Here is a 282,742-nt window from a genome sequence, read left to right as displayed (position 1 = left end):
CGCTGAGCGGAAATCCGGCTCAGAGCTGCGCGGCGCGCAGGAAACCGTTCTGACCCCGCTGTACCGCCTGCTTACGCCGATGCTCCAAATGGGCACCTCCAGAATTTGTGGGGCATCAGGAATGAAATGCAGCCCATTTTGTGCGCTGTCTGTGCTTTATTGGAGTGCTTGTCGACCATCGTTCATCTTTCATTTGCTCTGAGTAACCACACGTCCCTTGCAGGGCGGCAGGGCTCCAGAACCTGTCCCAGCAGCGCAGGGTGCGAGGCAGGGTACACCCTGGAAGGGACAGCGGTCCATCACAGGGTATCTTCCCACACTCATTCTATCGCACACTGTGGGCTTCACCAGTTCACCTGAAATGCATCCCCCTGCATTTTGTGAGGAAACCAGAGCACCTGGAGGAAAGCCATGCAAACACGGGGAAAACATTTGAACTCCGCACATAGTGAGCGGGTATTTCACCAGTCGCTCGATCGGTCATTTGAATGAATATGAATGAACGCAATGTTTACATGCAGCTGGGATTACAGCACCTGAAGTTCACCTTGAAGCTTGTTTACTAGAGCTGAATGCGTCACTGGGCCTCGCCGTTATGACGATACCATCACATTTCAGAGGCACATCCAAGCTCGCAGTAACCAGCTTTCTGCTGGGCCTCGGCACCACAGCGAGACACGTTCCGGTGGCGCAATCGCACACGCGCGTGCCATCGCTCGGAGCTCCGGCACAATGGCTCCGCTTTCAGATGGTGCCGCGATACATTTCTCAGCACGCCGGAGGAAGTTGCTCGGGGTTTCGCGCATCTATCTTAAATGGTAACTTGTTCTGCATTGACACTTGACTGCGTGCGGTTGGCATTAAGAATGAATCCAAGGACGGCGCTGGCCGGGTCAAATCTGGAGCGGTTTCCGCAAGTACCCTGGCGAGCGTCGCCTTTCCGGAAGCGCAACTGGTTCCGTTCAGCCAAAGTGTCCTCCGCACAAGACGGACATGGTTTCTTCTTTGCAAAGGCCGGCCTGCTGAAAAGTGGCCCATCTACGCACGCTTTCTCGACGCGCTCTTGCTGCGTTCGTCCGAGAGCCCGCGCTCCATGGGTTGTTTGCGAGGTTGCCGGAGTGTTGCTGAGCCGTGTCATCGTCCCCATGTCCCCAGATGGCTCTTTTCTACTGTTGCGCATCTCCTCAAGGCAGGGCTCAAACATTTAGGACCAGGCATTTCCACTGAAAATTATCTCTTGTTTAAACTAGCTCGGTGCCAGCAGCGCTGTGGGAATTGGTTAACGCTGGCGGCTGAGGACTAGTATCAGTGAGCTGAATCGTTAAAGTGCTCGGTGTGTGTTTGTATCGCGCCAAGTCCCCATGACCGTGCGCTAACGTCACCGGTTCCCGAGCCCCGCCACCCACCTGCTTCGCGCACCGTGAATGGATCACGGACGCAAACGGCTCCCGTTCTCCTTTCGTCCCGCAACGCCCGTGAAGCTCTTTTAAACTCCGTTGTATTCGATGAAAAGGGGGGGGGCGCGGTGGCGCAGTGGGTCGGACCGGGTCCCGTTCTCCGGTGGGTCTGAGGCTCGAGCCCCGCTCGGGGTGCCTTGCGACGGACGGGCGTCCCGTCCCGGGTGCGTCCCCTCCCCATCCGGCCTTACGCCCTGTGTGTTGCCCGGTTAGGCTCCGGATCCCCGCGACCCCGTATGGGACAAGCGGTTTAGACGATGTGTGTAGATGAAAAGCGGCGCACTCTTGGTGGCCCGTTATGTCACAGGCTGCATTGACCTCGTTCCCTGCATGCGAGGGCAGCTGGAGGACCTTCAAAACCAAGGGGAAGGCTGAGAAAGTGAAGGCGGTCATCTCCACCCTCAAGTTCCCCAAGCTGAAAATAGTGCAGTGAGACTGAGCACTTCAGGCTTTTTATGTCCATTTCTATATAACTGGCCACATTTATGGAGTCTGACCACTGGTAGTTAAAAGTTCGGGGCGACACGATGGCACGGCGCCTGGGTGGTGCGAGAGGACGTGGGTACGATCCCCGCTCGGTCGGGGTGGAGTTTGCACGTTCTCCCCGTGTCTGCGTAGGTTTCCTCCGGGTGCTCTGGTTTCCTCCCACACTCCAAAGATGCACTGTTCAGGTTTCCACATAGTGCATGATTGACAGAGGGAGTGTGTTCCACTGACGTATGGATGAGTGAACCAGTGTAAGTAGTGTATCTAGCAGTGTGTTACCATGGTAAATAGGGTTTGTGGGCTGATAACACTACATAAAGTTCATTGGAAGTTGCTTTGGACAAAAGTGTTTGATAAGTGAATAAATGTAAAAGGAATGACTTCTGAGTTCCCCCCCCTTCCTCAAGTTCTGTGTTTCTTGTTCCAACAGCTCCTCCAAATCGCTGTGTTCCTGCTGTCCTCCTCACGTACAGAGTATGGGTACAGTGTAGAGTCACAACAGCTGCTCTTTTCCCATCCTTGTCATTTTGGTCTCGTTCTTTGGGTCGTCACTCAGTTTCTGCTGACTGAGCTACACCAGGTGAAGACCTAGAGCGTTCTGCCGGCAAAGGATCGCTGTGTTCACAGACAGCGTTGTCATGCACGCATCCTTCTCCCAACATTTCCAAATGTGTGATTTTCCAGAGATGCCACAGGGAAAAAGAGATTGCTTTGTAACATGCTGGGCAACGTAAATATTGTTTGCTGAATTTTTACAATGTGTCTAATTTCCTCAAGATGTCAAAAGGCTATTTCATCATTTCAGTGATGAGTCACGGGGTGGGGTTTGGTCTCGGTAACGCAGCTGCAGAGTGTGAGTCTGGGCTCCGAACAATACCCTCCACAACACAGGATGTCTGTTTCATGCTTGCGGTTGCGCTGTAGGAGAGGGAGCCGAACGTCCGTCAGGCCCAAAGCCATACGTAGACCCAAAAGGAAGCCCGTTTTCCCGTCCTTGTCTTAGACGCGTCCTTTAGCTCTGCCTAACTATCGGGTGGTGGGTTTTAGGAAAGAGAGGAGTAAGCTGTGTCATGTCCATACACGCTCCTGAAGTCACACCCAGCTGTGACGCAGCGGATGTGTGTGACGCTCAGGGGACCCATTCCTCGTGGTGGGACGTGTGAACGTGAGGAGCGTTGTGTGTAAAATGAGCTCAGACATCGAGAGGCCGGAGATGCGCAGGACCGGTCTTCTTCAGAGGTCTTTTCCTGTGACGGAGCCTGTAAAACTGGTGATTTCAGAAAAAGTATATGGATTGGGGGGGGGCGGGGGGCGCGGTGGCACAGTGGGTCGGACCGGGTCCTGCTCTCCAGCGGGTCTGGGGTTCGAGTCCCGCTTGGGGTGCCTTGCGGCGGACTGGCGTCCCGTCCTGGGTGTGTCCCCTCCCCCTCCGGCCTTCCGCCCTGTGTTGCCGGGTTAGGCTCCGGTTCCCCGTGACCCCGTATGGGACAAGCGGTTCAGAAAGTGTGTGTGTGTAGTATTTGGACTGGAGGCCATAAAAAACGTGTGAACCTGCTCCAGGTGCACAGAAGCTGTGGAACCAGGATGTCATTGCGGCAAAAGATGACAGCGGAACCTCCTCAGTTAACCCTTTGGGTGAAGGCCGGTACATCAGGAGGATGGTCCGACTGAGCAGCACTGCTTGGGAGCTCCTGACATGCAGGAAACCGTGACGTTTCACAATCAGAAAGATGGTGTAAGAGGTAAAGGAGATAATACCCATTTCCTGTTTCTTTTACCGAATTGACATGTCACCCTTTGCTGGTTCCTGGATCAGCATATTTGCTCTTTCTTGCTCAGAAGAACATGTTTTCCTCTTAGTCAGTGGCTAGTAAAGTACAGAGAAAGATAAATATACATTGCTGGCTTATTTATGTGTCACACTGTATGTGGACAAGATGACTAATAGGACACTGCAGAGTGTGTGTGTGTGTGTGTGCGTGTGCGCACATCTTTACTCCAAGCTCCTGTATGGTGCACAAGCTCAAGTATGACAGCTTCTCTGCTCCACAGTATTTATTACGAAGCCTTCGTAAGCCGCAGAGTCGACCATCTTCATGTGGCAAAACCAAAATAGTCCTTATCACTTCTTCGTCTCTTCTAAGTCATCTCCGCTTTTCCAGGGCACTTCTCTGATAGCGTTCATGTGGCGATGCTCTCCGTCACCCTGCCTGCTCCTGATAAGCCTTCACGGCGATGTGAGGTCAACCTAAATTTCTTCTGAAGTGGTCCCGACACCTCCGCACCGCTGTCAACTTCTGCCTGGGTGTAGCAGAAAGAAAGACGAGACACTGATGAAAAACAACCTTTTGCTTCCCTTTGCTGGAGTGACTCTGAGAAGCAGTTTTTTAGGAGGAACTCTCATACCTCAGTGCTTCCGCTTGGAGAAGACGGCGCTGGTCTGCTCGCACCCGGGCCTTTCCTCGTAGGAGCTCCTCTTACTTCGCTTGACCCGCCATCTCGAGCCGCGCTGAGAAACGCACACACTTGTGCCGGAGGTTTGATCTTTATCTGCTGCTTTGCGCTTCGCGTGACGGCGTGGTGCACGCGTACGCGCCGAGCTGCAGACTGACCTAGAAAACCTTCAGGACACATCTGCGTGATGCTGCTCAGATCCTATGTGCTGTAGCACGTTCTCCTCAGCTGAGCACGCGGGAGCTGGAAATCAGCACGTCCGAGATGCTGAGCCAAACATCGCATCTTTAGGTGCGTATTCTGCTCGAGCGACGGGCCGATTCCTCGCAAGTCACATGCAGATTTGCAGAGACGTTCAACCCATAATGGAGAGATGTCCATATAAGGGGTGTTGTCAACGCACTCGGGCTCTCCCTCCCGCTCTCCCAGGGCTCTGCGTTTCTGCCCGAGGCCCCGACTTGCGGCCGCTCTCGGGGAGCGACGGGCGATCCGAAAGGCCGCTCGGCTCCGCGGCCGAGCGCTGGCCAGACGACCACCGGGGCAACCAGAGGGCAATTGCTCTCTCTGGATTCTGACAAATGACGCCATTATGTGTAATGTGGTTAGCCTCGAAAGCTCTTCCTGGGAGCAGCATGCTGGTGTAATGAAGACAGCAGCAGCGTCACTGCACTCCTCAAGGGACGGCCTTCGTTCGGAGTGCATTTTCATCAGGGCCCTACTTAGACTTGAAGCACAAGGAGATGTGACTCATCCCAAGTATCTGCCCACCACCCCCATACATTTTTCCAAACAATGTTGTGCTCCTTAACTCAGCAACAGCAACTACCTGATCATCTCGCCCGTGCGGCTGATCGGAGCCTCGGAAAATTAAATCACATTTATGCGCATTGAAATAGCAGACACTTTTCTGCAAGGAGATGTGCCGCTTAGAGCAAACAAAACTGCTTTCAAGTGGCAGGTGTTATTGCATCACTGAAGTAACCTGATGAGCACAAAATGTGAAAGAACAGTTGCGTCGACGGTATGGGGAACTCGTGAGAAATGCGTCTCATCTTCCAATGAATGGTGGAAAGAACATCTGTTTCACGTCTTATTTCTCCAAGTTTTTGCTCTGTTGCACCATAAAGGTTACGCGTGCAATTACTGAGCAGCACATACGGTACATGAAGTACGCGTTTATTCTTTTCTTTGTTTTGCACGGAGTTAGAGGGGGCAGCTGAGATCACTGGAAAGGAGGGAATTGGACAATATAACTTCACCAAAGTCACTGGTTACAGGTCCCGATGAGAAAAGGAGAGGAGAACGTGATTGTGGTTTCCAGCTGAAGAGATGAGATGACCCATGAGACGATGTTGACGTGGGTGACGTTGTGGATGAGGCAATAGGTGAGGTGATGGACACGGACTGCTAAAGCGAGATGGTCCGGGGAGTGAAATTCCTCCCGCTGGGAGAGCCTCCCAGGGAAGTTCTTCGTTACTGTCGCATGTCACGGTGAACCGGGACGGAGGGACCCAAGTGCAGGGTCGTTCATCTGGATTCAGAGGATCGGGCAAGTTCTCGATGTCAGGGACAGGCGGGTGGTCGGTCGATCGGCGTCAGAACGAAGAGCCATGGACGAGAAACAAAGCGAAGGGTCAGCAACCGGAGAAGGGCGAGGAGGGGCAGGGCGGGGCAGGGCAGGGCAGGGCAGGGCAGGGCAGGGCAGGGCAGGGCAGTTGCCTCTGATGAGATTCCGCAAAGCTATGGGAGCTGAGGAGGGTCTTTTAAAGGGTGAGCGCTTAATCTGGTGCTGGAGCAGAGTCAGGTGTTGTCGTTTGAGATGTGGGTGTGGACGTGACACCACAATGCAGTAATAAAGGTTTAATGTTCTCTCTCTTCAGAAGGCTCCTAAAAGTGCTCCCACTCATTCCAGGAAGCTTGTCTGGTTTTGTGTGTTCAGATGCTTCGCACATAAAGTGTGTGTTATTTCTGTAGGTGTTTTTCATAAAGAAACAATTGGTGTCACTGATGTCATTTCCAATTGAGGTAAGAGAGTATGTGTGTGTGTGTGTGTGTGTAGGAGGGGGGAGGATTCCACCACCAGGGCGGAGCAGCTTCCTCACACCGCGTGTGAAGGACTGAACATCTCAGCGTCTGCAGATCTAAAGATCCGAACGTCAGAAGACCGAAACGTCTCAGCCTCTGAAGGAAGGAAGATCCGAAGCTCTGACAGGATGAAGGTCTGAGCGCCTCAACAACATCTCAACCCGGAAAGATCTAGTGAACGTCTCCTGAAGTTGAGCAGCGGCACAAAATCGAGGATTCAACGAACATCTCTCTCAGCCTGGCTGAGAGTCTCCAGCAGCAGGACCGAAGCGGATCTGCAGCTGTTCCTCCGAGAAGATCTTCAAGCAGGACCTGACGGGGCAGGTAGGGATGCAGGCTGCGCTCGGACCTTCAGCCCTCCGTCCCGTTACTGCGATTGACCGACGGACGGGACGCCGCTGTGTGAAAATGATCCTTTTCAAAAGGTCTGAGTCGGCGATGAACATGACGACACTCCCTCCAGCATCAATAAGTATAATTAATTAAATATTAATGTGCATATTTCCACACGACGAAGTATATGCGAGCGGGAGTTTTCTTTTCACTAACATGATGATCTACATGATGATACAGAATTATTTTATTATTATAAGGACGGAATTTGTTCGATGGAGCAAAACGTCGCGCAGCCCGAGCTGCTGTCGGTGACCAGAAGAGTCGAAGGTGTTTCGACGTGAAACTAAAGAGCTGCGAGAACCTGTGAGCATCACGTGTGACTGAAATACGCTCGTGGCATCTCTGCTGTTCTTTGGCACAGACACACGGATAATATTTGTTCAGACAACAGCGTACAACATCCTCTTCTCGACGTCACGTGTATCGAGCTCCACAGCTAAACACCGCAACACTTGTTGTTTTCGGCGAATCATCATGTGTCACTGTGTGTAAACAAACGCAGTGATTTCCGTCTGCATGCACAACTTTAAATTCAACATGCAATCTAATTCTTTTTTAAAAAAATTATTTGTATGTTTGTTTGTTAGAGGGCGTGGTGGCGCCGTGGGTTTGGTCGGCTTCTGCTCTCCGGTGGGTTTGGGGTTCGAGTCCCTCTTGGGGTGTCTTGCGATGGACTGGCGTCCCGTCCTGGGTGTGTCTCCTCCCCCTCCGGCCTTACGTCCTGTGTTGCCGGGTAGGCTTCGTGACCCAATATGGGACAAGCGGTTCAGAAAGTGTGTGTGTGTGTGTGTGTGTGTGTGTTTCTGCTGCTGTTCTGAGGGCTGCCACACAAAATTTCATCGTATTGCATACAGTGACAATAAAGTATCTTATCTCATTGTATCCTACCTTTAGTTCATTGCGAATGAGAGCAGATTTCATCCTTTTTAACGGAAATTAAAATCATGCTAAAGCACAGGAAATGTGTGTAAAACAGAGTTCATAGATCCAGCTGAGACCTCAGCCACCTCCAGCTGTCTCGATGACTTGGAAGGAAACTTGTTCTACAGTCAGACCTGTACTAAGCGTTGTGGTGCAAGTTCCAGCATGAGTGCTGTTTTGTTCCCCACCCCACCGCGCTGCCGATTTGCAACCTGATACACTGTGCACGCAGCATCACTTCCCATTTCTGCGTTCCTAGGAAAACCACACTTGCGTTTCCAGTGGCGTTGCTCCCGGTGATCCCCAGATCGAGCTCAACGAGCCCATGGATTCCACCTCTCCCGCACACCGGGACTCCCTCACCAACGGCACCCTGACTGCGTTGGAAAACACAGCCGAGGACACGGTGAGGGTTGCGGTAAAGTACGAGCCCAAGGCTGCTGTTCCGGGCACTTTGGCACTGCCCTGCGGGATCGGTGCTCCTCTGGGAGATGTTGTTTGGTCTCTGTTTCTTGTGCTGATGAAGTCGTGGCCTTTGTCCGGTTTGTGCAGGTGAACAACAGCGTGAACAAAACGTTCCTGGACTCGCAGTTCAGGTACACTGCCTTCCCCATCTTCTACAGCTTCGTCTTTACTTTTGGTCTGATGGGCAACTGCTACGTACTCTATATCCTGCGCAACATTCGCGAGACCAAGGCCATCAATGAGATCCGCATCTACATGACCAACCTCACGATCGCCGACCTGCTCTTCGTGGTGGCCCTGCCCCTCTGGATCGACTACTACAGCCAAAAAGGCAACTGGCGCTTTGGGGACGGATTGTGTCGGATCACTGGCGCTATGTTCTTCATCAACACCTACTGTTCCATCCTCTTCCTCTCTGTGATCAGCTTCAATCGCTACTGGGTGGTGACCCGACCGTTGGACGCCGCTTCCTCCGACCGCAGGCTCCAGGGGATTCTGGTTTCTGCGGTGATCTGGCTGGTCGTCTTATGTGCATCTATTCCCTACCTTGTCACGAAGAGTCTCAATAAGGACGGGAATTTCGAACGCTGCTTTGAAGGCTACCATGAGCAGGATAGTGATACAAGGAAAAACGTGGCCATAACCCACTTCCTCATCATTGGTTTCTTCTTCCTGGTCTTCCTGCTTGTGGTTACGTGCAACGGGATGATTGCCTATACCCTGCTTTCACAGTCGGGCTCCCCGCACATCGCCCAGGGCAGTGGGCGAAGCCTGGGGCTCAAGAGGCGCGCTCTGGGAATGGTGACCCTGGTGCTGGCTGTGTTTGTGGTCTGCTTTCTACCACACCATGTGGTGCAGGGCCCCTGGACGCTGGCCGTGTTGGATCTGGCGATGAAGAATGACACGTCCGTCAAGCAGAACTTAAATGATGCCCATCAGATCACGCTCATGCTCATGGGCCTCAACTGTCTCCTAGACCCGGTGATCTACTGCTTCGCCACCCGCATGTTCCGGAGTTACATCTCGGCCCACTTCCAAAAGATGAAGAAGCGACCGGTCTGTCCCAGCAACACCGTGTTCTCCTCTGTTGCCATGGACTCTCACCGAAAGCACAGCACACTGGTGAGATTGGGGAGCCTTTGAACAGGAGGTAGAACCCAGGAACGCACAGACACACAAGTACGGAAACGCAGTCAGAGACCAACAGAAATAAGCATACAGATTTAACTTTGTCCGCGTGTTTCACAGCTACCCTAAACTAAGTGAGCCAGTAAGAACAGTGTGGGCTGGATGGATTCCCTTCGTTCAGTTCCACGTACAAACTGATAAACCGCTTCGGTCTTGAGCTGCAATGTAGAGGAAATGAGGAAGAAATTAATGAAATAATGAAGAAATTAACAGAGGACGTTACGCATAACACATCACATCAAACAGTGGCGCTAAAATTAAGATTTTGTGCCGCGAGACATCTGTGCCTGTAGCTCTCTCAGATGGGTTAGAAGATTCCTCAGTTGGGTTAGGAGATCAATATCAGCTGGGTTAGGAGACCAGTCTCAGTTGGGTTAGGAGACCAGTCTCAGTTGGGTTAGGAGGAGATCAGTCTCAGTTGGGTTAGAAGACCAATCTCAGATTGGTTAGGAGATCAGTCTCAGTTGAGTTTGCGGTCCTGCTCTGTGGCATCTCAACAATCTATCAAAAGACTGCGATGCTTCCGAGTTGCGTTGACGCCTGGGTTTGGTGCTGCCGTTAGATCCTCTGTTAGCATCACCAGGCCGCTATGAAAGATTTGAAGGGCGGAACCTGTTGCTAGAAGGTTGAAGGTTCAAAGCCCAGAGTCTTAAAGGCCCTTCACCTCAACTACTTTATTAAATACATGTACCATAAACTGGGCCAAAACCATTTCTAATGTTACGTGAGCTACCGGAACTGTTAAACCAATGGAACAATTCACATGTTCATGTTGTTTTATTGAGTCCTATTGATGGATTATTGCGTTTAATGTATAGATTAATTATATTAATACGTTTGAGTGTTAGCATCAGAGTTCATCGTTGCTACTGCCAGCCTTGCGTGCCTCCTCATTAGCATATATGTATGTATGTATGTACGTGCCAGTATCTCAGAGATGGTGGGATTTTGAACAAGTGAAAGAGATGATGATGATGATGATGATGATGATTTTGACAATGACGATGAGCGCATCCCAAATTGTAGGACGGAGTGTCCCTTTCGGCACCAGGGTACTCCGTTGTCCTTCTGCTAAAGAATGCAGCACTTAACAACGTCAGTGTTTTATATTTATTTTAATTTATTAATTTTCTAGTCTAAAGAGACATGTAAAATGAAAGTTAAATATAAAATAAAAATAAAAGGAGGAAGAATGTTTTTCCGCCTCCGAACGCTGTGTTTCGGGTGCTTTTATTTGACTGATTTATGGCGATCGGTTTCATGGAATGATGAGTGTTAAAAAGGTGCTGCTGAGACACGTACAGCAAAGACACGGTGTGTGTGTGTGTGTGTGTGTGTGTGTGTGTCGGCGGTCATTAAACACACCCGCTGAGCTAAGGCCTGCAGCATCCCTTCGTTCTCAAATTTATCCATTTACCCAACACTCTTCTCCAAAAGTGACTTACACCGATTTGCACGGTACGAGTCTTAGGCAGCTTTGGCAATTTGCTCCACCGGGTGTTTCGGGGGTAAGTCGGGCACTTTACTATAGTACGCTGCAGGAACAGTGTGAAAGCAGGGCCGGTGTGTCCCGCGGTGCTCTTTGTGTCCTGCAGGTGGCGCTGCGGGGCACAAGCCAATCCCAGAGCTGACGTCACCTCCGACACCACGCAGGTATCGCAGGTATTGCCGCGTCTGTGTGCCGTCGCTGGACGGACGAGCACAGAACGCAGTCGCTCTGAGAGATGAACGGGCCGGTGGAGCGGTTCATATGACTGCGCTGAAGCCAACGGTAGAAAAGAGGAAGCAGGACAGGAAGGGAGGAGAAACAGGTCCCCACTCCGAACGGGGGAACTGGCAGAATAATGGCCTGTTCTTTACCGCACGGCTCCGAGTAACAATTGTCCCTCTGCCATTTCCTGCTGCGCTGTGACGGCGGGGCATGGGTTCGCTCTCATTCACCCCCTTCCGCAGAGACCCGCAGGCTGCGCTGGGTTTCACTTCAGCCGCTACGAGCCGCTCGCAGAAACAGATTTACATTCCTTCCTTTATCGTACACCTTTCTCCACAGTGACGTACAGCTAAGAGTGGTAAAACGAGCTTTAGACACAGGACTGTGGACACACAGCTCGTGTGTGTGACACCACCGTGTTGCTGGTTCGCATCCCTCCGGTAGCTCCTTTGGAAGTGGCATTCAGATAGCAAATACATAGAGAATCATAGCAGATGGCGCTGCGCTCGTTTATCGAGCTGTCCGGAGATGAAGAGATCGGTGACGCTGAAGGACATGGGTTCGAGATCCTTCTCGGATATGAGAGCGACTCGGCGGGCTTTCCATAGAGCTCCACCGTTTGTGGCTCAAGGGCTTTACTCAGCCAGCAGAAACACTTCCTGAGAGGGACCGAGAGTACAGACGACTTCTTCGTGGGTGGCAGGAGGAAATAGATGATCCGTCACAGGTTGTTTCTCAGTGTCCGAGCTGCACCCAATATCCCGTACGTTGAAATGACACATTTACCGCACGCTCATAGTCTGTAGTCGAGCACCTTGCTGTTACGTGTCATGTGTTCAGCTGACAGTTTCCCTGCGGCGATTCGTACGCACGGGGTCGCATCCTAAAGTAGGCACGCACACCGAGCCTCGTTACACGGGCTGAGCTCGAGGCCCCCGGAGCAGAGCGACGCTCAAGCGTTCCTCGCACTGCTGTCGCGCGGCGGTGGTGTTGCACGGGGACACGTGGCGGCGCCGCGGCGGTCGAGCGCCCGCGGGAACGTCCAGCCCCCCGGCGAGTCGAGGTCCCGTTTCCTCCGAATCGCCCGTCACCTAGTGTCGTTTGAGCGGCGCGGGTTCGAACCTCACTCCTCGGTGCCTCCTCCCAAATAAGGACATAATTTCATAGAGATGTTTTCTTCGACGTCGAGTGTCTTTGGCAAATTGCCATGTGGACTAATTCCTTTCTTTGCCAAATTGTCTCACGTAATGAGCCGGTTATAAAAAACACCACCAGTCATGACACTCTCAATTATTTATTCTTTTTCAATTATGAATTTGAATGTTTTCAAGTAAAATCCCCACTGAACTGAGTTGTACAATAAGCTGACAGTGGAGACGGAACGTCATCAAAGAAGAGCGAAAAACAAAGGGACACGAAGACAAACGGAAGTGCGTGTTCGCTCTTTGTTGACGCGTGAAGGTCTCCTGCGGACTGTCCGCTCAAGACTGGGACGCTCCTCACGCTCTGTGCGTCGCTGCGGATTCACGTTTTCGTGTTCAGCCCTCGGTCCTCCCCCGAGGACAGGCGGACGTCGCGAATGACCGCACCGGAGACACGTCTAGAGCCGAACGATTCGTTTATTGGTCGAAACACGTGTGTTTCCCCGTCCAGCTGGCGCCCGATTCCTCGGCAGCCTACGATTCCCCGCTTCATTCTGCACCTGCCGCTCACCTGCTACGTGCAAAGCATAACCGCCACGCGACCGTCACGCGACGGCCGGACACATCATCCGTCAGCCACGCACGCACGTGAACTGGAGCTTTGCCCTGCGCAGCCCGCCCGCCCGCCGCGTGCGCTGTCTTCCGGGTTGGGGACGCGCACTGGCCGAGGGGTCACCGGTCAGCAGGTGAACGGCGGCCGCGGTCTTCGGGACAGGTTGTCGTAGATGTTCTCCTCTGCCACCTCAGACAGGCTCAGGTCGTAGTAGCTGTTGATGTAGAGGTCCTCGCGTCCTGCCCCCCCTCAGGGCGTCCTGCAAGGGACCTCCGGCGTCAGTGTGCGTTCCCCCCCCCCCCGTCCGGCGAGAGCGGGACACCGTCGGAGGAGCTCCGCCGCAGTGTCCACCTGTGACTTGAGGTGTCACTGCGCTTTGTTGGACAAACACACTGGAGAAGCAGCAGGACAGCTCAGGACGGAGAGACACATGGAGACACGGCGGACACGCAGAAGAGCCGAGGACGCGACGCCGACCGAACGCTTACTTGGATGCGGAAGCGGGTCCGGAGAGCCCTGAACACAAACACAACATGAGGTCACATTGGAACCGGATCACGGTCAAGCTTCTCCGGTCCTCCGAATTTCCGTGGCCCGGTGGACCTTTGACCCGACCGCTCCCTCACCAGCGGTTGAAGTGTGCGCAGCTGCTGGGTTGAGGCCGCTCTCCAGCCCGGTCGACCGCAGACACAGGATGGCGACCACCGCAAGCAGCACCACCCAGGCCAGGAGGACGAGGACGAAGGAGGCCGTGCTCACGAAGACGTGAGACGCGAGGGCTGCGGCAAAAGAGGAGAAACGCCATCGTCCATCATGATCCGGTCCATCGTCAGCGTCGTCGTCGCGTCTTCGTTGCCACCGTCACCGACAGCATGATCTCAGCTCCACCTATCACCGCCGGAAGACGCCCTCTCAGCAACACGGCGTGACACACGTTCGTCTCGGAGCGGCGAAGCTGGACTGGAAGCGGCACCGCGCTGTCCGACGTGGCTGCTCATCATCGTTACATTTGCATATTTCATTTGCACGAAGGCGCGCTTATCGGGGCGAGTCGTATTTCTTGCAAGGAATCCACGCCGGGCGTCGAGTGACAGCGGCGCCGTGTCGAGGCATTAGCGCCCTTTGATCGAGACAAAGAGCGGGAGGGGAAGGCTTTGCGTGTCTAATGAGGCGAGAGCGGATGAGCGATCCAAGCGCCTCTTCGTGGAGCCTTTTCGCAGCGCCATTAATCAAGGAAAGACACACACGTGCGCGTTGGCACGTCTACCGCAAACACACGCGTACTGCGCCCGTCAAAAGTTTGAGTACACCCGTTGGAAACCGTTTTTTTTTTCCCCCCATAGTTGACAATTCATGTCCAGCTCATTAGATTGAATTGTCCTTCACCAGTTCTTGCACCACTCTGAGGTGTGTTCCGGGTTCGTGTCTTGGTGAAGAACAAAGGACCGTCCAGCTGGCTCATGGAACGGTGCATCTCCGTAGTACAATGTGGTTGCCGTAGTGCTTGATCTTACCATGGAGCTGGCATAGATCAGTAAAGCATCCCCATGTCATCACACTGCCACCACCATCCTGCACTGCTGGAACCAGACAGGCACAACTGACGCACTCACCCTCCCTGGGTCTCACAAGTGCTCATCAGATGGACGGAAACATTTCACATTTTACTCACTGGTCCGTAAGGCCAGCTCCCACTCCTTGAATGTCCAGTTTCTGCATCTTTTGGTCAAAGAAGGTCTGGTTTCAAGCATGTACTCAAAATTTGACTGACACCATGCACGCGCACACACACACACACACACACACACACACACACACACACATACACACACACGCTGCTCACAGACACGCACCTGGCGACTGCTGCCAGTCCGTGATGAGCACGCTGTGATTGCCGCTGGTCTCCTCCTGTAGGATGCCCTGCACGGAGCTGCGGCCCAAGCAGCGATACACCCCGCTGTCCTCCACAGAGCACAGGTTTAGCTCCTGCCTAGAGCTCCTGCTGAGCCTCCCGGCTCCAGCCTCTCTCAGCTCCATGCCATGGCAGGTGGCTCTGAGGTGGCCACGCAGCGCAGGGTGACCCTGCTCCCCTCCCGCAAGGGGTCGTGCTGAGGAACCACCGCCACGGACAGTGGGGACAGCTTCTCTGAGGAGACAGGAAATAGAAGAGGACAGACTGAGGAGCAGCCCAGATACTGTACAGCATGACCTTTTGTGTGAATATATGAAAGCTTGCGGTAAAAGGGTGTAAAAATCAGTATTTATACATACCAATGACAGTCAGAACTACAGTCTCTGTATAGATGCCGTTGGCAGTGGCGATGGCACACGTGTAATTCCCAGAATCCCCACAACAGGGTGCTGCAGGGTCAGGGTTTGGGTCGTAGCGACCAGCCTCTGCTCACTCCCCACATACTTCTGGTGGTACCACTCGTAGTAGAGAGGGTTCAAGATTTTGGAGAATTGGCAGTGCACCTGGACCAGGGTGCCGACCAGCGTGGTGGACCTTCCCAAGGTCACGTTGACCGTGACGTAATCTGAGGACAGGGTGAGAGCAGCGGTCAGGGGACGACTGCCGGGACCCGAACCACCGACCGAGCGGATGCGGGGATCGAGACCGCGCTGGTGGTTGTTGGAGAGACTGTGGTTCACCAAAGCCTGGGAAACGACCTCATCCACCCGAACGCAACGCTCCCTTCTCTTGCACCCAAACTTCTCAGGAAGTCCTGTGTAAGAGGAACAAGTGCGAGCTCCACTTCCCCTGTGTGTGACGGGGTGAAGAGACGGGCCGTTGGAGACGAGTGCAAATGGTCGCGTCGCCAACTCGGTTGAGAAACATCCTGTTTGCAAACCCAGCATAGAGCGGATGAGCCACTGACATCACTGTGGTAAAGGGGAGCTCCTGGGGGTGTCACTAGAGGACACCTCAGAAGGCACAGCCACGCTTTTACTATGGTGCTGCTGAATTGCTCCCAAATTCCAAGTAGGGTCTCAAACCCATGTCCTTCAGAGCCACTTCTCTCCTGGTCTCCTGACAGCCCCGTCAATGAGTCCAACACCATCTGCTACGATTATCCCTGTATTTGCTGTTTGAATGTTACTTCTGTAGGAGGTACCGGAGGGATGTGAACCAGCAACATGGTGGTGTCACACACACAAGCTGTGCGTCCGTGGTCCCGTGCGTGTCCGTGTGTGTGTCTACAGCTCTTCCTCTGTTGATGATGTGCTTTTGTTTTGTTCATTTTGGAGGAAAGTGTCTAACAAACAAATACATGTGAGTGTAAACACTTTAGAACCAGTCACACACCGGTAGGAACAAGGTTACTGTTCTGAGACACTCAGTCCAACACCGCAAACGTTCCGTACAAGAAGGTGCAAGACTCTCTCTCTCCCTCACACTCACACACACACTTATACACCGACATTAACACACACTCAGGCACACACAGGGGCCCACAGGTCGGCGGGGGGTCCTTACCTGCCCTCGCCGACACACACAGTACGATGAGCAGCAGCATGGTGACCCGTCCCAGCAGCTGTCCAGCACCCCTTATGGGAAGGGGAAGGTGAGCCCCAGCGACAGGAACTCGGCGTTTCCCCATGGAGACGCTCACCTGATCACCGCACCCCCCGCCCCATGCTGGGGACCTGTTGACTTGGGGGGGGCAGTAGTGACGTGAACCTGACATTCCAGGTTGAGGGTGTGTGTGTGTGTGTGTGTGTGTGTGTGTGTGTGTGTGTGGGGGGGGCTTCTTCTTCGTATATACTGGTCTTTCCTTCTTCAGCAAACGCTGCGGGGGGAGGGGCTTAAGGCACTTGGAGCAAAAATGAGGCGTCTCACTTGTGTCTGTCAGCACAGAACATGTGGTTTAACGCACACACAGTCTGAAACCGCTGGTCCCAAACTGGGTCCCGGCAAACCGGAGCCCAACCCGGCGACACAGGGCGTAAGGCCGGAGGGGGAGGGGACACACCCAGGACGGGACGCCAGTCCATTGCAAAGCAAATTCCTACCCCAAGTAGGAACCGGCCAAACCCGCTGCACCACCGTACCCCACAGACTGCAGTTTAACCGTGAAATGATATCCTGTGTGTGTGAGTGTGTTGCTGTGGTGGGAGCTAGGAATAGTTCGCCAGATGTACCCCTCTCACTCTCCGTTCCTCGAACCCGGGGACATGCAGGTCTAAGCTGCCTTCCAGCTGCAACAGGAGATGTTTCCCATGTTTTACCATGAAGTTTAACCTGCTTTTCTGTACTACTACCAGGCCTCGCTGGAGAGAGAGCCGAACGCAGGCCGGAATCAGAAGGTCCAGCTCGTCGACACGTGTCGCTCGTTCCGCTCCTGGAGCCCAACTGGGTGCCGCTGCGAGCGGCAACAAGAGTACCTTCCCCTTGGAGTTTTCTGCTCCTATGCCTGTCCACTAGGAGGCGCCCATCACCCAGGGATCCGGCAACCATCCGTTTCCCTGTGGAAAGAGGGGCCTGAGGACGCACATAATGCATGCACACACACACGCACACGCACACACACGCACACACACGCACACACACGCCTGGTCTTAGACGCCTCTATGAAATATGTTAGTAAAATTGATAAATGCAGTTTAAATCCAGTGCAGCTCGAGGTTCCCCTCTCAGCAGGGGGGACGTCTGGGGCGTGAGGCCATGCCCCCCCAGCCGCCCTCCCCCCGGTGATGTGTGGAGGATGGATTTCAGGAAGGAGCATCCTTGGAACGCACGTTAGCCGCTTCCCCGCTCCGCTGACAGGAAGTGCGGGAGCGAGGGAGCGTCGCGGCGCCATCTGTCTTCCTGTCAGTGCAATGCCCCCCCCCCCGCCCCGGCCTGTCTGCAGTGCTCAACCCTAAGGATGTGAATGGGCTCAGTGCCCCCCCCAAGGCTGTAGAGGAACCACTGCCTGTAAGGCGCTTTGGTTGGTTCTGGAGAGAGATGCGCCGCTCTGGGTTCGACTCACCGCCGACTGGGCCCCCCAGCCCCTCCTGTACAGCAGCACCATGGGGGGGGGGAGGGGACTCAGCCACCCGGTAGTGCTCAAGAGGACAGATGTGGGGACGTCGATTCTGCCCCTCGGCGCGGGAGTCGGGTTCGGGAGGCGCTCCTACCGTTACAGATGGCCTTCATCACCCACAGGAGGGATTTACAACATGTAAATAGCGCAGCGGTAATCCGGGTGGCTCACTGTCGCCGCACGCTTCGCCGGGGGGGTCTTGTATTATGAAGAGGACCCCCCCCGGTCCCCCCACAGCGAGGCGAGGAGGAGGATGACTGTCACTGTACTCGGGATGCTCGCAGGAGGCCCGGGGGGAGGTCATGCGACGCTCGCGATGCACCTTTCTTCAGAAAAATTCCGACACCCCGAACCCCCCCGAACCCCGCCCCCACCCACTTCCTCTTTGTCCTTCCGCAACTCCGATCGCTCCGGCTGTCATTAGCCGCCTGCCTCCTAATGAATTTCTTATCTGCCAATTTCAATGGCGGCCATGATTAGGTTTATTATCATCGGTATTAATATTCTCCGCATGAACAATGAGGAAGGAACTGGGGGGGTGAGAAGATGAAGCCTGTGTGAGCGAGTGAGTGAGAGAAAGGAAGAGGAAGAGGAAAAGGAGGGACGGTGAAAAAGAACAGGGTTCCAGAGAGGGAGGGGGAAGGAGACACAAGATGGGGGGGGGCTCAACTTCCTTCTACCGCCCCCTGCTGGTGGATAGGGTGTCCACATGGCAGCCTCCGTTTGACAGGCTCAAGTGCTTTGTACCAGTGTCAGTGCTCTCACACGCGCACACACACACACACACACCATCCTCAGGAGCTCGCTGGGGGTGGGGGTGAAGGGGGTCCACGAAGCCTCTCTATTTCCAAGCGTTTCCTCTCCTTGATCCGCTCACGTGTGAACCGGGACCGCGGTCGAGTGGGTGAAGGGTTAACGATGCGGGCTGGGCTCGGGACTCTCAGTTGGACGACCGTTCCGCCAAACCCGACCGTTGCAGGTATCTGCTGCAGTGTGGAAAAAGAGGGTTCGAGACGGGGGGGGGGAGCGGGGCTGTACGTCTCTCCACTCCAGCGATCGTTGAAAACCTGCGTTCGTGTTCCGGTGACGCTCCCCGTGAGGAGGCTTCACTGCTCCTCACACTCCTGCACCCTGAGGTACCGCGGTCACCTGCCCCCGGGGGTCGGTGGACAGCTGTTGTAACGCCTCCACCCCCCCCAGGTGCATTTGAGGTCTAGGAACTGGCCTCTGTAGTCAAAATCTTCCAGGGGGAGGAGCTATTACACCATAACCAGCTGTTTTGTCGAAGCCTGGTAACAGTGGGAGTTTTGTACAGTAAACTGCTGACACTGAATTACCCATTTATACAGCAGGGTAATTTTTAGTGTATCAATTCAGGGTAAGTAACTTGATCAGGGGCACTACAGCGGGACTCTAACCTGGCGAAGTTGCACTAACCGGTGCTCCACCTGCTGGCCACACTCAGTACTGCAGTCTGCGGTTAAAATGACCGTTTGCATGAATGACGTGCGATGATGGAAACACGGTTCAAATCCAGCTCAAAGTGGCTGCAGTTTGTGCGGTCGCCCGGGTTTCCTCCCACAGTCTGAAGATGTGTGTGTCTTGGGTGAAGTGGGGACTTGAAAATGCCCTTTGTGTGTGTGTGTGGTTGCCCTAGGTGGACTGTTTGGTGACCCTGACCACCTTGATCCTGCAGTGGGAGGGCAGGCAGTGATCAATAATGGAAGAAAAACTGCGGTAAAAGCATGGTGTTCCGGTCACTGTGTAACAACCCTGTGCACCAAGCTCCTTGCAAAGTGTCACTTGTGTAAACGGCGAGTAAATGACATCACACTGTCCCTTTCAAGAGAATTCTTTTCATAACTGATACATTTTATCATTTATAAGTGTCAGCAGTTTATCAATCAGTCTGAGTTTCGCGCTGACAGGTAAGTCGTTCCTTTGCCTTTTTCGGCTTCTGGAACTTTCTCCGCTCTTTGGGCTCATTGTTAGCAATTGCGAGGTTTTATGATAGCAAACAGAGCGGACTTGTGCCGGACACGCGGAGAAGCTGCGTTGCGCTCGATGTCGCGTGTGGGGGGGTCATTGTAGGTTATGGGCGTTTTGTGGTACAAAAATACCTCACTGCTGAGTCTGACTTTCGTAACTCGATGGCTCGTTACGTGAGGGAAGCCTGCGCACAATTCCTTTTTATTATTCGCTTTGCTTTATTTTTATAAACACTTTTCTCAGCAAAGCGACATACTTTCCAAGACACACACAAAGCCACTTATACAATGTCCCTCCCACACATGTGGACAGAAACATCCATGCAGTGAGAAGCCAAAACACACACGCACACACGCACACGCAACACGCAAGAGGCGCTCCCACATTTTCTCCCGCCATTATCCCAGGTTCACTAATCCATTCCTCACCCGTCGCTCTGACTCACACCTTGTCACGTTTGGCGGATCGAGCGGCCCTGAAATGCAAAGGAATGAGGAGGAACAGAGACTCTCCGCGCCGACGGCCTCATTCGTTGCCTTCGTCTCCCTGTCGCCGGAACCCGGGTCCCCGGTCCTCACACCACCCCCACTCTGCGTGAAGGACTCCGCTGTGCGCTCTCTCACCGCTATTTTTACACCCTTCTCTCCGAGGAAACGGGGTGGGGGTGTTGCTTTTCACATGAGCCCAGCGGGCTCGAACCCGGGACCCTGGGGTGTGAGAATGGGAACTTTGGCTCAGACCTTCTGTGAGCATCACCTGCTAATCTGTCGTCTGGCTGATAAGAGCGGTCGATGGCTTTCCATGATTCGGTGAGAACGGCAAGGGTCACGGTGTGTGTGTGTGTGTGTGTGTGTGTGTGTGTGTGTGTGTGCGTGCGCGCACTCTCCGCACTGCTCTCCGGCACCTCCTCTGCCCTGCTGCTCAGTGTCTAATGAAGGCGTTCTAGTCGATGCGTCGATGTCGCTCCGCAGTCCCACCGAGCTCAGGTGCTTCCCGATGAGCGACCGAGGGGCACAGGGGTTGGGGAGGTGCTTGCCTCTGACTCCGCCCCCTCATGACACACACACCATCATGCTCAAAGGCTGCAAACGAAGAACACACACACACACACCGGGTTCTGTGTGTGCTGCTGAGTACCGGAGGGGTGGGAATGAGCGCCAGGACTAAGGGGGACAGGAGGATTGTGGGATGCGGCCTGCGACCCTGCGACCTGCTGCAGTGACATTGCCCCAGTGACTCCGCCCCCAGCGGGACCCCGATCGCTCCACCGACCCCCCCGCCTCCCGTCTGCAAACTGGAGCATCTCTTTAATACCCATAAATCAAAGCACAGTGGGATTATGTGTAAAGCGGAGGCTTTTAAGAGGGTTGCGGACGGAGGTATTACCGTGGTGGGCAGAGCACTTCCTGTCCCGGGGGGTGGGGGTGGGGGGGCTGTCACACCCCGCTCTCTCGACTGCATGCTGGTGAGTGGAGTGTGTGCTTAAACACTGAAATCCAGTGAGGGGGACACAGCAGGAGAACAGCACCCTTCCCCACGTACCACACACACACACACACACACACACACACAATCTTGGTTGTTGGAGCCGACTGCTGTCCCTGCAGGTTTTAATCCTGCTCCAGATTACCAGGCGTGAGATGAGCTGAAGGCCTTCTGGTGTGTTTAATGCACTGGGATTGTTACGGAATCCCAGCAAAGCACACTGCCTGTCTCACACACACACACACACACACACACACACACACACACACACACACACGCTCGCTGTGATGTCATGATGGAAAATTTGCCCTGTCTCCTGGAAAGTGGAGTGTGGTGCAGCACATTGATCATTGTACCGTGTGACACTTACTATGATGCAGCTAACAGCACGTGACTCTGTGTGTGTGTGAGTTTTTGTATCAGCATGTATTTGTGTTCACATGTTTATATATATGTGCAGCAGACAGAATGTGTGTGCGTAAATGAGCGCACGTGTGTATGTGTGTGAGGCGGGATGCTCTCTCTCTCTGTGCAGTGTGTGCCGCCCCCCCAGCTGGGCTGAACTCAGGTGTGACGGCGCTCTTCTCAGGTTATTATCCCCTGTCATTGTTTAATTCATTTTCATTAAACACAGCAGACAGTGATGAAGCGCTCGTCCTCCTCCTCCTCCTCCTCCTTCCCCACCTCCTGCAGCCATCCGTGTCGTCGCCGTAGTTGGACCGCCAGCTCCTCGCTAGTGCCACCTGCTGCCTCGTCCCGTCTCCTACTGCACCTCATCGGCACCCGGCCCCTCATCACCCTCATCGTCATCTTCGTCATCCCCACCCTGCTGCCCCTTTGGCCCTGTGCAGCGAGAAAAATTCCCATGATGCATTGTGAAGGAAGTTGCCTGCACATGGAACCCATCGTACCGGAGGTGGTGCTGCGGTCATCCCTGCGGTCACCTGTGGTCACCCGTGATGCTCGGCCCGTAGAAACGCGGTCCTCGTCCTCGGGAGCAGATGGCCAACCGCCCCCCTCCCCCGCGTCCCGGGCCGGCCTGGAACCCGTGTCCCCATCAATCCGGCACGCGGCCCCCTGTAAAACATGCCGCGCACCTGCGACGGACTCATTAAGACAAACGAGCTGCGATGCTCCAGGACGGCGCCGGCGTCCCCTCGTCCCCGCAGCAGAAGGCCGACCGCCTCCCGTCGGACCCGCAGACACGGACCTGGGCCAGGCGCTCTCCATCATGGCCCGATGTCGATAAGTGGCGCAGGTGGGCAGACGGAGCGGAGCATCGCAGCCATTCGTGGGAAAAGTGCTGAAGGGCTAGTGCGGGTGGGGCTTCTGTTCGAGAGGGGCGTGGCCTCCGAGGAAGAGTGGACGAACCCACAACCCTGGGGACGAAGATCTGAGCTCCTTCATCGCGATGCTTTGCATAGATGCTTGATGATCACTGGCGGTGACAGGTTGGTCCGTTTTTACATCACAAGACCCCTCCCCCCGTCACTCATCAGTCAGAGTCAAACCAAAGAGATCCTGAACTTGGGCATCCGACCCAACATCCAACTGGGAGCTTCTTGACACAGCGCTGCATGAATATGAAATGGTGCGGGAGTCAAGAGAGTGTAACTCGGCACCGGAACGCAGCGGTCAGGTGGACATGGGGGGGCACGCAGGTCGACACCGGCGCTGCGTGTTTTCAGTGGCGGGGGGGCTGAGTGTCCGCTGCAGAGTCCGTGAATCAGCCCGGAGGGGGAGGGGGGGCTGACCCCGCTCGGAGCTCTCCGCGGTGACGCGGCTTCGCTAACCTTGTCCCCCGTCACCGTGCCGACGAGATGATCTAAGTGTGTCGAAAGGGTCTGGCCCTCTGGTCGCCATGACAACGGGCCCAACCAGGGAAAACAGGTGGACCTCGGAGGTGAGGTGAGCACTTCCAATGCGCAGGTGATGACACACACATGCACACACGCTGAAACACAGAAAGTAGAGAAGAATGACCCTGCTGGGGGGACGTCTCGCTACACGGTAAAGCGGTGAGCTGGGGGGGTACCCCCACCCCCACCCCCACCCCCCCAGGGCATCAGCCATTCACACATGAATTAGCTTGAATGAGCGCAAGGTGAACGCAGCACGATCCACTTCATTAGTACTGCGCTACCGTCGCTCCGCCAGAGGAAGGTGTGAGGTGGTGGTGGGGTGTGTGTGTGTGTGGGGGGGGGGCCTCCTTCCTAGCATCCCTCATTCCTCCTGTTTTTGGGTTCTTTCATCAGACCAGCTGGATGTGAACCATGAGCGGTTATGTAACTGTATCACAGGCCAGACGGCTGAACATTTCCACACTCACGCACGCACACGCACACACGCACACACACAAAGCCCCGCCTCCAGAGATGTGAGCAGGCACTGCCGAAATGGAGCGTTTAGGGAAGCTCAGTCTGGATGCTGATGCGCAGTCTTCGGCGCGTCGTCCCCGGCAACCGGAGCCGGACCAGGTTACCAGCGTGGGAGGATATTTTGACTAATAACCTCGCTAACAGTCCTTAACTAGTTTCTCTAACGTTCCTTAACTTTTCATTCCATGGCCATGGGTCATTCCTTTGCATTCTTGTTTAAACCACGGACACACACACACACACACACACACACACACACACACACACACAGCAGTATGTATAGTGTCTGTATGCGTTCAGTTATACCGTCTTTGGTCTTTTCAGAAGCCTGAGGTCACTGGGGTCAGACACACTCGTCTCCCATGAACTGGTCCTAACCGGTTCCTGAAAAGGACTGGAAATCAAAGTATTTCTTACTCTGTTACGAGGAGAAATTCCAGTTTTCCCGCAGCCCATCTCAAGTCGAGCTCGAAAGCACCTGAACGATGAATAATGTCACAAGGCAGAGCAGCGTAACGCATTAAAATGTCACACAGTTCTGCCGTTTTCTCCAGTTTGTTCCCAGAAAACGAGAAATTATTTATTTATTATTATTTCTTTTTCTTTTTAATTCCATCCTCTCCATAAAGTGCTGCATGGCGACGTGTGCAGCAGCATCGGCAAACATGGATCTCACACACCTAAAGCACAGCATCCTCGTGTTCTACACCCAACCCCACCAGACCCCACCAGACCCCACATGACCCCATATGACCCCGCACGACTCCATATGACCCCGCACGACCCCGCACGACTCCACACGACCCGGAACAACGTCGTCATTCTGCGCCACTGAACACGACGCACGGAAAGTGCCGTCGGGTCGAGTCCCACTCACAGCGACACCTCGTGGCTTCCAAGGTTAGGAAGGTGTGTAAAGGGGTTTATCTGGGGGGCGGGGGGGTAACAAACCCAGGGGAGAAGCATGCAAAATCCACCCACCCTGAGCCGAACTTGAACCCCACACCCACTGAGCAGCTCAGGAGCTCTGAGGCACCATAGTGTCGCCCCAGTAAACGCTGTACCATAATATAAAGGAAATTATGAATATTAACAAACACACTTAGAACTTCGTTAACTATTTGTGTTCCATTATTAATTCTGAGGAGCTGCTTGTGGAAATTTCGGTCATAAAGACTCTGGTCCGGTGTCCAGAGTATAAAAGGAAAAAAAAAAAAAAAACATTTTTTATGGACAGTCCTGAGTGTGGCGAAGGCTGAGAGAGTGGGTACACACTTCCCACAATGCACTGCACCTCAGTCTCCCTCCCACAGGCTCTCTGTGCGGTTTATACGCGTGGCCCGGGTTCATCGCGTGGGACGGAATAACGAAATTAACGACGATCCGCATCGATGAAGGACGTGTTGAGACCCAAGGGGGTGAACGATGTGTGTTTGAGGGACAAATTGTCCACTCATCTGTCCTCCACACTGCCCTCTGTACAGTGTCCTGTATAAACTTTCCCTTGTTGTGATGCTGTGAGCTCCAGTCTCAGACCCCCCCCCCCCGCCCCCCTGGTCAGGCTCAATGAGGTGTGTATAAGTAGCTACAGGGAGCAGTTTAACTCATCGTCGTTGGACATGGACATGTCCCGCTGCAGGTGAGCCATTTGTCTTCTCTGGCACTCGCTGGCAGCAGCTCCAGGGCCGTGCGCTCCGATCGGTGTCACACGGGGAAGGCCGCCGAGGGGGGTGGGGGGGGGTCAGCGAGACTGTCATCAAGGGGCTCGTCCAGGCGTCTCGCTCGCTGGCTGTAGGCGTCCCCCAAAGTGCTGCTTTCCAGAAACGCGGTGCGATTCCAGTGGCGCTTCAGAGTGTGTCCAACGGAGGGGCTCCAGTCGCTCAGGGACACAGGGCCTCAGGGGGATAGGGATACAGGAAGTCAATGACACAGGGACATAGGAAGTTAGGGACACAGGGACACAGTCAAGGCCGAGACACGAGCGTCACGTTTAACCTCGAAAGAACTCAGAGTCATGCTGAACACGGATAAGGGCACAGCACCACCAGCTTGCTGTTTAACCCCCACTGAGGGTGAGGATGGTCACCCAATGCTGCCACCACACACACACACACACACACACACTCACGGTGGTTAGTGGCTCCCAGCAGCAGTGCAGTCGGGCCCCCCAGGGGTCTGCCCCACGTCCACAAGGACTTCAGCATTTCGACGCTGTCCCTTTGCATCAGTTAATTCCCCAGACAGAGTGATGGGCGGTACAGCAGGGGTGGGGGGGCATTAGTGGGGCACACGGCCTGTGCACTGGGAGGGGGATGTGGGGGGCAGCTGGGTGTGTGTGTGTGTGTGTGTGTGTGTGTGTACATGAACCAAGTGCTTAGTCTGGGTCCACATGCTGGACACCAGGGTGACATCATCACAGCGGGGGTGGGGGGGGGGAGTGAAGAGGAAGAAGTTCATGGCGTCATACTTAGTGATGCACGTAAAATGTGTGTGAGAGTTTTGCGTGCAGGAGTGTTTGTGCGTGTGCGTGTGTGTGCGTGTGTGCGCACACTGCTCTGTGGGACTCAAATCCACAGAACAATCCAGAACACATGGCTCCCATCCGCCTCCTAATCCAGAGTTTAGCCGCAACTCGGATGGGTGTCGACCGCAGCAAATCCAGCTCTGAAGCGTGACAGCAGACACCAGACACACACACACACACACGACAGAGGATCCGACTGCATATAATTCGCTTAACATTCAAATTACCGCCACGCCGTTCAATCTATATTAGTGTGTGCGGCATATGAAAGCTGTTCACCTGACCGCAGAGCGCTGATCCATCACTCACAGCGTTTCAATATCAGAGCCCCCCCCACTCCCCCCACCCGTACCCCCCCGTCGCTCCCCAACATGTCGCCGTTCAATAGCTCTTAGGAAGCGATCGGCCTCGGCATACGGCGCTTGTTGTGTTGGACGGAACGCGATGGTCGGTCTGCGGTCGACGTGCTCAGTGAGAGTGGCCCTTGACCGCGGTAAAACGAGAGCTTCTGGAACACGTCGTTCGAACGACCGCGGTCAGTCTCCAGCAGCTGCGCTCATGATTTCCAGACCACCTGAGCCAAAGTCTCGCTGTTTACCGAACGCTTTGAGGCTGAGCGCCGCAGGACGGTGGTTCTGGGTCTCGGGTTCGAGCTTCCTGTTCTGGCTCCTGGAGCAGAGCGTCACCCGCGGTCCCGTGGCACACATCAGCGATCACGTGACCGCAGCGGTTTACGCCCCCAGTCTGCAGTCCCGATTGTCATGGAGCCCCGAGCCGCTGCTGGCGCCGAAGGAGCCGGAGCGTAAACAGAAGGTTTCAGGGTCGAAGCCCAGGACGGGCAGGATGGAAGAGCGGCGTCTCCCTACCAGCATGTCTGTGTGTAGCGGACACGCCACCTGTTTCCCCCGACTTTGGCGTCACTTTGTGTGCCGAAGCGAAGGCCGAAATGCACACGTAAATGAACGAAGGCGTAAACTCACAAAGCCGACGCGTGAAACGGAAAGTTTGGATTTTCGCCCGGAGGAAAAACACCCCCCCCCATGGCTGTAAAGAAACACCAAAGACACACACTCCTGTTTGCTGCTCTGTGGAGTTATTTGTTTCCATGTAGTTCTGTTAATCGCAAGCGATTTGTCACATGACCCGCGAGTGAGCTGCACCAATGGCAACTCAGCGCCGGTCCAAAGGGGGCGGAGCTTCCCGGAACCCCAGTTCACCCAGGTTGTAAAGGTGTTCGGCACAGGTGAGAGACACCCGATGGAGGGCTCGCAGCGGAGAGAAACTGACGCCTGGCAGGAAACAATAACAGCCTGGAGGGGGCTGAAAGTGGGCCTTGCTGGGGGGTGGGGGTGGGGGTCACGAGAGCCCCAGACGTGCTAGCGTGGTGCTAACGTGCCGTGTGGGCCGGAGGGGCGGAGCTCAGCGACAGGTAGATGGACGACTGCCGTAGAAACAACCGGGCGTCTTTTCCGAAACGGCATCAGCAGGTTCTGCCCGGATGGGTTACGATCGTCACGGCAACGGTGCCCCCCCCCTGCCCCCCACTCCTGGGCTAAATTAGCCTGTCAGAGCGGTTAAATGTTGACATGGCTTGCTGTTCCGCAGGCTGACACAGCTGTCAGCCCGAGTTCGCCGCTGAGATTTGAGCCGGCCGTCAGACACCCGGTACAGCCACACACACACACACACACACACACACACACAATGGCTGTGTGACTTGTCTCTGTGCTGAAATGGTGAGCTGTAAACCATCACCATGGCAACCAGATGCAGAACCTGCCTGCTCTCCGCAGGTCCTGTCCTCACGCCTGGCGGGGGAGGGGCGGGGGTGGGGGGGTCTTTCAACAACAACGTCACTTTTCCACCACGAGACAATCGATTCGCCCACTGCTCAGCATCGCAGACATGGAACGCTGGTAACAGCACATACTCTATCAGTTACACCGGTACCCTGTTACACTCCATCAATAAAACACCTGTTACACCAGTACCGTGTTTACACTCCATCAGTAGAACACCTGTTACACTGGTACCATGTTTACACTCCTCAGTGTGTGCGGTGTGTCTCTGGGTTGACGCCTCCATCCACCCCTCCTCCCCATCAAATCTCATTTAACAAGCTCCCTTTGCCCCCCCCCCACACCACTCCCACTTTTATGGTTATTGGACAGTAAAGAGGGTTTAATGAACACGGACAGGTTGCCATAGTGTTGTGTGTCCTGACAGATGCTGACAGTGACAGCGGGGCTGAAGGCCTCTGTGCTCCCAGCATCCTCAGCGTGTGAACTCTCTAATAATGTGTGTTTGGGTTGGGGGGGGTCCCTGGTTGCACACGTTTGGATGCACTCGTGGAGTGTAACTGTGTGTCTGAATTTCACCAGGCCGCTCTTGGTTCGATGCCACATGTAGCTTCAGTGTGTGTGTGTGTGTGTGTGTGTGTGTGTGTGTGTGTGTGTGTGTGTGTGAGACAATACATGCAGGACACCAATAAAACACACACACATTTTCTGAACCGCTTGTCCCATACGGGGTCGTGGGGAACCGGAGCCTAACCCGGCAACACAGGGCATAAGGCCGGAGGGGGAAGGGACACACCCAGGATGGGACGCCAGTCCATCGCAAGGCACCCCAAGCGAGATTCGAACCCCAGACCTACCGGAGAGCAGGACCCGGTCAACCAATAAAACAAGAACTATCAATTTTCTCTGTTGAAACGCAGCTCCGATCAGGAAAGTGTTAAATATGAGTGTTTCCCTAAATATTGCCGCCATCGTGCATCATTCACTAATGGTGTCGTCCTGCATTTCCCACCGCGGCTCGGGGGGGCAGCTGGGATGGAGGTACCGCGTGAAAAATCGCGGTAAATTACCATTGTGTAAACATGAGGCAGAGGCATCCGCTGCTCTCTGAAAACAATCGGCGGCGCTCTGCCTCCCAAGGTATCAGTAATGATCACTTCTTTAAATAACTGCGACAAGCTCCCGTGGCAGAGTGAGTGTGTGTGTGTGTGTGTGTGTGCGTGTGCGTGTGCGTGTGCGTGTGTGTGCGGCACTGCCTGCCCCCATCTCGATCCCAGGCACTCTTTCACACACAGAGAGATGTGATGGAATGACAGTCTCCCACCGGCCAGTGACCGCAAGGTGACCGTTGAGCGCACCCCCCCCCGACCCCCCACCCGTAATCAAACAAACGGGCTTTTAGAACAAACACGGGTCTCATCAGCTTCGAAGGCGCCATCAATCGAACGCGAAGCGGGAGCCTGTCGGGCGCACAGCGCCACCTACATGCGGCAGCGAGCAGCGCGCCGAGGGGACGCCGGACCTGCGGTCCCACCGCCGCTAGAAACGTCCTCGCGCTTCCCCGGTGTCGGCCTCCCCGGGCAAGGGCTTGTAATTCCCCCATTCCGCCGTATTTATGGCCTGCGGCAGGTGATCAGCTTTTGTGGTTCGCAACCCCCCCCCCCCCCCCCCCCCCGACCCTCTGAGGGACTCGGGCAAAACGCGTCTCTCGCCGTCAGGGCCCGGCTTCAATTTTGGCGGCGGGAGCGCGGCCCTTTTTAATTAGTTCCCGGGGAAACGACAACAAGTCAAAACGCGGAGCTGCTCCTGATTTATTAAGCATTTAAGAGGTGGGAAAAATGAGCAAAAAGGAGCGACGAAAAGCCGCGTTTCCCACAAAGACGCGTCAGGAAGAAGCCTGTGATTAACATTCATTTCCGTCGCCTTATTATTCCGCCCCAAATGAAATTTCAGACACGGTATAAATCTTCCTCCCCGTCCCGAAATAACTCACCCGGCGTTATCGCGTTAAAATCCCACCAATAGTCGCCGCCCGGGGCGCAGACACGATGTGGCGTGGGGGGTTGGGGGGGGGGGGCAATATAGGGCTGCCGGGCATTCTGGGAGTGATAGATACAGGAGGCACTGCATCGCAGGTGTGTGTTCTAGGTTCAGGACACACTGATGCTGCAGGCAAGAGATACCCAGTAGTGGGGCTTCAGAAACACACACACACACACACACACACGCACGCTTTCCACCATCTTACCACCCCTCAGGACCTTGTTACTCTGCCCCTCTCGCATGAGATCGTTCGTCCTTCGGGACCTTTGCAGAACCGTCCCACTGACAGGGATCCGTAATACGCAGTCTGTAGGTTCTCGTTCGCTGCCTCTGTCCCCTCACACTGAAGAAGGGTCGCGAACCCATGTCCTTCAGAGCCACTTCTCTCCTGGTCTCCTGACAGCCCCGTCAATGAGTCCAACACCATCTGCTACGATTATCTCTGTATTTGCTGTTTGAATGTTACTTCTGTAGGAGGTACTGGAGGGATGTGAACCAGCAACATGGAGGTGTCACACACACAAGCCATGTCTGTGTGTGTGGGTGTGTGTCTAAAGCTCTTTGTCTGTTGTTCATGCTCTTGTTTACTTGTTTACTCTGAGCTGTACACCAGATGGGGGGGCGCGGTGGCACAGTGGGTCGGACCGGGTCCTGCTCTCCAGCGGGTCTGGGGTTCGAGTCCCACTTGGATTGCCTTGTGATGGACTGGCGTCCCATCCTGGGTGTGTCCCCTTCTGCCTTGTGTTGCCAGGTTAGGCTCTGGCTCCCTGCGACCCTGTATGGGACAAGTGGTTCAGAAAGTGTGTGTGTGTGTGTGTGTGTGTGTGTGTACACCACTTGAGAGCCTCTGCCTAATGAATAGTGGTGAATGTACCATATATTACAGTTACTGTACCCTGTGTGGACCTGTACATCACAGTATTGTCTCTGAGCTCATCTGTACCATAGTATTGCACCCCGTTTTCTTCTGCTTCACCTGTGTTTGTACTTTTCTATCTGGAATAATAGGTTTGCACGCAGGGCCCAGCTACCTACTGCTTTTACATTATTTTCACCCACATCCCTGTCTCTTGCTCCGCTTTCACCCACGAGTGTGTGTGTGTGTGTGTGTGTGTGTGTGTGTGTGTGTGTGTGTGTGTGTGAAATGGGCCGAGACACGAAGGCTGGAGATGCTCTGACAGATGAGCTGGGATGATTGGTCCTCCAGACCTGCCGCCCCCCGGCCCTGCAGAGCTCATTTCCTGCCACGTCCCTGTGAAAGTGGAGGCATAAGAGGACTTCAGTGCTCAGGGGTTCTTTCCGCACTCCGCTTGCGCCCCCCCCTCCCCCCCAGGGCCCTGCGTCGGGTGGGTTTCGGGTCGTGACCACTGCGAGTCTCATTAGCGCCCGATGTAGAGTCAGCATGTGAATCGGTCCAGCACGACGGCATCTTTACGGTTCCTGGTCAGAATGCACTTCGTTCCCAGCTCTCTGTCGCTGTGGGGGAAAGACGGAGAGCGAGAGGAGACACGAGGGGCGGAGCTTCGCCCCCCGCGGACCGACACGCGGTCGGCCCCTTGGCACCGAGCGCCTCGGCCGCTGACGGTGGGTTCAGGTTGAATCGGGGTGGCGAGAGCTCCGCATCAACTTCGTGTCGTGTCCCGCGCCGATGCCCCCCGCAGCGGTTAACGTCACTGCTGTCAACAGGCAGGCTGGCGGAGGGGGGCATGAGGGGGCTCCAGAGAGCACGTGGGCATCGCCGGCCCCCCAGCAGGACAGCGCTCTTCCGGCCGCCTCCACACCCCCACCGCTAATGGCAGAGTGAGCGCTCCGCTAATGAGCAGGGGGCGCTACGCGGGAAGGGTACGGAAGTGTCCGGATGATGGGGCCGCGAAACCGACTTCGGTTCGCAGGCTGGTTCGCAGGAGAGTAATTACCGGAGTAAAAAGGACGGTGCATCGGTGAGCGGAGGGATGTTAAACTGGAGACTCGAAAGAGCTCAGTCCTATTTTGGGGACAAGCTGTGCGTCCATCAGTAGAATCGGCAGCATTTAACAGCACGAGCTTTCTACGCTGAGCTACTTACACTGATTTACCCATCTGCAGAGCTGGGCAATTTTCACCGGATCAATTCAGGGCGATTAAGAGTGCTGCAGCAGGAGGGGGATTCAAACCCAGCTCCTTCTGACTGCAAGGAGGCTCCCGCGACTGCTCTGCCAACACACGCAGGTGGCTTTTGGCTCCGGAGACAGGCGATGTCGAGGACCACGGTGTCTGTGGCGACAAGAGGGGAGTCGCCCTCCGCCTCCTTCACACCCTTTCCTTGCGGTCGGCTTTGGGGTTCGAATCGAGGTTCAATAAAAAAGGTTCGGTGACTTTTCGGCAAACCGAGCTGCACGGCTATCCTGCAGGGATGCGCTCAGCCATCAGCAAATCGCAGAAGGTCGGCCAAATGTAGCGACCTCCCGCATGGCAACGGCGGGCGAGGAGCAGCTCCCCAAGAGTCGGGTTGCAGAGGTTGAGTCTCACACAGGATTTGAACCTGTGACCATCATGTGAAGAATATCTGGCGCTGGGCCTTTGGCTCTTAGACTCCTCGTCGACAACGGACTTAAAGCCCCCTCCACAGGCCGGATGCTGCGCGTCCTCCACCGGTTACTGTCCCGACACCCACGTTTACTCTGTTCAAACGCTGGCGGCGTGTTGCGTGTTGCGTGTTGCGCACACCGGGGCCTCGCGTGACACAGACGCAGGGGTTCGAGCGGGACTCAGAGGGCGAAGGGTTCTAGCGATGGCTCTCCTGTGCACCCCGTTGCCCAAGGCATGCTGGGGGCTTCGCTCTCCATCCACAGGCAGGCAGCCCCCCCCGCCCCCCAGCAGGGAGCAAACAGCTTTCAACTAATGATCTGCTTTGCATTTTACTTAATTAGCTGTGTTTAAATAGCTCTGAGCCGTCATTAACTTCCTCATCGCACGTTATTCATTCCTGCTCTCGTCTCTCTCCGGATCGCACGGCCGGCTCTCCTCGCACCCGGCACACCCCCGGACCCCAGCGCGCAGGTGAACACGCGGCCGTTCGGAGACGAACAGGACGCGGGGCATGGTGGGGGGGGTGCGTGCACAGGGACCCCTCCTTTGCTCGCAGCCCTTTTAATATGCCCTTAACGAGCTCTTCCACTCTCGCCCACTTCTGCACATCAGCTGTTCAAAAATATATCAAAAATAAAACTTTTACACATATATGTAAACGCATATGTAACATATATTCCAACAGACTCGTGTTTGCACAGTGATGTGTGTGTCGCCTGCAGTGAGGTTAATTATAAACAGCTGGTGTGCGAACGGCTCTAATTATCCATGGAGACGGCGGGTCGCATCCTTCGTCCTTGATGCCGCGACAGAGGAAGTTCCACGGATGCATGTGTGATGTACACGCACGCGCACACACGTATCCGTGGCACGCGTGTGCAGTGCGGTAAAGCATCCGTCTGTTTCGGAACATGAGGTGCAGCGATTTGCCCTCCTCGCCGCGGCTCTTCTAGCGGCACAGACGGGTGCTGCGTTCGGGTGCCGTGGTGGTCTGGTCTTCATGGGGGGCCTTCCTCACTTTTAGCGGCAGGGCAGAGGCCGGAACATCTCGCCCCAATGCAGTGTCGCTTCTGCTGGGAGGAAGGAGGACAGAGGAGGACAGAGGAGGACAGAGGTGAAGAAGCGCTCCTACTTCCAAACTGCCTTTTGGTTTTCACTTTAAACTTGAGAGGTCCAGCTTTTTGAAGCATCTTTCAAACACAGTCCTGACTTCTGCAAGCAGAACATGTGAAGCCAGGCTGGGGGCTGGGCTGGGGGCGGGGCTTTGGGCGGGGGTCGAGGACACGTCCAGAGACGGGGACGTGTGCATCCTGCCGTTTGACTCTCCGTGAGTGTGGCACAGGTGACCAATGAGTTGGGCGCTCAGTGCTGCGGGTCCGAAGATGCCCTCCACCAGGGCACTGCGGGGACGTCGGGTTGCCAGGTGGATCCAGATCGCTCACCTCGGTGCCCTTGCAGATGGCGGTGTTAATGGGCGATCGATGTGCCGGATAGAGAGAGACTAATCCATTGGCAGGAGCTGCAGAGATAATGTGCTCATTTCCCCCGCGCTCCCACCTAATGTCCTCCACGTCAATCCATCGACAGGCTGAAGAATGGGACGCCGCAGCCCCCCGGGGGGCCGGGAGCCGTCGCACGACGCGTCCTCCGGGCCGGTCGCCAGTCTGACACGAAGATGGGCGCCGTCACTGCTTCCGTGCGTGCGTGCATGAGAGACTCGTTACCTGCGAGCGAGCGTGTCCGTGCTCGCGAGAGTATTTCCATATCATCGCCCGCATCTGTCCTCGCAGGTCGTTTGCTCTAATTAGCCGTAATTAGCCGTGCCGTGGCTCCTTTGTCTGAGGATGGCCGCGGACCCCATCTCCCGCGACCTCCGTGCGGCTCGAAGGGCTGCGGTTGATGGCGGCCCGTCGATACGACGTCCCGCCGGCGCCGATCCGCGGCTTTACCCTTTGTTTCGGGAGCCATCGTCGCGGACGCAGCTCCTCGTCGAGAGCCGAGAGGCGCCGTATTAAGATAAGAGGCCCTTAGTTTTATCCCCTAATTCACAGAAAACAGATAATGGCACTCGCGTACATTACATCATTTGTTTGCTTATCTTGTGCCCTTATCCAGGCCAGCTTACATCTGTGTCCTTTTCTCGTCCACATGGATGCACACAGATATTTATAGAAGTAACAGAGGCTGAGTGTCCCCTCTGGGACTTAACCCAACAACTTGCCGGCACGTGTCGTGGAATGGGTGGAAACCGCACGCGTTTTGCGCCGTTCCGCGTTTTTGTTTGTATTTGTGCACAAGCGGCGAGCGAGGTCCTCCAAGTTTCGGCGAACGGCCCGTCTGCTCGTTGCTCGGAGGACAGCGTTTTGGGGCCCGACCCTTTTCTCCCCAGGACTTTATGCTCATTTCGCATCGTGTGCAGCCAATTCCACGTTCGTCAACGCAGTCTATTCGCAATAGAGTAACGAACGTGGCGGCGAGCCGAAGCCCCGGGGTGAGTCGGCGGACGGAGGGGCCCCTCGTTCGCGGGGAAGAAGGAGAAAGGGAGACGGAGAAGGCCGAAATAAACAAGCAGCGTTCGGCTGAGTGAGCAAACTAATTAACTCGCAAAAGTATAAAAATGCAAATGACCGTTTGCGACCACGGGCACCGAATTAAACCCGCCGGCACGTTAAGGAGCAAACCGAATTTGCGAAAAAGGGGCAAGAAAACGTGACTGCGCGACGGCGTGCGATTGAGTGCGGAAAACGACCCGCGGGAACGGGGCCCCCCCTCCGCGCACGGCAGGGTTCGAAACCCACAACCCCGCCATCCACGGGCCCCTCGCGGACAAGCCACCCGCCACCCGCACTCCCGATGCACTTGCGATACGGCGGTTAATTACAGCAAGCCGTTAATTCCTGCTGTTTATCTCCGCGCAGCAGCCCTTTTCTTTTAAGTCTTTTGTGCCGAGCAGAGAGCGCCGGTTCGGGGTGACGATCCGCCGCCGCTGCTCGGGGACCACAGACACTCCGAGAAAGAAGAAGCGCTCGGAGGGGAGATTATTTTCATTTATTTTATGAAAGCGCGGCTGAGGATGTTTAAGCTGTCATTATCACATGCGGGAACAGGGAGTTTCGGGGTGTAAAGCTTTATTGAACCAATAAACAATAAACTCGGTGTAAAAGAAGGCGAACGCGGCGCATTGTTCGCGCTGAATTCGTAAGACGTGCGCGTTCGGCCCTCGGGACGCCGGTTTCGGAGCCTCGCGCGGCCCCACGTAAAGCTCGCTATCCCGCGCCGCGCCGCCGCGGACGAGACGACCTCGCGCTCCTCGGGGAGCCGCGGTGCATTCTGGGCACGGGGGCGAGCGCCACGAGCGCCGCGCGACGCCTGGGGGGCGGGGGGCAGATTTACAAGCGGCGATCCATCGCGTTCGCTCTTCCTCCCTCTTTCTGCCTCTTTCGCAGCAGTTGCAGTTTGTTATCTTTGATGCCCCGTAAAAGTTTTATCTGGGAGAAAAGAGAGAAATGACCCTGTCTGCGGAGCCCTGAATTACAGGCGCTCATAAAAAGAGTTGGAAAGAGGAGCAATAAATTTCTCCAAAGTGCAGCAGCCTCCCACTTCGGATAGATAGCGGAGTAACGAGGAGCGCGCTGTGTGTCGCGGAGCAGAGCGGCTCTCGGCGGCGCGGCGGCGCGGCACCGCTTGTATGTGGCCAACGCACAGCCGAGACGCAGGCCGCTCATTCCAATGTATCAAATAATACATCATATATGTTGTCGAATGCATGTTAACGCGAAAGTAAATTTGTAAGAATTTATTAAGAAGTTTGGTCAAAATACACCACAGTATGGCAAAGTAAGAGAATAAAAGAGACATCCCGTGCTGGAAGATGCCGCTGCGCTTCCTTGGCTTAGAAAACTTGCATTTACAATAAAGGATTATTTAAACTTGTTACCTTTTACGCGAGTAAATCGCTTCAAATATTGCGATGGTTTATTTTTAGCAATGTTTGTTCCACTCTGCTGATTTTTCCAATTTAAAAAAAAAAAAAAAAAAAATCTGGAAAATATATTAGAAAAATAATATTGTGATGGGAAGGGGGGCGCGGTGGTGCAGTGGGTTGGACCGGGTCCTGCTCTCCGGTGGGTCTGGGGTTCGAGTCCTGTTTGGGGTGCCTTGCGATGGACTGGTGTCCCGTCCTGGGTGTGTCCCCTCCCCCTCCACCCTTGCACCCTGTGTTGCTGGGTTGGGCTCCGGCTCCCTGTGACCCCATATGGGACAAGTGGTTTCAGCCAGTGCGCGTGTGTGTGCGCGTGCGCGCGGGGTCATTGAAATATGCAGTCTCTCTGAGTCTGGTCATGTGTGGATGAAGCACCCAGCCGGTACAGTTAATGCACAGCTCATATTACTCATGCAGCCAGCACTGCTAATACAGCTACCATAGTAAACACGGCCAAACCCACTGGTACATCTCACAGTAACCCCTGACCGATTTGAGCACAGCACGTAGCACAGTCCGGTAGCAACGCGTTGCCGTAACGAGTTCCACGAAAGCCAAAGGCGCAATCCAACGTAGTGCAGTGCTTAGAGCTGTAGCCTTATAACCTGAACCGTCTGCGTTCAGATCCCTGCTCCGGCTGTAGTAGCCTTGAGCAAGGCGCTTACCTTGAATCGATGCAGTAAAAATACCGTTGGATAAGTAGATAAATCACTGTGAAATCGCCTCTCCAGCATTCTAAGAGACATTGGATGAAAGCAAAATGATGGCAAATTAATAATACAAGGTGGGGGAGTGAAGGTCTGCCCCGCTTTACCACATTGCTGGTGTGGTGCAACCCGTGTGACCCTTCCGTCGAGCCACCCTGCCCTCCCAAGACCAAGTGCGCAGTGCAGCTGCGAGCGCTCTGGTGCACCCTTCAGGTGATGATCGGAGTCACCATTGTAGACGCCTGCACTGTGAGTTGTGGGAACAACCGCGAGACAGAATTGCATTACTTGCCAATGTTGTTCCAGGACACCAGGACCAGAAGGACCAACCGGGCATTTGGAACGGGCGCAGGTGTTCAAGTGTGCCTGCGGAGCTTACCGTAGGCAGTGTTACTATCATCGTTACCGTCGTTAATGTTACCTTCACCCACATTACCATAGTCGGCGTTACCAACACCGTTACCATCGTCGGTGTTGCTGGGGATTAGCGGGGACCAGTGGATCATCTGATGCCGGTGCTGGTCCCGAGGGCTGCATCACCCGGCACTTTTGTGACATCCCTGCAGAAGAGGGCTCAGGTTCTCCTGGTTACGTGGACAATGGACAGGACTTCTTGCAGGCGACCAAGAGGAAGAAGAGGTGGAGGAGAAAAAAGTTAGTTAATCGGTGTTTGCTGATTTCAACTGGATTTTAAAGTGATTTTAGTATTAGTGACACACACACACACACACACACACACTTTCTGAACCGGAGCCTAACCCGGCAACACAGGGCGTAAGGCCAGAGACACACCCAGGACGGGACGCCAGTCCGTCGCAAGGCACCCCAAGCGGGACTCGAACCCCAGACCCACTGGAGAGCAGGACCCCAGTCCAACCCACTGCGTCCCCTGTATTAGTGACATTTAACAGCAATTTTGAGTACTGCTGTTATATGACGTTTCTAAATTAAGAACAATATGAATTGCAGATTTTGTTTAGTGTAATATGGATTTTATGAGTTCTTTCTAGTGTGCAGTGACTGCTGCAAGTGTATTCAATTTGACTGGGTGTGTTTTTTTTAATAGGGGTGCGGTGGCGCAGTGGATTGGACCACAGTTCTGCTCTTCGGTGGGTTTGGGGTTCGAGTCCTGCTTGGGGTGCCTTGCGATGGACTGGCGTCCCATCCTGGGTGTGTCCTCTCCCCCTCTGGCCTTATGCCCTGTGTTACCGGGTAGGCTCCGCGACCCTGTATGGGACAAGCGGTTCTGAAAATGTGTGTGTGTGTTTTTTTAATCTGTATCTGGTTTTAGTTTATTTCAGAATTTAATATTGTTTATTTCCGGTAGAGATGTGAAACGTGTAACAATTTGTTTTCTGGACGCTGTTGCGTTTGGTGTTTTTCAGCCGCCGCTGCATAAGCGCTCAGTCAGCCGAGAGCAACGCACCGGCTCTGTTTTCCGAAATCTGTTACTGGCATGAGAACATTTTTGGTGCAGCTGGAAAAGGTCCAGTTTACTAATGTGTGCGTTCTTTTCAAGCGAACGGATTTTTCCTTCTCCCTGCGTCACACCACTGAGAAGCGCTGCATATGTTGGCTCATCCTCTCTGTTTTCTTTGCCTAAGCCTGTGAGAAATTTATTATTACAAACAACCTATTAATAAGTAATCAATTTGAAACTCCCAGAAGTGTTCTGTATAAATGCTAATGAATTTTTAAAAAAGCGCAGTGGTACAAATTGGAAATGCGGGGAAAAACGACGAAATGAGGAACAGGAACACAGCAGCAATGCTAAGCAGCTGTGGAGCACGGCTCATCCGTGCGCAATGTCACTTTTGCAATTCTCCGCCAAACGGCTCTGACATTTTTACACGGAGCCGATGAAAGGCACATTTACCGCCGCCTTCACATCACTTTAATCCTCCGCGTTACGTAGCGTTTTAGCAGCACGACATCGCCTTTGTTCGCAAGATGTGTTTCGGGGGACGGCTTTTGGCTGCCTGCTCTCGGCGGACCGACGGCTCTGGACGCCCTGAACCTCGAGGGTTGTAAAGCTGAAGGTGAGCATCCTCGGTGCTCCAGCGAGAGGTTCTCCGAGGTATCAGACCCGTCCTCTGGATCTGCTGTATCGTCGCGCCCCATGAGAACAGGGGGCCGACGTGTGAAGCCAACCCTTTCCCTTCCCTTCCCTTCCCTTCCCTTCCCTTCCCTTCGCTTCCCTTCGCTTCCCTTCGCTTCCCTTCCCTTCGCTTCCCTTCCCTTCCCTTCCCTTCGCTTCCCTTCGCTTCCCTTCGTTACCCTTCCCTTCGCTTCCCTTCCCTTCGCTTCCCTTCCCGTCACTTCCCTTCCCTTCGCTACCTTTCGCTTCCCTTCGCTTCCCTTCCCTTCGCTTCCCTTCGCTTCCCTTCCCTTCCCTTCCCTTCGTTACCCTTCCCTTCCCTTCGCTTCCCTTCCCTTCCCTTCCCTTCGCTTCCTTTCCCTTCCCTTCGCTTCCCTTCCCTTCCCTTCCCTTCGCTTCCCTTCGCTTCCCCTTGCTTCCCTTCCCTTCCCTTCCCTTCCCTTCGCTTCCCTTCCCTTCCCTTCCCTTCGCTACCCTTCCCTTCGCTTCCCTTCCCTTCCCTTCGCTTCCCTTCGCTTCCCTTCGCTTCCCCTTGCTTCCCCTTGCTTCCCTTCGCTTCCCTTCCCTTCGCTTCCCTTCGCTTCCCCTCGCTTCCCTTCCCTTCCCCTGGCCTGTCCTTGAGTGTCCATCACAGCATGTGTCACACGTGTCCCCAGCTTCTGGGCAGTTCTCCTCTCTCATTCTGCAGGTTTACAAGTTTACTCACATTCAAGTCCTTCACAGCGATCATTTTGTGAGAAAAGCACCATGTGACCTCAGCGTGACCCTGGAAGTGTAGCTAAGAGGAAGTCCAGTCACTCGAGGTGTTCTGGGAAAGTTCGGAATGGTGCCGAGCCAGAACTGCGTGGGTGACCTTCACCGAACATCCTTGGAACGGGTGAGTAACTCTGGAGAAATGCTGGAAAAAACACGGTGTGGGTTCAAGGAGGAGTTCGGTTCTGGACTTGAAGATGTGGACAGGCAACCTCGCGCTGTAGACCGGACCCGTCTGGGTTCTGCAGCCGTGTCTCCCCTCCACCAGGGCACTCAGTGGGTCGCACAATGCAACACGGTCCCAGCACGGGTACGTGACCGACCCAAAGTGCAGGTCCTCAGCACACGCCTGCCCCTGGTCCAGAGCCCAAAGCCCAGCACCCCCCCGCTTTCCCATCAGTGGCGAGTCGCCACCTGCGGAGTGCTGTGATGACTCCCCGTTTCTCGCCCGTTCACAGATGTATCAGTTGTAAAAACCGCGCTAAGATCTCTTTGTTTACGCCGGAGGGCACGAGATGCTGTGAAGTCGAGGAAACGTTCCCTTTTTCGCTGTCGAAAGCCTCAGAGTCGGGCCCTCACTCTGTACTCCGCCACCGGGACGGCAGAGGAGACCTGGGGCTGAGGTGTGCGTCAGGCGGGGGGGCTCGATCAGCGGAGCGTGGCGGACCCCCCGGGGGTGCTGCCCTTACAAGAACCAGAGTCGCCTTCGTCGGCGGAGTACCGAACCCCTGCCCCCCAGCGAACCGCCCGCAAGCCCTTCTACTGTGCCGAGCTTTAGCGGAGAAGAACGCCCCGCTCGCTAGGGGCCGCCACCCCCCCCCCCGCCCCGTTGTCGCTGTCAGTCACCATGTGCGCTGTGCTGGGGAGGGCGGGGTGGCTCGCTGTCTTAGCAGCACATCGATTTAGCAGTTTAAAGACAGACTCCCCCCCAGGGAGCGTTCGGTTTCGGCGGGGGAGGGGCGGCTGGCGCACGCGGCTCTGTTTCCTGTCGTCCCTTCTCCCAGAGGAGGGGAGACATCACTTAGGCGGCGTTTACGTTCGAGCCCATTATGTTAACTCTGCGGCAACGCGGATGTAAGTAAAAGCCAGCAATGTTCATTGACAGATCCTCCCCCAGGGAAATTTACAGCTCTCTAAATAATAATAAAAACGCTGCCTCTCATAAGGCTCCTTCCCGAAACTCTACAAAAATACAAGGACTGCAACAGGATGAAAGAAAGGAAACAAATGCAGTGTCAAATGGAAAGCATTAATAATTAAACTGCATGACAACGTGAGAGAAAAACTGCTACGAGAAACAGCACCGTCACGCAGCACATGGTACGCTCCGTCAACACCCCGCCGTTACCTCCCCGGCATCCCCACATCCCCGGCGTGGCTCCGGCCAGGGGTCCCGAGGGTCTGCGCGCGGCGCCCGTCCTCGGGGCGTTTCCAGCACAGCCCTCGCCTGCCTAATAAGCGCTCCGAGGGAGGATGAGACATCTGGGCGAGAAAGAACGGAAACGAAGAATGAAATATTTTAATTAGCTCCAGCATATGTTCTTTAAGAAAGTCCAATTAAACGTGATCCGGCCCTAATTCCGCTCGAAAATCCCAACAAATTGTCGACTAATCTGCAGATAATTGAAGCGTCAATATCGCGCAGGAGGGAAGCGCTGATTTCCGGGAGATTGCGGGGGTCCGTGGCGTGTTCTGACGCTCAACATCGCGGAGAGAGGAAGGGGTGCAGCGCTGCCAAACCGCCCCTGGGGTGCGCTGTCCTGTCAGAGGCCTTTCACGGCACGTGCGTGCGCGTGGCCCTGTGTGGGCGCGTGTCTTTGGCACACCTGCCTGGCGTCGGCCCAGCGATGTCACGCCATCCCCCCGCGGCGAAAGCCGTCTTGCCCCCTTTCCCGCTGCCATATCTGCGGCTGCGTCACTCCGCCATTCAAACAGGATTCGCTCTCCTTTTCCTTCCCTTTCGCTCGACGCCGTTGTCGAGATATTAATAAACAAGCGGAGCGAGAAGAACACCTGCTCTCCTCGGCCTTTTCTGCCGCGAAGAATCAATCGGAGGCGGGATAATTCCGCGTCTCCCCCGAACGGCGCCCGGGAGCGAGGCCTGATTCATGCCGCCGGTGCGGCGGCACGTCGCTGCCATCCAGCCAAGATAATGGCTTCTCCGAGTGGCCGGAAAACGCGCTTTGTCTCACTTAAATGTGCGGTTATTGACAGCGGGGAGCGCCTTTGCCGCGCCTTTGCCGCGCCATTGCCGTGTCATTGCCACGCCGCCGCTGCGGCGATTGCGGACCTGCTCACCTGCACCTCACACGCCTCTTGGTCGCGCACGGCTGTCCATCCGTCACGCCTTTTGGAGAAACGCCATGGGGAACCACGGGGCCCGAAGCCACGAAACGCCGCCTCCGCTCTCGTTAGCCAGTCAGATTTCTACCTGCCCTGGATGGGTGAAGGGATTCTGGAAGCCACGTCTGGTCTCCGGGACTTGTCCCGGTGACCTGTGCGTCGACGCCTCCGGTTGGTTTCGGGTTGAGCCCATCAACGGACACCTTGAAAAAAGGTTCTGGAAAAGGTGCTGGGGCGACTGGACAGTGGGAGGCTGGGTCTGCTTGTCCCTTTGTCTCTGTCCATGTCAGTATCCCTCTGGAAAGCACCGATTACACGCACACACACGAGGATGTCGGGCTAAGAACGTCCTCCAGCCTATACTGGACACACGTAACCACACATTGCACCCAGAACCATGCAAACCTGCTGCCGGTGTGTGTGTGTGCGTGCTCGCTAAAGCAAGGAGAAATCAAAACAGTGTTGACTTTCACCTGGTTAACCTTCGTTTTTAGAGCAGACGCCAAGATGAAAGAACACGAACGCATACGGTGCGCATAAGCGAAGGTGTAGCGCGGCTCGGGTGAGAACGCCGGGTTTGTCTGCTGACACTTTAATTACTTTTTTAATCAGCGGAATCATCAAAGACGAGTCGGGTTATTGCAGGATCCCCATCAATACACCTGCGATCATAAACACTTCACGCTCCTGCCCAGCGGAGGATTCAAGCTCTTTTTTACCCTGTTTCTCATTGGCGCGGTGCGCTTTACCTGCGCGTGTTCCGCGCGTGTGTGTCCGTGTCCTGGTCCTCTGACGCTCTCCCACCAGGGGGGTATCTTCCCAAAATGCCCCAAGGCCCGGAAGCGGGAAGAATCACGATACGGCGACCGGGGTCATAGTGAGACGCGCCGAGACACAAAGATACACGCCGGGCGTCCCGGTTTACAGGAAGGGGCAGCCGGTAGCCAAGTGCTTACGCTACATTTGTCCATTTAGCCGATGCTTTTATGCAGAACAGCACAGCAATGCACCAACCCATTTTTCACACACACACACACACACGCACGCGGTCCGTCTCTCTCTCCCGTCTCTCCAGCGTCGTGTGTCCGCCGTGCGAACCGTCAACGGCGCCATCGAGGGGCTCGTCTCGCTGCGCCGCGGGGCCTAATGCGGCCCGTCGGTCAGGAGCTCGTCCCCGGAGCCGACGTCCCTCAGAGCGCTTTGCTCTGGCGCCGCTTATGGAACCTTCTCGAAGGAGACCACACACGCGGTGAACCGAAAAAACTGGAGTAGCACGTTCCCCTGTCCAAACGTGTTCCCCCTTGCGTACCCCCCCCCCACCCCCAGTGTGTCATAGGGTGAGGTCACGTGAGGTCACATTGTGAAGTTTCTTCCTTATACAGGTGTGCCCGTTTCCCGGCTTTGACTCGACTCCGCGAACCCTGGTCTGATGGGGGGGTTTGACGAGATGCAAGACACCCCCCGTGGGACGTGTCCGCGCTTCACGTCCGGGCCGAGTGCCTCCGGAAGCCATGTTCTGAGGGACGCGTGAAAAGAAAAGGCAGCAGAGCGGTGTGTACCAGGCATGTAGCAGGAGGAGGAGGAGAGGAGCCGGCGGCTGGAGCAGCGGGTGCGAGATGCTACAATATGCTTCTCCCCAATTAGAAAGCAGAGAGGACGGCAGGTCTGTCACACACACACACACACACACACACACACGTGTGCGCGCGTGCAACTCCTCATCCTCATCTGCATAATCGCCTGGACGGATAGACCCCCCCCGGTGGCCCAGCAGAACATTTGGCTGAGGGGAGGATGAAGAGAGTGGGTCTGTTCTCTTCTGGAGGAGTTAACCACTGCACACCGAGCGCTCGCTCACACACACACACACACACACACACACACACGAAACAAACACTGTACCAGACATGAACCGGTCGTGTCGATCGCCATCACACCAGCTCACGCAAACACCGAGTGTGCCGAGAGCTCTAAGTGCTCTTCTCCCATTGGCTGACTGGCCTTTGTGGCCCCTCCCCCAGCGCCTCCCCAAGCCTCTCCGGCGTCTCCAGGGAAACGCACGAACCACCTAAAGCAGAAGATGCGGTCGCTCCGTCGTCGGGGCTCCCAGCCTCTGCAGAGGATCCAAGACGCCTTGACCCGCCTGTCCAGCATTCGTCCTTTTTGTCCCTCATCCCCGTCCACGTCTCCATCGCAGTGGATGCACTTCTAACACACGCACACAAACACAGGCTTCGTTGGGAGATCACTGAGGAGCAGCACACTGGGACCTGTAAATGCAGACAATGCAGCGGTGTGTCCCCTCAAGGTCAATCTAGGACATTTTATGTGACAATCTGGAACAGTCTCGACCCCATTTGACTGCGGTAAAGGCTTTTCCTGGGCCTTGTTCACAGCTCTGCCCTGTCACACACACGCTTTTCAGCCTGCGACCTCCTTTTGACCCCCACCGCATAGTGCATTTACTCGTTCCGCGGACACGCTCATATATTTTTAAACGGTGGAACGTTACGGAACGCGCACGTGTCAGCGTTAAGGGAACGCGAGACAAAGGTTCTCCAAAGATGCTCGTTTCCTTCATCCCGTGTCGCTCCGTCTCCGACTCGGGCCTCGGCCGGGACCGCGGCCGTTTAGGTGGAACGGCAAGTGCCGGGCGGACGCCGGACGCCCTCGCGATAGCGCCGCCGGCGTCGTGGGACGGGGACCGAGACGCGTCTCGGCAGCTCGTCCCTCTGAGGACGGAGCGGAACTCTCCGTTTGGCCCAAGTCCACAATAAGGTGCCTTTCCAAAGCAGCTTAAAAAGGCGAAAATGCACGACAACGGAGAGAAGCCTGGAGAATTTAGGAGCGCCGAACCGAACGTGGGGACCCTGGAAAATTCCGGGACAAACAAATTGACGCTTTTAATGTTTCCCCTGTTCCTTGTTAAGTTTCCGTCCTTGAAAGAGTTTGTTTAACTTATTCCCAAACGTGCGCCTGCTTATTAGCAAGAAAAACATTTTGACAGGGCTTTTTTTTGTACCTTTCGCTCTGCTCTTTTTTTTCAATTCCCGCATTAATTAAAACACATTTTCCAGCGGCCGCATTATACGGGTCTCACGCACATCGGAATGATCCGAGCGAGCATGCAAATTGCCGTGGCATTTACGCTTTAATTGAACAATGGCCGAGCGGCGACGCCGACGCGCCGCATTAGCGGCGCCGCGGCGAAGCGGCGCCCTTGTGCGGGAGGTCACCCGTTACAGGTTCCGATCAGAGGAGGACGCCTGCTCAAAGCCCACGGAGCGGGACCGCGCGGAACAGCCAGCGGATCCCGACGCCTCCTTCGGCGCCTCTGCGTGAAGGCCTGTTCTATTACATTGGACCAAATGGGCGTCCGACCCCCCCCCCCAGGGTCAGCGCTCCGAGCCTGGCGTCGAGTCTCACGGGGACGAGGAGAAAAACCACAAGTGACGTTTACGAGGAGGACACCTAACTCGGTGCAGGACTCCGGACAAACTGCTGTCCATCGCGGACAATTACTCTCACCCCTACGCGCCACTCTGGACAAAGAGAGGAACACCTTCAACAAACAGCGGTCCAGGGCTGCCGTTCCCAGGGGTCACCCGAGGTCATTCCGACCAGCAGCCGCCGGAGCCCGCAACGAATCGAGCCGCTGCGGGGGCGGACCCGCGCCGTCCGACCGTCTGTCTGTCCACTTGTGAATCTAACCATCTCTCTATATACATATGTGCCTAGTATGAATACGTGTCTGCTTACTGATCATCTAAACGCATCCATCCAATGTCAATAAGTGCTTCCCCTGAGCAGGGTCACGGTGAACCGGAGCCTATGCTTTTCTAAATGCAACACTCATTTCGTGCGGTGCGGTTCTGGAATCTTCTGTCGCTACGATGTTCCACGTGCGCCGCTGCAGTCTTGTGTAATTTCCGGCAGGATTAATGAAGTTCTTATCCATCTATCTATGTATAAGAGACGTGGCCCAAGGCTTCGGGGCCCGGCGCGCGACCGCGGCGGTGGCGATTTCGTCGAGCGGCGAAGGGCGTGGAGGGGAGGGAGTCGAGCCCAGACGCCGAGATCGGGGCGAGATACAGCCTCGATTCCGCTGCGGAAAGCGGCTGGGCCAGGTGAGGCAGTGCCACACGGGCAGGTGTTCGTAACACTTCGCTTCAATACCATCTGTTCGCCCGCAGCTGCGTGCTGCGCAAGCGATTAACAATGCGGTGTTCCAGGTTGTCAAGGAGAGCCAGTGACCTAAAACTGCTTCCCACCTCCACAACAGGGCCAGTAGGTGGCGCACTGGTTAGAGCTGGCACCTCGCGCTCGGCGGGCCCGGGGCTGACTGCCACCTCCTGCCGTACAAACGGGTAAATCAGTGTAAGTGGCTTAACACTGTAAGCTGCTTTGGAGAAAAGCATCGGCTCAGTGAATAAATGTAAATGAGCTGCACAGGTGATTGCAGGCTTTGCACCCGCAACCCTCCCCCCGTGAGGGGGAGTCGGGGTTTTGACACCGCAAGGGTCCCGCAGACGCAGCTCCTCTTCCTTTCTTTACCTGCTTTCCTAGGAGAGTCGTGCTGACGGTTACCGTGTCCCAGATACTCCCTGGGGGAGAGTAAAATGTCACAGGCTGGCAGCAACGCGTTCCCCCTTTTCGTAGAGCTGGACACCTGAACGGAAGGGGAGCGACGGCCCCGGGGGCAGCGCGGTGACTGGAGGGTCACAGCAGTCAGAGGAGTCAGAATCAGAATCAGAATCAAAATCAGAACGAACTTTATTGCCAAGTATGTTCACACATGCAAGGAATTTGTCTTGCTGACAGAAACTTCCACAGCACAGACAGAATGACAGTGACAAGACAGATGAGAAGATTGAATATGTGAATATAAAGGATAAAAAATATAAAGTACACAATATACAAAAAATAGTCACTAGACATTATATGTATGTACAGGTATGTTCTATACAAATGTAAGGGAATGTGAGTAAGACATATGATGTGATAAATAGATATAATTATAAATATAAATAGCGTTGTGTATTGCACTGGTTTACTCTCTAGGGGGGATTTAGCTGTTCATGAGGTAGATGGCCTGAGGAAAGAAACTTTTCTTGTGCCTGGCTGTCCTGGTGCTCTGTAGCGCAGGCCAGATGGCAAAGGTTCGAAGAGGAAGTGGCCTGGATGCGAGGGGTCTACAATGATTTTGCTAGCCCTTTTACTGACTCTGGACGAGTACAGCTTTTGGAGAGCTGGGGGGGATGTGCCGATGATTCTTCCAGCAGTCCGAACTATCCGCTGTAGTCTTCTGATGTCTGACTTCGTAGCTGAGCCGAACCAGACAGTTATAGAGATGCAGAGGACGGACTCGATGACTGCGGAGTAGAATTGCATCAGTACCTCCTGTGGCAGGTTGAACTTCCTCAGCTGGCGAAGGAAGTACAACCTCTGCTGGGCCTTCTTCACGATGGAGTCTATGTGAAGCTCTCACTTCAGGTCCTGTGAGATGGTGGTGCCCAGGAACCTGAATGACTCCACTGTTGCCACAGTGCTGTTCATGATGGTGAGTGGGGATAATGCTGAGGTGTTTCTCCTGAAGTCTACGATCATCTCCACTGTTTTGAGCGTGTTCAGTTCCAGGTTGTTATGACTGTACCAGGCAGCCAGCTCTTGGACCTCCTGTCTGTAAGCAGACTCGTCACCATCCCGGATGAGGCCGACGAGTGCAGTGTCGTCTGCGAACTTCAGGAGTTTGACAGAGGGGTCTTTTGCGGTGCAGTCGTTGGTGTACAGGGAGAAGAGCAGTGGGGAGAGCACACATCCCTGCGGGGCGCCAGTACTGATCGTGCGAGTATTGGATGAGAATTTTCCCAGCCTCACTAGCTGCTGCCTCTCTGTCAGGAAGTTGGTGATCCACCGACAGATGGAGGTGGGCACAGAGAGTTGGGTTAATTTGGACAGGAGGAGGTGCGGGATGATGGTGTTGAAGGCTGAGCTGAAGTCCACGAACAGGATCCTCACATAAGTCAGAGGTCAGAGATCCAGAGGACCCAGGACTCCTAGGGAATTCCGTGGCAGAACTTCCACCACTTTCACTGCAATAAGAAGAGCAACTAAATGGATATGATTTGAGAGAATCCAATGAAGGGAGAAATGAGCGTGACGCATAAAATGAAACTTGTCCTCTTTTTCTCATTGTCCTCACATGATTGTCTACCTAAATATGAGGGGGAAGTGGACTTGCACAGAGAACATCTCCAGTGGACCAGACGTGAGACAACATGGGGCTGATTCAAAGTCACCGCAGTGACTCATGGGCCTCGGGACCGTGTGCTTCTGTGGACCGGACTCTTCCTCCTCTCTTGCCCATGGACTGATGCTGCTGTGGAGCAAACCAAGCTACCCCGGGAGATCTCTGGAGATCCCCCAGAATGCTTTGTGTCCTTGATCCACGTGGCCCATGAGAGCCGCCACTGTCCTTCTGGAGAGCGAGACAGTAGCGATAGGTTTTGCCAGAGGATTATTGCTCCTCACTCTGTGGCCTACAGTTGGTCTGGTCTTGGTACCTCTGGAGAGGTTCGAACCCTTTCAAGGAGCTGCCAGGCAAGGGGACGCGGCCCTTGGCGACGGCGACACCTGGAACGCACACCTTATTGAGAAGCACATTAAATGTGATATGTATCATTATATCATATATAGACCCTCTGCAAAGCAATTTTGTTCATTGGTTTCTCTGACACTTTTCTCCAAGGTGACTTAGTGTCACGTTTGTACCCTGAGCTGCTTACACCGATTTACTCATTTATACAGCGGTGTAGCTTTTACTGCACCGGCTCAGGGGTCTACAGCGGGAATGGGGATTCAGACCCAGGACCCCGGAACGAAAGGCAAAGGCTGTAAACAGTATGTGTCTCCCAGCCCAAACATGAGCTTACTTAACAGTACTTGAGAGAGACTTGTGTTTTTCAGCACGAAACCTGTAATCTCTCAGGATTAGCTAATATTGCGCATAAATAAACAGTTTTTACATCTCAGTGAGTCTAATTAACTTCTAAATGGGTAACAAGGCATCGTAATGAAATGATAACAGGTGGTGAACACTGTGGTCTTTGGGATTTCTATGGACTTTTTGCTGTATGTTAATCACGTCACGACTGCTGTTTACCACATGGCGGAAAGTGCCGGACTTGAGGTGATGATCAAAGGAGAGAAGCGCTAACCGGTCCCCTGTGAGCAAGGACACGGACTATTAATCAAGGTGGCAGCCATCAGTGTGCACGGGGCAGCGCAAGTGTGTGTGAGCGTTCGGAGAAATCAAAACAAAATGTAAAACACATCATTAGCGTCCGACGTCGATGGGAAGGCAAGGAGCCCGCGTCCCCGCGAGCGTCCGCCGAGGTAATGACCGTCACATGACCACTTAGGGACGCCACGTGTTGACGAGAACCCTCGCGGCTACGCGTCGAGACGAATCGCCAACGTTATCACAGTCATCCGCACATCTCCGCGCTTTGAGCCTTTTGCGTTTCCTCCCCCCGAATCCTTGGGAAAACGAGGTCCACGCGAGTCCCGCCAACAGGAGCGCAACTTGGCCCGTTCGCCTTGTTTACAGCCTCCCATGTGTGACCGCTGAACCCCCCACCCGCCCACCCAGCGGACCTGTAAAAAGCAAATAGGGGCTTTTAGAGAAATTGCCTGAGCCTCCAAGATTAATAACAGCAGCTCCCTCCACGTTGGAGAAAGTCCCAGAGCCAGAAGGACACGAGAGATGAAAAGTGCCCCGTCCTTAAACCGCACTGATTTAATAGCGAGGCGCCGGGGGAATCGTGCCAGCTCGGTTTAGCTCTAATTAGGCATTCTGGGTAAGCGTTTCGACAACGTGTCACAATGGAACAACCCGCTTCCCCAAGGTCCTCGTGGCAGAGATGACACAGACGTCTAATCCTGCGCAGCAAGGGGAGCCGGGCCGGTCGCCGGGCCTCGCCGCTAGTCCACCGACGACGGCGCGCAAACAGGTATCCGGGCCCCCCTTGCGGCGCTGCGCCGGAACGACGCCTCTCACACCTGGCGGCTAGAATTAACTCCCGGGAGCAGGAACGGGTGACTCCATCTCCGTGCCGCAGGTTTAGCGAAGCCGGGGCAGCAGGCGGCGCTGCGGTTGGAGCCCTCCCCCTGCTACCGAAGGACCCGGTTCCGTTCCACGCTTCTGCCGCCGTGCCCTGGATCAGTTACCCGCTCCGGCTGTACAATGTGCCGATCAGTCCGAGTGCTATGAACGAATGATAATAATAATATTTCCTCCACACGACACTGTGATTCAACAGGATGCGTCTCGCGGCGCTTCAACGGGAACCTGTTCACGTCCTTCGCTCTCGGACGCACCGCACCGCCTCGCCTCGCCTCGCCTCGCCTCGCCTCACTCAGCGCTCACGCGCCAACTTCCGGCGCGAGCCGCCGGGCATCGGCACGTCGCTGCTATGGAAACAGGGCCGTCCCTGCACGTGGCCGCCATAGCAACCCGCGCGCGTCTCCAAAGTGGGTCCTTGGCAACGCAGCCCGGGAACGGCAATGTCCGCTGGCGCGAGCGGTAAACACGGACTGCGGCTCACTTTGTAGCACTTGGGCTTTTTTAGGCGCGCTGACAACTTCATGAGCGTGAGAATGCGAAGTCTGGAGCCCGTGAAGCGCAGAAGAGAGATGAAAACGATCGGCTTCACCATCCAGTCCACCATGAAGAACGCCGTGGTGAGTAGAAAAGCGGACAATGACGCGCGAAAGTGGGCAAACCGACCGAAAACGGGCCGAACCTGACAGAAAAAGTACCGAGAAATGGCCGAAGCTGACCGAAAAGGAGCAGTGAGACAGACAGAGAGGGGAAAAAATGTGAAAATTGCGAAAAGACAAAACGTGACAGAAAATACGTCCTCCAAAGTGACGGAGCAAAGCGGTGAGGAAAAGATGCCGAAATTGAGCGGAAAAGACTGACGAGGAGGGGTGAAAAGCCGCGAGTGACAGAAAAAAGGGACTGGAAAGAGTGACGGTGGCAGAAAAAGGGCGCAAAAGGACCGAAAGTGACCGAAGGAGACGGGACCGCGCTCGCGGGACGAGTTCCAACGGCGTAGCGCCGCGTGTCACGTGATGTAACGGCGGGGGTGGAGCCTATGGAAGTTTTCGGCTCGCATGGGAGGACGGGAGGGGATTGGACTGTGCTGTGCTGTGCTGTGCTGTGCTGGGCTGGGCTGGGCTGGGCTGGGCACGTGCTGTACGGCTCCACTCACCTGCAGCCAGGTGTTGAGCAGTTGAGAATGCGGCCCACACTCGCAGGGACACGGTGACCCTTGACCTTTTGCTCATGTCCTGCTATTTGCCCTGCTGTGTTGCTCTTCCTTCAGGGATGAGCAAGGGATCATGGGGGGGGGGCACAAGGTACTTTGTGGGGTCGCGGTGCTGCGCTTCCTCAAAGCAGGAGGGAATGCGGATAAACGGGAAAATAAAAGAAAAACAGCAGCACGGTGGCACAGCGAGTAGCACTGCTGTCATGGGTTCGATCCCCACTACTGCTGTGTGGAGTTTGCATGTTCTCTTCGGGTGCTCTGGTTTCCTCCCACACTCCAAAGACATGCTGTTCAGGTTCACCCATAGTGCTGAGTGCCACAGAGTGCGTGATTGACAGAGAGTGTGTGTGTGTGTGTGTGTGTGTGTGTGTGTGTGTGTGTGTGTTCCACTGATGTATGGATGAGTGACCCAGTGTAAGTAGTGTATCTAGCAGTGTAAATCACCGCGGTGAGTAAGGTGCGTGGGCTGATAACGCTACATAGAGTTCATTGGAAATCGCTTTGGACAAAGGCATTTGCGAACAGGTTTGTAAAACTACCTTACGGTCAGTGGGCAGCGGGGGGTAGTGGTTCAAGTTGCTGCCCTTGGACTCAGAGGTGGCAGGTTCAGATCCCACAACTTGCTGCTGTCCTCTTGATTGATGATTTTCACCCTGTTTTACATTTGCGCAACTTTCCTCATACATGTCCAGGTGAAGCTCATGTCTTATGTGAGGTGACAGTGTTGCCCCCCTCACCGTGTCTCATTGTCTTGTCCGATGTCAAGGTTATAAAATGTGTAGAGTAACGGGGGGTGACCGATGTGCTCTGATTTTCAGTGGTGCTCTGTGATTGGCTGTAACACTCTGTGATGCACAGTGATGCTCGCCCCGGGACACCCTGACCCAGGCAATTGGAATAATGGTGGGTGAACTCTGCGGTGCCACAGGAGGAGGAGAGACCCCCTTCCTGTGCGCCTCAAATCACCCCCCTCCACCCCCCACCGCTGTATGAGTAGTGTAGGCTCAGTGACTCCCACGGGGGAGGGGGGGCAGGGGGATGCAAATTGCTTGAAATGATTATTCAGCAGCCTGGAAAATTGCCCATTGAGGGAAGAAAGGCGGAGAGAAAGGAGGCATGGAGAAGATCGCCCCCATCCGTCTCGCAGTCAGTCAGTCCGTCCGTTGAACGAGCTCCCTGTCTGGCCGAAGGCATCTCTCAGTTTAAATTTGACTCTGTCTCAGGGAGCGTGTGTGTGTTTGTGTGTGTGTTTGTGTGTGTGTGGGTGTGTCTGCAAGAGAGAACTGGAGAGAATCACCATCCAAACTGCAGAGGAAATGCATAAACGTCACTGCAGGACTTGGCCAAAGTTATCACAAATGTCCTTTAGATGTGTGGGTGGGGGGGCACCATCAGCTTTTATTTATTTATTATGGAACCCCCACCCAGCACCCTTTATTTGGGGAACTAATAGTCTGTCTGCCTGAACTTGTTTGTGTCTATTTGCCTGGCTGTTGGAGGAGGTTAACTTTCCCAAAGTCGGGGTGGGGACACTGCCTTGTGCCCCCCCTCTCTCAGCCTACAGCAGGGAGTGGGACCCCCCCCCCGTCGCCAGCCGTGAACGAAGATAAATCGGGGTAAGCGGATGCCGTCAAGAGTGTGTGCTGCACTGGCTGGGGGGGGGTCAATGATCTGGTGAAGCTCTTTGAAAAAGCAGCATAGTTCTGTCTGCCCTCCTGCGTTTGCCAGCCAGATGGGTACTGGATCAGATCCACTTCCCGGAGTTCTGCTCCGGCCACCGAGTTGTATAATGATGATGGTTTCTTATCCATAGGGCCATTTCTGGCCCTGCAATGTTTGCATGTAAAACACACCAGACACACACACACACACACACACACACACACACACACACACACACACACACACACACACACACACACACTGCATGAGCCAGTTATTAAGCCAATGATGTAACACATAAGGCTGTACTGGAGTTTGATCCCACAACCCTGTGGTGGTCAGGGCTGGACTGTAAGACTGACCTATCTCAGACTTGTAGTGTACATTAGCACCAGCTCACCTGAGTCATGTTCTCTGTGTGTGTGTCTCGCTGGAGCCACATGGCAGAAGCTCAAGAAAAAGTGTTTCACTGCTTTTACTTTGACATGGTGGGCTGTAAATATGAGCTCATCTGTCACACTTTATGTTATGCAATTTCCGTTTATCGTTCTTTGGATCAAACTGCATGCATTATCATTTTTAATAATAGTCACTTAATGCTCTTATACACAGACACACACACACAGAACAAATGTTCCTGCATTTAGCCCATTACCAGGAATGCAGACGATTAAGTTTTGTAAACTGGGGGCTAAAATGCAGGAATATTTGTGTATTTAATTTACAAGTGATTTTTATTACTTTAAATTAAGAGATAAATGATTAAGATACTGTGCCCCTTAAAATGATGCTCACTCTTCGGTTGATGCTGATTGTTGGGATTATGATGTATGTGAGTTGTGCCTGTACAGGAGTATATGCTCGTGTGCAACATGCTGACTTACAGGTGTGTGTTGGGGGCAGGGGGCGGGGGGCAGGAGGCAGGGGGCGCTCTTGGGTGGCGCATTAGGCTGTGTGTTTCAGGGAGGGCACCAGGAGGCTGGTTTCTCCACACTGCCTACTCCTCTCCTGGTGGTTGGGAAGGCGGACATGTGTGGCGGTCATACCGTGCCCATAAGCATGACTATGAGCACAACTGTAGCACTACTACAGGCTTCCCTCCAATGGCGAGTTCCGGAACATATGTATTTTAAAGTGTATTTTTGTAAAAGAAACTCTTAATTACCATTAATTTAAATGGAACATAATAGAAAATTTGCTCTTGAAAAAATGTAATTCAAATCCAAGTGCAGAATATCAGAACTGCTCTGGACCCTTTAAATCCAGACTTATGGCCCACATGTTCAGATGTACTTATTCACAACATGTAAGTGTTTGATATGAGAGCGAAACCCATTTGACCGTAACCATGACAACCATGACCATAATCGTAGCATTGTCGTAACCACGGCCATAAATATGACCGTAATGGAGACCACAGCCTTGAAGATAATATGACCACAACCCACTATATCTGTGATCGTAACCATATCCATAACCTTCTTGACCAGGGCCCGGGGGTTGAGGATCCGGTGAAAACAGCACTTGGACTGCATCGAAAGGCAGCAGTCAGAACCTGAGTGTATCAAACCAGAGTGTCACGGTCACATTCAGGTGCGCTGTCATCTCTGAGAATGCTGTGCCTGAGGGGCTCGGTCACTGAATTCGTAGTGAAGAGACGTCTGTCCCGCATCAGTGGGGCTGCTTTGCTTGCATTTGTCTCAACGCTTAGTTTCTCCGTGTTTGTGCACATAAACACACACAGGACACGGGGTTGGGGTTGCCAGTGGTCTTTTGCCGCACGGGAATACCGGGCCGCAGGGTCACGTTCAGATGTTTGTTGCTCCGTCTTCGGCGTCACGTAGGAGGAGTAAAGTGTGGCTGATTTTCACAGAATGAACAAGGGACACCTCACGTGACACACGTGTGATTTGACCCCCCCATCCAGCATCTCGCACCTATTCCCAAGGTATGGCACCGGCAAAGGTGAGCGAGCGAGGTTCACCTGCGCGCGTGAAGCTCCTTCCCCTCCAGACCGCGTTGACGCAGTTCGCCCTAAAACGCATTTGGTTCCAGTGGTTTTTCGAAATGCGGCTGGTGTCGACTCGCGTTACTTTGCTCTGTTTCTTCTCGGTCGAGTTCTCCTGAGAGCCGCACTGTGCAGCCACACATTGGACTCGCTCTGATGTCCCCGCTTGAGCTCCGCTCTGGTTCAGGGGCGTGACCCCACCACCCTCTGTGGGACCGGCCCCCCATGCGCAGTGCGTGTGCTCGCTTCTGTTGAACCGTATTGCACTACCTGTCAGGTGCTGCCAAGCCTCATGACCACGAGTAGTACACACACACAACACACACTGGTGACACCATCGTGCTGCACGAGTGAGTCACACACTCCGCCTGTGTGCACGCCAAGGCCTGCGCCATTTGTGCCGCACCACGCGTGACCGGTGTTTTGTTTTTCGACATGGGCAAGTAATGCCGCACCACGACGTCCCCGGTTTAATATTTCTCCCAGTTGGACAGTTTGTGCGAACGCGGTGATGAGATATTTTCTATTTTCTATTTTCATGCACAGATCTATTATATTAATGACGCTTAATTGCGTGCGATTGCTTCCCCTGTGTGTCATTGCCTGTAATGGGCTTGACGGGTATGTGTTTAATTCGCATCCCCGGGCTTGTTGGTGTAAACACACAGTTCATTTGTCACAGGGATTTTGTACCATTGTTTTAGCGGCACTGCGACCGATGGTAACACTGCTGGCAGCGGGAGAAAGCGACATTCTGGTGTTACCACTCGCAGGCCTCAAAACCACAACTCTTACTGCGCTCGTGGATGCCAGGCAGCGATGCGGAGGAGGACAGGTCCGTACGGTGGGTCCCGAACCCACCCTGCATTGTGTGGACTGAACTAGCGGTGCCGTGCTGCCGCTCTGGACCGCGCTGCTGCTGGAGCAGGTCGGGATCCCTCGCGTGCTCAATTTTTAATAAACCCATTACTTTGTGGCAGCGTAAGGCGGGGGTTATTTGCTTGCTTGTTTGTTTGTTTGTTCTAAGCTCAGGTCCCGCTGGTTGCGGTGGAATTTCTCTCCCTGATACGGTGCCACGAGGCTGTGATTTATGGCCGGGGGGCCGGTGGGCCGGGTGCCCTAATGGGAAAGGCCCGGCGCTGCAGTTTTTTCACACTCTGAAGTATTTGTGGCTGGAGGAGCTGAATCGATGGCGGGCTGCGGCCCCTTTGATTCGACGCCAGTGAGAAAGCGGTGATTTCTGTGTTCTGGCTGCGAGGTCACGGCCTCTCGCCGCAACAGAGGAGGAGACGAGCGCGGACGGGTGGGCGAGAGCCCGGTGCCGAGCTTTGGGATCTCAGGTATTGGAGGGAATGAAAGACGAGCGGAAGCAAAGCGTTTGCTTGTTTGCCGGAGACGGAGCCGTTTCCTCGCCGCGTGATGCCGGAAGCCAAGGGCCCCAAATGAGGCAGCTGCTCACGAGGGACATGTGAGCCGCTCTTTTGTTGTTTTTGGCACCGGCAGCAGCGGGACGCCCACGCCAGTGTGCGATGCGCTAAACGATGAACCACCGCTGTTGTCCTCACGTGTTTCCCTCCTGTTTCTGCCCCACGAGCTCCATGTGATCCGCACCTCGCCGTGATCAAGCCAGTGTTACCTGTGTCTCCTCGCCGGTACACGCGTGGCATCGTCACGGACGTGTGATGAAAAGCACACGGAGCCCCCGTTCGCTCAACGAGGCCCCGGATTCGACCTCCTGGGGCCCCAGGCTCATTGCTGTCAGTTCATGTGTTAAGTTGACTGTTGGTGAGACGCCATATTGCAGGGGTACGGAGCTCATTCCCCGCCGCCGTCAGCTCTGGGTGTCCAGGGGACTGCGGAGAGGAAGCTGGCGCCGGCAGCACTTTCTCAGGGCCTCTTCGTTGTGCTTCCCTCTATCATCATTATTCTCGTAAGCAGCTCTGTCTCGGTCTCTCCTCGTCTCTCCTCGTCGTCTCAGACTCCGACACCGTGTGATAAATAAACACATCTCCGGGGACGCCGGGGAACTGGGCTGTGACCTGCCGCTGTCACACAGCGCACACCGGGGTCATATCCGCAGCCCCATCCGATCTGTCATCCCACAGGGCGGCTGACAGCTGCGGAACGCCTAGAGTGATGACTGTCAGTGTCCTTACACCGTGTGGTGTGTCCCACTGTCCCCAAGCATCATTGTCCACAAATGCCACTGTCCCCAAGCGTCACTGCCCTTATTTCAAGAGCACGCGCGCGCACACACACGCACGCATACACACTTCTCTTTCGTGGTTTCTATCGCTCTCCTCGCCACCGCACTCTTTGGACACAGTTAATCAGCTGTTCCTCTTGCACATGAAACAGGCCTTTAAAAGATTAATAGAAAGTTTGGCCTGTGAAGCCTGTGATTGCTGCAATCAGCGTGACCTTTCCGTGCGCCGCGAAGGCCGTGTGCCGCTGAGGAAGGCGCGCCCCCCCCCCAGCGATCAGTAGCACTGTTATGACCACTGTGTTTGTCTCTGCTGTGTCCAATGACTGAGTCGGCCCAGCGCTGCTCACGTCTTGCTCGTTTCCGGTGGACGTCGTGGTCGTTTCCACGGTTCCCGAGCGCGTGGTCGTGTTCGGTGCCATCGTCACCATTTCGCCCCCAGCTGTCTCCTCAAACTGGGCGAAGCCAATGACGTGAACGTTGAGGACACACACTGGTGGGGAGCGTTCCGGTAACACTCTGGCCCCACCTCCTACTGCGTCACTAGTACAGTAGCTGCAGTTCTTATGCGGTGCGTGTGGAGCGAACGCTGTCGGGTCGACGTGTCACGTGGAACAAAACACGTGTAACAGAGAAGCAGCAAGGATGAAGGGTTGAGGTTTCGCTGTCAGGCGGCTGAAGGTGGCGGTTTGTTTACACTGGCTACCAAGCAGCGGAGCAGAAGATCGACAAGTGGAAAGTGCTCAGCCTGTGGGTGGCGCTCTCACTAGGTGGTGGTTCAGCGATCACCAGCGGCGTTTGCCGTGAACACCAGCGAGAGCGTGGGGCTGACTACGAGCGCTGATCCTTTAAGTGCATCCCCTCTCTTTCCCCGAGGAGCCCGGTTGGCATCGTGACAACAGTATCGCCATGGCAACAGTGCAGCGACATTCACTGACCGGGTGATGCCCGGCACGGTTGCGCGCAGCTCCAGCCTGGGCTCCCGTCCCCAAGGTTTATCGGCACTCGTCATGGCGACATACGGGAACCAGGGATGTAATAATAATACTGAGTGTTTCTGTCTGCTTGGCGGGGAGGGGGGCTTGATGGACAGGTGTCCCCATGACTCGTCCTTCCTGTGTCCTTCGCCGTCACACGGGGTGGTTCTCACACTTGTCCACGCATCGCTCCACAGGGGCCGCTGCCTCCGGTATTGAGTGATGGTGACACCGTGTTTGTCCCGCACATCGATTATCTCTCCACTGCTCCACCGCGCTGATGTGCTGCGTCCGCATCCTCCCCACCACACCACACCCCACCTCACCCCACCCCCCCGTCATATCGCAGTGCAGTCTGTCCGCCTCAGTGTGCGTGCGCGTGTCTGTGTTTATTTTCCTCGGGTTTTTGTCCTGTCCGCGTGTGGAGTGACCCTCGAGCGTTTCAGGTGGCCGGAGCGAAGTGTGTCCAACAGAGGTGTGTATGTGTAAGTGAAGGACGCATTTCCCAATTTCAGGACAAAGGACATCCTTCCAGCCCTAATCCATGGAATTATCTCCCTGGGACGCCACCGTGGTTTGCCTGCTTCACATATTATTCACATCTACTGGGAGGGGCCGTTGAGGTGGGGGGGTTTGGGGCTAGAGAGTCTTCCTCCTGGGTCAGGTGTGTGTCCTGCTGCGAGGCTCCGTGTCTCTCGGTGGGACTTGATTCTTCTCCCAGCCGCGCCTTGCTCTATTTGACCTCAGCACACACAGGGGTCCACACACGCGAACGCGCCTGAACGAATGTTTCGTGTGGTTCTTTGCCCGTGATGCAAACGGACCCCCGCTGGCAGCGTGCGTGATCCCCGCGCTCGCGGAGCCGTCTCTCCGAACGGGCAAAAGAAAAAAAACCCAGTGTTTGGGTCGGGGACCTCTGCTTACTGCCACTGTACTCCCCCACTGCACAGCTTCGGCATTCACACACCCACACACACATTCACTCCCATTTAACCAGGGCATTAGTTAATTTGTTGTTAACTGTCACTGAAGCAACAACTTCCTGATCAATGAGTTCTGGGCTCACATGACATGTTTCAACTGCAGTGTATGTGTGAGTGTGTGTGTGTGTGTGTGTGTGTGAGCGTGTGTGCGTGTGTGAGCGTGTGCGTGTGTGAGCGTGTGCGTGTGCGAGCGTGTGCGTGTGCGTGTGCGTGTGTGTGTGTGTGCGTGTGTGTGTGTACTTCTGTTTCCAGCATTCTAATCAGTTAACAAATGGAGTGCAAGTTAATATCCCCCTTTAGTTGTTTGCAGTGATTCATTCTGAGTGATCACAGCGGCAGATTTGAGACATGAATCATGGGATGGGACTCAGTAGGGGGTGGGGTGGGCAAGGAGCAGGTGGGGAGAGGGACAGTGATGGGGACAGGGACAGAGCAGACCCCAAGCTAAGGGAAATCATCCAGGGACTCTGACAACACTACTCTGTTACTGTTGTTCAGACACTGGATCATGATGATGATGATGATGATGATGATTATTATTATTAAAACAAGCACATTAACAGGCCTGTGTTTGACGTTGTTCCTTTCTGCACTTCTGCACTTCTTTACTGAGTGTCTGCGTAGCATTTCCTGCAATCTCTTGTGCACCACGGTAAGGAGCTCATGCTGATGGCTTCTCTGTAAATGTTACATGTTTCTTCTGTTCAGTAATGTTCATAACTATTTGTTTCATGTGTGCAGCTATTCTTGTGATGTACACTGGTTTGTACCGTGGTACGTGACACATGGAGCGAACTCTGGAATAGGGTCTGTATCCAGATCCCTCCTTCTGCTGATGTGATGAACTCTGTTGTTGTGTGTGTTGCTTTGGAGAAAAGTGTCACCAGTGTGCACACGAACACGCGAACATGCGAACACGCGAACACGTGTCAGTGTAAAGCTCTTGAGCAAGGACACGCACATGCTGCCTTGGCTTGGCATGTTTCACAGCGCGATTCGGGCTCTCGACCCGCGCCGGAGAACAGCATGCGGCGCGTTTCCCAAGAGTGCCGCTGATTGGCCTTGATTGGCGCAGAGCTCCGGCACGTCGGTGCTTCGGCAGGGCTGCCGCCGTGTGCCGTGCGACCGTCAATGAGCCCAATCACGGGAGCATTCTTCTCCAGACACGGGTTCGAGGTGCACGGCTCCAGGAGTGAGGCGTTGGGCTTCCGGAGCTTTCTTCAGCACGCAACACGTTCGGGGAGAGCGGCTGGAGACGGCGCGACCCCCGCCGAAGGATTTCTCCCCCACAAGGGCCCTGTAAATAAAGGGAGCTAATTTGGTTGCCGGCGGCGCCGATGCGCAGCCTGACCTTATCAGAGGCCTCGTCTGTCTCCGACGCTCCGTGACTCACCGCTGCCGCTGACGAGGAGGAGGAGGAGAGGAGTGGGACAGGGGCCCCTCCGCCGATGCGCTGAGCAGGTGATGCAATGCGGGCCAGCGGCGTGCGCGCACACGCTCCCGGCAAACGGCGCTAAATGAAATTTAAAAAAGTGCCGGGGGGGGGGCAAGGGAAAATAAATGGAAATGCAGCCTTGAGCCGAGCTGACAGCGAACCGACGGCCCCTCACCGGGCATCCATCAGCGCAGCTCCTTTCCCGGGTCTTTCTGGGCGTCTGCGGAGCGCAGGGTACGTGTGTGTTGATGGATCACCTACACGCCGCGGTCGGCGCCGTCGCTATGGCGCCGTCGCTGGGGCCACCTCGCCCTCGGAATTGATGAGTCTCCGCGATCGTCTCTCTCCTGGCCCCCCGCGGATGCGGCGTGTGAGCGCGCCCCACCGCTGTGGCGGGAGCAGGTCGCCTGTTCTGGACCACAGAAGGGAGTAAGAGGCATCCCATCCAGAGAGCGCGGGCAGGAGGGGACGGTGCGAGCGACAGCGCTAAGCTCCCGTTCCGAAGGTCAGGGAGGGTCGGGGAGGGGCCGAGGCACCGCGTCCGCCGAAGGAGCAGAGAAGCCCGGCCTGAGGCTCGGTGTGTCCTCAGCGACCTGTGGCCCCACACTGTCCACTAGATGGAGCCACTCTGGCCCTGCTCCCCGAGGGTGTCACCCTTTGCGTGGCCCCCCCTGCAGTCTGGGCTCAGACTGAAACAAGGTTATAGGATCTCGACCGCTGCCTGCACTACAAACTGCACCTCGCCTTTTATTTTCTGTTGATTACAAGGCGATTTGTGTGTTTTGTCTCTTTACTCATTCGGGAAACGAGCCAATGAGAAAGAAGCACTTTCCTGCGGTTTAATTATAGCCGTGACCTTCCGCTGTGCTGGCTGCTCTGCAGGGCGGTAATACCGTGCTTTCCCACAGTACGCCAGCAAAGGCACCGAGCCCAATGCGCGCGCACACACACACACACACACACACACACACACACACACACACACACACACACACACACTCGGTCCTCCTATGCGGTTAAGTTCATTTAAAAACTGGAGCTGTGTGCCGGTGTGAAACCTGTCAGCAGCGTTACTAAAATTACATGCTGAGTGTTACGCTTCTGTGGAACGCGACTTCGAGCTCATGCCGGCTTTTGAGCCCTTTCCCGGACGTTCCGGCACTCTCTGAATGACGCCGAGGTGCCGGCACCTCCCGGGGCTCCCTGTTGACAGCCTTTCGGAGAGGCGGTGTGCTCTGGTTTCTGCACACTGCTCCAGGTTCGCTGCACGTTGCCGTCGTACTGTGAGGAAGGTCGTTCAGCCGTTTCCCGTGTAGCTCTGAGATCCGAACCCAGAGGAGTTTCCGTTTGGTCGGAAGGAGCGCTGCCCACACGTGAGGGTATGAGCAACAGACCTTGGTTCGGTGCCCCTGCGGTCAGTCCAGCTCCACTACCGATGAACGTGACCGTGGTCGTATGGGAGCCCATCCCACGGTCAGGGCAGAAGAACAGCAGCTCAGGTGTGTGATGCTGCGTCTCGATGGACGATAATTTGAAGATTAATAACCGGGAAGCCTCGCAGCCGCCGGCGGGCCGGAGCGGTCCAGATGGCTATCGCCGTGCCGACGACGGGCCTGCCTGGCCACGCTCCAGCCTGATTTATGGCGCCGACTTTCCAGAGACTCAAGCTTCTTCCTGCTTCCGTTCTGTTTTCTGTGCTCTGATGCCGTCGGCCTGGATTGTCGCCGAAAGGCAGACGGTAGAGGCGCTTCATGGAGACGCCTTGTTTCCTACCGGCGCATTCGTCATCTGCGCTTGAAAAGTCTAACGTGCAAGTTGTGCACTCTGTGTGTTTGTGTGTATCCCCAGTAAAGGCCTCGCTCTTCTCCCTGCTGCAGGTTGTCGGGCCGCCGCTGGCGGGGGCCTTCCGGGAGAGACCGGCGAAACCCACAGCTTTCCGCAAGTTCTACGAGCGCGGAGATTTTCCCATCGCCCTGGAGCACGATGGCAAGGGCAACCGCATCGCCTGGAAGGTAGGGCACCGCAGGCCCACAGTGCGATGGGAAGCCTGGTCGGGGTCGCATCAGAGGCCCCGCTGGGTGCCGCAGCGCACCGCCGAGTGCCAGATGCATGGCTTTAACGAGTGGAAACGCGCAGAGACCGGGAGCGTCTCGTGTGTTTGTGGGGTCCGGACCGCCAGGGAGACGGTCCTGTTCGCTCATCGATTCCTGTGCTTGTCACTGCTTCCTAACGTTGTACTTGTGTCAGTATAAGAATTAATAACGGAGGAGCTCTGTGTGTGTGTGTGTGTGTGTGTGTGTGTGTGTGTGTGTGTGTGTGTGTAAGCAGCCATCCCAGGGCTTTACATTTATTTACTCTTCTGACACTTTTCTCCAAAGTGACTTATGATTGTTTACCCATTTATACAGCTGGGTAATTTTAGCCACTGCAGTTGGAGGTGGGATTTAAACCTGTGACCTTTGGGTCAGTCTAACCATGAAGCTACCAGCTGTCTGGGTTAGCAGCTCACTTTCCCTCCCTCACTTACACAAAACTTGACCTTCTGGTCTCACCTCCTCACCTGTAGGGAGCAGCAAGAGATGTGTGTGTGTGTGTGTGAGCTTCTGTTCTCCTCACTTGGCCTTTTTAGTGCGACCCCCTCCAGCTGCGGTGTGTCTGCCCCCCCCCCCCCCACTCCCCCGTCCCTTTCCCCTGTGCTCCAGAAAAACATCAATGCAAACCGTGTTCCTGCCAAACGCCACTCAGGGACAATCAATTAATGTGATCAAGCGCCGTAGGAAATGGAGAAGAGTGTAAGTGTGTGGAGAGTGTAAGTGCTCCCTGGGGACAGATACCATCTCCTCAAAGTGATTGAACTACACTGCGGGACGGGCAACAGAGCGGGGGTGCTCCGTGGTACGCAGTATAGTACACAGTATAGTACACAGCACAGTGCAGGCGGGGGGGCGTTGGGGCAGAGCTCTTGACTGGTGTCTCAAGGAGATCTGTGATGTGAATACGATGTTGGGGGGATCGGGGTCTGGGGCAGCCCAACAACAGGCGGTGTGTGAGCTCTGCGGCCCCCCAGTGCAGCTGGAGCTCCAGGCAGATGGGGCCCCACACAAGTGGGCATTCTTCTCTATGGGGGGGCTGGGACAGGAATGGAGGCGTGAAAGAGAGTGGGCAGTGGAGGGTGTTGGCCACAGGGACACACGGACACACACACACACGCCCTGGTGCTGAATGCATCCTGGCACTGCCCCCCCCCCACCCCACATGCCACCTCACAGAGATATTTATTGATCGGCCAGCAGGCGCCGACTCCAAATGGAACCTTTAATTAACTAAATGGACCGGCTGCAGCTGGGTGCTCGACCCCCTCCGGTGAGGGCCCCACACTGGGGGGTACAGGTGTGTGGGTGTGCGTCTGCACACGCAGGTGGGGGAGGCAGGCCTCCTTTTCCTCATTTATCCCGTTTCGGGTCTCTCTTGCTCATCTCTCTTCAGTCCTCTCGCTCGTCTCCTCCTCCTTAGTGCCCCCCCCCGGCTCCCCACCCCCCAGCGATGGGTGTCCATCCCATCCACTCATCCTCCCTGTCGAAGGTTAATTGGTTTGGAAATGATTCGATTCATTCTGGACACTAATGCTGTTATCGTGCTTTCCTTATAAAAAAAGAAGAAAAAGTGCCCCCCCACACACACACCCCCCCCGCACCACACGCACTTAAGCCTAATTTAGAATAAAAAGAAAAAGAAATCCAATTTAATCTGCTCTCACCCTTTCCCGACTCTGCAGCCCTGCTCTGTCCCCACAAGTCTTTGCTTTAAATTATGGCACAATTTCATTACCTTGAAAGCTTTTTTCCGCCCCCCCAGTCTGCAGCCCCCCCACCAACCCCCCGTGCTCTTGAATGGATAGGCGCCCTAATGCCTTTCTTGTAACCTCAAGGTCGGCCCATTTGGGTCTGCAGAAGCGCTCGAGGGTCCCGCTGATTAATGCCGTCGACAAAGTGCCTGGAATTATGGGCCTGTTGACGACTCTCAGAGACAGAGGTGTCCCTCCAGCGCCTGCTTGTGTACCAGAGCTGAATCCCCGACTCCCTGAGTCTTCAAGTCACCAAGTCCCAAAGTCCCCAAGTCGCTAAGTCACCAAGTCGCCAAATCCCTGAGTCACCGAGACCCTGAGTCCCGGATCCCCAAGTCAGCGAGTCCCCAAGATCCCTGAGTCACCGGACCCCCTCCGTGTCTCACCCAGGTCCCCTGCCCCCTTTAGTGCATTTTCACTCCTCGGTCACTTGCAGTTCATAACTGAGAAAACACGGGAGGTCCTTGTGTGCAAACAGCCCAACACGCTCACAGTCTTGGGTTCGATGGTCTAATATGAGTAATAGTCCAAGTAAGGAGCAGGACATTGCTTGGTTGCCTTTGAGATGTGGACAAGGAGGCGGGTGTCCCCTCTTATCACTGGCACAGTGCGTCCCACACGGGGAACGGCTGCGGCCCGCGGCGGGGGGTTGGGGGGTGACGGATATGGTTCCCCTTCCTTTTTGTGGGACTCGTCACCGTATCGACTGGAGATGAACCAGGGCTTTTGCTGGAGATGGTATCAGTTCGCTGCTCCGTGTTCTGCCTTCCTCGCGCGCCGATCAATGGCCCATGGGTTCTCCGGGACCTTCTCGCACCCGCTCACTCGGGCTTTGTGCCTGGTGCCGAGGCTCATTTATGCTTCGCTTCCTGCTGTGGAGCCTCGCACACTTGGAACAAACAATGATGTAAGAAACACACATCTGTGCACCTCCGTGCCCTGGCGGCGTTGCGTCGCCCAGAATGGGTACGAATGGCACGGCGCAGCGGGGCCACGGCGTCGACTTTCTCCGCTCGCTCGGCGACGCACAAACGAAAGAAAAGCCCTAGTTCGGTGAGCACTTTGCAAATGGGCGCGAGACCGACACCCTGCAATTCTGTGGTGCGGCGAAAAGACAGTAATTCGCAGCAGTGGCGGCAGTGCGATGACAAGGCGCGCGGCACACGGCGAGGCAGAGGAACGTGCCGTCCTGCTGCCGATGGGCCCTGTTAGTCCCGTTGGGGACGTCACGAGTCCTGTCCGCTGGTTTAGAGCTTGGGTTCAGCCGGAGCAGCGCGAGCAGGAGCGGCGCTCGACAGCTCTAATGGAAGGGCAGGGACGAATGAAAGGATGCGGCTTGTTGCTCCGCGATCGGATCGGCGCCCCCACGGCAGCACCGCAGCACCGCAGCACCGGAGCGGAGTGCCGCCGCACCCAAGGCCATTATGCGGATTGAGATGGCATTTAAATGGATTCAGTTATCTGTCTGTGGAGGTTCGGGGAGCCGTGCAAAGCCCCGGGGGGCCCTCAGGAGGGACGCTGTGCCTCTGCAGCATCAGCGACACACACAGACGCTCACATGCGCGCACACACACACACACACACACACACATACGTGTACAACTCATTCAGGGGACTGAATATGTGGCTGTGACTGAGTGTACATCACTGACTGGTGTGTTTACATGTGTGCAACTTACTCAAGGGACTGTGTGTGTGTGTGTGTGAGAATGACTCAAAGGACTACATATGTGGGTGTGTGCCAATAAGGACATGTGCCACAGACACAGGGGATGTGTGTGTGTTACACTCGAGGTCTGTTGCTCAATCTCTTCACCATCTGTGTCGGAGCTGTGCTCCTACTGGAGTCCGGTACCTTCCCATGCGCACTCTCTCCACACACACACACACACACACACACACACACACACACAGTCCCTTGAGTAAGCTGAGGGGCCTAAGGTGCCATGTCGAGGGACTGTGTCCTCGGCCCGTCCTCAGCGTGCTGCTGTCTCCTGCAGAGCAGTAGGGAATTGGACACACCTCATGACACACACTGATCCGGTCAGCAGAGGCCCTACATAGATTCTGTTTTGCCTGTAGCTGCTTAAGCCCCGGCCCCAACCTCAACCCCACCCCCAGTCCCAGCCTACCCGAGCCCCACCCTCACCGGGGACGTAGTTTTTCCCTCGTTGTCACTGTAATCTGAGTAGGTGTGAGACGCGGGATGGACACGTTCTGCCAGTTAAGGCCGGTCTTGCTTCATCACGCAGCCGCCACCGATGGTTGTCACAGCGTCCTTGTGCACCCAGAGCAGCCCAGAGCAAAAGCGCTGATGTGACACATTCTTTGAGCTCCGAACTCAAAGGTCATCAGTTTCCTCACACCACCGGCTCGCACCCTGCCAGCACCGGCACTGCAGCAGAGAACGACTCGCCGCGCCTTCGGTCTGCACAGCAAGGCCGCCTCACCTGCTTTGCTGCGAGAGGAGCTTGGCCGTTTTGGTAACGGCGCGTTTGGCCGGTCGGCGCGGCCGCGCGGCGGGTGGCGCTGGTGCCCCAGCTCCTGAGCTGTGCGTTGAACACGGCTTCATATCCAGCTATGTTGGGTTTGCACATTTTGCCTGTGTTTCTGTGGGTTTCCTCCACCTGCTCTGGTTTCCTCCCACACTGCAAGGACACCTTTGAGGCACATTGGTGACTCTGAATCGCCGGCATTGTGTGTGTGCGCAGCTGTGTTTGTTGCATTGCTCTCTTGTGTAGATGGGTAGATAATTGAAGAGCGAGGAGCTCTAAGTCACTGTAGGTCACCTTGGACAAAGCTGTCGGCTACATGCAAATTAATAACAATCATGAGAATTAAACTCAGCTGCATGTTTAACTTTTCCTCTCAACGTGTTCTGGGTGTCAGGTCAAAAAGTGAACCTCTGGCCAGATGTGCTGTGCAAACACTTTGAACTGGACGCTCTATGTTCTAAGGAGAGAGAAACTGTGGAGCAGAGACACGGAACCACGAGGAGCAGCGGCGCTCATCTCCCCAAGGCCTTCTCTGGTAGTTCTCAGCACCGTGAGGACCACTGGAGGTGTACCCACAGCATCTCCCCAGCCCCACCCACCCCCCACCTCTCCGTGTGTCCAGAGCGCCCCCTCGGCTCAGCCACACCCCGCAGTTTCCCTCGTGCACTTTTCCACTCTCGTCTGCTTCTCTTCTAATCTTTGGGCAGGAAAGATGAAACGGCACATTTCTTCGCAGCGCCAATTCCGTCTATATATATATATATATATATATATATATCACATTACATGATCCTATACATTATGAATTAATTGGACAGCCTCACACTTCCCCCTTTTATTTTTCAGATTAGCCTCCGTCAAAGATATAAATTCGACGCCTTTGATGATGTGACGACGTTCGGCTTCCCGCTCACGTTTTACTATTTCTTTATCGGCAATGCATCAGAGCACTGGATGCACCGATTCCTCACTCTTTTATTTTTAATCAGATGGGGGAAAATTCCCATAAAGCTCTAATTTCCTTGATTAAATTACCCGCTTGCCCCACGCACACCGGCACACGCTCTGTCACATGTACAGAATGGCCCCCATTTAGGGGCTCCTAATGACCGTCTTCGATGGCTCTTTTTCACCGCCCTTATTTATGACACCGTTCATTTCAATCTGTCAGTCTGCAGAAGTCGCTCAGGAAATGGCCCTGCCAGCCCCCCCACCCCAACCCCGACCCTCTGTCCTTCTTGGCCTCTTTTTCCGAAGATGATTTAGCTCATTGGCAGCGTTTCCATGCAGCAGGCAGTGGGCTGCGCCGCGTAGCCCTGTCACGGCTGACGGAGGGCCGGGGGCCGAGAGCCGGGGGGGTTGGGGGGCCGGGGGGCCGGGAGGCCGGGAGGCGGCTCGGCCCACATCCGTCACCCGGAGCGAGCTTTCTAATAACTCTAATGGTTGCTGCGATGGATTAGTGCCCGGCTGTCAGGGGAACATAGTGCAGCATTTAAATGTAACAAAGGGCCCGGTTTGGCCCTTTTTCCGTAAACTCGTCCGATTGTCCCGCAGAGCCTTGTGGGGGGCGTTCGCCACCGGCCCGTTTGTATCACCAGCGCTTCATTCGGTGAAAGGCTCCCGTGCAGCCCCTGCGCTTGGCCCTTTTGATCACCGATGCCGAGAGCATCACGACAGAAGCTCCAAGATGCACTTTGGCTGAGAGCATCGCATGACCGCAAACGGTCGAAGTTTGTTCTTCTACCAAATCTATTGTCCTGTTCAAGGTGCTCACATTTGAACATGTGGATGAGATGTCCCTCCCCTACTGGACTGTGGCTCCAAGGTGGCAATGAGATGTATCTGTTCCTCCTCCATGCCTTCCTGGCTACGACACTTTTCTCGCTATGGTGCTCCCCAAGCAAACAACTGTTTGTCCTCGTCAACTCGAGGGTCCCCAGGCACCTGCCCCCTGTCCTTTGGGCCCAGTGCCTCAGCACCACCACCCAGATTGCACACCCCAGAGCTCCTGCTCTCACAGGTCACAAGTGACTCATTGCTGTTAATTGCCATTGAGTTGATGTCAACTTGGTGACCACAATTTCTTCAGAAAGATCTTGTGTCCCTTGTGCTGAAAGGGCTGTGTCCACTCGCACTGTGGTCGAGTCCGTCCATCTGGTAGCTGCTCGTCTTCCGACTTTTCCCATCACCACCATCTTTGAGAGAATCCAACATTCTCATGGTGTCGCCAGAGTATGAAAACCTGAGTCCCACCATCGGTGCTTCCAGTGAGTTCTACTTTGATTGGATCCAGCATCCATCTGTTTTTTTTCCTGCCTGTCCGTAGTCTCCCCCAGGACCATAATCTAAAGGAGTCCGTGTTTCTCCTGTCCTGCTTCTTCAAAGTCCAGCTTTCACATCCATATCGAGCTGCAAGAACGGACATTACTTGACCAGTTATAGTCTTCATTATTGTCGCCACGTTTGAGCATCTTTTCCAGATCTTTCATCGCAGCCCTGCCAAGTGCTCCTCTCCGGTATTTCTCTTCACTGTCGGATCCCACGTTGATCGTTATTCATCCAAAGAGACAACAGATGTCAACAACTTCTATGTCTTCACCCTCAGCACTCAGGTTTGCTGCTCTTCCAGTTCACACGACTTTAGTTTTCGTCCTGAACACGAGGAAGCGGACGGACATCGAGATCTTCCAGGTGTGTTCCTCACAAGGCACAGAATCTGGGACACATTTGCTGCCATCATTGGGCACTTAAATAAGAGCTGAGTGTTGTTTCCTGAACGTGCTCTTTGTCCACCCCTCCTGAGCGCTGCTGCATGCTGTACGCTTAAAGCTCGCACCCGGATCTGCTTGATGGAAGGGAGTAATTAAAGTGGCAGCGAGCTACCGAGTTTGTCTCCAGTGCACGTCCTCCCCTAGTGCAAATGAGGGCCGCGCTCTGAATGGCGGGAGGGCGAGGCTAAACGGAGAGCCGGGATGAGGGAAGGGAGACACATCCGTGCTCATTTAGAGGAGCGACTTACTCTGAGCACAAAGAAAAGTGGCCAGATGTACTGCTGAGTGGGAGCGATGAGCCCAGAGCCCAGAGCCCAGCTGCCTCTCTTCCTGGAGGAAGGGCCCCTTTCAGAGGGCCAGCGCTCCCACAACCAGGTGTCTGGCACTTGGTGCGACAGCCTGGAGTGAAGTGAGATTTGAGCAAGTGCTGCATTTCTGCTGAAGCACTTTTCTTCTACCGTCAATGAAGGAAGAGCGAGGAGAGCTTCTGTTTTTATCGCTCGTGAATGATGAGTCTGTCATTTTTCAGCGAGATTATATTTAGATTGCGCTGCGTTTAATTGGAGAACTGAATGAAACGGAAACGTTTGCATTGTGCTTTACACAATAAGCTTAACATTAAAGACATTGTTTAAATACAGGAGGCAGTTGCTTTGAAAGCGAAACCTTGCGGATGCTGAAGAAATGAGCTTTGAGCAGGAGGTGGAAAGATGAGCGTCGGAGCTCTTTCTCTGTGCTCCTCTGCAATTACATGCCGTTTTTAACAGGTGTAGGTGTGCATTAGAGAGCTGGTCCCAGCGAGACGAGTGAGAGGGCACACACTGACTCACACACTGACTCATTGTGTCACAGTGCCCCCCCTTGCTCCTGACACCCCCACTCAAAATCCTGTACCACCTGTGCGGTATGCAAGTCATTTCTCGCCAGGATGGTGTACCTGTGTAGTAGGTGTGGTCCTCAGTGATGCTCCACAGTGATGCTGTGTATGGTCCTCAGTGACTGGCTACTCCAAACTACAATGAGTAAATCCCTTGACCTCTTGATACCAAGAGCAACAAGATATCGACAGGCCTGGTGAGGAGGTGAGGGTGGGCGGAGACTTGTGGGGAGAGGAGGAGACAAAAGCCCCCCCGCCACACCCAATTAACATGGTGAGTGTGTAGAGGCCACAGATTGGCAGGATCAATAAGTGGAGGCAATGAAGTAGCGCATCGATTACACTGATGAGAGAACATTTACAGGTTATGGGTTTAATCTGGCTAATGAGCACAACTCTCGTCCTGGCCGAGAGGAGGAATCTCTTTGTGCACCACGTGTCGCACAGGAGCACGCACAGAGGCTGCTCCTGATGAGGGGGCGGGGCCAAATACACTGCATTATTAACCCCGCCTCTGCGTTCGTCTGCTGGGTATCGGAGTTAAAAGTGTAGGCCCACCGGCCGAGGTCGCGCCAATATCCAGTACGAGACCTGGCATCAGTCATCACTGATGCTGCCCTTGCAGTCTCTCTCTGTTTGTCTCTGCCCCCCCCATCCCCCCACCCCCCAGTGACACTAAAGGTTGTTACTGCGGCGGATTCTCTCCTTCCAGCCCACAGTGAGCCCCCCGTACTGAACTGGGACCGCTGCGCAGGTTACTGCGTGCCACAGGAGATTCATGGCACAGCATCCGCTCCCTGCTGCCCCCCCTCCCATCCCCACACACACACCCACCTGCACCCCCACAGCTCTAAACGTGCTGACCTTGCAGTTTGTCCCGCTGCTCAAACCTGCTTCGGTGCCCCCCGTTCTTCTGAAACGACGCAATCTGCTCCGCTACATTTACACGAATGCCAATTACGCGTGGGGCTTATCGATGGGATCCAGGCGTCACTGGCGGGGGGGCGATCTCCAGCTGCACGGGCGAGGCTTCCGCCAGGAGCGTGGTGTGTGTCCATCTCCAGGGGGTGGAGGGGCTGGGGGGGAACGGGGTACTCATGGGAATGTGAATGTAAATGTCCACCTGAACTCATCTCCATGTTTCAGCCTAGAAGGGATGGGACAGGTGTGTCTTGACAGCTCCCCCTCCCTCACACACACACACACACACAAATCACCCTCTTCCTGTTTGACACAAGCACGGAGACGTCTCGGAAGATGCGGAGGTCGAGCCGAAAGCTCCCGTCTCCACGTGGGACGCTCCTCCCGGGAGCCCCCACCCCCACGCCGCCGCCCAAGGACGAGCGCACCCAAATCGGAGGGCGCCATTCATCACTTCGCCTACAATTACCGGAGACGTTCCATTGTCAAAAAATTCATAGCAATCCTTCTCGCCCCCCCATCCCCCACCCACCCCCACACCGTGTTCGGCAGGGCTGCTCACCGTGGGATGAGCGATGTCAGGTGATCTTCTGCAGCGCCCCGTGCCTGCGCTCTATTGCAGGTCAGAGTCCCATTAGCCCCGGCCCATCTCCCCGATTACAGCGCCGGCGCAGCTCTGTATTATAGCTCGTGGTGGGGGTGGGGGGGGGTCGACCGCTCCTTCACAATGAAGTCCTCTTCCCTAAGAACGGCATGGAAAATTGCCTGTGATATCTCTAACCTTGCGCTTTAATGAAGCCTTTCAGCGCGCTGCCGAACGGGGGGGGATCCTCTCCGCAGATGTTTGATCACGTATGCAGCCGGCGGAGCTGCAGGATTTGAATGCCAAATGTGGACGAGATCTGTAATTCCTGCCTCTATTACTTTTTCATATTTCCCGTTCTTCTTGTTTTTTCCCCCACTTACACTTTGTGTGTGTCGTTCCTTTGTGTGCGCTCACGCGCATCTACATATTTGCTTTTCTACTGTCTTTCCATTTCTGTGTGTGTGCGGGTGTGTATGCTTGTGTTCTTGTGTGTGTGCGCTTGCGCTCGTGGGCTGAAAGAGGAAGACACTCTCACAGACACGCACGCGTAGACACGAAACCAAGTGAAAACGAATCTCCCCCTGAGCACAAGCAGGAGTGTGTAAAGGGAGAATTAGACAGAAGTGTGTGTGTGCGGTTCCTCCAAGGCTTTTGAATGAGGCGGAAAGGGGAACCCGACGAGTCCAGGCGATCTCAGGTGGACCTCGGTGGACCCGTGCTGACCCAGGCCGAACCACTGGCTGACCCCCTGGTGCGGCCGGTTTCTGTGGCTACGGGGCGGAGGGGCTTTTCAGCAATAGTGTGGGGCAAAAGGGCGATTTGATGGGGGCCCAAATGGTTTCTCCTGAGACTGCAGTGTGTGCGACGCTGAAGGTGGTCCAGTTGAGTCCGACACCAAGGCTTGTGCTCTAATCGTTTTTCCGCTGCTTGGACCCAGCGCCGTCAGTCAGGAAGCACACTGTACTCTACTGTTGGTCTGAGAAGCTCCGCCGGAGCAGAACCCCATCTCAATTGCAGCCAAAACCCTCCTATCACGTGTCCAGCTGTGGCCGTGGTTCGAAGATGACCCGTCCGGCTCGGATTGGGCTACAGGTGACGGTGGCAGCAGTGCGGACGTGGACACCGAGAAGAAGCTCCACATAGTGACACCTTTTGACGTCCTTTTCTAGCCCTGAGCAGTTGCTTTCGTCCTTGTGATCCTGCTGATTCTCCACAGTCATCGCCCCCCCATAAGGAGCTTCTGAGGGGCAGGGGACACATCACTGGGACCGCTCGTCCTTCTCATCCTCTCACCTTGTTTGCTGGTCATAAGGTGAGAAGGCGAGAAGCTGTGAATTCCTCATAGCTTCCCACGATTCCTGAGGGTGGATGGGCTCATGCCCCTCCACTCGGCAGGTCCTCCCGCTGACAGCACTCGTGCCGCGCCTGCGGTCCTGTAACGGCTGCCACCGTGTGTGTGGGACATTTTCTGAGGAACACGGAGACAAGAGCTCATTGAAGACCCTCGTCATCACTGGGTGGTAAAGCGGAGAAAGAGCTCATTAACAAAACTGCGGAGTTCGCCAGCTGAGTGAGACAGATGAGGTGCCTCTCGAGCTCCGGCCTCCGAGCCCTTCCTGGTTTGCCCTGGTACATGTGGACCCCCCCACCGGACCACCAGCCATCGCACTAATTGAAACACACAGGATGGGAGCCTGGTGTCCCCCGCCACAGGGCCTGCCTCTCCGCTGCTTCTCCATCTGGACCCTCTCGCTTCGCGGCCCGGCTTGCTCGGCTGGGGTTTCGAGTCGGAGAGGACCTCCCGAGTACGTTCCGCTTTCAGAAGGAGCGGGCAGGAGGCCGGGGGACGGGGGACGGGGGGCACGCACACTAATGGGGGTTAAGTGGAGGCGATACTGGAGATACAGCTCCATCAGGACCCCTGGGAGCATCTGGAAGGATCGAAGTCTGCGTGAAGATCTGCCACCTCTTCAAAACTATCACGTCAAACCTCAGTGACACGACACGTCAATATCACATGTGGGCCTCGTGTGCTGTGCAGGCTGGAGGTTTGCACACCATCTAGACGCGGGTGGAGGTCCCGGGGGGAGGTGGACGAGCACGCAAGTCTGTCCCTGGGAAAACCAGGCCAGGCCTGTTCCTCCACCAGTGGGGAATTTTGTTCTAAATTACCAGTCAATTTTCAAGTGTTTAATTTTTAAACTCTCATAAAGTGCTCTACATCAAGGCCACTGCATTTTCATTAAATAATGAATGAAGGCAATCAGATCAGCCTGTGCAATGGAGCAGGACAGGAGGGCTCTGATTGGCTCTGATCGGCACTGATTGGCTCTGATCGGCACTGATCGGCACTGATTGGCTCTGATCGGCACTGATCGGCACTGATCGGCTCTGATCGGCTCTGATCGGCGCTCCCAGGGCCACCACTCTGCTTGTTGAAGGCCCTCTTTCGGTGGAGTCCGGCCCCCACCGAGGGTAGAGCCGGGGGTTCCTCCGACTGGCGGGAGCCTCTTTCCGCGGTCCTGTTTGCCCCGGCGCTCACCGTGCCCCGTGCGGCATTCTTCTCTGCCCCTTTTCTGCTCTTTCATTGTCGTTTTTCCACGTTCAGCCAAACTGGCAGACAACAGCCCAGCGCGTCGGGCCTGCTGACTCAAGGCTTCTCAAGATTGGATTCGTGCTCCTTTGCCCCTCCACCTCACCGCGAGCCTCAGCTGCGTCGGCGAGTTCTGAGCGAACGGAAGACGGCCCTGCGAGGCCGTCCTTGAGGCCGGTGTCGAGTCAGCACGCCTCTCCGTTGCAATGGAGTGAGTGCTCATGGGAGCGTGTCGGGTGGCCGCTTCGCTCGCCCCTCGCTGGCTGATGATGCCACGTGACTAATATCGGACCGGCGCCCGTTCGGTACGGAGCCAACGGGGTCTGTCGCGGCGCCAGAACCTGCCTGCTTTCCGTATGCTCTTAGCTGCTGTGCCCTGCAGTGGCCTGTCCTCCGGGCAGCGCGGCTCCGGACACCAGGCAGTGGGTTGCGGAGCCGGGTCCCCCCCCCGGGGCTCGAAGCGGCTCCTCTCCGCAGACACCTGTGAAAATGACTGATCGCAGCGAGGAAGTGCGGCGACACGGGCGCCCAATCACACATCCTGCCTGCTGGGGCCACACATGGGGTCAGGTGTCCCTTAGACCCCAGAATGTCACACTCCCTTGGTGTGTTTTCCACTGTCTGTGATGTTGGGGGGGGGTCACCTGGCGGCGCAGTCCCGGGTTCATTCTTCACGTTAAGAGTCGGTGTCCAGATAAAAGTGAGGTCCAAAATCTGGTTTAAAGCACACAATTAGTAGAGCGGCACTATTGAGTTCCAGCGTGTGCCTGGACCTACATACAAACAGCGAAACAAACCATAAATTATATGTATCTATGTACATTTATATATGGCCAGATAGAAGATTGCCCAGAATTCAATATGTTCCCCAATTATCATGTGTAATAGGCTGTAAAATCCTAATATGTACTCAGCCGTTTGGAAAGGCGGTGGAAATGGCCGGGCCACTTAGCCCAGACACGGTGGCCTCTTCTCGCCAGCAGAACAGAGAGAAAAGTCATATTTCATCCGACGACTCTCTTTGTCCCCTCATTTTTTCTTATTAACGGCTCCTTTTTCCTCCGCCGCAGGCTCCTCGGTCATCTCGCCTCCTCCCGCCCCACCAGTCCTAGCTCCACGCACCCTGACCTCTCCATATCTCACATTTTAGAGAAAGAAAAACCATTCTAGAAATGAGTCGCTTACCTTATTTTAATGTACGTAGTGAACCCCCCCAGCCCAGCCCAGCCCAACACTCCTGTGGAGGCCAGTGTGTGTGAGTGTTTGGGGCTGGCTCCGTGGTGACAGGCCTCTGCGCTAGGCCTCACACACATACTCTCACAAACTGAGGCCATTTTTCTTCATTAGCTGCCACCCGAGTCGTCGTAATGGTGCTCAGAGTGATTTCACTCGGTGTTGAGATGTGGCATTGTGAGCCTCCTAGGCCGAAGGGCCGGTTTCCCAGCATTCCCCCGGGAAATCCTGCTTCTTACCCCGTGCCATGTGGCTCTTGGACAAAAACAAACGTGTGTTCTCCCCAGCAGCAGCGGCGACGGGGACGTCCCGCCGTCGGGATGACAGCGCCTCGCTTCGGTTGCCCATCTCCTCGCTCGGGGGCGGCCCGGAGAAACCAAACGGTGCCGCCGCTGAGCCGGGAGCCGAACCGACGCTCTTTGGTAAACTGCCAGCTCAAAGTGCGGGTGCGGTGCGAGATGGTTGGTGCTGTAAGAGGCTCCGCTCAGCCAATCAATAATGCAGCGGTAATAATAAAGGCCGCGGGGGCACCGGGGGCAGAGGGGAACGGGGGGCGCTCGGCCGTCCGCGCCCTAAACCGAGCCCGAGGCGAGGACTACCTCTGAGAGAGATGAAAGCAAGCGGGGATGAATGAGCAAGCGGAGAGCGGTCGCTACAGCTGTACAGGAAGAGCTGAACTGTCTCGTCTGTTATTGATGTCTCCCTTCCGTGGAATCCCTGAAAGACAGAACAAATAAAGGAGGCTTTTTACTCACCGGTTCCACATGGGGCCATGAGGCGCTGCTGGACGAGCGACTCGCTCGCCTGACTTCGATAAACCTGTCAAAGAGGAGTCGGTGGTGGGCTCGCGGTGGAGCTGGTGAGGCCTGACACACATTGTCACTGCCAACAGTACAGACACAACCGCCGCCGCCATCGCTGTCATGCGTACTGCTGTCACCGCCATCGCTGTCAAGTTTACCGCTACCGCTGCCATTGTTGCTGTCTATACCACTACGACGGCCATCGCTCTAAAGTGTGCTCCTGCAACTGCCATTGCTGTCACTTGTACAGCTACCACTGACATCGCTGTGATCTATACCTCCCCCGTCACCATCATTGTCATCTACACTGCTGCCATGCCAAAAGCTGTCAGCAGCCACCCGTCCTTGTTACTTTCACTGCTGCACTGGAGGGACGTGTGTATGTGGCACCATTTGAGAGATGTTTTTCCTTGGAGCTTTAGGTGAGTGAATAGTTGGCAGAGCTCTGATCGCTGATAAAATGGACAGACTTACCATGCACAGGTAAAAAAAAAAAAAAGAAAAACAGATGCTGGCCTGTGGAACACATGGTGGCGAATGCATGACTTCAGGGACCGGGGCTGGCACGGCTCGCTCGGAGCCCAAATGGACCCTGTTGCTCGATGGCAGTCTGTTTGATCCATTAATTAGAGCGCTGAGACATATTGGTGAGATGAAATAAGAGCAGGCAGACAGCAGAAAGCCTCAGCAGTAATTCCGCTTAAAAGCTTCTGTCCTACGGCTCAGAGCGTCCCCGCCCACGAGACACGTGCTAACGCCCCCTCAGCTCCCCCAGCTGTTCCACCCAACCTGCGAAGGCTCTTTAATTAAACTAAACGCCGCCACAGCGCACCGCCTGCGACACCGCAGTAAATTCACTGCAAGAGAGGCAGAGCTGACTCAGGTGCTCATGCCTCGACGGCTGCATTTGTCCTCGGGCGCGCTGGTGACCGATGGCTTTTCAGAAGACGTTCGCTGCCATTCTGGTCTCTGCTGACGTCAGCAAACGGCCCCTCCTCGACCGCGGTTTGGCTCCGTCATCCCGACAAGGTGACGGCCCGGAAAAGGGTGAACGGAGGCTGCGATGAGCGCAGGGAAACACCGTCATCCCGTCCCTTCCGTTCCGTTGGTGACAGTGACATGTTGTGAACATTTGTCTTTGTGATGCGAGTGCCCGGAGGAGCGTCCCTTGCCTGCGCTGGCCTAACATCGGTGCCGGGCTGTCATTAATGTGCCTGGAGGCGGGGCCGGCCCGCTGACCCCCCCCACTGCTGGGGAGGACGACCGGCTCTCCGCTCAGAGCCACGTGTGACCTTTTGGCCACCGACCACGTGACCCGTCCGCCACCACACTCCCTCCCTCCCTCCCTCCGCGCTTGTCCTCCTCAAATGTGCAGCAAACCCATATTTCACTGCCTCTCCTCTAAATGAGTGTACGAGAAACAGAGGATCGGTCTCAAAGTCCCACTTGACATTTTTTAACAGGTCCTTTATCTTTCCTCAGTCCTGCTCAGTCTGCTCACTTCAACGGAAGGCAGGCGGAGTAATGGCCCTTAATGGCTACGTGTCTCTGCGGCGGACGGTTCGTTCAGGGCCAGCTGCTGGAGTCCAGCCTGAACATGTCGCTGCAGGACCATCATCGCAGCCACTCGCTGACGGTGCCAAGTTGTTTTCTTGCTCTGTTGATCTGCCCACCCAGTGCTGCGGGGTCCCCTGGAGTGTCGGGGTACCTAGGCTCTTTCGGCTGTTGAGAGGACACTTTGTTCTATTGTCAAAGCATCTTCCAAATCCACGAGAAGCATGAGGAAGCTGCAGTCTGTGGTGGACAAACACCATTCGGACCTCATGCCACAGGTCCTGGGACACGGGACAAGTGTCGTAAACGAATTCACATTTAATGTGTTTTCAAGACGGCGCCGTGGTTTGCCTGTGTTTGAAGCGGCGGGTCCCAGGCCTCAGGATGGGTTAATAGCAGAGCTGTGAGAGCGGCTTTAAAGTGGACTAAATTGAAATGAGCAGAGTGCGTGTGTGCGTGTGTGTGTGTGTGTCTGTGTGTGTGTGTGTGTGTCTGTGTGTGAGATAGCATGTGAGCGGAACCTCAGAGTGAGGTCTTCATCAGCTGGGGACTGACGGGAACATCTCTCACTGGCTCACTTTGTCAGAGATGTTGTAATGTTGGTGGAGTTTGGTGAAATCTATCTGACGGAAGCCGCTCACGCACACACACACACACACGCCAGCGAGGTGTGAAACCATGTTTGCCTCTTCTCCGTTCCATCCATCTTGGCTCCGGACCCCAGCAGGTGCTGAGCCCGCCCCACGGCAGCGTCCATTCGGCACGCTTCGCAGCGGCACTGCCCTACTTCCCTCCCCGTGCTCGGACTGCCTGCTACGCGCTGTAATCTGCGCTTTATTTAGCCACTTCACCTTTTGAAAAGTGGAGCAAAGCGCAGGGAGTCTCCGCCGTGCTCCGGCACCACACAGCTCACCCGTCCTCTCTGTCCACCCAGTCTCTGGCATGCAAGAGTTCGCCAACTTGGAGGCCTCCAAGGACGGTGGCCTTTCAGTGCTGCCTACGGCATGCTTTTCTGTCCTTCCGTGTGTGTGTGTGTGTGTGTGTCACAGAGCGTAAAAATAGACATTCTCGTCATGCAGCTGTTTTGCACATGTGTCCTGCTCGCTGTTTGCATCGCCGTGTCTCGGGAGGCAGCCCAGTGGGAGGGCAGGGCCCGGCAAGCACTGTGCTTAAACTGTGAGCCGGGGGGGCGGGGGGGGGTGTGCTGTAATGGCGGCAGGGTGTCCGCGGCAAGGGGAGCACTAACCGTCCTGTCCTTGAATTAAAATAATGATTGTAACCATAACAACAAACACTGCCTTTAATCTCGAGCCCCTTTTGGGACCTTCGCTGTCTGCACATCAAAAACATTTCCTTTCATCTCTCGTTGCATGAATGTGCGTGTGTGTGTGAGTGAGTTTGTACGTGTTTGTGTTGTGAGAAACAATGTGTGTTCTCCATAATGGTGTTTCCACCGCACTCTGCAGATACACTCTTGTGTTCTTGCCATTGTAGACAATGTACCGGCTGAGGCGTGCCGCTCGGCCCCTTCCTTGGTCCCACTTAAATTGACCCCCGCAGGCCCAGCCCCCTGACGCTGTGTGAGACCTCATCTGTCCTTTCTGATGGAGCATAATGTACCTCTCTAATTATAGCGGTGGCACACTGAGAGGGGCTTCTTTTAGCTTCTGTGTGCCCCCCCACCCCCGGTCTCCTGCCTCACTCTACAAAGCTGTCGGCTGCGGGGGCGAGAGGGCTGCCGCTCAGCGGGACTCCTTCCCTACAGAGCATGTTTAGCGAGAGCCATGATTGCCGAACAGCCACTGGCAACATCCCAGTCAGTTATGGACATCAGTAGAAAAGAAGAGCAGAAAGAATATTGAGTTTCCTGCTTTAGCTGGAGACCAGGAGACTCTGCTGGCCAGTGGGGGGGTCTGCTGCGGTCCCATCCCCCCACCACAGTGCACAGCGGGCCCACATACGCGAGGACAGGGCTGGAGAGGATGTGAGGTTCGCAGCCCATGTGGGCTATGAGCTGCAGCCCCTGCCGGACATCCCTGTCGCTCCGCTGGGCTCCTGTTCCCTGCCTGCCGGCCTGCGTGCGCTTTCACAGCACTGTAATGACGCCCAGTTGTTTACACTGCACGTACTCTGCTCAGCCCTCGTTTCGTCCTGAAGGTTCACGTTTAAAGGAGCCAAACTCTCCGCTCTGCTCTCCCTCCTCTGTTTTATTCTGGTGCTTTTTATATTTCCACATATTTGTACAGTGATCTCTTCCAACAGTTCAAAACGCGCTGCGGCTCTGGAGTAGAACAGACACAGACTGGCTGAACGTTCTGCACAATCCGCCCCCCCGCCCTCCCGAAATGTTTCCAGTCACTGTTTGCATTCATTGGCGCTGTTGATCCCCAGTCGTGACCCGAGCCGTGACCCGAGCCGTGACCCGAGCCGTGACCCACCCCATGTTCCCGAGCGCTGCGTGACCGATCCCGGTTGGTAGCTGCAGGTCTCCAGGGTGTTATTCTCACCTCCGCTTCGGTGTCGGGTCTTCTGAACTCACCCTGGAGGTCCTCTGACCTCTCGGGGTTCCCGTGACGTGCTGTCAGTTCCCTGGAATCCTGCAGGCGGTGGGCTCTGAACAGCTGGCGCTCGACACCCCCACATCCACCCAGCCCCCAGCAGCTGCTCCTCTTCACTGTTAGACATTAATTCTGTCAAGATTACCTCTAATTACAGGATCTTCTCTCAGTCCACATGGTCTTCCACACCGAGCTCTTCTCACCACATGTGCCGCTCTCACTGACCTGCCGGATTGCCGCAGTTTTGATCGCGGTGCTCAGGGTCACGGTTCATGACCTTCTGAGGCTCTGTACTGCTATTTAGATGTGGTATACAGAGGTGGACGGATGGATGGCTCACTGGACGGATCAATGGATGGATGGGCGAGTCGATCACTGCATGGATGGACACATGGATGAATGGTTGTGGTTCAGGTGCTGCTCCTGACTGTCCTTCACTGTCCTCATCAGCTTCCCCTGCTCTGTGTGTCCACACCTCAGGTGGAGATTGAGAAGCTGGACTACCATCACTACCTGCCTCTGTTCTTCGACGGGCTGTGCGAAACTGTTCATCCCTACCAGTTCTTCGCTCGCCAGGGTGTCCATGACATGCTGGAGCATGGCGGCGCCAAGATCCTGCCCGTCATCCCTCAGCTCATCATTCCCATCAAAAGTGAGTGTCCCGCAGCGTCCGCAGTGTTGTCCACGGTCCCCCTCATGCTGTTGGTCAGTAATGCCCCAATAGGACACCACAGACCCTGTCCCGATGCTCCTACGGTGCTGGATAGAAGAAGCCCAGTCCTGAAACAGCCAGGACGGTCATGTGAGAACCTGCACCCACCTTTAGAGGAAACAGCTTTGCACCCTCCTTTAAAGGCCCCTGTGAAGCCACCTGATTGTGATTAGAATGTTGTCCTTGGTCCACTGTGGTCCCGTGTGTCCACTGTGGGTCACTCAGCGGGGCACTGGGGTACCAGCTTTGTGCCTGTGGCTGAGGGGTCAGGTGAAGGTCAGCTGTAGCAACTGACCTCTCTTTGAAGAGTTCCTGTGCCATTTGTCTGAGACACACGCGCGCACACACAAGGTTGTATCACTTGTCTGATTCTTGATGCAGTACAGGCTCTAACGGAAGGTGCCGGAGATACTGGGCCGTTCCTTACCCCCCGTTTTCCAGAACCTTATGGGTCACTAGGAGGCATAGCAACCAGACCATGGGGAGGCCTGGGGTTCGAGAGTATAGGATGAATGAAGAAGCTTCTTCTGTTCCATGAGCACCTTTGGGGTTTGCTTTTTACCCATCTTTTACTGTAGTCTTGTGTCCGTGGCTGCGCGTGCCGCTCTGCCGGTCTATCGGCTTTCTCTCCTTTCCCATTAAAGTTTTTTTAAAGCCTGCCGATTTTTGCAGCTCGTCTCTGTGAATTATTAATTGATTTCATTTAGGGGAGAGCAATTGTGGAGCAGCCATGCATCCACCTGCTTCCTGGTACTTTTAAACAACAGAAAATAATATATTGATAAATCATAAATATGATAAATGTATATAATTCTTTGTGGAGAGGCGGCTGCCTGGAACGGCCCCTTCCAGCCGCCGCAGCTCGCTCTCAGATGGATGAACACAAAACACTTTTGCGTGTTCTTTCCCCGTCTGGAGAGCCGGCCGGCCGGCGCCTGCGGATTCCTGCACCATTTCCCTTTCAGTGGGGAGCAAAGGTGATTCAGTGCACCTGAAGACACGCACCTGGTTATGATAATGGAATTTTAAATGGCTTCGCTGTTATTGGCGTTCTCATTATTAAAAGATGCACATTGCAGAGCATTTGGCAAACCTGCGTGGCCATGCTGCTCTTTCAACTTATTAATTACTTCCAAATGAAAAAAGCCTTGAGGCAAAGGGGGTGGGGGTGAAAGTGCTGCAACCTGAAATGCAGGAAACTGTGTAGTGTAGACACAGCCTGGACCTGGAACTGGACCTGCACCTGAACCTGTGTGCCGTCGTGCCTGGAGCCGGTGCCATGGTGGCAGCGCTGACCTGGAACTGCTCTGGGGGCGTCGGCTGTTTATCTGTGTGCCCGTGAAAAGGAGTGCATGTAAACGGCGAGCTCACATTTCCATAATAACCTGAGTTAAATGGCTGGTAGTGTAGTGGTGAGAGATGCTGCCTTGGGCCTCAAAGGTCATACGTTTGAATCCCGCCTCCAGCTGTAGTACCCTTGTGTAAGGTACTGACCCTGAATTACTCCAGTAAATATTACCCAAATAATTGTAAGTAGCTCAATATTGTAAGATGCTTTGGAGAAAAGTGTCAGATAAATGTAAACGCACCTCAGTGTCTGTAAGAGACGAGGCAGGAGACAGGAGATGCAGTAGCCCGTTGCTGTGGGCTTTTATTCACCCTTAGACAGGGGAGAAGGAAGGGGACGGGAAAGGGGGACCAGGGAACAGGTAGGGAGAGGTTTCGTGCTGGTCAGGGGGGCTGGGAGAGTCGGGTCGGTCGGGACGCGAGCGTCGTCTCAGGGATCGGGTTCTCCTCGTTCTCCTCCTCGGTCTCTTCTTCCTACTGCTGGGCACCGGGGAAGAAATACGGAGGGAAATCAGCCCCAGCTGTGGCTGCTTCACCCCCATCTCCGCCCCCTCCCCGGGCGGCCTCGGCGTGCTACACCGTCTTTTGACCAAAATTCAGAGGGACACATGCGCCATGAGCTCCTTTGCTTCACGCCCCCCCACCCCAAAAGATGTTCTCAGTGGCAACTTCTCTCCTTCTGTTCCCTTCTCGCCACCGCCGCCACTACCACTACTACTACTGCCGCCATCACCTTCACTACTGCCCCCCCCCCCCCCCACCGCCGCCACTACCGTGGTACTTGACAAGACGGAAATTAGAGCAAAATCATTTCATTCTGATAACCTGGCTTGTTGCACTTTAATAAAAAAACAAAATCCTCTGTTATGTCTCCATCAGACTGACACCCACGTTGAAATAACATTTATTCTTCCTCGGGCTGAAATTAAACTTTCATTATAAAGAAACGCAGAGCTTAAGCAGGGCACAATCCATTCTTGCCTGCAACACAAATGAATAAATATATGATAAATACAATCCCGCAAAATCTTGAAAATGTCACCCACCTGTGACATTTGGGGGGGGAGATGGATTTATGACTTCTTCTCTGTGCTACAAATCTAATAGAGTGGCATGAATAAATGATTACTTTATTCATATCAATTGTGGCGCGCGCGTAGCGCAGTGAGACAAACTGAGTCACAATCTCTCCTTTCGCAAGGTGACAACGGATGAATAATTAAAGTCTCCCACAGTCCAAATGTCGTTCCGCAGCTCCGCCGTGTTCATGTGTGCTCTAGGAGGCCATCGTTCGCACCACAAGCTGTCGCATGTGAGGAGATCAGCAGGAGTGTGGGGCAGCGTGGACGAGCGGGAAGGCGCTGTTTGCACACTCGTTTCGCGTGAATCTGGCGAGCGGCGGAGATCTGGTGTCCACCTGTACCCGCGCGGGTGCACGGCGCAGCTCGTCGGAGTGTTGCCGGTGGAGTGCGTGTGCGCATGTGCAATTACTGTGCGCTCCAGGAGAATGACACTTTATTACTGTTGTTTATTCAGTCATCTGACACTTTTCTCCAAAGTGCAACGGGAGGGTTACGCAGTGCTCTGCAGGGTGTACCCAGGTAAATCGGGTACACCGCTTAGTACTGTAAGTCACAGAATGTAAGGGGGCTGCAGCAGGAGGTGGGATTCGAACCCAGGACCTTCCCGTTGCACTACACCACCCCGTCCGTGTGTCTGTGCTCCGTGGATGTTCTGTGAGGGCCTCGCTGGTTAGCCTCTGGTAGTGAAGGAGTGTGTGCTGGGTGTGTGTGTTGTGCCGATGCAGGAGAGCGCTCACCGGACCGGTGTGAAGGAGTGCTGAGATCGACGCCTGTCAGAGACGTGGTAGGGGGGGTGTATGGCGTCACCTTATAGAGCCTCCATTACACACACACAGACCCACACACACACAGCAGAGGCTTTATCTGACCCCCAAAGCCCCTGAGGTGTGTAGAAGCCCGGGCCAATTGCTGCTGTCTCCCAAATGCACCCCCCCACTGCACCAAAAAGGTCTGATTGCAGCCAACATGTTAAGTCGACACTCCGCACAAGAAATTGAGTTAAAGAAAGGAGTGTGCGTGCGTGCGTGCGTGTGTGTGTGTGTGTCTGTGTGCACGAATGTCTCGCCTCGATTTCCTCACTAATGCACGCAGGATAATTCCGATCGCTGTGGAAATTGCGTGATGAAGTGCAGAACTGATAGAGCCTCAACACACACTTGTGGCTCCGTTTCAGGGGAATATGAATAAGTGCCATGTTGGGACAGCAGTATCACTGTCCTTCGCCCCTTCGCCCACAGATGCCCTGAACACGCGCAACAGGAAGGTGATCTGCACCACGCTGAAGGTCCTGCAGCACCTGGTGGTGTCGGCGGACATGGTGGGCGAAGCGCTGGTCCCTTACTACCGCCAGATCCTGCCCATCCTCAACATCTTCAAGAACATGAACAGTAAGTGGGGCGGCCCTTGGGGGGGCGGCCCTTAGGGGGGCGCGAACCGGGGATGTTGCCTGTCATCTCAGAAAGAAACAGCAGCTCTTGTGCCTCAGACCTACAGTAGTTAAAAAATGTGAAATATTCATATATTTCATTTTATTTTAATATTTATTCCTTTATCTGGCACTTGTCTCCAGGGTGACTTATAATGTTAAATTATCTACAATTTCCCATTTATAGAGCTCGGAAATTTTACTGGGGTAATTCGGGGTAAGTACCTTGCTCAAGCCGGGGGTACGGTGGCGCAGCGGGTTTGGCTGGGTTCCGCTCTGTGGCGGATCTGGGGTTCGAGTCCTGCTTGTGATGGACTGGCATCCCATCTGGGGTGTGTTTCCTCCCCCTCCAGCCTTATGCCCTGTGTTGCCGGGTCAGGCTCTGCTTTGCCACAGCCCTGCTTGGGACTAGTGGTATCAGATTGTGTGTGTGTGTGTGTGTGTGTGTGTGTGTGTGTGTATATACCTTGCTCAAAGGTACTGCAGCTGGAGGTGGGATTCAAACCTGTGACCTTTGGGTCCAAAGGCACCTACCCCACTATTGGAGTGATGGGCCAAGGCTCCGAAACACATGTGCTGCCTGGGTAAAGGTGGCGCACGGGGGCCATGCCAGCTGAGTACATGTGTGGGGGGCAGCATTCGGCAGCAGCGATGGCTCTGGGACAGCAATTACCGTGTTTGTTCTGCGGTACAATCTTTGTCTGTTGCATAAATGTGTGTGTTGATTGGAAATGAGCTTCTCACTAACACTTTGACCCCCCTTCGCCCAGCAAGCGCGCTGTTGCGGCAGCCGGTGGCGCTCGCGGGACGGGGTGTGTGTGTGATCAACGCTCTCTGTGGCCGGAACGCACGCCCATGCGGAGTCGGGGCTGCGGCGCAGGTGGCCTTCGACGACACATCACTTATTCATTGGCTTGATGAAAAATACACTGCGCTTACAAGACACACACACACTGGGGGCTTTTTGGACATATTCTGTGGCATTTATTTTTATCCTCTAGTAAATAATTTAATTCATTCTCTGATGTATTTATGCTCCCACTTTCATTACATGTTCAATTATTTTTGGGGAGCCGACGACCCAGAAACAGCACATGCAATAAATCGTCTGTTCTCTCCAAAATAACAGACAAACCAGCAAAGCAGCAGGAATGAAATCCCAGCACATCGTTACAGACTCCGCCCACACTGCAGCCCCAAACTGGCCCCGCCTCCTCCCCACCCCCCGACCGCACCCCGAGGCGTCACACAACACACTCAGTGTGTGTGACTCTGCCGGTGGTAAAAGGAGGTGTTGTTCTCCCCTCCACCCCCGCACAGCTGTCCAGATCGGGGGGGGGGGGGGGTGAGTCACTGCCCCCTCTGCTCACACAGAGGTTCTTTATCGAGTGTTAGCCAAGCCTGGCCCCTCGTCTGAGACCCTTTACACACGATGGTGTGTTTTAGCTCGTTTGCAGGGGGAGCCACAGAGGCGGCTGTGTGTTTGGACACCGGTGGCCCGATGCCTCAGTGGTGGGCAGGGAAGCAGGATGCCCCCCGCAGCCCCCCGCAGCCCCCTGCTGCCCTGACACGGCGCCATGGATTCCAGGTGGCAGGTGGACGTGACGCCCCCAGCCCCACTTCCAATCACACACCTTTGGTTTTGCCTCTCTGACCGACTGCGGAGTGTGCGTCGCGCAGATGCAGTTGGAGAGACTCCCCACTTTGACGGACCTCCTTCCTCGTGCCGTTTGCCGTCGCCGGGAGCCGCAGACAGGATCACGTTTGGCTGTGTGTGACTGTGACTTTAAGAGGGTCGTTTTTCACTCCAGGCCTCCGTCACACCCAGTGGCGGCGCCTCACGGAGAAGCACGAGCTCCGACAGCACCGTCCCGGTGTTTACCACGCGTTTGCGTATGTTTTTACCGCCACTTCTCTGTGCTGCCGAGGGGTGGCTGTGAGACCCGAGCCGCTCGTGAGTGTTTGTGCTGCTCGCTGAAGAGATTTCGTACAACAACAGGTCGTGATGGAAGAGGCACCGTCGGCGGCTCTGCGTTCCTGCGTCCCTCTGCCACCAGGAGAGACGCCGATACTGTTTCACACACCGTGCCTCGCTTCGCGCTCACGACTGAACTGTGGAAGCGCCGGGAAGTTGAGTGTGCGGGACGAGGGGTCTGACCGTTGTGCTGGGTTACGAATGGACGTCTCCGGTGTTGGTGTCACTGCGCTTGACACCCCGACTGGTCCAGAGGCCGACTGGGAGCCGATGGCTCTGCACCAGATTTGCGTTTCCCACCTGCCTCTTTACCTCTGCGTACAGCCGGACGTTCCCTGCAGCATTTCAGAGCTCCTTGTCTTTAGGCGCAAGGCGCCCTGGCTTCCGGTGGCGGGATTGGCCACACAAAGCGTAGCGCTGTGGACGCCTCCGGAGACCAGTGGGGTGGGCACGATGGATGAGTCCCAAATTCAGGGGGTCACAAGCCAGCTTTACCGCGGTATTAATAGGCCGGAGTGCGGCCTGCTGTCACGCCACGGAAGCACCACCGAGCCAAGGGGTCGTGACCTCTTCGCTGAGGGTCTCATGGCTGGCGAGTCGCCGCTACAGCACCGGCCTGCTTGTCGTTACTGCGATTATTTACTCTGTTTTACGTGCAACGCGTCGGGCCCTCGAACCCCATTCGTCACTGCCAGGCACCCTGTGATCTGCTTAATTTGGCCTCCTTTATCTACCTGCTCGGAATGTGGCCAGGCGCGATAAGAAGGGGTGCCGTGCGCCAGCGTCCGCCCCACCGCCACCTCCCTTTCGGTGTCGCTTTGACAAATTCGCACAGCCAGTGCTGTGTCGCGTCCCTCGCACCCGCGTCTGACAGCTCCCTTACTCATGACACCAAGATGGAGCAGTTAAGGGCCAGCCTGCTTACCCCCCCCCACAGCCACATCTCCACTGCCTGGCGTGTGTGTGTGTGTGTGTGAGGTCCCTTTCGGCTTGTTTCTTTGCCACACGTTAATTTCTGTAAATACATTTACATTTACATGTATTCATTTAGCAGACGCTTTTCTCCAAAGCGACGTACATCTCAGAAAAAAAAATGACGTATGTCGTAAATGTGGCAGATTTTGAGCTTTAGTGGACAACAGGTGTGTTTTTAATCAGAGTAATCAGAGTCGTCGGTACGCAGCAGTGGTGCAAAGTAATTACTGTGTGTGTGTGTGTGTGTGTGTGTGTGTGTGTGTGTGAGAGAGTGGATTTGTCCCAGTGCCAGTCTTTGTGTCTGTGTTTGTGTCATTGTGTATGTTTCTGTGTGTCGATAGAGATGACAGTTGAGCAGTAGATGTCACAGTCGGCCTTTTCTTCATCTCCCCTCCGCACGCACGCACACACACACACACACACACACACACACACACACTGCAGTGCTGAGCTCTGTCTGTTGACACGTGGAGCCGTGCAATCACACGAGCAGATGACACAGCTGTTTCCTGACCTCGTTTGGACAGAAAGCAGGTAAAGTTGTGCTTTCGAGAGGGGTGGGGGGCGGGGGGGGTGGCGCCACCCACAGCGGCTCGTCTTCGCGGGCCCATGGGATTCGCTCTTCAACATGTCTTTTAATTATTCACCATTCAGCTGCGTAGCACAGGATGTGCTCTGAGCCCCCCACCCGCCCCACCCCACTGCGCCCACCCACCTCCATGTAATATTTATCATCAACCACAAGTGGCCGGAGCACAACGCAGTGCGACGGAGGCTCCACATGCTTCAGAGCACATAATGACTTGGTGCCTCTCGCCTCTTTAAGAGAGAAACTATAAATATATATATTAATGTAATTTCCCCTCTGGATATGGCCGCTGCTTCTGCTAATTTCTATTGTCAGCAGGTTTGCGGCAGGCGGCCAATCAGAGCGGCCCCTGGGACCCGGGGCTCCAGCCACGCCGCGACTCCAATTTAAAGGTCACCTGATAAGCTGGAAGCTCATGCATAATGTGAGCGGTTAAGGCACCCGCTCGAGATGGGCTTCCCGCTCCTCTTCATTAGCGTATTTATCCACCCGCACCCACACACACTTGTTATCTGCTCCTTGGATGTCCCCCCCACCCCTTGTGTGTGCAGTGACGCTCTTCATTCGCTCCCTGTGCTCACCCCCCACAGGCCCCACCGCTACCACTCTGACTGGGGGCCTGAGTGGGGTAGAATGTGATGGGCCGTGGGATGGGGTCGGGGAGCGCTGGGGGTGACATGCACTTCCCCCCCTCTATCTCTCTCTCTCTCTCTCACACTCCCCCCCCCCCCCCCCCCTTTAATCCAGACCCCTAATTACTTAATTGGATCAGTTTAATGAATCCAAATCCCGAAAAGCTTTTTTGGGTCCCAGATAGGCGCTGCTCTTTACTTCTTCCTCATTCTGCACCTGATGAGTCGCCACCCCCTGGGGGGATGAGCATGTGCCGGCACCAGGATCAATACGCCTCATGTCTCACATGCGCGCGCCCACGCCCACACACACACACACACACACACACACTCGTGCGGCACAGCGAGATGCACTGCAGGCCTTTAAGTAGCCCATTATCAGCCCAGCCCTGTGCCCATCTCACACACTTCTGAACAGCCTCTCAATCTCGGAGGTCCCCCTTTATCTTTGTCTCCTTTCCCAGTGTTGCCCTGCCCACCCCTCTTACCACCCTCACCGCGGTAACCAGATCCTCCCCATCTTGGGGAAGCACAAACGAGCAGCCACTTAAACCGCCAGGATTACACAGTGCCAGGTGGTCGGGGTGTCCCCCCGTTGGTAGATCACACGCCCCTAGCAGGGCCGTGAAAGACGATGAACGGGAGCAGATGTTACTGCGGTTGGCCCCGCCCCCCCAACCCGCCCCTTTCTCTTGTGCTCGTCGTTTCTGCAACGAGGTTCAGTGACTCCAGGAAAGAAAAAACAAGACAGTGATGTTCTGTGGCAACAGGAGGTCACTTACTCTTATTAACCGTGTGTTTGTAGAAAAAAAAACATCCAGCAAACAATTAACTCTTTAGTGTTTTCATTTGTGTGTGTGTGTGTGTGTTCGCGTTCGCCAAGGCTCCACAAGTGCCATCACCTCGAGTCGTCTTCATGCCGCTGTAATTAACTCAGACAATAGAAGCTGGAGAGGCACCGTTCCCTGTTATCTTTCCCTCTGTTGGCTCCTCCCGCCGTCACGCTGTGGCTCCCTGTCACACACCCTTCTACGTGTGTGTGTGTGTGTGTGTGAGTGTCTGTGGCTGTGGGCGTCACGGTCGAAGGTGACCTGCGGTGTGTCCCAATGTGGACAGAACTCAAGCCCCCATCGTGTCCCCACTGGCACTGAGAGAGGAGTCGGATATCACCTTCACCACCCCACCCCCCCAACCCCCTCCCCCCACCGACCTCATCTCGCAAAATCACGAAACGGTCAGAATTGTGCCTCCATCTCCATCCAGCAAGTGTAAGTGTGTGTGCGTACTCCATGTGTCCCATTGGCTCAGCCAGTGTCTCCGCCTCCGGCGGTGTGTCTTGGGTGGATTCATGTCCACACGGCCCCCCCCCAACCCCGTGGTACTGCTATTCTGGGAAGTGAAAGGTCATCGATCGGCCCAATCAGCCGGATAAGAAGCTGTTATCAGCCCAGTGAGTCTGAGAGCTGTCCGCTCGGTGTTGCTCTCGATCCCCATCATGGTGCCAACTCCGCTCCTGCACCGAGACGCTGAGCATTACAGCCCTCAGCTGCTGTCAGTGTCCAGGTGAGAGCCGCTCCGGTGAGACCAGCTTTGGGTTCAGGTACGCGGGGACAGGCTTGTCCTCCATCGTGAGTGGGACATCAGCCCCGCAAAGCCTTTTGCGCACATGAGGATGACATCGGTTCCATGCTGGAAACACCGGGCTTCTGGTAACCAGGAGAGGCACGCGCCTGTCACGCAGCCGTGTGCATTAGTGTGTATGGATCGCACCACCGAGCCGCTGCGGGCCACGCGGGCCACGAGGAGCAGTAATGAGCGAGAGCCGTCAGGAGCCGCGGCGTCCATTGATTCCCAATACAGAGTGCCGTGGAGAAACGGGGGGTCCGGCGCCCTCGCTGGAGCACTCAAGGGCAACAAACTGCTCCACGTAGATACACGCAGCATAGATCCGCTGCACAGATACTCGCAAAGCAGGTTCTGTAACCACACACAACTTAGATACACGCTGTTGCACTACATGAGACGGGAGCATAAATGTAACAGGAGTAAGTACAGAAAAATACGAGCAGACTGTGGACGTGCAGCAAGGATGGAAACGACAGCGACGGGTGAAGGGGAGGACAATTAGCGGCACCATGCTCAATGTTATAAAGAATGTGTGAGTGTGAAAAAGGTGAACTTTCTTTTTTTAGATAAGTGGTATCACAAAGCACTTGAGCCCAGGGCGCGCGCACACACACACACACACACACACACACACACACACACACACACACACTCACTACCTTCCTTCAGAAAGGGCACCATTCTCTGTGAGAACACACACATTGAGGCTCAGTACTGGCTCAAGGGCAGGAGAGATCGACCCCCACCCCCTCTCTGTACCAGACTGGTGGTCATCGCAATGTCCTGGACTGAAAAGGTGTGTGGGCTGCATGGGGGTCACTGAGCAACAGAGAGTATGATGGACAATGCAGCTACAATAGAAGAACACAGGTCTATGAAAAGTATTCACTCCTTTGGATTTCTTTGTCTTTTTATTGAGTTACTGCATGGAACCATGATGTATTAAACTGAGAATTTTTGCCACTCATCAACACAAAAATATAATGTCAAAGTGAAAAATGTACATATTTTACTAAATTCATTAAAAATCCAAAACAGGAAAGAATGGAATGAGCAAGTTTTCACCTGTCCCCTGAAAGTTAATGCTCGAACTTTGGCAGTAATTACAGCTGTGAGTCTCTGTGGGTTACTCTCTATCTGTGTTTTCAATGATTTTCTTGGCAAAATTGCTCAGACCCATCAGGTTGGATGGGCAGCGTTTTTGAGCAGCACTTTTTAAGCCATTTCACAGACGCACAATTGGACTAAGGTTGTGGTCTGGGCTTTGACTGGGCATCTCTGGGACATTGACCTTTCTGGGTTCGAGTCACTCCAGTGTGGCTTTTGCTCTATGTTTCAGGTCTTGGCCCTGTTCGAAAACAAATCATCTTCCAAGTCCCACTTCTCTTGCAGACTGCAGTATGTTTTCCTCCAGGATCTTTTTGCACTTAGTTCCATCCATTTTCCTTATATTTTTCATGAGGTTTTCAGTTGCTGCCGCAGAGAAGCATTCCCAAAGCATGATGCTGCCACCACCATGCTTCTTTGTAGGGATCTTTTGGATCATAGAATCATCCTTCAAATTGCTGAGTCTCGTAAGCCTTTGGGCAAACTCAGCCACCCTTCTGTATGAGCCAGTTTAAACAAGTACGAGAGATGGTTCCGCACAAACTGGCTGAAGTCGCTCGTCCCAGGCAGGGTCGTGGTGAACCGGAGCCTAACCTGGCAACACGGGGCATAAGCCTGGAGGGGGAGGGGACACACCCAGGACGGAACGCCAGTCTGATGCAAGGTACCCCAAGCGGGACTCAAACCCCAGACCTGCCAGAGAGCAGGACCCAGCCAGACCCGCTGCGCCACCGCGCCCCCTAGAGATGGTTCCTGCAGAGGTAATTTATGTGTGCCAAAGCAAGGCGGTGAATACTTATTATTTTGTAGTTTTTACATTTTTAACTAATTTAGTACAATGGATTTTTTTTTCACTTTGACATTATAAAGTACTTTGTGCCGATGGGTGGCAAAAATTCTCAGTTAAATAAGGCACAGACGCAATAAAATGCGAAAAGGTCCAAAGAGGGTGAATACTTTTATAGGCACTGTAAGTGTGTGTGGCTGCGGTCACGTTCCTAGAATCCTCTGAGGTCACTGAGTCGCCTTCACGGCAGCAGTCAGTGAAAACCCGTCATTTGCATGCAGGTACCCATTTTCCTCTCATTTTCCTGTTATTCTGCAAGTCTGGGCAGCCCTGTAGGTGCGGCGATTGAGGCACGGGGGCACGATTCTGTTGATCTGTTGTTCAATGCCTGTTTTCCAGTAACCACAGCTGCACAAATAAGTGCTCCTGTGTATTTTCGTGTTTATGCGGTTGCACCGCAGCCGTCCCACATTACTAGGCCGGTGCTTCGACCAACGGAGACTTCACAGAGGCGCTTTGTGATGCTGCTAAAGGCCCGGATTGTCCCGAGAGCACTTACACAAGTAGCTGAAGACTAACTAGCCCTTGGCCGCCGTTCTAGTGCTGCAGCACGCCAGCGTGGTAAAAAGGAAGCTAAGTGCTAACAGTAAATGCTAAACGCTAACGGTAAATACTGAACGTGAGCCATAAACGCGAAACCCTAGACCATGTGCTACAACATCTGGCAGTGCGTTTGTCCCACGCAGCAACACCGCCAGCAGTGGAATGGGGTTCGACTGAGCCCGCAGAATAGCCGTAAGGTGTCGTACGGGGCAGCCCTCCGGAACGCACCGTCCAATTAACTCGGTGAGCTATCGGCGATTAATTAAAGCTACCGCTGCACCTATAAATAGACAAAAGGAAGTGCGTTGCGAAACTGCCCCACATACATCGAGATGAGGTTTTTTAATCCAAGCCTGTCGGAGGAGCGGCGGTCGGGCGGGGCGGCGTGGGGGGGGGGCTCGTGTCCGACGCGAACGTGAGCTCTCGTCCGCGGATCTCGTGGAAGGTGCGGCGGGTCGGGAGGTCACAGCGGCGTCCTCCAGCCCAGGGCTTAATCAGGCTGCGGCTCCTCTCCTCCACACTCTGCGTTGCGGGACTCGTTGGACCCCCGAGATCTCACTGTTGCCCTCTATACCAGAAATGAGAAATTAGCAGAGCGGCTTAGCAATTAGTTTGCCGCTCTCTCTCTGGAATTGGAGGCACGTGGCGGTTCTGGGAACGCGGCAGGGTGCCCGGGGAGCTCCGGACCGCGCGCCGGCCCAGAGCTGGAGGCGCTTTGCGGCGGCTGCCTTGTTTCCCAGCGCCCTATTTACCGCGTCTTCCGCAGTATCGATGGAAAACAGACCCTGGAAGTGTCGAGTAGGCGTAATGTATGCGTGCGCTCGTCTCACCTCGTTCTGCCCCAGTTCCAGGTAAACTCCCCTCGATTTGATGCGAAATAATACGCGTCTCGTCGGATTCACAGCCTTTGCTTTTCCGCGCCGCAGACAGGAGCGCGAGAGAGGCGGCGAGAGGTGGGCCGAGCGGGCCGAGGGCCTTCGCCGAGCGGGAAGCTCTGAGCGCAGACAGCTCTGCTAGGCAGGTTGGCTGCAAGTGCAGTGTCGCCCCCGAGGGTCCTGCAGCGAGGAAGCACTTAATGAGATGAAAGCGCAGCCTCCAGACGCCCGCGGTGAGCTCTCCGGGATGCCCGGGAAGTGCCGGTGCTGCAGGCCCCCGGAAGCTCCGCCGTGACAGAAATAGTGGAGGGAGGTAGGTGCCCAGGGGTTAATTAAGCTCCCGTGCGCTGCCCCGACCTTTCTGCTCCAGCGCAGATCATCTCTGCCCACTTTTGGGCATTTTTAAATGAAAGCTTTTAATAATTTATCCAACTTATTTCCCAGGAGGCCCTTCATTAGCAATCGCTCATGACATTTCCCCACACGACCTTACATCTCCCTAATAATATCAGTGTCAATTTCATTGGAAGTGGAAGAAGCAGCCTGGCTTTCCCTGTTTTTTTTAACTGTGCTTATTAAAGATTTCAACAAACACCTGCGCCGCACCCAGTGCCCCCCTCACCTCCGAAATGTGCTACGTTCGCAGATGCGGTGAATAATTCCTCGTGTCCGAGGGAGGATTCCAGTTTGCCTAAAGTCGTGTCCCGTGGGAACCGCCCTCAGAAGTCACCTTTCCAGGAGAGTGAAGGGAAAGAGGCGAGCGCCCCCACCCCGCCCCCGCCCCCGCCCCAAGTGCTCGCCAGCGGGCAGGAGGTGAATAGCAGGATTCGCAGGAAACAGTGCGATAAGCGGCTCTCTTTTTAGCAGACCACCTCCAATTAAAAGTGCGTCGGCCTTCCTCTCGCTCTCGGCTGGAGTTCCGTGGAAACAGAGCCGCCGTTTAGTCCATCGGCCTCCCGTGGAGCCTGGACTCGTGGCTCTCGAGCAGCGGGGCACAGAGCCCAGCTGGCACACTCTGTATGCCTCCGCTGTCTCGCCTTATCTCCCGGGGAGCCCCGATTCATAATATTGACTCCTGTTTCACGCCTGCTTGATTGTGATGAAGACCGATTCGCTGAGTAAATTATTAAAAGGTGCATTAGCACGTCCCTTGTTTTGTCTATGCGGCTCGGCACTCAATTATGGATTCGGCAGCGGTGGGGGAAATCAGAGCTATTCATTAGCCTCCTCTTATTGTAAAATACACCGTTCAAATATGAGACGAGGATTTTCAAAATCTTATCAGACACAATTTCCGCAGGTGACATGCTTGAACGATCCAAGTGAGAAAAGAGAGAAAGAAGGAGAGTTGTTCGGGGAAAAGAATGTAATTTTTCGTGAAATATCATTTATCATCCCATTTTACCTATGAAATGGACGAGTGAGACGGAGCACCTCCTTATGATATTTAATATTGATGTTTCCGGGAACGTGGTATCGCGCACAATCGGAGCGCAGGAGCGCTCAAGCCGGCGCCCAGGGAGAGGAATGGCAAGCGAAGCGAGATGCTTCAAATCCCAGACAGTTTAATAACTCAAGCGTCGTTCCGTGGCGACGGTGCCGAGAGTCCCTACGACGGCGCTGCGACTTCATACCGAGACGGCGCTAACCGTACACACCTGAGCTCCGGCGTCTGCCCGGGGCTCTTCGGGCGAAGGTTCTTCAGGTGAACCAGGTTAGCTGGTGCCGAATGTCCCTACAGGGACGATGTTGCAGGTGAAGGTCTTTCTGGCACCCGAAGCCAGAGCGCCTAGGCGAGGCCGAGCAACCGGTGCGAACCTGGAGCGCGCCCTTTGGAAGGGGGTAGGACTCAGCGGAGCCTTTTCTGCCCGGGTGCTGGTCAAACAGCAGACAGGGAGAGAGTGTCACGTGACGAGGGATGCAAATGAGGTGTGATATTCACGTGAGTCTTGCCCCGCTGCCTCTCCACGCCGCCTGCGTGGCACACAGCAGTGTCCTCCAGCAGGCGCTGAGCGGAGGCCGGTCTGCGGGCGGCGGGTTCCTGTGTCGCGTGCCCATGAGGTCGACTTCTGTGCCATCCTTCCCGGTATGTTTCTGTGGTCAGTGCCAGAGTCGCCCTTTGCCTTCTTTCATGGCCCATCAGCCTCTAACTGGGAGGGTAGTTAAGTTTAACGGCAGAGACCAGTGTCTGCTCTGCATGTTCCGCTCCGTGTGGTATTTACGGCGTCGACCAGCAGCGCATAGGCTGCGAGGACCTTCGCCGGACCTTCGCCGGACTTTCCCGGCCACGATGGGAGCTAATTAGCCCGGCGCAGGAGAGCCTCGGGAATCCTGGGTGACAGTGGCACTGGCACCTCGCGCTCTCCTGTTAAATTTAGCCTTGGCTTGATTAGATCCGCAGCGCAGGGTCCTCTGTTCGCCACGTTCACGCTCTGGCACGCGGCAGAAAGGTGGCGCTATCAATATTTCAGGATTTCACTGCGGTTGAATCTCTGCAAACGGATTCCTGCTTCTTGCTTTTTTCCTCCGCTATCTCTGTGGAGTGCTTTATTACTTATTAACAAGAGAAAAAATGTGCCTCCTCCCCCTGTGCAGTCAGGCTGGGGAAAATGCCGCCGGGACGGGTGCGAGGTGGAGGGGGGCGTCCGTTCGCCGTGGGACCATAACCAGGACGTCACCGGCGGCTCGGTAAACACAGTCACTGGCCGTCACGCTACGATGCGGCACCACGCTTCCCGACCCCGGTGTGTCCCTCTTGCACCGCAGCGCAGCATGCGCACGCTTTCGGTCGCACTCGTTCAGTCGTTTGTTTGTTTGCTTGTTTGTTACGTTTGCTCAGAAAGCACTTTGGTCCAGAGGAGGAGTTTCCAGAGCTCAGTTTCATGCGTCACCCGTTCGCGGCACGGCCTGCAGCTGCACACATTGAGCTGCGCGCGCTGGAGTGGAGTGGCGGCGATCCAAATGCGACGTCTGGATGCGCTTCTACCGCGAGCTCCGGAGCAATACCCTGAAATGCCTCGGCCAATGGCACCAGTTCGTTTTTCAGAAATCTTTTTATGATCTGCCGTGTCGCGTGTGTGTGGAGAGGAAGCTGAGGAACAGCGGCAGTTTGCTTTCTCACACGCAGCCCCCCCGCGGAGTCCCCCCGCCAAGAGTGACAGGAGCTCAGTTGTGTGTTTCTCATGAATACACTGAAGGCTCTCTAACAGAGCCGTTCTGCCCACTGCAGCTATACACACACACACACACACACACACACACACACACACACACACACACACAAATGGCAATAAGAAGAACAGAAATGCCCTGATTGGAACAGATTAATTTAACGGCACTGTTAACTGTATAAAACTCTTTTCTTGCAACTAATACGGCTCTGATACACTAATGGATAGAGGCGCGAATTCCCAGCACCGTAGCGAAGCAGCTCAGAGTGCGTCGCCGTCGCAAGAGTGACCGCGCATTGCCCTTCCTGGGATTTGAACCAGCCGCCTTCTCAGCCTGTCGCTGCTGCCCGCAAGGGTCGCTTGACAGGAAGCCCGCTTGTGTGTCTGCTCTGGGACTTTCGACTCCATTCCGAAGCTGTGGCCCCCTGTAAGCCACGACCTCCCTAAATCACGGCAAAGAGGGCCCGCGGCGACTCGGCGCGTCAGTAACCGGTGTGAGCCCTCGTTACGGGCGAGCCGCAGATGTGTGGGATGCTGGGAGGCAGTTAACCTGTACCCAGGGCGCCGCGCCACAGCTCAGAGCTGCTGGTAACAACATTCAGGGAACTAATGAGCTTTGAAATGAAGCGGAGCCGGGAAGCCGTGAAGGAGCGGCGTCCGTTCGGCGTGTAGGAAGCACCGGCAGCAGGACGCGTTCTCTGCACGGACGGCCGGCCGCCGGCCGCTTCCTGACACGACAAACAGGCAATTGTGCCGTTTGCCGGAACCATTTGCTTCGAACGAGGAATTCGGGACTAGTTTGCCTGCGACATGTGCAGCTCTGACAGCCGCCGCCCACCTCGTGGCGCATCTCATGCCTTCACAAAGTGAGCAGACGCCGCACATTTCCACACCTCGCTTCAGCAGCCGCCAGGAGAAGCCCACGAGCACCACCGGAGAGCCCAGCTGTCGCGCCGCTCCATTGTCCTTCGCTCCCTGCCCGCCTGCCAACAGCTGCCATCCCAGAGCCCATTGCGCTGCTGCTTGGAGAGACGCGGCGCGAGGTGCCACCAGCGCCCGCGCGGGCCGAGGATGGGCCGTTCGCGGCATCTCCTGACCCAGACGCCTGCTCGCCGAGCTATTACACGCACGCGGCACGCCGTTGCATCATCCAAGGCACGACAGCGTTGTTGTCTTCGGGAAAGCACAGCGCTTTCATTATGCACTGGTGTGACCGGCACTGGCTGCTGTTCGCTTCAGGAAAAGCAAGCAGTGCGCAGACGTGTTTGTATGAATGAGCCCCACCGTATCATAAACAAGCACAATGCGCTTTTATACGGCGCCTCGCACCCGAGCACCGCGCTGCTAATGCCGACGCGAGTACTATTCTACTGGAGTAAGCTGCTTTTGACCTGTTAAGCTCATTAAAATTCCCTGCTAATTAGCTGCGGCCTGTAATATGAGGGGACGGAGGTGGAGGAGCCCGGTGCTGCGGAGACGTGCGGCCCAGAGCGAGAGAGAGAGAAACGGCCACAGACACGGGCAGAGAGAGAGACGCCATAAATTAGCCGGCCCGCCGCCCGGTGCTTTTTCTGCCTTGTCGAGGCTAAACTGAGGGCAGCAGGGAGTGGGGCCCGACGTGTCAGAATTTCCACGGCAACCGATCCTTCAGCCTCCCACCCGCAACCCGGCACACGCTGCCCGACAGGCCGCTCGCATCACGGTCCAGATTGCATCTGCAGCGTCCTGGGAAATGTGTTCCTTTATTATTATTCTTTCCCACCGCAAACATTTCTTTTTTTCCTCCTTCCTGCTCCGGACGCTCTCGAACCCCCGTCGGCCTCCTCCTGCTCTCCTGTGTGTGGGCCGGCCGCGGTGTCCGGCCAACGACGCGCCGTGTGCGAGACGCGCCACATGCCCCAGGGACGGCACATTCCATCGCTCCTATGTGTGTTTGTGTAAGAGCTGCTCGCGCGCCTCTCACTGCACACGTGTCACAAAGAGGCGGTCGGATATCGGGACCCATACGGCCGATCAGCACTACTGCTGTCAGCTTTAGGAGCCCTTGGAACCGTGGCGCTTGACTCGCTCGTCGCCTGGCAGCGACCGCAGAACCGAAGCGGCTTCCTCCGGTGGCGGTGAGACGCCGAACTCTGGCACGGCTCCCCGAGACACTCAGTCGCTCGCTCACAGGTAACAGCTTGGAGGGGCGGGGCTAGGGGCGGGGCTTCATCCGTTGCTCCGCCCACTGTGTGTTCTGCACCTCTGTTCGTACGTGACGGCAGAGCGCCTCACCGAACCATCTGGCCAACATCTGCACCCTGCAGTCTGGGCTGGGCGTGTTCCTCAAGAGTAGGCGGAGCAAAGCATGGCTGGCACAGAGGGAGGGACTGCTCCCCCAGCTGCTCCGCTGCTTCGGGTTCGACTAGTTGTCTGGCCCCTTATTCTCTCTCGTTCTGGTCTGGTCACTTCTTCTCATCAATCATGCATCCTCTCAAAGAATATTCACCCTCAGGTACTTTCACAGGGGTGCGGTGGCGCAGCGGGTTTGGCCGGGGACACTGGCGTCCCGTCCAGGGTGCGTCCCCTCCCCCTCTAGCCTTGCGCCCTCTTGCCGGGTTGGGCTCCGGTTCGCCGGAACAAGCGGTTGTAGACATTGTGTGTATGTATGTATGTGTGTGTGTGTGTGTGTGTGTATGTGTGTGTGAATGAAGTACTCACAGAAACCAGCACACATCCAGTGATTCTTAGTAGAATTTCTGGCCACCTGACCTTGTATGTTCACATTAGTGTTTGCCGTGACGCACTGTATCACACACATGCAGGAAACACACGTTCATACACAAACATATATTCAGACACTCGGTCACACACACGGGGCAGCGAGGTTGTTTTCGGAGACTCGGCACTTGTGCTCAGCTGTGTGTCCTCGGTCCAGCGTGCCCACGGTAAAGGTGACCGGGGGCCAGGTGCGACCCGCTCTACGTGGCGCGTGAGAGAGAGCGGGGCCGTCCGAGTGGCCCCCTCCCCCACGGCAGGCACAGGGGGCTCGTCCGTCAGCTGCTCCCACCATTATTTACGCGTCTAATACGGCAGGAAAGAGTGCCGGGTGATTGAGGAGATTGATGGGATATTTATTATGAATGTATTTCTCGTTTATCCGCCGCTCCCTCGCATCAATCTGCACCCGTGCCAGAGTCCTGCCGCTCCGGGGAGCTATTTATGAACCCCTTTGACCACGGACGGACTACCAATTTACACGGGGCCGCAAATCAGAGGCCAGCTTCAGCACGTGTGTGAAATCTTTGCATCGCGGCGAGGCCCAGCGGGAAGCTCGACCGGCTCTCCAGGGGCAGGGGAGCTCTGAGCATCACTTTCACTGGGGACAACGTCTCACCCGGAGGGGGGGGGGGGGGGGGGGGGGGGCGGCACCCCTCGCATTCTCCCACAGTGCACCTGGACTGCCTCGCAGCTCGTCACTAAGGCCCCTGAGGGTGACGAATAGCCACCAACCCCAGAAAATTAACAGAGTCGCAGCAGGACATTAAGTCGCCGTCCCGCCTGTTAGACACAGGAGTCATTAAGGGCCCAATTAGAGTGGGCCGAGCCACGGCCCCCCTGCACGGCGAGAGAGCGTGTGTGTGCGTGTGTGTCTGTGTCTGCGCGCGTGCAGCAGCGCTGCTCGTGGGAACGGAAGCGAGGGCCGATGCAGGTTGCATCAGGGAAGGGGACCCCGGGAGAGGAAGGCGGCGACAGGAGCCCATGTCGTGTCCCGTGATGGGCAAGGGCCCAAACACACCGTGAGGAAGGAAAGTGTGTGTGAGGGAGTGTGTAGTATGTGGCCCTGGCTTGTTTCCGAGAGACCGATGAGAACATACTACCGCTGGCAGTGGCCCCGTCCTTAAGGGAGCAGCACTTTGAGCGTGCTCACGCACACACGCACACACACGCATTAATCCATCACACACAAACACACTCGGGAGAAGCTGCCGTCCTGCACCTCACCTGACAGCCCTGCGGACACTTTTCTCACCTGTCTCACCGCTCACCCCACATTCCACCCCGCTTGCGCCCCAGAGCTTCCTGCTGAAATCCGAGAGGAGGCCAGGAACGCGAGACCAGGCTGGGATTTATTTACCGTTAACAAGTGAGAGCGCACACACGTCACAAATCAGGTTAGGAGAGATCGGCTCCAGGTTAAGTCCAAATCCTTCAGCAGCAGGAGAGCGAGCGAGAGAGAGAGAGAGAGAGAGAGAGAGAGAGAGTGAGAGAGAGATTGCTTTTTGGAGGCTGGGGGCCAGGAAACGAAATACCGAGTAGAAGCCCAGCTTCCCGACAGATAGCAACCGGAGGGATTAGAGCAGCTGAACAAATTTCGAGCGGCTTGTGTCCGAGCAGAGATTAAGCGCTGATTGGGAAGGTGCGGTAATTGGCCTCTCGGTAGGTGAGGCACATCCTCTGACGCGGACCGACCGCGGTCCTGTTTACCGAGACCGACCGCGCGCGGCCCGACCGGCCTTCCCGCAGAGTATACCTGCGGTGCTGCTCGGGAACTTTAATTATCTGGGCCTCGGCGCCTGCAGGAAGGAGCACCTGGTTTGATTCTTTAACAGCCGTGTGGTTCTGACCCGAAAGTGGAAACGGATACGTGTCGCTCTGCGGAGCTGTGTGTCCCCGGTGCCGCAGCCCACGGTGGCGCTTGCTGCTACTGCCGCTCGCTCTGCCACTGATCCCACAGCCGGAGCATCAGGGTCCCGGTATTTTCACCATGAGTGGTGTGGCTGTTTGTACAGCACCGTGAACACAGGTGTGTGTGTGTGTGTGTGTGTGTGTGTGTGTGTGTGTGTGTGTGTGTGTATACAGTGAATGTCTCCTTCTCTCAGTGTAATGCATAAATTGTACTTTTGCTGAGATGTACGTCGCTTTGGACAAAAGCGTATGCTAAATGAATAAATGTAAATGTAAATGAATACCACGGTATTTGTTTGGTGACTATGGGGCGGTTGTTTATTTACCGAATACCAGGGTGTGTGTGTGTGTGTGTGTGTGTGTGTGTGTGTGTGTGTGTGTGTGTGTACGGTGAATTTCGGGGTGTTTGTGTGGTGAACAGCAGAGCTGGTAGTGAATACCGGGGTGTTTGTTTGCACTCGGAGTTCCAGCAAGGTTCTGTATGTGTACAATACCAGGGTATTTGTTGCAGGTACATTGCCAGCTGTTGAGACGTATCATGAATTGCAGGTAGTTTATATAAATAGCGCAGCGTTCGAACAAACTCTAAATTACAGGCTGTTTGTTTTCAAGGTGAACAACATTCCGGTACGAAGGTGAACAGCATTTAAATGTAAGAAGATATTGGTATTCGGGGAACGGCAGAGTGTGTGTAGGGTGAGCAGTAGGATATGAGTGTGTATGTGTGTGTGTGTGTGTGTCTTTGAACTTGCCCAGCGCTACACACGTGAGCTGTTGGACACTCGAAATGTCACTGCTCCGGCTGTGCAGACCCCCCCGACACACACACTACTCAGTCCCCTTTCTACTTTATGGAATTTCATTTTTCTTCCCCTTTTCTCTTGCCGTCGCCTCCAGGATCATCCGGAAACACAGCTGGGTGGGACTCTGTGTCAGGGGCCCAGCGGCCCCGACGCCACCGCGGTAAACTGGCCAGAGCCTCACGGTGGCATTGGGGCCTTACGAGACCACATCCCGCCTCGGTAATGAGCACCGAGGGTTCGAACTGCATGGCCCCTGTGGCCCCGCAGACACGCAGCATTAGCACCGTTAGCGCCGAGCACCAGTGCCGTCCAACTGGGAACTGGAATTCGGCTCTTTTTCACATGAACCTCTGGGATCTCCTTTCGAATCCCTGGAGAATTATTTTTTACGGCATTTATTTATTTTATTTGACTTTGAATAAATTTGAGCGCTCGGGGCCGGCACCGCTGCGCTTGTCCGAGCGGAACCCAGTCCGCCACCCGGCTGCGGGGCCCCGCCGGACGTGTAGAAGGTGCGGCGGCGTAACCGGGCTGCACTGGGAACCTCTTGTCTGTCCACTTCAACTTGTCTTCCTGTTTCCTGCCGTCGCGCTGCACCAGACACGCTCCGCTATTCAGGGTTATTCCTTGTGCCGGAGCCCAGGCGCCCCGGCGCTGGGACGGGAGCTAAGCCCAAAGCCGGACCTGCGGTCCTCCGTGTGTCACGCAGGTCACGTGACCCGTGGCTGCGGCGCAGCTAATGGGCGCAAACAGCAGCGTCGGGAAGGGGAAACGAGGCAGGGGAATGAGAGCAGGAGAGAAAAACAACAACCAATTAATGAGGCTCCTGGTGCAGTGCCCCCCCGCACCCCCACCCACGCCCCCCGCACCCCCACCCACGCCCCCCCCCCCCCCCCCCCCCCCCCTGCACTGCACCGCAGCTCTTGGAGACATAAGTCATAAAACATTGATTGGAGAGGAGTGTTTATCTACGGGTTTAACGCTGCCAGCTGATTGCGCCGAGCGAGAGGCGGAAGCCAAATTGTTTTAAATGAAGGTGATGTGAAGCGGCGCTCTCCTCGCCCTCTGATGAGGACAAACAGCGCAGGCGGGCGCGGGCGCACGGGGGTGCGTGTTCCGCACGTTGTGCGTTTTAATCAGGGCCGCAGCACGGAATTCGAGTGGCACCCCCCATCTCTCCAAGGGCGTACCACAGGGCTCCGCACCGGGACCCTCAGCGACTCTGCGGCACAGGCGGGTTCTCACCAGCCCGGCTCTTTGTTGTCCTCATTTCAGTGCTCCCCCCTCACAGGTCTCTCCGGGACACCCTGGCGCCCATGGTTGTTGGGATGTGCGAAAGCCCTTCTCACGCTGCCCGGCGTTCAAACCTGCACAGTTCCGCACGGCTCTGGTCCACTTTCCCCGACGTGCCCCCCCATGTGGTGTGAGCTGATGCAACCTGTGTGTGCGCCTCGGGGCGCCTGGCTGTCACTGTGACCCTCAATGTGGTGTCAGGTGTAGTAAGAGTAAATATGTAAATTAGCCACTCTGCTGGGGGCGTCTCAAAAACCGTGTCACTGTGTTGTCGTGCGAAAATTAATGCAGTTCCTTGTCACTTATATTACTTCCCAGATTTATTGTCTTGTAGACGAAACAAGGTTTAATTCTCACATAAAGTTTAAAAGATGTGCCACAGTGGTGGGTGAAAGAAACAAACGGTCTCCATGTCGGCTCATTGCAGCAGACAGTAAACATCAGAGGACAAAGGAGGACAAGTCATTTCGGAACAAATCGAGTGTCCGACGTCCCCAAGTCCCGCCGGAGTCGTGTCCACTGCGCATCAGCTGTAATTCATCTACGAGGAAACTCTGGGCCCCGCAGTCCGTCCTCAGTCCGCAAGCAGTTTGCCTGCACTGGACATGTCCGTCTGACCGTGTCCCCCGGTCATGTCCGCTTTCACTGCGGTTGAGTCCGTCCATCTAGCTGCTGCTCTTCTTCTTCTTCTTCTTCCAGCTTTTCCCATCATCAACATGGTTTCCAGAGAACGCAGCCTTCCCGTGGTGTGTCCAAAGTATGAAAGTTCTGAGCTCTACCTTGATTGGACCTAACACCGATCTGTTTGTATTCCCGGCCATTCGCCGTGTCCTCATCATGTCGTGGTTTCAGCATTTTCACTATGTGCCCTGACAGTGTCTCATTCATTACTGCGTTATTGTGGAGAGTAATAGTGTGACAGCGGTGTGCTGAACCCAACACCGAGGAGCAGGAGTGGCTCACCGCGGTAAGTGCAGTCACAGCACTAGTAGCTGCACTAGAGGCAGCGGTCGCGGTGGTCGTGACGCTCGTGGCTCTCAGGGCCATTATCAGCGATGACAGCAGTGGCCGGTGTAGCGGTGCGAGAAGGTGCTCTAATAGCAGTGTGTAAACACAGGGAGCGGCGCTTCCCCGGTGAGTCACTCGGAGCCTCTGGGCACGATGGCACTTCCTGCCAGTAAGTCACTCACTGATCTCATTCCGGCACAGATGGAGCGGCGCCGCGGTGCGATGAGACGGCCAACGCTCGCTCACTCGGGCCCGGAACATCTGGGCCGTCAGCGGAGGCCCCCCCGATCTCACGTTCTCGCCGTCTCCCCTCAAGTCCTCGTGTCCTCGGTCTCTGTCTTTGCGTCGGCACCTTCCTCTCTGCCTGGAGCGCCGCCACATCGCGCCACGGCAATGAGTCCCCCCAACCCTGCGATCACGATGATTCACATGCCAACAGGTGCCTCAGCCCATGTCTCCTGGCAGAGTGGGGTGCAGAGTGGGCGGTGGCGATTGCACCCTTCGCCGTGGCCTGGTGCCCCTGTCCCACTTTGGCAGCCAGGCGAGGCGGCCCATTTGCCGGCCCATCGCTCGTGACGCCGCACCCGGGGCACACAGAAATGGAAAGAGAACACGGCGCATCGCTAATGGCAGCAATTTATACGCCGTTCCAGGGGGGTGTTGGGACTGGACCCTCCGGCGGGACCGGCGCTCCCACCCTCACGGCGCAGCACAGGGTTGTTTGTCTTGGAAAGTCTCCGCAAAGGGACCGCGGAGAGCAGACCACAAGATTACCGTGGTACGCAAGTACGAGGTTCATACAGACGCTTCCTTTCCTCACGACATCAGTCCACACAAGTGTCCCCGACACACAGCGACTGCAGGCGTGTTTAGTCTCGTACCTGCGGCGCAAGGAACACGGTTCCTCAGTGGAAATCATGAGTTTTACCGCGTTCCATGATCTCGGTGGGGCGGGAAACATGCGGTCGGCTGCTAAAGAAACAATTAGAAACATTAACGGCCGTTTGGTCAACGAGACGTGACACGGGGGTACAGTAGGCGAGGACCCCGATGGACCGTGATCCTGTACCATGCTACCGGTCACACGCGGTCTCCACGCCGAGCGCCGGTGTCACACCCCAGAGAGAGGTCCTAACCCAGCAAACCTGATCAGAATGAAGAACCCGTAGCGTCTGCTGGGTGCCATCGCCGGGCCAGAGTGCATTTAATCAACCGGACTGGGCCTGATTTAGAGCTGCCGGCTGTGGGAACGTCTCAGCCAATCGCATCGCAGAAATAAATAACCGGGCCAATAAAAAGCAGAGCAATGGATTGGAATGGTAATGAGGTGGGGGCTGAGTGATGCAGTTTGTACTCCGTGATGTCATCTCGTCCATCTCGGAGCAGTTCATTACGGTAATGGAAGAGCGGGAGTATGTATGTGTGTGTGTGTGTGTGTGTGTGTGTGTGTGTGTGTGTGTGTGTATCAGTGGTGCCTCATGCTTTTACATGAGCCAAAGTGCGACACGGCCGCAGGCGAGCCCGGCGAGGCGCCACTTCGCTGCGTCAGCACTCGGATAGCCGAGCTGCGCACGGACTCGGCGAATGCGCCACTCTTTACGGTGTGTTTTGGTGCCGTGCTCTCAGGGTCACGCCAATGGTAGGACACACACACACACACACCCCCCCCACCCCCCGCACGCGCTGGCATGGACTGAGGAAACACCCGTCTCCTCTCCTGGGAGAACATCCTCGCTTCCGCTTCCCTCCATTGTGACTCAAATCGTCTCTCACTTCACCTCGTGGAGTAAAAAGTGCTGAACATCATGTGTTGTGGGTTCGACAGCATAACCGAGGCGTTCGGCCTTCCGCGCGTTGACTCATTAGTGGAAAACTGTTTTTACTGTGGTAATTCGGGGTATGTCCCTTTCTCTAGGGTGTGACAGCAGGGCTCCCATGGGACTCGAACCTTTATCCCTGACGCCGAGGACAGCAGACGCACAGCCGTACACTTTCCGAGAGCAGGAGCGTGGGGTCGGTTGCGGGTTCGAGTCACTCTTGTTTCCAGCTTTTTAATGAAACACAGGAGTCTCAGCGTGTGTTCGGATTCATCTCAGGAAACATGAATCGGAAGCCCCTCCCCCTCCGGCCCGTGCGCATTACCCTGATAATACTGCAGTTGTTACCGCATGTCCTTTCAGAACCTCCCCATAGACAAACGGCTAAACTCGGAGGATCCTGAGATGGGCTCTCTGTCGGGGGGGGGTTGAAAATGCTTGTCCTGCAGCCCCTGACACACACATTCTCACACAGACCCACTGACACACAAGGCAAAACACACACAAAGGACCCCCCATCGCAGTCAGATCCCCCCTGCCAAGGTCCATTGTGGCCCCTCCCCCGCTCTCTGGCTCTGAGCACTTGTTCAGTAGCAGCACCCTGTCTGCTGGCACTGTGTGTGTGTGTGTGTGTGTGTGTGTGAGAGAGTGAGTGAGATAGAGAGATTGAAGCCCCTTGGGGGTGGCCCCTCACCCAGGGAAGTTGCACTAATGAGTTCAGAGGAGGGGCCGTTGACTCGGACCCGACACAGGTGACACTGGGTTGCGGGGGGGTCAGGGTGCCATTGTGGATCCCCCTCCAGGCCCTGCAATACTGAACCGCTGCTCACCCCCCCCAACCCCCTCGCAGTGTAAATTAAGAGGTGAAAATGGAGTGCGCACGTTTCCCTGGCTCTCGGTGAACTCAAGATTGCCAATTTGTTCCCGCGCCGCCACCGCCGACTTTGGAAAAAAGTAATGAACTTTGCACTGGTGCATTTCCTGCCGCAGCGTACACAAACACCTCGGTGTGAATGTATACACACGGCACGCTTATTAAGGTCCCCCCGGTGTGTGTGTGTGTGCGTCTGTGTCCACAGCGATGGGAATGTATGGCCTGCCCAGCTGCGCTACCAAACACAGATGGGAGTGGCTGTCTAATGGGAGGGGCTGGGCAGTGCGAACTCATCGCAGTTGGGGGGGGGGGGCTCTCCCCGGTGTGTGTTCGTATGGAAAAAATTAGTCGCTTTCACCACTGTCTTCATGACTGCAGCAGAGGGGTGTCACACAGGCTGCTGTGTGTGTGTGTGTGTGTGTGTGTGTGTGTGTGTGTGTGAAGAGGCTGTGAGGCGAGGTACGGCCCGGACTGACACGTATTGATCATTTTGCTCACGGATCTTCATGATATTTCATAAATGGAGGTGGCAGGATCCCCGCCTGATTGATCATCGCATGGTCACATGATCACTTTATTGACACTACAGTAAGGACTATTCACTTATCAATGTTAGTATCCAACCCACTGTATCAGCTCTGACTGATATTTTCCTTCGTAACACACACACACGTTTGTGTGTGTATGTCGTTGATGGAGGATGTGGGAAGTGTGTATCCCACAGCCCAGGAGATCTTACCCCCCTGGAGCAGCTGGAGTAGAGTGTCTACCTGTGAGAAGTGCACCATGTTAGAAACGTAGTAAGTTTAGCCACGCCCACTCGTAGATTCCACAAAGAAGAGGAAGCTCACTCTGGGGTGGGCGGGGCTCTAGGGGTGTGGCTTTGTGGCCTCTTCTCGTTTGAGCCCAACTGTGACTCCGGTGGGTTTGTAGTCTTGCACCTATGTGCAGAGACAGGCGGTACACACACACACACACACACACACACACACACACACACACACACACACACACACACACACACACACATTGCAACCAAGCCCTTGGCCAAGATGCCCCCAGAACCTGCTGCCCACATGAGTTGTCATCAGAACGTTTCGGTGAGTAATCGCCTTGCTATTTGAGCCCCGCCCGCTGTGACCTCAACCCCAGGGCAGCGGCGCGGCTCCCGGGCTGCTCTGCTCTCCGAGCTCCGGTTTCCTCGAAGCAGGAAGGGCAGGAAGAACCAAACAAGCGGGTTCCTGTCACGGTGGCACGTGTGTCCGGGGGCGTCCCTCTGTTTGGCACTTGCGTGAGCGAATAGGGTCGATTCCCAGCAACATCTCGAACCGCGGGGCCCTTTCTCCGCAACAAGGCTGGGGCTCTCGTTGTGCGTGGGGCGAGCGAGGGTTCGAGTGGAGAGCCACTGGGTCGTCTGGCTCCCATCGCAGGGAAACGGTACAGGAGGAGGTGGCTGAGTTCGCGTCCCGCCGACACGACCGGCAGCGTTTCCGAGTTGCCCCTTAACCACTTTTGGGGACCCAACAGGTGTGTGTCCCAGAGAGAGAGACACGAGTCGACGTGGGATCTGCAGCGCGGGGGTGCAGGTGGTGGAGGTGCGTCTCGTCCTCACACAACGTGCGTGTGTGTCCACGTCGGGACGCTGCGCTCTCGTTCTCTCGTTCCCTGCATCTCCAGGAAGCGCCACAAGCTCCGCCCTTCGTCTCTTCCCTGCTTCCACCCACCTCGCCGGTCAAGCATTGCAGGCCGTAAATGGCCCCCGGGGACCGATCGCTCCGGGCCTGTAGCTGGGATTTCCCACAATGCACATGGCCGCTCCCATGGCAGCTGCGGGGTGTTAAAACAAACGGGGGGGCACCCCAACCCGTTTCAGGGGCCACACACATGTAGCACAGCTGTGGCAGCAGGAGAGCAGGGAGGGGCACTCAACACACACACACACACACACACACACACAGACACACACACAGTGCGAGGCAGAATTTGCTTTGGCCCCAGGACTCCCAGAGGCCTCTCCGCGATCCTCACTGAGCGCGCTCCGGAGCGGTGCACGCACTCTGAGTGTGTCTGTCTCATGTTTTGTTTGTTCCCAGTAAACTCGGGAGACGGGATCGACTACAGCCAGCAGAAGCGCGAGAACATCGGCGACCTGATCCAGGAGACCCTGGAGGTGTTCGAGTGCTACGGCGGCGAAGACGCCTTCATCAACATCAAGTACATGGTGCCCACCTACGAGTCGTGTCTCCTCAAGTGAAGGACTGGTCCTGACATTCATCATGAGCCCAATAACACACAATCAGTGTCTGTCAAACATTCGTGTCGTATCGCATCATATTGTATCGTATCGCATCGAATCTGTACTGAGTCCGGAGGGGGCGGGGCAGTCAAAAACGGTACTCGAGTAAAAGTGCTCTTACTCAGGTAAAAGTAACAATGGGTGTCCAAAAATGTACTGGAGCAAAAGTGAAAAGTATCAGGTCACAAAAATAGTCGAGATTCAAATTCATTGGCTTTTAATGTTTTCAGTCATTCGTCATGTTCACAGCCTACATTCTCTTCAGAACATTAAGTCTGCTGTTCCACTAAAATTATATATGGTCGTTAAGACCGATGGAATAAATAGAAAACCAGAAAATACCGAGACCGCAGTCTGCTAGCTGACCAGCTGGTTAGTCTCACTGTTGGTTTACTGTGCTCAGTCGACCTCGTTGGCAAATTGGGCAATGGTCCGTTTAGAAGATCAGAACCAGACTGGGTGTGTAACGGGGTCTGGTTGAGGGTGTACGTGCGGTCGCTATATATGCTAGGATTAGGATCGGGTGGGTTTAAGGTGTGTGTGCGGTCGGTGTATTTGTTAGGTACGCAGCCAGTTGATCGCCTGTCAGAGGAATTGGAATAAAGTGAAAAAAAGGAGCTTTACAGTAAAATTAGGAAAATGTGTTGATGGTATTGATGTTATTGGATGTTGAAGTTCTATTAATGACCAATTACATTTGCTGTGACATCATCGCAGGGGCTCAATTCTCACAGGGAGATACAGTCGCATCGGTCCGGTCCAGACCACACACTCGCACAGTCACACAGTCACACAGATGTTCTGAGCGCTCACGCTGCACAGAAAGCTCACACTCCGCTGAGGAATTTGGGCTGAGTTAGACAGTTTGCAAAGGCATGACTGTTAATTTGTATTAATGTTAATTCACACACATTAATATGCAAATTGATGTGGCCCACAAACGAGCAGTATACAGACACACTGTTACAAACACACCGATATCAGTACTGACGCACTGATAGAGACCCTATTTTTTTCTCAAGTTTATTTTATTTTGACAAATGATCATTTTGCTTTGACTAAAGAGGCTCCACCAGGGTGATCATGTTTACACATCATCGACCGTTGGTTCTCTCACCTTATTTTCCTCTCGGTGTATTATTGCCCAGCGTTACTTTTGATTGGGGGGCGCGGCGGCCCGGCGGCTCTGGGCTTCGAGTCCCGCTTGGGGCGCCTTGGAGCGGACTGGCGTTCCTTCCTGGCTGTGTCCCCTCCCCCTTCAGCCTTGCGCCCTGTGTTGCCTTATTAGGCTCCGGTTCGCCGCGACCCCCCCTAGGGAGAACCAGGTTCGGACAGCGTGCGTATTTTCGATTGCTCAGGCCTCACAGGTATGTTGGCTACAGGTGACACACGTGTGATCAATCTCAGCGAGTTTTCCAACGGTTCACTAACTAGGTGACTAGTTCTTGCTGTTAACCTGGATTTCAGCGTCAGCACTAGCACTGGGCTCACTTAACTAGTCTCCACCAACCGGCTCCACAAATTGCGCACCAGCCAGTACTAGTTGGTGTCTCAGTGTCACTAACTAGTGACAAGTGTGACTGTTGAGCTGGTCGGCAGGCAGAGCGCCGTATTTATCCGATTACCCTTTTAGCAGTATCGCCTAAGTTTCCTCAAGCAGCAGATTTAATTTACTGAAAAAACAAGTAAACTAATGGAATAAAGGTAAAATACCTGACTAGTGCATGTTTGGACGAGTACCTAGTTCACTTTTACCAATTTTTTGGTCTTTTTTCGTAGCAGGGCAGTACGCTGCCGAGAGCGTTGTTTTTGAGCGCTTTGCCTCCTCTGCTTCTCCTTTTATTTCTTTTGCACACAGATTCTTGCGAGACTGAATAATCTGAACTGGAAGAAATAAAACTAACTCTCTCCTCTGTTCTTTGTGGAGTTCATGCACCCAGCGGATGACTGTGCTTCTCGGTCTAGTTTACCTGTACCGCGGTAACAGGGAGATTATGGACAAGTTTGTACTATTAATGTGACCGAGCGTCAGTGTTGGTGCCGCAGGTCCGCCAGCCACCGAGCTGCGTGCGTCTCTCTTGTCCCATCCTGTTCCTCCGCCGAGGACGGCCGGGAAACGCGGTGCTGTGCCGCGAGGGTCGGTCCCTCGTCCCAGCATGCCCAGGCGTGCCGTTTGGTATCTGCTGGAATGAGGACGGGCGACATTCCTGCGTGACACTCACTCATGACCACAGGGGCCACCTGCAAACCTGCTCCGTCACATTAGAACCATGCTAATGTCAAAGAGAAAGTTCCAGAGCAAGGCAACTGCGTGTGTGTGCGTGTGTGTGTGTTTAGGAAGGGAGTCTGTTTACAGAGAATACTCAGTGCCTTTTAGAGCCCTCTGGAGCACCGGTGTCACGGTGAAACCAAACCACGGTCAGTTTAAATAAAGATTTTGACTGCAGGGGTCCAAAGACACAGGTGAAGAGTCGCACGCACACGGTGACCGAGTCCCCCAAGCAGAGAGCAGCCTGTACAGGTAGCTGCAGTTACTGTGTTTTCACAAAAGCAGCAGGATGCTCTGAATCCCATGGTAACGGCACTCGTTCTCCGGCACAGTCTGACACCGGGGTTAAAGGAGGCGGTTGCGGCGACCGCTGCGCATGCATGGCTGCCTTGCTGCTGTTCCGCTCGGTGGAGTTTTCTGCTCTGATTGGCTGCCTGCGTCTGCTGGAGCTCGGATCTCTTCACCTGCGGCCCGCTGCCCGCGAGGGGGCACATCTCCCCGGTAACCGGTTCTTCCTGTTGCGGCCTCGGCCGTTGCACCCGTCTGCTGGTCGCGTACGGTTCCCTGCTACAGACTGGTTGGTTGGTCCAGTGGCGGCTTCCTCCAGCCAGTGACTGCTGCTTCTTACCGCGCCCCTCCCCCATCTCTGATATCGACAGGCGAGTGGGAGCCGGTGGCGTTCGGACCCTCTTCCGTGTCTCAGTTCGAACGGGAGTCCATCCCCTCCTTGTGTGCCCGTTACGCCAAGCAGGATGGCGCCTCCTGTGGAGCTCCATTAGGTCGTACCGCAGGAATTAATACGCACATAATGCGATTTACGCTGGCGATTGTGGGAGCGTTCAAATGCGGGTTCGGGCCATGAGTGTTAACAAGGGGAGGGAGACGGGGCCAGCGGAGGGGGGCACAACATCCCTCTACGCACACCCCCCAGTGTACCGAGGGTAGCGAGCAGAAGAAGTCGGCCGAGACTCGCTCCCCTGCGGTGGAGAACAGCACATCCCAGTTACCCTCAGAGCAAAGTCGGGGAGTCTGGGCTTCCCCTTGAGCTCCTCGTTTCTCTCCGGCGCTAATTGGCAGCCGGTGGAGAAGGTCGGGGGGACGAGGGCAGAGCGCCGTCTCCACAGAGGCAGCACGGGCACTTTTTCCTGCTCCGCCGTCAAGAAACGCGTGTCCTGTGGGGCACAGAGGACAATATCGATTTACGCGTATTTCAACATGAGGGATTTCCCCTTCTGCTGCTGTTGTTGTTGTTGTCTCTGCCGTCGCGATACCCGCTGGTGCAGGATTACCATGGTGCGAGCAGCTGGAGAGGAGCAGAGCTCCAGTGTGGCACCCGAAGGCTGACTGAGGTGTGTGTGTGTATATATACTTCCGGTGCTCTGTGCAGACAGACATGTGGGACGTCCCCGGCCCGAGTGGGTGCAGGTACCATGTGATGGGCTCCATGGCTCTGCTTCTTCTGATGCACCCCCCATGACAGCGTGGAGCCCAGATTCGCACTCGTATGTTTGCGCCTGTGTGTTCAGGGCTCAGCGGGGTGAGCGTGTCAGTCAGTACGGGCCTCCGTGAGACGGTGCTGTCAGTCAGTCAATCAGTCCTGCAGCCGGACACCACTGGCTGTACCGGTCGGCGCCAGGAGCAGAGTGGTGACGCTGCAGTCACCGAGCGCCTCGGTCAGTCTGTCTGCCCCCCTCGGGTCCCCCTCTCGCTCTGCTGCCTTGTTAGACACACAGTGACGGGAAGATGACATTCCAAACGCGGCCTGCGTGTCCCCCAGTTCAGCTGTGCTGTGGGGTGGTTTGCGTGCGTCCCTGCGCACGGAGATCCTGGCGCTGCCCCGTCGCTCCGGACCGATGGACAGGAGGCCGTTCGTCTTGTCGAGGTCAGTCGTTTGCAGACATGCGTGTTGCCAGCCACACGTTTAGGGGTCCAAGTCTCTCAGAAACGGGAGCACCTGAAACGCTGTTTACATGTATAATACCGTGTTTGGCGAGAAGAAGATGCATCGCATCGCAGTGCAAACGCCACAATAATCACTCCATGAATTATTTATTCATTCGCCCACAGAGGGTTTGGTATCAGCGATCTGTGGGATCGATCCCACTCTTCGCCGAGGACCCACTCAATGAAGCGCTGCTTGTCGCCCCCCCCGAGCCCTAACCCCGGTCTGCGGTCCCAGAACTGCACTCCCTGCATCGCTGCTGGTGGCGTCTCGTCCCGTCAGGGTTATGGAGAGTCCGTCTCCCCTCTAGACTGGATGGACACGGGGCGGCTGTGGGCAAGGTATCCTTCGGCGCCCACTGCGACACACACACACACACACACACACACACACACACACACACACACACACACACACACACACACACAGAAACCTGTCATTATCTTTCAGAAGGCACCCCAAGCCCAGTAGCAGTTGAAGACTCTTCCAGAAGGAAGTGACGCGGACGGATCCCGGCGACTGCAATTCAGGAGATCCTCGGGACGCCACAGCTCGGCCCGTTTCCTTGTTCCGGCTCCGGATTTGAGAACCAGTTCTGATTGGATTAGGGTGGCGGGATGGGAACCCATCGTCCATCACGTGACTCAAGCCGCCACCGTGCGGATTGGATTAGAGGCCTAATCCTGCGCTGCGGAGCTCGGGGGAGGGGCGTGCTGGGAAGTTGGGGCAACATCACAGAGTCTCCCACATGAGTCAAGCATGTGGGGGGAGGGCGCCGGCTCCAGGTTCCACACACTCCCTCCAAACCAAGACTACGAGCAGTGTCTTACAGCGGTACAACTGGGAGAGAAACATGCTGGCTTTCAGCAAGCAGTGGTTACCCTGGTGGCCCCCTTCTCCGCCAACCCCCCATCCGTGGGGCAAATCTTCTGGATCCCTGCGAGGGCCTCACAGGTCTTCCCCATGTCGTCCTCCTGACAGACACAAGCACACGCAATGGCACACGAAGAGCACCCTTAATTGGATTAATTGTTGAATGGGATGCGTGTTATTAAAAAATGATGAAAACACAGGCTTGCTGGGGATTAGTTTCTGTGTCATATGCTCACACACACAAACACAGAGCAGCACATGACGCAACGTTGAAACATCCTTCACGAGGTACAAATTGCTATGACCGCAGAGGGAGATAAGAACTAAAACCGTTTTCGTAGTTTTAAAGACGTGCCAAGCGGCTACGGGAGGAGAGGTGCGCGACCTGTCTTCCGGCGCTTTCGAAAGCTAGAGGAAAGGAGCCCCCGTCCTGCGACACACTTTCCGACCCCCTCCGCTGCTGCTCCTCGGCGATGATGGGACAATAATTCCTTCCTCTCGCAGCACCGTTGGCGATCGTTTAGAACCGAAATGGCGCTGCGCTGGATTTAACCTTTGACCTTTTTGTCCTGGAGATCGCCTCTTTGCTTGTAGCCCTTAGCGCTGGTGAGAGCGCAAGGGCCATGAGTCAACGGCAGCTGCCGTCGCCCCCCAAATTAGAGGGACTTGCCAGGGACCCGGTGGGTGTCATGGAGGAATCACATGGGGTCACTGAGCTGTGGGTCGTGTCCCAGATTCAACATGCCGTCCAGCCCCTCGCGCACACGCACACAAACCCTGGAGCAGAGGTCAAGGCTGAATCTCCTGTTCGATGGAGCGGTGGAGGCAGCACTAAGTACTCGGTACCCAGTACTCGGTAATGCTAATACCGAGCAGGGCCCCTCTCTCCACTCGGCGTGCGAAGCGTGTCGTCATTCTAGGTTGTTCTTTCGCCCTTGAGACTGCGTGCAGGTTTTCAGCGCTGTATCTTGATTAATCAGGGAAGATATAGTCTTTTTCATTATTTCACATTGTTTCCCGTGTAACTGACGTTTATGTCTGTCTCCAGGTTATACGCGCTGCACACAGGCATTATTCCGACAGTCCTCGTCAGGACGGCATTTTAATGGCTTTTTGATGGTTACAGAAAAAATACAAGATAATTAAACTTTTATTAGCACCCTTCTTACTGCGCTGATAAGGTTATATTGATAACTGGGCTGCAGATACAGTACAACATTAGGCTCAACTGTAGCCGTGAATGTGGCGAACATGGTACTGCACCGAAATCTGGCTGCAGTAGCAGGTAAAAGAGCCAAAGGGCCACAATAGAGGTTTTAACTGTTTGTTGAGTGTTAAGAAAGAGAGAAAAGAGAAATAAAAGAAAACATTTGTTTGCATTCGCTGCGTGTGCTTTACCTCCTGCTCCAGTAATGTGGACCAAGGTACTTACCCTGAACCGACAACGAAAAGGGTAAATCAGCGTAAGCAGCCGAGTGTAAAAACCTTGCTTTGTCTCGTTGGAGAAAAGAGCCAGCGGAACAAACACGTAAACGTTGTTTGATGCCCATGTAACGTGTGTATTGTACTGCAGTTGTGTGTGTGACTGTTGACTCCACAGCAGTTACCCTCAAACAGGGCCCACGTGTCCCTTTCACAGTGCATTTTATCTCATTACCTCTCAGGGATCTGATGCGTTGTAACCTACCTTTCCTGCGCCAGACAGAAGAAAAGGCTATCTGAAACGAAAATAAGGTTAAATGTAACGGAAGGCACAAGGAACGGGTGTCACTCGCTCGATATTTCGGATTTTCGTGCCCCGACAAGGTGCTCAAATCGGCCCATTGTACTCGTGTAGCGCAGAAATCGCTCGCTAAGTAGTACTTATAAAAGTTGGTGCGCTGCTATTGGCTGAAGCGCGTGTGCATCATTTAATTAGGACCGCCTCCCTCCCGCAGTCCGAGTCACTCATTTGTCCACATTGCCCCTATTGGCGCATTCCCGTGTCCGTTTGACACACTTCTGGCCAATCGGAGAGCAGCGGATCGAACGCTTTGGGGAGCAGCCTCGCGCACAGGCAGTGGAGGATCGGAACGTGCCCGTGCGCGCGGTGGAGACGAGAGTAACGGCGGACGGTCGCGAAGAGACGGCGGATTCCCCCCCCCCCGTCCGCTCGAGCACCAACAACAGCAGACAAAAATAAGAGAGAATAAAACGCAAAACATCGCGATTCATCGAAAGGATCGGCGAGTCACGGCGATCGCAGCGCGGGGGGAACCGGGGATCTGCTCAGCAACTTGTGCTTTTTGTTGTGCGCTGTGTGTGTGGCGCGCGCTCGCGTCGGTCGAGGGGCTCGCGAGCGAGCGAGCGAGCGAGCGAGCAAACGAACGAACGAGGCAGGGCCGTGCGCGCGCGCTCGCTCGGAGATGATGGTCGGGGAGATGGAGGTGAAGGAGAGACCGCGGCCCAGTCCCGACTACCTCATGCAGCTGCTCAACGAGAAGAAGCTCATGACGAGCCTGCCCAACCTGTGCGGCATCTTCACGCACCTGGAGCGCCTCCTGGACGAGGGTAGGTGTCCGCGTGGCGGGGCCCGCGACCGTGGGGCGGCTCGGCTCGGCTCGGCTCGGCTCGGTCACCCTCTCGACTCGGGGGCCCTGCGGGGCCGCCCTGCCCCTGGCCCGGCAGTGTCTGGGGGCTGTGTGGGCTGTGTGTGGTCGGCGGCGGACGTCGCCGGCAAGTTACTTGCTGCTGGGGAAAGTTGCGCGGAGTCGGACGGTGCGCGGGCGGGGAGCCCAGGCAGGGCCGCGTCCCCCCACCCCCTCCCTCGTCTCGTGTTTGCCTCATCTTTCACCCTCTTTTAGCGTGTTTCCTCACGGGCGCTTTCCTTCCTTCCTTCCTTCCTTCTGCCCGAGTGAGTGAGTAAGTCCGTGTGTGTCGTCAGGTCGGCACTTTTGTTGAGACTCGACCCGTTTGAGGACAAAGTCGAAGCTCGAGCGAGTCGAGTCGAGTGTGTCACACTGCGCGAGAGAGAAAGAAAGAAAGCAAAGATATTTTACGCGTCGTGTGTGTGTGCGCGCGCGCTCGCTCTCCCTCCCTCCCGCTCTCTTTCTTTGTCTCCCCAACTTTTTTGCTGCGGTTTCCCTCGAAGTTTCCGCGGACAAACTTGACCCGCACGGGCGCGCGCGCGCGCGCTTCGCGAGCGGGTCCGCCCGTCGAGACGCAACGGCCGCGGCAGCGCGCGCTCGGGGCTGTGTGCGACCGAGTGAGGGAACGCGCTTCCGGAACCGCGGTTCGTTCGGGCTCGTTCCTTCGTCGTATGCGGCGCAGTGAGGGAGGGGACGAGACGCGGGCCTCCGGTGATGGGGAGGACGGAGAGCCGCCGAGGGACACCAGCGTCTGATTGGAGACATTGCGCCACATTTGGACTATAAATAAACAAGGGGGAGGGGGGACTGGGAGTCGGAGTGTGCGAGCGTGCGAGCTCGCGAGGGCAAGCTTGGTGACTGCTGCAGGTAGGGGGCGCTAGAGAGCACCGCTGGCCGGGCTTTCAACAGGAGTAGATCGGCCACGCAGACGCGCCGGCCGCCGTCTCTCTGGGGTCCGAGGCCAGGGTTTCGGGGCTCCGGGTTCTCGACTTGTCCGAGCCCCGCAAACTGCGAGCGAGGAAGGGAGGAAACGGGAGCGCTCTCCCGAACGCCGAGTAGAGCGACTTCAGGGCGACCGCTCGCCTCGGCCCCGGATCGGCGCCGGCCGGACGGGTTCTCGCGGGGGCGCGGTTGCATTTCTTTGCCGTGCGGCAATCGCTGGGATGAACCGGTGTCATAAGTGCTCTCCCGCTGCTCGATTCATCTCGAACACAAGTGTGTCTCGCAGCTGCGGAGGAATGCAAAGTTTTTTTGCAGCTTGAGGCCCTGGCGTTTCTCCCGATGAAACCCGATCTCGGGTCCCTCCGAGGGGCACGGCGCTCGGACGCAACGGGCGAGGGCTGCGCGAGGAGCGCTTTCTTTCCCCCCGCTTGCCGTCGCGCCGTCTTCGACGCTGAGCCTGGCCCTGTCGCGCTTACCGTGTGCTCCACCGCGCTCCCTCTACCACACGGCTGCTCGTTTGTTGTTCCGCTGTACTTCGCTCTGAAGTGGGCTATCGCCCCTCTGGAGGCGTTTCCCGGCCTTTTGGGGACAGAGAGGCTCGGCCTGGCGAGCAGAGGAGGCGGGGCGGTGCGATGTCAACGGTGTGGGCCGCAGCCGAGTTCCTAAACTTTTACTTTGCCACACCGGTGGGCTTGGAACCTTGGGGTCCCGTGGCCCCGTGGGCTGTCTGTTTACCAGTTATCTGTATCATGGGTACGAGAGGAGCGGTGAGACCAGCAGGCCCAATTTCACCGTGTGTGTGTCTCTGTGTCGGGTATGCAGACAGCTCTGTGCCAGGCCTCTGCGTGCAGACCGTGGGCCGGGTCTTGGACGCTGGCTTTCCTCCCGCCCGCTTCCTGTCTGCTGCCTGCAGAACGTGGTGTCCGTGAAAATGCTCTGGAAAAAAGCGGGCCCCCTGGTCGTCAGAAGGGACTCTGTGTAAATATAAAACAATGTGCGCGTTGCTGGAAACCACGGTGCGGCTGAACCGCTGCAACTCTGATTTTCCTTCTGTCGTTTGCTTAAGGGCCGTGTTTGCATTGTGCCGCTGGCACACGCCAACGGTGGCTGAGAGGACAGCAGTGATTGCTGCTCCAGTCAAATCCTGTGGTGCCTCAGTCACTCCTGTGTGGCGGCTGCCAGCAGCGGTTCATCGGTATGGCAACTCTTGTCGGAAATCCAGCCAGTCACCTGCCTTTTTGCTCCTTAAGCAGCTTGTATTAGGTTGGCGTCGGGTGCGACCGGCAGCCAAAAGGGATCGCTATTCTAGTGGTGCTGATATGGCAGAGGAAGAACTGCGTCTGTGTGCTCCTGGTCAAGGTGACCCTGCCGCCCCGAGGCTTGCTTAGCGGCTGACTGACGGGCTGTCTGGAAGGGCAGGAGAAAGCCCAGAAGTTACGGGGGGAAAAGGAAAAGCAGCAGGGCCCCATGCGGTAATCTCCCCCTGGATGGCCTCGCAAGGGGCCGTCTCTGCGGTCACCTGTCCGGAACGGTCTTGGCAGCTGCACCCACACATCACACGCATTCCTCTGCCTTCAGCGCACTCTGTGTGTGCGGTTGTTTCCATGGTGAGGCGTAAGCCGATCTCCCGTGGCCTCAACCGGTGCACCGGCCCTCCTCGGCTGTCACCGGCAGGAACAACTGTTCCCGCTGCCGTGTCTTCGTGCCGGCGGAGCGGCAGATTGAGCCGCTGAAGGTCACTTAGATTTGTGTGACGGGACTCTTTGAATCGTCTCGTGCCGCAGCTGTTCATCTTTTAGGGGTGACACCACGCTGGCCTTTCATGGCGACTTTATTGGGCTCGCTCGGCTTGGGCGCCATTCACTCACTCCTGCAGCCGAGCGACGGCCGTGGGGGAATAATGTGGCTGGGCGGTGGGGCGCTGCACCGGCGCTTCCTTGTGCTCCAAGGAGGCGCTGGAGCTCGGAGGCCTTAGCAATGCTTATCTCGACGCTTTATTATCCGCCAGAAAAGCTGTGAAAGGCACCGCCGCTGTCACCAGGAGGCTTCCCCCATTGGTGGGATTTGATCTCTTGCTGTTGTGCGTGGCTCTTTAGCCGTCTCTTCTCCAAGGTGGCCTCTTGCGGAGAGGTGCCGTGAGGCCAGCTGCGGGTTTGAACTTGTTTGCGCGAGCACACAGAAGGATTGCTGCATTGGTGCTTGTCACCACGGTACTCCTGCTGCCCTCCGCGTTGGAGTCAGTTTGTTCGTTTGTCTCGGAAGGTTCTAGTACCGGAGCAGCCGTTGTCGGGGGGTGCTTGTGTGAGACTTCAGTTTGTGTTTAACAAAGATTAAACATTTAAACATTCTCCCCCAGCACATCTCCGGTGCTCAATTTTCCGCTAGAGTAGGCCTTGGCCCCATGGCTGGAGGGGCACTGCTGCACGCTTGCGTGGCAGAATCATACACTGCCTGCGTGCGCGCACACACTCGTGTCATCCCTTCTTGTCTAACAGCTTCTGATTGGCAGTACTTAATGGGTCGCTGTGAGCGGGTGGAGCGGGCGCGAGGCCGCTCTGGCAGCCCGGCTGCTCTATCTGATGCCTGCATGTAGCCCTCTGTCGGCGAGGTGGCATCTGGCGCGCGTCCTGGCCGGCCCGCCGCTGCCGATAAAACCGTCTCCCATCAGCCCCGCGCGTTATCTCTGCCCCATCCCCACATGTAAAATGCTCCGGCCTCCTTATCACACCTCCTCCCATGCCGCAGCTGCACCGCTAGTCCCTGCTGCAGTTGGTGTGGGGGGGGGGGCGTGGGGGTCGCGCTCTCCTTTGCCCTCTGAACTGCAGCAGACAGACAGTTGGGCTCCAAATGTTACAGGGAAGGGAGCGAACAGTGGTGCGTTGCAAATGGCAGCCAGCGACACAGCCGTGAGCGCGGGGGAAGGGGGCGCCCGGAGGCTGGGCATACCGGCACTCAGACTCCGCTTTCCTGCTGCGCCCCTCCCCCGCGTTTGAGCTCTCGCTTTGTGTGTCTCTCAAACTTCTTCTGAAAAAGGAAGTAACGCCCATACGCAGACAGGAAAAGCCGGCTCAGCGCTCGCTTCAGACCGAGGGTGGTAGTGGTGCTGGGGGGGGCGTATCCTTTTTTCTCTTATTGCTTTCAAAAGAGCAGCATTTCTCAGAGGAAACGACTCCAAAGATGCTGCCATGTTGCTTCTCTGCTGCTGTTTGTTTTCCTGCCTTTTCCAGACAAAAGTGTGCTTTGTCTTTCTCGTTTCCTGTGACTAATTTACTGTGCGTGTGCGCCCCTCCCCCAGCAGGAGCGAACATTCCTGAGGAGCAAGGAGTGGGGCCTCACCCTTGGCATTCCTCGACTGCCTCCCCCCTCCTTCCTCGGCGCACTGTTTTTCTCCCTGCGGAGGGCATGGAGAGGTGGCACAAAGGCACAGCCCCGCTGCTGGTGTTAAATGTGTGTCCCGTCCCACCCCTTTTGTCTGTCCGTGGCCGCGATCCGCTGGCAACGCTGGAGCAATCTTGTGTCCGAGCATCTTCGTTCGTTTGTTTTTTCGTTTGTTCTGTTCCGTCTTCCTCTCCGTCACGGGGCGTCGGCGTGTCCCATCGGCTGCTGCTCGATGCCTCTCTGCTGGTGTCATGCTTCCCAACCCTTTAAATGCCAGCTGCCACCCAAGTTACCCAGTTAACCCCCCCAAGTAAACGCTATAATCAATCAAATTGCCGGCAGTTTGCAATCCTGCCGTTTCCGGATGGCATTTGAGGCAATAAATCTCAGATGAATAATTTAGCTGTCTGGGAGCAGCATGTGTTGCTGGTCTTGTACGCTCTGTCCTCCTCTTTCCCACTCCAGAGCAAACGCTTGTCTGCTCTAGCAGGTGCTGCTGGTGTGTGTTTTTGTGTGCGTGTATGCGCATGGAGCACATGTGCCAGGTTGTTTTTAGTTTTGATTTGTGCCTACTGCCGACTTCCCTTTCTCTCTGCCTTCAAACTGCGCCGACACCCCACCCCACCCCACCCCACACACTCTTGGCCAGCGGGTCGTCACATGACATGGGTCACGTGATCTTGTCACATGGTTGCGTTTCAGAAGCTCGACGATTATTGCATGATTTTAGTTTTTTGTGATAGACACATGGTAGTTTTAGAATAGTGTTGTTTGAGAATCTTCCTTTGCTGCTGTCAACATTTGAAAGGGGGCCACAGGGTGCGCAGTGCTTAGTCACAGCATTTGAATCTGACCACATACTTCAGTACCCCTTGATCACGCTACTTACCGTGAATTGGTACAATAAAAATTAGCCTGCTGTTCAAAATGGGTGAATCGGTGGAAGTAGCTTAAGATTGTCACTGTGGAGAAAAGCATCAGATAAATGAACATTTTGTAAATATGAAAGCAGGAGAAATTAGAATATTTGAACACATAAAGAAGACTGATGATGCTTAGTAACCACACTGTGTATAAAAAGTAAAAGTGCTTTTTCTGTGCCTCGTCTCCCCACTGGCGTTTGTTGTTTCCCCTGATGTCGGCCTCGGTCGACCGGTCGTCTCCGCAGGAGTCCTGTGAGCATCTGCTGGGGTTTCCTAGTGCACCGTGGCCCCCGCCCCCACCGGCCCCGGTCCGGCAGCGCGAGGCCTTGCAGGGTGCTGAGTGGGCCTGAGGGGAACATTTCCTCCCTTTCATCGGAGTACCGGCGTTGACATTAAAGGCCTGTAACAGGCCCTGTCTCTTTGCATTAGCCTTGGGTCAGTGTTCCTCCGCGGAGGCCTGGGCTCCGGCTGTCTGCCGCAGACGCCCGACGCCCCCTCTCTCCTCCTCTCTACTCGTCTCTGCTCCGTCTCCCTATTGTTGTTATTACTTTTATTGCTGCTCTGCCTCTGCTTGAGCAGTTTATTTCAAGTGACTTGCAAAAACTCCTTTTTTTTTTTTTTTTTTTTTTTAAACTGGTCCTTTGCATTGTTCTGTGTGTGTGTGTGCGTGCGGGGTTCACGCTGAGAGAATGGAACTCTCGGTGACATCTTGAGACCCCCCCCCCCCCCCCCCCCCCCAGAAGTATCGAAGAGCCCAATTACTGAGGGCGAAGTGACCCGGATGCCACCAAAGCAGTGTACCCTTTTCACGGCTTCCCCGTTTTAGCCCAAAATGGTCCACGTTTCCTTGTATTAAAGCTGAAATTGTGCTATTGTTTTACCATGGTTTTCACCTTTCTTTCCAAACTGCTGGAGTCATGCAGTGCTGTTTTTGACCACAGGAAAAGGGCAGTCCTCTGCTGAAGCGTCGATAAAATCGGTGTATCTGCTGTCCTCTGGCGCCACTGGTTCAGGAGTGGCCTTTGGAGGCACCCCCTCCCCCCCCAGCTTGGTTAACGGCTGCCATTAAGGGGCCTTTGATGGACACACTTGTGTGACATTGAGTTCTGGCACTTCACAATGGAAGGGCACTGCTCAGAATAGAAGGTAGGCTGCAAAGGAGCTCTTACTTTGGCTACATAGCAACACACAGCGGCATCGAGCACCATGTCAGGGCCGTGTTCGTAGAGATGTCGGAGTGTGTCGTGCACTGTGTGTCGTGGGGGTAGTTATCTTTCCTCAGCACATTGTCATGCTGTTTCCTTCCTTCCCCCTCTGACAGCTGAGCTCTTCCTGCCATTGTTGTGGGGGAGGTCAGCCAGACCGGGCTTCCTGTGCTGCTCCTCAAATTTGGAGAAAGGTTAAAAGGCCCGAGCCCGAAGTACTGCCATACTTTTGCTGGTGTCCACCGTTCCATCCGTGTCCTCGAATCGTGCGATGCGATCTTGTGTCGAAATGTCCCCCATTCCTTTACTGTAGTGGTACGAAACTGGACTGGAGTTATGATCCAGTGGTGTACTGCTGCGGCCTTCCTTAGGCGATGCGAGACACCCCCCGGTGGAAAACAGTGGGCCCCCACCCTGTATTTCTCCATGTCGAACCATGTGAACTCTGTGTGAAACACATATCTTGACCTTTTTCCTGCCATTTTCCCCCTATTTCCTGATTTGTTTTCAAGAGACATCCTGTATCTGCGTTGGCTCGTGGTGTGTTCAGCGGCTGCTTTGCTCCTCCATTCCACTTTACTTCCTTTGGGGGTGGTGCACAATCCTGCTGTGAGCAAAGGGCCCAGAAAGCCCCCCCTTTGAGAGATACAGGGGACCATCGGTGGGGGAAGGTCAGGGCTGGTAGCTCAGCCAAACCTCCAGGTGAAGGCAGTAAAGGTGAGCTGCATCTGCCGAGAGCCAAGACGGTGAATGAGTGCGTTTCTGTGCGCTCCTGTGCGTGTGCACGCGTCGACTGGAGCCAGCCTGTCATTTCTCCATACCTCCTTCGGTTGATACATCACTCGAGTGGTTGCCGGTTTTATTTAGTTTGTCCTGCAGTCCCTGGGGCTGGGCTTGGTAGCTTTTACAGAATTGTAATTTGCTCCGGGAGCATCTGTTCCGTGCCTTCCGAAAACTGTCTCGATGTGTTGCGGGGGGAGCGTTTAACTACACTCCCCAGGAATCTACTCTGGTAAATTACAGTTAAGAGGGTTTCCAATTTAACGCTACATATCCTCCAGTTTGATGACAACAAGCCTCCTTCTCTCATTTTAAAATATCTTGGCGTTTGTGAGCCGTAAGAGTCCCGTGGAATAAATTATCCCCGTGTGAATTACAGAAATGTCGTAGTGCGATGAGTCTTGGTTTTTAGCTGCTCTGTGTCTTAATTGTGTGGCAGGAATCGCAGCCAACGGCGGTTGGCAGCCAGCGTGCCGTGACCGTGCTGTGACCGTGCCCGAGCTCAGTTCAGCTCCCCTCGCAGGGGCCTCTGCACAATATCACTCTGCTAGTGCCTCCTTACTGCAGACAGGTGCCTCTATGTGTAGGAGGGCTGCTGGGGATTTATTTCCTTGGTGTTTGTACTGTAACGCGCCCCCCTCCCCCCAAGACACGCAGCAGGTATTTTACTTTGGAAATGGTTCCGATGACTTGCCTTTTCCCACGCTTTCACGATGCTGATCTCATGATTGGGTATTTGACCCGGCAGTGTTACAAGCAACATTGTTAATGAAAAGGAATGGACCATGAGCGGTCATCAGTGTAGTCCTGCTCTCTTTAATGAGAGTGAATTGACGAGTAACAGGTAATAGCAATGTAAGGAACACTGATCTGGAGATGGGCAATTGATTAAGAATTCATTTCACACTGACATGTGCCAAATGTGTCCCACAGCTTTCCGTGGCTTTCAGATTTTGCTCTAGATACTAGTGGAATTATGTTGGTTTTTTCAGAAGCACACAGCAGCCAAGAAGGAATGTCGGATGGGCAGGTCTTCGGATGAACAGTGTCGGTGCCCTGGCTGGCAAGGTGGCAGCTTTCTTAGCTACAGGGCTGCGGCGCTGCCTGCCTTTGGTCATTTCCTCTTTAGACGAAATGAGTGGCCTGTCAGTGGTGCTTCCGTCATCTGCTGCGGGACTGAGAATTGCTCAGGATTTGCCGTTTCCGCTGGCGCCGCCCTGCTGGCCTCATTTGAAGCACCAGTTTTCCAAGTGCAAGATGTATCCCGGCATAAGGCACAAGGGTTTGCTTTGCTCTCGGTCCCGCTGTGCTCAGCTCAGTGTCTCACAAAACAGAGCACTGGGCCTGTTTTGCCCACCATTTATGGAGCAGCCGCTTAAGGTAGACGGATGCCTCCGCACCGGTACTGAAGGACAGACAGATGCCCGATTGCCCCGCCCCTGCTCCCGCTTCCAGGCTGCAGCGTCATTGTTTCTCTGTGACCTTTTCTACGGCTCTAGGTTTTAAGGTGGACGTGTTATGTGGCGGTGCAGTTGTATGTCAGCGAAGGAATTGCAGCTACTCCGTGGTTTGTTTGTGTATGTGTGTATGTACGTGTGTCTGTCAGGACACCGGTATGGTGTGTAAGGGCACAGCTTGGCTTCCCGGGTGTATGGCTGAGCTACACCGAGTGCCGTATCGGGGGGGTCTCGCTTCGCACCCGTCTTTGTAGCTCTTTGAGACGAGCCTCTTCGCGTTTGTTCCTCTTCTTTATTTTAACCTGTCAGGAAGGTTCCTCGGAACCTCTTGGCGTGTTTAAATACAGCCTCCTTCTCTGATGAGTGTATAATTGGGAAGGAAAAGCGAAATGTTGAGTGGTCTTTAAACAAGGTCTGCTGAGTTCTTGATAACAAGGAAAACAGGCCTCCAGTTCCACTGCATAATAACAAGGGTGCTGTGTTTCTGTCTAATATTTTTAAAATTTATTTCCCAGCAGCACAGCCCTTGCTGTTTAAGTCAAGCGTCACTTTGAATAAAGCGTTCGGAGTGTGTGAATAAAGGAGCAGCGTGCGCTAAGCCTGCAGTCTCCTCTCTGCCGTGCTTAGCTGCTCTTTTTGATGACAGGAGTGTCGCTGCAGAGTGGAAGAACTTGTTCCGCTGCAAACTTTGGGCTCCCAGGAAAAGGCTGTAGCTGTCCGCAGTTGTACCGTAGCTGTTGCGCACACACCCTGCTGAGGTATGCCGCCGCCCCCCCGAAAGAGAGAGCGTGAATAAGGCTGCTCTGACGGAAGCTGCACTCCGCTCCACATGAAAGAGCATCTCTTCATTAATCCGGAGGAAACGGAGAGGCCAGGCGCAGCTCTTCTCTGTCCGCCGATCTTTTTAATCACTGCTAGGATCGAGCTCTCAGGTGATGGGCATTAAGAGCTAATCAGGTGCCGTTTAAGGCAGCTTTGGCAAGGCCGCTGGGGAGTCTCGGATCACTCGGATTACTGCTGATTCGCCCAGCCGCAGTTCAGCGTCCAAACCCCTCCTTCGCAGCCTCTGGGGCCCTCGGTGCAGAACCGCAGAAGAGCAATGGATGTGTTTGTCAGCTTCTTGTTTTGTTGTTCCTTTTTTGGTGTGACCTTAGCGGTTGGTTCACCAAGTCACAAAGAGGTAAATATGAGACGAAAGTGTGCTGGGACCAGCCTGCAAAGAAGTGGAGGAGCAGTGTCTTTACTAGCCCAGGTTCTGCAGTCTTTCAGTTTAAGAACCCCCCCCCCAAGTGCAACGTTATTGTGAGTCAGTGTCAGTCATTGGGAAGTGGCTTTTTTGTCTGCAACGTTCTTCTGTTTCTCCAGGGAAGCTGGGTTGCTTCCAGCTGCAGAGGGGTATGGTGGCAATAGCAGGACTTAGTGACCCCAGTAAAAATCCAGCTCGTATTGAAAGACGCTACTAGCCTCAAGCACATAGGTAGGCGAGCAGTGAATACAGCAGTGGCTCCCCACTTGGGTTTGGGGGTACCCCTTTGGGTCAGCGGCTGTCCTCAGCAGATGGCTCCCCTTTCCTTTGGCAACTGACCTGAGGTCCTGCTCCCATGAGCTCATCTAAACTGGCCCTCTTATCCACTTGTGATCGTTTGGGAAGGTCTGACAGCCCTCTGAAGGCTGTCTGCTTCTCATTTCTGATGTGTGTGGTGCAGGATAGTGCTGCGAGCCCCACCCATGGGGAGATTGTCTTCGTTCCTGGTACACAGTCTTCCCGAACAGCTCGGAAGACCCTCTGTCTGTGCCCCTACACCTCTTTGTGTCCTTAATGGTTCGCAGGCTTCGCCGTGACGCTTGGGCAGTGAATCGGGAGCGTAGCGCAGCAGTGGAAGCCCACGAAGTCTGTCCTGTGAGGTCCCTCACCCCTTTCAGTTAGTGAAGCCGTGCCCTTTGGGTCATTTGGAGGAATCCTGGACCCTCCATCAAGCGTCCCTGTGTAGCACACCAAGGCCCTGTATCGTTTGCAGGCTGCCTTAGTTTGAATAGGACAAGTAGAGCTTTGCTTCATGCAACGGAGTTTGGATAGCTGGGGACAGCAAAGCAGTTTATAAAAGCTGAACGCAGTGTCCCGGGTCGGTCTTTAGCCCATTACTTCGCCTGACTGTCTCTCGATTGGTGATAACCTCGGTAGTAAAGTTTATTATTTCTCTACGGAGGGCTGTCTCATCAGATGCTGAGTTACTGCTTTAAAGAACAACCCTTAGAGAAGCTGTACTGGGGACTCCATTCTTTCAGGGTCACATTGCTCGTGCTTTGTCTGCACCTGCCTAGTGCCAGTGTCGCATGACGCGTCCTGCTTGGAAGCTGAGTCGGCTGCACCGGAAAGAAACGGCGGTATTTAAAGGGGACTGGCAATGGCGGAGGGCAGAGGCTCGCTTAGGAACATAGCCGCTGACATTAGAGGTTGTCAAGTGCTGCATGTGTTGGCCAACAGCCGCCTTCTGCCGATTTATGTTAATGTGACATTTTGGGGAAAGAGAAGAAATTAAAAAGATGGGGAAAGCAAGCAAAGGTTTAGAGAGGGAAATGCATCAGGATGGCTGATGGTTACTGGCGCGATGCTGCAGCAGGAGGCTGGCAGCCCAACACTGTGGCAACACTTAGTGGCAGAGTGCTGCTTTTAAGGCCTTGTTCACGCGTCAGACTGACCGGGGTCGACGTGGGACCTGTCAGGGCCGGCTCAGCGTCGCGTTCGCAGCCGCTCCGGAGGCTTCCTGTGTCTCGGCCGGCCCTCTGCTGCAGTCATCGGACAGGTGAAGAGGCTTTGGCACATCACTGGCACGACACGGGGCTCCTCTTCCTCCCTGCGCTGCACCACCGAGTCCCCTGGTGTGACCGCCTGCAGCACAGCACTGCTGCCACTGCCAGCAGGACTTGTGTGTGTGTGTGTGTGTGTGTGTGTGTGTGTGTGTGTGTGTGTGTGTGTGTGTGTGTGCGCGCGCGCGCCCGTGCAGGTCTCAGTTGGCCCGCCATCCCCCCTCTTAGCTGACGATGTGATCAGGGCAGCAGCCATATTTCACAGTGAAGGATTGCCTCTTTCAGAGTTTGTTTTTTTTTCTTTTTTTTTTTCCTTTCTGCCTCTCCTCTTCTATCTCGGACCTCTCAGTGGCTGTTCGGACGTGTGTCTCATGACGTGGCTCGAGTGTTATTGCTCATCCGACAAGTCCTTCCTCTATCAAAGTGCTCTCTCTGAGGGACAGGAATTACAGCTAATGAATTGTTTATTGGTAGAAACACAGAGCCTGTTTGGAGTGTCTCTGCCACATTGGCAATGGCTAAAATGACATTTACACATTTAGCAGACTCTTTTCTCCAAAGCGACTTCCAACAAACTCTTAGTGTTATCAGCCCATACACCTTATTCGCCAAGGTGACTTATGCTGCTAAATACACTACTTACAGTGGGTCCACTCATCCATACATCAGTGGAACACACACTCTCTGTGTTACATACTATGGGTGAACCTGAACAGCTTGTCTTTGGGCGGTGGGAGGAAACCAGAGCACCCGAAAGAAACCCATGCAGACACAGGAAGAACATGCACACTCGACAGACTGAGCGGGCATCGAACCAACGACCTCTTGCACCACTTAGCACTGCTGTCTCGCAGTGCTACTTGCTGTGCCACTGTGCCACCCAGTTAGTGCCCTAAAAGTTTTTGCTTTCTGTTTTTACACATGTGCTTCTTCTTTTCCAGAGATCAACAGAGTTCGGAAGGACATGTACAGTGACTCGGTGAACGGCCTCGTAGATAAGCATCCCCTGGAGCTCCCGGAGCCTGTTGGACCCGTCATTCACTTGCAGGAGAAGCTCTTTGTGCCTGTGAAAGAGTACCCTGACGTAAGTGGCCGTCTCCCTGTATTTGTGCACGCACGCATATGTGCGCACATTACCATCGAACAGGGGTGTGTCTATGAAGAAGAGGATGACCTTGACCCTGACAAAGGTGCTGTTATTTGTAGTGCTTATTTCTACAATGGAAGGTGACCTACCTGTGAACCCCCCCCCCCCCCCCCCCCCCCCCCCGCTCATTAAGCTCCAGCAGTGTCAACTAGGCACCGGTCTGTCACCCAGTGAGGGATTGTGGGTAATCAGTCACTCTGCCTTGTGTAAGTCAGCCCTTATGACCACTGCTGTGTGCGACCACTGCTGTGTGCTGATTAAATGATTAAATGGTGACTGCGCTTTGGCCCTTGAGGCACCTGTTCCCCCGATTGTCACTGAAAGGATTGGTTTGTTGGGCAGCGGCTTGACCTTTAACCTGGCCTGTCAGCGTATCCTGCATGGTTTCCACTGGCTGTTTACGGGTGATGGAGCACCGGTACTCACTGGGAGGAGAGGGTTGTGGAATGTGGGGTCGGGTGGCTCGAGGTGGGGTTCCGAGTACCTTTCCAAAAATAATGCGGGTGTAGAAAAACACCCGCCACCGTCTTCCGCGAACTGGTCGGAGCAGCTATTTATGTTGGTACTTTGGCACGGCCTCGTGAAACTGGAGTAGGACACTGTTGCAGGCCGGCGGCGTGTGTGCATGCAGTCGGAACTCTCGGGCAGTCATGTCACCCCTCCAGGGGCATTTCTAATCCGGCAGAAGGGCAGGGCAGGCAGCAGTAGGGCCACCGGCGCGTGAAATGCATTTTCCTTCTGACAGAGCTGATAAAGGGCAGCAGTGTGGCTCTTTGGACCCGTCCGGCACCGACCCGACACCGGCACAGCTCACTGCCACCATAAATAAGATTCTGAGTCGCGCTCCGGCCTGAGCGCAGCCCTCCATCAAGATAAATAGTCCCCGGGCCTGAACAGCCCTGCTCCCATCCACTATTAAACGCAGCCCCCCCCCACCACCACCACCACCACCCACCTGTGCTCAGGCTGTGCGTCACCAGAGGGCAGAGCATAGTCCATGTAAAATGGCTGGCTGCGTTCACGGTGCTTCTGGGGTAATTTTGGAAAGGGTCGTCACACATTCTCCGTAAAACGGAAAGGCGCACAGGGTGGAGTCCTCAATACACACACACGCACCGCCGTCTGCACTCTTTCCACAACTGCATTAACTATGTTTCTCTTCTGCTGAGTTAAATCCGGTAGCAAAGGTCCGACATGGCGCATTTTTTTATGAAGGTGGAACATTAAACCCCCCCAGAGTGTAATGAAATGAAAAATGCAAACATAAAAGCTTAATTTAGAAGTTATTTATTGCGCATGAATAAAAATGGATGGAGGAGGGAAGCCAGCAAGATGGAGAAGATACAATATTCATGTTGGCTTAATGTGCGAGTCATAAGACCTTGCCGAAAGACGACTGGCACCGTGTGACACGCTGGGTGAGCGTATTGTTGTGGCTCGTTACTCCTCTCGACGTCCCATTTTCGCATGGGCGGCGCTCCGGGACTGAGGGTGTCGTCACCTGTCCTGTCCGCTTGTTTTGATGCAAAAGCTGAAGGTAGATGTTCTCTGAACACGAATTCTGTAGCGCCTCTCTCCTGGCAGGAGTCCTCATTGCGTAGTTCTGTTGTGTGCAACCTCTGATTGGCTCTGTGGATCAGCGGTGCACAAAGTCTGCTGATACATGGCAAAATGGGACAAGCGGAGGAGCCGTAGCCCTTGTGTGGGTTCGAGTTGGTGCTGCCAGGAGGTGAGTGAGTCCAGCTGTGATTGTATGGTGCTTCCCATTGAGGGGTGGCTTCTGAGCAGCGCATTCTGTTTGGACCCTGTCCTGGCTTCCTGCAACATCAGGGTTCCATGCACTGCTGTCCCTTTCCCCTGTGCTCCTGGCCCACGCACCATGTCTCCGGTATTGTGACGTGCCTCCGTTTTCCTCAGCAAGTGGGTAAATGTGATCTGGATGGAGCGCTTGTTCACTGTAGGGTTCCACGCACTCGTTTTCCCTCGCATCAGTGTGTGTGCGAGGGCTGCTGGCCCCACCACCCTGGGGGGCACTCCCAGGACCCCTGTGGGTGACGCATGCACGTCTCACACCACTGCCTTCCTCAATCCTGTCACACTCGATCAAATGCTGAAATGTTCAGTTTCCTTTTGTTAATTATACTTTATTCAATTTACTGACTCCTTGAATTCCTGTGGTGCCGAAAAGCAGCAATTTTTAAAATGTTACCACTGGTTGTTCTGTACAGTCATAAGTTGATGCAATTTATTGTAAATGCCAATTTTAATTGAATCTGCACAAAGGGATTAAACAATAACACTATAAAGTAGTGGTGCGGTTCTGTACTGCAGCACAGGAGCATACGTGGTAAATGTAATTTTTATTACTGTTCTTGCAGTGTGACGTGTCTCCAGTTGTGCCGCCGCCGCCCGACTCGAGGAACTCCAAATTAAAGGCCTTAGGCTGTGCTCTTAATGAGGCTCTTTGGGCTGGAGAGACGCGGCTCGGTTCAGCTCTCTCAGAACTTCCCTGGACTCGGCGCGCTGTGCCTGGGTGCGGCCTCTTTCTCTCCCTCTGCCCCCCCTCGCCCTTCCCCCCACGCTCCTGCTTCCACTCTTCCTGTTTGCTTTAATATGGATGAAATGAGTCGGAAGAAATGAAAGACGTGCTGCTTTATGGCGTTTATTAGCGCAAGCCGCAGCAAGCCCGGCCGGCGCACATGATCCCCACTGCTTTTAAAGGAACACATCGGGGTTCGCGGTGCTTGACTGTGTTGTGTGGGTGAAAGCGTTACACTTTTGCCGCTGTGGCTGATCACGGCCTGCTGACTGGACAAGCTGTAGCGTAAGCGAACGATGAGGTGCCTTCAGATGCACCAAAACCCACCGTTACCCTCTGATGGGGGTTTCTCTCATTCTGGTTTTCTGTGCCAGTACAGGCTTTTAATGAGCAAATGTGAGGCAAAATACGGTGAAGGTCAGGAAAAGGAGTTGACCCTCCGCGTCGGCCTTCGTTACAGTCACTGCCCGGTGGCCTGTGTGTCAGCACGCCGTATCGCAGCACAGGCACCGCGATGTTGCTGCCCTCCAGAGCCCGAGATCCGGCAGGAGGCGCAGCGGTACGGAAGCCTTGCCGTCTCAGACAAGTCTGCTGCGTGTCACAGAAGTGGAAGTGAGAGGCTGAGCGCCGAAGCCCAGCAGTGCATGTGGAAGGAGAGGAGGGCGCCAGGTTCTTCGGCTCTCGCCAAGTCACCAAGAGTTTAGTATTCCTGAGATCAAAGCGTCTGTCTTGCAGCCTGTAATCTGCACAAAAGGAGCAGGGGGCCTGCTTGACAGCTGGGAGGAGAGAGTGCGCGAACAGAGCTGTGTGGTAGCATGCCGCGGCACTGGGGGAGCGAAATGCACTGAGCTCTTGGTCCCTGTGCTGATGATAATTATACCTGCCTGTTTCTCTGTTTCTGGCCATCTTGATCATCGCGGAGGTCAGTCGCCCACCTCCCTATGAGTAATATAGCATTTACGTGATTGGGTGTGGGGAAGCGGCTCGCTAATTGATTGTGTGGGAGAGGTAAAGGTTGCAGGGAGGGGTTAGGCTGCTGTTGGGCTCTCTCCCTCCCCCCCTTTCCTTTCAGGGGTTCGAGTAAGATGTCTTTGTGATCACAGGCTGACAGCTAACCCCCTCTGCCATGAGACTCTCCATATCCCACGTAAGCCCTGGGATTAGCGCGGAGCACACCGGTTCACCCAATAGGAGCCTCTCGGAGGGCAGGCTGCAGCATGCTCCGCCTGCTGGGGCTGCTGTGGCCTCGCGGCCGCGATCTTCTGTGTGGCACTGAGACCAAGACTCAGGTCGATGCTCAGACTCAAGGGGGAAAGTAATAATTTGTTGAAGTTGTGGCTGGATTTGGGGGTTTATTATGTTTTTTCACTTGATACCGCTTAATATAGGTTTTTCTTCAGAGCATTTGCTTCATATGGAGCCCCTCTGCCTTGAGAGCGTGGACTGTGTTGCAGCCAGAAAGAGGTGGGGAGGATCACAGAGAGGCGCCTGTGTATTGGCATGCTCTGTCCTGTGCCGCTGTATGGAGTGTGCGGCGGGACCGAGGCCTGTTCTCTGCTGGTGGATCAAACGCACGACAAACCCGCGGAGGAAACGGCCGGAGTGAGAGACTTGGGATTGAACATGACGGCGGTGTCGCTTCTCATTCCCCCGCCGCTTTGATCATCGCTCCCTGTGCCGGCGGACACTTGTCAGCGAAATCGCCGTGGAAACGCACTCCTCTCCGTGACCCATTGTCCGCTGCACATCCATTTATGTGCATTTCCTGCACAACTGCTGAAGTTTATTGATATAGTGCCATGCTGAAATTTCCTTAATCAAAACAGTTCTCTGCATTAGCTTCCCAGCTCTGCAACTGACAGCTGATGAGGATGAGATGCGATGTGTGTGTTTGCCTGGAAGGAGAGTCTGTGTTACTGGGTCCATATTACACAGATCCATCTGCATGCATATTAATAAACAACCCTGGTACTTTTCTTAACTTCCGCTTGATGGTAGAAGCTCTCAGTACTTGTCAAGGGCAAAGCCAGGGTGTGGGGAGGTCCATTCCTGGAGTGTTCATGCTGGATGGTGTGTCTCTCCCCCCCCACGTGTGCCGTGGGGGCTGTACCTGCTGCTCGTGTGTATTCTGCGTCTGGCTTCATATTGCTCAAAACACACCAAATGGACTTCTGTGAAAAAGCACCGCCCAATGTGCAGTGTGCGTGGCCTCGCGCAGTGTCGGGCCCAGCTCTGCCTTGTAGGATTTTCATGTGATATTGACTTATGGTAATGAACTGTGTATCTTGATGAAAAGGACCGAATGTTATTGGGATTTGTGTTGTGGTTGGAGTGTTTCAAGCAGCCCCTCGCCTCCTGCGCCTCCACTGATTGCTCCCCAAGCGCCTCCAATAAGCGAAACAAAACTATAAATGCAGCGCTGCGTTTTGGTATGTAGCGCTGCCCCGTCCCCTTTTCGAACACTTTTGCTCTACAGTAAGGTGAATGTGGAGGATCGGTGTTTTCTTTCCGTCCCCCTCCTATCTGTTCCCTGCCCCGCAGCCACAAGGTTGTCCCGGGGTGCACTTTTACTGCCCAGCACCTCGCACCTTCCGGGCGGGATTGAATTGAATGATACGGCGTGTGTGTTCAAGGCCCCGTCCGGGATGAGATATATGTCAAACGGCAACACGCGGGACCAGGGAGGCAGGGGGCACTGTACGCGGGATTGGAATGGTTTGTCTCCTTCTCGAAAGCATTTTGTTTGTTTGCCCTCCTGTGCAGTACACACACGATTCTTATGATGTAGTGCCTGGGAGTGGGGTGTGGATGGCAGCGGTAGTCACTGCAGGAGGGAGGGGGTGGGGGGTGGGCAGGTGCTGAATCACCTTGCCCAAAATGTGCTGCAGACCAACAGGGGCTTAGTCACGGTGCGCCTGGCCAGCGGGCTAGCAGCTAGCGGTTAGCGTTGCCTAACCAGGCCACGGTCATAAGAGCGCTCTTCACAGCCCCGTCCACCCGGGTTGCTCTAAATTTAAACGTTTGAGCCAATGCCTCGGGGGGAGCACAGCGTCCTTTGTGTTTATTGCCAGGGGAGGGGGCAGTTGAAGTTTGAACATTTGGTACAATTTACTGCAGTTTAATCCTCCGCTCCCCCCCCCCCCACCCCCCTATTCCTTTTGGAGGACCTTCACAGCTGTAGTCGGCCCTGCTAACCCCCCCACCCCGACTCAGCCTGCTCGAGGCCGATAACGAGGCTAAACAAAGCGCCTTTAATGTCAGCGTAAGCTCCTCCCCTCTCGACTTCTGCGACGCCGAGGGTTCGAGGGAACGGATGAAAGCGGAAGCGGCCCGGGAAAGGTCTCCATTTCTCTAATCTCCTAATGCTTCAAATGAGGAGTGGGAATTCCGACGTGCGAGCGCTCTCCTCCTCCTCCGCTGCCGCATGTCCTGTGTGCAAGCGCAGATAAATAAATAAAAGCACCAACAAGTCTACAGATTAGCCATGTAAAAGTGCACACTCTCATTTTCCAATAAGTGATTTCAGTGTCCGCAGGAAAAATTAATCTCACTTTTGGGTCATGAACTGCAAGTTTTGGGTTTTAAAGTATTGCTTTTTGAAAATATTGTGTAGGCACAGCTGTCAGAAGTATTTAAAGTGTGTTTTGTTTCTTAAATATTTAATATGTGACGTGTGTGTCTATCTGAAGTGGTGCAGTGACCGCTGCAGGACCAGAAGTTGACCCTCGGTTGGGCAGAGCATCACGTTTCCTGACTCGTTTTCCTCTGAGTAATTTTCCAGGCTTTTCCACACACACACACACACACACACACACACACACACACACACACAGAGCAGAAGGCTGTACTTGTGACCACACGTCTGCCGGTTTGCTCCATGACTTCTGGTGTCCCTCTCCCTGATCTCATGTCCCCGTAGGTAGACGGTCCAACACGCTGACTGCCTCAGCTGCGCTTGACACACAGGCGCTCGGTGGGTAGTGCACGGGGAGGGAGGCTATGGCCTAACTTCACTCGCGGTCGTTGTTCTAAAATGGGCTGATGACCTTTTCCACTGGACGGTGGGGAAGGTGACGCTGCAGCTATGGCTTCATTTGTCTCTGTCCGAGGCCTCGGCACCACCCGCCTGTCACAGACCTGCCTCGGAGATCCCAGTGAGCGAGCGTGTTCGTACGTGTGTGTATAGGCAGGAGAGAGATCCTTTGTCACACCTGTCGCTGTGTTTTAGGAAGCTCTCCAGGCTGTTTCTCAAAGGTCCAACAGCTTGTCACCTGTACTGAGTGGTCAGAAGTTGACTCGAAGCGCCTCGCCTCTGCCTGACCTGCACTGGCAGGCGTCAGCCGACACGGGGAACTGCGTCCTGGGTTAGCCCTTTTGACAGAGCACCATGATTTGTGAGGAGGAGCCGGTGGTTCTGACCAGGGCTGCGGCCACGCCACTGTATAGCGTCAGTGAGGAAAATATGGCCGCCACACATACGCCTGCTGGCATCTGTCAGAGTCTCCGCTTGACGGGTCTGAGGGTCGACAAGTGATGTCACCGTCTCCCCTTGGGCCCTGTCACGTCCCATCAGCATCGCATCTGTCACTTAGCATTTGGGGGGGGGGGGTAAAAATAAAGCAGAAAATAAAAGGCGTGCCGAAGGCTTGGTGCCCCCCCCCCCGTGGATGGCCACTCTTCCCTCCTGGCTGTAATTACTGTCTTGCTCCAGTATTCAAAGTGAGCAATTTCCCCACTATCCAGCAGCCACTGCTCTCTGTCATGTACAATCAGCATCAACATATTCATGGCAAAGGAGAATGAGCTTCTCTCATCTGTGTGTGAGCAGAGCGCCGGGCCGGTGGGGGATGGGCTGCAAGGAAACACCACGGTGCAAATGTGATTCCCTATTAAATAAGTTTCCACAAACAGGAAAGGGCCTCTTCTCATTAGGGGTTCCCGCTCTTGCTGAGCGCGTGCCGTTTTTTGTTCCCGCACCGGCCGGCTCTGACGCTGCGGCTCTTCGTTAGAATGGCTCCCTCGCCACGGTCACCGTGTCTACTATAGCCACGTGGCTCGGCCCTGGTGGCAGCGATGCCATGGGCCGGCTGGCCCTGGCGCCTCTGTGGCAGAGGCAGTGATGCGAGCAGACAGCCCTGCCTCCACCGCGGGCACCTGACAGGCAGCGCTCGGCAGCAGGGTGGCTATGGTAAACAGCAGGTGGACAGTCCCAGAATGCTAGGCAGAGTCAGAAACGCGGGACAGGTGCGGGTGCAGTGGCTGAGGCTGTCCAACCTCCATCCTTGTGTCTATGTGTGTCATCCCAGCACACACACTCATGGACCAGGGTGGTGTGTGTGTGTGTGTGTGTGTGTGTGTGTGTGTGGGGGGGGGGGGGTTTCCCCCCCACTCTCCCCACCTTTCTCTCGGTGGTTTAATGGAACTCAACCACACGGTCCAGTCTAGTGCACACTGACTGACTGACCCAGCGACCGACCCACCCACTCACTGCCACCTGACCAACTCCTGTTCTCTCTCTCTGCCTCTCTGCCTTGTTGTCATACCTCATCTGTTTATTTAGTCCCCCTTTTCTGTTTTGTTTTGCCAAAAAAATGTTGTGGATTATTGCAGCACATTTTTTTCCTGATCCTCACGGAAGCCAGCTTCAAGTGCAAGGGATTATGGTGGTAAATACTTTCCCTTCGGTACAAAGCTGCAAAGCCACTCGCCAGTGAAAGGGTCTTGATAAGGAAACAGTGTTGAGCAGAGCCCTCACCTCGCTGCTCCTCTAATTCCCCGTACTTTTATTTTCCCTCGCAAAGAATTCATTTTGCTCCTGTGCCGTGCCTCACGAAGCCAGTCCACCTCCGCGCTGACCTACATGAAGTCTCCACTTCCTCGTCTTGTTCCATTTGTCTTCTGTTTGTCTCGGGAGTCGGAGGAACAGGGTGCACTCGTAGCACTTGCCTTCCGTCACCAAAAGTAGCGCTCTAATGGGGAGGGTGCCCCAAAACTATGTCCCACAACCCCTCACGTCAGGGCCTGACCACGTCTGGGCTGGACCCCCACCTGTGCACTGCTCCAAACTGCATGACCTTCCTCATACAGATGTGGTAGTGCTGTCTGAGCTGCATTCCATCGTACTCTTTATTTACTTCCTTCCATAGAATGTTACTTTGGTCCATTGAGCTACTTAGGTTCACTTACATGTACATTTTATTCATTTAGCAGATGCTTTTCTCCAAAGTGGTGTACAGCTCATAGAAAATACGATTTGTGCATTACATTGGGAGAAAAACATAGTCGCCACACTTCCCCTTTTATACAATGCGTTCCAGTTACGCAGTACTTTCTATGTGAGCGATTGGAGTGAAGGGCCTCGATTAAGAGAACCTTAGCAGGAGTGCAGATTCAAACTGAGAGATCAACTGTCCCATCTGCTCTCCCTGGGTGTGATGTGAAGGTAGTTGAACAAGGTTTGACAGCCACACTGAGTCTGTTGTCATTGACGTGTGTGTGTGTGTGTGTCCCTCCCTGTCTCTGCAGTACAACTTTGTGGGCAGGATCCTCGGGCCCCGTGGGCTCACGGCCAAACAGCTGGAAGCTGAAACAGGGTGCAAGATCATGGTGAGAGGCAAGAGCTCCATGAGGGACAGGAAGAAGGTAAGCTCTCGCACCCAGCCTCCTCCAGTACTGTCAGTACACTGCCGGTAATAGTGCTCCAACTAGCTCCAGGGCACGACCTCTGGTAGCAGGAGAGGTACATGTCAATGTTTGTCACACACGGCTCCGTGACTCTGTGGAGAAGCACTCTATGCAGGGAGCGTGTCATGGTTCGGAACGTAGCTGTTTGTTGGCATCCCGTTCTCCTGCTGCACAATAAGTATTTTGAAGCGTCACTGTGTGTAGTGTAGCGACCTGTGTCGAAAGGAGAGCTCGTTGCTTTTGCATTTTGAATAAATTGCTTCAGAGATGATTCAGACTCTGCTCCTCAGTAATTTCATTTGGTCGCACTGTAAACGGAACAGACGTCTCCACGCTGAGTGTTGTGGTCAAAATAGGGGCAGCTGGTAGCGCAGTGATTACAGCTGCTGTCTTTGGACCCAAACCCCACCTCCAGCTGTAGTACCTTTGAGCAATGTACGTACTGCAGTCAAACTAGCCAGCTGTATCAGTGGGTGAATGAGTATAAGTAGCTTAACAATGTAAGTCACTTTGGAGAAAAGTTTTAGATAAAGGAATAAATGTAAAAGATTCACGTATCAGTGCACTGAAGGGATGCAGTGGAAATTCCCACACAGGTTAATTAAAGTGTTTTTCCTAGAGAGGCAACAGCTGCGTTTAAAATTCTTCATAGATCTGCAGTCCAGTGTCGCAGAAGTTAATTTTCCGAGGCCCCTGGAGGCAGGGGGAGGAAAAAGCAGTCAGTGGCCTTCGACATCCTCGAGAAACAGACCCCGGAAACGTGCCCAAGTGCTGGGGGGAGCCTTATAGGAAGGTCGACGGTAGCGCCCCCGTACCTCGCATGCCTCTGCTAACTGTGTGTGCCCACAGTGTCTGCTAGCGGTGTGTCTGGGAGGAGGAGGAAGGCGGACACGCTTCGTTCACACAGTGGCGTAACAAGGGAGGATGACGGAAGAGCTGTGTACCAGCACAGAGAGTCCCTATACTCAGGGCTCCCCTTCTCCTTGTTGCCATGGAGAGGGGTCTTGGAGCTTGTGTGTGTGTGTGTGTGTGTGTGTGTGTGTGTGAGAGAGACATGCTGCAGTTGCACAGCTGGTCACTTTTGAAATTGTGTGTATGTGTGTGGTGTTTCTTAAAGTTTATAACAGAGTTCTGTGGAAGCTGCACTCAGCTGGATTCAACAGGAGGGTGGAGTTACCGCTGCTGGGTTGCAGCCGGTTCTTATGGTCACGCACACATGCACGTTTACACCCGGACTTGTGCATAAACTCCTATGGTCTCATATCCCCCCCCACCTTACCTTCCGGCTGATGGGGCCACCCAAGTCAGCGCTTGTGCGTTGCCCTTTCAAGATATTGTCACACTAGTAGCTGTAGTTCATTCTTTATTTTACGGACACTTTTCTCAAAGGTAACTTGTATATTTGATATTTGCTCACTAAGCTCCCTACATTGAGTTACCATCCATACAACAGTTATCCAGTTTTTACTGGAGCAATTCAGGGTTAGTACCTTGATCAGAGGTTCTGTAGAGGGTGCCTTTGACTGCTGTGCCCCCTGCTGGTCCTTATTTACAGTAGTGTTAGAGCACTGATGAGACCCATCACCACCACTATGTTCATGTGGCTCAACCCTGTGTGTGTGTGTGTTTGGAGGTGTTGATGATGCCAGAGGAGAAGCAGATTCCCACTCCATCTGCCTTCCCTCAGGGACTGTCCCCCACAGCTATTTGCACAGCCTGCCTCCTCTCGAGGCACCGCAGAGCTTTGGTCGTTTAGCATGTGCTGTTTACCCCCCCCCCCCCCACCCCAACCCACCCAGTAGTTGTTTTGTGTGCTTAATTTGTCAGGCAGCTCCACTCCATTCGAGAGTTTTGCATAAATAAGGCGAGAGTGTACTTTGTCCCAGCCACCAGAGACGACACCCCCCCCCCCCCGTGCCTGCAGGCCTCTCTTCCTGAAAGAGAACCCAGGAGAGGGTCCCACCGGAGCCCCCAGCCTGGAAAGCTCCCGCACAGAGCCACAGGGCTCTGTTTGCATTCTCTTCCTTTCACTTATTTATGCATGCAGTCCTGTGCTCACCTTGGCTCCGCCCCCTCCCATGTTGCTGTTCTGTTCAAACATCACATCAGGCATATTGTTTTTGCTCGAGTTTTTGATATTACCTGAGGTAGTTTTTGTTCTGCGCCTGCCTTATTGGGCTCATGACACACGCACACAGAACACACTCACGGCTCACGCTTCCGCTGCCTACCTTATTTAGTGTGTACGCACACCCTTTTCATGCCAGTTGAGTTAATTTATGTATGATTACTTTTATAATCTTACGGCACGATGACCCAGAGTGCCTTATTTTCTTTCATTTATCTCTCCCGGGCCCTGGGACCAGAACAGCACTCAACGCAATTATCGCTGCGCAGAGGCTGAGGTGCACTACGCTCCCGCCGCCGTTGCACCGCTCTGGTTGGTGTCTGCCTGCTGGAAGCGGATTGGAGTGGCGTGGGGGGGGGTTTTCTTCCTCTTCGTGTACTAAAAAGTGAATAAAAGGCTGTGCAGTGAAGATAAATAGAAATCAACCCGCTTTTGTTTGGCAGCGATTGCTGTTTCCACTGACAGCTGCCAAAACTGGCAGATAACTGCAGAGTGGGAGGAGCTTCGGGAGGGATCTTTGCATCCCTGCTGAAGAGCTTGGACCCTTGTCTTGTCAGTCAGTGAAACCCCACCCACTGTTCCCACTGAGCCGAGGCAGCGGGTCTAATGCGGTCTGTTCGGAATCCATTAGCAGCAGCACTTCTACTGTGCTCATTCGGTTACTCCTCTCTGTAGGTGTGGGGGCTCCTGCTGCTTGCCTGTGTGTGTTACGTGTCGGGGGGGTCGGAGGGTCAAGGGCAGCGCTCTGCCCTCACGCGGACTAAGAGGCAGTAGTGAAGGTGTAATGGGAAAGGAGTACATTCTGGCTGCTTTAATGCAGTGAAGGCCTGTCAAGGTGTGTTCACAGCAGGGTGTCTAAATGCGCACACACGTAACGCACACACGTGAACTTGTGTATCCGCAAGTTGCACCTGACCTTCACTTCTTGGTAGGGGGGACTAGATGTAATGGGACCGGGTAGGGAATCGAATGCCAGACAGTAACCTGTCACACAGCAGCACTTTGTCACCTGATCAAGCCAGGTGTAAACTGTGGGCACAGAAATATTCCTTTCCATTTTTAATATATGTTTAAATAAAAGGAGAAAGTGGGCTGTGCTGTGTGGAGGCAGCCTGCCTATGAACTGTGATCACAGGAAGAGCTCAGCGCCTCTTCCCATTGGGCCTTGGGGCTTCACAACTGCTGGGTTTCACCTCCCTTTCTGCTTTTCTTGGTATGTTGAGCTTATTTCTCTCCTCATGGATGCTTTTGGTCTGGGTGGTGGCCTTGCGGTAAGTGCCCAGGTCGGGGCGCAATCCAAACCCCGCTATCTCCCAGTCTCCCTCAGTGGCTCCTTTCAGGTTCACAGCCCATACAAACAACCAGATCAGAAAGGAACAGGACACCACCGACTTGATGTCCATTGTGGTTTGGCTCAGGGCCCACAGGGGGTGCTGTCTGCAGTACTGTCCTACCACATATAGTAATGTCCTCGCGCCTGCAGTAAGCCTGGTTGGAGGTCCAGTTTATCCTTGCAGGGACTCTGCTGGTTTCCCAGTGTTGACCCTGTGTCCATCTCTGTGTGGGCTGAAGCCGGAGTCACATCAGACAGCGTGTTAAACACCCTGTAATACGCACAAACACACAAGAACACGTGTGTCCAACAGCAGATGATCTGCCTGGATTAGAGGGGACATGTGGTTACAGGATCTGCGATGAGAGGCTCTGATCTCAGAGCAGCTGTGCAGCTGTGGTTAGAAAAGGGCCGATTCCTCACTGCCTGCGACCGGGAGCAGCCCCCCCCGTGTGTCCGTCCTCCACCTTTGAGACCATGCATTCGAACAGGTGCTCGCTGCTCCATCTCCAGCTCGGCCGCCACAGGGACAGCTGGACACTAGGGTTCGCGGCAAAGCTTCCTTCCGCTCCATGTGGACGTGGGTATATTTTTAGATCCCCCTAATTGTGCCGCACACCAGCTGACTGTTTTAAAGTATTTTCTACTCAAAAAGCAACAAAGAGATTTATGCTGTAAACACGTGGTCTTTTTCGGTAGCAGTTTTTCCCTTCTGTGTTAAGATGGCGCGAGTAGTAAAGATGTAAGGCAGCACTTGGGTCCATTTCGCTCTTTATTCCTACATAAAGCTGCTCAGTTGTTGGTTTTTTTGATTCATTGTGGCTGTTGCAGTGACTCATATTTGGCAAACTCAATTATTGGCCGGCATTTGTCCTTGGCTCCCTGCTCCCTGTAAACAGAAACCTTAGACCCCATGATCTTCAGTGGACTGTCCCAGCATGCCACACTGCAGCTCCGCCTCCTGTTTGCCCACCGTATTTGACCTGCAGGGCACTGTGACCTTGCCCAGCACAGAGAAGGGACCTGCTTTGGTGTGAGTACAGCAGGAGTTTCTTGATCACCCACCCTTCAGAGGAGAGCTGTTGCACACTGTACTAGAGGGGCTGCTAGGAGCAACCCAGGTCTTATGGAGAAGGGGACACCACTGATCGCTGGCTCCGTCTCAGAGGGGATCGGCAGTCAGAAGAACGAGGCAAAAGGAAGTGACCCAGTGGTGAAAGGTCGCTGTTCGTACTGTGCAGGTGGAGGCCGGAACGCAATACTGTATTTATTTTATTTGTACGTCATACGCTGGTTTAGAGTGCTGTCTCATAGCAACCATATTCGGCTGCATCCACTAGAGGAGCGGGAGGCTCTCGACGTGGACTCTTGCGGCGCTCTGCGCATCAGCAGCCATGTCAGGTGGGCTTCCTGCTGGGCGCTGTGCTGCTTGGTGAGCAATTATACACCTCAATTACCGCGCCTGCTTCACAAATGAGCAGCGATCTGAGGGCCAGGGGGCGGGGAGCAAACAAAACGCTACAGGAGAAGGTAGGCAGCCGACATCACAGAATTAATCAGCGCCAAACAAAATGGAGCTGTTAGAGAAACGCAGAGCTGTTCCCACAATGCTCAGCGTGCGAGTCTTTGTGCATCTTGCAGAAGCACGTGGCAGCAACAGCAGCCCCTTAACCGCTGTCCGCATGGAATGGTCTGCAGAACCTGCGCCTTCCAGTCGCTGCCTTGCTCATTGTCTGCCCTCTATCGCTCCCCATCTTGGAGTCGATCTGACTGCAGGGGGCGCCGCAACAAAGCCTGAAGTGCATGTGACACTCTTCTGTGCTGATGAGATACGGCGGGACCTTTATCAGACGCCGGGTCGCCCCGATGCTGCTCAGGTCTGCAGAAGAAAGGCGGGTTGCAGGCCTGGGTTTCCCAGCATGCTGTGCTGTTTCCAGGGTTACACAACCCTGCGTGTGGCAGCAACAGTGGCAGCTTGTTGAAGTGTAAAACGCTTAATGGGCAATGTGGAGGTGGGCTTCCACAATGCCTCCTCAATTGTCGTTGGATTCAATGTCATTATGACTCTTGAGCTTTAGCTCCTAATTATTGATGCAATAGCATGAAGAGTTCATAGAGTACAATAGAGTAAATAATTCCTGTTAAAGAACGATATTGAATCAATAATTCTGTTCTAAGAAAGCTGAAAAAACTCATGGACTCTGCGTTTCTGCCCAAGAGTCTCTCCAGAAGGTTCTGTGTGTTGACCACTGACACATTTCTCGTCCTGTTCAGGAGGAGCAGAACCGCGGTAAGCCCAACTGGGAGCACCTGAACGAGGACCTGCACGTGCTCATCACGGTGGAGGACACACAGGCACGGGCCGAGATCAAGATGAGGAGGGCTGTGGAGGAGGTGAAGAAGCTGCTGGTCCCTGCGGTGAGTGTGAGCGCTGCTGCTCTGTCAGATTGAGACGGGGATTCGTCCTCTGATGCTGCGGCCTTCATTTTGGTTTGGGATTTTGGATGTGGAAGTAGGGGTGCAAGAAGTGGGAGGGGGACAGTCGGGAGACTCTGGTAAACCTTGAGGAGCGCCCCCCCCAACCAGCTCACTGTCTGCTGATACAGGTTTCTTTAGGGTGCTTGCTCAGGCTGCCCTCTGCACCTTGCCCTCCCAACAGGGTGTGTTTACATTTAAAGGAGCCCCCGACTCATTCCCTGCTCTCTCTGGGCGATCTGCAGTGCGTCACCAGCAGGTGAACACACCTGTGCGTGCACACACATGCACGCAGAGCGCCGAGCCGTTGTGGGTGAAGGTCAGTCTCGTAGTGCTCGGAGCTATGATGGGGGAGCAGTGTGAAGGGAGCTCTGATGGAAGTCACTGTGGGAGCTGTTGGTGTTTGGCTTGAAGCCTCAACTGACTGCTGATTGTTCTGAAGGTCTCGTGGCTCCAATTCGCCTCCCAACGTTGTCTTCATCGATTGATGCCTAACTAACCCGCTCATCCCTGATGAATCGTTGTTTGTTTGCCATTAGTCACCCAGCACACGACTGGGAGCACTGTTGTCGCAGTGGGGCATCACCAACACATACCGGTGGCTCACACACCCAGTTGCATGTCGTGTTCTCGCTCCCCATGCAGCGACAGGGCTCATCTCGTACTGTAGACTGGTCCACCCACATTGCCTATTAATTTTGACCCCAGGAAGACACTTGGCCCAATTTCACTGTATGTTGGGGTGAGGTGGGGGGCACAAAACCCAATCCCCCACCCCCCCAGGCACATTTAGTTACTCCATGTCTCCAGTCTCTTGCTTGCTGTTTGCGCTGCCTTGTAGTGGCGGAGGGGTCCACAGAGCCCATTGCTGCAGGGGTTGGTGGGGTGGAGGTGCTAATGTCATACCAAACTAAATTGGATTAAGCAGTGGTGCAGCGCTATCGCTGGCAACGTGAGTTTAATGACGGGCATCTTCTCTCCATTTGGAAGCGTGAAATTCTCTTATTAAATCTACCAGGAGGCAAATGGGGTCACCTTATACGTTTTATTTTTAACTTCCTCTCTGGCGAAGGGGAAAGGCCCTCCTCTCCGGTCACGCTGCCTTCCTGTTTGGTTGGCTTTGGACCCCTCGATCCCACCACCGGGCCCTGTAGCCCCCGTGCCTCTTGCAGTCTCTCAGCTGAATAGTTCTGATCCTGCCTCGTTTCTTCCACCATGGCTGTGGAAAGTCCCCCCCCCAGCCTGCCAGCCCACCAGCCCCACAAACAGACCACCTGTGTTGTGCCCGGTCTCGGGAGTAAGGCTTTTATTTGTGCTTTTCAGTATTTGTTCATAGCACCCAAGTGGAGCCAAATGAGCAACTGTAAATGCTGCTGTCGTGGTCTGGCGTCGGTGTTGCTCTGCTCAGCCGATGGTGGGTTGTCGCTCCACTTGGGGAGATGAGCAAAAAAGGGTGATGGAGCAGAGAGCAGGAGCTCAGGTTCCTCTTTGTCTAAGCAAACTTAGAGGAAGCGGCGAAAACACTGGAGTTAGCACTGGGTGTCGGGACCCCACAAGAGGCACCAATGTTGCTCAAATGAACAAAGTCACAAATCACGGTCCTTAAGCTGAGTGGGATGTGGGCTTCGTGAAGCGTGAGCTAAACATGTGCTAAGCTGCTCATTTGTCCATCAGCGAAGAGGGGCTCCTGCTCCGAATGGCAATGAGTGCTGTCAGCAGGCGCTAGCAATGTGTGCTGGGAAAGCCCAGGTGACCAAGGAAGCAGTTTGTCATGCGACACCTGCATCCACAGGCGTTGTGGGGAGAGCGGGGGGGACACACACACCAGGCCCGTCTTTGCCAAACACCCTCTTTATCCATCACTATGCCTATCTCAACATGGAGCGTGTTGAGCGGTGGGGGACACCGCTGGGGGATCATTTCATCCGAACTGATGCGGGACAGCTCAATTAGACTGGGAGAGCAAAGCCGATCAGTGACTGGTGGCTGTGTAGCAGGATGGGACCCCAACTTTTTCAGGTGTGTCCCTGTAAAGTGGAGCCCTTATCTGAAGAGCTGCCCAAGTCTGTCTTTGTGTTTCTCTCCAAACGTGTGTATAACTGGCCTGCCGAGTGGCCAAGTAGACAGAAAAAAGCATATGTGCCGACCAGAAAGGGGACACCTCTCGTTGAACACAAAGCCGTCCAGTGAAGTGTCCCCCCCCCCCCGAGAACAGCCTCATCAGAGCCGGCAGTCCGCAGATGCACAGACCTTCCGATGGCAATGATGGTGATGGAGATGCCTGAGATGGTGTCATTGTCACCGCCTTTCCCCCCAGAACTGGAGCATCGCTCTCCCAAAGTCATTGGTTCGACCGGCGGACCTTGACGATCAATTAATCTCGCGGCGGCCTGCCACCTCCGCCATCTGTCACCCACTCAGAGGCGCTAAGAAAGCGGCGCGTGAAAATTCACAGCCGAGACGTGCCTGTTAAAGCGGCCAACAAAGCCAGTTTGGTGTTTGTTTTTTAATTACTGTTTAATAATGTTGCACATTAATTCAACAGACCGTGTAATTTTCACTTTCACTGCGCTAGATATGTAATTCAATATATGTCTTTATATATGTTTAAAAAACGGGCAAAGTGCAGATCGTTCAGCTTTGCTGTGTATCGTGTGTCTGCGAGTGTCGCCGGGAGCCGCCGCTGACGAAACAGCTCTGGGATCAGCACTCTGTTTACCGCGCTGCCTCTTTGATCTGCTCCTTGCCGTAGTGCTTTGGGACATCAGAGTACAATTACCGCTGGTTACGAGTCCTGCTTGATGTGTGTGAACGTGTCCTGTGAACGGGCGGTGGCATGAGGCTCAGCTACCTGGTGCTGGAGCCTCCTACAGCCTGTGGATACCTGTGCGGAAACCTGACCACTTTGCTAAGTTTGTTTGATCTTAGACACAGTGTCACAGAAACCTACTCATCAGGTCGTTGCTCTGCAGCTATGGTGTGGGCATGGGGGGGGGGGTGTTCAAGGGCCACTTGATGTTGTGGGATGAGAGGAGTTTGAAAGAACTGTGAACGTAGAGCTCATGGTTGTCAGTGTGTGTTGTAGCTCATCTGTTTTATTCCAACCCACTCATATAATGGGATGTTTTTACTGGGGTAATTCAGGGTATGAGGTCTTAGTCAAGGGCACTGTAGCAGTACAGGGCTGTGGGCATGAGCTGGTGACCTACAGGTTACAAGTCAACACCTATGGGCACAAAGCTGGTTCAGCAGCAGTCCAGAAGTGAACAGTCCTCCCTCGTAGGGTCGGAGTAACTTCCTTCTAATCTTGGACATGGGTGAGGTGGGGGAGGGGTTGCTGGTGTTCAGCGACCCCCTGAAAGCCCTTTGGACTCCTGGTGCTCATCTGCGTCAGTGGGGGGGCTCTGGGGACCACAGTCATTTGAATGTCAATGTGGCAAGAAGATGAGTTGGATTTGGAGTACAATAGTGTGACAAGGGCTTCAATTAGGGGTACAAGAGAAGTGCTCTCTCCGGCACATCATCACACAGCCTCTCTCAGCCCCACGTCTCCGGGGCGCTACTGCTGCTGTTGGGAGGCCGGGTGGGCTCTAAGTCAAACCCTTGTTTCCTCTCACGTTTCCCCCCCATGTTTCTGGTGGCATTTCATCGTGGAGGAGCTTTGAATAATTGTTGGGTGCCGAAGGATGGGATTGATAGTGAACACGGGGCTGGGGAGACTTGTCTTTGAATATGTGTAAATCTTCCAGGCAGGAAGTCACCGGGCTGCACCCTGCTGCATTGGCTCTGTGACCGGTGGCGTTCGCTCGTTCTCTGATGTGCTCTCGGTCGACACTCGGCCAAAGGAGGTGCTGTCGGTAACCTGAAGGTTTGAGGAGACTGGAGAAATCAACACCTTATTTCTGACCACATTATTTCTTACCATATTTCTTACTGTGTGCAGATGAGCTGATGAAGATCATGAGGAAAAAAAAAAAAACATTGTCTCCATTGTTAGAGGAGAGTAGGTGGAGGAGAGCCTTTCCCCTTGTTTGAGCCCCTGTTTGTGCAAGTCCCAGGTGCTGTGCAATGGGACCACTAGCTCGTTCCTTTCCCTTGGGGGGGTTGACAGACGGCGCCAGGTGACTCAGCTTTCTTGGTCTGTGTGAAAGTTTTGCGATATTCAATCCCTCCCGGGTGTTAGAAATGCAGCGGCACTTTGCACAGCCCTCTGGGGGAGTGGAGACGGGAGTGGGAGGTGGAGTGAAGCTCTCGCACACACAGTCCAGTGTGTGATCCTTCATGTGGTGGGAAACCCCCCCATTGTACTGTCTTGTCCCGAGTGCTGATGAAGATGCCCATTAGGCAGAGATAGTAACATGGGTATCAGAAATGAGGTAGGTGAGAGAGAGAGAGAGAGAAATCAGGTGTCGCCCAGAGGCAGATATTCAGAGTGTGTTTCCATCCAGTGAGGCCCCGCTGGAGCCCCAGCCTTAGTGTCCTTGCCGGGAACAAAGTAACGCCAGCAGCAGGGTCCCAGCCTCCTTTTCCATTTTATTCCCATGGGGGCTGTTGGTCCCACCCCCAACGCTGCTGGTGGCCAGTGTACACACACTGCATCGTGTGGGCTGCTCAGGCCTCCGCAGTCCTCATTTGCATACTGTTAAAGACGGTGGCTGCGTACGCTACGCACACTCCCGCTGCTCCCTGGTGTGTGCGCGTGTGTGTGTGTGTGCATCTCTTTGAGTTGAAGTCCTAGTGGCCTTGCAGGTCCCCCCCTCATTTACCACATGCTGTTTGGGTTCTCACTTGTCCTGCTCCTCTCTCTCCTTCTCTCTCACTGCTTCACCCAGGGAGCTCCGGCAGACTGGTGGCCCCGGGTTTGAGCCAGTGGGCCTGGCAGGGTCCGCGCAGACAGGCGCGAGTCTAAGTAGTTAAGGTTGCTGGGGGTGACGCCGACCCTCGGATCAATAACAGATCACTACACCTTTTCCACACGTGTCCTAATCACTCCTACCTCCCAGCAGCCTGGTGTGACAAATGAGTACAAGACGCCATCTGGCCGTTTCCAGTTGCACCTCTCTCTCTCGCTCTTTCTCTTTCTCTCTTTTTTCCTTTCTCTTTCTTTCTCTCGTTCTCTCCAATGCTGCATGCTCACGCTTTCTGTGACAGGAGCGCCACAGTCTTCTTTTCACATACATGGACCTGCCTGTGCTGTCTGGCTGCTGCCCTGATGCTCCCACTGGTTAGATTCGAATTTGTCGTGTGTGAGAGAGAGACAGACACACCACAATGAGGGGAATAACGCCAGTTACAGAGGCAATGGCGGTGAACCTTGTGGGACCGGAGGTGGACTGGAGCTCTGCAACCTGAGGCCTCTTGGTCCCCCTGTTGCAGTGAAAGTCCATTCCTGGTGGTACCACCCAGTGAAACGAACCGCGGTTTTACCATCGTGCTGACAGTGCCGTGCAACACCCTCTGGCACTGTAGCCGTTGCTCCAAACCATGCAGATGAGCCCGGGTTTCCATGCACAGCAAAGGAGGTGCGGCCCATTTCGGCCAAAGGCTAATCTAGCCTCACTGGCCTGGGCTTCAAACGCAGCACGTTGCTCGAACCCTGAAAGAGCGCACTGCCAGCGCTTTGCCGAATTTCGGCTGCCGATGCGCTTGGCTTTGACCTTGGCTCCGCCACCCGCACTGCCGTTCCTGTGAACAGGCTCGCAGCTGGTCGCTCTTTCCATCCCAACCTGTTCCTGCCGCACTTGTGACACTCCCGCTGTAAGTACCACGGTAAACGGGCTCACGGTGGTACTTTCCTCCGCTGCTCATCTTGTCGGTGTGTTCATTAGCTGCGTTAGTGCCCATTCCTCTAAGCGCACATCGCAGGGCGTTCGCACCACTTCACCATGTTCACTGTGGGGTTCTGCAACACTGATTTATTACCACAGGCAGTCTGTGTCTTGCGTGCTGTGCTGTGCTGTGCTGTGCTGTGCTGTGCTGCACCGCACCATCCAGGAGGATGTCAAGCTCTCGGTTCCTCGTGCACGTTGAGGCCACGCCTCACTGCCCCTGCCTTCAGCTGTCTGCTGTCCCGGGTACCGTGTGTGTGTGCGCGTGTGCACGGACACTTGTGTCCCTGGCGCACTCATTGAAGCGGTGGGGGGACCCTTATACAGCGAAACAGTCAGTATTGCCACCACTGGGCAGCAGGGGGCATAGTGCTTAGAGTCTCTGCACTCTGAGGTCTCAAGTTTCAATCTCACTTCCTGCTTTATTGCTCTTATGTGAGGTATTTGCCCTAAGCTGATAAAAAGTACCCTGCTCTGTGAATGGGTAAATCAGTCCAAGTCACTTCAGAGAAAAGTGTATAATAAAGGAAAAAATTAAGCTAGTGCTGCTGTGATATTCCAACAGGGGTAATGACCAAGTTAATACACTGCAGCATGCGCACACACACACACACACACACACACACACACACACACAAGCAGATGGCTTCACACTGGTGTGGCTTTGGGACGATGCCCTTGAGGACGCTAAGGAATCGGACACTTTGAAGCTCCGCCTGATCCTTTTATTTGGAAGAAAATAAAGTCTGTATTTGGTGTTTGTGCTGCTATAGCTCTCTCTCTCTCTCTCTCTCTCTCTCTCTCTCTCTCTCTCTCTCTCTCTCTCTCTCTCTCTCTCTCTCTCTCTCTCTCAAACACACATACATGCTCACTCTCTCAGGAGCAGGGGGCAATTATCTACTGGCTGTGCTGGGCTTGGCTTGGGCTGGCTGAGGAATGCCCTCGAACCCTTCTCACCAGAGCAGGGAGGAAGCCTTTCATGTGTGCTTCCACCTCTCTGATGGCGTTTAAGCGGGAAATGGGATTGTGTGGATCCGCCGCCACTCAAGCCCTCCGTACACCATGCTCCACGTCCCCAGCTTTGTTTGTGGTCCTTCCATCCGTACTGACCTGATGTGGGTCTCAGGCTCCGTCCACTCACATGAGTGTGAGCTCTGTGTGTGTGTGTCTTCCCCGGCGACTCATTCTGAGCACTTGTGCGTCACTCTCAGGCTGTGTCGCGGGGCCTAACAGTAGAGGTTGGGGTCACCCCTTGATTTGGGGGTTGTGCCTGGAAGTCTCAGCTCTGTAGTCATCAACCCCCATCTCGCACCCTGGTCCAGCTCCACACTTTGAACTTCATGTTTCGTGTTGCTTGATTTTGTTTGCTCTGTAATCGCGTTTCAGGCAGGACAGTTACTTTCCAGACCCGTTTCCTCACCCAGAGCCTTTAAGGGGGGGGGGTCCCCCGATCGGCTTGACACAGAATCTCGGAATCGGATTGAAATCCTGCAGTATTTAAACCAACCCAAATCAGCCTTTGCAAATCCCTTCAAGATAGTCCCAGCTCGATTGCTCGGCATTAAGGGATCACATGGCACGAACCGCTCGCTGTCTGCGGGGGGTGGGGTGGGAGTGGGGGTTGTGCAGTGCAAGTGCTTCTTGTTACAGTGTTACAGGACCATCTCTCCAAGACAGCTGTCTGTTGGCAGCTTTACACTGTGTTTTACCGTCAGGAGCCCGTGTTTTAAAGTCCTGCATGTTTGAGGTCACTTCACTTATGAACAGTTGAAACGGGACCTTATGCTGAAGGCTGGTCTGGACCACGTGTTCACTATTGGGGTCACGCTCTGTGCTCTGCTGCCCCTTCTTCCCTCTTTTGTGGCATTTTTGATGGTGACGGAAGGCTGAGGCGCCACTCTTTGGGTTTTGCTCCAGGTGTTTATGCTCAATCGGCTCCCTCCAGCTCCCCCCACCATCCTCCACCATCATGGGCAGCTGCTTTTCTTCCCCACGTCTGGTCCCTGTTCCAGTGATTCCTACGAGCCTCACTCCACCACTCAGTCTTGCTCTCTTGAACCCATGGAGACTTCCAAATCCTGGATAAGACCCACAGTGGAGCTGGTGGCAGTGTCTTCAGAACAATAGCTTTTCTTCAGATGTCTGTGTTTCAGTGGTGGATAAAGGGAAACGGCTGTATGTGAGCACGTGCGTGTGCGTGCGTTGTCTGCTCCGTCCTGATCCGCAGCAGATCTGAGCTCATCTGAGATGAGGAAGTTCACAAAGATCTCTGACAGCGCTGCTCCTGTCTTGCGCTTGTCCACTGATGAGACGACCTGTCTAGGATGCGAGCGTGTTGGTGCTGGGCCGGGGACGAGCACATCCCCGTCATGCATGCACACGCGTCAAAGTATCGTGGTGTGTGTGTGGTAGCAAGTGTCTCTCTTGTGTGCCCTGTTGGTCTGTGAAGGGTTTTCTGTGTCTGACTCCATTGCCTGTTTGTCCCAGTCCCTTTTTATGAGATATTATCTGTAAATGTGGACAGAACTGACTGCCTCCTGTCTGAAGCATGCAGTACTTGAACATAAAGACATACACTTAGAGAAATCAATGTTCAGACAGTTATTCAAAGCTGCTGCCTGTAGAGCGCATTGTGTGTGTGTGTGTGTGTGTGTGTGTGTGTGTGTGTGTGTGTGTGTGTGTGTGGGGGGGGGGGGGGCAGGCTGCCAGGCGAGGACACTCGTCCATCTCTTTTGTCCCCGATGCCGTGTGCCGCTCTGCTGCTCTAACAAATGGGCCTCATTGATTGGGTGTGATTCCTGTGGATGCTCTACATCGTCTGCTGCGCGCCGCTCACACTCGTCCACGGCTCACTAGCAGCTCTCGGCATCCTGAGTCCACGCAGCCATTTCCCCTCTGACCACGCACGCACACACGCAGCAGAGAGCAAGCTCTGCACTGTAAAGCTAGTTCTGCTCAGTATAGTTCGTTAGCCACAGGATCGTGATCTTTGTGCAGCTGGGACTGTAACAGACCGGCCAGAAGCCTCTGAGTCATTGACATGTGTTCTGACCCTTTGACACTTGGGGGGGGTTCACAACTAGAGCAGTTACTGTTTCAGATCCATCACCGGGGTACTTTCTGCTCATCAGTACAGTAGTGATGGTCGGATGATGATGGTGCCCACAGGGTCCTTGGGGGAGGGGCAGTTTGTGCTCTCCATTACACACATTATCGGGGGCGGGGGTCAGACAGGCCACCGTGCACCGAGGGTGCTGTGAGTGTGTGTCCCTGCGTGTTTTTCCACACAGCTGTGTGTGCTTTTCCTGCCAGTTCCACACTGGTACCTGTCTTGTGCATTGAATGTGCCGCCATGGCTGCGGCTCCTTAACCGCCCGCCCACCCACCTGCTGGACGCCATTTCTATGTACAGAGTAATAAATAAATAACGGTGGCGCCTCTGTCCCTGGAGCCTCTTTAGCTCCCTGACCCACAAATTTATCAAGCCCAGCCAGTGCTCTGACATCCCAGCATGCACTGCTGCGCTAGTCCTTCACACACAACCGGTTCAAGTCCCCAAAGCCACGGGATGTCGCTGCTGTGGGACATGGGCCATACACACACACTGCTTACTGCACGCAACACCTTTCTTTGATCTGTAAATCGACTTAAATTGATGTTCTCCTGTCTTTTTTCTTTTAATTTCTTGAACTTGAAGCTTTTTTTTTGTATTGCTCTCATCTGAGCTTTCTACCTATTTTTTTTGAAGAAAAAGTGAACAAGGTGTGATTTGAACATGGGTGGTGCTGCACTGTCTCCCCCCCCCCCTCCCTGCAGCAGATCCCCAGAGCCTGACCAGAACACAGGGTCAGGAAGACAGGAGTGTGAGGGGCAAACGCACTAGATACTACTTGTCGCCCAGTTCAGCTGTGATGTCATCTAGAGTCTCTCTTGAACAGACACACACACACATTTCTGAAGCTGAAAAACAAGGAAGTAATGTTAAAGTGCAAGCGTTGGATGGGTTGTCTGTTCAGGCTGCTGACACCCCGGTACAGAGAGGGGCTAGGACCAAGTGCCACATTTTTACTGGACACACACCTGTGTGTGAAAGGAGACCTTTTTGTTGTCATGGACATCCCATGTTCACTGCTGTGCATCGTAATTTTTTTTCTCTGAATAATTTCTGTTTTTTAATTTGACAATAGTTGGTGTGTGTGTGTGTGTGTGTGTGTGTGTGTGTTTAGCAGAAGCGCTAATTGATAGGAACGACTCGCAATGCTTTTTTCTTGTGCGTTTGATTGCACACGAGGGAGCACCGAAAAAAAAAACGAGGATTTGATGTATTTGTAGCCGATGTCGGCGCTCGTCTCGTCTTTGTCAGCATGATCACTGAATATTATTGATTCCCCCCCCCCCCCCCCCCCCCCTTCTCTCTCCTCTCCTCTCCCCCTCCCCACTCCCTCCTCCCAAAGCATTTAAGGGGCAAAGAGGTTCTAAATATATTTTTTTCAAAACAAATTGCATCAGATGGCTAAGGAGCACTCTGCATAGATGTTTCTGCTCATACATTTCCTCTGTGTACCTTTTCATTTGGGAGTTTTTGTTCAGGTTTCATTATTTAAATTCATGTTCAGGTGCTACGTGGATGTTGTGTAAAGGTTGTGTTTATTGTGTCTTAATTAACTGTCGTCATTTCTCCAGGCTGAAGGAGAAGACAACTTGAAGAAGATGCAGCTCATGGAACTGGCCATCCTCAATGGGACGTACAGAGACACGAATGTCAAAACGCGTGAGTGTCTCCGAAACAGAGCCTCCAGTCCCCACAGCCCCACGCGGCCTCCTCTCCTGGGGGTCCACGGCTGAGCTCTTCATGGGCCCGTCCGTTTCGGTCGAACAGGTCATCGAGCGAACCGCACAGTGCAGGTCATGTTGGACCCAGTCCTCCTGCTGGAGACCTGCTGGTTTTCCCCATTGTTACCGAGGGTCTGTTAACTGTAGGCGTGCGTTTCAGGTGCTACGGGTGTTCCAGGCGCTGCAGTCCGCCCAAGTAACACCACTTCCAGCTGGGTCTTTGTAAACCTTGACAAGAACCAGAATTGATTTTCGAAGATTAATCACTTATTTCACCTATTCCCTTCTTAACAGCTGAAGGGCTAGAAGTGGCTGAGTAAGAACTGATTTGTCTAAATAATGAACGCTTTGTGATGGCAGAAATGATTCAAACACAGATTGCCTTTGCATAAAGTTGGTTTAACAAGATTAACAGTTACAGATTTCTCACTTTTGCGTGATTTTTAAGTTTTGCAATTAATCAGTTCAAAGAAGATGGGTGAAATTAAGAGGAACAAAAAGCAGCAGTCGCGCACCCCAAGGACCTGGGTTTGACACCTCTGATGAAAGCGAATGAAAGAGCCGCTCCTGCAGCAGTCTGTCTGTAGTAGCGCAGCATAGCGCTGCACTCAGCAGTCGTCATCGGGCCATGCCGATAGCGTTCCCCATCTGTTTCACACACATTTTCTCTCTGTCCCGCCAGCTCCCGCACACCAGTCCGCACCCCATCCCCCTGCTTTCCGCAACCACTCCGCTGACTGCACCTTATCCAGCCTCTGGGCTTTTGTGTTTGCTGCGGTCTCATGTGGTCACAGCACACATGTTCATGTATGCTGGTGCTTTGTATTAAGGAGGATCCAGTTACATATTTTCCTCCACTGTATTTCAGCTGCAGTTTCTTCACTTTATTGTAAAATTTGTTGCAAAGCTCATGTGACTTGTGCTTACAGTCCGAGCCAATAGGAGGCAGTAAAGAGCACTGAACTGATTTCCACAGTGTTAGCAGCTTATGTCTAGCGCTCCTGAGTGATTAGTAATAATGAGGAGCATTGCTTATGATTAAGGGTTAAATCTGTCTGCGGTCAGCAGTGAACAGGAGTTTGTAGAGGCACCGCTTTTGTTTTCAGTTGGTTCATATTTGTTTTGAAGTAACGTAGAGGTAATAAAAAAGGAAAAGACTTACGGAATATTTATTATTACTATATCTAAGACTTTTACAGAACCTAACGGCAAATAAATCAAGGGATGTCTGTGTTGGTTTTACTAATTGTGATTTTGTGCTGTGACTTGTTGTTTTTACATTTATTCATTTAGTAAATGCTTTTCATATAGAGATGTAGGGCTCCAAGTAGAAAAAAGTGCGCCACGCAGAGCTTTATTCACAGGCACATGATCATCGGAGCAGTCAGTGTGTGGAACGTCTCTGCTGGGACACATGACGCCCGAGCTGTGTATAGAATTGATAGGAAATACAGAGGTGATTGTGACAGATAATGTGAAGCAAAATATTACAAACAAAAGGAGCCGCGAACAGAATTCTGTCCTCAGTTGTTCTTGCGAACATTAACCGCTGCATTCTGTGTTTTTGCATCTGTTGTGGTGGGGGGGCGTTACCTGCTGTTAGCGTCAAACAGTCGGGCTCCGGTTGTAGTTCTTTGCTCGGCAATTTACCACAAAACGTTGGGATTTTAAGACAATAAACGGGGCAACAGCCCCGTTTCTCAGCGCCAGTGTCTTCTCAGTCTCTGAGGTGCTGTATGACGCGACTTCGTGCCCTTGGCCAGAGGTTAAACAGAATTGGAACCACCAGTCGTGCTATCGGCACCGTCGACAAGGCCGTGTTTGCGATGACTGTCTTTAGTATGAATTAATGGCTTGGCATGCCAAGTTGTGGTACGTGAGCTATTTTTATAATGTTGACATACGAGCTCCGTCTTCAGGTGAATCGTGTCGTGACGGCGGCCGCAACCTGTTTGTGGGCCTTCTGAGCGTTACTGCCAAAGGGTCGCAGTCGCACGCATGGCCTTGCGGTCTTCGTTTGTCTTCTGGTTTTTGTCTTCGCTCCCACATTTCCCATAAGGCTCCACGGAGGCTTACAGCACGCCGCTATGGCCTTTTTGTGAAGGAGATGGCGTTGTGGGTCCTGGAGACCACAGCCCTGCCCGGGTGTGTAGTGGACTTCTCGCAGCGTGCCCTGTTGTCGCCCTCGGCATGGCATTTTCAACGCTTCAGTGCATTGTTGTTTGAATTTTTGCCTCTTCTCTTGCTTGTGGCAGTAAACTCATTGAGAGACTGGGTTTGTTGGTTTATTTGGATGCACATTTGGTGACTTGCAAGCCTCCCCCTTTTGTTTTGGTTTTTTGTTTTGCTTTTGTTTTGTTTACAGATTGTGACTTGTGTGGTTCACCGTGATCATTGCATGAACTAACGTTCCTGTTTTTGCCCCTCCCCTTGTCTCCTTTTTTCTCCACTCTTGCTTTTTTCTGCCTGTGACTGGTTTCACCTGCAAAACACCGCCAACCCATACCCCACCCCCCTTGGACCCTGTCTCTCCCCCATGTCGCTTTTCCTCTTCCTGCTGCCTCCTTGTTCTTTGCTTATGGCAGCCACCCTTGCCTTCTCTCTTGCAGCAGCTGCAGCGGCAGCACAGGGCCCTAGGCTCATAGCTGCCCCTGCAGGTCAAGTTCTGCCCCCCACGGCCCTGAGGCCCCCCACGCCAGCAGGAACTCCAATCATGAACATCATCCGGCCGACCCAAATGGCTGCAATGTTGCCCAACGGGACCCCAACCCTTGTGCCCCCCACGCCCGACGCAGGCATCATCTACACCACGCCCTACGATTACCCTTACGCCCTGGCCCCCACATCTCTGCTGGAGTACCCCATCGAGCACAGCGGGGTCCTAGGTAAGCGTCCCTGGGCCTTGGGAGTGCCATTTAGCCCTGGCCACGAGGGTACCTTGTTTTACACGGGCGTTGTGGACGCCGCAGCCGGGAGCCTCAGTCAGGACTTGTTGAAAGGTAAATACATTGTGTCCAGCTGAGGGCGCTCTGGGTGGGGGAGGGAGCTGCTCTTTCCACACAGCGTCACAGCCTGGATGTGTCAGTGCATCTTGCTGTCCCCAAAAGGCATTCCAAAGACGAGTTTGGGCTTTTTTTTTGCACATGCAGCGCGCGTGCACACACACACACACACACACACACACACACACACACACACACACACACACGGACGCTCGTCCTTTGCGGAGTCGCTGGAGGCACGTCTAGTCCTTGGGCGCATCTCTGCGGGTTACGCTCAGCTCTGTTCCTCCGTGCCAGCAGGGTGCTCCCTCCATCTCCGTGGGGCTCTTCATTAAAGCATCGACACGTTGAATCCATAGTCTTTCGTACTCTTTCCAACTGGAGCTCGCTCTGAGTCTCAGTGTAATACACTGATTTTTGCAGCACCGCCAGATATTTGTGACATTCACTTCTTATGTTAATGTCATAAAAAATAAGCAGCTCTCTGAGCTTTCTGTTGGAGGGAGCGAGTGGAGCTAAGAGAAAACACGGTGGCAGAGAGCTGACCATATCGACTCAGTTATTACTCCTGCAGTTTTTGCCCGTCTTACGCACTGAAGGTGGTCAGTTCACCCAACCCTCCCTCCCCGCCGTGGACCGGAGGAAAATACGAGGCCCATGTGTCACACAACCATCTCTTTATCCTTCTACCTTCAGATTCGTTCTGCCTAACTGGAAAAGTAAATCTAAAATATCGACAGCATCACACAAAAGCTGTGGAAATTTATGTCCCCGACTGGTGGTGCATCTTTCACCCTGAATCGCTGCCAGTTGATGTATCTGGCAAAGGCTGGAAGGACAAATCTGATTCGCTAAACTCATTTAACACCAAAATAAGTGTCTGACCCCCGTAGCATATCAGACAGTTGGGGATTTAAAAAAAAAAAAAAAAAAAAAAAAAACATAGGTCACTATCTAACCCACTTGCCCTCAGTTTACGATTTTTAATTAATATAAACCCACTGCTGTTGCAAAAACGTAACCTGCAGGTTCCATATGCTACTGACAGCTGAAGTGATCATAAGTGATCTGATAGACTTCTGTATTTCTACACAATGGCTGCTACCTCTCCCTTTTTGTCCATGTGTTTTTTAGTTTATTTTTTATTAAACATCACAATAAAAATGATAAATTATGGCAGTTTCCTGGCTGTGTCGCATGTGTGTTACACTGCAGCTACTGAAAACCAGCCCTTCTGCGAAACTTCGCAAATGGACACTGGAACACGAACAGCTTAAATTATGCATTTTTATTTGGGGGAGAAGGTGTACATGTTCCTAAAGATACCTGTTCTATATGTTGATGCATATGTGTATATTAAACTGTGTTTGCAACGTGTCAGTGAATGTGTATGAATACTGTGCTGTTGTTCTAACCCTGTGGACCTGTTGCCATCTAGGTGCAATGGCAACTAAAGTGAGACGGCATGACACTCGTGTCCATCCTTACCAAAGGATTGTGACCGCAGACAGAGGTTAGTTTAGTCACAACGAAACCTTCACACTTTCCTCATTTGTCTAGACTGCCTCTTTTTTTTTTTTTTTTGCCATTTTTCGAGCAAACTTTTACCCCATCCTATTAAGACCTGTGATATAGAGATTTTGTTTACACTCAATATGTATTTATTTGCAAAAGTATGACATGGAAATGTTAAGAATGCTCAGGTGTGTCATGTAAAAGCAGGAATTTACTTCTGTTTACATGTATGCTACTAGGAAAACAAGTATTTTGCTATGATTTAGTTTAATTCCTCCTTAAGTGCACGAGTCGTGTCCCAATGGTGCTTTATCCCTCCCCGGGATCGAGCCGTGGTGCCACGCCACGTTGTGAAGCAGACACGTTGGGCCGAAAATTGGCACCGTGTCTTGTGCACACAGCAGGGGAGCAACACACCATCTCATTCACTTTGTCGTTTGTCACTTGATAGGTGTGGGGCAAAGACAAGTATTGAACTGTTTTGTACCATATTCCAGTTGTGTAAGGGGTACCGCTACCAGAGGTACTGCTATTTTATACATGAGCATTTTATATCGACTGTATTTATAAAGCGTGTATATAAATATATATACACACACACACACACACACATACATATATATATACATACATACATACTGATAAATAAAGAGACCAAACAAGCAATGGATGGAGCTTCTCGTTGCCTGTGTGAAGAGTCCGAGTCTCCTCACCACTAAGGACACGGAGCATAACTGGTGTTTTCGTACCACGTCACGTGGCCTTTCTCTGCTTCTGTCAGTGGGAAGTGGGGCACCGTAGCGCTCTCACTGCGGCACTCTGTTGACTGGGGTCGGGGCTTGCAAGTTCCAATCATGACTTAACGTACGTCATGATGGCAGCGAACGGGATTAGCGGGATGAGAGATTTCATTCATTTGACTGTAAAAATGTCATTCCAGTCTCTTCTTGCTGACACTAATATCCTTTCTATCTTTTTTCTTTTTTGTTTGTTTTTTGTTCCTAACCACCTAGCCGCCACCGGCAACTAACACATGACCTTCTGACCTCTGAACTCTTCACCCAATGACGAGCTGCCCCCAGCCTGCCTGCTGATCAGTTAACTGGTAATTGCCTTTGCTAGCCTCTCGGACGCAGCGAGCGAGCAAGCGAGCGAACGCCACCCGCCCAGTTGCCCTAACCGTATGTCCATTGAATCGAAACGACCGCCACCACCGCCGCGCAACTGCAGAAACTCAACAGAAACACATCATACCGACAGAAAAACTGTTACTATGACTTTTGTTTCTCTCTCAGTTATTTTATTTTGTTCTTTCTTTTTCTTTGAGTATCTCCCAGTAGCCAACACGGATTGGGTGTGTGTTTGTGTCACTACCCAGGAATCTGCACTGAGTGAAAAGAGCAATAAATCCCCTGCCCCACCCCGCCCTGCCCACCCCACCCCACCCCACCCCACCTCTCCCTGCCCGAGGCCCCGCCCTCAGTGTTCAGTGACCTCACTTACTAATCGAATAACGCTAACCGGAAGCTGAACCTGAGACAGAGCTGTTCCATTCTCCACCCAACAAAACGTACCATCCCTGTCCCTGGCAGCTTAGCTCCACCCCAGCCCAGACTCCTCCCTACAAACTGTGTTGACCCTGCTCCTGGTGGCTTAGCCCCTCCCCCATCCTGAGGAGGGACACCCAAAAGAGAAAGAAAAAAAGACATTAACGTTCATGCAAAGATGTTAAGTTGTGTCCTCTATACAAGTAGTTGTGTTTCTTTTGAGCTCAGAGACATGTTTTGATGTGCTGACACATTCTGGGTGTGCCTGGATTGGCTGTCTCTCAACGCATGGCTCAGTCAAGCGCATATGTCCTTATTGTGTTCTTCATACTTTCTTTTTTCTTTTTTTTTTTTTTTTTTTTTTTTTATTTTCTCCCCCCCCCCCCCCTCCTCCCCCCTTCTTAAGTTGTTGGGAATGCTGGTGAAGGGTTTGGTCATGTGTTCTCCAGCCGTTAACCTGTGTGAGGCGACGGCGGCAACAGCAGCACCCTCATCTCGGTCAGTTGGCCGGTTGGTCCGGCGGGGCTAACGGGTGCTGGGGGAGAGTTGCGCCGAGGTTTCCACATGAACCGTGCGTGTCTGTGTGTGTGTGTCTGTGTGTGTGTGTGTTGAGGGCCGAGCATCAACGTGTGTTTTCGAGCCCTTCCACATCCTGTCTCTATACAGTGCCTCAAGTACACATTTGTATTTCTTCGAAACGCGAGCTGTGATCAGAGTTGTGTGCATATTTAGCCAAAGGGTTGCCAGCAAACAGTGTACCTTTATATATCAAGGAAGCGGAGGCTTTAGTGTAGTTATTGAACGCATGTGATGATGTGCCGTCGGTGTGAAGACGTCCTCGGGTGACCGAGGAGGCTCTCGGTCCCGACGAAGACGCACCGTGAACACTACAGAGGGCTGTTGGGCTGAGACTTCTACACGCACTTCTCAACTGCTCTCTTCTGTCACATTATAGTCCCTATAATTTTGTGATTCTCAAATCTCATCACTAATCGCAACGTTTTTGGTTTGATCTCGTATTTAGAAAACTTCTTCTCTTGAATTTACTCAGATTGTTGTAACACTTTGTTACAGTGTTTGCTGTTAGTTTTTTTTTTTTTTTAAAAAACTGGATTTCTGATGCAGAAAACCCAGAGTCACGTGACTTAGCGCATCCACAATGTGTCGTACGCGTCTCATGACATAGCCGGGGTTCTGTACACCTCCAGATGTTTCTTTCTCAAGAAAAACTAGGATTTGAAAGCCATGCCTGCCTGTTCTAATTGCTTTATACATACCTGTTCTATCTATAAATATAAATGTAGATAACCTGTTACTGCATAACAATACTGAAGCGAACAAAATTAGATACTTTTACAGGGTGCTCTGGTGAAGAAAATTATATTTTTGGCAATTTTAGCTTTTTTATACTTCCAGTAATAAAATAGAAAAAATAAAAAGTGGGGGAAAAAAAAAAGTTTGGGGAAAAATGAGTACAACAGAGTTGGGTAATATTGGCTAGGAAAATGAAGACCAAAAGAGCTGCGTAGGAATGTTGAATTGACACAGCTCAGCGAGGAGGGTTCAACGTGGGAAAAGAACTGTAAAAAGTGCCTTAGTGATGGGGGTGGGGTGGGGTGGCTCGGCTCGGCGTCCAGCAGCCAGGAGGAAGGCGCACGGTGACCGTTTACGGAGCGCCCTCCGCTGGGCCCTCGGTCGCTCTCGCCCGGCTCAGCCGTACACACAACACACTCTTCTATGCAAACGAATAGCAGTCGTTCGACCAGCTAGCTACGTGCCATGGTTCGTCTTCCTCGCTTCAGTTGAGATTTTTCCTTTATTCCCCACCTTCTCTACCAGGGCCAACAATGCCATTTGAACAAATTATTTGATCTTGATTTAATGTGTTTTTTTTTTTTTTTTTTTTTTTTAAAGAAGCTTGGGCGATTACCCCACATTGTGAGTGTGTATGACCCTTTCGTGTGATTTTTTTTTTTTTTTTTTTTTTTATGGCGAACAAACTGCCAGTTGCAATGCAGGTGTCTGCCAAGTAAACAAGCTGAACGAGATGAAAGACCAGAGGCGCCAACGTGCCAGCAGTAACCCTGCGAAGAAGCATGGCCGTTTTGCCGCATCTGAGCCGCTCGGTGACGGTAAACGAGGGGGTGGGTGCAGTGTAAACCCAGGCTTCTTCGAAGCCGGAGCACGGCCCCATTCTGAGCGTCCATCGGTTACCTGTTACGGCCGTTTGTGCCAAATCCAAACCCGAACGTTGCTCCAAGTCCTGCTCGAAGTCATTAACTTAAGGATGAAATTTCCTGCAGGCATCACGTGACGGTGCGGGTCCGAGTGCAGGGCACGGTCAGTGAGTGGAACGCCCAGGTTTATCACAACCGCAGGGAACACATCTGTAGCATTGTTGGTGGAGGAACTCTTTTGATCCCTGGCATAATCTGTTGATTATGAAGCGTTTTCTTTTTAAATCTAACTTGCTGTTACATAACAGGTCAATGATTTGTTTCTTTTTCTCAGTGTTACGAACTCTTTAAAAAAAAAAAAAAAAAATGCAATATTAATTAAAAGGAGCGAGAGCAATTAGTATTTGACAGTATTAAAGTCCCTCTGCAGTGTAACGACAAATAAGCGCTGTGTGTGTGTGTGTGTGTGTGTGTGTGTGTGTGTGTGAGAGAGAGAGAGAGATGGTCGGCGAGCTCTTCAGGTGTGCAGAGACTGGCCTGCTTACTCTGTATGATAATGTAATTAACAGCCATTGTTACAGGTTTATAATGTATTTTTATAACTTCATTTTATATGTATATTATAAATCATTTTCTGAATCCTCTTTTTTTCTGATAAGCCCACTGCAAGTTTTTTAAGGTTTAAACTGTCCCCACCCCACCCTACCCCACCCCAACACCCTTCACATCTTCTGTCTCATTGGGAGTGTTGCCTTTCCTCGAGTTTTTATTTTCCTGCCTATTTCTAGCTTGTTTAACTCATTAGAGGCTATTAGTTTCTTGTTATTAAGTATTTTTACATGCTTGCATTTAGTTTTCATGGTGTATGCTGTTGTTTTTCTTATTAACCCTCCTTGGCATTTATTTTAATAAAACATTCTTAGTATGAATTTTACTAACTTTGCTGATATTATTTTTTGTCTTGTTTTTTAACCTGTTTAATGAATGTATTACCTGGTCTGGTTCACGGACTAACATAATTAAAACTGGTGTCTGGCTATCAGCGAGCGCGCACACACACACGCAAAACTGGACCACATGCATGAGTTAAAATGAAGAAAAGAATCTTGTCACACTTCACCTCTGTTGAAATGCAACTAATGTGTCTTGTCTGTCTCGTCTTTTTATGATTATTATGATGATGATTATGATTCAGTGTAAAGGTGGCAGGATGAGCGATGAACTGGGGATCAGGTCTAATTAAAGACAGGCCGCTGTCTGGGGTAAATAACACACATTCCGCTCTCGGTATGCAGAAGGTGTCCAATTCTCTGCGCTCACGCACGCACATTAACTATATCGTACATTTTGGAACTCATGCTGCTATACACACTTTGTTAGAAAGCGCCACTTGGGTACATAGAGGGGAGTGAAGTAGAAGTGGTCCCCTGTGTTCCTGCTGCTCCTCTTCGCTCTCATGTCACCACTTTAGTTTGATCAGCGTCACTTGAAGCTCCTTTCAGTTCGTCGCAAACACGGGGAAGGGGGTCGCAGTCACAAGTTGGTTCACACGCTCCGCTCACGGCTCGCTCCTCCACGTACGCAAGAGGGATCACCCTCAGTGTTTGCTGTCTGGTTCCAGCCTCTGGCCTCCAGCTTCCTCTGTTTGAACGGTGAGCTGCAGCACATATGTGTACTAATGTTCCCACTTGGGCTCCTCTCCTCCTCACTAATGTGCAGGGCAGTGTGAGTGGCGTGCGCACACACACACACACACACTGACTAACTTCTTAACCTTTCTCCTTAACCCATTGAGTGATGGCCACTGGACCACAGGCGTCGCTCCCTAGCTGTAGCGGGCATGCTGGGTAACCGCTGAGGAACGGCGAGTGCTACATCCAGGTGTCCCCTTCCCCCAAGTCATAAATCAGAGGTGGAGGAGTTTGTCAGGAGCTGTGTGAACTCCACAAGTGTACTTTACCCACCATGCACTCACTTTGTTTTTCTTTTTTTAATCCCCGTTATTCCTTTGGTTGCAAACGTCATATCTCCTCTTCCAAACAAACCCTCTCAGCTCTCGGTTCCCAAACCCGAACGCTTGTCCTTTGTGTGGCCCACCGACGCCACTCCCGGGATGCTGTGGTTTTGTTACTGTCCAGGCTGTTGCTGAGTGGCGCACAGTGTGCAGCGAAATCACAAACACTGCCAGCAAGTGTGTGTGTGTGTCTCTCTCTCTCTCTCTCTCTCTCTCTCTCTCTCTCTGCCCCTCCCGGGACCCTGAAAAACGACTCACTCTTCCCTACTTTCTCAGTTATGTGTGTGTGACTGACTGCTGCAATGGTGCTCACGCCACACCCGTTTCACTGAGAATCTCCCACTTGACTTCTGTGTTCAATACACAACTGGAATGTGTTCATCCAGAATTATTTCATGTCTGGTGTTCAGCCCCCAAGGTGTCGGCTGATCTTTATATATACTTTGGACATTTTCAACATGGCGACGTGTTGAGAAGGAACCTGACTCACAGGCTGTTTCTATACGACCCCCATGTTCGAAATGTAAAATGTGTCTAAATTCACATCCGGCTTTTCTACCACATTTGGGTTGTATTGGCCTGCAGGGAAATGGTCCACTCTGGTCATGATTTAAGTGCCTTGCTTCAAATATGAAGGGCTGATTTACATCTACGGACACGTGTCTCATCTCAGTGTGCGCACACATGTACATTTCTCAAGTATGAATGTGTTCCAAACTATATTTTTATAACATTCCTGTTTTTTGTATGTTTAAATTTTAATTTTTATTTGTCCTTGTCCAAAAAGAAGTGTTACTCCAGCTTAGTGGATGAAGTGACCCAGTTGACACTGCTTTTGAATGTCCCCTTCGGGGGCCCCAAGATTGACTCCGCATTCAGGTGAACGAAGTGCTTTACTCCTCACGTTTCCCCAGTATCACTGTGTGTGAAGACGGAGTCGATTCCTGGTTAACGCAACCGGCGCGTTCATGTTTCATGCGGTGTAAGTGCAGGGACGTGAGAACTGAGAACTTTGAACTTTCTCTTGTAGTTATTTTCTTGTGTTCTGTTCTGTTCGTCGAGAGCAAAGTGAATGAGGGAAAAGACGTGTAACGGCAATAATGTTTATCACACCAAATACAAGGAGATGTGTCTTGTGTGCAATAAAGAACCGTATTTACAAGAGGAAACTTGGCTGCCTGCGTCATCCACTGCTCGGGCTCCTGCGACCGCGCTCCGGCACCGAGGTGAGTCTGGAACTTGACACGCCCTGCGTTCGCCCCACCGTCGCACTCACCACGTTCACCCTCTGCCCACATTTGTGTTGTTTAGTTGATACTCTCCTCCAAAAAGCCTCCTGGCGTTTTACCCTTTCATACAGCATGGTAATTACTGTAGCGCTTCCGGCCAAGTACCTTGGTCAAGGGAGCTACGGCACAGGGTGGGATTTGAACCCGACTCCTTCGAGTACAAGGCATCAACTCCACTCGCTATGCCACCAGCTACCTGTGAAAGCACTCTGAAATACAGTATCATTGACTATAATAACGCGGCGTAATGAGGCAGTTCTTGGCGCTATTCACTCATAACCCACCTGTGTGTAAAGTAGGAAGTGTGGTAAAATAGTGAGTCACGCAGCATACCGCACTTCCGGTACTTTCTTTACGCTGTAAAGCTCTACTGTCTGCTGTCCTCAGTACAAAGGGGTGTAAAGGGTGGCTTCGCTCTCCTGCCGCAAGTTCCTTGGTGACCCCAACATTTAAAACCAGCTCACAAACACTCTTACTGCGTTATGCGAATGTTTCCTGAGTCACTATACCTGTTTTATTCCGTCCGTCGTCAATAAGTGCTTGTGTAGCTCAGGGTCACGGGGGTCCAGAGTCTATCCTGGAAGCACAGGCAGGGTACGCCCTGAGCTGCCCGACTCTACATCACAGGACATTGATGCGCTGCTGCCGATTTAGTCACCGGTTCAGCCAAAAGAGATGTCTTTGGGCTGTGGGAGGAAACCCACAGGAACACGGGCAGAACGTGCGAACTACACGCACGCGCACGCACTCGAAAGCGGAGCCCGGAAGGCGAGGCATCGTTCTCCCTCCAGTCTGTCCAGCTACAGCTGTTTTCCTTTTCGCTGTGACCCCGTGCGCTGCCACCCGACCCCCAGCGGTGTGACCAGTGTGAGTGTCTGGCGGCACTTGCTGTTGGAGCGTGAGTGAAGGTTGAGGAGCTGAGAGCTCTACGCACTCGGTGGTGGAAACGCACACGTGCAGAGTGTGTTGGCGGTGCCCAGACTAGAGGTCTTTTTATTTACTGTACCACCACGTTTCCTCACTTGGACACGTCTGGCTAGAGCAGCTATTTGTGGACAGTCCTGCCTTGTAGTGGCAAGAATAAAAGCAGCTGCTGGTTTTAGAAGGAAGCCTACTAGGAGTGCGAGACGGTGGGACGGTGTGTGTGCGGGTGGGGCTCCGACGGAGTAGGGAGCTGACGGGGCACTGAACTCGGCGACCGGCGACGGTCACGGTGCAGATCCTTAACCAGAGCGCCGCCTGCTGCCTCATATTTATATGTCTTGAAAGATCCCATTAGTGTCAAGTCCAATGCCTTAAACACACACGTGTGTAATTCCCTCCTGTCCCATAGTTCACAAACCTGCCACCCTTCTAAGTCCCAATGGCATCAAGTGTGTCGGAGAAGCTCTTCTCCGTTCGGCGGGGCAGGAGAGGAGCAGGACCAGACACGTAATGAAACGGGTTATTTATTAACGGTTATCGGTGACTGAACGGGTTTGTGAGTCGTCTCCTTCGGTTCGAGAAGCTTCAGCCCTCGGTGCTTTCAGTGAATCTCAGTAGCGACCGGAAACGAAGGCCACAAATGTGGTTCGGCGCGCTTAGTGTTTTCTTCTCCGCTGGAGGTCGTCGCCCTGAGTTTGGCCGAAAGCACCCGTTTGCGTGCAGCTCCTCGCTCCGTCTCCTCGGTCCTCTACGCCGGAGCCGAACTGCTGTCCCGATGCTCTACGGACTGACCTTCCCGCCGAGTTCCTCCTGATCGTCCTTGATGAAGCTGCAGAGGGAACTCGCTCGCGCTCGCCTTCAGGAGTTCCGTGGTGCGTTTTACGGAGGTGCGCGATGTCAGGATCAATAGAAATGATTAAAAGTTCGATCTTGTATTCAGGAGGCGGAACCGTCGCACCGCTGTTGTGCGTTTGGCCCGATGCTTGGGGTCCTTTACGCTAACTGCAGTCCACCGGGATGCTGGGGACAGGGGTGGAGATGGTTGTGCGGTGTGCAGCGTTTCTGGAGCTTCGTGGGAGGTGTTGTACTGTTCTATGGGTGACAAGTGGGACGGCTGCTGGCGTAGTCATTAGGGCTACTGCCTTTGAAGCCAAAGGTCGCAGGTTCAATCGCCACCTCCGGCTGTAGTGCCCTTGAGCGAAGTACTTACCCTAAATAGCTCCAGTAAAAATTACCCAGCTGTATAAATGGGTAAATAACTGGAAGTACTTCACTGTTTTAAGTCGCTATGGAAAAACGCATCAGCTAAATGAAAACGTGTAAGTGTGTGTAGCCAAGGGTTTGGTCCAATACCCTCCTCAGGACCGCTTTTGTCACACAACTTCACTGCAGGAGTAACGCAGTGCCGTCATTTCCGCGACACAGTTCGCTGCAACAGCCGCCTTTCTGAGCCTTGAAAGCGCTCCTTTGGCTTCGCCACATTTACTGTAGTAAACAGGCGCCCGGCAGTTTCCACAGATCAGCGCTAATGCGGTTCTAGAGGAGTGAAGAAACAGTCGTCCCCACGTTTGTTTGCTGTCATTTCTTCAAACGGCAGCTAAATCCCTGAAGAGCTCTGATGCACCACAAAAGGGCAGCACAAGTACCGTGGCAGCGAACTGGACACACTGCAGTGACCGTGTACGTAACAGTGTAACAACCCGCCTTACTGGGAGTTTGAGCAGGAAAATGGGTTTATTGTAGATGGTTGCATTGTGGGTAAAATGGAACTGTGTTCAACCGCCGTGGGGACTCATAGGGAATATGAGGGGTGAGTGTGGGGGCCGCTGAAAGACGGAAGAAAGCCCGAGGAGCGCCGAGGAGGCTGGGAAGGTCCTTGAGGAAAAGGGCTCCTCGGACCGAGAGCTTTATATCTTTGCGCTCGCGCCCGTGTTTCTCGCCGCGTCTCCTTTTCAATAAACTTTTGTAACAAACGCTGTCTGTATGTCCTTCCTTGCCCCTTCTGACCCCAGGGCGCTACAATAGTGGTACTAGTGGTGTATCTAACAGTGTAACTAGCAGCGTAAGTGGTGCGGTCAGGGCCGTTTTTCACCTCTGACCCCACGTTTAGCAGGTAGCCCCCCTCCCCCCCCCCGCCTTAAAACTCCTCAGGCTGAACACGCAGCTCTTATTTAACAAGGCGAACACAGAACGCACGACACACGACGGCGCTCACAGTGCGCTCAGCCTGCATTCGCGGTTGACGCCGCTCCGAAACGCTTTGGTGATGCGCTCCGCAGGTGTGCAAAACAAGTGTCCCCACATGCAGTGGGACTGAACCCAAAGCAGACGCTCGATACTAATGTGCAACTTCCCAAGACAAATGAGAACACGGCTTCTCGGCATGTTCCTCCTTTTAGGGCCCAATTAATCTCCTCCGTGCGGTGTAAACAGTGGGGGGGCGGGGCGGGGCGGGGCGGGGGGGGTGCCGTCCGGTATTTATCTCTCCTGTCAGACGGGCAGCGGAGCGGAACTTGCGCACCGCTGCGGGAACAGCTCGACGTTACGGGACCCGGGACCCGGCACCTCCGCGCTTCCTCCGTGGCACAGAGCGGTAATGAAGCGCTTGGTCAAGTGTTTGATGCGAAGCACGAAGGACAATTAGTGTCGGAGAACCGCATCTCGTGCGTCTGCGCAACAACGCGGGTCGGGGCCTGGAGCCCCGAAGGTCTCATCGGGCGAGACGCCCGCCGAGGAGCCGAGCCCGTGACGACGAGATGGGGATTTTGTGTGTGCGTGTGAGTTTAAGTTGAGTTTATTGTCATAGGTACAAGTACTACATACAAGTATCATGAAATTCTTCCCGAATGCTTCTCCGCAGACTATGGACAAAGACGGAGACAATAGAAATACTGCACAAACAAAACAGTGACAATGACAGTGAGTAGTGCAAGAGCAATAGCAATAAATAATGGTAACAGTAGTAACAATAATACCAGTTGACAGCCAGAGAACTCAGAATGAGAGAATGAGAATGAGAATGCTTAAAGTGGCAGTATAATTCATCAATGTCCTTGGGTGGAGCGGTCCAACTCTAGTTACAGAAGGTGGCACATTGGTGAGTGTTGTATAGTCTTACAGCAGTGGGGTAAAAGCTGTCCCTGTACCTAGCTGCGCGGCTTCGAATAGACCCGAGCCGCTTTGCGGATGACGGAGAAGAGAAAAGTGCCCGTGTGGGGTGACCATGATCTCTCAGGATGCACATCATTTTTCCTGAGACAGCGTGTGGTTTAGGTGTCCTCGACCGCCGGTAGCTGTGTGCCCATGATTCCCTGAGCCGTTTTGACCACCCTCTGTAGGGCTTTCTTGTCCTGTATGGAGCAGCTGCCACCCCAGGATGTAATATACCCTGTGAGGATGGACTCCACAGCACACCTGTAGAAAGTGGTGAGGACTGTAGTGGACATCCTGGCTTTCTTCAGACGCCTGAGGAAGTGGACGCATTGATGGGCCTTTTTGATGGTCTGCTGTGTGCTCAGTCCATGTGAGTTTGGCAGTGAGGGTGACCCCTAGGAATTTGAAGCTGTTGACCCTCTCTGCAATGTCCCCTCCTGTGTAGATGGATGCATGAACTGTATCCTGTTTCCTGAAGTCAATCATCAGCTCCTTAGTTTTACTGACATTGAGAGACAGGTTGTTGTCCTGGCTCCACTCTGCCAGGAGCCTCACCTACTCTCTGTAGGCCGTCTCATCGTTGTTGGTGATCAGACCCACAATGGTGGTATCGTCAGCAAACTGTATGATGGTGTTGGAGCTGTGCTTGGCCACACAGTCATGTGTGAACAAGAAATACAGCACCGGGCTCAGGATGCTTCCCTGTGGAGAGGCAGTGTTGAGGGTCAGTGGGGAGGAGGTATTACTGCCAATCCGCACACGCTGGGGTCTGTTGGTGAGGAAATCCAGGATCCAGTTGCACAATGTGGCACTCAGCCCGAGACCTAGTAGTCTGTGGATCAGCTTGGTTGGGATGACAGTGTTAAATGCTGAGCTATAGCCCACAAATAATAGCCTTGCATAACAGTTTTTATTGTCCAGGTGAGTCAGTGGATCTGTTGTGGCGGTAGGCAAACTGCAGTGGATCCAAAGTGTCTGGGATGGTGTTATTAACATGTCCCAGCAGCACCCTCTCAAAGCATTTCATTGCAATGGGGATCAGCGCCACTGGGCGATAGTCATTAAGGCAGCTCACTTTGTTTTTCCTAGGAATGGGGATAATGGTGGTGTTTTTGAAACAGGTGGGTACAGCTGAGCTTTTTAAGGAGGTGTTAAATATGTCCGTGAAGACAGCAGCCAGTTGTTCACCGCATGTTTTTAAAAGTCGCCCTGAAATTCCGTCCGGACCGGCAGCTTTGCGGATGTCGACACGGCTAAAGGTTTTTCTCACTTGTGCTACAGAGACGGTGAGACCGGCGTTATCATGCAGCGCAGCGGGGATCCGCACCGGGGGGTCTTCGTTCTCGAATTCGAAACGGCCATAAAATGCGTTCGGTTTGTCACGAAGAGACGGAGCGGCGCCTGTCAGTGTCCGCATCTGCGGTTTATAATCCGTTAATGTTTGGATTCCCCGCCACAGCCTACGTGCATCTCGAGTGCAGTTAAACTCCGATTCCACCTTCCTGCTGTATTCCGGTTTCGCGCCGGCAGCGGCTTTGCGAAGCTCATACTTGCCGCTCTCGTACGCGTCCGTGTCTCCGGACCGAAACGTGCAAGTTCGCGCACGGATGTTATTTCGGATTTCGGCGGTTCTCCACGGTTTTCGTTTGAGGAACGAGCGGACTGTTTTATGTGGTATGCAGACATTTACACGGAACCCGATGAAGTCTGTGACCGCTGCGGCATCCTCGTCCAGATCGGAGGATGAGTTTCTGAACATGTCCCGGTCCGCGGAGTCGAAGCGGTCCTGGAGCCTTTCCTCCGCTTCTGGTGTCCAGCTCTGCACAGTGAGCGTCACAGATGTGCGTGTGCGTGTGCGTGTGCGTGTCCGTGCACGCACGCATCCACAGTTATTCCCGGAAACGTCCATGTCTGTCAGTTTTGTGGTGGAATGAGCTCAATAATCCTCCCTGAACACAAGAGTTACTCCCAGCAAACAGCTTTCCTCCTTCCGCTGGACGGGAGGGACAGGATTAGCGCCTCCTTTCTGCGCCGACTCCCTGCTCTCGTTAAGCTCCAAATTGTCTGACTTGGCACGTAACAGGCGTGCGGTACACGGCATCCGGCCGAACGAGCGACTTCCATCTCGCCGGGGCGTGTTGGGTGCGTCCTTGTGTTCTTGCATACGGGACGGCACCGGTACGACCATAAGGCCGCGTCCATAACGTCGAAGCGCCGATAGCTCCTAGTCGTAGGGGACCCGGGCTCTCGAGCGTCCGCTCTGCGTCGGCTCTGCGGCCCGGGAGCTCGCGAGGAGAGAGGCTGCGGTCGAGGTTGCCGTTTGCCGTCCGCACGCAGTAACGAGACGTGCAGTCATCCGCCCTAACTGAGCAAGTTCACCAAGCAAAGCAGCGCAGCAAACGGAAAGTTCACCCGCGTCCCTCCGCACGCAACCCGAAATGTGCGTTCTGTGTTTTTCCTGAGATTCCGGTTGGACCCGAGCGCTGCGGTTCTGTGCCCACCGGAGCCCCGGGCTGCTCTGGGCCCAAGCAGACACGCAGACAGACGGAGCAAGGCCGGCTGAGGCTCCGGCGCTCTCGCTGCAGTCAGGGAGTCGAGGTCGTCCCGCGAAGGTTCGACGGCACCTCGGGACTCGGTCCCGGACGGCTCTCGGGAGACGTCCCGCCGCCGCGACAGCGGCTGCCGGAACAGCTCGAGCGGAAACTGGAGCCGAAAGCATCTTTCGGAGGGAAAGCGCTTCTCGCCGCGCGTGTTGTGTCTTGTCTTTATTGCTCATCTAGTGCATCTACTCTGTGTGTGTTTTCCCTTTTTCACGTACTAAGCGCATCACTTGCAGCGTCGAACGTTTCCTTCGAGTCCCTGCACGCTAAATAGAGTTGCGGTTCCGCCCTTGACAAGAGCGCGCAAAGTTCAGCAGGTAATGAAGCACAAGTTCGTGTTTCCTGGCCGCTCGAGGACCTGTTCTTGCTCCGTCAGGACACTTCGCAGCACTGCAGTTCGGCAGGAGTTTGGGAAGTAAAGCAGGTTGAAAAAAACACTCGTTGCCTTACATTTCATGTCGGTTTCACAACTTGCCGTCAGATGATTCACTCAGGAGTCGCGCACAGGGTTTCCCCGCAGGGGCTCGGGGGTCGGGGCACCGAAGAGCTCGCTTTTATTTTTGAATCGGCCTAAAAATAATTCACTCCTGAAAGCTTCCAAAAGGCTTTGCGCACAAAATGATGTTTGTGCACATCCCACACACACACACACGGGGACACGGCTCACACATGCGGGGGGGAGGGGAGTTAGGGTCCGAGCCCCACGCACCCTGCTCTCCGTTTGCGGCCGGGTCGACTTTCCATCCGAGCCCATGTTACTCGGCTCATTCGAGCGCAGCTCCGGCCCCCCGGACGCGTCTCCCGCGTGGACCCGGTCCCTGCAACAACATCCATTATCTGCTGTTTGGACAAGGATTATGCAGATCAAGTCAGCTTACGATGGAAGATATAAAGACGCGTAATAAAATTCTTTAGCTGTGCAGCAGCTCGGTTTGACTTCGCTGATGTTCTTTCGTTCTTTTCATCAAAAAAGTCCCAGATGCAGGAGGAGTGAGGCCACGTCGCCGGTGCCGATTCCGCATGAACGGAAGGACGTCCCGCTCAACGCGATCACCTTCAGAAACACGCACACACACGCAGAGAGAGGTGGCGTCTCCGGCTTCTGAGAGAAATTGCAACGGGGACAAAAACGGTCCCGCCGGCAAAGCGTATCCAGGGCCGAATGACCGGTGATCCCACCGCTGCCACCGCGAGCGCCGTACGAGCGCCGTACGCCCTGGGCACCGGAGAGGGCCGATTGCCTGCCGAACTGAAACGGCGCCTCCCAGAAAGGCAGAAACGGGCACGACGTAAAGCTTCTGCATTTGCACGCAAAGGTGCGAACCGTTTGCAGATTTGAATCCCACCTCTGTCTGTAGTGCTCTCGAGCGAAGTATTTACCCTGAACTGCTGCGGTACAACTGCCCGGCTCTATAAACGGGTGAATGAGGGTAAGTAGCTCAACGCCGTGAAAAGAGTGAGTGAGATCAGTGCGTAAATATCGATGTTAGGAGTTGCTTTCCCTGCGGGGGGTGCCGTGGTTCTCCCTCGATTCGTTATTTATTTTGTACCTCATTGCTGACATGCGGTTTCAGCCACTGTGCGCGTGCGCGTCGACATCACGCGTAAGGACTTCGGACTTCGGACTTCGGGCTCCACTGCCACCACCTATCAGCAGAGGCTCACACACTCCGCCAACAAAGAGAGGCACATTTTTGTGGGAAATCAGTGTAAAAAACGCAAGAGTCACCTGTGAAAGTCATCGGCCTGCTTTTCAATTTGCCGCCGGAGACGATCGTCGGCGCCCAGCGCTTTCATTTGGAAAAGAATAAACAACAGGTTCATGGTCTATGAAAGGAATTAATGAAATGCAGGAAGAGAGAAAATGCTCCGTGGCGCCGCGTCTCCGTCTGCTCCCCCCGGTCCTGCGGGGCTGCGGCGCTCAAATTAATTTTAATATTTAAACAGCAGCGCTGAGATTTGTCAACTGACCGAGCAGAGATTAGTACACACGTAATTAAATATTGATAGCTAAAAATAAACTGTTTCCGATTTAACGCGGCGCCAACACTTTTAGAGCTGTTTTCTGTTGTGATTCACTGTGGAAACGGTGCACTGGGGGTGCGGGGTGGGGGGGGGGGGCGAGGGGGGGGACATGGCTCTGCGTCCAAGTGGGACTGGAAGGCAGAACTTAAACTGAACTGATACAGTAAAAAAGACCCTGCTCTAGAAATGGTAAATCAGTGTAAGTGGCTCAGTGTGGAAAGATCACAGTGCGGCTGTCCGTTCACACCTAAATGGATTATTAATAATAATAATAATGAAACTGCTGTCTGCAAATCGACCGTCGAGAATTTCTCCTCCTCCTCCACGCTGCCCGACCGATCGCTGAAGCAGGACGGACCCCAACCTGGACCAGGAAGCGCCGGCTTCTTTCGTTTCTGCTCGTTGACCATCGGCTCCTTCCCTCGGCGTCTTCCACGCGCGTCCACAGCTGTCCTCGAAGGGAGACGCATCCTCGCAACGGTCACTCGGGGGCCCGGGGGGGACGCCACCGTCCGCACACCCGGCACCGCTTGCCCGAGACGCAGGAAAATCCCCCAGAGGTGCGGTACGAGCAGCTGAGTGTGCAAACCGCGGTAAAGTGTCTCTGAACGTTGTGACAGTGTTGTTACAGTGTTATTAATGTAAAGCCTCCAGAGATGAAACCGGTACTGCTTTCGGTGAACAACGGTGAACGGAGTTGGACTGGAGGCGAATCCCAGTTAAAGCCGAGTTATTAAACCGTGCCCACCCCCCACCCCCCACCCCCCAGCTCCGGCTCCTGCGGTGTCTCACTCAGTCACGTTTGCGTGCGGTTGAGAGCGGCTGCCGTCGCACCCGAGTGTCGCTCCCAGGGAGGCCTGACAGCTCTGACGGGCGGCGCCTCGTCTCTCCGCTTTCAATGCCTTTTCAGAGCTGCAGGCAGACAGAGAAGCACATAAATAAATGAAAGAGGCGCCACTCGAACCCCTGTTCCACTCCCACGGGGGGAGGGGGTGGGGGGACGTCAGGCTGCCGGGCGGACGTGTGCGGCGGGAGGGATCCCCGCGCCCACCTGACACATGACACCACCCGGGATCGAGTCACACGTCCCACTCCCCTGGGTTCTGTGCTCACTTCCTGTAGCAGCCGGACAAGACCAGGAAACCCATTGCATTGTGGGTGACGGCCTTCTCTCAGAGGCAGTGGCTGTGGACTTTGCCCATTGTGTGTGTGTGTGTGTGTGTGTGTGTGTGTGTGTGTGTGTGTGGAGAGCTGCTCCACACTCTGGACCACGGTCCCTCTTTTAGTGCATTAAAGGAACCGGAACTTTCCTCCCACGAAGGACAAAGAGACATTGAAAGACAATGAGCCACAATCAGGGTCACGGGTTCGAACGCAAACAAAATGAGACTTGGGGAACGCGGTCGAGCGGGGGGTTCGGAACCAGGGCCCAAGGCCAAACGACACCGTACAGTCATGGGTTCGACACGTTCGTTTCTTTCTACGCCGCGCTCGTCACATCGCGGTGTTTTTCAGCCTCTTCTCCCGTTTTCCCCACAGTCGCCTCCCTCCTCTCTGCGGGGGTGTAGCGGAGCGGCGATCGGGGCCCCGCGGTGCCCAGGAGCCCGACGAGGGCCCCGCTTCTCCAGGCAGCGGCCGCAGAAAGCCGGCTGTCACGTGCGCCGAGATGATCGAGGCGCCGAACGACCGGCAATCACGGCGAATTCATCGGCGGCGACCGCGCACTGTAATTACCGCGGTGTCGTCGGCCCCGGCAACACGTCGCCGCGCTGTCACGGGCCCCGTTCGGCAGCCGCCGCCAGAAGCCTATAATTTCGGTGCCTTCAGCTTTATGTTAATGTGGGTGTATCGGTGTGGCGCTCGCTGGTCCGCACGCGCGCACACAGCGTTTTGCATCAGTGTCAGTCCTCCACATATCCTGCTGCGGTGCTCTTTCCCCAGAGCTCCGCGGCGATCCTCGCGCCCGGGTTTCACGGGACGCCGCGTGCGAAAGACGCTCGGCATCATGGGGGTTTCGGCCGTTCGGCCGAGTGAGGTCAGGGATCAGAGGTGGGCTCCTCAGTGCACCGCGGTACCTGCTGAATGTCACATTGTTATTTGCTGTCGGTACACGCATGCAAGGGTCAAAGGTCAAGGCCCCCCCCACACACAAACACCTGGACCCTTCTTGAACCGAATTTCACTTCTATCTCTCTGTGTTGCTGTTGCTGCGAACAGCGTACTGCGTTTTACTATGTTACACTGCAGTATCTCCTCTTGTGCCCCGTCTCCCCGTGACACGCATAGCTCCCCCCCCGACCGGGAGCCGAACCGCTGCGACACTCGCAGAGGAACACCGAGAAACACAGAGATGTGAATGAGGACATCTGAGACCAAATTCGCCCACAGGGGGCGCAGCGGTTTGAGCTGCCAAGTTACTCTCAGAGGAGCTGGGTTCCAGTCCCACCTCTTGCTGTAGCACCCTGACATGGGGTCTTCCCCTGAGCTGAGAGGGTCCCCGCAACGGGGGGGGGGCACACTCGTGTCCTGTGAACGCGTGATGGACGCGGCCGTTGTAGACAGTAAGGCAGCTCTTAGAGCCGCTCTATCGGGGGTCACGGTTAATAGCAGACACTTTACACTTTATACACCCCCCTCCCCGCTTCCTTATGAATATTCATGAGTGAGACACCCAGGGGGGTCCCGATCCGAAGATATTGACAGTTCTACAGATCTACACCCATCGATAGGCGATCGAATCAGAGCCAAGAAAGTCAAGGTCTTGCCGCCGATGAATATTCACGAGGGGGCCGGCCCCGTGGGGGCGGGCGGTTGACTGAGCTCTCAGGGTCGGAAGGCAGCGAATCGAGATCGTTTTACTACTGATAGAGTGTGTGATACAAGCAGCATAGACACAAGGCTTAAACTGGGGGGGTTTCTGTCCACCCTGTGTGTGTGCGTGTGTGTGCGCACGCGCTCGCAGCTATGATATGCACCCATGCGAAAGAGTCACGGAGGTCAATCGGGGCCTTGGCGAATAGCCTCCTCTGCAGTCAAGTCCCACACGAGGTGTTTATCACTGAATAAGGGATGGGGTCAAAGGTCAGGCGGCCCTTCCGAAGCCGACGCTCAGTTGTCTCCCAATCCCTCCTGCCGTCATCATCGTCATCATCATCATCCTCCTCCTCGCAAACCCCCCCGTCGCAAGTCACATTCCCCCACACGGCTGACCTCCCCACCACTGAACCTCTGACCTCCCTTTACGAAGCGAAGAACAGGCTGTTGACCGCTAGTCCCGGGCTCTCTGCTCTCGAACCCCTGCGCACAGCAAGGCTTCGCTAAACCTGCTCTCGCCGGTCCGATGCGTTTCGCGCGTGAACCTCACGCGGATCTGTGCCGAGTCGATGAACAATGACGAACTTTCATTGCTTCTTCAAGGTGTTCACCATGTTCATCTCCACGATGACCTTTGGCCTCCAGCGCCCCGAAGTGGCGCTGTTACTTGTTGCCATGGCAACGCTACCCCCACAGTTTCCTGGACACCCCATGTGCTCGTGGCGCAGCGCCCCAGTCATTCGGAACGACAAACATGCTGGAGGCCCCCAGCGGGGCTCCTCCTTCCGCTCAAAGCTTCCGCCTCGCCCTCTGTGTCTCTCGCTCTCTAACCGCAGGGACGCAGAGCCGCTCAGCTGTAATTTATTCCTGGGGGATTATGGGTAAGCAGCTTCGGCCCTTGGGGCTCTGTGCCCGTGTAATTACGGCCTGCCACACCAGGGGCCCAAGTACAGTGTATGGGGGGCCATGACCTGCCCCCCCCAAACACAGGCACGCACGCACACACACACACACACACACACACACACACACACACTGAATAACACTCGCATGGACTCTTCCTCCAAACTGCTCGCGTCGATCCCGCTGAAGGAGGCCTCATACGGACCACGGTAATACCGTCATATTTACTGAGTGTACCATGTGCACATGTACCAGGCAGCGGAGCGTCCACTCGGGGGGGGGTGGTGACCGGGGCCGTCGTGCCGCTGTGGTAAAGTGCATTAACCGCCACAAGGTGAACGTTTCACTATTTTTGTCACCACATTCTGAGTACTTTTCGACAGCGGCTCGAAATACCGTGTTCCACTTCCCACCCCGTCCCGTCACTCAGATTTTTAATCATAGATAAGAAGAAATATGTCGGTCGGTAAGCAGAGCGCAGCCGCCTCCCCCCCGCCGCCACCTCCAGCATTCGCCGCTCACGTCCAGGTCCGAAACAGTGGGCGGAGCCTAGAGCGGCATCCAACGGGCTCGCTGCTCCCACGGTGAGGGAGACGGGGCCGAGGAGTGCGTGTGGTCTGCTGGAGGAAGAGTGAAGGGATGGGGGATGAAACGCATGTTCACACAGGAGGGCACGAACACACACTTTCAGCGGTAACACACAGGCTCGTGATGAGGTGGGATCGGAACCCTCGTCACCCTCGAGTGTGCGTAACTCTCCGTTCCAGGGGCGGAGGACCAATCCGGAACCCCCCGTTGGGACGCAGCAGTGAGACCCTGGACCTGCCAGAGTTGCGATTCGACATTCCGACCCACAGTCCCCCCGACTCCTCTGCTCCTCCGCATCCCGTGCGTTAACCGCAGGAAGTGGGGCGAGGTGGTGTGGGGGGGTGTGGATACAGGTGGCCTGTCGACTCACAGAGACGTGGGATTTCTCATCTCCACCCCCCCGCTGAACCCGTCTCCATTTCCCACCGTCACTCATCTTTTCCTGGGGCCCCGAACACTCGCTCTCCTCGTCGGTGCAGCTCGCCCTTCCGGAAGCTTCTCCTCTCCACTGAAATTGGTGGAGATTGCAAAGCCACGAAGAGGGAAACAAATAATTCATCACCGTGCCGGTGGGTATGTGGGACAAGTCCCTCTGCGTGTGCGCGCACGCACACACACACACTCACACAAACGAGTGCTTTCGGGGGGGGGGAGCAACGCTGCTATCAATCAATAAAAATGTCACCTGAGACAAATCCATTTTTTCTCTGCTTCGGCGCTAAGCTCCCAGAATTCCCTGCTCCCCGGCGTCAAAGCGGCTGGTAGCGCGATGGTTAGAGCTGCTGCCTTCGGTTCGAATCCCACCTCCAGCTGTAGTACCCTTGAGAATGGTACTTACCCCAAAATGCTCCAGTAAGAATACCCAGCTGTATAACAGGGTAAATCAGTGTAAGTCACTTTGGAGATAAACATGAGACCAATGGAGAAACGTACATGAGTGGAATCACACTCTGCACACGCTCAGTGCGCTTGCTCTTTCTCAGGCCCCTGTAGCACGGTACTCGCCTGCTGCGGACGGAAGCGTGGTAAATCACGGTACTAGCCAATGGCCCCAGTGGGGAAGTGTCTCTACACCGTTTTCTCTAACGATCCCCTTTTCCTCCTTTTTATTTTCTCTTTTTCCGCCGTTGTCTCGCCCTTCAGTTACTGCATTATGATCATTGTACTTATATTTTACTGCATTCTTACTCTTACGCTGTTGTATTATAAGACTCTTTGGAGTGAAGCGGCACACGGATGCACAGCAGTAAACCTGGAGCACTTTGGGTTCCCAGGGAGGGGCTGCGGGGCCCCGGGGGCCACAAACACCGAAGGGCTCCAGTGGACAGAGAGCGAGAGACAGGAAGGAATAGAGGACAGCAGAGAGGGACGTTGGGCGTTCCGGTGGCTGTAGGGGGCGCCGTCACAGCCTTTTCGAAAAGAACAGGTCGCAGAGGCCACTTCCTGTCTTCTGGGGCTGTGGCCTGTGTGTGTGTGTGTGTTTATTTATCCAGGGGCAGCAGGCTACCACCCCAGGCGGTGAGGATGTGACGGCTCGACCATTGGACCGCGCGCGGGGTCGGTCGGTCGGTCGGTCGGTCGGTCGGTCGGTCGGTCGGTCGGTCGGTCGGTCGGTCACCGAGCTGCCATCTCAAAGCCCTCGGCCACGGTGCCGTTCTGGCTGGTTCCGGTGTGCTCTCGGCTCGGTGCCCCCGAGGACCGCCGGGGAACTAATGGGGACATTGAAGTCCCCCAGCAAGTACAGTGAGACGGTCGAGCCGCATCCCGGCGGGGGGACAAGTGAGTCGGACAGTGGCCTCGACCTCCCGGTCCTCCGACTGCTTTCAAACAGGCTAACGAGGGACACGGCACTGCATGAGTCCACAGTCCACAGTGCACTGACCGCAGTCCTACAGTCCACCATCCACAGTCCACAGTGCACTGAGTCATGATGGCATTGGTCTCGCACACCTCCACTGTCAGGAGGCACAAAGTCCAAATTGTGTCCTCGTCCACGGAGGTGTCTCGCAAACCGAAACGGGGACATCGAATCAAAGTCCCGCTAAAGTGGAGTTCTGCCGCCCCGAATGGTCCGCCTCGGCACTGTCTGTGTCCACGTATTACCCGCGTGCGGACGGGTTTGGACACCTTGTTCGGCCGTGGGATGGAGCTTTATTCCGGTGACTCGCTACGCTCGCCTGCTGGACCCGTCCATGTCGGCGAACTGCCTCGACTCCGAGACGCCTCGTATTTACAGCAGGACCGGGCGCCCTCGCCGAACTGAAAAGGGCAAACCTTTCAGAGTGGGCGCGAGGACGGCGGGACGGGGGCCGAGACGGGGGGGCCCGGCCCCGCAGCCTTCATTAGGCCCTCGGTAAAGAAAGACGGAGGACACGAGGCCCCGGAAAGAAGGGCGGCGTTTCTTAATAAGAGGCGGCGGCTGGACCGGCACATGCGCCGCACGCTTGAGCGCGTGACCCAAAGGCAGCACGAGGGGCCGCACGTTGGGTTAATAACCCGCCGCCGACCTTTTCCGGGAGAACGACCACAACGGAATTCCTTCGAAAAGCACGGCTCTCTCCCCGACACTTCCCCGCTGCCGGGAAACATCTGGAACGTTCGTGAACGTGAGCATTTACCGCGGTACTTCTTCTTACACACCCGACCGCACCCATAGTTGGGTCGTTTCGCAGAAAGTTAGCGTGTGACTAATAAGTACTTATTTATTACTCAGAAATCGAAGACCAGGGGGCAGCAGGGGACCGTAGGACTTTCCTGCAAAGGAAGTCTGTTACTCAGAAGTTCTTCAGTCAGGGACCCCTGTGTTTCGCTGTCCTGCTGTTCTCCGCGGGTCCGAGCCAGTGTGCGTGTGGACCGATTGGCACAGCTGCCCCCCCAGTCCTGGTGCTCCAGCTGCACTTCCTGTGGAGAAGAAAGGCGTCTTTCGGACTCCATTCGAAAGCATATTTGTTGCTGCCGCCAAACTCGGCTTTGCGCCACTGTGAGGATTTGGACAGCGAGACAGTTGGACACATGATTGTTAACCATTACTTCTATGGAGACGCTTCAGTGTGAGGTTTGTACTTTTTACACTAAGCTCCTTACGCTCATTTTCCCACTTGTATTGCAGGGTAATTCCAGGGTTATCGGTTCACACGCTACGTGCCTTCATCAGGGTTACTGCAGTAGGAGGTGGGATTCAAACCTGCGACCTTCAGTTACAAGGTGATGTCTCTTACCGCTGCGCCACCTGCTGCCCCAAAGCCAGCCTCTGAACACAGGACTTCGCTGATTGGCTGCATCCTGCTGGCCAGTGGGGTGCGGGACATGTCCAGGTGTCCAGGTGTCCAGGTGCCCATACCCCCTATACCTGTGTGTGGTTTACACATGAGGAAAGGCGTGAGGAAGCAGCTCGCTCTGCGCTGCTGTTCCGACGCTCCGCGATGCCGTTGTTCGCGCTGCTCGTCTCACCGAGGACGTCTCTCGTGTCACTGTCCTTCATGTGAGCGGCGTGTGCTCCGTCGTCTCTCTCTGTGTGACGCGTCAGGCCCCAGCATTAGCGCAAAGGTTGCGGGTGCGAAAAGGACACGTCGACGATAAAGCGCTGCCCTTTTTTGGCAAGTGGGCGTCGGGGGGCGTGGGGGGCACAGCGGGGTGAGGGCCTGGACGTGTGATCTGGATCACATGTACTGCTCGGGCTCCTGCCGTCGCAAGCTGGGTAAATGACCGCGGTGGGGCTGTGCTGGCTAGCGCCGGCCGGCCACGACGCAGGTTCGGGTGCGAGGCCGGGGCTGCGGTTGGCACCGATTGGCCGACGGATCTGTCCCGCAGCTCGGTGCTCCGGAGCAAGCAAACAGGATCCGGTGAAGTCTGCAGGAAGCAGGATGGACTCCCTCGTCCATCGCCGCTCGTCATCCTGTCTCGGCGGCGGCGCGCGCCGGGTGTGGGGGGGTTCAGGGCCCTCGCCAGCTTCCTGCTGCGGCGCCGCTCTGGGCCTCGCGCCGCTTCCGCAGGCTGCCATCTGTCCTCGTACGCACGCGGCGGTTCGAGCTGCTCTGTGTTCCGCCCTCCCTGCCATCGCCGCGCTCCGGTCCTCATCGGGCAGCGCCGTGTTCCGCGGAACTTTCCGGCTGCAGGTTCAAACCATGTCCTGTTCCGCCCCGAGCTCCACAGAACAACCCGAGCTGAACCAGTACAATGAAATACCGCGGTGTGCAAACGGTGTAATGGAGCAGCGCTGTGAGCCTCTTAATGCGCTGAGTAACTCAGTCGTCTTTGCACGAAACATGACCTTCTTCGGCGATCAGTTCATGACACTAACAAACTTCCTGTCTCTGGAACGTTCCAGCTGTGGGAGTCCAGAGGTTCCAACGTCTCCTGCTTCCTCCGAGCAAAGGCACAGCCTGCAATTACCCAGCAGGCCAGTAGGGGGCAGCACTGAGAGGGTCCATTCAACTCACTCCCACAGTGTCTACAGTTCTTGGGGACGCTGCACGTGTCCGTGGGATGAGTGTGTCCACAGTCGGCGCTGACTGGAGCTGCGGGAGACAACACATTTTCATTAAAACGTGTTGTTTTCATTAAAAGTTATTTTGTAATTTTGCTGCAGGGACACATCTGGAAGCAGAAATATTAAAATGAATAATGTACCCCGGTATTTTCAGTGTATAACAGCCGTGTACAGCGTTCACCGTATTAATTCTCATATGACAATGTGAAGATTTCAGCTATTTTGTCTAATATGAACAAAACGAGTTACAAACCGCCTCCGGAGTCCAGCTCTTTACCCACAATCCCCTGGAGTTCACCTCCCTCCGGTAACATTCGGATCGCTGTAAACGCGTCAGTCTGTGAAGGTGCTGTGTGTGGGAAGGGGGGGTCACTCCTCTCACTCAGGAAATGTGCTGGAGGTTCGAATTCCACTGGAGGCAGAACGAATCGCCGTTCGCTCATGAACATCGATGAGTTTGGCGATGTGTCCAGGAGCCTCTTCATTCCGCCAAGGATGGGAAACTTGTTAAATCTGTCCCCCCCATCACACCCCCCGCCCCGATCCTCGACCGCCTTTGTCTGCAGTGCACAATAACGATTTTCTACAGTGCGTCTCTGACCGCGCGACCCACCCCCCCAGTGGGACCTGCGGTGTGGTCCAACCAGGACGACCCCCACCAAAGACCCCCAGACAAAGCAGTGAATTCTCTTCGAAACAGCTGCTCAGTATTTTACACTGATTTACCCATTTATACAGCACAGTCATTTTTACCGCATCACAGTAAAGTAAATCCACAGTAAGTACCATGCTCAAGGGTTCTGGAGGGGAGGGGGGACTTCAGCGTGGGCCCTTCTACTGGAGCAACTGTTGCAACCATCGCATTGTGGGGACATTCCTTTCCAGTGCCTACAGGTCCCCCCCCCCCAACGCTCCGGCTCAGAAGCGCCACCCTCCCTCGGCCGGATTCACCGCGGTGCCCCTCTCCTCACCTCACCGCATGTCCCACCTGCACTCGCAGGCTTCCTGGGATCTCCTGCTGCTTCTCGGAAGCTTCCAGAAGAACGGAGAGAAGACTGTGAGACGCAATGCATTGTGGGAGCCGTGTACCCACGCTCTCAGTTGCAGACGTGAGCCGTTTTCCCGGGAGGCTCTTGACACCTCCCGTTCCTCGGCACGGCGCCCCCCGGAGGCGAAGCCCACGGGGAGAGAGAGCCGTTTCCCGCCGAGAGCGCCGGTGCCGTGGGACTCCGGCCTGCAGGGGGCGCCTGTTCGCAGGAGCAGCACGAGGAGCACAGGGTGGGCGTGCGGTGTGCACGAGTGTGTGTGTGTGTGTGTGTATGTTTGTGTGTGCGCGCTCCACAATGTCAGGTCAAACTCTACGCTTTGCTGAGCAAATTGAATCTGCAGAGTAAACAATGGATCCCCCGCGGGACGGAGGGCAGGTGTGGATATGAACCCGTAGCCACAGGTTGGCTCAGGGTTCGAGCCGCGGGGGGGGGGTCACAGGGCTGTCAAGGTGCAGTGGAGAGAGGGACGAGGGGAGAGACGCCTGCTGCTAAGACAAGTTCAGCCAGAGGTCAACTCTGTCACACAGTTTAGGCTCCACGCGCACACACACACACACACACTCGTGTGCACAGCACGCACAGACTGCTATGTGAGTCATTGTCTCCATCTCTTTGCTCAACTCTCACTAAACAAAATGTGTCTCCGACTCTGAAGCGTGCACGCACACACACACACGCACACACACACACACACACACACACACCACCCTCTGTTTTATTTGTCAGTCACGCGCGCCGTGTCGCCCACTGCCTGTCACAGTGTCTCTGTTCCCGTCAGCGGCGCGTCCTCATGACGGCACGGAACACGGCGCGCGGGGACACCTCGCCTGCCCGTGTGATTGACGGAGTCGTTGGGGGGGTGTCGGGGTGTGACGGCCGGGACAGGAAGTCCTCGTCACATGTGGCAGGAGCGTCTCCTTCCAGGGGCATCGGGTTCGACGAGGCACCTGCAGTACATCCATCAAAGAGGCTTGATGGGAGCCTCATTAGCGGGGGCAGCCGACGGGGCGTGATCCCCCCCCCCAGCGGTGTGCAAATAAACATGGTGCGGGATGATGAGGATGAGGAGGATAAGGAGAATGAGAGGAATGAGGAAAAAGATCTCGCTGTGGGTCCTCAGTGTGACGGGACCCAACAACCCTGGACGTACAGAAGGTCTTCGGGAGGCCTCTGTGCCAGGAATGGGATTAGAACCCCTCTCGTGGGGGCAAAGTGCCCATTTGGAGGGTCCCCTGGAAAGGGGGGGGGGGGGCACTCGAAGCACATCAGCAAACTCTTCCTGCCCCCATAAGTTGTAGCACAGTGAGCCCAGCAGGGCGGCGCCCAAACCGCACTCTCCTGGGGACTCGACACAATCAGCATTTCGCGCTCCTCGTCCCCGGGACCGAGCGCGGCAGCGGCTCCTCCATCTCCTCAGGAAGGAGCAAATCTGATTTACTGCGGTGCTCCTCAAATACAGTTATTGAGCCTACTATGAAGTGCAACATGCTCAAGAGCCCCTGGATATTGGATTAGGGCTGTGTGTGTGTGTGTGTGTGTGTGTGTGTGTGTGTGTGTGCGTGTGTGTGTGGCCTGGCTGTGCATGGGACCATCGTCTGCATGGCTCCTGCTCTTCACTCTGGTGTCTCGCTCTCCACGGCGCTCTCGGTGCTCAGACGGTCGATGGACGGCTGTGTTCCTGAGGACCGCGGTTCTGCGTTATGGAGCATCCAGCAGGCAGACGGGACGTGCGAGGACGCAGTCTGTGTCCCTGAACGCCACGTGTCCACTGAAATGTCGATGAGACGCGTTCGATGGACAGGAGCCACGGTCCTGCAACAGTCCACAGCGCAGTGTATCTCCAGGAAGCCCCAAATTGCTCCTATTAAGGTTCAGCCACGTCTCACTTCCTGACGGTCTCGTCTCTCTGTCCTCCTGAGAAGATGGTGGGGACGGGTCTCCCAGCAGATCGGTCTCTTTCCACAGTCAGACTAAGGACCAGAAATAACAAATTACTCGTATTCACTGGTCGCCGATCCTGATTTGTTCCTTGAAGGGGGCGGAACGTGTAAAACAAGGTAACGGACTCACCGATTCCATCATTTTTGTGGGTAAAAAGTGTCCTTTTTTACCAGGTTTACCTCAGAGTCACCCTCAGTAGTCAGAGGGAAGTAACTCATCACTGCAGAACAAATGAGAGTTACTAACAACATTGAATGTAAAAGAAAGTACCGGGACAGTGGTGTGTGTGTGTGTGTGTGTGTGTGGACCGCCTCGAGGAACATGAAAGCTACATGTCATATTTAAATAACAAAATAAATAATTAAAATAACTGAATAACAATGTTGCAAAGCGGAGGCCTGTTGTGGCACACCCTCACACACTCCTGTCAGACTGCAACTGAGAGCGTGGGTACACGGCTCCCACAATGCATTGCGTCTCACAGTCTTTTCAATGTGGTGTCAGTCTATCCCGCCGCACCGAACGTTGCGGTCCAGACCGGATGGGGCAGACCCAACAAATGACCGACCGGACCGGTTCGGGACCAGTGGAATCGATGTTGTGAGAGCACACACGTGAGAAACGGCAAATGAGGACAGCGAATAACTGGATCGCGGTACGGAGAACACGTCCAACGTGTGGCACCGCATCAAGCAGCGCCATCACTTCCCTGGGGATTCGAACCCTCAACCCTTTCTCCCAGCTGCCCCAGATCAAAAAATGTGACGTGTGACGCGGAGTGTGTATCGCAGTTTCCCGTACGTCTTCCTGCCACAGAGGGATGCTGGGTAGGCATCGCGATGCTGCCAAAGCAAGGAAAGGGCCGGAAGCCATCAGACAAGGAGCTGTTTTGGCGATTTTGGGTTTCGACCCAGAAAACCTCCCCGGAACAACACCAAGACACAGAAGTGGAACCGACCTCCTTGTCGCGGTGTGAACAGCCGAATGACCTCTGAACACAGAAACATCTTTTATTTATTAAAATGTAACTGCAGTTCCTTCTTCTCCTTGTTTGCCCACCCAGCCAGCAGGTGGCAGCAAAGAGCCACGAACCCAACACAACGGTGCTGTGGGCACCGCCGTGATTCAACTCAGTGCCCCGGTGTTTACAGCTCCTGTCTGCTGTTGCTGATTGTCGGGAGTGTCCACAAGAGGAAAACGCGGCACGTGCCCATGCGGTCAGTCGGTCGACAACCAGCGTCAAACGCTTTGCGGAGAGAATCCGTTGTCATTTTCACTTTGGTCACTTTGGTTTTCATTTTAGTGTCGATGGAAGTTCGGATGCACAGTCCTGTTTCCTTGGTTACGGTCACAACGCCTGCGGTGTCAGCAGAACCTGACCGGTGCGACTCGGTGGTGAAAATAACGATGGTCAAAGTGAACTATGAACAGACTCCCAGGCCCAGTGCTGTCCGTAGGCGGAGGGGAAGCCCCCCCCCCCGTCTCCGGGCCTCTAGAGGTGAGCCTGCAGGGCAGCGTTCGCAAACAGGCGCTTATTACGGTCATGATTGGAGACTAATTACACCTCCGCTATTTGCTTATCCCCGTAATCTATCAGCTATTGCGTGTCAGGATTCATAATCGGTCAGTGCCGCTGACGACATCATCAGCCCTCATTAGCGTGTTGTGTGACACGCGCCGGAACGACACACGTGCCGACACGCAACCGCGGTTCCTGGAGCCTGTTTCACACGACAGACGCAGAAACTGCGGTGCAGAGGAGACACACGGAGTCAGTGGGCGAAGAGGCCACCAGGTGGCGCGGCGGTTACCGACCTGAGGGACGCGTCCAGCCGCAGCGCTGGGGCGGGGCTTCCTCTCCGTGCCCCTCCTCCCCCTCCCTGGCGCTCCCCCCACCTGATCCGACCCAGACCAAACAGTACAGTATTTCTGCGTAAAGGTGCTCGGGGCTCTGGGTTCGAATGCTCCTTCGTGACGGTCCTTCATACCTGCTCTATGTGTTGGGAGAACCTGCAGAGTCGCCATGTTTTCTGTATGTGTGTGTGTGGCTCATCTCCCACTAGTTCAGTGCGACACAAGTGTGTGTGGAGCTGTGTGTTTGTACAGGGGTGTGTGTGTTGGTGTGTGTGTGTGTGTGTGTGTGTGTGTGTGAGGCCCCGCTCAGTGACAGCAAGGCAATAGCTCCCCCTCTGTGTGTGTGACACGCCGCAGTTCGGAGTGGGGACAGCGGGACGAGGAGCGCCGGGTTGCTGCCGACGGCCCGTTTCACGCTGAAGTGCGATTTCCCATCAGGCCGAGTTGCGCCCCCCCCCAGGCTGATTCGCACCGCTGTGATGCCGCGGTCCTTCGGAAACCCCGGTGGATTGTGGGAAGGGAGGCGGGGCTCGGCACTCCATCGTGGCCTCAGGGGCTGCAAAACGACGGCTGACGAGGTGGGGGGTTGGGGGGTTGGGGGTAATTGGCAGCCCATTACTCCCTGATGAAAAGCCGCAGTGAGCGGCGAGCCGAGCGCCCGCAGCCGAATGGCGCTAATGAGCAGCACAATGGCGGCTTGATGAGGGGGGAGGCAGCTGGGGGGGCACAAGGCTGCAATTACCGCAGTAAAAAGGCTGCTTCTACCATTCAGTGGCGAAAAGGTACGCAGGCTGTTCACTGCGGTGCTGCTGGGTCGTGACGACCATTCAGACCACGACCTCAAAAAGGGCCTGTTCAAATGAACGTGGGCGTGTCCCAGTGGTGTCATAATCTCGCGCGGGGGCGCGCACACGCACACGCACACACACAAAACTGCGCCTGCCACCCCCCAGGGCTGCCATCCTGCTCCAGTGACCCCCCCCCCGTCACCGCAGTGACATCACCAGCAGCGGGGGCAAGGCTCCATCCTGCCACCATCTGGCTCGCCGTGGTGGTGCCCCAGTGACCCCCCCACCCAGGCCTACTGCCCCCACAGCGCCACCGATCTGTTCCTAGGGATGGCGCAACACACACTCCACTCGCGAACACACTCAACACATGTACACTAACAGCCACCACACACACAGACACACACACTTTCACGTGATGAAATCAGTGATGTTCACTGTCCCGTCACCGCCAGCGCCCCCTTTAGCCCCGCCCCCCAGCACCTCTCTCTAATGAGTTCCCTCTCACGAAGAAGGAGCTCTAACGTTTTATTTCTTTACACGTGAAAATTGTTAGCAGTGAGCCTGTGTGCATGTGTGTGTGTGTGTGTGTGTTAATGGCTTTATGAAGAGGCCACTCAAGGAGAGAGCCCCGTCTTGTCTCCGCCCCCAAACCCACCGCAAGCCAATCGCAGCCGTCCACTCAAAGGCAGTTTGTGTGATTGGCGGCCCCGGGATCGAGGCCCAGACGCCTGCATTTATCTCAATAGTGGTGCTCCGGAGGGGCAGTGGGGCTGTCAGTGGCTCCCGCCAAAATGAATTTGATTCTCTTTTATTTTATTATATTTCTGTCATTCGCTGCTGCCTGAAGGGAAAAATAGCCTTTGTGTCCCCAGTGCTTTCTCACACACACACACACACACACACACACACACACACACACACACACACACACACACGCACTAGGCATCCGAATAGTTAACACCGATCTGAGCCAGCGATGAATGAACGTGTGACCGAACAGGGTGTGACCGTGTTCCACATGCCACGCAGTTCTTTAAATCTCCTCCTTTTACTTCTCCAGATGTTTCCCTCTTCAGCAACTGCATTTTCCACTTGTTTTCTGTGAGCTGCGCCTCCCAGGTCTCCGCAGATACGTCGCACGAGGACACGTGCGCGACACGTGTGTGACGGGTAGCCAATCGGACGCAGAAACAGGAGGACCCTGACAAGTGACCCTGGTTGACCTCAGCAACGGGACGGGTCAGTCCTGTTGGACCTTAGAGCCCTCTCTCCCTCCTTCAGGCTGCGAACTCTGCTTCTTACTGTGTTTTACCACCGCAGTACAGGTAGTACAATTAGATATTCCCACCTCTTGACCCCCACCGGTTGGTTCTCTGCCCCTGTCAGCCTCTCGCCAGGTCCAGGTGGTGTGGGGCATGAACCTCAGCCCTACTGGTCTGCTGACTGTGTCCCAGCGGGGGGCGCCACGCACCGTGTCGCTACAAGACCCCCCGCGGCTCCACAGAGGCGCAGAGACGTCTCTTTCCTCAGCTCACGCTCCCATCTTTCTCGGCATGTTTCTCATCACCTGCTAATCTGCATTTTTAAAGGGCCGGACTGAATCGGCGACGCGGCAGAGGAGAGCTGCAGATCAGGGCCTGCGGAGGAAAGGAACGGCTGTGCACTGTGAGCAAAGGCACCGCTGCCCCACCCCCACCGTCTCCCTCCATCATTCTCAGCTCGTTCTGCCTCTGCTTCGTTTGTCTTCTCCTGGCTCTGATTGGCCAGCGCTAGCCCCTCCCATTTACTCCGGCCAGTCAACATCCAGGTGTGGCCTGTAGGTGACGACCTACGTCCGTGTACTTTGCTCACGGACAGCAGGGAGATGCCACTCACTCGAGCGTTTCCGTCTGACATGTCGGCGGCTCACCTGGGCCTTGAAACAGTTCCGTGTTCGGCTCTCTGGCGTGTCGCATGCGTGTCGCAGGGGTGTTGAAGGCGTGTCAAAGGTGCGTCGGAGCAGGAACCCGTCTCCCCGTCCCTCCGTTCATCAAGTGACCTCCCAACGACCTCCCAGTTTCTCCACAGGGGTCAGCGGAGAGGGGCATCATGGGAGGTGGGCTGTGAGCCGCTCCAGCTGTAAGTAAAGACTCTTTGGTGCCGCGGCAACAAGCCGTCCAGCACTTAACCTCCCTCTGAAGGCTCTTTAAATTAGACCTTAATTGCCTCATTAACTTTGAGCGTCGAAGTGCGAGCGCTCCGGCCGGAGGGGGTGTCACCAGGGTGGGCTCAACGGGGGGGGGGTTCGGGGGGGGTTCAGGGGGTTCAGGGTGGTTCAGGGTCCTGACACAGAGCAGCGGCGCCCTCTAGGTTGGGAGTTGGGTTGGTGGGTGTGGTCAAAGCACTCCGGATGAAGGATGCAGAGTCACAGCTGTGGGAGCAAATGGGTTCGAATCCGCCACATGTTGCATTGTGGGGGGGTGGAACACAGGTACAGCCAATCAGAGGCCTTCTTCCAAGTCACATGTCTTGTCATTTGTGGACAACAGCAGAGACGGATCAGTTCTGGGGTTATTATCACGCTGATACTTCATACTGAATCATAACTGAACCACTGCTGTCATGTCTCCTGCGGTAGAACCGTGAAAATGCAGTACATTTACAGCAGGTCACACAGACCACACTGCGTTTCTGAGCTAGTGTTTCCACCAGGACCGTCGGTGTGTCACGGTCACACAGGGCATTCGTGCGCCACGTGAGCCTGCGGGACGTGCCGGATACCTCTCGGGTACGCTCACCGCGGTAACAACACAGAAACCATTTGGTGTGACATCATCATCCAGCTGCGGTACAAGGACCCAACGAGGGTCCCTGATCACAGCGGTGAGCCAGTCAGCCTGTCTGAGCGCAGTGACCACGTGGTAAAACGTGGTCTTATGATTTTTCACAGTTCCAGTCCAAAAACTGTTGAGCTCACGCATCTCGAACCGCCGCTCTGCACGTTCTTTAATGAAATGCTGCCTCCTGCTGGTGCAAAGGAGCTCCAGCACATCTTCATCGGCGGAGGAACGAAAGCGTTTCGCTTGCACTGGATCTATAGCGTGGTGGTGGGGAGCGGGAGCAGGGAGCCGTGCACACGGGTCTCGAGTGACACACAACGCATCAACACGTGCGTGTAGTACAGAGAGAAAGGCCTGTAATCAACCCTGCAAAGGTCATAAGGTCACACAGGGCCAGTGCTTCCCGTAGGAGTGTGTGAGTGTGTGTTTCCCAGGACCAGGATTCCTCAGCTGGCAACTCAGGGTAAAGAAGCAAAGTGTTACAACAACCTCAGCTCTATGTGTCACAGCAGTGTGTTTTCGCTCCTCCTCGCCGCGGCCCCACGCAATCGGATCAATACCGTTTGGAATGTTTCCAGCACCTCGACCGCGTTTGCGTTTCCCCGGCACTTTGGGTGCAGCGTACGGACCTTGTCTATGTAAATGCTGTAAATCAGAAAAGTAAAATTAAATTTCCTAATTGGTTTCCGCGGGACGAGTAAAACTGATTTAAATTGATTGCTGGTAATGGCCTTTTGTAAAACCGCATCGGCTTCTCGTTCAGGGGGGATTTAACAAAGCCAATTAATTTGCGCTGCTCCCGCTCTCCCGCTCCCCTCCCTCCGTCTCCGTCTCCGTCTCGTTCTTTGTGCCGCATCCCTCCCGCTGCGGAGGTGCCCGGTGTGGGCAGCTGGTCACTCAGCGCCCCCCATGTTAAAGTACCACATGCAGCACCGATGTGGGCCACCAGGTGGCACCACTGTGACTCCCTCATCTGGGAGGGCGGAGTTTTTTTCCCTCCAAAAACCACAAGTCCAGGAAAAATCACAGCACGCTTGTGTACACGTGAATGTGAAAGGCATTGGATCCTTTAAGACCTTCGTTTAAGGAAAAAATAATTTGTGATCGCTGCAAATACAGTAGAAGCCAAGCAATCGAATACACATAAAGTTTCAAAGATACGAAAAAAATTCCTCTTTATTTTAAACAGTCATTGTGTGTGTGTGTGTGTGTGTGTGTGTGTGTGTGTGTGTGCGTGCTCAAGCAGACACACACACACACACACACACTCACAATCTGGTTACGTTTGCTCATTTTATTCTGTCTCTGCGCAAATATTACCAGAACCAGAGGTAATGTGACATTTTAGAAGGGTAAATTAAAAGCGCTAAACACATTTCCCTTAATTGCATCCAGGACAACTGTTTGCCGATGATTAAAACAGACGTCACCTGCCGCACAGGGAAGGGAAAAGTAATCGTTTCTATTCTGGCATCGCCTAATGCCGGATACCGACAGTCAGGGAGCTCACGGCAAAGTCACGTCTTGCCTGCGGACGCCGGAACGTCCGGGGCCACATGTGTCACCCCGAGGGGCCCAGAATCATCAGAGGAGCCGCATGGAGTTCATTGGAAGTGTCTTTGGAGAAAAGTGTCTGATAAATGGGGGGCGCAGTGGTGCAGTGGCGCAGTGGGTTGGACCACAGTCCTGCTCTCCGGTGGGTCTGGGGTTCAAGTCCCGCTTGGGGTGCCTTGCGATGGACTGGTGTCCCATCCTGGGTGTGTCCCCTCCCCCTCTAGCCTTACGCCCTGAGTTGCCGGGTAGGCTCCGGTGCCCCGTGACCCCATATGGGACGAGCGGTTCTGACAATGTGTGTGTGTGTCTGATAAATGAATAAACTGAAACGCAAACCTTTCAAAGTCTGGTTGCTGACTCACAAATACTGCCTGCTTCATTTACAAGGTTACGGAAATCCCTTTGAAGACTGTAAACAAACTGTAGCCTGTGAAGCACTTTTGGAAAGAAACGCAACGATGGGACGGATGCGAACTGTCCTTTCTGTACCATACACCCACACCGTGCCCCCCCACCGCACGTCTCCAAGTCCGTTATTGACCGGCTGTGTAAGGATTTTGCTTTGCTTTGTGAACATGGACCCTTTGGATCCTTACACGGAGAAACATACACATATTATGAATGTAATAATCATCTGAGCCAAATATCACATACAGTGACAGTGACACAGGCCCGTTTATCTTGAAGAATTTAAATAGCACATAAAGACTACTAAGAGTGTAATAATAAGGCCATTAAGACGGTAAATTGCTGTAATATTTTGAAGGTTTGGATGTAATATGCATGATCATTGGAATGACCCCTTCAAAAACCCCTTATGAAGGAAAAAGCAAGGCGTCCGTTTACCCCGCCCGGTATGGGGTCACCGGGGCCCCACCCTGGAGCCAGGCCTGGGGGGGGGGCTCGCATGCGAGCGCCTGGTGGCCAGGTCTATGCCCACGGGGCCTGGCCGGGCTCAGCCCGAAGCCATAACGTGGAGCCGCTCTTCGGTGGGCTCACCACCTGCCGGAGAAACCGTAAGGGGCCGGTGCATTGTGAGTTGGGCGGTGGTCGGGGCCGAGTGCCCGGCCGACCCAAACCTCGGGCGCCAACTCTGGTTTTTGGGACTTGGAATGTCACCTCACTGGCGGGGAAGGAGCCTGAGCTGGTGCGGGAAGTTGAGAGATACCGTCTAGATATAGTCGGGCTCACTTCCACTCACAGCTTGGGTTCTGGAACCACTCTACTCGATCGAGGGTGGACTCTCCACTATTCTGGCGTTGCCCAAGGTGAGAGGCGGCGGGCTGGTGTGGGCTTACTAATAGCCCCCCAGTTCAGCCGCCATGTGTTGGAGTCTACCCCGGTGAATGAGAGGGTCATCTCCCTACGCCTTCGGGTCAGGGAACGGTCTCTCACTGTCGTTTGTGCTTATGCGCCTAGCGGCAGTGTAGAGTACCCGGCCTTTTTAGAGTCCTTGGGGGGCGTGCTGGAAAGCGCTCCCACTGGGGACTCTGTCGTTCTACTGGGGGACTTTAACGCCCACGTGGGCAGCGACAGTGATACCTGGAGGGGCGTGATTGGGAGGAACGGCCTCCCTGATCTGAACCCGAGCGGTGAGTTGTTATTGGATTTCTGTGCTAGTCGCGGTTTATCCATAACGAACACCATGTTCATGCATAAGGGTGTCCACCAGTGCACTTGGCACCAGGACACCCTAGGTCGGAGGTCGATGATCGACTTTGTAGTCGTTTCTTCTGACCTTCGGCCATATGTCTTGGACACTCGGGTGAAGAGAGGGGCTGAGCTGTCAACTGATCACCACCTGGTGGTGAGTTGGATTCGATGGCGGGGGAAAAAGCTGGACAGACCTGGCAGGCCCAAACGCATAGTGAGGGTCTGTTGGGAACGTTTGGCGGAGGCCCCTGTCAGAGAGGTCTTCAACTCCCACCTCCGACAGAGCTTCAACCAGGTCCCGAGGGAGGTGGGGGACATTGAGTCTGAATGGACTATGTTCCGCTCCTCCATTGTCGGTGCGGCGGTTCGGAGCTGCGGCCATAAGGTCTCCGGTGCCTGTCGCGGCGGCAATCCCCGAACACGGTGGTGGACACCGGAAGTAAGGGATGCCGTCAAGCTGAAGAAGGAGTTCTATCGGGCCTGGCTGGCTCATGGGACTCCTGAAGCAGCTGACAGGTACCGACGGGCCAAACGGAGCGCGGCTCTGGCAGTCGCCGCGGCAAAAACTCGGGCTTGGGAGGAGTTCGGTGAGGCCATGGAGGAAGACTTTCGGTCGGCCTCAAAGAGATTCTGGCAAACCGTCCGGCGACTCAGAGGGGGGAAGCGGTGTTCCACGAACACTGTTTACAGTGGAAGTGGTGCGCTGCTGACCTCAGCTGAGGATGTTCTCGGGCGGTGGAAGGAGTACTTTGAGGATCTCCTCAACCCCTCCGACACGCCTTCCGTAGAGGAAGCTGAGGCTGGGGACTCGGAGGGGGACTCGTCCATTACCCTGGCTGAAGTTGCCGAGGTAGTCAAAAAACTCCTCGGTGGCAAGGCTCCGGGGGTGGATGAGATCCGCCCCGAGTTTCTCAAGTCTCTGGATGTTGTGGGGCTGTCTTGGCTGACACGCCTCTGCAGCATCGCGTGGAGTTCGGGAACGGTGCCTCTGGACTGGCAGACCGGGGTGGTGGTCCCTCTTTTTAAGAAGGGGGACCGGAGATTGTGTTCCAACTACAGGGGGATCACACTCCTTAGCCTCCCTGGGAAAGTCTATGCCAGGGTACTGGAAAGGAGAATCCGACCGATAGTCAAACCTCGGATCCAGGAGGAGCAATGCGGTTTTCGCCCTGGCCGTGGAACACTGGACCAGCTCTATACCCTCACTAGGGTGCTGGAGGGTTCGTGGGAGTTTGCCCAACCAGTCCATATGTGTTTTGTGGACCTGGAGAAGGCATTCGACCGTGTCCCTCGTGGCATCCTGTGGGGGGTGCTTCGGGATTATGGGGTTCGGGGCTCGTTGCTACGGGCTGTTCGTTCCCTGTATGACCGGAGCAGGAGCTTGGTTCGCATTGCCGGCAGTAAGTCAGACTTTTTCCCGGTGCATGTTGGACTCCGCCAGGGCTGCCCTTTGTCACCGATTCTGTTCATTATCTTTATGGACAGAATTTCTAGGCGCAGTCAGGGAACGGAGGGTGTCTGCTTTGGTGGCCGCGAGATCTCGTCTCTGCTTTTTGCGGACGATGTGGTCCTGTTGGCTTCATCAAGTCAAGACTTGCAGCGTGCACTGGGGAGGTTTGCAGCCGAGTGCGAAGCGGCGGGGATGAGAATCAGCACCTCCAAATCCGAGGCCATGGTTCTCAGTCGGAAAAAGGTGGATTGCTCCCTCCGGGTTAGGGGGGAGTTGCTCCCTCAAGTGGAGGAGTTTAAGTATCTCGGGGTCTTGTTCACGAGTGAGGGAAAAATAGAGCGGCAGGTCGACAGACGGATCGGTGCGGCGTCCGCAGTAATGCGGTCATTGTACCGGTCTGTTGTGGTGAAGAGGGAGCTGAGTCGTAAGGCGAAGCTCTCAATTTACCGGTCGATCTACGTTCCTACCCTCACCTATGGTCATGAACTCTGGATCATGACCGAAAGAATGAGATCGCGGATACAAGCGGCAGAAATGAGTTTCCTCCGCAGAGTGGCTGGGCGCACCCTTAGGGATAGGGTGAGGAGCTCAGTCACCCGGGAGGAGCTCGGAGTAGAGCCGCTGCTCCTCCGCATCGAGAGGAGCCAGTTGAGGTGGCTCGGGCATCTGTTCCGGATGCCTCCTGGACGCCTCCCTGGGGAGGTGTTCCGGGCTTGTCCCACTGGGAGGAGGCCTCGGGGCAGACCCAGGACACGTTGGAGAGACTATGTCTCCCGGCTGGCCTGGGAACGCCTTGGGGTTCCCCCAGAGGAACTGGAGGAGGTGTGCGGGGAGAGGGAGGTCTGGAGTACTCTGCTCGGACTGCTGCCCCCGCGACCCGGCCCCGGATAAAAGCGGAGGAAGATGGATGGATGGATGGATGGCATTGGAATGACCTGTAGTTTATTTCTGTTTTGTTTATATTACATTTATAATCTGTATACCGCCCCCCGACCAGTGTGGTTGTTCTGTGTTAATGTTCTGCTACTATGACTTCGTGAACTGTTCCTTTCACCCGAATAAAAAATTAATGAAATACATAAATTAACTGATTCATTGATTAAACGTTGCCACCTCGGATTCGCGCGTCGCCGAACGAGCAGCGAGTCCAGGAAACGGACTTCGCCGACTTCCGGTACCCCTCCCGAGTCCTGCGCGTGCGCACGACGTCCCCGCGGTCGAGCGGAGTGCATTGGTCTCGCGCGCGGAAGCGGGTAAGTAGGTGTGTTGGCTCGCGCTCGCTGTTTGACGCCGTTTCGCGAGATAAAAGTTATTGCGGCGCAAAGTGTTTTTATTACTGTACGTTTCGCATTTATTACTCCGAGCGTCACTTCTGTCACACTCGTTTATTGGGGCCAATGTTTGTTTGTTCGCTCCGTCACGCCCAGTGCCACTTTTTCGTGCTGTATGAGTAATAATTCTGCTTATTATGTTTGAGGGAAAGTCAATTATGTTGCTTTTGCTTTTGAATGCTGAGAAGATGATCCGACATGGACACTGACTGACTCTGTGTGTGTGTGTTTATTGACAACCGACCGGCTGAGAACGCTTACTTACCAGTCAGTGCGTTCGTGAAGATGGAAACATTTGATTTTATACTCATATACTGAACTTGGACAACTGATGAGTGACTGTCACTGTGTGTCGGTCTTTTCTTTTATCTCTGGATATTTACTGTAACTTATAACACTGGTCCCTCGTGTGTGTGTGTGTCTCTCCGGGTGAGGAGAGGAGGAACAGGGTAACCGTAAGGAGACACACTCAGGGTAGTAGATGACACTGTTTTCCGGAAAACCGCAGACCACAGTGCAACACGGACCACGTGATCAATGTGTTTACGGATGAATCAGCGACAACACGTGACCACATGAACATGCATACAGACACACATTGGCATGTGGACAAATGACCGGATCAATAAGTTATGTAAATGAATAACTGGGTTTCATAAACAAGTATATTTACACAAGAAATGAGGTGACTGAGGTAAAGTGCAGAGAGCTGCTGCAACACAGGAAATGTAGAAGAGATGAGCTGTGTCCCCCTGCCTGTGCTGCTCCCTCTCTGTACTCAACAGATTGTTACTGATAATGGATGGAGGAGTGAATTATAGCCATTTATGAATGTCAGAGTTTTGTCTCTTGCAAGCAGGTAAACTGAAAATTCACTTCATAGGATTTGTACCCACTGCCTCCAACTGTAGACACTGGCAGTAATTCTCGGTCTGCTTTTGTGTCCTCATTCTTTCTGTCCAGCTGTAGTGTTCTTTCTCGTGCCCGTTATGTCTGACCACAAGCAATCGGTTCCCCACTCTGAGAAGGAGGACGTGGACAAGGAGTTTGAGGAATGGAAGATCAAATATGGTGAGAAGGTCCTACTGCTGCTGTCCTATAGGAAGTGCAGAGTCACAGCAGGGGTTACTGATGTTCAAAGAATCTGTTAATGCTGTTGAACAGTCTTCCCTCATAAAATTCGGTGTAACTTCATTCCAAATGTGATCCTTCATCTCTTGAGGTGAATTCTCATAAAACAACTCTTAGCATTAAGTTAAAGGGGGAAGAATTTGTTTCTCTGGAAATGTGGGCGGCACGGTAGCACGAGTTGCGCTGCTGTCTCACAGCACCTGGGTAGTGCAAGAGGGCGTTGGTTCGATTTTGATTGGTTCGTTTTCCCTGTGTCTGCATGGGTTTCCTCCGGGTGCTCTAGTTTCTTCCCACAGTCCAGAGACATGCTGTTCAGGTTCACCCACAGTGTGTGAGCTACAGAAAGAGTGTGTTCCACTATTGTATGGATGAGTGACCCAGTGTAGGTAGTGTATCTAGCAGTGTAAGTCACTACGGTAAATAAGGTGTGTGGGCTCATAACACTACATAGAGTTCATTGGAAGTCGCTTTGGAGAAAAGCGTCTGCTAAGTGAATAAATGTAAATGTCATTGAAATCCAGGTTCAGAATGTCAGAATAGCTCTGTGCACCTTTAAATCCTGGTTCAAGACCCACATGTTCAAATCAGTTACAGATAACACATTTGTGTTTCCCTTATTTCTCTTTTGATTTTGTTGTTTTACTCAGTTTTTGAGCACCACTATGGTGCAATGGGTTGCGATTGTGAATCACAGCTATTGAGCTGGGCCTGGGTTCAATCTCGGCTCAGTCTGTGCAGGTGATAGAGTTCCAAAGGTCTGAGTTGCTCTGGGGGTGGGAGGAGCTCGCTTTCTGAAGCTCAGTGTCACGACAACTCATATGCTGAATTGAAATGTCATTTGACATAAGAACAGACAGTGGGCAGGGAGGGATATGTGACAGAGGAGGTGCGCTGCTGAGCGATCGCTTGTTTCCGTTTCAGAAAAGTCCTACAGCTCACCTGAGGAGGAGGCCAAGCGGAAGAAGATGTGGCTGGAAACCAGGACCCGGGTGATTGAACACAATAAGAGGGCGGACGCAGGGGAGGAGTCCTACTGGATGGCGGTGAACCATTTCGCCGACAGGGTACATTGCCGACCTCCCCTGCCTGCCCTGCCCAGCCTGCCCTGCCCAGCCCATCCAGCCGAGCGTCCTCCACCCCTGAGCCCCTGGGATCTGACAGCTTTTCTCTGAAACATCTCTCCCGTCTCCTTAGTTCAGGGACATGTTGTCAGGAACCAACGCCCTTCAACATGCATAGCAGTAGAGCAGTGTCATATAGCAACCTCCCACCTGTCAGCGTTTACTCACTTGGTCTTTATCTTCACTTCTGCTGCACTTGTGCTCAGTTCAGATCAAATTCAGCCACCTGTCAGTGTGTCTTAGTCGGGGTTCTTATTCACCACTCACCACCTTGTCTACTGTCAGTGATCCCACTCGACTGTTCCTCTCTCTTTCTCTCCCTCTCTCCCCCAGCATCCTGAGGAAGTGTGCGGCTGTTTTCGCAAGCAAGCAAAGGGCTGCTGTCACGATGAGAAGTAGTCGGGCAGAAGCGGTTGTGCCGGCGATGTCATGGCAGCCATGGTCATCACCACTCAATAGCTCCTGATGTTCACTGTGCCAAAGAAATGTCGAAATGTGGCTCATCTGCATGTTGGTTCTGTAACGTAGCTTTTTCTCTACTAATGCCAAGTACACACTCCATATTTTCCGTGTTTCTCTCTGTAGCTTGCTGTGAAGAAGGTTCACTTGGGGGCAGTAGGTGGCGTAATGGCTACAGCCACTGTCTTGCATTCAAAGGTCAAAGTCTTACTTGTGCTGTAGTACCTTACCCTGAAGTAATACAGTAAAAATTACTGAGCTATACAAATGAGTAATTATGAAGAGCTTAGAGTACAAAGCTGATATTGTAAATGGCCTTGGTCCCAAAATAAATGAATAAATGAAACATCTGCAGAACACTTTTTTTTTTTTTTTTTTTTTAATTTATCTACACACTACACTTTGTATGGATGCCATGTTTTGGTTTTGAGATCTCCTACCTTTTCTGGCATTTAATGTTATAAGCAGGATTTCAACCTGAAATTATACAATATCCAACTTGTAAATGTCACTAGTGTTTTGTTTTTTTTTTTTTTTGTAACTGTTATTTGCAGTGTTCTCCATAATGGAAAATACAGTGTGCCCGTGAAGCGAGATCTGTGGTAATATTGTCATGTTACTTACAAAAGATAAATTCATTACTTCATAAATTACTGACACCCAAATACAAGTCAACTGAATTTTTTTCTCAAATATGTCAAAGTACTTAATCTCCTTGGAATAATAGCAATTTCTAGTTAGGAAGGCACAATATTACTTCATTACCTAAACATGCTAATGAAGTAAAAGTGCTGAATAACATGTTAAAGTGGTGAAGCTTGAAAACTGTTGATGCTCCTGTATTAAGTTCTTTGTTTGTGATGTGTAAAATAGAATGAATTAGTGCTGAACAGAAAGATTTTATGAATCTGCAGTTTTTGTTTTTAGAAGAACACACAGTGAGTTGTGTTCTCCGTAGTCAATACAAAATTAATATTTCTTTACAGTTTATGAAGCAAAAATGTGTATTTTTATTAGGTGATTAAGTTCTCAGCTGATACTTTTATCATAAGATAGAATCATGCCGGTGATTCAGTCAACAACTCGGAGTTTATTAAATGATCCGAAAGCTGTGAAACTGGTTTGGGTCTTTACACGTTACGACAGGAAAAATACTGTATCGGTGAAAACGAGTGTGTGTTTCCCTGGCGAATTCCTCCCGAGTGGAAAGTCCAAGTGTGGAAATGGTCCAAACTCTGGATCATCTGTTATTTTTCAGTGAAACAGACAGTGAAGGAACCTCCCTCACAGCTGTGTCTCACAGCGAGAACTGAGCGCCTTTCCTTATGCGTGCTGTGTGCCAGAGAATTCCAGGAAATGTGTCTGCGTGTGCGTGTGTGTGTGTGTGTGCGAGCGCTGCAGCACAGTGTGCAGAAGAAGTCGAAAGGGAAGGTGTTGGATTTTTACAGTCTTTCGGCGGATGGTTTTCCTAGTGTCCCCTGCACAGGACACACACTGCGTTTGGCCTTGGGCTCGAAGATCAGTGTTAACAGTGTAACGTGCACCTACTGCATTTTACTATGGTACTGTGCTCACTCTGCGCAGGGCAGTGGGGTGCAGTGACAGTATTTTGAAAAACACAACAGCAACAACACACTGATGTGCAGAGATACATTTTGCTGCTGCAAAAATGAGCCCCTCATCTGGAAGACTCCTCTGTGCCAGTGTGTTCTGGGAAGGAGGGTTAAGTGATTTTCCAAAGAACTAGAACTTCTCCTTGTCATTGGCTGGAAAAAGGGGTGGATGTGTGTGTGTGTTTTGCACTTTTCGGGGCAGGGTTGATATAAGAAGGGGCAATCCACAGGAAACAGTGATCAGTGCAGACAGACACACTCAGGTAGGTGTGTGTGCGCATGCACGTACATGCCTGGGTGCATGTGTGTTGCCTCTTTGTGTGTTTTATGTATTTTCTGTGTTGTATACTTGACTTCAGGTCGAGACGGAGGGGACTGAGATTGTTTGCGTGTGTGTTTTGTTCATGGTGTGTGTGTGTGCGTTTAATAAAAAAGCACACATACTATAAAGGTTCACAAGAGAAATACGCAAGTTGGTTGCGGGGGGGAACAGAAACACAAGATACTTGTAGCAGGAATTCATCGATCTGACACTTTTCTCCACATCAGGTTACAAATATTTACACAGCTGGGTAACTTTACTGGAGTAAAGTTTAGGGTACGTACCTTGCTCAAGGGTACTAGAGCTGGAGATGGAATTCGAACCTGCAACCTTTCGGTCTAAAGGCAGCGGCTCTTACCATGAGTTGGTACAGTAAAAATGACGCAGCTGTGTAAATGGGCAAATCGGTGCAAGTCGCTCTAGAGGACAGTGTGGGATGAACAAATGAAAGTAAAGTGCAGCGGGTTGGAGACAGTGATGGTGGTGATGTGATCAGGGTGTGTTCAGTGTGTCTCCCCTGGTGCAGAATGAAGGCTGTGCTGCTCTTCCTCCTGGTGTGCGTGGTGGCGCTCTGCGTGACCTCGCGTCCCGTCTCCAAGAAGAAGAGCGATGTGGACGGAGAGTTCGAGGAGTGGAAACTGAAATACGGTGAGAGGGAGGCAGATGTTGCTCTGCAGCAGGTCCAGTAGGGGGCGCTCTTGACACTGGGGTGTTTGATGACACAGGGGTCTTCCTACACTTAAACACCCGTGGGGGGGGCGGAGGGACGTGAGCGGCCATGTGCTCTCTTTTCAGAAAAGTCCTACAGCTCGCCCGAGGAGGAGGCCCGGCGGAAACAGCAGTGGCTGAAAAGCAGGGCGATGGTGATTGAGCACAATAAGAAGGCGGACGCTGGCGAGGAGACCTACTGGATGGCGGTGAACCATTTCGCCGACAGGGTACGTCACGGGTCCACCGCTCCACCCTCGTCCTCGAGCTCACATCCCACGCAGAGGGCCTCGCCCACGGACACATGTTCTCCTCCTCTCTCCTGCAGCTCCCACACGAGTTCGGCTCGTGCTTGGGCTGAACGGCTCCGCGATGCCGACCGTCGAATCTGGAAACGAGACCCCGTGGAACGCGCAGCCGAGTCGCCCGCCCCTGTGGCCGTAGCTCCCGTTTCCTCCGCTCACATTTTCACTGCTGTTTCATGCTCCAGCCGCGCTCTTGTGCTGCTCGCTTCGCTAGATGAACCGGCTCCTCGTCTTTCACGCACCGCTGGGGCCGGAAGTCTGTCTGTAACTCGCTCCGCTTGCAGCGCCAAAGTCCCTTTTTCACACCAAGTCATAGTCGGTAAAAGGGTGATGATGCAGGGATTGCTTGATGTCGAGTTCGACAAAACCAGTGGAGACCACATGTGGCTTCGGATTACTTTTTCAATAAACGTTGAGCTACTTTGAATCAACAGCTAATGCATAAATGTGCCGCGTTCCTCTGGTTATTGGTCACCAGCAGCCAGGAACACCGGGCAAGAGCTGCGAACGCTGTGCCAGTGAGTTGAATCGAGTTGGTCTCACACTCCTGCCATCGATGAGCTCGGGAGGTAAACCGGTTCCCTTCACTGTGCCACAAACACAAGTGTGAGAAAAGAGGGAAATACTGTTGAAATCATTGGAACAATTTTGCATGTTTGAAAATGTATCAGTAATAGGAAGAGCCGCTGTGTTTCACTGCCGTCGCTTGTCTTGTATTTTCAGCAGTTAGAACTTTTTTTTTTTTTTGAACCGCTTGTCCCATACAGGGTCGCGGGGAACCGGAGCCTAGCCCGGCAACTCAGGGCGTAGGGCTGGAGGGGGAGGGGACACACCCAGGACGGGACACCAGTCCATTGCAAAGCACCCTAAGCGGGACTCGAACCCCAGACCCACCGGAGAGCAGGACCCGGTCCAACCCAGTGCGCCACCGCACCCCCCGCAATTAGAACATGTTTCCTGTAAATAAAATATTACAGGATGCAGCACTTTGATGTTGCCATGGATACGGTACACGATCATTTACATTTACACTTATTCATTTATCAGACGCTTTTCTCCAAAGCGACAAACATCTCAGCGAAAATACAATTTGTGCATTACATTAAGAGAAAGAGACATAGTGGCAGACGTGATAATTAAGTAAACCTAGTTTGTTACTTTCCCCTTGATGCACCGATGTTTGTCACATGAGTAGGTGCATAAAACTCAGGATAGACTAATCCTCATCACCTTCCTACATTTTTTTTTTTTTAAAAAAGCTACACAAACATTTACATCCAATACAGGAGTAGCAGCTGTGTGAAGGCTTATCTGGGGAAGATCATAAAGTTACGGTGCATGAACATTTACACCATACGCGAGCTGGAGAGATCTTGGGCGAAATAGGTCCGGAAAAGGTGAGTTCTCAGACCCTTCTTGAGTGTAGACAAAGTTTCAGCAGTTCTGAGTGAGAGGGGGGAGGTGCTTTACCTTTCATGCGCGAGACCACCAAGGGAGCAGAAGTAGACGAGCGAAGGGGTCTGGCTGGGGTGTACCGGTTGATCAAGTCCTGTAAATAGCCGGGAGCAGTTGTAACGATGCATTTGTAGACAATAACCAGGGTCTTGAATGTGATCCGGGCAGCTATAGGAAGCCAGTGCAGAGAAACGAGTAGAGGAGATACATGGGAAACCTTTGGCAAATCAAACACAACTCGTGCAGCAGCAGCGTTCTGTAGAAGCTGCAGAGGTTTGATGGCAGTAGCAGGAAGGCCACACAGGAGAGAGTTGCAGTGTCCAGACGGGAAGTCACCATGGCCTGGACAAGCAGTTGGGCGGAGTCAATAGTGAGGTAAGGACGGATCCTATGAATATTATGCAGGATGTATCTGCAGGACGAGGTTGTGGCTTCGATGTGCTGAGAGAAAGACAGACTCGCATCAGTCGTTACTCCCAGACTCTTAGCGAAGGAGCTAGACGAAATGAGTGAGTTGTCCAGTTTGATTGACAGGTCGTGACAGGAGGACAGGGCAGCTGGGAGGTAAAGAATCTCTGTTTTGGAGAGGTTGAGTTGGAGGTGGTGATAAGACATCCGTGAAGAGATGTCCGACAGGCAGGCAGCGATATGTGGAAATGTCTAATGCTCCCAGTGGAAGGGAGAGGAAGAGCTGGGTATCATCAGCGTAGCAGTGGTATTTGAATCCATGGGAGGCTATGACCGGACCGAGGGAGGAGGTGTAGATGGAGAAATGAAGAGGACCCAATACCGAGCCCTGCGGAACACCGGTTGAGAGAGGCAGAGGAGAAGAACGAGAGCTTCGCCAGACCACTTGATAGGATCTGTCAGATACGTAGGACTCGAACCGTCTTAGTGCCCCTCCTTTGATTCCAAGATAACTAAAAGAGGAGAGGAGAATCCAGCGGTTGACTGTCGGACGCTGCAGGAAGATCGAGGAGGACGACGACTGAGGAGAGGGAAGGGACTCTGTCGAGACACACACTTTTCACATACCTTTGCATCAATAATGTGTTGAATTACTGAGTTTGTGCTGCACTGAGCAGCTAATAACTGAGAGCAGACAGAAAAGCGGAGCAGCGCAGGGAGGCTGAACTCACACCAAGGCTCGGTTTGGGGCTCAAAGTGGGGAACTGGAAGTGGGGAAAGAGGCACAGGTGTGTTTCGCTGTACCTGAGCTCTGACTACAGGTGAGTCTGGGTGCAGCTGCTGCTACGGCTAATGGAGGAGTGAGAACTGCACGCTTTCCCTAAACCGCATTGGTCTTGAAAGCTTTTCGGCGAAACCTGCCGAGTTAAACGCAGCGGCGTGTTTCCCGACAGCAGGTAGCGCCGGCGCCCCGCAGCTCCCGGAGCGTGGGTTCGAATGGAGCTCAGTTTTTGTGCAGCTTGTACGTTTCCCGCGTTCACAAGTTTCCTCTCGCGGTCCAAACAGGGGTTCCAGGCGACTCGGACACTGCGGCTGCCTGCGCTGCGCGCGAACGAGTGTGTGCGACTGCCTTGTGATGGACTGGTCTTCTGTGCAGTCCTGTTTTTGTAGGATAGGCTCCGGACCACCATGACCCTTTACTGGGCAAGTGGTTGATGAAAATGAAATCATCTTCTGTTTGGGGAATGAAACATCGCCTGGCTTTTCCAGCGATAACAAATTAACTAACGGGCCCACGGTTCGGTCAGGAGCGTGTAAAGCGGTCCTTCAGCTCTCAGCGGCACCTGAGCCTCTGCAGTGTTTGTGTGTGTGCGTGTGTGTGGGTTTACAGATGCAATATTATTGTCACTCAAGAGCGACATGTAGCAGCGTCATTTGCAGAAGTATTACACTGTAAGTGAAGAGCAGGGTCAGAGTTCAGAGGGGTCATCTTTATTATCCATTATGTGTAGCGGTGGAGTGGCTCACGCAGCAGGGACGATCTTGCTCATGTGCCGAAGTCGCAGCGTCCGTTTGCGCCGCGTGTCACGGTAAAAACCCAAGTTTTTACACAAGCGGACTTGCGGTAAGTGCTCCGTGCTTCTCGCAATCTTGGCAAAAGGAGGAAATCAGGGTGCAGTTCATAATTTGTCTTCATTGATACACGTGTCCAGTCTCTCGGAGTGGGATTCCAACGCTCAGGCTCCTCCGTGTCGTCTGATCTAGGCGTTTAGGGACAGGAAGAGAAATAATGCTTCTCACATATTTCTACATGATACTCTGTAACAAAACACAGCATCTTATATATTACACTGAGGTGACTAAAACATCACCTCTGGCTGCACTGCATCTGTCACTCACTCTATACCTATACCTATATCTATATCTACATCTACATGTCTGTCATTCTATAAGGGTGGCGCGGTGGGTTTGACTGGCTCCTGCTCTCCGGTGGGTCTGGGGTTCGAGTCCTGCTTGGAGTGCCTTGTGATGGACTGGCGTCCCTTCCCCTTCCAGCCTTATCCCCTATGTTGCTGGGTTAGGCTCCAGCGCCCCCTGACCCCACATGGGACGAGTGGTTTCAGACAGTGTGTGTGTCACTCTATATCTACATATCTCTACATTTATATCTACATCTGTATCTGACCAGAGGTTCCCAGCTCTCTCTGGGTCACACCCTCCTTAAAGAGGCTGATGAGAGCAGACGAGCCTTGTAGAAAAATGTCCATAAATAAATAGAGAGAAATGTGCATTCATTTTATTCCCTCCACAGTGACTTTAGTGTTCAGTAGGAGCAATAATCTGTTTATACCTTTTATTTAGTCGGACGGTTGTTTTCAAAACAAGCCTGAGCTCCACGGAGCCCCGGTGGATTCTGAGTTAAGAACCGCTGTCTCGCACGTATGTAACAATAATAGCGCCCCGTTCAGCTACCGCGGTAAAAGTGACTCGAGGCTTTTGGGGACAGACCCAGATGTACATGTACAGTACGCTCTGCTGTCGTTGCACACCTGGACAGATGTTCAGCGGTGCCTCCCACACTTCTCATTTGTTACTGGGCCCACTGCCTCATACCCACAGGTCGTGGGCACCTGGAGAGGTGGGTTTATATTGTCACTGGTGCACGAAAGCGTGAGGCTGTGGCTCTGGGGTTTGTACCTGGGAAGGTCCTCAGACCAGCGGGTAGCTGGAGGCCGTAGCGATGCCACACTGGTTCTTCTTATTCCTGGACATCTTGATGTAGCCCTGGTCTCCCCAGTCTAGACCCCAGCTGCAGCACACACACACACACACACGTTGGTGCAGGTCAACATCACGCAGCTCCCCGTCTACAAAACAAGAGTCTCTGTCCCAGGAGGGAGTCGGTCGTCCTTACCTGTTCTTCACGAGCCAGTAGTCCTGTCCGTTTTCGGTGCCGTAGCCGACTGCCAAGACCCCGTGGTCCAGATCGGTGCTACTGCACTCCTCCTCACTGTAGACACCTGCGGTGGACGTAGGGAACAGGACAAACAAGAGTCACCTGAAATGAATTAAGATTCCAAAATAACGTGTGTGTGTGTGTGTGTGTGTGTGCGTGTGCTCATGAGAACAGCAGAAGCACAGAAAGATGAAATCTGTCCGTTTCTCAACACCGATCACACTTTTAAAGGTTTAACTTTGTTTTTGTCAACGGAGCACCGGACCACGGGGGGCAACCTGGGTTCTCCGAAAAGCACTCGTCGAAATCAGGCAATGTGCCCAAATGGCTTTCTTTTCTTAACCGTTTTCATTGTCCTCTGCTTTTCATGATGTTCCCCTCACTGAACTCACTGTTCTCTACAAACCGCTGTGCAAATAACCTGAAAGCCAAATGGTTCCTTTGGAAAACCTCCACCGGCTGAAACGGTGCAGGAGGAACTGGCTCAGTAGGACTCCTACGTTGGGAAGGAAGGTGAGCCGCGTACGTTCGTAACGTCGTGGTTTTTCGCTGCCGCTCCGCTGCGGGGCCGAAGCGGCGACAGACGGTTGCGCTACCTGACTGGTACAACTGGAAGGACTCGTGGCCGGCGTCGATGGCCACCGACACGGGTCCGACGGTGGCCACAGCCTCCTTCAGGGCGTTCTCATCTCCGCTGGGGATGTCCACGTACCCCGAGCAGGTGGCGCCCACGTTCTCGGGCTTGAAGCGGCACGTCCCGTCCTGCCGGAGGGATCGGCCAGAAGAAGGAAACTGAGGATTGCGGGCAAATCGGACTCGGAAGAAGCCAGGTGCGTACAGCTGGGGGTGGTGCGGTGCGTTCCCAGCGTTACCCATCATGCATCAGCCTCCGTCCTGACCGACAAGCTAAGGAGCACGTGGGCAGGGCCTCACCTCAGCCTCGTAGGGGTACGAATCCTCGGTGTCGATGCCCCCGTTGGCCTTGATGTACTCGAAGGCCTGGTCCATGAGGCCGCCTCCGCAGCCAAAGTTCCCAAAGTCTCCCGAGCAGTCGACCAGCTGCTGTTCGCTCAGGGACACCAGCTTGTTTGTCTTCCTGAAGTTCTGGCCCTCCAGGGAGCCCGTCTGTGGGGGTGGGGCCACAGTCACACTCTCACATTTACATTTATTCATTTAGCAGATGCTTTTCTCCAAAGTGACTCCCAATGAACTCTATGTAGTGTTATGAGCCCACACACCTTATTCACCGCGGTGACTTACACTGCTAGATACACTACTTACACTGGGTCACTCGTCCATACATCAGTGGAACACACACACTCTCTGTGAATCACGCACTATGGGTGAACCTGAAAAGCATGTCTTTGGAGTGTGGGAGGAGAAAATGCAAACTCCACACAGGCTGAGCGGGGATCGAACCGACGTCCTCTCGATCCGCCCAGACGCTGTGAGACAGCAGCGCTACTCCCTGTGTGCCCCCCCCTCCGGGCACCTCCCCACCCGCTCACCGCGCTGAAAGCCCAGCAGGAGCCGCAACTCTTCTGGTCCTTGACAGGCGTCACGTAGCCCTTGTCCCTCCAGTCCACGGTGGCCGGGAGGCCGATGACCCCTGTCTGCGTGAGGTAAGTGCTTCCTCTGCGGGCCTTGGTGGTGTTGAAGAAGCCCAGGCAGCTCCGGAAGGCGACGCGCCTGTACTCCTTGTTGTCCTGTGGAGGAAGAGCAGTCAGGGGCCAGATGATTGACGGTTCACCGACCGTGGTAAAGGTCACACGTACTGCGCTCAAGGAGGGTGCTGCTCAAAGGCCGCTCAACCGTACCATGTCGGCGAAGAAGGTCATGCCCAGACGGTACGTCTTGATGCCCTGGTCGGCCAGCATGTTGTGAATGAGGACGCGCTTGCGGTTGGACAGCCAAGTGAGCCTGCGCTGCTCCTCTTCGGCCGGAGACCTGTAGCTCTTCCCTGGAGGGAGCAGAGGACAGCGCAGCTAGACGCAACACATCTGGGTGCAGAGACACGTCCCGCGTCGCGATCCCCCATGACCCCCAGCGGAGCGCGTGGCCAGAGACGCAGGAGAGTGTGGAGGAGGCGTGTCCTTTGCTGCAGGAACCCGCAGGTGTGCGTCCCATGTCCAGGCCTGACCCTAACTCTAACCCTAACCCTAACCCTAACCCTAACGCTCTCCGGCCCAGATCTCCCTCTGTCTCTCTCCCTCTCTCTGTTTCTGCTGTCGGCTCCTTCGTGGGCGGAGCATGAATTCAAAGCCAAAGAGGGGAAAAAGTGATTCGCGTGTTTTCTGTAAGCGGCTCAGTATTTATTACACGTCAACATTCCAGCACATTCCGTCTCACAATGACTCATAACGTGGACGGTAAGAGTGTCGTTGTTTTCCAGTGGATTTCCCTCCTCCGAGTGAGAGCGGTGACACCCCCTTCTTTACATGTTTGTCACTTAGACAGCGAGACGTGTGACTTCTGAGCGGTTCAGCAGCGCAGGGGCGATCGGAGCCCTTTGACCCCTTTTGATACGAGCTGCAGGATCTCCGTGCACAAGAAGAGGAGCTTTATCAGCAGGCGTCACCTTTGACCCAGAAACTCGTTGGAAAGACAAACCGGGGGAATTTCTCTTCCCAGTGCGCGCGCGCGTGTGTGCGTCTCAGCTCTGTTCGAACAGTCCCGATGGCGGAATGACCTGAGAAATGCGGTTAAGGAGCCCCGGCGGAGGAGGCCTGCGCTCTTACCGAACTTGAGCTTCCAGGCGTGGAACTCGAGGTCCTCCAGGGAGACGCTGGCGGAGAGCGCCGCCGCCACCAGGGCCGCCATCACCATCAACAGCCTCATTCTGGGGAATCGTGAGTGCCGGAGAGTGCGTGTGAGTGACGTGCCGCGCACCTTGCGTGTCAGCTGTACGCTTCCACCGCCGTGTGTGCCGCGAGGCCGGGCCGCCGCTCACCTGTGTGTGCGCCGATGCCGCTGCGATTCGCCGAAGACGTGAGCGAGGAGCTGCCGATGGCGGAAAGCGTATCGGCGCTCCGCCTTTTATACAGGCCTCGAACCTGCGAGTCAGGCGATTGTCATAAACACGTACACTTTACAGGGGGAGGGAACACAGTAAAAGTGCTTACAGACGGAAAGACAACCAGGAAAAGGAAGTCGGTGCTCACCGCTTATAGCTGGCTGCTTTGTGTGTGTGTGTGTGTGTGTGTGTGTGTGTGTGTGTGTGTGTGTGTGTGTGTGTGTGTGTGTGTGTGTGTGAGTGAGTGAGTGAGAGGAGTAAAGCCGGCTCACTGGAAGCGCACTTCATGGTGAGCTGGAGCTCCATGAGGCCCACAGAGTTATTCATACATCATTATTATTATTATCATTCATTCATCAAAGTGACACTTTTCACCAAGGGCAGTCAGGGATCAAGGGAGCTAGAGCAGGAGGTGGGATTCGAACCCAGGTCCTCTGACGCTTCAGAGCGCTAGGCCAGCTCCTGTCCTGTGCGTGCACCGAGGTTCAGGAAAATAACCACATCCGACGCCGCGTTCTCTGTGTTCGGAGCCCCGCGAGCGCTGAGCCGAGCCATCGAACCCGGAGCCGTCTGCTACAGGACTTTGTTTTTGAGGTGTTCTCTGAGTTGGTTCTCAGAAGGCAACACGCGCGCGCGCGCGCACACACACACACACACACACGCACTCTCAGTTTCACATTCTCTGAAGTCACAAGACTCGGGTTCGACTTGTTTGTCATAAAAAAGTGTCACATGCCGCCATTTGCACCTCTCAGGTGGAATAAAGGCAGTTTGCACACGTTAAAGATTCACCCCTGTTCTCGGATTCCTCCTGACGCACACGTGTCTCCTGTGTGTTGCTGAGCACCTTCCGGCTCACCTCAGCACAGCTCGTGGGCAAACGGCGTCTCTCCAGAGGACGGACGCTCCGCCGCGAGACACGTGTCTGTCCCAGGTGGTCACTCGGAGTCCCCAGCTGGCCTGGAAGTCCCTCAACGCGCACGCGGAGTACGGTGGAGGCGCAGAGGAAACACGCAGCCTCCCCTCTGACACGTGTCTCACACAGGCACATACAGCAGAGTACAGTACAGCGGTGTGCCACTGCAGACGTGTGCGGTTAAGGGTCCCAGGGGGCTGCGAATGACGAGGGGTGGTGGGGGGGGTAGCCACCGTCACAGGAAGCACAGCGGGAAACAAAGCGGTCCACCTGTGATCCACCACAGCGTCTGTCTGCAAACCGCAGAGCACGTCTCGTACACACATCCAGGGGCTGTGGGCTGCTTCACACACACACACACACACACATTGTTCACGAGCCACTCAAGTCCTCAAAGCTTTGAAAGGAGGAGTTGCAGGGCTTACAGGTTCAGTGGACCATTCGGTTTAACGTCACCTGTGACGACAGGTGAGCCGGACAGGAAGCGATCGAGCGGCAGGTCCCGAAGGAACTGGGTTGCTACGCAGATGATGAAAGGACACTTGACAGCTGCTTAGTGTCCCTTTCTGAGGAGGAGAATGACAAAGGCCTCTCAGCCCCCTGCGTTTGACCTCCCACAGCTTTTGACCACCCAGTATTCACCCTGTGCTACTCTTCATTAGTCTGAGGGCTTTCTAGCACATCAACTTCTAGAACCTTCTGTGAGCCCCTGCTTTTGACTTCCATTGCTCCACATTAATGGCGCTGGCACTCTATAGCCCACAGTTTTAACGCCTGGAAAGAATCTTACGGTACATTCAGGTCATCCGAACATCACCCGATGCATTCATCCTGCTTTTCACGAGCGTGAGGCCGAGAGCACGCAGGACAGGACTCCACACCATCACAGGGCAGTCACACGCACACACTCGCACTCAGTCACACTACAGGCACCTGAGAGTCATCAGTTCACCTGAAAGACATCTTTAGCCTGTGGGAGGAAACCAGAGCCCTCAAAGGAAACCCCTGCGATCACTCCACATGGACTCAGCCGCATTCCAACCCATAATCTGGGCCTCCAGCCCAGACGCTATGAGGCACCAGTGCTACCTGCTGTGCCTCCACACTGCTCAGGATGTAGTCGTTCTTCTCTTATGGAAAGTGCCGGTAAAATGGCAATAGACACTGGATATTGATTAATAAAACAAAATACAACAAAAACATAAACGGTGGTGGGTGAAAGAGATCATGTGTGTGAATGAGGCCGTTATCTGGATGCGGGAAATTGTGTGTCAGCGTGTCCGTCCACAGTCACATGATGAAACACAATAGATGTGCCGTCGCAGGTCACATGACCTTCCAGGAACACGGAGGCACTGCCGGTCAATTGCCAAATTCACATGACTCCTGCGCAAGGTACAACTCCCCCCCCCCCGGTGACTCCAGAGGGGTCAACATGGACACACTCCTCCTACGGTGTGTGTGTGTGCTGAGGCCCCTTCTGCTTGTCACACTTTCTCCTCGCTCCGTAGGCCTTTTCTTGAACCCTTCTCCTGAACGCCGGTCCAGTTGTCTTCACTCTCCACACACACCTAGAGTGACATGGCAGCAATTTGAACCCAGGTCACCCCCCCAAGGGAGCCACTCAGCATTTCCACCTGAACCGTTCGAGTTCAGTGGTACCGACACAGGGCACCGACACTGCGCTCATTGCGCCATTTCCACTCAATCGGTAACGGGAGCCACCAGCAGAGGGCACCAGTCCTGCCCCTTTTGCCCCCAGCGGGACGTTTCAACTGACTTTAAAAAAAAATGCCATTTTAGACTGGCATCAATATTGGGGAATGTTACGGGGGTGCGGTGGCGCAGTGGGTTTGGCCGGGTCCTGCTCTCCGGTGGGCCTGGGGTTCGAGTCCCGCTTGGGGTGCCTTGTGATGGACTGGCATCCCATCCTGGGTGCGTCCCCTCCCCCTCCAGCCGTGTGGCCTGTGTTGCTGGGTTAGGCTCCGGTTCACTGTGACGCCACTTGGGACAAGTAGTTTCAGACTGTGTGTGTGTGTGTGATTATGGAGTAGTATGGTTTAATATACTGAGTATTCTGGGATGTCGTGCAGCTGTTTTCCAGCAGTCGCCTGAGAGGCGAGGGGTACGTCGCAGTGCTTTGTGGGAGAGTCACTTTCAGGGGACGGGACCCTAAGGAGGAACCGCAATCCGTTCTATAACCTGCTGTGCGGAGGGAATATGACCAAAATGTGTCACGTTTCAGTTTTTAAATATCACAACCGTTGGCACAAGCGGCGCACCGCGTGGTGCCGGTATCCGGGAAACGGCACCGCGGCTCTTCAAACACGGAGGGGCCTCGTTAGCGCCTGGCGACTCGCTCGCTCTTTAGGTGTATTGTGGGACTGCGCGGCGTGCCCTTAGCAACCGGATCCTCGGTAGCGGAACCTGCGCCGCGCCGTTGATGGTAATGAGGAAAGCTCGTTACTGCAGACACCCCCCCGCTGTCCGTCACGCTAATAATCTCCATACCCCGCTAATGACCGCCTCCACCCCACAGATACGGCACCGCCGTGGTCTCCGCTCTGCTCCCCCGCACTGAGCCGCCCTGCTACTGGAGCGACGGGAGGTAACAGCAGGGGGCGTCTTTTCCAGACCGCCTTTCTGTGTTTTCATAACACATTGTCGTTGGGTGCTGTCAAGTCCATTGACCACGAAAACAAGGTCCTTCCAGAAAGTTCTGTCCCCTACTTGTGTCCCTCGCGCCGAAACGACTGTGTCCACTGTCACTGTGGTTGAGTCCATCCATCTGGTTGCTGCTCTGCCTCTTCATCCCCTTCTTGTTCCGCACACTCGCCACACAATCCACACCACACACTGCACACTGTCACACTCCACCTCATCCCAAAGAGGCTCTGCTGCACTGCACCTCACTGTGGTAAACTAAAGTAAAACTGCTGCTCCTGTGAGCTGAGGGACTGGGGAAGATCCTCCACCCAACAGGTGGCGTCACCTTCACAGAGCTCCATCAACAGGCCTTTTCTGAGGGGTGCAGGGAGGAGGTGAGCAAAGACACCTGGGACAGGGAGGGAGGGGAGGAGTCAGGGGTGCCCCCCCCCCAACAGCACCATGAGGGAGGAGAAAACTAAGTGGCAATACAGTGGGTGCCCACCTGGGGGCAGCACTGGACAGACGTGGTAGAACCCGGAACCGAATGCTGGTAGAACAATTGCAGGGAACAAAGCGCTGAGCCATGGAGTCGAGGGCGGAGCCGACCTGCAGGGGGCGATGAAGAGGCGCGTGGGCAAATGGCTCATCCGAAATTATGGAAATCATCACTTTGTTTTATCCCCCAGCTTTGCTACTTTGAACTCACTTGGCAATTTACCCCCGGTAAAATAGCGGCGATCTCCATGATGTCATCGTGTAAATTACAGGCATTTGGCCAGGACTGGATAGGCAGGGGCTGCAAGGGGACGGGGGGGCATGTCTGTGATGACCCCCCACCCCACCTCTGTCCCCATCTCACATTTCTCTCTCTCTCTCTCTCTTTCCATCACTCGCTCAGCCCTGGGCCCTCTGGTGGAGTCACCAGTGAGTATAAGAAGTGCACATGACGATCTCGCAAATGGGGGGGTGGGGGGGTTGCCAGGAATTGTGGGATTGTTATCACCATACTGTGGTTTTACAGCAATGCTGAAGATCCGCTTTCCCTGAAGACCTAATTCTACCCCAGGCTACATTTTACCCTGTTCTCTCTACACCTGGCGGGCGGGGGGGGTTCCCAGTTGGAAGGTGGTGCTTTCCTCAACAACGTCCATTGCAAGTGTTCTTCGGGGGGATTCACAGGGGGCACCCTGGTCATTGACATATGAACCGTTGGACAGTGTGAGCTCAGAAAGCCAAGAGAACAAGTGTGTGTGTTAATGATGATGATGATTACAGCATCTGCCCTTGCTGCTCTACTGAACCCCTTTTGCTGTTCCCTGAGTTGCTGTTCAGGGGCTTCCAACACCACAGTGCAGTATGTGACACCTACAGTGACCCTTGACCTCTGACCTCCTGCAGACATCACAGTGGGCCAGTTTGCGGAAAGGCTCTCACATAGGAGTCAGTAGAGCTGTGTGTGTGTGTGTGTGTGAATGAACAGTGCACAGAATAGCTGAACCCCACATGTAAGGATGGGGGGTGTCTGCTGTTGGCTGGGGGGGTCACCCATCGGTACCATGTAAAAGTGACAAGAACCTGGGCGCCAAGGCATGCGATGGGTGGGGGGAGGGGAAAGGGGGGGCTTTGGGGGCTTGAAGGTTTGGGGGGGTTGATGGATTGGCCTGAGGGGTCATAACCAAGTGGTGATGTAATCTGTCTTTATTTTCAGCTGGTGTTTGCATGCGCACACAGACTGGCTTGCACACAAATTTATTTTTACCTGCTGATCTCCTGACCCCCCCGATGTGTGTTATAGTGCGGATCACCCCCCCCCAAACACACCCATGTTCCGCCCCCTGGCTCCCGCTCCTGTCCCCTCCCTTCCCTAGTTTGGTCACTTTTTGTAGGGCGGCCGTCCCGTCAGGTGATGCCCGTACTGCCACCCCCCCAGCCCCAGCCCGACAGGCACCCTCAGCTCAGCTGCTCCTGCTTGGGACGGGACCCGGGACCGAGAGCAGGGGATGCTGGGAGCTCTCGTGTTGCTGGGGAGGACAGTGAGAAGGAGGCAGACAGTGGGTCAGGGTCACTGATACCCCACGTGGAGTGTGTGTGCGGGTGTGCTACTGTAGATGGTTGCAGGGGCACGGCAGCCCCTACTGTGGACCCCCGGCAAGGTGCATGCGGGGACGAGCAGCTGTTCTCCACAGGAGGCCACAAATGTTGCATCACTGCTGACGTGTTCATACGCATAACGTTGCACTTGCGATGTAGGAGAGGGAACATGCATGTTGTGGATTCCGTCTCACACACACTTTCACCTGTTATCGTGTCCCCTCACAGTGTGCGTGGCTCTGTTCCGGGGGGTTCTTTTGTTTACCGGACGTACCACTGACCTGTAGGTCGCGGTTGGGGACTGGAGCCCTGTCCACGTGTCCCCCTAGCGAGAAATCCCGCACATCAGAGGAGTTCCAGCTTGACCCTTGACACCTGCAGAAGGAATTCTGCAAATATTCCCCACAATTCCCCGTGCCGGTCAGGACTGGCTGGCTCAAATAGTGGTACATTCCCACAATGCATTTCGACTCCATGAGTTGAATCCCTCCAGCATTTTGGCAACTTCACGCAGCTTTGGACGACAGGTGTGTGATGCAGAGGGAGGGTTTCGTTTTGCGCCGGACACACGTTTTCCTGCCCCGATGACGGGTGGCCGTGTGCCGTCGTTTGACTGCGTGTGACTGTTGGTCGGGGTCCCGTGTGAAAGTGGACCGAGGAGAGTGCCACTCCTCTGCGGTCTCGCTCCATGGGAATGTAGCATCAGAGGAGCGCTGAGTGCAGCAGGTGGGACAGTGGTTCGAATCCCCCTCCTGTTGTAGCACCCTTGGCCTTGCTCAAAAAACTTGCCCTGAACTGATGCAGTAAAACGTACCCTGCGCGGGTGAATCAGTGTAAATAGACTATGTTGTAAGTCACTTTGCACAAAAGTCTCAAACAAAGAAGGGAACGTGAGGCCGTCACGTGAGCGCTGCGCAAACTGACAGCTGCTCTCCATTGAGCCGCGGGGCGGGGGGGCTCCCCGAGACGTGGTGGGTGCGGTCGCGCGCGGAAGGTCGCTCTCGTGCTCCGTCCAGCGCACCCCAGAAGCCGACAGGGCTCGAGACGGACGGCAGGAGAGAGAGAGAGAGAGAGAGAGAGAGAGAGAGAGAGAGAGAGAGAGAGAGAGAGAGAGAGCACGCGGTGGGGGGGCGGACACACCGGTGGGATGCCGGCTGACGGACAGTCTCGCCGCGCGTAAACCTGGATACACGTGGTCCGCTCTGCAGTTTGGGCGCACGCGCTGTCGCAATGGGCCGGGCGCGAGGCGCGGAGATCTGCTTTGAGCTCAATTCTGAGGTCTGCTTGTGCACTTTGTGATCTTTCTCTTTGAAGGGCTTCGCTGCAGAGATAGATGCCGCTGAGCACGAGACGGCGCTTTTAAAGCACCGCCGTTTGTTTGAGAGACTCGCTGCGCGGCGCCTTCCGTCATAATTAGGTGGTTAAGGAGCTCCGCGCGGAGCGACTGCTGGAGGTCACCGGCCACCCGTCGCCTGGGACTCTTCATCAGACAGCCGCCGGTCCGAGCCGCGAGCATGCAGAAGGCGGCCGAGGGGCCCCGGCACGAGGACGCGCACGCGGAGAGGCGCGAGAGCCCGGAGGCGGAGTACCTGGGCTCGCGCTGCGTGCTCTTCACCTACTACCGCGGGGACATCAGCAGCGTGGTGGACGAGCACTTCTCGCGCGCGCTCAGCTCGTACGCGGAGGGCAAGAAGCGCGCCGCCGACGCCGGACCAGGTAAGGGCCACGGGGGGGCTATGGGGGGGCTCCTTTGGCAAAGGTGGGAGGTCACACCTGGTGCAGCAGTGGGCCACAGGTAAGAACAAGGTGAGCGCGGGGTGGGTTATCGATGCGGGAGTTTAGTACAAATGGAACCGTAACATGGGTGTGTGTGCGTGTGGGTGTGTGCATGTGACACGATGTGTGCGCGCACGTGCACATGTGTGGCAAAATGTGCTGTTCATTTGCTAGAGTGCTCCTTCAGGGTGTGAAAAAGGCAGGGAAAGACTCTCTCTCATTCAGCCTAGTGGAGGTAGGTGCCTGCGTGTGTGTGTGTGCGCGCGTGTTCACCCCCCCCCCCCCAGATAGACACACCACGCGTCATCTGTCTTCATGCAGGCCTCAGGGGAGCTTCCTGCCCCACGACTGATACTATGTTTGTCCGCAGCCGTAAGCGCCGTTCCCGCCAGCAGGACGACCCCAGGGGGCCGCCGGAGGCTCCTCCCACCACGGCGGCGGCGGCCTGATTTGTGTGGTCCCGTTCGACGAGGGCCGCGTCGCCGGTGTCTCTTTTCGGTGGAATTCTAAATATAAAAAGGGACGGCAAACAGAATAAAAGTGCCTGCTGACATTTCAGCGGGGGGCGTGGGGGTCCGGGGAAAACAACAGGTGGGGGACGGGCCGGGGAAGGGGCGGGGGGGCTGACACGAGAGTGAGACGTGTCACCACAGCGAGTGATTTAAGGCACCGGCCGACTCGTGCTGTTTTCCAGGATCCAGCAGCTGCCTTATATAGGCGTGCGAGACCCCGGGTTGTGCACGCGTGTCGGTCCCCTCGGGGAAAGAGATACAGGATGATCCAACCAGGAATGAATCCCACAAAAGTAAGGGGGGGGGGGTGTGTTCGCAGAGTGTGTGATGCGTGTATATGTTCTGCAGGCCCAGGTGTGAACTGTGTTTGGCCCTGGATGTGCAGGGGCCTGTTTGCTGGAGCAGCGGGGCCCAGGAATGTGGCACCGCTCTGGTGGCTTGATGCTGAAAGAGCAAACCTGACTGAAACCGGGCGCAGTAATATAATGTGTGCACCTGCAGCATCCTGTTCCTTCCCTCCACAAGTGTCCACATTTCTGCAGAAAGCTCTGGAAGGGTCAACACGTGTGTTGTGCTGTTGCATCATTAATATGGGCCCCACCAAAACAATTGCCCAGGAAGTAAATTCACACTGTTTATACACACACAAACATGCTTTCTGAACCGCTTGTCCCCTACGGGGTCGCGGGGAACCGGAGCCTACCCGGCAGCACAGGGCGTAAGGCCGGAGGGGGAGGGGACGCACCCAGGACGGGACGCCAGTCCGCCTCAAGGCACCCCAAGCGGGACTCGAACCCCAGACCCACCGGAGAGCAGGACCCGGTCCAACCCACTGCGCCACCACGCCCCCGTTCACACTGTTTATACTGAAACAATTATATAAAATACGTGGCAGGACAATGATCCCAAACATAGCAGCAAGTCATCATCAGTGTGACAGAAACAAGAATTGAAAGTGATGGAACAGCCTAGTCAAAGTTCTGACCTGAATCCAAATGGGATGTTGTGGAAAGACCTGCAAAGAGCAATTTGTGCTCGAAAATGTGTAAATGAGCTAGAGTGAAGTGTACCACAGTCCTTCCATAGACTTTCCTGCTCAAAATCTACAGGACGAGTTTAGTTGCAGTCATTGCAGCTGAAGGTGATGAAACCAGTTCCTGAGAAATACCATTTCACACCTGTTATTGCACATTTAATTGTCTTCCACACGAAGGACATGACATAAAATCTGCATTGGTGCCTCCCGCCCCTCTCAGAGTCCATTCATACACTCCTAGATCTAGGTTGATTTTCTAGATTTTCCCAGGATATCACTATTGTGTGAGTTCCACCGATCGTGACCGTGAGTGTGACCACAGAAGTCCACTGACCGTGTGTCCCTCCTACAGACAGCCCAGCCTCCAGCAGCCATCGCAGCTTCCCTCCTTCCTTCTGGGACAGTAACTACCCGTCCCCCCACAGCCGGACGCACTCCGAGAGGGCCGGCCCCTATTCCGTGGACCCGTATTCTCCAGCACTGCACCCGGGACTCCCTCACCCCCATCCGCATCCATCGGAGTCCTGGGGCTACGCTCAGAGTCAGGCGTACGCCTCGGCGCGGCCTCTGCACGAACTGTACACCCCCGCCGGGCTGGAGCCCCACTACGGCCCCCTGCTGATGCCCGCTGTGCGACCCGCCCACCTGGCCGCCCTCCCTGGCCACTATGATGTCAGCAAGCTGGACGGCGCCCCCTCCTGGCCTGGCCTGCTGCCACCTGGCGATGTGGCTCAGACACTGGCTCTGAACATGGACACAGGTACCGAGGAGCTAAAGAGAGAGCTAAAGTTGCGCACTGATTATTGAAACTATTAATACTTTGTGAGAGCAAATATGTTGTAATACATATGGGCAGCAGGGGGCACAGTGCTTAGTGCCGTCGCCTTGCTCTCGAGGGACCCAGGTTCGACTGCCACCTCCTGCTGCAATAGCCTTAATCACCAAGATACTTACGCTGTACTGACAGAGTAAAACTGACCCTGCTGTATAGATGTGTAAATCAGTGTGCATAGGTGTGAATGAAGAGCACAGGCATCCGGCCAAGTGTGTCACACTGTCACTGCGTTCTTATTATGACTGGTTTATGAAAGCAAGGCTGATCAGTGCAGCATCACACAGATCTGAGTGACTGGTTGATCTCACACACAAACACACTTTGCTACTTCCCTGCCCTGTCAGACAGTAACTTCCAGAAGCTGGGTGTAAAACTCGAGGCTCCTGTTGCCGATTGGCGTTGGTGCGCTAATGAGGCCGAGCACCCGCTCTGTGTGTGTGTGTGGACTTCTCGTCAGCCCACCTTTCCTCTCTTGTGTGTCTCCTGCAGGCGTCCAGCATCACAAGAAAGGCAAGGAGGTCTACTGGTTCTAATGAGGCTCGTCGCATCGAGGCACCGCGGCGGGCTGCAGTCGCACCCTCTTTCTGTGTCCCGGCTGGACTGGAGGGTCCGTGGTGGGGTGGGGTGGGACGGGACGGGGCGGGGCGGGGCGGGGCGGGGCGGGGCACAGGGATCCTGGTCACCATGGACACGAAACACGTGATGATGACTCTCGCAACAGTGGAGGGGCGCCAGAGGAGTTTCCCACACTGACCCAGTGCTCAGCGGAGCTCCGGTGTGGCCCCCCGGGGCTCTTGGGCTTCTGAGGGACATGGAGCCGAAGCGGAAGTGACGCTGCGGCGCCGAGACGCCCCCCGCTGTCTGACTCTCGCCACTAGCACTGGGGCGAAATCCGTGACGGGCGCTGGGAAAATATCGTTTCTGTGTCCGGCGTTTACGTGTGAGTGTTTTAGTGTTTTTACTGATACGTTTCTGGAAGTGTGTGTGCAGTCGGTGGGGGGTGGGGTGTCACTGTCCTCTGGTGGGACGTGTGAAAACAGGACGTCGTATTGCAGGTTTTTATGTGTTATTAAAAAGCCAGGCCTGGAGTTCCACACACATTCACACTGTGGCTGCGGTCATGTGCAGCAGGTCCTTGTGCGGTGTGTGGATGAAAGGACACGGACAGATGGACACACACACACACACACACACACACACACACACACACTTGTGCACTTGGACATTATGGAAACGCGTGTTTTATTTGGAACTGTTTCTGGAAGAGCGGTAAATGTCCAGCTGAAAAGATGATCCCGGGAAGGTTCTGCATCGGCGCCCGAATCCCTCGATCCCAGAAGTGTCGACGGACATCAAAGGCTTCGCGGCGTTCTCTTCGGTTTCTCTGCACGCGGGGGGCCTCTGACGTGCTGACGTCACGTTCCCCCGCAATCGGATGTAGAGCCGCTCGCGCTCATCTCGCTAAATGGGGCGGATTGCGGTCCGTTTTCATTTCAAAGCTCGAGGAAGAGTGAGAAGCAGTTTCTCCGCTCAGCTTTGTACACTGCACGCGTGTGTGTGGAAATACACACACAGTAACGCGGTATCTGCCGGGGCTCCTGCTCTCTCTCCGACCGCCGCTCCGCTTCTCCTTCCTTTTCTCTCGAGTCCACGTCTCACTTGAAGGGAAACGAGGTAAAACCACATTAAATGGCGTCACCTTGTGGCCGAGGCGCGAAGCGACGCTGAAATCGCCACACTTTTCCTCTTCTTTCCCACTCGAGGGGTTTGTGGGACACCTGCAAGGAGAGGCCGGTGACACGGCGGTGTAGGAAAGAGTCATATTCATCACGATGTTTACACACACACACAGAGCATTATTCACACTTCCGCTGTTGTCCAGGCAAGATAGAGCTCACGTCCTGAGACGGGGCCGAAGAGCCGCGAAGAAAAGCGCGAGCGAGGATGCGGCAGCGTCCACGCACCTCCCCCGCTCTCGTACCCGGGCCCCTGGGTCGCCGTGGGGGTGCGGAGCCGAAATGCGCTGGCGGGGGGACTGGAACCCACAAGCACAGAGAGCCACAATCGCAGCACTGCAGCGAGAGCTGTAATCGGAGGACATTTGTTCATTTATGCGACGACGCTTCCGTTAACTTAAGGTTCTTAGTTATTCACGCAGCTGGGTTGGTACCTCGCTCAAGGTGGGATCTGAGCGTGCGAACCTGCAGCCTGAAACTTTGGATGCAAAGTTCTCTGCGCTCGCCTTTTTCCTTATGCCACCTAACCATCGGCCCCCGGGGACAAACATAGGGTTACACCGCTTACAGTCATTTACCCCTTTATAAGCGCAGGGTACGTATATATATTTTTACTGTATCTTCTCAGGGAAGTCCCCTGATCAAGGGTACTGCGGCACCTTCACACACCAGCTTTAGCTCAATATAAGTAGGGCCACGTGATACAAGTGAAACAATTATTTGTCCTTCCGCCGCAGCGCTTTTTGCGCAAATCCGCAGCCCTCCGTGTAATGAGCGACTCTAAACGGAGCTGAGACTCCTCCGCTCCGCCAGGTGGCGCCAGTGAGGCAGAGGCGAGCGCGGAGGTCCCTCCGGGCCGCTAGGGGGCGCCGGTCCAAGGCGGGCGAGGGCGGCGCAGGCGGCCATGTTGAAGCGGTGTGTGTGAAGAGCGGCGCTCGGAACGCAGAGGAGCCGCAGCCCGCCATTGTGTGGAAGCTGAGCTGTACGGAGAGACAGACAGGGGCCCGAACGCACGTCTCCTGCGCCGCCGCACCGACTTTAAACACCCATAACTGTCCGAATAGTTTACTAGCGCGCCCCGGGGGGAGAGAAATGTCCGCCAGCAGCCTCCTCGAACAGGTAAAGACGGGCTCTTTTTAAATAAAAACCGCAGCGAGACGTAGCGCCGGAGTCACTCGGCGGGACTGTAGCGCAGGAGGCCGAGCGCCTGTGAGGAGCGAGAGCCACCAAACTCTTCATCTCTTTTATTTCTCTCTTCCTCCTCATACCTGGAACCTTCATGAATCACCTGGACCCCATCCAGAGACCGAAAGGCCAAGCGAACAAAGGTGAGTGCTGCGGCCGGGACTGGAGGCCGCGAGCCCCGGCAGCCCGCGGTGGTCAGGCCCGAGCGAGGCCGAGCCTGAGGCCGGGCCTCACGTCACGCGGGCGGCCGGGGCACCGCGCTGCTGCTCGCGCTACTTCTGCTCCCGCCGCCGCGCGGCCTTTTCGCCCCGCAGCCCGTCCGGCCCCGGTTCTGTCTGGCCCCCCCCCCGGTCGGTCGTCCGTCCGTCCGTCCGTCCGTCTCGGGGGCTCTGGGGGGGGGGATTCGCTCGACGCTGTCAGTCAGTCAGAGTCAGTCACTGCGCCGCGTGTGGCTCTCGCGCTGTGCCCGTTCAGCGCCACAATGATCATTGTTACTCCGGCTTCTTCGTGTCTCTCAGCCGGGTGTGAAGGTTCAACAGGAGCTCACCAGAGATGGGGCCTCTCAGGCGTGTGTCACAGCAGCGCTTTAACTTTAAGCTCTTGTTCCTTCGCTTCCGTTTTCCTTTGCCCCTTCGAAGTCTCGAACCCTGGGCCTGTTCCTCGGCTCCGTCGGCCGATCCGCATCGCGACGGGACCCCGGGTGGGGTGGGGGGTGTTTGGGGACATCACCCCGGCCTTAAACAGTAACTTATCTCTTTCTTGTTTCTAGTCCAAAATGGAGCTGTGAGCCAGAAGGATACTCTGAACGATGATGAATTCGAGCCCTACCTGAACCCTCAGGGCAGACAGGTGAGTCTTCGTCACTCCGCATATTAGCTGCGCTCACACCTTTCTGTTTTTATCTTTGCTTCCGCACACACTTCCTGGGACTTGAACTAATAGCCTGCGTGGCCTTTATAGCAGATCTACTGTGTTTCCTTTTCCTCATCCCTCAGTTTGACACACACACACCCACCCCCCCCCCCGTAAAGTGGCTTCCCTCGGTTATCGGAGAGGTGGCACCCTGCTGTTACACGCATTCTCTAAGGGAAATCTGTTTTATCGCTGTACAAACATGGTTACGCGAAGGAGCTGGGCACCAGTGAAAATCCAGGTGGTGACCACGTTCTAGTAGCTCTGTTTTATTTGACTCTGCTCTCCGTTTATAATCGGTATCCTTGGACAACAGTGGTAGCGGTATTTGGTAGCAGATAAAGGGGATCTGCTTCCCTTTGGGAACCCGGATCTGTGACGTGTGGGTGCCCTGAGCCTGCGGCTCAAAACCATGCGTCTTAAGTCCTGACAGCGAGCCCCATCCCACCTTGGTCAACACACAGGTGTGAAAACTCAGCACTCCAGATGACACTGTGTTCTGGTGCTGTTCTGCCTCTGAACAGGTGACAGTGTCCTTGGTGTCGGAGGTTGTTGATCATTTGATCAGATGAGTTTAGCTCTCAGTAGAACTTTTGCTCCTGTCACTTGGTATTAGTTTGCCAATTCATTAAAAAAGCACACATGCAGAATATGGTCCTATAGGTATCCCTTTTGCATAATAATTTGAAGAAATTTCCAGAACTATGTGCAGCTTGCTGACCAAACCCAGGCTGTAGTGGTCTTTCTGGGCTTACTGATGGAGTCCAGCTAACGGAAGAGCTGAGCACAGCCACTTAAACGGGGTGCACGTAGCTCTGGTGTCGCTGTGATGCGATGATGTCTTCAGTCAGTGTCCAGTTGGCCATTTGGCATGAAGGCCTTTCTTGATGTCCAAAGTTGAGACGGAGGTCCAGCCTTCAGTATGAATGATTCATTGGTCCGAGGAGAATTAGTTCTGGCTCTAAATCCCATGGGGCTTCTTCTTGCATGAAGCGCCTGGGTATTTGTACAGCATAAACGGCACCTATTAACTCAATGGAAGAGACTTTCATTTTCTGAAATGAAGTGCTGACTCCCGAGTCGTTCTGTTTGAACAGAGCAGGAATGTGCACCTCCAAAAAACAGTGCAGGAAAATATCGCGTTTCCAGTCGCTCTTATGTGGGTGTAGTTGTTCCATTCCCCAGGCCATCGCTGCGAGGTGGTATCTTCACTACCTTTGGGTTATAAGGTATACTTATAGCTTTATAAAAGCATTTCTATTACGCTAGTTTGTATTCAACCGTCTTGTTTCTTCTAAGGTATTAATTTCTTTGCTTTACGCCTGTGTTCAAGCACTCTGTCACAGCATGAAAAGAGCGCTCTATAAAAATAACTGTTCAATTAAATTGATCGCCTTGTGGTGAGACGGTGCAGGGCCCTGGATTGCTCTGTTTGGTGAGATTCAGCCACACTGTGTCGCTCTGCCAGTATCTCCACACGGCGCTCATTGCAGGGTGGGAGCAGTTAGCAACGAGCAGTTTCCAAGGCTCTTATGTGCCCTTCCCTCTTTGGGGTGCCCTCATGCCACAGTGCCACACTGAGCTGCTCCCTGTCTACATGCTAACAGTTATTCCCTCTCTTCCCTCAGAGCAATGCCTATACAGCCATGTCCGACTCCTACATGCCCAGTTACTACAGCCCTTCCATAGGGTTCTCCTACTCCTTGAACGAGGCGGCTTGGTCCACTGGTGGCGACCCCCCCATTCCCTACATGGCCTCTTATGGACAGCTCAGCAACGGGGAGCATCACTTTCTGCCGGACGCCATGTTCGGGCAGCCGGGGGCGCTGGGGAGCAACCCCTTCCTGGGGCAGCACGGCTTCAATTTCTTCCCCAGCGGCATTGACTTCTCTGCCTGGGGCAACAGCAGCTCTCAGGGCCAGTCAACACAGAGCTCCGGCTACAGCAGCAGCTATGCCTACGCTCCCAGCTCCCTGGGCGGTGCTATGATCGACGGACAGTCCCCGTTTGCTGCCAACGAGCCCCTCAACAAGGCCCCTGGGATGAACAGCCTGGATCAGGGCATGGCAGGCCTTAAGATTGGTGCTGGGGACATGACCCCCAAGGTGGTGGGTTCGGGGCTCCCTGGGGGGCCCCTCAGCCAAGTTTCTGGTGCTCCCAGCATGCCCCCCGTCTCCATCGCTCCGGTGAAGCCAGCCTCCTGGGCCGACATTGCCAGCAAGCCGGCCAAACCGCAGCCCAAGCTGAAAACAAAGGGCGGAGTGGGTGGGACTAACCTTCCCCCTCCCCCTATCAAACATAACATGGACATCGGCACCTGGGACAACAAAGGGACTGTCCCCAAGGTGTCTGCCCCCCAGCAGGCTGCTATTCCCAGCAATGGGCAGCCACCCAACCAGGCCTCCCCCCAGCCTGGTGTCACTGCGGCAGGTGCCCAGCCGCTTCCCATCAGCAACGGGCAGTTGGCACCTCCTGCAGGCCAGCTCGGGCAGCACCAGCAGCCTCCAGTTGTCCAACAGGGATTGGCTCAGCCACCGCTTCCGCCCGGCCCGCCTTCCGCCCAGCCGGCGCCACCCACCCGCTGGGTGCCCCCACGTAACCGTGCCAATGGCTTTGGGGACACTGTGTCAGGCGCTGGGCAGTCACCCCCCAGCTCTGGGGTGGGCGGAGTGTCTATGCCCTCTGAACCGCACCCGGTCCTGGAGAAGCTGCGCCTTGTCAACAACTACAACCCCAAGGACTTCGACTGGAACCCCAAGCAAGGGCGCGTCTTCATCATCAAGAGCTACTCGGAGGATGACATCCACCGCTCCATCAAGTACAACATCTGGTGCAGCACAGAGCACGGCAACAAGCGGCTGGATGCTGCCTACCGCTCGCTGGGCGCCAAGGGTCCCCTCTACCTGCTCTTCAGTGTCAACGGCAGCGGCCACTTCTGTGGCGTGGCTGAGATGCGCTCACCTGTGGACTACAACACGTGCGCCGGTGTGTGGTCGCAGGACAAGTGGAAGGGCAAGTTTGAGGTGCGCTGGATCTTCGTGAAGGACGTGCCCAACAGCCAGCTGCGCCACATCCGCCTGGAGAACAACGAGAACAAGCCGGTGACCAACTCGCGGGACACGCAGGAGGTGCCTCTGGACAAGGCACGACAGGTTCTCAAGATCATTGCCAGCTACAAGCACACCACCTCCATCTTTGACGACTTCTCGCACTACGAGAAGCGGCAGGAGGAGGAGGAGAGTGTGAAAAAGGTAACGGCTGCCTCTGCACACACTGGAGCAGTCCGTCAGGCGGCAGGAAGAAGGGTCTGTTGTTTGGACCCCGGTGTTGTTCATGTACGTGGAATAATGTAAATTAGTTGGAGTAAATGTGTATGTGTGTTAATGAGACCTCGGCTGAAGGTCAGTAGGTTCCATTTGCCTTTGGTGCGTCGCAGAAATTGTACAAAAGTTTAAGCCGACTTCCATGCAGTGTGTTTTGCACGCACACACGTGCTTGGCGCAACTCAGGGCTTCACTGATTTCATCTCCTTTGAGCCACATAAAATTGCACTAATGTAACTGTTGTTCATGCCAAGTTGCACTGCTTCTGCTCCAAACTCCAACAATTTGAGATCTTCTGTGAGTTTGGGGTTGTGTGGGGTATGAGCCCATGTCAGAGTTAAGTGATGAGCATCCCAGTGTTAGGACTGATTCTCTCTCTCGTTTCTCCTGCCCTAACTACGGGCTGTAAGTCGGATCTATTGTGTGGAATGTAGCAGCGCTGTGCCGTGTCGCTGAATGTTGAGAGGAGTGATTTATATAACGGGCGGCGACACGGTGGAGCAGCCGCTGGTTCTTGTGCCTCACAGCACCTGGGTGGTTGAACTCCTCTGTGTGCTGCTGCCATGTTGTCTCCGTGTTTGTGTGCGTTTCATCCCACAGACCAGTCTTTTTCAGGTAAAATGACTAAATTGTCTGTGTGTGTCTCTGTTACCCATCTATACACCTCAGCAGTGTAAGTTGTTGTACGGAGTTCCGTGTATCTAACACTAAGTGCCTTGGATAAGTTAATCACTATACATCACTTCATAGAAAAAGGACCCCCCATAACACTACAGAGTTCATTGGAAATTGCTTTGAAGAAAAGCGCCTGCTAAGTAAATATAAATGTCACTGTTAACCTGCAGTACAGTATATTTAAGTGGAATTTGTGTTGACAGCCATGTTGGTTGTGTTTAAGGGACTCAGGGTTACACGGTATCTGTACAATATTAATGGAGTAACTGGGAGCAGGTGTGGAACATGGGGATCACTTTTGCATAAACCTTTTTTGTGTCCCACACATAAGAGCAGCGCAACAAAGAGAATGGCCTGCTGTGTGTGTGTGTGTGTGTGTGTGTGTGTGTTCGGGCTCTGCCATTGGGTCACATCCTGTATGTTGAGATGTTAAGACAAAATCTGTTTGTGGTCAGCTGTCTTTGAACTTAAGAGCAAAAAGTGTTGACATTGCAGTGCAGCTTGAACCACTGTGTGTATACATGTAAGTATACAGTGATTCCACCACAGGGGGAGAGGCAAATGTTGGCCTGGTACCTGTCGTGTGTGCATGTGTGCGCACTGCTAATGTCTTTCCTCACTGGCTGCCAGTACGACACTGGGACAGGTCCATTTACATGTATTTATTTAGCAGATGCTTTGCTGCTGCTGCTGTGCCACTTCTGGTTCACTGACATCCAGACTTTCTGCATGTTTGCTTGTGGAATTTGCAGGTTGTTTCCTGGCACCTGACCCTTGACCTCTTCTACCCCTAACAGGTTGAAGTTCAGGGAAATGACCCCTACACCAGTAACCCCAGCAGGAGCCATTACAGACTGCAGGTAATAGCCTCATTTCCCCTGCAAGATGTAAGGTGTGTGTCGGACAGAGTGGAGTTCTGTGTTTTGCATGCGCGCAGCCCCCCCCAAAAAAAAAAAGACTGAAGTTGCACCATTTCTGAGAGAAGCTCATCTGCACAGGAACATCTCGTCTGCCTGCTGCGTCTGCCATTCACCACTCGTTTGCCTGTAATCAGACCTCTGGGCAGCATGAAAGTGGAACAGTTGGTCAAGGGTTCGCATCCCTTTGAGTTCACGTGATTTTGGTGGGGAACAGAGAATCGCAAAAGTTCATTAGCGGTCGTTACTGAGGGTTCTACTGCCGCCAGCGTGGTATTAAAGCTCAGCTCTCACAGGTGAATCGCAGTTATGTGCGCCAGGATAACTGTGTTTCTCTGCTCGCTCGCTCGAGTCCGTCATGTCCTTGTGGCGCCAATTGGAAGCGGCAGCTCTGATGTGTGATCTGTCTTGTGTCCCACAGGATCGCCAAGGACGCGTCAAGTAATGGCGCCGGGCCGTGGCTAAGGACTGCGCTGGCCCCCACCTGTCACCGCCGCTCCCCACATGCAGATCTTTTCACAATCCCAGAAGGGGGAAAATAACCAAGGACACAAATGGAAAACAACAACAAAAAAAACTAAATGAAGACTTTCTTGATTTCTGTTGACTTTAAAGACTTACTTCGAACTTATAGTAAAAAAGAGAAACGATTATTCATAGGACTACAAAAACTTAAAAGCGATTCTATAGCATCCTTAGGTGAACCAGTCGTTTTTCTTTTTGAACCCCACCCCCATTTCATTGCATCTTTTGTTGTTTTTTCCTCATTTTTTTTAAAATGATCCTGTTTTTACAGTCCAAGAGCAAGACTTTACTTCCTTACTAAAATCTAGAGTGGAAATTTTTAGTGTTGACAACTAGTGTGACCAGAAGGGGCAGTTTTTTTTTTTTCTTTTTTTTTTTCCTCCCCCCCCCCTTCTTTATTTTGTGCCTCTGCCAACCCATTCCCACCTGTGCCCTGCACCCCCCCTCCCTCCAGACCTGCTCCAAGGAAACTTAACTGTGTGATCAGGACTTGGTGTAAAACCCCTGCATCCCCTACCTGGTCCAGTGGATTTTGCATTGTGGGTAGTCCAAGAACTGCAGTTCAAAGGTCATTGTCCTCAAATATCACCACTTGCCCCACCCCTCCCCTCCCCTTTAAAAAGAAATGGATGAAAGCCAATGAATGTTGAGGTTCTGAGTTAATTTTTTTACTGTATTGGCAACTTGGGGGAAGTCAAAGTGAAGAGCTGTTCAGTTAGTCCTGGTCCTGTATGATTTTATAGTGTATAAATGGACTGTGTTCTGTCTTTTTGGAAACAGATCTTCTCCCCTCCTTGAACGAGTCTAAATTGTTGCTACGGGCTGCTTTCTTTAACCATTTTTGTTTCTTCCTCTGTTTAAGTCAACGAAGGGACAGGCGTGGCTCGTCTCCTGTTAATCAGTTCAGCGTAATAAATGTGATATCATACTCAGCAAGACCCCCTGTGTTCGGTCCCATTGATTGATGCTGAGCTCCACACTCTGGCCTTCGTGTTCCCCTGGAGACGTGATCATCTTGCTTTTATCCGTCTCTCACACGTCATCTTTCAACATCTTGACCAGCTTGACCATACCACCCAAACCTGGAACGTCCCCCTTAGTGCACCAAGGGCTCATGCTGTAACCGCTGGCTGCGCCCAGTGTTCTGATGAAGGTGATGCACTAAGGAGACCTTTAACAGGTAACGCATCTCATCTAGAGATGAGTGAGAATCAGCTGAAGGTTCCTGAGACACCAGTGGGTGGGGATCGGCGGGGCCAATGAAACGCTAACAGCGTTGGTTCGTGCTCAGTTCACAGCAATGGCCAGACTGCAATCTGGACCTTCCGCAGGTTTCAGGGCGTTGACCAAATGTGCTGCTGCAGTGAGCCTGTGACCCTCCAAACAGGCTGAGCTCCGAGCAGGAGACAGTCATTGGTTGTAGTTTTGTCAATTGGCTGGTTGATTGGTCTGAATACACCTTCTGACAACACAGCATCAGGCAAAGTTTGTAACGGCAGAGCTTGAATGGTAACGGACTTGTGTGTGTGTGCGTGCGCAGACTGATGGCGCATCTGTTGTCCAGTCACTTTCGCTGTTTGAAAAACAGCCATATCTCTTTCTGCCCCTGACACACACACAGACGTACCCTGTGCCACCTACAGGCTCAGTAGTAGTGTGACATGGCAGGAATTTGAATCCGCATCTGTGAGTCTGGGAGCTCCCGTCTTCAGGTCCTTGCTGACACTACAGCTGTTGCGGTCCAGGTCGCTGCACATGAGACCTGAGGCGCCAATGTAAACACACCAACTGCAGCTCGAAATACTTCCAGGTGTTCCAAAGTAGGCAAATTGGAGATGTCTTTGTGCACTGTCTTCACCAGCAGACAAACATTTAGGGCTAAAAGGATTTCTACACAGATTGTGAACAAAGGCTAAGGTGGAAACGGGCTGTTTGCTCGCACCCTGGACTCCGGAGGCTCAAAGTGCTCAGCGCTGGCCGTCGTGGAGAAACTGGTCATTAAACAGGCAGAAACTTTTCAACACCCCTCATGAACCAGAGTCTGAAGGTGAGGAGCAGGAGCCAAGTCGGTGACATGTGGATAGGGAAGGAAAAGGGTTCGAACCAGTGTCCAAGTGTCCGGCTGTCCCAGTGGTGGAAGGTTTTTGAACCGACCCACAAATCATGGCCCAAACTAGAAATGGGAGGTCAAAGGTCACCATGGAAGAGCTGCAGAGGTGCATCAGGGCCCAGCACGAGGACTTCTGCATGATGCAGGGGAGGACGCAGGACAAGAGGCCGCTGTCCAGGTGCGGCACCTCGCGCTCCAGCTGTCGTGGAGCCGGTGCTTTCGCCAGAGCTGCTGTTGGAGCGATGTATGGATTCGTGGAGAGATGGATGGAGCATAGGCCACTGGCCTGAGCCCGGAGAACATGGCGCCTTTGACTTTTGCGTTCGAGGGAAGCCGGTCGTTTCCAAGAAAGGAGCGGAAGCGAAACGGCGGCGCTTCGGGAACAGAAAGCAGAATGTGAACAAACGCACGAACGGCACAAATGTCTGTAATACAGAGCTGAACGTTTCAGCTGTTTACAGGCCTAAAGTAATTGTGCTGGGCTCAGTGTTACTGTGCTTCTGTAGGGTGAAATGTGGTAAATATTTTAATGTAGTAGTTTGATACATTTCAGTGAAAACAAACACTAATAGTTGAGGTGTATCATGCAGGACTTCAAACATTTTTTTTTTTTAAATTTTTTTTAGTTTGTCTGGTGGCACTTGAAGCATTAGCTATTTTTGACCTGTTTTAATCAGCAATTTAATTCCTTCAAAAGAGCTCTACTTTGTGTTCGGTTGCTGAGGGTGTCAGGAGGGAAACGCACACAGGAAAGTGAGCACCTTCCTCAGTCTTAATTTATTCTCCACTTGGAGCCACTGCTTTTAGACCCAAAGGTCGCAGGTTTGAATCCCGCCTCCATCTCTACCCTTGAGCAAAGTACTAACCCTAATGTTGAATTTTCTACGTCACTTGCTGTAGAGATTGTAATACATGTTCTGTCCACAGGAGGGCGCTGTCTGTAGACTAAGGGAGCGAGTAAAATACGAGCGCAGTACAGTGCTGGATGCCTTACCCTGTGCCCATATATTCATGGGCAGAGCGTTTTATTTTACTCATTTTTTATTTTAAGGACGCTGTCGCTCGGCCCAGAGGCCTGTACCCGTAGACCGAAGACAGCGTTATGGCCTAGTGTCACGGGTAGAGGGCGACAAATTGCAGCTTTGCACCTTCGATCTAGTTCTGACCTCCTGCGGCTGGACACGTGACCACGCTGAGCTCGTGCACGGGCCGCACGTGGTGAACACGCTCATATGAGTCCTTGTGCAATATATATCAACTGTTTGAGTCCATTTTTTATACGAGATTGTGTTTTGGATGATTTCAGAACTACAGAACTCGTTTCCGCTAACAGGTGGTGACGTCACCGGTGCCATCTGTAGTAACGTCAAGCCTGCTGGCTGGTAGAGAACGAACATACACCAAGGCCAAAACAGGATCTGCTACTGTCACACAAATGTAGAAGTGAAAAACACACACAGAGGGTAGATGGAAACCCAGTAAAATTTCAAAACTGCAAACCAGTCTCCCTCCTCTCCTTCCTGCCTTAAACTCTAGAGCAGGCGGCCTGTGATCAACTATTTGAATTCCTCACCCGGAACCATCCCCGGTTGGCTAGAGCCGCCTCCCTCTACTCAGTCCTCATCCTCTATCTGCCTGCAGCGTCTGACAGTTAACCACTGGATTCTACTCTCCTCTTTTAGTTATCTTGGGATCAAAGGAGGGGCACTAAGATGATTCGAGTCCTACATATCTGACAGATCCTATCAAGTGGTCTGGCGGAGCTCTCGTTCTTCTCCTCTGCCTTTTAGCTTGTGTCGCGCAGGGCGCGGTATTGGGTCCTCTTCTTTTCTCCATCTCCACCTTCTCCATCTACACCTCCTCCCTCGGTCCGGTCATCACCTCCCATGGATTCAACTACCACTGCTAGGGTGATGATACCCAGTTCTTCCTCTCCCTTCCCCTGGGAGCATCAGACATTTCCACATATCGTTGCCTGCCTGTCGACATTTCTGCATGGATGTCTGATCACCACTTCCAACTCAACATCTCCAAAACAGAGATTCTTCACCTCCCAGCTGGCCTGTCCTCCTGTCATGAACTCTCCATCAAACTGGACAACTCACTCGTGTTCCTACCTCCTCGGCTAAGAGTCCGGGAGTGACGATTGACTCGAGTCTGTCTTTCTCTCAGCACATCGAAGCCACAACCTGGTCCTGCAGATACATCCTGCACAATATTCGTAGGATACTTCCCTACCTCACAATTGACTCCGCCCAACTACTTGTCCAGGCCATGGCGACATCCCGTCTGGACCCTGCAACTGTCTCTTGTGTGGCCTTCCTGCTACTGCCATCAAACCTCTACAGCTGATACAGAATACCGTGGTACAAGTTGTGTTTGACTTGTTGAAGTGTTCCCATGTATCTCCTCTTCTCATTTCTCTGCACTGGCTTCCTATAGCTGCCCGAATCACATTCAAGACCCTGGTTATTGTCTACAAATACATCAATAGAACTGATCCTAAGTGTCTACAGGACTTGATCAACCACTAAACCCCAGCCAGACCCCTTCGCTCCCCTACTTCTGCTCGCTTGGTGATCTTGCGCATGAAAGGTCCAAAAGCACGGAGGTTCTCGGTTCTGGCTCCGTTGTGGTGGAACGACTTCCCCCTCTCACTCAGAACTGCTGAAACTCTGTCTACATTCAAGAATGATCTGAAAACTCACCTTTTCCAGACCCATTTTGCCAAAGATCTCTCCAGCTCATGTAAGGTGTAAATGTTCATGCGCAGTAACTTCATGATCATCCCCAGATGAGCCTTTACTCAGCTACTCCTGTATTGCATGTAAATATTTGTGTACCTTATAATAAAAAAAAAAAAAATTTGTAGGAAGTTGATGAGGATTAGGCTAGCCTGAGTTTTGCGCACCTACTCATGTGATGAACATCGGTGCATCAAGTAGAAAGAAACAAACTAGGTTTACTTAAAATCACATGTCTGCAACTATGTCTATTTCTCCTAATGTAATGTACAAATTGTATTTTCGCCGAGATGTTCGTCGCTTTGGAGAAAAGTGTCTGATACATTTACATTTATTCATTTAAGTTACCCAGCTGTGTAAAGGGGTAAATAGTTGTAGATAAATGTAACATTTGAAAAATCCTGCAGCTGCTCTGACACACACCTGTGAGTGCTCTGGGTGCTGAGCGGCAGTTCGAGATACTCGTCTCCACAGGGATGACCTGTCAGTGCAGAAGGTCCCGGGTGAACCGTGTTTGTGTGGTAATTCCCGCCCCCCCAGTCTGCTTTGGAAAAAAAACATCTCCTGAATAAAAGTGAAATGTGAACGCTTGTAGCCATCCTGCCCAGAAGGGGGTGCTGTGACACTGGGTGTGCTGCCTGCTGGGTGGAAGTAAACAGAACCTGGAGACCCCAAGCCCCGTTACCATGACAACAGAGCTGCCGGAGGTCCCAGGGAATCCCAGCTTCATTCGGCGTTTTGTCGCAGAGCACAAGATACATTCTGGAGATGCGCTGTGCCAAACTCCCAGGCGAGGCGGTTACCGTGCTTTGCACCGCGCTTCACTGCTACCCCCCATCTTTCAGGGGTGAGTGGGGCAACAAAGGTGCCACTTTGGGGGGGGGCAGGGTTTGTGCCCCATGTTTCTAGACCAACAACGCCCTACAGTGTAAAAAGTGGTACAAACACGGTGTAAATGTGCTGTAGATGTGTACGGTAACGCAGTAACACACCACCTAGGAGTCGGACTTAATTTCCTTTAAACACAGATTCAGGATGAGAAGCAAAAGTGGAGCAAATGAAAAATCTGCCGGAAGAGACAAAGAAGCCGCAGCGCCGACATCACAGCGAGTCTTTGCTCACTTTTCCTCTTGTCTGTCTACAGCTTCTTTGTTGGAAGGCCTTTTCCCACAATTTTACTCTGATTTTACACTTTTTATCTGATTCTGAACTCGTTTGTGATTATGCCTATGTTGGAAGGGTGACACCTCACAGACCCTTTGTTTACTCTTTACACACTGTGTTGTGTACCATGGTGCCGCAGAGGACACGGTCAGACAGGAAGGGGCCCCCTGTGGTGGCGCTCTGCTGGGGGGCCCATTTCACTGAGATCCAAACATTAAGGTGTCAAGGGTCACTTGCGAGCTGCTCATTTAAGAAGTGTGAGCCTCCCGTGTGCTTTACTGCTTGGGGACCATGGTAAACAGGGTATTTTGCTTTGACTTGGATGGGTCAAGGTGTGAATGGAAATTGATCACAGTTATTACACACACTTTATTATTGATACTTTATTACTGATAGCTTATTCCTGAGATTTTATTACAGACACTTTAGTGAACTCTTCCTGGATCAGGGTCTTGTTGTGGTGGAAAGGCTTGTGTGATGTGATCTCCAGAGCTACGTTGAGAGCAGTATGCTCCTGGTAGGGTCTCTCAAGATAAACAGGTCTGGAGTGAAGATCCAGACTAACACGATCCAAAAACCCCTATGAAAAAAATACACAAAACAACATTCACCCTGCTAGGAATAGGGTCCCCGGGACCTACCCTTGGAGCCAGGCCTCGGGGTAGTGTTCCTAGGCGAGTGTCGGGTGGGCTCAGCCCGAAAAGGCAACGTGGGGGGGCCATGTGGGCCCACCACGTGGAAAGTGCAACATAGGGGTTGGTTACAATGCCTTTCAAGCTGCAGGAGCGGACAGGGTGGCGCGTCATGTCACATCCCCTCTCGGCAGAAACTGGCTCTTGGCAGGTGGAATGGAACCTCACTGGGGGGGAGGAGCCGGAACTGGTGTGGGAGATTGAGAGATACCGACTAGATATAGTTGGGCTCACCTCCACTCACAGTGTTGGCTCTGGAACCAAACACCTTTATAGGGGGTGGTCTCTTTCCTACTCAGGAGTTGCACATGGTGACAGTCGCCAGGCGGGTGTGGGGATACTCTGCTGCTATACAGCTGGAGTTTGTCCCGGTGGACGAGAGGGTCGCCTCAATGAGACTTTTAAGGTCACAGAGAGAGGATAAATTTCACTGTTATGTGTGCTTACACACCAAACAGCAGTTCAGAGTATTCGACCTTCTTGGAGAAGGTGGGTGGGGTTCTAGACAGGGCCCCACCTACAGACTCCTTAGTCCTGCTGGGGGACTTCAACGCTCACGTTGGCAACGACTGGGAAATCTGGCGGGGGGTGATTGGGAAGAATGGCTTGTCTGAGCTAAACACAAATGGTGAAAAATATAAGAATGTACTTTGTACCAGAGCTCCTTGAGCCAAAGGTCAACGATAGACTTTGTAGTCGTTTCATCTGACTTGAGGCCACATGTTCTGGGGACTCCTGACTCAGCAGATAGGTACCAGCAGGCAAAAAAGGTGGCACCAGCTGCAGTTGCACAAGCGAAACCAGAGCACGGGAGGAATTTGGAGAGGCCATGGAAAATCAGTCGGCCTCAAGGAGGTTCAGGAGAACCATCCGGTGACTTAGGAAGGGTTGGAGGAGCTTCGCCCAAGCTGTGCTCAACAAAGGTGGAGAAACTCTGACCTCAAATGAGGACATTGTTGGGAGGTGGAAGGAGCACATTGAGGAACTCCTAAGCCTAAGAGATATGCCTCCCTTACAGGAGTCAGGGCCAGAGGATTCCGGGGTATCAGAGTCCATTTCCCTGGTGGAAGTCATCGATTAGTTTGAGGTAGTTGGTAAGCTCCACAGTGACAAAGCACCGGGGGTGGATGAGATCCTCCCGGAAATGCTTAAGGCCCTGGATGTTGCAGGGCTTTCATGGTTGACATGCCTCTGCAATGTTGCATGGACCTCGGGGACAGTGCCCTTGGATTGGCAAACTGGGGTGCTGGTTCCTATCTTTAAGAAAAGGGACCGCAGAGTGTGTGCCAACTATCGGGGCATCACACTTCTCAGTCTCACTGGGAAAGTCTATGCTGGGGTGCTGGAGAGGAGGCTCCGGCCAATAGTTGAACCTCGGATTGAAGAGGAACAGTGCGGATTCCGTTCTGGCCGTGGAACAGCGGACCAGCTTTTTACCCTCTCACAGATCATTGAAGGAGCATGGGAATTTGCCAGTCCAGTCTACACGTGTTTTGTGGACTTGGAGAAGGCCTATGACCGTGTTCCCTGGGAAATTCTGTGGGAGGTGCTTCGGGAGCGTGGGGTACCGGGGCCACTAATGCGGGCCATTCGGTCCTTGTACGTACGGAGCGAAAGCTGTGTCCGCAAACTCGGCATTAAGTCAGGCCTGTTCAGTGTGGGTGTTGGACTCCGCCAAGGTTGTGCTTTGTCTCCACTCCTGTTTGTGGCTTTCATGGGCAGGATATCAAGGTGCAGTCGAGGTCAGGAGGGCATTCTGTGTGGGAGTCGGAAGGTGACGTCTCTGCTTTTTGCAGATGATGTTGTCCTTTTGGCACCGTCACAGGATGCCTCCAGCAGGCACTGGAACGGTTTGCGGCCGAGTGTGAAGCGGTGGGGATGAGGATCAGCACCTCAAAGTCTGAGCTGATGGTTCTCTCATGGAAAAGGATGGTATGCCCCCTCCAGGTAAGAGGAGAGAATTCGCCCCAGGTGGAGGAGTTCAAGTATCTTGGAGTCTTGTTCACGAGTGAGGGGAGAAGGGAGCGTGAGATTGGCCGCAGACTGGAAGCAGCAGCAGCAGTAATGCGGTCGCTGTACCGGACTGTAGTGGTGAAGGGGGAGCTGAGCCATAAGGCAAAGCTCTCCATTTACTGGTCGATCTACGTCCCTACCCTCACCTATGGTCATCAACTTTGGGTGATGACCAAAAGAATAAGATCGCGGATACAAGTGGCCGAAATGAGTTTTCTCCGCAGGGTGTTGGGACTCACTCTCCGTGACAGGGTGAGGAGTTCGGACATCCGGGAGGAACTCAAAGTAGAGCCGCTACTCCTTCACATTGAGAGGAGCCAGTTGAGGTGGTTCGGGCATCTGATGCCCCCTGGACGCCTCCCTTTGGAGGTATACCGGGCACGGCCAACTGGGACGAGGCCCCGAGGTCGACCCAGGACCCGCTGGAGGGATTATATCTCACAGTTGGCCTGGGAACGGCTGGGGATCCCCCAGGTTGAGCTGGAGGAAGTTGCGGGGGACAGGGGCGGCTGGGCCTCTCTGCTCTCCCTGCTGCCAATGAGACCCTAGAAGGACAAGCAGGCAAGAAAATGGATGGATGGATGGATGGACATTTTACTGCAGTTTATTAAAGACATTTTATTACAGGTGCTTTATTACACTATATTACTGATACTTTATTACTGATTGTTTATTACAGACTGTTTATCATTGATGCTTTATTCCTGACACTTTATTAATGTATTATTGATACTTTATTACTGACAGCTTATTATTGATACTTCATTACTGAGACTTTATTATTGACACTGTATTGCTGGAACTTTATCACAGGCACTTCATTATAGTTTATTATTGATACTTTATTACTGATAGTTTATTACAGTTTATTATTGATACTTTATTAAAGACAGCTTATTACTGAGTTTTTATAAGAGGCACTTTATTGCAGTTTATTACAGACACTTTATTATTGATACTTCATTACTGAGACTTCATTATTGACACTGTATTGTTGAAACTTTATTACAGGCACTTCGTCATAGTTTATAACATACACTTTATTACAGTTTATTATTTACACTTTATTGCTGATAGTTTATTATCAGCACTTTATTATTGTCACTTTACATTTACATGTATTTATTTATCAGATACTTTAGTCCAAAACGACGTACATCTCATAGAAAATACAACGTGTTCATTACGTTAGCAGGAAGAGACACTTAGATGCAGATGCGAGATTCTAAAATTACAGATGGTTTGTTATGATGGTTTATTACAGATGTTTTATTATTGACATTTTATTAATCTACTATAGAGAGACTGGAGGTCTCAGTGAATTATAATTGTTCATCTGAATTGACTGTTCTCATGCAGTTACTCAACACTGAAAATATGAAGTAATTTGCCTCGACGTGTGGATTACAGTAGAATGTGGCCTTCAGTAGGTAGAAATACTGCTAACACTATTGATAAGTAGTGTAGTAGCAGAGTATAATAATAATTGTAATAATAAATTAATGTTTCAGATCAAATCAACAATTGCACAGATCAAATCTCAAACGGATTCTGTATTTGCAGCTTTATGTTCTGCAAAATATTTTAATATTGTAGAATATATTACAGGAGGCAGAAGGGCTGAGTGACCAGTGCTGCTCTATGTTAGATTACCCCTGAGAGCAGCCCTGGTGTGTGTGTGTGTGTGTGTGTGTGTGTGTGTGTGTGTGTGTGTGTGTGTGTGTGTGTGTGTGCGCGCGCCAGTTGTGTCGAACGCTGCAGATGTAACACACAGTTAGTTCACAAACGGTGCCACAGGCTGCTGCTCTCGTGTCTCTCAATTGATCCACAGCGAGGGGCTGGTGACCCTTCGCCTGGTCGAACACACACCCTCACCTGGTCGAGCACAGAACACACACCCTCGTGGGACTTAATTGCCATTTCTTCCATTGTCTTTACGACTGCGGTAAAGCAGAGGGTGCGTTGGTACGAGGTCCACAGGGACACTCAGTCCAGTGTGTGCTGCTCTCTCCACAGCTGCTTTCTGTCAATGTGACGAGTAAATATGCACAATTTGGGTCGCGACCCCTCGTCGTATCGAGCAGCAGGATAATGTCCGTATTATTTGTTTTGATAGATTATTGTTATTATTCATAACTGCGTTCGATTGCGCCGCTCCTGTGTGAGAGAAACACGTTCATGAGACGTCGCGCTCTCGCAATCCTCTAAAATGTAGGTCAGCGTCGGTGCTTTGTGGGCTCGCGCTCCGTGCGCGGTGCAGTCTGCGCAGTCGTTGCGTTCCTCGGCGCGGTCCAGAGGGATCCTGCGCAGCCCCTCACCCCTCGGTTACACAATGGGCCTGTGGGTCGAACCCACGCCCAGCTGGTGCACATCACTGACTGGCTGAGGTCCACCTCTCGCTGTGCTGTGTGCTAGACTGCACGGCAATCGTTTTACCATGTTTTTGGGTGATTATGCATTCGGAGCCCAACAACATCCCACCATCCCCTTAGTGCGAAGGAGCAAAAAACAGCACCAAATATTTACTGCACTATTTACCACCGTACATGGTTTCCTGCTTCCCACATTCATCCTGCTCAGTGTCTCCTCTCCTCCTCTTGTCTGCATGTTCTACCCTGTGTGTGTGTGTGTGTGTGTGTGTGTGTGTGTGTGTGTGTGTGTGTGTGTGTGCGGACTGTAGATTTAGCTCCTGCCAACACGCATTGCCGCAGCCTCTGTCCTCGTCCGGCATGTTGTCAGTTTCATGCCATTTGCTGTCCGTTTGACCTTTGCCCCCCACCGCTGGGGGTCTCGGCCGGGACGACGCCCGTGGTTCCTCTCTTGGCATTCACCGCGTGCCTTAATTGTATGAAATTAAATCAAGGTCCACTGTGAACACAAAGAGCCCAAACCCAAGTCTTCCAACCTGTTTTCCCTCCGTTCGGCACCTCGAACCCAAGCGCTGAGCCCGTGGCGTCCTGCTGCTCCTCTCTGGTGCTCGAGCGCCAACACACACGGATTCTACATGACACGGCAAGCCTTTGTGTGAGAACACACCGTGTCACACACGGTGTGCGTGTGTGCGTGTGTGCGTGCGCGCGCAAGAGAGGCTCCCAGGCTACAAGAAACATCACCAGCAAGAAGCAGAAATGCATCCAGTTCCCGCAGGTTGGAACCCTGGACCTTCGGTTGCCGTCGGCGCTGCTGCCGTGTGCCGGAGCGGGAAGCGCAACGATGCCACGACGTCCAACACGAGCGACACACGGAGGACACGGCTCGACAGCAGGCGGGCGGGCGGTTGGAGGGATGGAGAACCACGCATGTAAAAATATTGCAGGACTCAAGTGCAGATCGCTGGGGGTGTACCTGCGTCGTGTGACAATGACGGCGCCTTGACTACCTGCTCTCTCTCTCTCTCTCTCTCTCTCTCTCTCTCTCTCTCTCGCTCGCCCTCGTTCTTGAGGCTCTTCTTGCTGGTGCTGAGACAAAGGCACACGGTGCGTCGACAGGGCCTGGAGCTGTACCCCGTTTGCACCACGTTACCTCTGCAAAGGAGCCGCAGCCTATAGAAGATAATTGGGACTGGTGTGCAATACTGGAGCTCCGTCACTCTCCCTCTCTCCCTCTCTCTCTCTCTCTCTCTCTCTCTCTCTCTCTCTCTCTCTCTCTCTCTCTCTCTCCCCTACGTCGCTCTTTAAAGGCGCAAAGGGAAAAATCGCGATCGGTGAGCGAGGCTTCTGCAACCAGAGCAGCTTTGAGCTCCACCTGCTGTCAAGCAAAACCGGTTGGAAAACACAGTAAAATGGGGGAAGGGCGTGGGGACGCCGTGCCCCAAACCCGGCAAGAGTCCCTCGAATACAAGGTGTGCCCCCCGCAGCTCGCTTGCCCCGGGCCCAACAGGTCGACACCTCCGACGCAGGTCGGGAGGAACGCTGTTGAGTGAACGATAAAATCCCTCTGTTGTTCGGGAGGCGGGAAGAGGCAGGAGGCGAAATCCCTCTGTCCATCGGTGCGTGCGTCCATCCTGGGACGGGTTCGAGGGGCGGTCCCTGGGTGAGGGACAGAGAAGGTACAGCTCCAGGTCACTTGAGAGCGGCGCTCCCTCGGCCTGCAGCCGCACACACGCTCCTCCTCGCCGCCGTAGCAAAATGGAGCGGAAAGAGAGGGAGCGACACGCAGGAACACGTATGTGCAGCGCCGTGTCTGCGTACCGCGGTCCAGGGATGCGGGGAGGAGGCAGCGGCAGCGGCGGGTTTTCACACGGACAGTGCGCCCCTCGCAGGCTCCCGCCTCAATTTATGCTCTCTGGTTGAATCCGCCCCCACCCTAGACACACGCGCACGCACACACACCCTCCCCCCTGCATCGCCGATACCGACCTGGATCCCCAGCCCAGCTGATCAGTGCAGAGGGTAGTGTGTGTGCGTGTGTGTGTATGTGTATGTGTGTGTGTCTTGGATTAGCCGATGGGTCCAGCTGGCAGGGATTATACAGGCGTGTGTGGGGGGAAGGGAAGGGAAGGGTGTGTGGGGCTCAGTGAGTGACAGGGACATACACACACACACAGACACACACACTCACAGTCGATTAGGCAGAGGGCGGGGGGGCCGCCACGCACAAACGCGTGTAAATGTACTTCGGGGGGGGGGGTTGTGTGTGCGGACCTCTGATGGAGCGGCCGACCTCTGAACCCGCTGCGCTCCATCAGTCGCACTCATCAGCTGATGCCACCGGGGGGCACCGCTTGTGACACCCCCCACCCCCCCACTCAGGTCGGCGACGTGGAGCAGCCGTGAATCACCCTGTTGGTGCTCTGCTTTGAAAGGGTTTGAGTGGCGGTCGGGGGAAGGGGGTGCAGTGATGGAAAGATGAGGAGCCCACACACACACACACACACACACACATTTCCGCAGTGGACGACGGGGCCATTGTGATGTTCTCACCTTTAAGGTTAAAATTTCCCAAGTGTGTGAACAAACACACACACACACACACACTTTGTTTACTCTTTCTTTGTGTGTTGGGTTCAAAATAGATCAGCCACCTTTCAGCAGTGGGTCACACACTTCAGCTGAACACACTGGCATGTGGAAACACTTTCTGAATCTGTGTGTGTGTGTGTGTGTGTGTGTGCCCGTTCAAGACGCGCTCTCATCATTGGCACCGTGTGCGAATCTGACCGTCTTCACGGGACGTCGCGTGTCAGCCGTGCTCTCGGCTGCGAACGTGCGCACTTCGGAAGGACGGCAAAACGGCCGTCTTTGGGTCCGTGTGACACGTACAGCCGTCAGATCGAAAGGGACTGTGTGTCACACGCGCACACACGCACACACCAAGTCTCTTTACACATGATCTGGGTGGGAGTCAAGTGTGTATTCAATGGGCAGGAATCACCTCACGTCGAGATACATATTTACATACTCGAGAGTGTTTAAAATTCGGGACATTGATATGTGTGCATGAACTGAAGCGAGAGCACAGAGCAGGAATATTGCAGGCCCCCTTTGCCCCCCCCCGTCGCCCCCTGCCCTCCTTTATGATCTCGCGCTACATTAATGCAAATTTAAATGCGCTGTTTGTCATTGAACGTGTCATTTACGTGTTTCATGGTCTTATGGTGGTTCCTATGGCCTTTCGTGTTGTTGTGTGTGTGTATTGCCATGACGCACAGAGCTCTTTGGCAGCTCGCCGTCGATGGATCGATGGTGTGCGTCTTTGGGTCGGCCGCCGGCCGATTGAACCCGTCTGAAACTCACCGGGACGGCCTGGAGCGCCGAGGGAGTGTGTGTTTGTGTCAGTGCGTCTCTGATTGTGCAAGTGCGTGTGCTCTCCCCCCACGGCCTCTCTCTGTCGGGAAACGCACACGCATCTGGTTCAAGCAAGCAGGCCGCTAAATGAAAGATCACACAAGTTTTGCGTGTCTCTCTCTCATCGCGATGCCCCACAGTTCCTTCCTGCGTCGGTTCATTATAAAGTCATGAGCGGCGCCACAGTCGCATGGTTGGGGGGCGGTGGGGGGACGGTGCGGGGCTGCTGTCTGAACGCTCCTCATTCCGGGGGGGGCAGCAAGTTATTACTCGATCAGCTTGCAGTTGAATGTGATTTGATCCCACAACCTGCAGTGAAGCGGCCATGTTCCCGGGCCCCTCCACGCGGGGCCATTGCACCGTACGGCACCGGTACTGTGTGTGTGTGAGGGCCAGGAGGGCAGACACACTCCACTGTCTTACTCTCTGCTAAACACACTCGTGTCCATTAGGGGATGATGGTGGGGTTCCGCTTCGGAATATTTATTTTTTCTTTCTGCCGGATTTAGACCAACACCCTTCTGGTTACATGGCTCACACCTTAATGCTGTTCCTCCTTGAGCCCTTCTGTCCTACTGAAGGGTGTGTGTGTGTGTGCGCGTGCGTGCGTGCGTGTGTGTGTGTACGCACACAGGCATCGCCAAGGCAATCCAGGGTGTCTTCAGAAGGCTCTGGGTTCAAGGGCAGAGTGTGACATTGTACATGTATTCACAGGTGGAGCTGGAGAAGTGTAGCAGTCCGGTGAGGGTGTACGGTGACCAGGTCCTGTAGATATCGATAGATCCGTTGATGGTTTCGTAGGTCGTAACCAGAGTGTTGAGTTTGATCTGTTCGGCTACAGGAAGCCAATGCAGAGTGACGGGGGGGGGAATACATGGGAACGCTTCGGTAGGTCAAATGCGACTCGTACCGTGGTATTCTGTACCAGCTGAAGAGGTTTGATGGTGTAGGTGGAAGACCAGACAGGAGAGAGCTGCAGTAGTACAAGTGAGGTATCACCCTGGTCCGGACCAGGAGTTGTGTACAGTGTGTTGTGAGACCAGGGTGGATCCTTCACATGTTATGCAGGATGTCTCTGCAGGACCGGGTTGTGGGTTCGATGTGTTGAGAGAAAGAGAGACTTGAGTGAATCGTTACTCCCAGACTCCCGGCTGATGAGGGAGGTGAAACGAGCGAGTTGTCCAGTTTGTCCACTTTATCCAGTTTGTCTAGTTTCATACAGAGACAAGAGGATGGACAAGCTGGGAGGTGAAGGATCTCTTTTTTAAAGAGGCTGAGGTGCAGGAGGCTCAGTCGCTGTGGCCTGGGTTTGGTTTGGTTCGGTTTGGGGGGACAGAGGGTCACCTGCTTCTCCTGAAAGGGAACCTGAGACCTTTGAGCTCTTCCATCACCTCACCCACGATTGAGGCTCCGCACTCCACTCTCGCTTTCTCCCGCTCTCTCTCACATGCATACACTCACACACACACACACACACACACACACACACGGTCCGAAAAACAATTGCACAGATGTTGTTTGCTGTTCCTTCAGAGAGCAGATTTGTTATTTTTAACAAGCATCACAGTGGATGAGCAGAGGGAGCGAAAGGTGCAGAGAGAAGAATCTGCTTAACAAGAGGGTGCGTGTGTATGTGTGCGCGCGCGCGCGTGTCCACGTGCCCTCGCATCCTCGACCCGGCCGAGGGACTGACCCTGCTCTCCCAGGCCCTTCGGAAACGCCCGGCACATTCCGTGTGATGATGGAACCGTGTCGCATGTGGTCGTGAAAAACCTCGGTGAGCTTCTGCATCTCCACTGACCCAGATTTTTTAACATGCACTTTTTTAAAACAAATCACTCCATGACCCACTTTTGACTTTGTGAAATTTCTGATGTTAAAAAATCATTTTCTGGGTTTCAAAGCAGTGCTGCAGCTGGGGGGGGGGGGGGGGTCACCTTTCTGTTTACACTGCAGTGTGTGATGGAGCAACAGCTGACACAAATACCTCTTCATCATACAAATACATTGTGTGTGATTGCGTACACACACACACACACACACACACACACACACACACATATCACTGCAATGAAATTGCTGCAGTCATACAGGTTTCCAGTAAAACATGTCTATGAAACCGATATAAGAAATAATTATTTCTGTGAGAAACACAACAACTGTCTTGACAAGTAGCCTATAATTTGTCGAATGTGCTGCATATCCATATTTTGTGTTTTTCAGAGGGGGCCAACCACTGCTAACCGTCGCTAACAGCTGCTAACCATTGCTAACTGTCTCTAAGAGCCCTAACCACTGCTAACCGCCACTATCCGTCTCTAACAGCTGCTAACAGCCGCCAACCGTCACTAACAGCCCTAACCGCTGCTAACCGTCGCTAACCATCTCTAACAGCCGCTAACCGCCGCTAACTGTCGCTAACAGCCGCCAACTGCCGCTAACTGTCGCTAACCATCGCTAACTGTTACTAACAGCCGCTAACCATCACTAACCGCCACTATCCGTCTCTAACAGCTGCTAACAGCCACTAACAGCCGCCAACCGCCGCTAACTGTCACTAACTGCCGCTAACTGTCGATAACCGCCGCTAACTGTCGCTAACCATCGCTAACTGTTACTAACAGCCGCTAACCATCACTAACCGCCACTATCCGTCTCTAACAGCTGCTAACAGCCACTAACCGTCACTAACAGCCGCCAACCGCCGCTAACTGTCGCTAACCGCCGCTAACCGTCGATAACTGTCGCTAACCATCGCTAACTGTTACTAACAGCCGCTAACCATCACTAACCGCCACTATCCGTCTCTAACAGCTGCTAACAGCCACTAACCGTCACTAACAGCCGCCAACCGCCGCTAACTGTTGCTAACCGCCGCTAACTGTGGATAACTGTCGCTAACCATCGCTAACTGTTACTAACAGCCGCTAACCATCACTAACCGCCACTATCCGTCTCTAACAGCTGCTAACAGCCACTAACCGTCACTAACAGCCGCCAACCGCCGCTAACTGTCGCTAACCGCCGCTAACCGTCGATAACTGTCGCTAACCATCGCTAACTGTTACTAACAGCCGCTAACCATCACTAACCGCCACTATCCGTCTCTAACAGCTGCTAACAGCCACTAACCGTCACTAACAGCCGCCAACCGCCGCTAACTGTCGCTAACCGCCGCTAACCGTCGATAACTGTCGCTAACCATCGCTAACTGTTACTAACAGCCGCTAACCATCACTAACCGCCACTATCCGTCTCTAACCGCTGCTAACAGCCACTAACCGTCACTAACAGCCGCCAACCGCCGCTAACTGTCGCTAACCGCCGCTAACCGTCGATAACTGTCGCTAACCATCGCTAACTGTTACTAACAGCCGCTAACCATCACTAACCGCCACTATCCGTCTCTAACAGCTGCTAACAGCCACTAACCGTCACTAACAGCCGCCAACCGCCGCTAACTGTTGCTAACCGCCGCTAACTGTGGATAACTGTCGCTAACCATCGCTAACTGTTACTAACAGCCGCTAACCATCACTAACCGCCACTATCCGTCTCTAACAGCTGCTAACAGCCACTAACCGTCACTAACAGCCGCCAACCGCCGCTAACTGTCGCTAACCGCCGCTAACCGTCGATAACTGTCGCTAACCATCGCTAACTGTTACTAACAGCCGCTAACCATCACTAACCGCCACTATCCGTCTCTAACAGCTGCTAACAGCCACTAACCGTCACTAACAGCCGCCAACCGCCGCTAACTGTTGCTAACCGCCGCTAACTGTGGATAACTGTCGCTAACCATCGCTAACTGTTACTAACAGCCGCTAACCATCACTAACCGCCACTATCCGTCTCTAACAGCTGCTAACAGCCACTAACCGTCACTAACAGCCGCCAACCGCCGCTAACTGTCGCTAACCGCCGCTAACCGTCGATAACTGTCGCTAACCATCGCTAACTGTTACTAACAGCCGCTAACCATCACTAACCGCCACTATCCGTCTCTAACAGCTGCTAACAGCCACTAACCGTCACTAACAGCCGCCAACCGTCGCTAACTGTCGCTAACTGCCGCTAGCCACCGCTAACTGTCGATAACCACCGAGTCTGTGCAGCGTTATTTATATAATCTCCTTTCCAGCAGCAGCGCTTCCTCCATGCACAATAATTTGTTCATGTAAGAAATTTTAATTAAATAACAAGGTTTATGGTTGATGTGCTTTTTGATTAATGTAATAAATATAATAAAACTTATACGACACATAATGATAACAGTGATTGTAATTGTTTGTTACCGTGAAAATGAGATAAATCAGTTTTGCAGCCTGGTTAAGCAGAAAGCGCTGTGGTGAGTTTTAAATATTAAATGCCACTAATTCAACCCCTGTGTCCTGGGCCTCGGGGGTCACACGTCAGCCTTTTGTCAACGTCATGTTTGAGTAATTCATTATTAATAATACTAGTAATATTTCTATACATTTTAATAAATGGAAAAGGTCATATGGAGTAATATTCCATACAGTAGAACAGTCACACCGCCATTCTTTCTTAGTAACAGTGTCTCTCGCTGCCCGTCCGGATGGACAACTGGCCAAAGTGGACGCAGTGCGGGATGCTGGCTCACTGAAATAATAATAATAATAATAAGGACACTAAAAATACTACTACTACTACTAATAATAATAATACAACAGAGAGGCAGCTGGCAGCATAGTGGTTAGTGCTGCTGCTGCTGCCTTTCAACTCAAAAGTTGTAGGTTCAAATCCCACCTCTGGGTGTAGTACCCTGGAGAATTACTCCAGTGAAACTACTCCGTTGAATAAATGGGAAAATATCTGTAAGCAGCTTAACACTGTAAGTTGCTTTGTCAGCTAAATGAATATGTGTTATAATACATGGTCATGAAAGTTATAGAGCGAAAAGCCCTATTGCGTGCGCGCGCACACTGTAGGTCAAGTCCAGAAAGTGTGCTCTCATTTCCTCTGCCTTTTTTTTTGTCAGTGGGAGAAGAAATGATTTTCATATTGCTATTACACACACATTTTCGGAACCGCTTGTCCCATACGGGGTCGCGGGGAACCGGAGCCTACCCGGCAACACAGGGCGTAAGGCCGGAGGGGGAGGGGACATACCCAGGACAGGATGCCACTCCATCGCAAGGCACCCCAAGCGGGACTTGAACCCCAGACCCACTGGAGAGCAGAACCCGGTCCAACGCACTGCGCCATCGCGCCCCCTATTATTATTACACTGTCATTATTTCCCGATTATTATTATGAGAGTTTTAACGGGGGGGGGGGGGGCGCAGTGGCGCAGTGGGTTGGATCCCGCTTGGGGTACCTTGCAACAGACTGGCATCCCATCCTGGGTGTGTCCCCTTCCCCTCCAGCCTTATGCCCTGTGTTGCCGGGTTAGGCTCCGGTTCCCCGCGACCCCGTATGGGACAAGCGGTTCAGAAAATGTGTGTGTGTATGTGTGTGTATGTATGTGTATTTTAATAGCATATAGCCTACAGTACACTTCTTAGTCTGTGACTGAAGGCACATGTGACGGTATCAGTGTATGATGGTGACTGAAAACACCAGTTTATGAATCAGTAGCAGTATGAGAACAGGTGTAATGCACAATTGTACACGAGACACACACACTGAGCCTCCACTTGATTTGCCTGCTGCTTTTCCTAAACATTCATCACTTTCTTTTAGTGAAGAGCTGTGGCGGCACAAATTTGATTTGGAAGATACTGTACCGACACAAAAAGTTGTTAAAGACGAATGTTTCAGCTGCTGGATTCGGTCCTGGCCAAAGTGTGGAATCAAACTGAGAAAGTGTCTCTCTGTGTCTGTGTGTGTGTGTGTGTGTGTGTGTGTGTGTGTGTTACCGCTGCAGTATGAGCAGGATCCTCTGACCTTGACTGATAGGAATCAGATTCCACATGATGGCAATTAATTTTCATGAGCGAACAACCCCCTCCCACCTCCTGCGTCCACACGCTGCCCCTACCCCCACCCTGTGTCTGTACCCACCCCCCCACCCCCCCGCTCCCGCTCACTACACTCGTCACCGCTCTCGGTTGAAGAGCCAATCAATATATGCAATTAATTTGTGCCTGTGTGCCCCCCCACCAGCACAACTGTGTCTGCACCCTGACATCAGCAGGGTCACATGTGCCCCCCAAGCACTGCAACCCCCACACACGCTCAGGGTGCAGCACAGGGGGCTGCGGAATCTGACGTCTATAAAAGGGATAGAGGGGTGTGTCTCAAACAGACCCCTGCTGGTGTCCACATGTACTGTATTTTCACAGTTCTTTCTTCCTTCCTTCCTTCCTTCCTTCCTTCCTTCCTTAAATCCATCCATCCATCCTTAAAAGAATGAAGCACTCACATCCCGGCCTGAATATCTCCTCTCTGTGTTTCTAACTGGAGTGCCTCTCTCCGGCTTTCAGACCAAAGGGATTTCGGCTCAAGGGTGAATTTGCCATTTATTTCCAGGTCACAGTGCTACAGACTAAAATAAAATGGATCAAGTGTTTTGGAGCTAATTTCTTCTTCTGGCACCATCCATTACATGTGGCTCTGCTCTTAGCTGCTGTAATCACACTGGATTTGCCGAGAGGCTAATAGGATGTGTCGGCTCTAAGAAGCCAGTAAGATGCAGTGTAGTCTTGAAGTCAAGAAGTCAATGAGATGCATAGATTTTAAGAAGCTGGTCTTCTGTAGTCCTGGAGCACTCATTTAGATGTAATCCCTCAGAAGCCAATGAGATGTTGTGCAGTCCTTCAGAAGCCAATGAGATGTCGTGTAGTCCTTCAGAAGCCAATGAGATGTTGCGCAGTCCTTCAGAAGCCAATGAGATGTAGCGCAGTCCCTCAGAAGCCAATGAGATGTCGTGCAGTCCTTCAGAAGCCAATGAGATGTCGTGCAGTCCTTCAGAAGCCAATGAGATGTCGTGCAGTCCTTCAGAAGCCAATGAGATGTCGTGCAGTCCCTCAGAAGCCAATGAGATGCAGCCAATCATACATTGTGTTCCTTCCTGGAGTCCAATCAGATATGTAGACTTTAGGGAGGTCACTGTGACATATTGTCATGTATTCCAAAAAAGGTGTAATAAAAGATCTGGGTCTGGCTGATGCTCACACATTAAGTCTGGAGACATGAGTGCAGAATTTCTGGACTTCTGAGAAAACCTCCTGAATGCACTTCCTTCATGGTGTCCTCAGTTTTCCTCGGCCTGCTCTCTCCATTTCTCATTGTCCATCATCACACGTTACTTAGTGATGAACGGCACATGTTCACCAGGTACCACCAGCCCTAGTGCTAAACCTCCCCCCCGTGGTAGCGTAAAAATGGACACCCTTCCTTTAGATACCACCAATTAAGAAATGGTTGATGGGTGCGTGGTCACCTGTCCTGTCACATTCTTTTCCCTGAGCCATCTTCTCGGGCATCCACACAGTCACACCAAAGCAGGCATTTGTGGAGGTGCGAGTGGAGAACAGACAGGTGGGCTTTGGGACAGGAAGCGGTCCTGGAAGGACAGCCTGTGGGGGTGGGGAGGACACATGCCGCAGTTCTGCAGGTGTCCGTGGGATTAAGTGGTGTATGTAGGGCAACAGTGGCTTATCCCGGGCCACTCGGAGCCGAGCGGAGGGCAGAGGGGCAGCTGAGCCGGGCTGAGCCTGGGTCACACAGAGGACACAGAGGGTGCGGATCTCCTCGACCCACAACCGCCGGTGCTTCTCCTCTGACATTTTGCCATCCTGTTAAATGGATGTGCGCCTTGTCCAAAGGCTACAGTTCCTCGGTGATTCCACGGCCATGAGACCGGTCACATGACACGTCCAGCTCGGCTCTGACCGTAACGGAAAGCTCCTCTTCAGATCTGTCCGTCAGCCGGAAGTCCACCCTCACCGGCTTCTATCTTCCTGCCGCTGGCGTCGGCCCTCGAACCGCACCGATCGGCATAGTAGCACTGCGCCGGGGTCAAAGGGCGCCCCGTGAGCCATCGGCTTAATTGAAAGCCGCACAAGCGCACATGGGCCCACGCGACTGGTGTCCCTCCTCCACCCCACAGCCGTCCCCAGGGAGCCGTCCAGCGTTGGCAGAGGGGCCACGGAGGAGCGGAAGGGGGGAGCGAGGACCATGTGCTGACAGACATCTGTCAGGGTTCGAGTGGTCGCAATGTCTCCTTCACTCCTTCAGACCGTGGCCTTTGTTCCAGCAAGCACTGTGCGTGCGTGTGTGTGTGTGTGTGTGTGTGTGTGTGAGGTAGAAACACATGGGGGCCGCATTGTCCTCATCTTGCTCTAAATCGCTTTAGAATTTTTTTGCACTACAGAACTGTACCAGGTTAAAAAAAAGGTAAATTAACATGTAATTAAAGAGACTTTTCCTGATCACTGCAGGAGGGAGAAATAATCAAATCTGGAGAAAATGTGCATGAGGCATCCAGGAGAGATGCGGTGTGGTTACGGTGGACGTAAACTTAAGCGCTTTGGCCAAGAGAGACGCGCGGCTCGCAATCAGCGCCTTTGTTTCGTGCCGCGTTTCCCCGGGCACCCGAGCGTCCTGCACACGGGCGACATGGCGCCATTGATGACTTTAATGACGGCTCTCGGTGCAGCGCGGCACAGGAACGGTGCCGACGGCACCGAAGCTGTTCGGTTCTCCGAGATCTGTTCGCTTGTTAACCGGAAGCCGGGAGAAACCCAGGCTGAGATTCCAAGCGTGCGATCGGCTGGAGTTCTGTCATCTCGCACATCACTGAACCAACACCCTCCCGGGTCACTGCAGGACACTGACTTCATCCCCCACAATGCAAGAGTGCTGGAGCGAGAGGACTGGGGGTGGGGGTGAGGTGGGGAAGATGGCTGGGGGGGGGCAGGGGAACAGGTTACCCGGGCAGAACCCTGCAGAACCCCCCCCCCGCCACACACACACCTTGCTCCTCATCTTCCATGTTGATGACCATAGGTTAGACGTGGAGAAACGCACAGGTACCTGTGGACCCATCGCTTACGCCTCCTTTGTGTGTGTGAGTGGTGTTTTCAGGAAGGAGGCTATCAGTCATTTCGCATGTTTGTGGGTCTTCAGAGGAACCCAAGGCGATGGAGCTGAGTTGCACCGGGGTGGGGTGGGGGGTTCATATGTTTCATATTTAAAAAAAACACGGTACTGTACAGACACATAACTTTCGGTACAACTCTGTCCACACGTGTTTTACACCAACTCCATGTGTAACATGACACGCACTTGGGTGCGTTTTCTTCACCGTATGCGACACTTTACTGTGTTCAAACACGGTCTCTTCTTGTGTGGAGTGTGGTGCCTCCCCCCCAACCCCGGTAGAGGAGGAAGAGGAAGGAGGCCTTGGGAACAGTGTGCGTCCCGACAGGGAAACCTTCTGTCCAGCTTTGGCCTTAAGAGCAGCATGAGCAGATGGATCTCCGCTCTGTGTGTGTGTGTGGTGTGTGAGCACACAGAGACCAGAGAGAGCACAGTTTGTGTTCCCTTTCGGGATCACTTGGCTCACGCGTGGCCGCGGAGAAACACACCCCGTTCAATGTGCGTCGACCTCTCGCGCTTTACTTCGTCCGTCTCGCGCTCGTTCTGCCTTCATACGGGGTGGGGGGGGCAGCTCATTAGCATGCTGCGCGAGCTCCTTAATGTGGCTATTTATTTTAATTTAATTTCTCTCACACACGTGCCGTACTGTTGTCGTCTGTGTCAAAGTCGCATTAAACTCGCGGTCGTTAATTCGTTAATATTCTGCCGTCGGCGTCTCTGTGCCTCATGAATATTCATGAGGCTTCGCCCCTCCTCCTTCGGAATGCCGGAGCAGCGGGACTCTGGAACTTTCGTGCTGTGCGACGCGGGACTGCGGGCACCTCACCCTCGCCCACATGGCCGACGGGAGCGAGCTTCCCTCCGCGAGCCGCGCGCTCGCGGGCAGACGGCAGCCGATGGCGGTGGCAGGTAAATGGGCCGCGGGTCCGAAGCCGGGCTGCAGGAGGAGCGACTCTGTCTGTGGTCCCGCGTCCATTCCTAGTAGAAAGAAGGCAGTGCGACCCATTGGGTTAGCGAGGTTTCCTGCCTGGTTTGGACAACTGGACAGGTGAGGTGTGTCGGCTTTGTGTACCGTGGTAATTCCCTTACTCGGGGCCACCGGGGCTGCCCTCCGCTGTGAGCCGGATGTTTTTTTGCCCCCCCTCCCCCCAGCAGAGCTGAGGCCTGTGGTCAACACTCTAGGACACTTACATGTATTTATTTATCACATGCTTTTCTCCAAAGCAACTTCCAGTGAACTCTATGCAGTGTTATCAGCTCACACACCTATTCACCGCAGTAACTTACACTGCTAGATATACTACTTTCAAGGGGTCACTCATCCATACACCAGTGGAACACACACACTCTCTCTGTCACTCACACGCTATGGGTGAAGAGTCAGTCTTTTGACTGTGGGAGGAAACCCACACGGACACAGGAAGAACACGCAAACTCCGCACAGACTGAGGGGGGGAATCGAACCCACGTCCTTCCGCACCACCCAGGCGCTGTGAGACAGCAGCGCTACTCGCTGTGTCACCGTGCTGCCACTTCTCTGCAGAGCAACTTACGGCTCAGTGTATGAGCCCCCCCCCCGAAGGCTCGTCTGCATAGCTGTTCTGGGGGGTGCGCCGCCGCCCCTCTCCGAATGGCACGGGCCAGGGGAGGGCGGGACTCGCCACGTCTCACCACGTGGACCCAACGCTGCTGTCGACTCTCTCTGTTTGTGAGGTCGTTGCTGTAGCAACGTCAGCAAAGGTCTCCCTGATCAGGGGGTGGGGGGCCAGTAGCCCTGCCCACCAGGCCTCTGCTGACTCTCAGAGGTGTGGCGGTTGAGGGGGACGCAGCTTCGGTGAGAGCAGGTGCGGGGTGGAGCCGCAGCCATAACGGGAGGCGCGAGGGTCCGAGCCCCGCGGTCCAGCAGGAACCACTGGAAGCTCGAGGCTCCGTCTTGCCGACTGCAGCAGTTGCAAAGAGAGCGGCGGCTGCGTGGGTGCGTGGGAGTGGGTGGAGTGGCCGAGCTGATGGTACTCCTCGCCATGGCAACTGCAGGAGGTTGCTAGGATACGGCTTTGGATTGAAAGAATGGGATGAACGCCCAGCGGTGCGTTTTCCGCTCTTTCCAGGCCTGCGTGGGGTGTGAAGACCGAAACTCTTCTCGGCTGAACAGGTGCGAGGAGCACAGTGTGAAGAGGCAACTCCGCCGTGCTCCGCCCCCTCGCCCCACCCCCACAGGCACGAGCGGCATTTTCGGCTGGATTCCGCCTGTGCTCCGCGACAGGGTTCGAGGATGGAGCTGCCGGGTGTGTGCGGGTTCACACAGGGGAGGCCGTCTTTCAGCCCCGGGTTCCTCGCAGAGACATCGGCGATCAGCTCCGCGGTTTTCCTCCGCTTCCAGCAAAACAGACGAGAGCGGAGATCCGCCGGAGGTCCGTTCGTTGTGGCGCAGCGTTCTGGTGTTTTAAGTCCTGAGCCACACGCCTGCTGGAGGTTTAGGGGAGCAGGATCTCAGTTTCTCAGCATCTGCAGATTGCTGTGGTCTTTAGGAGGTCCGCTGGGCCAAGCCTCGAACCTCGACGCATTTACACACATTTACTTGGGTGTGTGTTGTCACTGGAGCAGCGTGTGGTGCGCCACCACTGCTGGGAGTGGGACTTGAACCGGCAACCTTCAGGCGACAAGTCCACGATAGTCAGCGCTGCGCTAACCCCACAGAGCCGCCTTCCTCCTTCCCTGCAGCGCTGCTCATGGTCCCTGACCAAAAAGCAGTTCCCCTCCTGCACTCTCATAATGCCTTTCTGCAGCTCAGGCTTGGTGTCCGTTTCCCATTCAGAAAGACAAATCGGGGTGGGAGGATTGGAGGAGAACAGGGCTGTTTGTGTCAATGGTGCCCAAGATTGACCCCCCCGTGCCGATCGCTCTCGCTTCCCCCTCCTTTCACGCCTTCGCCGCGTCAGCGTCTCCACGGTGCTGCTGAGCGGAGGTGAACCTCGGGCTGGACCCGCACCGGCACCCGACGGGAGGGGCGCGGAGAGGGAGCGAAGGGGCTGATGGGTAGGAAAGGAGGTGGGATGCGCCGGAGGCGGAGCGCTTGGCAGCGGGACACGACCTCGAGGCTGCCGTGAAGTGCCAGGGCTGTCCTGGCTGGGAGCGCCACCTGCTTCTGGAAGGTGGTGCCCTGTTCGTGCTGCTCCTCGCTCTCCATCGGTCTCCATCGAGACGGGTCCTCGCTGGCCGCCTTCCTCCTCATTGTCACCTTATCACTCCTGGAGTTGCTGGGCTTGTGACCGGCTCTTCTGCCCTCTGTGTGTGTGTGTGTGTGTGTGTGTGTGTGTGTGTGTGTGTGTGTGTGTGTGTGTGTGTGTGTGTGTGTGTGTGTGTATATCTCCAGTGACAAGTCCATTAGTCCATGTGGTACAAATCACCAATAGTCCCTTAATGTTAATCTGCATTTACTGCACGTGTTTACTGTTCCTTCCTTTCCTTCTGGTCCTAATTCCACTTCAGTGCAGCTCATTACGGTAACGTGTACAGGGTACAGCCCGGTATGTTACAGTAACATGTGCTCTGCATGTTGAACCACGTCACCGTGGGGCTCCATGACCCTCGCTGGTGTCTGTGCTCCTCCCCTGGGCGCAGTGTAACTGTGGCTCCGTAGCTGTGCGGCACCGAGGGCACCGAAGGTTTACAGCCATTTAATCTTCTAAGTGTCTTTCAGAGCTGAGGATCCAGCTTTGATCCCTCTCAGCAGGAGCAGGGCGGCCGGAGCCACCGCGGTAATCCCTGCTGTACGGCCTCATTTACCTGATGTTGAGCCGAAAGGGGGCGGGGAGCTGGATTAGGGCACGGCAGTGGGTGAGATTTTGGGTGGGACACCACGGAGAGTAATGGGTGGAGGCAGCGACCACAGTCCATGTTCATCTGCTGTTAAACCTGCCGTCCTCAGGCACGGTGCGGTACAGTACGGTATGGCACGGTGCGGTATGGTATGCGTGGCTCATTACTGGAACAGCGTGTAGTGCAGTGGTTAGAGCTGCTGCCTTTGGACGCAAAGGTCGCTGGTTCGGATCTTGCCTCCGGCTGTAGTACCCTGGAGCGAGGTACTTACCCTGAATTGCTCCGGTAAAATGACGCAGGTAAATAATTGTAGGTAGATTACCACTGTAAATCAGAGAACTGAGTAAATGTAACAGGTACACAGTACAGTCTCTGTAGCATGTTACAGTAACAGGGTCCCCGCTCCTGCCAGCATCCTTCTTGCCTCCCCGTTCTCTCGAACCCCCTGCACCGGCTCCGCACCGCGGTCCCCACACTGGACGGTTGGCCCTTGAGCTCATTGCCGTGGGTCGTGGGCAGATGGCCTGAGACTGACCCCTGTGTCCCGTCGCTCTTTGTGTTTCTGCAGGAAAACATGCGGTCAATGGCAGGACCACGGTGGAGCCCTTCCCAGAGGGCATGGAGATGGTCATGTTTGGTGAGCGCTGGCCTTTGGTTGACCGTAAGTCCACCGTGATCTGTGTTTGCAGTCCAGGAATGACTCTGACCGCCGCGTCTCCGTCCTGCAGGAACGGGTTGCTTCTGGGGGGCAGAGAGGCGTCTCTGGCGGGTGCCTGGTGTGTTCTCCACCCAGGTGGGCTACTCTGGGGGCATCACCCCCAACCCCAACTACCAGGAAGTGTGTTCAGGTAGGTTGAAAGTTGAAAGAGAGCAGCAGCCCCCCCCCTTTCTTGGGCTCCAGAGAGTCCCACAGGGCTTCCAAAGGGGCCGTGCCACTCCTGGTACCGCTGGTGGGCTCCTCTCCGCACGCACACACACACACACACACACACACACACACACACACACGCACAAAAAGCCACATCGATCAGAACAGAAAGAACGAATCTGTGTTTGTTGGAAGTTTGGTTGAAATGACTTCTGAAGAAGAGATGAATGCTGTGGTGCAAACACCAGGTCATCACTCCTTCGCGAGACTCCTGGTTACTTTTTGGCTCGAGTGTAAAACAATGAGAGCGAGGAGCCGATCCCACGGCCCGTGTCCATGGTGCGAGTGTCGTCCTGTGGCGAGTCGGTGTGTGCTTGTCATTTGTTGTGTGCGTGTGTGTGTGCGCGTGTGCGCTTGTCGCAGTAGGTGTTCCGCTGCAGAGAGGAGCTCCGGCCCAGTAACCTGTCCATCCACACACGCTCACACACACTTTCACGTGTGCAAACACGCAGCCACCGCTGCAGAAACAGTCAGGCTTCCTGCTGTGCCCCAAACTCCTCCCAGTGCCTCTGCAGTGGATTACCCAGCATGCCCCTGTGCCGCCCAAGCCCGCCTCCCCCCTGCTGTGACCTACTTGCGGGGAGTCTGCTCTGCAGCATTGCATGAGAAACTGCCGTCCCTGTGCAGCCCCCCTCATGCGCTCCCACCCTAGGCCTCCGTCCCAACGCCCCCCCCCCCCCCACCACCACGGCTGCGGTGTCGACGCACGTTCCAGCACTCCGACAGCTTCCCGTCTCGCTGCGGCTCCTGGAGGCTCCCGGAGGAGGCTGTCCCAAGGACCCTGAAACCCCTTGTCCGTGTCACGCAGTGCAGGAACACGACAGAGCCGATGCACCGGCGTGATCTTATCCATGCCTGTGCTCATGTTTTTGTCTCTCTTTGTTGATCAATATGATCAATAATTGTTGCTGTGTGTCTCGCTGGGTTTGTCCAAGCCAGGTTTAATTTCGGAGGACCAGTCGAGCTTTCCCTCAGCAAATGGCGCTGAGGTCCCCCGCAAGGTGCCTCTACGGTGCCTCTGTGTTTCTGGCACTTTCTGCCTGATTCCCATAGTGCTTTGGGGACTTTTTGGCCTGCGTGTGGGGCTCTGATGCCCATCACGTCGTCCTGAACTGTGTGCTTTTGTCACCGCCGTGTCCCTCTGCTGTGATCGATCCTGTGATGCCTACAGCGGTGACAAGCAAGGCCCTCGCGTTGCTCTTGGACTGTGCTGTTTGGTCAATACCTTTTCCTCTTGGTACCGTTATTCCAAAGAATTTTACGTTATTTGCAGAGTTTACAGGAATGTACAGTGTTTTTACCATTGTTGTTGTCGGTGTTCTTGCACAGGTCTTTGGCTGTTCGGGGTGGGAACCCTGTGGAGCCACATTCCAGTAATGTTAATAATCGTAATCGGGGACAGCTGGTAATGTAGTGGTTAGAGCTGCTGCCTTTGGACTCAAAGGTTGCAGGTTTCAATCCCACCTTCAGCTGTAGTACCTTTTGAGTGAGGTTCTTACCCTGTGTTGCTCCAGTAAAAGCTACCCAGTTGAATAAATGGATAAGTGGTTGTAAAGTAAATTAACATTGTAAGTCGCTTTGGAGAAAAAGCATCAGTTAAATGAATAAATGTAAGTAATAATAATAAAAACTGTAAGAGCAGCAGTGGCTGTGAGTGAGTGTTTGCTGTTCTTCAGGTCTAACAGGCCACGCTGAGGTGGTCAGGGTGGTCTACTCTCCGCAAGATGTCACTTTTGAGAAGCTCCTCAAGGTCTTCTGGGAGAGCCATGACCCCACCCAAGGTGAGTTGGATCCTGGGGCCCCGCCTGTAGCGAAGGGGTACTGGAGTGGAAGTCCTGGTCCGAATGGAGTCGTGGTGGCGGGGGACTGGGGGGTAGCAGACGGAGCCCGGCGCAGACGGACTGTGCTATTTGTCTGAGACCATAGAGCTCCCCCATTTGTACCTCGGAGTCTCCGTGGGAAGGTGATGTAACCACTCTAATGCAGCATGCGTCTGCACGGTCACCCAGCATGCGTCTGTGCAGAGGCCAAAAAAAACCTGATGAAAAATTTATAAACCCCAAGTTGCGAAGGCAAACGCTGCGGGCTCCTCCTTCCGGTCCCACCTCCGAACCTGGTTGACTTGCGCTCCGTGAAGAGTGTCACTTCTCGACAGCCTGTGCTGCTGAAACGGTGCTCCCGTTCAGAGCTGGTCACCAGAGACACGTTGCTCTTGAGCGGGAAACCATGGCAGGAAGGTGAGGTCTTCCTCCTTTCGCTTTGTCCTTGCAGCCCTGTTCCCTGTCCCTCCAAAAGTTCCCCTCCAATCACAGCTAGGATGACAAAACTTGTAGCCAATTGGAAGCCTCCCAAACCTCAAGGAACTGTCCAGAACCTGGTTGCCCACTGAGTGGAGCCATCTGTCTTCAGTAAGGCTTTCGAATGCTCTTATGTTCAGCTGGAACTTTCTAGAAAACTGCGGCTGGTGCACTATGTTTGTTGGATTCCAAAGCTTTGCTATTTGAATGCGAATCCAAACTGAAATCCGAGAAGCTGTAATGAAGTGTCAGACTTGCACCTTGACCTACGCAGATTAATTCAGTTCGATTCAATTAATTTTTATAGCGCTCTTCTCACAGTGACACAGAGCGCTGAACAAAAGGCAGAAGACCAAATAAACAAATAGACAGTGGGCTATGTTGTTGAATTACTGCAGTATCCATGCAGCTATTAAAGCTATAAGTATGCCTACTAGCCACCGAGGAAAGGAACAAAAAACTTCCAACAGATAGGCAGGGGATAAAAGAAAAACCTCTGGGGGTCCAAGTAACCAGTGGCATGACTTAATGAAATATACAGTTTTATTCAGAAGGAAAAAACACAGCAAACCAGAATTACACTGGTTATTGATTTGCCCGAGGGAACATGTGAGTCTTAAGCCTGGATTTAAAGGCAGAGACGGACAGGACACTTCTGACAATAACCGGTAGACTGTTCCACAGTTTAGGTGCTCTCTAGCTAAAGGCAGGACCTCCTGCTGAGGTCTTATTGATCACAGGTACTTTAAGGTAACTGCATCTAATGAAGGGAGATTTTTGTCCTGGGATATGAGTGTCAATAATGTCACAAAGGTAAGCCGGAGCAATGCCATGTACTGCCTTATATGTCAAAAGAAGGATTTTATAATCAACTCTAAATGTGACCAGGAACCAATGCAGTGATTTCAGTACCGCTGTTATATGGTCAAACTTCCTAGTTCTAGTGACGATCCTTACAACAGCATTTCGTACCAACTGTAGCCTGGATACAGTCTGGTACGAACAACCTGACAATAAAACATTACAATAGTCCAGCCTGCTTGAAACAAAAGCATGAACCATTTTCTCAGTATTCTGCCTAATTTAGCTATGTTTCTCAACTGAAGGAAGCACAATGTAGCCAGTGTACCAACACTGAAGTTTGTGCTACTGAGGTTTGTGCATTTTGGCGCCGAGTCCTTGTCCTTGGAGCAATAAGGTAATCGAAGCCTCCGCAGGTGCCTTGGTGGACATCCCCCTCCCAGCACGGTGCTGCCGTGTTGTGTCCCCACCTGAGAATCGATGGGTCACGAGAGGCCCGAAGTCCCTGGGAGGCGACCTATCGTGAGAATGATAATGGCTTCTGTAGGCATGCGGTTACCTCAGGGGACAAGAGGGTGGAGGCGAGGTAAGGTGAGGCGCTCGGAAGCCGGATGTGGTAGCTGTTACTCGCAGAGGACCGGACTGCAAGGTGTCCAGGCTAGCTGTAGGAAGACCTTATCACCCCTCACCTCTCCAGTCCTCTTTCAGTGCTCCACACACTCGCAACCACACTCCCGTACTGAACTTGGGTCTTTCATCACATCCAAGGACTTCCACATGCGCCTTGCTGCTACTCTGGCCCGCACCAGTGCAGTTGCCTCCCCACACCACCCCTCTTCAGGTTGCCTAATCCGGTAAGTTCTATGGTTTTAATAATTCAGAGCCCTCATTCAGTTGAGCCCAGTCAAACACAGAGATATACAAACTGTGTTTTCTATGGAGAAAAGCGTCTGCTAAATGAATAAATGTAAATGTGCTCGCATATACACAAACGCACGTACGGAGACGCTCTAGTACTGGCCGTGGGATTCAAGATGGTGGCAGAGGTGGGATCGCTTACCTGAGCTGCTGGGCTTCTTCTGTTTAATTTCCAAGAATGCCACAATTCAGTGGGGCCCAAGCCAACATGTCCAAGAAAAACTTGGAAAACCACTTCCTGGGGTCCTGGTCTTGCCAAATTAGGCCTCCCTCACTACGGATGTTGGTGGGGGACCAGGGCTGGGAGTGGGACCAGGATGCTGCTGGGGGTTGGACTCATTAGGCTTCTGCACACAGAAGCCCTGGCTAGTGTGCAGTTGTGATTTTAACTTCCCTCCACTGAGTTGTTGGACAGAACTCTCCATGGTCACCGAGGCAGCCCAGACCTCTTCCCCGTTCTGGTCCAGCTCCACCAAGGGGACTCCAGGTAGATGTCCAGTAGATCCTGTACTTGGGGTTCGAGCTCTCGAGGGTTGCCTGCCGTTTGCTTGCCGCCTGACTATTTGGTGACCCTGCCCATGGCTGACTTGGGCTGGAACCAAATCCTCACCACCTCCACCCCCCTCCCCCCTGCTCCCCTTGCGTCAGTGCCTTACATAAGCAGCTAAAAATAACCGGGAGGCTGCAGCAAGATGCAGTGCCATGGCACGCACATCCCGTCGAGTCCTTCCATGGACCCTGTCCCGTGGGCCTGCGGCGTGCGAGTCTGGCCACTGGCGACTCGCTCCTCTTGGGGGGGATCTCGGTGCTGCAGCGTGGTGGTCCGGGGGGGCAGCTTTGACAAGCGTTTATTCAGCTCAGTAAATATTCATGCGCTCTATGGTCTCCCCCCACCCCGCACTGCCGCCGCTCTGCCCTTCCCTGCCTCTCGTTTGCATGTCTCTCAACCTGTTTCACTGCGTGAACAGACTCCACGGATGGCAGGTGGGGGTCCTCTCTCTCCAGATCTGTCGCCCCCAACCCTGTCCGCATGCTCTGGTGGGAAGCGGCGATGAGCGATGGAGAGGTGCATGCTGGGAGGGGAGCGGGAGGGGTAAACTACCTGTACGCCTGACGGTTTCACGTGCGAAAGCTGCGGTGCTCAAGGTTCACGTGGGTAAGGAGAGTTCCTCCTGGAACTCTGAGATGTGGTGGGTGATGGAGGGGCTGGTTGGGGTTCTTTGTGAGTCGTTCCAGACCTGCTGCTCTTCTCGCCACATGGGCCCATTTTTTCCTTTCGATATTTATCCCCTTCCATCTCCAAATTCCACTCTCTTCTTCCATGACATTGGAGGGAGGGGGAGTGCACTTCAGTACCACGTTTGGGTCTGTTTGAATGGTACAAAGCAGTGATGAGCACAAAGGCATGGAGACAGTTTCCAAAAGGGAGAAGAAGGAAGCGTTTAGCTCCTTACCTGCCACCTTGCGCACTTTGCCCTCGGTGACGCACCCCAGTGTGAACGCTGCACACGGTAACGGGGCCCCTCAAGGAGCGGGAACACGCTCATATTCGTAGCGCTGCACGTCTGCTTGGACCTGACCACCTGAACACACGTGGCCTCTTGTGCGTCGCATGACACCGCGTGGTTCTCGTCCCACCTCCCGTTTCTGAAGGAAGGGACACACGGAGACTCCTGCTGGTTGCTGGTCAGGTTGGGCAGCTCTGGCGGAACCCAAAATGTGCTCTTGGCCACATTAAACTTTGACGAAAGGGGCGACCTTCAGGGAGCTTCTGGACCGGTCCTGGGTCGGACCCCCTCGTACCTCCCACTGCCTTCAGGAGCACTGGCTCATTAATGATTAATTGGGGAAGATGTGTTGGGCGAGGGGGTGCACTGGGGGTGTTTGAGGGGATGATTTTGTCGTAATCCCAGCACTCATACAGGGCCTTCAAAGTAACACCCGCATCTCCACTCGGGGCAGAAACAGCAGTAGGGTGTGTATCCGCATCTCCTTACAAACACTGGTGTGTGTGTGTGTGTGTGTGTGTGTGTGTGTGAGTGAGGGCAAGTGTGTCTCCTGGCTCTCTCTCTCTCTCCGGGCAGGTATGCGGCAGGGCAACGACCGCGGCACCCAGTACCGCTCGGTCATCTACACCTACACCCCCCAGCAGCTCCAGGTGGCCCTCGGGTCCAAGCAGGCCTTCCAGCAGGTATGAGCCGTGGCCGCACTGTGTCACCATACGCAGCCTGCGGTGCTGAGGGTGGGTCGCAACATGCAGGGTTTGGACTCGACACCGAAGGGGTCACCCTGTGCTGCCTGCTGTGTGTTACTCAACAAGACGAATCCACAACACGTCTCTGCTCCCTTTCTTCTCTCGGGAAGGACGAGCTTCTTAATAGGATTCGTCGGGATTTAAGTTTCCATGGAAACGGATTGCTCAGAGGTCATGGGGCGTGGATGTGGCACGTGATGCACCGTCAGGTTACTGTGACTGATGACTGATGAGATGCGTAAGCCTCGGCCTTGGGTGGGGGAGGTCGGAGGTCAGGGCCGAAGCTGGGGTGCAGCGGACGGGAGAAGACCGTCGAGCGAGACGGTCAGGGACACGGACGGGGCAGAGGCTCCGAGATGACCCCCGGCCTCCTGACGCTGATCCCCAGGCTCAGGCACACAGCAACGGCTGACTTGACGAAAAGCAGCGGAGAGGAGACGTGGCTGAGCTGTGTCACTGTGTACAGCACCACACACACTCCTCACGCTGCATTACAACCATCTTCCCTGACAGTGTCATTCTCTGTGCCTCACTCTGCTATGCAGGCCACGCTGAACTGGTGTGTGTGTGTGTGTGTGATTCTGTGCACACCACTGGGTCCTCCATCGTGCACCCATATGTGTTTTTGGCCCGCAGTGTGCAGAGTTGTCCCGGTGAGGCTCTGACACGGTGGATGAGGGACTGCTCCCAGAATGCCCTGTTCCATTCCGCCCCAGCTGGGGGTAGTGCAGGCAGACAGAGGGAAATAAATAATGAAAAGAAAGAAGCCCCTTTTCTTTCCGCAGACCTTTTGCTTTCTCAGCTTCAGCACAAGAGTTTAGAAGAGAGAGGAAAAGCTTGTCAGAGACGGAGGAGGGGGGTGGGGGGGCTATAATGAAATTTGAAATTTGCAGAACATCAAAGCCTTTGCTGGGGTTCTCTAATGGGAACGAGTGCGGAGCAGAGCTGCAGCAGTATCTCGCCGGGTTTGCACACGGGTGCGGGGGGGGGGGCAGGGGCTGCGCAGTGGAGAACAGCTGCGGTTAATGCTCTGTCTGCATGTGCACACTGATAAGGTAGCCGCGCTTCATGAGCTGTGGGACCGGGGCGGGGGGTTGGGAGCGAGAGGCATCCAGGCTCGCGGGGAGAGACGTTGGTACCGTGGTTTACCTTACAAACAAGCACGGTTACATTCCTCTGGGAAGGAGCAGCTCGGCCCAGGAAGGAAGGAGCGCTCGGGGCCTCCATAAGGTGACCGGCTGTCCCGTGGCCGGTAGCTCGCAAACGTACGAATACAGGGACACACACACACACACACACACACACACACACACACACACACACACACATACGTGCTGTGGGGGGTTGAACATTTGAACGTGGTGTCTGAAGTGGGATCGCTTGGCTGAGCTGCTGGAGTTCTGCTCTTTGGTTGCCAAAGATGCCCTAAGCGGAGCAGCCCTCCTTCCACTCTCAAGTATTCGAGGTGATTTTGGGGCATCGTGGGACAAGTGGGTCCTCAACAGAGAACGCTCATCTTCTAGAAGGTGTATCTGAAGGTATCTTCTCACTTTTGTCTTTTCATGCTGATGTTGCGCTCAAGGATGAAACGGCCGCTCTGTTCTGCTCCTCCAAGTCCCTACTGTCCCGCAGGTCCCAGGAGAGACAGACTCGCTCTAAAGCGGCCTAGTCTGTCCAGCTGAGCACCGGACCGTGCCCCGCTTCAGGGGTCATCTCAGTTTCTCCACCACTGCCTTTTCAAAGGCTTTGCAAACTCTCAGAGCCCAGACGGGAGCGTCAGACTTGTGGCCTCGAGAGTGAAGGTGCTCGTGATGCGGAGAACGAGGGCCTGCACTATGCCGAAATCGGTGCGATAGCGATGCTGAGATGATGACTCGGTTTGTCTCGGTCCTGCTGGGGGGGCGACCTGCTCAAATGGGCTTCTGTGTAGTTCTTTTCTCCTGCCCCGTGAAGGCGTCACGAGCCGTTTGTTTCCGCATGAACGTCATTCTCCTGCCTGGAGATGAGCTCTGCGAGTGTCCTGGGTCCTCCCTGACGACTGGACCGGACCACACGTGCTGGGCTCGCTGGAAACGGCCAGGGGTGCAGCACCGCTCCTATGTACACACTTGTTGTTAATCAGAGTGATGGTGACGGCGGATTTGTGTCTTTTTCAGTTCCTTTCCAACGTTTTCCGTGTGTCTGTCTGTCTGTCTGTGTGTGTGTGTGTGTGTGTGTGTGTGTGTGTGTGTGTGTGTGTGTGTAGAGGTTCTCGTAGAGACATCTGTCAGTGTCATCTTTGTGGAGGTTGGCGGGGGGGGGGGGGGGGTCTGTCCTACATGCTCTTGCTTCCCCTGCCGAGCATCAGTTCTTCCAGCGCCACCTTGTGGCCAAAGAGAGAATCGCCCAACACGTGGAGCCTGTTTTCAAAGCTCATTGGTGGAGATTCTGCCCTCACTGCGCGTCGCACTTTTTACTGTCCTTACTCTCATGTCCTCTTTGCTCCCGTCAGGAGTTGCGCCACAAGGGCTATGGCCTCATAACCACAGAGATCCGAGAGGCGCCGCCGTTCTACTACGCCGAGGATTCCCACCAGCAGTACCTCCATAAGGTCCCCAGCGGCTACTGCGGCCTCAAAGGCACCGGGGTGAGCTGTCCCATCGCGGGGGTGGAGACGCCAAGGGAGGGGGGTGAGCCGTGAGGAGGTGGAGGGACGAGGAAGGACCTCGGGGGCCTGAGGACGTCACGGCACAGGTGGCTTTGGACTGGGGTGATGGACCCTGAGGAGGGACAAGGAAGTAGTGCAGGTGGGACGGCATGGTAAAGCGCTGTGTGGGGACAGTGTGGACAACTCGTTTTCACTGCTAGAAGCTGGACTGGACCAGAATGGATCACTGCAAGTGCTGCCCCTTTCTCCCTGGGGATGAGGGTGCAAGGGCCCTCACCTGAGAGTAGCTAACTTTGGTTATTTCATAGTTTGTTCGTGACCTTCTTTGGAGCAGAGAAACATCCCTGTATATTTCTGCATAATTAATAATAATAATAATAATAATAATAATAATAATAACAAACATTCAGTGTCTATTGGCTGTAGTAAGTTCACTGTACATCTCACATATTTGGCGGTGTAGAACAGAGCAGAAAAAGTGGTGTGTACATTCACAAGACACTTTTCTCCAAAGCGACTTCCAATGAACTCTATGTAGTGTTATGAGCCCACACACCTCATTCACCACGGTGACTTAGACTGCTACATACACTACTTACAATGGGTCACTCATCCACACATCAGTGAAACACACACTCTCTGTGTTACATACTATGGGTGAACCTGAACAGCATCTCTTTGGACTGTGGGAGGAAACCAGAGCACCCAGAGGAAACCCACACAGACATGGGGAGACCATGCAAACTCCATACACACTGAGTGGGGGATCAAACCCACATCCTCTCATACCACCCAGGCACTGTGAAACAGCAGTGCTGCTCACTGTGCCAGCGTGCTACCAGTACTGTGTACTGTGGTAGACGGTGTATTTACACGTACATTTGCTGTCTTAGGAGTCGGAGGAAACAGAAGTGCATCGACTACAGACATAAATAGGGGAAGAGAGACACCGTTCTCACGAAGCGGTCACTTAGCGCGATGTCACCATTTAAACAAGCATATCGTTCATGCATAGCAGTGTGTAGAAGTGGGAGGAAATAGGTAGGTGACAAATGACATAACGGGAAAATGTCGGGAGCGCAGAGAACATGAGGGAGGATTGAGTCTGTCTGGACTTCGGAGAGGGATTCAGCAGCTCCGAGGGACAGAGGGAGTTCGTTCCTTCACACATGGGCCAAAATTGAGAACTGGTGGGCTTCTGATTTTGGACCCCTAGTGAGTGTGAGTGGGACCACCAGGTGGGCAGAGGTGACTGAGCTCAGCCATCTGGTTGGGGGTTGGCGAGTAACACAACAGCGTACATACTTACCTGAGCAAGGCACTTACCCCGAATTACTCCAGTAAAATGTACACGGTTGCAAATCGTTGCGGGTTATCTAACGCTGTAAGTCACGTCGGACTGAGGAATGTGGCGTATAAAAGGACATATGTGACATCACTTCCTGTGTCTGCTCTTGTGTGAAGTGTCTTCATTGTGTGTTAAAGCAGTGCTGTGGGCAGAAGACTGCAAACAAGCCTCTGTCTGGTGCCTCGTGGTGCAGTGTGGCCTTGTGCTCAGCAGGGGGCAGCACTGCACAGGGGTTCCCTCCCCGCACATCAGTGGCCTGGTCTTCCTGCCCTGTCTCCTCTGCTCCTGGTTGCGGGATGCTGTGGTGAGGGCACACAGTTCAGGGTTCGACTCTCCCCTTTGGTTCTGTTTTGTCTCCTGCATCTCCTCACTCACTTGGAGGTGTGTGTGTGTGTGTGTGTGTGTGTGTGTGTGTGAGAAAGAGACAGAAGATGGGCTGCAGTGGGATGAGAGAACATGATTCTTTACATGTTTTAGGAGATGAGAACAGGAGTCAAGAAACACAGCTAACCCATAAAACGCGTACACACACACACACACACACACACACACACACACCTATGCAGAAGAAGAAAAGCTGCGTTTGACCGCAGCACCAGTGTGATTTCACCACCCGCCCAGCTGCCCCCCCTCGCTGTGTGTCTGAGAGTGTCGCATTTCCTGCCACCTGTGTGTAGGTGTGACTGTGCCACAGGTGTGCGTTCCTCGGTTATTTTTATATTCTCACAGATATTTTTGTGCCGATTTGTCACACGCTTGTGGGAAAGTGCATCGTGCTGCTCAGTAGTGAGCACCTCCCCGTTCATCAGGCTGACAATCACCAACACATTTAGACACACTCACCAGGTTGGCACCACACACACACACACACACACACACAGTGTGTGCAGTGGATGTTCAAGCCCCCCCCCGCAGGTTGGGCCCCGGTGCCTTGAGACCTCACGTGACCCCCCGGAGAGCCCTCGCACCGCTTCCTCCAGCTCCGCAGCAGGACTGAGGGTGGAACAGCTGCCGTGTGAGCAGGCGCAGTGTTCGAACCCCGGACAGGGAGGCCCTCAGCTCCGCAGCACAGGTGCACAGCCTGTCCATTAGACCCCCCCCGCCCCTCTGGTAACTATCTGCTGTTATTTCTGTTTCCTGCCGCTGTTCCTCACAGGTGTAACCAGGGGTCCTTCTGTCCTGCGTGCGCCAGGGCCGTGGTGGGGGGGGGCACACAGCTGCCCGCTACCCCCCCAGAGGTCAAATGCCAGGCAGGAAGTTTCCGTGGCGATGCAGCACCGGGGCTCACGCCCACAGAGGGCAGATGGGCTGGGTGGCTGCGGGGACAACAGGCCACTTCTTGGGCAGCACAGAGGGGCCACTGTGAGCCGGGGGAGGGGGTGCGGGGGGGAAGGGCCGCATCCGGATCTCGCGTGCACGCAAACACATCTGGTATCTGCTCCCTCGCTCCGCGTCGCTGTATGGTCGTGTGGCAGAGGGTGGCGTGCACAGGGCATGCTGGGATTGCTGGGGTTACCGGGGCCGCTTCACTTTTACATTATTTAGCTCTTTGACACTATTTACCCACGAGTACAGCAGGGTGTTGTTTACTGTGACAATTCAGGGTAAGTACCTTGATGGAGGTGGGATTCGAACCCAGGACCTTCGGATCTGCCCCCGAGAATGACGGGACTCACACACTCAGTTATACTCACGACTTTGAGAACCTCTGGTTTAGGATGATGTAAGATGGTGTAAAACGATGATGCAATAAGACGGTGTAAAATGATGCAGTAAGAGGGTGGGCCCTTCAGGCTGCACAGGGTCACACGGGGACACTCGCTGGTGTCCATGGGGAAACGGGGAGCAGGAAGACCTGGCGTCTCAGGGGTCTCGACTCTCTCACGAGGGTGCGAGGGTCACAGCTGAGTGTCCTACTGCGTGCTGATGGTCCTGCGCCCCGGAACCCGGGTTTCCACCCCCTCCATGCACGTTGCCGGTGGGGGCAGGAAGGACGCTGGAGCTCGAAGCCGACCTCTCCCAGTCGGCGGTGCGCCGTGTTCATTATTTTCACCTCTGCCCTACGTGTTCTCGGGGTGCGTTGAGGCCGCCTTCTCAGAACAGGAAATGTGTTTTTCTTTTATTAGGCACATGGCTCCGAGCCGCAGCCGATGATCTGATCAGATGAGCTCTGGTGCTGATGTCACTTCCTGGCCTTACGCCCACTCGCTCACCTGCTCTTCGCCCTCCCTCCCTCTGCGCCCCTTCCTTCCTCCCGGCTCACTGCCGCTGCGGGTTTTGGGTTCGAATACAGGTGCACGTGTGTGTCCCGGAGGCTCGTCGAGGCGTGATTCTGACCGCAGAGTTTTGCACCGGCGCTGGAGCACGTGTCTCCAGGCGTCATCTGGCGCAGAAGAGCCGCAGGGAGACGGTCCCTTCAGCAGGCCAGGCCAGCTGCTCCTGAACATTCACCATGTTCCTGGCGTGCGTGCGTGCGTGCGTGCGTGCGTGCGTGCGTGCGTGCGTGCGCCCTCACCTGTGTCTAGGATGAGCTGCGTCCGCTGTCCCCACACCGGATCCCCAGGCCAGAGTTGGACCACAGCCACACACAGCTCAGCTGCACCACCGACTTAACATTATTATAATTTTATGCAGTAAATAAATATATAGGTAAGATTTTGCACACACAGTCACATCTCTTCTCTTCACCACTGTTCCTTGAAATGTAAAAAAAGTAGAGATGTAAAAACTTGTAAGATATGCGGTGCGGTGTTGGGTCGAACCCCGCGAGGCCTGGAGGGTTTGGAGGAACCTTCCTTCCGGAAACTTCCCGTCATCCAGTACGTGTGTGTGGCGTTCGCTCACGCTGCCCTCACTCAAGTACGAAGTGCCGTTTCTCCGGAGACCATGGTGGTGTAACACAGAACAGTGCGCAGCACTACTTAAAGTGCAAATACACAATGAGTACAGTGTGTACTTGCAGAAAGTGCAGCGTTAAAGTCCTCAGGTGACTGAACGTGTCGAAGGACATTGTTGTGTGACCCCCCAACCCCCACTGCGCGGTGGACCTGTGTCTCACTTTGTACCAAAATATAAGTTATCTGCATCTGGGCTGCAAACGTGTGTGTGTTGCCCTGTTTCAAATAGTCTGTGAAATGTTCTGCATGGAGAAGCTGACCGCTGTAATACCCCGTGTAACACAATGGACCAATGATGTGATCGGTCTGCACCAATTGGCCGGTGAATCGCTTGCGTTTAGCAGTCGGCCAATGAAATTACTTGCGTGTAGAGATGAGCCAATCAAATGTCAAAAGATGAATGACAGGCCCCGCACACAGGAACTGGCCAATGAAATGGCTTGTGTTCAGTAATCGGCCAACGAAATGTTGATGCAATGCTGCTGATGTAATGCACTCGTATTTCTCTGCGAGATGTACGTCGCTTTTGAGAAAAACATCTGCTAAATGAAGAAATGTACATGTAAATGCCCTTCATCCATCAGTCAGCCAATGAAATGGCCTGCATCCAGCGTAATGGTTGTGAGAAAGGTCGGTGCCACCGGCTAAGTGACCCATGAGGTGACGCAGCTCGATTCCCCTTCACGTCCCCCGGGAAGCGGTCGAGGTGTCGTGCCGGCTGCATCCACAGGTGGGGCCCCGGGTTCAGGGGCTGCGGTCCAGCATCAGCCGCACAGATAACACGGCTACATACGTGCGCGTCAGCGCCTGTGCCTCCAGCCGTGCCGTGTGACAGCGAGCGGCGGTGAGCCGCAGACAGAAATAGCTGCCGTTCCTGTTAAAGACGCACGGCAGCCGCTGCCCCCGGTCGGCCCCTGGCGGAGTCAGCACCTCCTGTGCTGCGACCGTGGAAAATTCGAAGGGCGGCGGTGGTTATGGGGGGGGGTGGAGGTGATAAACACGGCCGACGCTTTCAGAGAAAAAAACGCGAACGTGCAGGAGCCGCGAGACAGAAGCGGTCCTCAGCGCTGCTGAAGTTCTGGATCTCTTGCTCGGAAAGTTCAGATGATGATATCGCTGCGTGGCGGTGTGCGCCGATCGGGGGTGCAGAGACCGGCCAGTAGCGCAGAGCTGCCTTCCGGCGGGGCGACCCGTCCCCCATCCCCCATCCCCGTCCCCGATCGCAGCCCACCTGCCCCTCGGGACGCTGAGCTCTTCCACTTGAAAAGGGCCAGCTGGGCGGACGCTGCAATGAAAACACTACTGTCTGGTAAAACAAGGTGAAGTTTCACTTTCACACGTTTGTTTTACCCGTTTCAGGCCTACACTTTGAGTTGCTTCTGTTTTTGCTTCTTCGTTTCTTACCGTTATGTTGATTGTTTGTCTCTTGATGCTTTTCTCCAAAGCAACTTACACCGATTTATCTTTTTACACTTCTGGGCCATTGTACTGTACCAGTTCAAGGTAAGTACCTTGATCAATGGTACTATAGCAGGTGGTGGGATTTGAACCCGGGTCCTTTGAACAGAAGGCAACGGCTCCAGCCGCTACGCCCCGTGCGGGCCTGCTGTGTCCCTTCACAGGCTGCTCTTGTGCGGGCGCTCGTCCCTCTGCTCTGCTGCACAAAGGACGCTTCTGGACTCTGCGACTCTCGGCTGCCGCTCGTTCACGTCTCTTCGGAGCGGGTGTGTCGTGGACGCCGTGACCTCTGACCCCGGGCTCTGGGATGGGGGCGAGCGCATGGTTCCATCGCGGTAGCGCGTTGGGGCTGATGAGCCTCAGCTATGACTAGTGGAGCCTTGTGCTCAGAGGATGTGGTAAGAGAGCGGCGCTCAGGAAAGAGCAGCGCAGCGAGTAGAGAGAGAGCAGCCACCCTATTAAAAATAGACATGGCTGTGTGTGTGTGTGCGTGTGTGTGTTTGCGCGCGCGCGCTCGCACATGTGACACTTCTCTCGTGAAGCAGGAAAGTGTCAGGTGTAGTAAAACAACATAACCCGAGTGGACCGTCAGCTTTATGTGCCCCTGTGAACTTCACCCTGCAGTAAAGACTGAGTTTGCGTCCCATTGCCCCTACAGTAATCGCAGAGGAAACGTTTGAATTCATTTGTTTTCTCCACAGTGATGTACGAACCGGAGTAAACAAAGTGCATCATCAACAGACGAAGGGCTTTAGACACGCACGCACGCACGCACGCACACATGACTGTGGACACAGCTTATATATGTGACACCACCATATTGCTGGTTCACATCCCTACAGTACCTCCTATAAAAGTGACATTCAAATAGCAAATACATAAATAATCATAGCAGATGGTGTTGGACTCATTGATGGAGCTGTCATGAGATTAGGAGACAAGTGGCCCTCAAAGAGATGGGGTTGAGACCCTTCTTCAGTGTGAGAGGGATTCAGCAGCTCTGAGGGATACAGAGAGCTCATTCGATCACATGAGGGCCAAATCCAAGAACCTAATGACATTGATTTTGAACCCTTGTCAGTGGGACCACCAGAGTTGGGGTAGTAGGGGGAGGGGGGTGCTCTGACCAGGCTGTTGGGAGAGATCAGGTCCTGTAGGTATTGGGGTCTAGATCCTTGACCGTCTTGCAGATTAACAAGAGTGTTGGACTGGAAGCCTAAGGAGGGGGGAGACAACTCGTACTGTGGTATTCTATATCAGCTGGAGAGACTTTATGGCGGACCCTGGAAGAGGAGACAGGAAGGGGGGGAGTGGTCCAGGTGGGATGTCACCGTGGCGATGGCGTGATGAAAGATTTGAGGGGCGTGGCCTGCTACTGGGGGTCTGTTGATGTCCACAGCTGAACTCAAGCAGCCGCTCTGCATCCCAGCGCACAGGAAGTTCAGGTAGCGTCATGCTGGAGCCTGGCGAGATGCTCACACGGACCCCCTGCCCTGCCTCCGCCCCTGCCTCTGCCTCACCCCCACCCCCACTGCGCCCAGAGCACCTTCCAGTCGTTAGACCACAGGGCGACTGAGTCAGAGGCCACAGATGCAGCCGCCGGCTCGAAGCGGCAGGGTCTGGCCGTGGCAGGTGGCAGCAGCCTGTGGTGCGACAGGGTCTCGGACACAAGGGAAGAACACCGAGTGAGACCGCTGCACGTGAACACGGTTAAGGGCATCTGACAATATCTGCATCAACGGGTAACACGTGAGGAAGCAAGACAAAAGAAATATTGTAACTTTACAGTCACGCTGAGGAATTCGGGATGTGATCTTTCTCCTCACAGCCCGTCCCCTTCCTGCAAAGCGGTCGAGGCACCGCCGCCCACGGGGCCCCGGAGCTGGCACGGCGGTGTGGCTCTGAAGCTGCTCGCAGCTATTTCCTGTCGGTGCCTGAGCGGTGGGGTGGGGGTTGCGGGGGGAGATGCGCCGTGCACCTGGTACATGCAGCTGCACAACTCCCAGCAGGAGAGCGGAGCGGAGCCCGGCCTGGTGCCGCTCCCGAACGCGGGGCCGGTACGTGTGCCGTGAGCCGGGAGCCGGGCTGTGCCGCGTCGCCATTCGTCGTCTTGTGTCCCTTTCAAAAGGAGCGGAATGCAGAGAACGAGTGAATGGATGAAAGGATGAATGGGTGGAACCCCATACAAGTGGGGGGGAGGGGCGGTTTCCTGAATAATCCTCTTCAGTAAAAACACGGTTTCATTAACAGTGACACACACTCACACTGATTCCGTGACACCTTCCAATGTAGGTGTGGATTTCCCTGGGCAGTGAAACCCCCTACAGGGTGGGTCACTCACAGCCCTCGCACTGTCGCCGGACACCTTGGGACGCAGTCATCATCCCTCACTGTGCTCTGCTCTCCTCCCGCTGCTCACTGTGAAGACGTGATTCCCGGCTCACAAGATGCTCAAAGGATCTGAACCCCGATACCTGCAGGACCTGGTCACTCCCTGCAGCCTAAAAAGAGTGTTGAGCTCCTTCCTCCTCGGGACACTTGGTGGTCCCACTCTCAAGGGTCCAACATCTAAAGTCCATAGTTTCTCAGTCGGCCCCACTGTGGCGGAATGGGCTTTCTGTGTCCCTCAGAGCTGCTGAATCCCTCCCAGATTCAAGAAGGGTCTCAACCCCATCTCTTTGATTGCCACTCCTCTCCTGACCTCCTGCTGTTGGCGCACTTCTGTTCACTCAACTTGGAGAGGAATGTCTGCCACATGTATCCGTGAAAATGTGAACGATACTGACTCAAACCCAAACTCTGTCCGTTACCAGCTGTTGAAGGAAACAGCACGTGGGATCCGACACCATCCCCGACGGGGCCTTCAGCAGGTCTTCTCCCTACTGACAGGAGGTCTAAGCACCCCTCTTTGGCTGCAAATAAAGGCCATTTAGTTTAAGACCTGGAGCCATCTGAACTCTGGGGCCTGGTAGGTGGTGCAGTGGTTGGGGCTGTTTGCACTCTGAAGGTCCTGGGTTTGAAGCCCAATCCGACTGCATTGAACCTTTGATCAATAAGAAAACTGGTGGAAATGAGTAGCACCTTATAAAGCTGATCAACACGGTAAACTACCTTGGGAAATGGACTAAACTAATAAAGGATAATAACCGTAAATCATAATGGGGCATCTGGTAGTGTAGTGAGAACGACTGATGTCTCTGGAGCCGACGGTCGCAGGTTTAAATCCCACCTCCAGCTGTAGTATCCTTGAGCAAGGTGATTATCCTAATTTGCGCCAGTAAAATGACCCAGCTGTACAAAAGGGTAAATAATTGTAGGTGACTTAATGTTTTGAGTCGCTTTGACGAGAAGCGTCAGATAAATGAGGAACAGTAATAATGACGTTTGCGCCGACTGGCTGTTTCCTGAGCAGTTCCCTCAGAGGCCTGCAGGGGGGGCACTGGATCTGGCGCCGTGGCATTCGTCGGCTTGGGGTTGTTCCAGGAGGAAGAGAAGGTGCGCTATCGACCGAGAGCGAGTTGCCGCGGGAGCCGGACGCCGGTTAAGGGGTGTGTGCCGAGGAACCGCGTTCTCCCCGTACACGCCACACACCACACCACACGGTAAAGATGCCGATGGACATGTGAGGGTGAGGGTGTGGATCACTCCTCTGCTCCATTTCATTCATATTAGTAATTATTCCATTCTCTGACACTTTTGGCCTGAGCTACTTACCCTGATTTTGCCACATTGAGCATGAGATGGGAGCCTTAACCGCTGCGCCCCCTGCTGCCCCTGCAGTCCCTCGGTCAGCAGTGATGCGAGACACAGAAGCACAATAAATGCTGACTGATCTGTCAGAGGTGTGTGTGATGTTGCACTTCATTGCTGAGTGTGTTTGATGTGCCATCGCGGCCCTCTGTCCTTGATCTCCGAGAGCCGTGGGGGACACACACCTCCCAGCAACAAGTGAAGATGTGCTGCAAACGTGTCAGCGCTCTGTGTGTGTGTGTTTTCTCTCTTGCTCGCCAACCACATCCTCCAAGTGTTTTCTTAGTTGGCCGGAAAGGACTCCGGGTGCTTGTTTTCTTGTAGGTGTGTTTTCTGTGTGTTTTTTTTTTTTTTTTTGTTTTATTCTCTCTCTTTCTCTCTCTCTCGGCCACCACATGGTACCCAGAAGGTTTGCTATCCAGGCACATGGTGGAGCACCAATCACCCGTCGCTGTTGAGGACGTCAGGGGCAAGGACACCTGGAGAGACTGCTCTCCTGGATGAGCCCTTTGCTGGGGTTTGAGCTGTGTGTGCTGTGTGTGTCGTTTCTGTCTGCTTCGCACATGGAACCTGCTGTTTGCACGTTTATTTAAATCTCTGAGGGTTGGAGTGATGATGGACAGATGACTGTGGCTCTCCACAAGTGTCCAGCCCATCCTCCCTCTAGGCCTACAGGTGAACCCATGCTGTTCTCCTCCCTACCGGTAGGGTGTGGGGTCTCGCGGTCAACCTCAGGAGTCTCTCCTTCTGAGTATGTTGACCTGCAGCTGGAAAACGATCCCATGCCATCTCCTGCAACATCTGGATTTCGCATCAGGCTGGAGAGGGTAGGGGTTGGTGTGCCCATCAGTGCCAGACATCACACACACACACAATGTAGAATCACCAATTCACATGTCTTTGGACTGTGGGAGAAAACCCACACAAACATGGGGTGAACATGCAAGCTCCACACAGACCGAGGCAGATTCGAACCCATGTCCTCTTGCACCACACTGGAGCTGAGAGGCACCCGTGCTACCCGCTGTGGCGCTATGATTAGAGCGGTCTGGCCTGTTTTGGCTCTCCCTTCCCGACACGCCACAGGTGTTCAGGTCAGAGGACTCGTCTGCTGAAACGCGCAGAGAAACAAGGTCACCTGTCACGGATGCTGATGGACAGATGTTGGTGGGGCTGCACACGTGTATACACACACACACACACACACACACACACACACACACACACACACAGAGACAAAGTGACCTGATGCTGCTGTTTTTTGCTTATAAACGTTTTTATCAAACAGCAAAACAAGAATTAGGCTATGAGAGCAGCAGGATGAGTGGAAACCCTGAGCGAGCCCGTGTGTGTGTGTGTGTGTGTGTGTGTGTACGTGTGTGTGTGTGCGCGCCTGCTAATGAGCGAGAGGGTCCGGGACAGCATGTGCAGCTGTGGACGATACACTGCGGCCGCATGTCTGATGCAACAGGAAGTGGCGCCCGGCTTGTGAACGCAAATGGAAAATGTGACCAGTCAGAGAATGGGGGGGGGCAACGTCACACACAAAAGTGTCAAGTGTAATCGAAGGCTTGTTGGACGCGCACACACACACACACGATGGCCCACATGCGGAGATAACAGTGACAAATGATCACATGTTGTATGTCTGTGAAAGACGCCCTTCTGCTCTCCTCACACGCTCTTCTCCTGCGTGGCGCTGACACACACACACACACACACACACACACACACACACACACACAGAGAAGTGCCGTTCACTCAGCGCAGCCTCGGCGGATGCCGTTCAGGACAGAAACACACACGTGAGAGCCCGCGCTGCGGGAACACATCGACCTGTGGAATCGGAGGCTCGACCCATGGCGCGCGTCCCACCCGAAATAACACATGTGGCCCCTAACCCCCCCAACACCAGCTGTTCACCCCCCAGATGTGGCAGTGACCCTCCCCCCCCCAAAGCTGTGATGCAGCACTGCCATTATTACGTGTTGTCATGAGCAGAGGGGCTAAATGGGGCTGGGTGTGAGGAGCACAGTCCCACCCATGGGCGATATGACGTGGGGTGGGGGGGGGACATCCTTCACAGCTGTCTGCCCCCCACACACACACACACACACACACACACACACACACACACAATGTCACTAATACAAAGGAAGGGAAGCGCGGCGGCACAGTGAAAGCGCTCCTTATTCCCGCCGCTGTCACGGTGCGAACAGGAAGGAGCCGCTGAAAGCCTCAGCTGTGCGCTCTTGTCTCCGCCCACCTTCATTCCTCTTCATTCCTCCCGCTTTCCTGCTTTTCCATTTTTTATTGCCCTGCGGGGAAATGAGGGCCATTATGGTGTTTGCCACGGGGCCACGGTGTGGCGGGTTCTCGTCCCTGTCGTTGTAACAACAGTGTTTTGCTTTGGGTGAAATGATCAGTGGAGTAAAAGTACTCACCGTGGAGCCACTGGACTGAAGTGCAGGAAAATGACTGTACTGTAGTATAAATAGTGGAAATACTGGAAATGGCCGCATTCCCACTCTCACCAACACGGCGGCTGTGAGCTACCTTGTCACAGGCAGGAGACCGTGTGGGTGTGTTACAGCACCATTGTCCAAGAATGTGGCACGTGGCCTTTCACGCACACGCACGCACACACAAGAGGTCAAACCAGGATGCAGAGGTCAACACACTCACATATGTGTGCAAA

At 54.0% G+C, this 282,742-nt stretch overlaps 8 protein-coding genes across 18 annotated transcripts; 7 read left to right on the top strand and 1 right to left on the bottom strand.

Moving 5' to 3' along the window:
• Positions 1 to 3,136: 3,136 nt before the first annotated feature.
• Positions 3,137 to 10,544, top strand: ptafr (platelet-activating factor receptor). 6 transcript variants are annotated; one of them, XM_018754180.2, is made up of 6 exons: positions 3,137 to 3,213; positions 3,504 to 3,685; positions 6,457 to 6,806; positions 7,076 to 7,181; positions 8,059 to 8,205; positions 8,352 to 10,544. In XM_018754180.2, the coding sequence occupies exons 5-6, from the start codon at positions 8,125 to 8,127 to the stop codon at positions 9,405 to 9,407; spliced, it is 1,137 nt and encodes a 378-aa protein (XP_018609696.2). In that variant the 5' UTR covers positions 3,137 to 3,213; positions 3,504 to 3,685; positions 6,457 to 6,806; positions 7,076 to 7,181; positions 8,059 to 8,124; the 3' UTR covers positions 9,408 to 10,544. The 6 variants fall into 6 exon arrangements, with proteins under 6 accessions (XP_018609696.2, XP_018609359.2, XP_018609446.2 ...); XM_018753843.2 differs by lacking the exon at positions 7,076 to 7,181; XM_018753930.2 differs by lacking the exons at positions 3,137 to 3,213; positions 7,076 to 7,181 and having other exon boundaries at positions 3,459 to 3,685.
• A 40,579-nt stretch (positions 10,545 to 51,123) lies between these two features.
• pacrg (PARK2 co-regulated) lies at positions 51,124 to 112,366 on the top strand. Its single transcript, XM_018734232.2, has 5 exons — positions 51,124 to 51,356; positions 63,092 to 63,226; positions 81,930 to 82,101; positions 85,829 to 85,978; positions 110,912 to 112,366. Exons 1-5 carry the CDS (start codon positions 51,261 to 51,263, stop codon positions 111,070 to 111,072), a joined length of 714 nt encoding a protein of 237 aa, XP_018589748.1. The 5' UTR covers positions 51,124 to 51,260; the 3' UTR covers positions 111,073 to 112,366.
• A 5,841-nt stretch (positions 112,367 to 118,207) lies between these two features.
• qkia (QKI, KH domain containing, RNA binding a) lies at positions 118,208 to 166,356 on the top strand. Of its 3 annotated transcripts, none has more exons than XM_029258659.1 (8): positions 118,210 to 118,748; positions 131,260 to 131,402; positions 140,530 to 140,646; positions 146,424 to 146,567; positions 157,136 to 157,223; positions 159,895 to 160,170; positions 161,726 to 161,800; positions 162,816 to 166,356. In XM_029258659.1, the coding sequence occupies exons 1-8, from the start codon at positions 118,604 to 118,606 to the stop codon at positions 162,830 to 162,832; spliced, it is 1,005 nt and encodes a 334-aa protein (XP_029114492.1). In that variant the 5' UTR covers positions 118,210 to 118,603; the 3' UTR covers positions 162,833 to 166,356. The 3 variants fall into 3 exon arrangements, with proteins under 3 accessions (XP_029114491.1, XP_029114492.1, XP_029114490.1); XM_029258657.1 differs by having other exon boundaries at positions 159,871 to 160,170; XM_029258658.1 differs by lacking the exon at positions 162,816 to 166,356 and having other exon boundaries at positions 118,208 to 118,748; positions 159,871 to 160,170; positions 161,726 to 161,805.
• Positions 166,357 to 201,583: 35,227 nt separating this feature from the next.
• Positions 201,584 to 206,872, top strand: LOC108938777 (uncharacterized). Its single transcript, XM_018759712.2, has 7 exons — positions 201,584 to 201,626; positions 201,731 to 201,838; positions 202,820 to 202,962; positions 203,353 to 203,414; positions 205,940 to 206,061; positions 206,209 to 206,351; positions 206,450 to 206,872. The coding sequence occupies exons 1-7, from the start codon at positions 201,599 to 201,601 to the stop codon at positions 206,480 to 206,482; spliced, it is 639 nt and encodes a 212-aa protein (XP_018615228.1). The 5' UTR covers positions 201,584 to 201,598; the 3' UTR covers positions 206,483 to 206,872.
• Positions 206,873 to 209,769: 2,897 nt separating this feature from the next.
• ctsl.1 (cathepsin L.1) lies at positions 209,770 to 214,437 on the bottom strand. 2 transcript variants are annotated; one of them, XM_029258314.1, is made up of 9 exons: positions 214,196 to 214,436; positions 213,984 to 214,084; positions 213,063 to 213,205; positions 212,754 to 212,951; positions 212,179 to 212,370; positions 211,842 to 212,007; positions 211,204 to 211,309; positions 210,987 to 211,098; positions 209,770 to 210,049 (listed from the first exon to the last, which is right to left on the bottom strand). In XM_029258314.1, the coding sequence occupies exons 2-8, from the start codon at positions 214,081 to 214,083 to the stop codon at positions 210,999 to 211,001; spliced, it is 1,005 nt and encodes a 334-aa protein (XP_029114147.1). In that variant the 5' UTR covers position 214,084; positions 214,196 to 214,436; the 3' UTR covers positions 209,770 to 210,049; positions 210,987 to 210,998. The 2 variants fall into 2 exon arrangements, with proteins under 2 accessions (XP_029114147.1, XP_029114148.1); XM_029258315.1 differs by having other exon boundaries at positions 213,984 to 214,437.
• vgll2b (vestigial-like family member 2b) lies at positions 214,042 to 225,263 on the top strand. 2 transcript variants are annotated; one of them, XM_029258316.1, is made up of 4 exons: positions 214,042 to 214,114; positions 221,229 to 221,630; positions 223,591 to 223,998; positions 224,563 to 225,263. In XM_029258316.1, the coding sequence occupies exons 2-4, from the start codon at positions 221,429 to 221,431 to the stop codon at positions 224,604 to 224,606; spliced, it is 654 nt and encodes a 217-aa protein (XP_029114149.1). In that variant the 5' UTR covers positions 214,042 to 214,114; positions 221,229 to 221,428; the 3' UTR covers positions 224,607 to 225,263. The 2 variants fall into 2 exon arrangements, with proteins under 2 accessions (XP_029114149.1, XP_018615103.2); XM_018759587.2 differs by lacking the exon at positions 214,042 to 214,114 and having other exon boundaries at positions 221,037 to 221,630.
• Positions 225,264 to 226,698: 1,435 nt separating this feature from the next.
• Positions 226,699 to 234,284, top strand: ythdf2 (YTH N6-methyladenosine RNA binding protein F2). The gene is made up of 6 exons (XM_018734562.2): positions 226,699 to 226,928; positions 227,113 to 227,137; positions 227,764 to 227,843; positions 229,535 to 231,157; positions 232,702 to 232,764; positions 233,243 to 234,284. Exons 1-6 carry the CDS (start codon positions 226,902 to 226,904, stop codon positions 233,264 to 233,266), a joined length of 1,842 nt encoding a protein of 613 aa, XP_018590078.1. The 5' UTR covers positions 226,699 to 226,901; the 3' UTR covers positions 233,267 to 234,284.
• A 23,114-nt stretch (positions 234,285 to 257,398) lies between these two features.
• Positions 257,399 to 271,104, top strand: msrab (methionine sulfoxide reductase Ab). 2 transcript variants are annotated; one of them, XM_029258416.1, is made up of 7 exons: positions 257,399 to 257,836; positions 261,315 to 261,383; positions 261,475 to 261,594; positions 263,351 to 263,455; positions 265,541 to 265,626; positions 267,775 to 267,881; positions 270,436 to 270,539. In XM_029258416.1, exons 1-7 carry the CDS (start codon positions 257,764 to 257,766, stop codon positions 270,464 to 270,466), a joined length of 591 nt encoding a protein of 196 aa, XP_029114249.1. In that variant the 5' UTR covers positions 257,399 to 257,763; the 3' UTR covers positions 270,467 to 270,539. The 2 variants fall into 2 exon arrangements, with proteins under 2 accessions (XP_029114249.1, XP_018588573.2); XM_018733057.2 differs by lacking the exon at positions 265,541 to 265,626 and having other exon boundaries at positions 270,436 to 271,104.
• The last annotated feature ends 11,638 nt before the right edge of the window (positions 271,105 to 282,742 follow it).

This window comes from Scleropages formosus, chromosome 15 (genome assembly GCF_900964775.1).
Source record: "Scleropages formosus chromosome 15, fSclFor1.1, whole genome shotgun sequence".
NCBI classification, from domain to species: Eukaryota; Metazoa; Chordata; class Actinopteri; order Osteoglossiformes; family Osteoglossidae; genus Scleropages; species Scleropages formosus.
The sequence above is the reverse complement of the archived record's forward strand: the minus strand, read 5'-3'. Positions and strand labels throughout refer to the sequence as shown.

Coding starts and splice junctions, on each gene's coding strand:
- ptafr (XM_018753843.2), top strand. CDS start 8,125: ATGGATTCCACCTCTCCCGCACACCGGGACTCCCTCACCAACGGCACC. Junction 8,206..8,351: donor AAAACACAGCCGAGGACACG/GTGAGGGTTGCG, acceptor CGGTTTGTGCAG/GTGAACAACAGCGTGAACAA.
- pacrg (XM_018734232.2), top strand. CDS start 51,261: ATGAGCGTGAGAATGCGAAGTCTGGAGCCCGTGAAGCGCAGAAGAGAG. Junction 51,357..63,091: donor CCACCATGAAGAACGCCGTG/GTGAGTAGAAAA, acceptor TCCCTGCTGCAG/GTTGTCGGGCCGCCGCTGGC. Junction 85,979..110,911: donor CATCTTCAAGAACATGAACA/GTAAGTGGGGCG, acceptor GTTTGTTCCCAG/TAAACTCGGGAGACGGGATC.
- qkia (XM_029258657.1), top strand. CDS start 118,604: ATGATGGTCGGGGAGATGGAGGTGAAGGAGAGACCGCGGCCCAGTCCC. Junction 131,403..140,529: donor CTGTGAAAGAGTACCCTGAC/GTAAGTGGCCGT, acceptor CTGTCTCTGCAG/TACAACTTTGTGGGCAGGAT. Junction 146,568..157,135: donor AGAAGCTGCTGGTCCCTGCG/GTGAGTGTGAGC, acceptor TCATTTCTCCAG/GCTGAAGGAGAAGACAACTT.
- LOC108938777 (XM_018759712.2), top strand. CDS start 201,599: ATGTCAGAGTTTTGTCTCTTGCAAGCAG. Junction 201,839..202,819: donor GGAATGGAAGATCAAATATG/GTGAGAAGGTCC, acceptor TTTCCGTTTCAG/AAAAGTCCTACAGCTCACCT. Junction 203,415..205,939: donor GGCTGCTGTCACGATGAGAA/GTAGTCGGGCAG, acceptor CCCCTGGTGCAG/AATGAAGGCTGTGCTGCTCT.
- ctsl.1 (XM_029258315.1), bottom strand. CDS start 214,083: ATGAGGCTGTTGATGGTGATGGCGGCCCTGGTGGCGGCGGCGCTCTCC. Junction 212,371..212,753: donor CCTGCTGGGCTTTCAGCGCG/GTGAGCGGGTGG, acceptor CCACCCCCACAG/ACGGGCTCCCTGGAGGGCCA. Junction 211,310..211,841: donor CTTCCAGTTGTACCAGTCAG/GTAGCGCAACCG, acceptor CGTCCACCGCAG/GTGTCTACAGTGAGGAGGAG.
- vgll2b (XM_029258316.1), top strand. CDS start 221,429: ATGCAGAAGGCGGCCGAGGGGCCCCGGCACGAGGACGCGCACGCGGAG. Junction 221,631..223,590: donor CGCCGCCGACGCCGGACCAG/GTAAGGGCCACG, acceptor TCCCTCCTACAG/ACAGCCCAGCCTCCAGCAGC. Junction 223,999..224,562: donor GGCTCTGAACATGGACACAG/GTACCGAGGAGC, acceptor TGTCTCCTGCAG/GCGTCCAGCATCACAAGAAA.
- ythdf2 (XM_018734562.2), top strand. CDS start 226,902: ATGTCCGCCAGCAGCCTCCTCGAACAG. Junction 226,929..227,112: donor CCAGCAGCCTCCTCGAACAG/GTAAAGACGGGC, acceptor GACCCCATCCAG/AGACCGAAAGGCCAAGCGAA. Junction 232,765..233,242: donor GGAGCCATTACAGACTGCAG/GTAATAGCCTCA, acceptor TGTGTCCCACAG/GATCGCCAAGGACGCGTCAA.
- msrab (XM_018733057.2), top strand. CDS start 257,764: ATGGCCGACGGGAGCGAGCTTCCCTCCGCGAGCCGCGCGCTCGCGGGC. Junction 263,456..267,774: donor GAGCCATGACCCCACCCAAG/GTGAGTTGGATC, acceptor CTCTCCGGGCAG/GTATGCGGCAGGGCAACGAC. Junction 267,882..270,435: donor CCAAGCAGGCCTTCCAGCAG/GTATGAGCCGTG, acceptor TGCTCCCGTCAG/GAGTTGCGCCACAAGGGCTA.